The sequence below is a fragment of the Epinephelus fuscoguttatus genome, linkage group LG18 (assembly GCF_011397635.1).
Source record: "Epinephelus fuscoguttatus linkage group LG18, E.fuscoguttatus.final_Chr_v1".
NCBI classification, from domain to species: domain Eukaryota; kingdom Metazoa; phylum Chordata; class Actinopteri; order Perciformes; family Serranidae; genus Epinephelus; species Epinephelus fuscoguttatus.
In genome coordinates, this window is record NC_064769.1 from 38,165,165 (window position 1) to 38,425,870 (window position 260,706).

Consider the following 260,706-nt stretch of genomic DNA (forward strand, 5'->3'; position numbering starts at 1 on the left):
TATCCTGCTGGAAGTAGCCATCAGAAGATGGGTACACTGTGGTCATAAAGGGATGGACACGCTCAGCAACAATACTCAGGTAGGCTGTGGTGTTTAAACCATGCCATGACCTCTGACCTCTGGCATCAACAAGGCATTTTGGCTCGCTGGATATTTTCTCTTTTTGGGACCATCCTCTGTAAACCCTAGAGATGGTTGTGCTGAAAATCCCAGGAAATACTCAGACCAGCCCGTCTGGCACCAACAACCATGCCACGCTCAAAGTCACTTCAATCACCTTTCTTCATCATTCTGATGCTCCGTTTGATCTTCAGCAGCTCGTCTTCACCATGTCTACATGACTAAATGTTAATGAGCTGCTGCCACGTGATTGGCTGATTAGATATTTGTGTTAATGAGCAACAACAACAAAAAAGTAAGGTACAAAATAATTCGCAGTATGGCATCATCTTAACATCAACTGCTATGACAGGGAAACAGATTAGGTACTTTTCCAAGGTTCAAAATAAATAAACAGAAATACTATTTGTACAGACTGACAGTCTAAAGAAAAGAAAGGGAGGAGAAAATCAAGAAATTAAGGCAAATAGACTTCTGTAGCCTTCTCCTCCTCTAGAAATGTCCTAAACATCTTGGTCCGATAGTCGATTTCTCGACGATAGCTATGGTGTGTTTTGCTTGTAATAAGCAATAAGCTTCATACACAACGGACAGGAAAAATCCCAGGGAAACACAGTTTGGGGCATATGAACAGAAATAATAATAATAATAATAAAAGAAATAAGAAAATAAATATATAGCAAAATAGAGAAATAATAGCTTTCACCATAGGTGGTCATGGACGGAAAAGTCGTCATATGACATGTGGAGGTCACAGTGAGAATATTCTATATATAAAATAAATATGATATATTATAAATATATTATATTTATAATATATCATATTAATACATAATACTTAAAAATAATTATTATAATGTTTAAGCACTTTTTCCAGGACTTTTCCTTGTTTGTTTGTTTTTTAAATTCTCTTTCTTTTTTTAAAAACTAATTTTCTTGTCTTTAATTTTCTCTTTTCTCGCTAATGTTTTGAGTCATTTTTCCTTTTGTTGCTCGTTGCCTTCTTCCCATGTTTTTAAAAGAAACCAAAGGGTTAAAGTATTAATGGGCTGCGTTTGAGCTCTCAAGCAGATCGTCTGCCATTCCTCGACTGAGATCTCACTGTTGAAGTCCTCACACCAGGCAAGTCTTTTCATTTCTGAGGAGATCTGGGAGCCGTCCATGACTGTTTTATAAAAGTGTGAAATCAGGCCCCTCTTGGAGTCGAGTGGTGTTTCATGACTACTTCTTCCACAGAGGTGAGAGTAGGTAAGGATTAGGGGTTTTGTATCTTAGATCTGTAGCTCTTAATCTGCAGATATTTAAAATATGTTCTGCTTGGATGTCAAGCTTCTGTTTCAGATCTTAAAGGACACGAGAATGCCATCGTCAAATACGTCTGCAATTTCACACTGGCCTTTATCAGCACAGATTTTGAAGAGGTTGCTGACACCCACTACCTCAGCAGAGCCTTGGCCATCGTCAAAGACTACTCACCCAGGATACATCTGTTTGACTCGCTGCCCCCTACTGTCACTATTCTGGTTGCTCTGAGCAATAGCCTGGATCTCTTTGCGCAGCAACTGTAGAGAAGAGAAATGGGATCCAGTGCACGATGTGGGAGCAGCTGGGTGAGCTTGACTCCATGGACGACATCACTCTCCTTTCACACACACAGATACAAATGCAGGAGAAGACGGAAAGACTCTCACGAGCTGCGACGAAACTTGTTCTGACACCCAGTACAGCGCAGACACAGGTCATGAAGATCCACTCCACAACCAGCAACTTCATCATCTTACCCAACCAGGCCCGAGAGGAGGTGGAAGAGTTTATATACTTGGGCAGCGTTGTGGACACCAGCAGAGGAGATATGGAGCTCAAAACAATCAGCACCTGAGTACACATGTTGAATCCCAATGTGGAGCAGGTGTTGCTGAATGGATCCGAGACATTGAGAACAACAAACAGGCTGCAAACACTCATGAACACCTGCCTCAGGAGAATACTAAACATCTGGTGGAGAGACAAAGTAAGCAAACAAACCAGGATCCCACTGACTCACAAATCCTGAGGAGAAAGAGGAGCTGGATTGGACACACCCTCAGAAACTGGCCGCAAATGTCAACCAGCAAGCCCTGAAATGGAACCCACGAGGAGAGAGGTCGTCGAAAGAACAGCTGGAGAAGATGTGTCCAGACAGAAGAGTTTAGGAGTGGGCTCAGCTGGGGAGATCTAGAGCGAACCGCCAACAACTGATATGGGATATGGGAGCTGCATCTTATTTATACTTCTGCAACCAACCTACCTACCTGGGCTCTGTGTCGACGCTATACCCTACGCCATAACCTGACGTGCACCTCCACAGAAATGTAACTCCACAGTGTCTCAGTGACGCAGACCTCCTGTCTGTCTCTGTGAGCTGAAACCATTTCCCTCAGTGGAAACAAAGCTTTGATTTACTTTAATTTCACAGATAAGAAACAATAAATTGTGAAGACAATAAAGCCTCCACACACTGTGTGTGATTTATCCTGGCTGAAATATGAGCAGAGGAAATCTCTGCTAGCTGCTAGGCTAATTTATACAATGTAAAATGCCATAGGCTTGTGCTAATAACGTTAGCATGTTGTATTTGTGGGGAAAATGTGTCCAGATAAAGACAAATGTTTGTCTGTGAATGCTGCGAGTTATAGTGAAGCTGATTTGTGTACTTGTGTTTGACATTGTCACACACATTGTTTAATGTGTGTATAATGTGTGTTTTGAATCTAACCCCTTTACAGCACTTCACAGAAACCTCGCTGCCTACCAGTGTTAAGAGGTGTAACTGCAGCAGACACATCACCACACAAGTATAAATGCTCACAGCGGCCATCACCTGATGTCCAGCATTGGAGAGGTTAGTCTGGGTGAGAGTCTCAAGGTCTGGAGGTGAAGTGAACTCTCTCTTATCATGCTTTCTATTTTGTTTCACATTCAAGGCCTCTTGGGAGAAACTGACTTGCTCTGTAACTTTATTAAACAAGTAACAAATGCAGATTATCATGTGAATATTTGGTCTTGGTTTCAGGAGAGGTTTCTGAGAGTACACCAGCAAAACAAGCAGCCATTACCTGCAGCACACCTCCTCTGCCCTGTTCTCTGCTCTGATGGAAATCAGCGCAGAGAACAAGTACTCTCAGCTGGAAACAGGAGACACCCACGGGACTGTATGTTTAGCCATCATGACTAACCAGGCACCTGCTTGATTGCCCTCTTAGGGAGAGAACACACTTTTTATTTGGAGATTTTTTTTTATGGATGAACCAACCTGCAGAACACTGAAACTGCAGGTCGAGGACCGACAGAGAAAAGAGTTTTCTCGTGACATTAACTGTCGCTGTTTGTCTTTTCACATGCGAGCACGACTTGGCATTAAAATCTGCCATATGTTTATTTATTTACATGTTTGTTCAGACACAAATTGTAAATTTAAAATAACATTTCTATGTAAATTAATGTCGGTTTTGCTGATTCATACCATTAAAGGGACAGTTCACCCTAAAATCAAAAGTATATATAACGCTCAATGAAGTTGACACAACTTAATGTTTATCCAAAAGTTGTGGTGATATTTAGTGGTCACAATATTTTATTCAAGATATTCCAACTTATTTATTTTATATATATAATATTCTCACTGCGACCTCGTCACATGTCCACGTTTGGTCATGGACTTTCCGCGTCCACATATGACGTCCAAGGTACCCTGGGTGTGTTGGTTGTTGACGTTCTGGGACGCCGTGTCAACTTCAGCCTGTTACATGCATTGTCTGTTTTCAAAATACACTTCTGTTTTCACAGGAAATGTACAGTTTGCATACAGTCTCTTTCAAAATAAAAGCACCACGTCGGTACAATAACACAAACTGACTTTTTCTTTGTCCTCCAACAATTAACATTAATTAATGTGTTTGGGTTTAGGAAAAAATAACAGGGTTTGGCTTTAGAATCTTATGGGACACAAACACCACTCTCTCCTGGGTGAAAGTCCGTGTTTGTGGGACCATCCACCACCACTCCTTCTTACTCTACTCGGACTTTTGATGCCTTAACTTTTCATTCTTGTCCCACCGCGTTTCCCCCTGACGCTACCAAGTACCATTGAATGGTGACTGGCCACGTATCATGCTGACGTTAAAGGACGGCTTTTTTTGTCAGTGTTTCACGCTGCAAGTCACTGCCCAAGTGCCGAATATCGACGACTTCAGAGTGAGACTGGGCTCGTGTGATTGGGGCCTAAGCTGTTAACTGACTAAAACAAGTCATTGTGACAAACATAATTTCTTATGCTAAAAACTGTCTTTAATTTACGCATTATCCACTAACTGCACGAGTCGTTTATTAGAGTGTGTGATGAGTGTAAACTGACACGTCAGGCCTGAACGTCCATAACTGATGTAGACAAGGGGCAGTATTTGAAGAGCTGGGATGAGAACGCGTTGGTAGCTCACATCATAACAATCCAAACTGATCAAAGCGATACAGGTAGGAGGAAAAATATGTATTTTTGGTTTTGGGGTGAACTGTTCCTTTAAGGTAGACCACCATTAAAGTTACATTTTACAACACTGTTCTCTGTTCTCAGTTCTCCCTCTCCCTCCCCAGGCTCCTTCATAACTCCTTCAGAATTGCTGTGTTGGTTTGTTGCTCCTTACCGTTTGCCTCTGAGCTTCTGATCCCTTTACCCTGTTCTCCAGTAATCCTGTTACCTTGAACCTACCTGAGTCCTCCGTCCGCTGATGTCTGACTTCACCCTGGTGACGAACACAGGCAAACATCCAGGTACGAGAGTGACGTCAGTCTGCAGCTCTCTGAGATACAGATACTTGGATTAAAGGAGCTGTATGTGACATTCAGTGTGTAACTTATAAAAGGAGCATTTAACTGAAGCTGTTTTTCAACCACACTCATGCCACAGAACCACAGCAAAACACACCTCAAAGATTTTCAGATGGGTGAAAAGACCTGTTACTTTCCCCCACCCTTTGCACCAAATCAATCTGAGGTGTTGATCTGCCCTGCTGTTTAACTCTAACTTTCTCCTCGTAAGGAAGACCATCAAACGGCTTCGCCAAAATCCGGTCTGCCATTATGTGCAGCCTGCTAGCTCGCTCGCTCGCTGGGGCTGCTGTGCGAGGCTAGTGTGACCGCCTGTGAGTGCTTTGGGACGGTGGAGCGGCTCACAGCAGCACCCGCTGCTCGTTGGGGACAGTAACTGCAGAGCGACAGAAGTCAGAGTCTCCAAACACGAGTACAGTCTCCAGTAACACCAGAAAAAGTTGCTAGATTTGTCGCTTGTCGTTTTTAACAAAGAGAAAGTCACTAAGAGGATTGGAAAAGTCTCCAGATCAACTTGGAACAACGGAATGAAACTTGAAAAACGTTCCGGTGGTAGTTTATATTTCAAGATCGCTGATTCGCTCATTTCGCTGTCAATCAAAAAGGGATTCAGCCTCAGACAGATCATCCAATCATCATGCAGAAGCCCAGCGTCCAGGCCAGCCGAGGCCAGCCCACTGCCCCATAGGCCCCCAGAGACGCTGAGCGTCCGATGGGCGGGACAAAACCGAGCATTTATCCAATGACTGTCTAATTTCGCTGCAGTGGAACAACCCACTCTATGCTTCCTCACTGAAGTCTTTGGACGCTGAGCTTCAACACTGTTTAATGCACTGTGACGCTACGGGAATGAATGAGAAGAAAGTCGCGTCAGTGACCTGTGATCAGTAGCTGATTCAGAACAAAAGTTGAACGCGTTCTAGTGCATATTTAGTCAATGAAATGTAAACACAACAGTACATATTTGACCACTTATTTCTTGACATTTTAGGGGAAGCTGAGCTTCCCTTGCAGTCTTAGAGCAATCGCCACTGGATGTGATGTTCGTGAACGAGCAGAGTCTTTGAACCGGCTCTTTGAAGTGACGAGTGAGCGGCTACACTGTCTTTCTCCCTCACAAACTAGTCTCTCTCAACTTGTTCCGGATCAAATAATCTGAAATTAATGGATACAGAGTAAAAGCAAAAAACAAAGAAATCAGGAACTGGCTCGTTCACTTCAAAGAGCCGGTTCAAAGACTCGGCTCGTTCACGAATGTCACATCACTACTCCCTACCTCAAAACACCTGACAGTCTGACAGCATGACATCCTTCAAATCCTGTCTCTAAACCCACCTGTTCAGACTGGTTTCTGCACGCTAACACTGACTGTCCCCTTCAAACAGTGTTACTGGTTTTATCCCAGCAACAATATGCGTCTGCACAATTCACGTCTCTTGTTCTGTGTGTTATTTATTGTTTATGCTCTGTAAGGTGACCTCAGGTGTTTTCAAATGCGCCTTTTAAAAAATATGTATTATCATCATTAACACTGTAAGTTCTGTCAGCACTGTTGTCGTAGTTAGCACTGTTTAATGCTAGCTGCTAGCTGCTAACCACCAGAGCAGCCACCTCCTTGAGAGCCGTTTGCAGACAACCTGACTCAGACTCTGCATCATAGATCTGCTTTAAACGTCACATACATCTCCTTTGAATGATCCGACACGTGTTGAAGTTACCGGGGAGCCACAAGAGGCCTAACTCCCCTTAAAAAAGACCCGAGCTCCTCCAGAACAATCGTTTGTCTCTTGATTTATCTGGACATGTTTCTTCCATGTGGTATGGTCTTATCGTCTGTAGGTGAACCTCAGCCTGCTGCCATCTTGTCACCAACATCAGACACCCGTGGACAGGACGTCACCTGCGCTGTCAGCACCCACTCACCTGGAAACATCCTGAGGTGGGTGCTACTACGAAATCTTCTCCCTAAAGCTGCTGCTGCTTCGACAGAAATTCTATTTTTGACAAAGGCAGACAAAGAGAGCGTCGCTCAGAGGTGTATTTGTGTTTGGCCCAGATACATCATAAAGGTATACATGCAGACTGAAGGACTGCGGTGATGTGGAGGAGTCGGTGGTCTCCTGTGTTGCTCCACTGAGCCGCTCTCCATAAATAACACATCAGATGCAGCTGAGAGCTTAAAGTGTTAAAGAGGTAACCACAGTAAAAGCTGCAGCAGCCTGTAGAGAGCACGCAACACAACTGATTTATATAGTAAAATAAATACACGCACAAACAATGCAGCTGCTGATCAGAGATGTTTGGTGTGTGTGTGTGTGCAGCGGTCACAGCAGCAGACACACACACTCATAGTAATCCTCTATAATCCTTTGCTGGCTATATCTACAGATGAGAGTGCTGTTATTAAAGCCCCTTATGTCCCCACCCAGGACCACCCACTGACATGTCACCCGCTCATGATCAAATAAACATAAACACACTTACAAACATGCATGTAATGATATCATGTATGATAGCAGAACAGTCACAGGGGACGTTTTTCTACTTCTAATACTTTAATGACATTTTCCTGATGACATACATTTACTGAGGAACATTTTCAGTGCAGGACTTTAACTTTGACAGCTTGGTGTTAGGACTTTTACCTGAGTGAAAGATCTGAATCTTTGGCTCTGTTATTTGTGGAAATATGTTCCTTGGTGTGGTGCAAAGTTTGTAACAACAACCCTTCATGTCGACTAGTTAACAGTTAACATAATTAATGTAAAGTGGAATGATGCATGCAGAGTTAAAAGTCCCACTGCTGTCATACTGTGTACAGGCACTCATGGAATGACTCCTGTCTAATCAGATTATGGGGTCAGAGCTAAGTTGAAACAACTGCACAATGGATTACTCGCTTGTAAACAGTACGATGCATAGACCAGGGCTGTTTCAAGACACTCTGGGGGCCCCAGGCAAGAGGCACCTTGGAGTTGAAGTAAAGAACAGTCCCTAAAGTGCGGTGAGGTTTGTGGACCGTTACCTGGCACAAAGAGAGAAATGTGAACGGCTCGTTTCTCCTCTGACACGTCACATACTGTGTGCCGCCACGGCTCAGCTGTTCAGGTACTACTGGGCAGTCGTGAAATCAACAAAGAGGAAATTATTGGACCTGGAGCCGGACTTCTCCATCGCCGGTAAGCCTTATCTTGCGCTGTAGTTGACAGGAATACGGTGTCTGTGACCCTCGTTCAACCCACAACCGGCAGGATTCGCCTTTCATTTCTGCTGCTGGTTGAAATCTGTACTCGCACAGCGTGCTCCTGAATGATTTCTTTTGCTTGCGCAAAACTATTTTTAGTCGCCAGTAATACCAGTAAAATGCTCGCACCGTAGAGCTCTGTGGAAAACAAATCACTGTAGCATATATAAACAAATCTAACCTACAAGTAAAAAGAAATAAATAATAACTTTCACTGCTTAAAGATACTCAGTAGCTCAGCTAATACCTGACATGTCACTGGATACAAACCACTGCAGCAGCATACTGAGTGCCAGGTGGCCAGTGCGCGCCGTTATTGGATGGCGCATGGACACTCACCCTCTTGTGATTGGACTTTGAACTTATCCCACAGTAGTGGTGCCGTGAGGTACCGTAGTACTACAGTACTTCAGCAATGCTAGCGCAGGTGGCAACCAGTCATGTGGGACATGGTCTCAATTTGCGTGACGCATGAAAAGAGACAGAAATGCTGTGCAGTCCCGCACAATGCTGGACGTCTGGTCACCCTACTTCCACTGCCACTCGCAAGCAGCAGCTAGTAGGGGGCCCCATTAGGTGGGATTCCAACGTGTTGTCGTTGTTGCAGTGTCTGTAGGGGTTCCATCATATTGTCATTGATATGGACCAATGTCAGCCGTCTCTGGGGGCCCCCTTCCAGCACGGGGCCCTAGGCAACTGCCTAGTTTGCCTGTCTGGTTGCAACGGCCCTGGCATATACATATATACATAAACACTGCATCGAGTGGGTTTGCCTGCTGCTGCGATACGTCAGTGTCGCCGCCATATTGGATGTGGCAAGGCTGCGCATATACATATATATGTGTATGTACATACATACATAATAAATACATTGTTTTTGGTGCCTAACTGTTTCCCAAGTATATTAGTGAGTGTGTGAATGAATAAACGAGAGGCATTAACGTAAATTTCTTTGTAGAAAGGTGCTTTATGAAATTAAGTTCATTCACTTCTATTAGTTTACAGCGCAGCCTTGCCACATCCAATATGGCGGCGACGTTGACGTACGGCTCAGCGCTCAATGCGGTGTCTACGTATATATGTCTATGGTACTATGCCTTTGAACACAACGTCAGCCTTCTTCTTCTGCTTCTTCTCTGTGTCCCGTTACATTGCATTGTTTCCTGCCGGTTGGCGACACCCACGTAGAGGAGCATAGAGGAGCTAAATTCTTTGAAAATGAGCAATCGTCACTATTTTAGTCTTAACTACTCTATTTCATCATCAACAACCAGAAATGGGGCTCAAAGTGCAAAATACTGGACTTCTCCTTTAATCATGTGACGATCCCTCAGATTTATCTGGTGACCCAACTCTGTCTCTTTCCAAAGTCATTGAAATCTGGCGCTTGGGCAGTGACATGCGATGTCAGACACAGACGAAAGAAGATGTCCTTTAGTGTCAGCACACCGTTATAGTTTAATGGCGCTCAGCGGCGTCAGGGGGAAATGCGACAGGACAAGAATGAAAATTAAAGCGGTGCAAGTCTGAGTAGGGCGGTCGAGAGTGGTGGTGGATGGGTCCATTAAACACCAACTTTCGCCTGAGAAAGTGTTGTTCATGTCACGTAAGATTCTAAACCCGACCACATGTGTTTGTTGTTGGAGGAAAAAAAAAACGTCATTTTGTAGTGTTTTACGGACATAGTGCTTTTATTTTGAAAGAGACTGTATGCAAACTGTACATTTCCTGTGAAAACAGAAGTGTATTTTGAAAACAGACAATGCATGTAACAGGCTGAAGTTGACACGGCGTCCCAGAACGTCAACAACCAACACACCCAGGGTACCTTGGACGTCACATGTGGACGTGGAAAGTCCATGACCAAACGTGGACATGTGACGAGGTCACAGTGAGGATGTGTTGGGTGACCCTTCTGGAGGGGCCCGACCCCTTGGTTGGAACCACTGGATGAAGCTGTATATAAAGACGTTTAAGATGGCTCCATTGACTGTGACTGTGCAGCGATACGTCATCGTGCGATACATTTGGACTGTAATACTTTTAGCAGGGATTTAAATGACTTTTACACACTGCTAGAAAAAGATCTGAGTACGTCTAGTTTCACTGCTGCTGTTGCTCTGTTCAGGTTATCAAACTGAAGCACAGTTGAAATGTAGCAGCAGTCTGGTGCTGGGCTGGCTGTGATGCAACGTGTCCTTGCCCTCTCCTTTAACCTCGGAGGGATTGTTTCTGTGGGCGCTCGTCCCCGTGCAGCTCCGCTTGTGACATTAAGCTGCAATGAGACTTTTTCATTTGTCCACATTCCCACTGTTTGTCTGCGGACATCACATGTGGTCTGCAAAGCTGTGGGACTGATGAAACGCAGCAGGATGAGGTTCATCGACCTCAGTCTGCTCTCCGAGGCTTTATATCGGCCAAAACCTTTTTTACGTTAATGTAAGGTTTTAAAAATGCTTTCTGTAGTAACTGCACAGTAAATGAGATTATTAATCAATGAGGTGATGCTCAGAAATTAATCATAAACACTTTTTATAATTAAATATTCATAGATTAGGTTATTTATCAGCTGTTGGTCGAGCAAAATAAGCTTTAAGTTTTCACTATTCTTTTTACATTTTGTGGATAAAACTAATTAATTCAGTGAAAATTTAACAGACAGATTAAACAATAATTAAAATAACTGTTGGTTGCAGCTCTGTTTTTATTCAAAATCTAAATGTCTCATCTGTTTTATCGTTATTATTGTTGGGAATTTAATTCTGATTATTTAACTGTCTGATCTCATTTGCCTCTTGACATGTTTTAATCCTGGTCCAACCACTTTGTCACTTTGTTCTGAAGCTGCTGTGTAAATAAAGTTTATCATCATGATGTCACTGGACAATAGAAATCTGCCACAGCTTCTCCATACATCTGAACAGAGATTATCTGCTGTCGTGCCAGCGAGCTTCATTTGCATCTGAGCATGTGCAGAAGAGTTTGAGGATCAAGGTGGGTTACAGGAGTTGGCATGCGGTCCCTTACCTGGGAGTCCTGTTTTAGCTTCACCCGGTGGGAACAGGTCTGCACCAGCGTGGGTTTGATTATTCTCTGTCAGCCCGGCTGATGTGGGCGGCGGAGAATCTGCTGAACTGGAGGAGAGATGCACTCTCAAACTCAAAGTGTGACTTTGTGACATTATCACACTATCAAATGAAACCTCAGAGGAAGTATTCAGATCCTAAAGTACTAAAAATACTTTGTTACATGAACAATCCTGCATTGAAAACGCCCCTTCACTGAAAGTATGAAATCAGGAAAATGTAGTTTAAGTATTAAAAGTAGAAAAATGTTCTCGTATTATATTTGATCTCACAGCTCAGACACCAGAGGAAAATGTTGGAATTGCACGTTTCTGCAAACCACGATGACGTTTTCATGGTTTATACGTATCATATCAACATTTCTAAAGTGACGCATCACATGAGCTGACCGTGTCGTGTTGTCGTCTGGAGTCTGAGGGGCCCCTACACCTGCCAGGCTGCAGAGCACTGCTCACGACCAACAAACAACAAAACCAGCTGTGATTTAGTCGTGGCTGTTTTATAAGCTTAAATCATGGGTGATTTGTAGAGACCTGTCAGTGTGTTTCCTGCCAGGATAGTGCCACAGAAAGTAGTTTTTGTTGTTGTTTGTTTTTTAATAGAAACATGGTTGCATTTCCTGCTGCGATGGTGCAGTGAAAAGCAGTTTCTTTTTCTTTAGTTACAAAGACATTACTGTGTTTTCTGCTGGAATAGTGACACAAAATACAATTGTTTTTCCGGATAAATTGCAAAGTTTCCGCCGGGTTAGTGGCAAAAGAAGCAGTTGGGTTTTTTTTACCAAGATGCCGCTGTGTTTCCTGCTCAGACAGTGACCTAAAAAGCAGTTGATTTCTATGACAACATGGCTGCATTTCCAGCTGGACAGTGGCATGAAAAATGGTTGTTTTATTACGGAGACATTGCTGTGTTTCCTGCCAGGATAGTGGCACAGAGTGTGTTCTTCTTGTTGTTCTTTTGTTTTTTAATAGAAGAATCATTGCATTTCCTGCCGTGATGGTGCCATAAAAAGCAGCTGTTAATTTATAGAGACACTGATGTGTTTCCTGCTGGCGTAGTGGCATGAAATGTGATTGTCTTTTTCCTGACAAATTGCCACATTTCCTGCCAGGTTACTGACCCCAGAAAGCATGCTTTTGTTTTGTTAACCAAGAAAGATGTCACTGTGTTTCCTGCTCGGATAGTGCCACAAAAAGCAGCTGATTTTTACAGAGACATGGCTGCATTTCCTGCTGAGATAGTGGTAAAAAAGCATGTATTTCTTACCAAGATACCGCAGCGTTTCCTGCCAGGATAGTGCCACAAGAAGCGTTTTTTTTTTTTTTTTTTTTTGTTATCCCTCCAACAGAGAAATCACCACATATCTTGCCAGGATAGTGACCTAAAAAGCAGTTGATTTCTACAGAGACGTGGCTGCATTTCCAGCTGGACAGTGGCATGAAAAACAGTTGTTTTATTACTGAGACATTGCTGCATTTCCTGCCAGGATAGTGGCACAGAGTGTGTTCTTCTTGTTGTTCTTTTGTTTTTTAATAGAAGAATCATTGCATTTCCTGCCGTGATGGTGCCATAAAAAGCAGCTGTTAATTTATAGAGACACTGATGTGTTTCCTGCTGGCGTAGTGGCATGAAATGTGATTGTCTTTTTCCTGACAAATTGCCATATTTCCTGCCAGGTTACTGACCCCAGAAAGCATGATTTTGTTTTGTTAACCAAGAAAGATGTCACTGTGTTTCCTGCCAGAATAGTGCCACAAAAAGCAATTTAGTTTAATGGAGACATCGCTGTGTCTCCTGTCAGAGTAGTGCCACAGAAAGTTGATTTGTTGTTGTTGTTTTAATTAAAAAAAAGGTGCCATGAAAAGCAGTTGATTTACAGAGACACTGCTGCATTTCTGGGGAAGACAGTGGCACCAAAAGTGGTTGTTTTATTACAGAGACGTTGCTGCTCCTCCTGCAGGGACTGTGCCTTCAGATCTGGGTATTTCAAGCCAAACCAGGAACTTTTTTTAACCATAACCAGTTGAATCTTGTGCCTAAACCCGACCACACGTTAACAACAGTGTTGTTGAAATGTTGTAATTAAAGGTTCAATGTACCCACCACACAATGTGCAAATAAAACGTATCAGTGGTTTGCAGAAAAATACAGTGCCAACATTTGTTCTGGCAGCCATGTTGGATTTCATTAGATCACTATTCCTCATGCATTAGTGTAAAATTAGGCTTTTATTGTTGTAGTTGTTTGAGGTGCATGGAGCTCATTTTCAACCATTAAGTAGCGGTTATTTTCAGTTTGGGTTTGTCTGCTGATGATTTTCTCCATTAAGTATTTCTCAGTGAGATGTAGTGGAGTAGAAGATGAACGCTGCATTAAAGGAAGACGCTCAAATAAAGTACAAGTACATCAGATTTGTAACTGCAGCCCGTCAGCAGCTCAGAGTCAGTTTGACTTCAGTGAAGTGACTCTGAGCTGCTTCACAGATCAGACCGTCAACATCTCTGTGTCACATTGTGTCTCTAGGTGGTGTGAAACATGTTATCTGTTACATGATGTCCACAAGTGTTGCATGTTTCTGACCCTGACCACAGACTGACCTCCACCCAACTCTGTGACTGCAGGGTGGAGAGGAGGCAGAGAGGAGGTGGAGGTCACAGGGAGTCTCTTCAGAGATTAACACCTTGTAGTTTCCCCAAATCAATCACACATCTGTGTGTGCGTTCAGGTTGGATGACAGTTTCAAAACAAACACACGTCTTCTGAAGCGAATCACCACTTTACAGAAATAGAAACTTCTGCTTTTGTCCACCCTTAAAGTGTTAGTGGGTGTGTGTGTGTTAGTGTAAGTGTGTGTCGAGAGAATGAGTCTCAAATCTGATTATTATTCAAAAATAATAATTATTTTTAAACTAATTTCAGTAGGTCAGTACCACAGAGACACACAGGAGCTTCCTGTTCGGCGTTTCTCTGTGAATGTAGAAAATGTGATTAACCTGCAGATATCACACGTGATGTTTTTGACAAGCTGGTTGCACCAGTTATGTTGTTCACATGTGAAGTTTGGAGGTTTGAGAGAATAGATAGATTCGGAAACTGCATGTCAAATTTCTAGAATATATCCTCAAAGTTAAAATGACAAGCTGCAGTAGGGTGTTAACGTGTCACCATGGTTCTCACACGTTGAGCAGATGGTTTGTCTCACCTCAACATCAGCTGGTTAAAACTGACTGTTGAACAGAGGCGAAAGGATCAGTTCATCAGGTCAAAGTGGCAAAGTGAGCTCAGAAACATGACGTCATCATGTGACATGTATGTGCTGAAATTACACAAGAGCTTAAACTGGAGATCTTCAGCCATCCTCACATCAGCACATCAGGAGGTGAACTATCACCTTTGAACACACTGGTTTCTTTCAAAAACACGGGGAAAAAGGCAAAGAGCAACTTGGTAAAACATGCCCCACAAATTGGAAAAAAAATAATAAAAAAAGATTAATAGATTTAGATTAAAAAATGTAGGGACAACGATATTTATAATAACTATTACATTTTAGAGTCATTTTTCATTATAATTTTTAAGCACTCTTTTTTCAGTTTTTAATTTTCTCTTTTTAATAACTTCTTCCTTTTTTTGGTAATTTCTTTGTTAACTTTTTAAGTAATTTTTTTATTTTGCCTTTTTACTAATTTCTTGCTAATATTTTGGGTCATTTTTTGTTTTTAATTTTTTTTTAAACTAATTTTCCTGTTTGTGATTCGGTCCTTTCTTTTAAACTAATTTCTTACTAATTTTAGGGTCTTTTTTTTTTTTTTAACTGATTTTCTTGTTTTAACATTTCTCTTTTTACCAATTTCTTACAAATTTTGGGGGTCATTTCTTTGTTTTATCTTTTTCTTTATTCTATTTTTTATTTTTATTATTATTATTATTATTTTTTTTTTACAAATTGTCTTGTTTTAATTTTCTCTTTTTTAACTAATTTCTTGGTACTTTTATGGGGCTCATTTCATTGTTTTAAACTTTTTTAAAACTAATTTCCTGTTTATAATTTGTTCCTTTTTTTTCTTACTATTTTTTTTTGTCTTTTTTTTCTGATATTCTTGTTTTAACATTTATCTTTTTAACAAATTTCTTGGTCATTTTATGGGGCTCATTTCATTGTTTTAAACTTTTTTTAAACTAATTTTCTTATTTTTATTTTTCTCTTTTTACTAATTTGTAATCATTTTTTGGGGGGGTCACTTCTTCTTCACCTTCCTCTCATGTTTTTAAAACAAACCAATCCAAAGTGCTCAGGTTTCAAAGGGTTAAATCTCAGATGGAGGTCATCTGACTCCAGCACACCTGTCCAGCTGTGATGCCCCCGTTAAACTTTTGGCCCCTCCGCGCGCTGCTGCGCACCTGCGCTCAGTGGGCGTTCCTGGGCTCGTGCGCTCCTGTGAGGCGCAGACGGCAGCGCGCGGCGCGGCAGCAGCGACCTGTCTCTTTAAGTTGGTGTCAAAGCGGATTATTGCTGATCTCCGTCGTGATTCGGTTTCCACCGTCTGTTCCCTCCGTCTATTTCTGTTCCGCCGGGACGGTAAGCTCTGCTCGGGCTCAGAGGAACGGGCTCCGGTAACTCCTGCTCTAAAGTTTGGAGCATGGCAGCTTCGTGAAGTGTCTCCCGCGGTGCTGCTCGGTGTGAAGCCCGCGGTGAAGCTCCGGTGAGCCGGTGAGTGATGCGCGCTGCGCCGCGGACTCTCCAACTTTTCCTGCCATGGTAAGCCTGGATTACTCTCCTCTGCTAACGGACATCTTTACCGCGTCTCTGCGCTCATAGCGGCCGTGACTCACTCCCGGGAGGTGTGATGTGACGCCCCGGTGACTCTTCTCAGTTGGCACCGGATTAAAAGCATAAAATGCAGAAGGGCGTGCGGTACAACGAGGGCCACGCGCTCTATCTGTCGGTGGTGGCGCGTAAAGAGGGCTCCAGGCGCGGCTTCCTGAGCAAGAAGACCACGGAGAACAGCCGCTGGACCGAGAAGTACTTCGCGCTCTACCAGAACGTGCTCTTCTACTTCGAGAACGACCAGAGCACGAGGCCCTCTGGGATCTACCTGCTGGAGGGATGCACGTGCGAGCGCGCACCTGCGCCCAAAGTCTCCGCCATCAGCAAGGAGCCCATGGAGAAACAGCAGGTGGGTCCCACTCAGCTGGACTGGGAGAGGCACACACATCCCAGTCACACCAGTAACAAGCTCACACACAGTTTAGAGGCTGCTGGTGAAGGTAGCGTTTCCTCTGAGCTTCAGTTTGGCTCATTTCTGCAGACTTAGTGTGTTTCACCTGTTAGACTCTCTGCTCCATGCGTGGTGTCATGTTTCAGCACAGACCCAGCTGCGTGTCTCATTTCTCATTTTGACAGTTTGACAAAATGTACAGCTGCGAAGAACCTGAATCACCTGCAAAATGACGCAAAAACTGACGTGAAGATATCCGAAGATATTGTTATAGAGCAGGTAGAAAATGTAAGAAATACAGTTTTACTATTTATACACACAAATCCAGCGGAATAAGAAAGAAATCAAACTGTCATGTCTGTTTGTGTGTGATGTTTTTTCACCACATATGACATCATAAATGACAATAGTGATGATAATAATTCACAGTTTTAAGAACATTTAATTGTTTCCAGACGTAAATGAGCTACTGTGTGAAATCCCCACGTGATGTATAAAGTTATATTGCTGGAGGTAAAACATGCTCAGAGTATTCACAGATGAATTTTGACCTTATTTGCCTCTGAAATATTCATATAGGAGCTACTGTACCAGCCTTGCATGTTGACAGCGTGTGTACCAGTGTGTGTAAACCATGGGCACCTTATGAGACAGTGGGCCCCTGAAAGGTTCAGAAACGCAGGAGGCTCCATCACCTCTCGTTTTGTGTCTCTGAGGTAACTGTGTAATCCATCTCCTCGCTCAAATCTGCGTCTTCATCTGGTGGATTTTTGCTGACTCTAAGTCTGTTGCTTGAACTACAGATTGTACATAGTTTACTCTTTAACTGTGATGCAAGGTGTATCACAGTTAAAGAGGTGAATAAAGGCGATTAAACTGATCTCCCGTGTAAACCCTCATTCAGAATGAATGTTTCTCATGTAAACTACCTGGAAAGACTTTAATTCAGAATGATTTCATTCAGATTTATTTCATTCTGAGTGAGAAGCCATCATGTAACCGCAGCCAGTGTGTCCAGTATGTCAGATTGTCCTCATGAGCCCTGCTCAAAGTGTAGTGGTGAGACAGGCTCGCAAAAGGCTCACAGTTTATTTTCAGATTTATTACACTGATAATCACATTTGTTTTTCACTTGAGGCGTTCGCCTGAGCACAGTTTACTCGAGCTCTGGCAGTTGATTACAGTCCTACCTTCTGGTAGCTGTAGGTTTCTCCCTCCCTGGTAGCTATCGGCATAGATATAGAAACACAGGTGCCTCATTGGCTGCTGGATCGTACGTCAGCATCTGGTAGTTTAGGGTTTCCTCCCTCTTCTGCAGCCCTTTTGCTCTGTTTTCTCTCGTCATGTTGCACCAATGTCAAAGTATTTGCATCCTTCTGCTGCTGAAACAGCCCAGTTTTATTAAAACAACACCTCTCCAGCAGTGAAATTATTCTTTAAACACAACTTCCAATGAACATTTTGCAGATTATTTTCTTTAGACGTGTTTTTTGCTTCAACTTATTATGAAGTAAATGTTGACAGCACCTGCGTGTAGACTGGTTTCCTGTAGGTCTCACTATGACTTTGTGTTTGCCACCAGTTACGATCTCAAGGGACAAGGATGGTTCAATTTATGGCACAAAGGAAGTGTGTCAACCACTAAGCAACCAAAACAGACAGAGGATGGTGATGCTGTTTTCCCTGGTAGCTATTGGCATAGATGTAGAAACGTAGATGCCTCATTGGTGCTGGATCGTACGTCAACATCGTTGCCATATTGGAGAAGGAAAGACTTGCTTGTAGACCAATTCAGGTGGAGCTGTGGTTTTCTGGATAAAAAGAACTACAACGTTTACATTTCTCAACCAATTGTAATGTGCCATATTTATAGGCTGGATTTATGATCTGTGTGTGGGAGAAAAAAAGGGTTTGTCATCATATAGAGTAGAATCTTGAAAGTTTTCCATTTTAGTTTTTATGTAAAAAGTCAGAAACAATAGTGAGAAAGGCTCATCCCAAGTTCCCAGAGCCCACGGTGATGCCTTCACAACCCCAAAATATTAAGTTTACGATCATAGAAGATCAAGAAAATTGAAAAATCTTTACATTTTAAGAAGAGCAAGTATTTTGAAAAAGATGTTGGGGCATTTCCAGCCATGTTTGTGGCAACGAGAGGATTTTTTTTTAACGAGACGCTGGGAAACTTCAAGTTTGTGGCAAGGAAAGCAGTCTGTGGTGACAAAATCAGGTAATACTTAACAAGACATCAGGATATTTTTGGCCGTGTTTGTGGTGACCGAATTGCATATTTTTAACAAGAGGTCACAACATTTCCAGCTGTGTTTGTGGCAACTAAATGGGGTATTTTAAACGAGACGACAGGGAATTTCCAGCCTCATTTATGATGACCAAGCTGTGTATTTTTTAAGAAGACACTGGGACATTTACAGCCTTGTTTGTGGTAAAGAAAGCAGGGATTTTTAACAACACCTCGGCACATTTCCAGCCACGTTTGTGATGACCGAGCCTTGTGTTTTTTTTAACAAGACTTTGAGATGTTTGTGGTGACAAAACCAGGACATTTTTAACAAGACGTCAGGACATTTTTAGCTGTTTTATGGCCACCGATTTGCGACGTTGAGACATTTTCAACTGTGTTTGTGATGACCAAACTGTATATTTTTTTAACAAGATACTGGGACATGTACAGCTATGTTTGTGTGGACCAAATCGGGTATTTTTTAAGAAGACATTCGGACATTTCCAGCTGTGTTTTTGGTGACAAAATTGGGTATTTTCCAGGGCATTTCCAGCCATTTTTGTCAAACAGACCAGGTATTTTACGCAAGAACATGAAGTTCTCCTGACCTTAACCAAGTGGTGTTTGTGCCTAAACCTAACCACACTCTAACCCCAATGTTGTTAAAACATAAAATTGAAACCCAGCATATTAAGTTTACTATCATAGAAGATAAAAAAAAATAGAAAAATCATTACATTTGAGAAGCTGGAACCTTTAAGTGTCTTTAAATTAATGCCTTTTAAAATTTTCCTTCTATTGATTACTCGACTTTTATCTCACGGTCTTCATCGTTCATCCTCTCACGCTTCTGTCTTGGAGCTTGTTCCCAGACTTTAATTTTGTTTAGAGTGTTTGAGAAACGTCTGACGTACACAGCGTCAATGTTTTGCTGCAGAATATATTAAAAAGGAAAATTTGCTGCACACATCTCCTCGTCTGCTGCTTCTCTCTCACAGCTGAAACATCCTTGACTCTGTAATGTGTTGAAAATAGCCCGACCTTTATAGAGATCGTCCCGTATAACGAGGTGAACAAAGAGTCTGATGCTATTGAAGACTTCATTGTAAACAGAATTGGCCCTTATGAGAATATTTGTGTGTGGAAGCTAATTTTAAATGACCCATATTCCTGTTTTTGGTGCTGCAGGGTCTGAAGATGTGTTTCGTCCCATCAGCAGCTGGAGTCATGTAGCGTAGTGGTTCGTTTATGGACTGTAAAAGCTCATTTTCTCCTCCACATGTTCAGCAGATCCTGTATAGTTTATTACAGGCGGATTATATCAGTTTAATCTCATCAATACGCAGGTAATCTGTCATGCCTCCTCAGACACGCTGCCTGTGACACCCTGACTCAGTCATGACTTCACAAACAGGCAGATAAAAAGCAGACATGTTGAATAAACAGCTGTAATGTGGCAACAGTTAATGTGCTCACGCTTCAGTAGGGTGAGAATATGTTTGTGCGTTCATACGTCTCATATCAACATTTCTAAAGTGATGTCGTTCAGATGAGTTTACAGCTGTGTCTGTGGGGACAAAAGCAGGTTTTTTAAATTTTTTTTTTTTTTTTTTTTTTTTACAAGAAGTCGGGACATTTCCAGCTGTGTTTGATGCAACTGAATTCTGTACTTTTAACAAGATATTAAGACATTTACAGTCGTGTTTGTGGCGACAAGAACAGGTATTTTTTGACAAGAGGTCGGGACATTTACAGCTGTTTGTGGGGACCAGACCAGGTATTTTTTACGAGACGTTAGTACATTTCCAGCTGTGTTTGTGGCAACACAAGCAGGTATTTTTTGACAAGAGGTGAGGATATTTACAGCTGTGTTTGTGTGGACCATACCTTTTTTTTTTAACAAGAAGATGGGACATTTCCAGCAATTACAGAAGCAGAATTTTGTGACAAGGTGTCAGGACATTTCCAGCTGTGTTCATTGCGACTGAATTGTGTGTTTTTCAACAAGACGTTAGTACATTCCAGCTGTGTTTGTGGCAACACAAGCAGGTACTTTTTGGCAAGAGGTTGGGACATTTTAGCCGTGTTAGTGGCAGCGAGGGCAAATATTTTTTTTAACAAGACATTGGGGCATTTGCAGCTGTGTTTGTGGTGACAAGAACAGGTATTTTCTGACAAGAGTTAGGAACATTTACAGTCATGTTTGATGTGACTGAATTGTATATTCTTAATTGTATATTATACAAGATATTAAGACTTTTACAGTCGCGTTTGTGGCGACAAAAGCAGGTATATTTTTGACAAGAGGTGAGGATATTTACAGCTGTGTTTGTGGGGACCAGACCCTTTTTTTAAACAAGAAATTAGGACATTTCCAGCAATGATAAGCAGTTATTTTGTGACAAGAGGTGAGGATATTTACAGCTGCGTTTGTAGTGACAAGAGTGGGAATTTTTTAACAATACGATGGGATATTTACAGCTGTGTTTGTGGTGACTGAATTACATATCTTTAATAACATATTGGGATATTTACAGTCATGTTTGTTGTGACAAGAACAGGTATTTTTGACAAGAGGTTAGGATATTTACAGTTGTGTTTGTGTGGACCATACCAGGTATTTTTCAACAAGAAGGTGGGACATTTCCAGCCATGTTTGTAGTGACAAGAGTGGGTATTTTGTATTTTTAACAAGACCGTGGGACATTTCTCCCCGTGTTTGTCTCGACAAAGGCAGGTATTTTTTGACAAGAGGACGTTTTCAGCCGTGTTTGTGGTGACAAAAGCAGGTAATTTTGCAGAAATGTACAATGCCAACATTTATTCTGGCGACTGCTGTAGTTGAATTTAGAAGCTCTGGCTGTCAGGATCACTCACACACATCACGTGTTTACATACAGGCTTAGATTTCTTTGTATATTGTAAGTTTATTTCTCATGTTTTGGGCATTTCTATTGCAAAAGAATTTCTGTATGAAAATTATTAGGGAGGAGGGGTGTCAGGAAACGGTATTGCCACTAGTACATAGTTTGTCCTCCAGACAGCATTGACGAATGTTTTCTTTGATAGATATCTGTGTCACAGATCCTTAAAAAAACTTGTTTAAATGTTCACTTGCCATATATGTTTGTGTAAAAAACATCTGCCTATATCTATGTGTATCCATTTTGGAATATCATTGATATCAGCCTCAGCCATCCAGGATCGTCCGGACCATAAAAGCAACAGTTAGTCCACAAAATAAACATTATTTATAATTTCTGATAATATATTATGTAATGTAACATATTACATAATATGGCTTTAAACAACTTCCCATTTTATTGTTATTGAAGAGATGGTAGTCTAACAGGGGAGGCCCTTATTTATAGTCATATTTAATTTCAGGCTTCCCCTGTGAGGTCTGTTATATAAAAAAGAAATGAAATAGTTTTGGTGAGCAACACAGGTCATAAATGTGCAGCTACAATGATTCTGTCTCTGTGTCAGAGCTTTGTTTTCCTCCTCGCAATCAAACAAGTAGTTAATAGGACTAAATCTGTCATTGTGTTTTAAACACAGTACATGGGTTACTGTTAGAGATTTAACACTGTGTTAGCAAAGAGTGCGTTGTTTATTTAAATGTCCCACATCTTCACCATACTCTGCATCACGTCAGAAAGCTGAGCTGCTACAAGTCTCTGCAAACGTGAGTAGTTCTCTATAAAGCTGACGTTCTTATTGCTGCACATTGTGAAACTTCATGTTCTCCTGTGACATATAAATGTTTAAGTTGGGATTCACAGTCCTATGGCTCTACTCATGGCAGTTTAAGTAGGTGGAACGACTTTGTTTCACAGTGACGTATCTCAACAACAAATGGATGGATTGGCACATAATTTGGTGCAGACATTCATGTTACACAGAAGATTAATCATTCTGATTTTGATGATCCTCTGAATTTTCCTCTAGCGCCACAACAAGGTTAAAATTTGTGGCATTGTCTCTCCAGCTATTTGGAACCAAATCTGAAGCAGACATTCAGACACTCACATTTGCTGTAGGGCTTCACAATTAGTCGAATATTAATCACGATTTTTGGCTTCTCACAATTAAATGAACATAATGGACTACGATATTGAGGTTTACAGTGCGTGCTCCGGGGCCCAGCAGCTCAGTGGTTAGAGCGGGCAAATGTATGTTACCTAGCAAGCTAACGTTAGCACTCACATTATTGTCTGTGGTACCAAATCTTTACAGACCCAACAAACATTACTGACAGCTTCTATTCAGCAACAGTTTTGATTGCAAAAGATGGCGTTTGTTGTTTGCAAAGATGGCGACCGATGCAACTTTTGCATCATTTTGAGTGCACCAGTAGTACACTGCTTGTCTTGTTTGGCGAAAGGGAGGGTTCAAAGAAAATATCAGTGATACTAAGGAGAGTCGTGTGTTTTTATAAAGTACAGCCTCCCGTCAGTGTCCTGGAAGATAAGATGCAAACTCCGTGGAAGCTTTATTAAATGTGTCTGGATTCTTTGTGCACCTGCAGGTGTTCGTTGTGTCCTGGTTGTTTTAAACTTCTAATATCCGTCTCTCTGCTGTACGTTTGTGCATTCCCAGCACTCCCAGCACTCCCAGTTGAGAGCAAACACAGTATTATCTGCAGCGTCAGTATTTGCATTCCTTCTACAGTTTTCCTTCAGCCAACATCTGAGTCCTCTCTGCTGCAGAGAAACACTCAACATGGCTGCTTGTTTGTAGAGGAAAGAGTTTTTTGTTGTTTATGCTTGAATGAGGAAAAAATTAGCAACCAACTTTCACTCAAAAAACAACAACAAAAAAACACCACACTTCATACTATCTGTAGTTTTAAAGAACAAAGTTGTCTTTCAGGTTGTCATGTAAGATCGTCACTGACAGAATGGATAGCTGGGTTGTGTCGTTGAATGTTTGTCTAACAGCTCAGCTGTGAATCCTGCTGTCAGACAGAAAGGTTTGTACTCAGGATGCAGAGAAGGACTCAACTCTGTAGTCTGATATTAACACTTTAATTTGCACACTTTTAAAAAAGCAACATTGATCATCTTGTTACAGTGCAATGTTCTGCTAGGGAACTTTTGGCTCCTGGCATTCATATGGATACCAGTTGACACGCAGCACCCACCCAAACACCGCTGTGGACCGCTAGTAACCCCCCCAGTGGCAACAGTGCACCTTGATGGCAGTGGCCCCCCAAGCAGAGCAATGCTCAGGAGTGGCCCAAAGAACGTGGCTGAGAGAGAGCTCAACACATTGACCTGGCCTCCAAATTCCCCAGATCCCAATCTGATTGAATATTCGTGGGACTAGCTCGTACCCCAGAGGTACCCCTGATCCACAATGGGGCCTTTTTGGACCTCTGATGGTGTGCTTTGGAGTCTGGCACTGGGGCGTTGGATCCTTTGAGACCTGTCGGTTGTGAGGTGGGGTGCTGGCACGTCCCACGGATGCTCGATCAGATTGGGATCTGGGGAATTTGGAGGCCAAGTTGATGCCTTCACTCTTTGTCACGTTCTTCAGGGTGTTTCTGAGCATTGTTTGTGGTGAGACAGGGTGCATGTTCTGCTGGAGGGGGGGCACTGCCATCGAGGAGGGTTACAGTGGTGTTTGGATGAGTGAAGCACCTCAAATGGCATCCACATTAAGACCAGGACCAAAGGTCTCCCAGCAGAGCATGGCGTTGTAACGAGATGGTCAGTATAGTTCATGTCATCTATCGGTGGCTTCAATGTTTCGGTGTGTATAGAGTAGTGAAAATAAAGTACCAGACTGTACTAGAATTATTAAAAATTAAATTAGACTCAAAGGTCCAGTTTGTAGGATTTAAGCTGAAAACACACCGGCATCAGCGTCGATGCATTTTCTGCCAAATTACCTGCATACCGTATCTCTGGTATCTGAGACAGCTCCTCTGAACAGAAACTGAAAGCAGCATTTTCAGTTTATCGTCAGTCATCTCTTCTTTACTACCAAACTGTCTCTCTGTCTCTGTGCTGGTGTTTGCGTCTCACACACAAACTAAAGATAAAGACAGCAACAGAGGAGAGTTAAGCTGCAGTGTGACAGCTTGGCATTAGAGCCACAGGAGGCTGTCTGTCTGAATGTCTGTCTGTCTGTCTGTAGCCACTGTTTACTCCTCACTGCTGGGCGTTCACTGCCAGCAGGAAATCAGAGTGGACACTACAGACGAGCTGCGTCCAACAGCCTCCAAAGTATCCAGGTGTTTTTTTACAACATATTTATGAATTGTTTACTTTTACAAGTAGAGGATGGATACGCCTTGAAATCCACCGGAGAGAAAAAAGTACAAAAGACTAAACAACAGAAACAAACCAAAAACACACAATACAAAACATAAAACATGATGTTAAGGAACAATCAATAAAATCTGTGCAGTGTTACCGCAGAGACACCAGGCTCTGTGTAGCTGAGGTAGAGTTCCTAACCCTCAATTTGCAAATTCTCAACGTATATTCAGTTGACTGCAACACAGAGACGAGATATTTAATGTTCAAACTGATAAACTTAGTGTTTTTTGTACATAAACACTCATTCTGAACTTGATGCTGCAACACGTGATGATAAAGTTGAGACAGGAGCATGTTAACCACTGTGTGACGTCACCTTTTCTTTTAACGACACTCATTAAATGTTTTTCTTGCTTGATATATGACTGCAGTTGCTCAGTGCACCGGAGGCTTCTTTGTCGTTCTTTGTGCTTCATCATGTTCCACACATCTTCAGTGGGAGACAGGTGTGGACTGCAGGCAGGTCAGTCTAGTACCTGCACTCTTTTACTATGAAGCCACGCTGTCTCATTACACCTTTCCAAAATCGGACCCTACCTGCTCCCCCTCCGTCTCGGAGTGTCACTCTGATTGTAGTCACCTTCACAGCTGAATGAAGCACCACACATCAAGGTGTAGAGTGTAAACACCAGTGGCGAGATTTAGGACAAACTTCTCTGTCTGCAGCGAAAAAAGGAGCTGTCGTATTTGGTAACCATGGAGATAAGTAGAATTACTCCCATTTTGTGTTTTTCATATGTAGTTGTATCGCTTTTATTTGATTCATGCTGCTGTTACTGGAATTTTGGTTGTGTATATTATCCTTTCGCCATTAGATAAATAATTGAATCAATCGGCAGTGATTGAAAACCGGCCCGATTCCGAGCACCGCGGATAAATCGGTGCAAGTCTGTTTTTCACTCAGATGTTCATAAGCTGCTCGGTTTTTGCAACAGTTCCTGTTAGACTTTAAAATAAACACAACCACTGTTTTATAGAGACCAGACAGGTTTATATTTGATCCAGAATAAAATATATCATTTAAGATGTAACATCTGAATGACAATATTAAATGTCTATCTTAGTTTGAACAGTTTATATTCCTCAGGGTAGTTGCGTGGGACTTTATTTGTACGGAGTGTCTTCCATGACGAACACAGTTCTGTGTTGCACATGCTCAGTAAGTTGGCATCGGTGCAGGCTCGCTGTTGGAGGGTAACCCACTTCCATTCCTTACTGGCTGGTTTGGAATGACACTTAATGAGGTGGACACAGAGACAGAGTTGAAGTGGATAGGGAAAAGGTGTAGAGGGCAGGGGTGAGTCCGTGTACACGTTTACACGTGTTTGAGATCATAAACAGTTATGAAAAATTAGTACAGGAAAAACTTTTTTTAACTGTGATAGACTGTGAATATGACAAGAAATGGTGTGAGACCGGGTTTGGCAACAGGTCAGTAGCCTACGTGCTCCATTCTATTTTTTATTTATTTATTTTTTTAGATTATTTTTTTTCTGGGGCTTTTTGCCTTTAATATACAGGACAGTGTGAAATGGGGAGACGGAGAGAGTGGGGGAACGACATGCAGCAAAGGGTTGCAAGCCGGAGTCGAACTCACGACCGCTGCGGCGAGGCACCACCTCTATACATGGGGCGCCGGCACTATCCACTAAGCTACTGACGCTTAGTGGATAGTGCCGTTCTATTAAAACAGCGCGTTCGTTAAGGGGGTCGTTCGCCAGTGGGCTACAGTGAGTACCGGGCCATCAAATCACAGCATCTGCGATGAGAGGACACAGAATTGTTTGTGCTTTTACGCACGGGTCGGTGGCGCACATGACTCATGCTACAGACGGACGAGCCACGTATCTTGGTGCTGCTTAAAAACAGGTAATACATCTGGCTACATCTTTCCCACATCAAATATCCGTGATCGCCTTGACCCGCGTGCGTAAAAGTGCACACAATTCCGTGTCCTCTCACCGTGTATGCTGTGATTTGATGACCCAATGATAATAGTATGTTACTGTGGACCTATATGCCATGCCTTTACATAAAATTACCAGAGGAGTTTGCTGAAAAACAGGTAATGTCAGCCTGAATTACTTGCGTGTGTCCCCAGTGGGCATGGGAAATATGGCTTCTACAGGCTCGCCAAAGCTTACTGTCAGGACTCAGGGACCAGAATTCAGGATGGCGGACCGTCCTGAATGGCGATATTTCGTAGTGGAGCCTATAACCATTGTTTAAATGGCCCGTTCAATTGGTAATCAGATAACTGGGGTTTTACTAATAATGCAATAATGCAATAGCACCACCCAGTGGTGAAACCCATGTAAACGTTTACACAAAAAAATTACCCACTCTAAACGTTTAGAGATTTTTGTACACGAACTCACCCCTAGTAGGGGGCGGTTTGGGAAAGGTCAGTTGTCTCACTGGAATCAACCGAGACATCCCTGGAAAAAGACGTCTTCTGGATGGCAGCATATGTTGCTCCAAAACCTGTCATGCTAACTGCTCTGTGAAGCTGTATTTATAGACATGTTGGTGCTTTAAGCTAAATGTTAACATGCAGGTTCTTGCAGTACAGCTGAGGCTCATTAGTTCTGCAGATCTCCTCATTGACCTGACGATGACACCAGAGGAAACATTAAGGGATCTCCACAGTCAGCAGGATTCATCCTCTGGGGAACATGAAAGTCTGCAGAAAATGTCATGGCAACCATTCCAATAGTTGTTGAGATATTTCTGTCTGGATCAAAGTGGTGGATCGATCGAGCGTTGCAACTTACCGTTATTTTCATCAGCTATTTAATCTGTATCTTAATCAGTTTAGTTAGTAACAGTAGTTAGAAAATTGAAAAAATCCTGTCACAATCATTCCAGAGCTCAAAGAAACTTAATTTAAAGTCTTGTGTTTGACAGACAGGCAGAAACTCAAACATTTTCGGTCAGCTGTGATGCAAGGAAAGATGGAACTTGTCAGATGTTTTGGTGCTTTTGCAATTAAATGCTTATGGAAATAGTTTTTTGTCAGTCAGCTAAGTTTTGCGGCTCTGTGTGACACATTAAATTGGAACAACAGAAAATCAAAGTTGTTGCAGTGACGTTGTATCGTAGCTTCTTGTGTACGGAGCGATGCAGCAGTTTGTGTCAGAGGAAGTTCATCGAACATCCAGACTTAAATTAACTTGACATGAGAGAGTTACTGCCTCAAGCGAGGGAGTCTGTTCACCAGTAAAGTAGCATGGAGCGTGAGATGCATCGGTGCTTAGGTGCAACATCTGTAGTGATTTGGGCATCGTGGTGAAGAGGGAGCTGAGCCAGAAGGCAAAGCTCTCCGTCCCAACCCTCACCTATGGTCATGAGCTCTGGGTAGTGACTGAAAGAATAAGATCACAGATGCAAGCGGCTGAAATGAGTTTCCTCTGTAGGGTGTCTGGGCTCAGCCTTAGAGATAGGGGGAGGAGTCAAACATGTGGAGGGAGCTCGGAGTAGAGCCGCTGCTCCTTCATGTTGAGGTGGTTCAACATCTGATCAGGATCCTCCTGGGCGCCTCCTGTTAGAGGTGTTCTGGGCACGTCCCACTGGTAGGAGGCCCCGGGGCAGACCCAGAACACACTGGAGGGATAATATATCTCATCTGGTCTGGGAACACCTCGGGGTCCTCCAGGAGGAGCTGGAAAGCGTTGCTGGGGAGAGGGACGTCTGGGGGAAAGATGGATGAAGATGGATGGATGACACAAACAGTCATTGTTTGATCTCCTCCTGACGAAGGCCACCCTGTGATTTAGACAGTGGTCTAAATCTGAAGCAGCTTCCTAATGGAGTCGGAACAAAACATCAGAGAGCATCAAAGCACTCTGTAGCATTGAGAACTGGACTCATTTGATGTCGGCTGTCTGCACAGATACAACATTAATTATTCAGTCGTCTGTTTCTGTGCCTGGTCATAAAAACCTTGTTCATTATAACGTAACTGTGATCTGTACATTCATCTCAATGTGCTGCTTTGGTGTGGTGAGCATGAGTCAAGATCTCAGCCTCTTAAAGCTGCTTTCATCGTTGTATTTACACGTAATTTAACCACTTTAGTGAGTGAGAGCAAGTGTTTGTTATTGAAACAAATAATCTAATGACTATCTAATAACAAGCTGACCACCTAACAGCGAAGTTAACCATTACTTAATACTTAATGCTAGAATTTAAATATTTTACTTTCGTCTATGTTCATTTATATTGTTCAGCTTCCACATTGTAAGTTAAAAAACATTTTTTTGTGTTAACAAATTAGAATATTAAATTATGCTCTGGTTCGGCCAACTTGACATGCTTCTGTGTTTCTGCTACGGCCTATTCAAGTACTGCAATTTGTTATTTACGTGACAACACCTGAACGCAACACAGGCTCCGCTCCATTGACTGTGCACAGTGCCGTGCGCGGGTTCGGACCAGGCTCGGTTATAATTGTCTCGGTCAGGAAGGGCCTAGCACCTAGACACCAGGACGTACTTTAAGGTCCTCGGGCAGCAGAGGTTTTGTCTGTTCCAGGGGTCTGTCTGAAAACTAAAGGGGACAGAGCGTTTGCTTCTCCGGGCCCTGAGGCTGGAACAATCTACCCGAGGAAATCAGGTTGGCCGAGTTGGTGCTGTATTGCCTATTTCTTGCCCACAGTGTTTTTAGAAACATATTTTATTGCTGTGTTTAGCTGTAATAGTTAGAGTTTGTGAACAGGAAGTGGGCACTATACTGTTTCCTGCACAGTGAAAATGAAGGCAGAAAAAAAAACCCTAGTTAGTGCTGATCAGTTTTAAACCAAGATTCTGTCACTGAGTCGTCTTTTCTCACCTTAGATGTTTTCAGAAACATGTTTAAGTTTACTGTTTAACTGTGATACAAGATTGTTTGTTACCAGCCGGCTGCCATCCCCAGCAGGAGCGTTTATTGGTTCAGTGCGGCGCAGTGCATTCTGGTAGTTGTAGGTTTTCTACCTTCTGAGCAAAGGCATCCTGTTTCTGTTTCCTCTGGTTCTGTGACACCAATTTCAAAATTACTTGTGTCTTTCTGCAGCAGAGACATCCTAGTTTATTATAAGGTAATCTTTCCAGCAGTGAAATACTTCTTTAAGTAAAATACAAGTACCCCAAAATTGTACTTGAATAAATGTACAGAGTTCCTTTTCACCACAGCAAGTAGGTCTTCATTTCAAATTAGCATCTATATTATTTGCTTCCGTATTAGTTTCAGTGTTGTTTTGGCTGAATGTAGTTTTGCTTGGTGCAGACACTTCATGAAGGCTGTACGATGAGATGACACCTAATAAGATATGAACGTACCACCTGTTTCATTGCTCATTATATGATGATGCAAGTAGGGCTGGGCAATATGGCAAAAATTATTATCAGGATAATTTTGAGGGCTTGAAGGCTTTAACTGTATTTTAAAACAGGAAACATTTTGTGGCAGATTTGTACTTTTTAGGGTTCAGAAGAGGAGACAGCATCCATTATTTGCAATACAGTATTACATGTAAGAAGTATATTGTTCTTTTCTGACACGTTTAACCTCGGTAGCTGTATATCTGGTCTCTTATTAGTTAATGAAGGCTCGGCACGTGATGCAATCATTAATTTAAACACACAGAAATGCCATAGAAATGATAATATACACATGTAGATGTCATAACGTTGTGTTAGTGTCTGTGTTGTTGTGGACAGGCTGCACCTGGACAGCCAGTGTTTACCCACTGAACACAATGTTTGGGACGTCCTCCTGTAATTGGATTAGGCTAAGATGAGTTAAACAGGCTGTTAAATGAGAACAACAGTGAGAGACAATACAATGCACCGCTCTGATTTACTGCCTAATGAACTGGAAACATTAGCAGATAAAAGCTTGTGTGACTCGCTGAGCAGAGCTGTGATTGTTTCTGTGCGTTTGGTTGCATCATGCTGAGTCGGCTCCTTCAGAGAGCAACGACTTGATCTGCAGCTCACAGGAGGAACTGATCTACACTTGTTTATGTTGTCACCTTCAGACGTGATCAGTGTGTTGGTATGTTGGTGACAGTGAGAGTAAAGTAATAGCTTTTGTTGTGTAAATCTGCTCAGATTGAGTCCAACCCTGGTGATTTAAGACATTTAGAGAATGTAACACTGCTGGGAACAACTTCAGAAGCACAATGTGGGGAACAGTAGGGATGAACTGACTGTAAAAATCTGGGCCGATACTGATGTTTAAAATAACAATTTGACTGATAGCCAAAACAGTTTTTTTTGTAATTTATCCCCGTTTGTTTTCCAGGGTAACAAAGAAATCTTTGTCATGAAAAAATGAATGACACACTGACAGTTTCCGTGATTATGTACAGCATACCATACCATGACTTAGTCATACCAAACATTAGAAAACAACACCAACATTGGTCCACAGGGGGAGCCACAGCGATCGGTCGCATTTTGAAGCATTTTTCTGTTGTTATAGCGCCACCCAGTTGCCAATTAGAGTTAAATTTCTCCAGTCACCTTGAGGCATCCTGTTCTACATATCTACCAAGTTTAGTAAAAATCCATATGGAGGTTAGGCCTAGATAAGAAATGAGCTCTCTAGCGCCCCCATTTTGTTTGATGGGCTCAATAATGGAGGGGTCCCCTCAGATTATGTGTGGTCATATGCCTACAAAGTTGCGTGGTGATGGGTGAAACCCTTGAGATGTTATACACCTTTATGTGATGAGCCACGCCCTCCGCAATATTCATTGCCTTATAGAAGCTCAGTTTTAGGAAGTTTTCCAACTTTTGCCAAGAGGGAACTTTAGATATTGCTCCCTAGATTATGTTCACCCAGTTTCATGCAGATCGCTCAAACTTCCTAGGAAGAGATCCATTTGAAGTGTTTTTCAAAAAATTCAAAATGGTGGAAAATCTATATAAGCGGAAGTTATGGGTTCTTGAGGCAAATGTGTTCCTCATGAGGAGAGGCATCTCTGTGCAAAGTTTCATGTCTCTACGACATACGGGGCATGAGATATGCCCATTCAAAGTTTGACATTTCAATGGGTTGCTATAGCGCCCCCCTTTGGCCAATTGATGTAATATTGCTTCATTGGCATCCTCCCATGACCCTCTACCACTGTGCCAAATTTCACATGGATTGACCAAGTCAGTGAGGAGAAAAACATGGAACACACACACACACACACACACACACACACACACACACACACACACACACAGAGCTTTCGTCAATATAGAGTAAGATAGATCCCAGGGGACATTTTTTATAAAGTTGGTAAAGTGAATAAGTTCACAAACAGTTATTTCTTTGCGTATAAAGCAGACATGGAGCAGCATGATAATTCACCAGAGTCTTTGTGTTTGTGTCACCTGATGAATGTCCGTCCAATAGTCTCTCTTTTACCTCTGTTTTTGGTCTCCACCACCTCCTGAAGGAAATAAGTCTCTGTAGCAGCTAAATGCTCCACTGTGTTCACCAGCTGCTCTCTAACTGTGTCTGTCAGCTGTTTGTTGAGCCGGCAGAGTACGGCAGCTTTTTACAGCTGAAAACAACTTCCTGCTGCTGTTGAATCGAGGTTACATTGCACTTAGACAGATGCTGTTAGCACCCAGGTGTCTGCAGCCAACAATACTATTTGCAGTGTAAATAGCCACTTTGACTATTTACACTCAGGTGTATATATTCCTGTGCGTCCTAGCAACGTCGAAATATGACGTCAACACAGACGGGTCTCTTCAGGTATTGTGCTACAGGCTATGTACACAGTGTTCATACAGCAGCTTTACACATCATAAAAACTGTGCTTGACCCATTCAGCCTCCACTGTTTACTCCCTCCATGACGGTGCTGGGCTCATTAAACTACAAATGTAATATTTTACTCATTACTCGTTACTCTTTTCAGGAGTAGATAGCGTGATAGCGTGCAAGTGATGTTGCCTGTGACCAGTGTTTTCCCTAAACTCTGCCTAAAAGACACGGAGTCACTCGTGGAGCAGCATTTCATCCACCACATATCCAGCCACAAGCTTCAGTTTGCCCACGAGTAAAATCCAGTTTTGGTCGTTAGCGAGTGTAGAGCTACAGCCGACCTCGGTGGGGTGTATTTCCTGGAGCTTCATGTTGTTTTGCTGTTGGTCTTAGTAGCCATGGTGTTTCAGACTGGAGGTTTGAGGACGTGTTGTTGCTTCAGAGATGGTCTTCTGCACACCTTGGTTGGAACCAGTGCTTATTTGACTTCCTGTTGCCTTTCTATCATCTTGAACCAGTCTGGCCATTCTCCTCTGACCTCTGGCATCAACAAGGCATTTTGGCTCACTGGATATTTGCTCTTTTTGGGACCATCCTCTGTAAACCCTAGAGATGGTTGTGCTGAAAATCCCAGTAAATACTCAGAGCAGCCCGTCTGGCACCAACAACCATGCCACGTTCAAAGTCACTTCAGTCACCTTTCTTCATCATTCTGATGCTCCGTTTGAACTTCAGCAGCTCGTCTTCACCATGTCTGCATGACTAAATATTAATGAGCTGCTGCCACGTGATTGGCTGATTAGATATTTGCGTTAAGGAGCAGTTGAACAGGTGTACCTAATAAAGTGGCCGGTGAGTGTACGTTGACTTCATGATGAGAGAGGTGAGAATAAACCAAAACAATAAAGTTGCAGGTTGCAAAAGCCAAAACACTGAGCTGAAAGACGATAAAACACGTCAGGGAGGAGCAGCTTTAGATTAAAACATTATCCAGATTTCTCAGTATGATCGGCTCGCGGTAAAGAACGTCAGCTGATTTAAAGTAAATTAAACTAAACTCCTGCTTTATTTTACTTTTCCTTTCTTCCCCCTGCCCACCGTTTTAGCTTTATGCTAATGCTGCTGCCCACTATAGGCTACTCACCCATTGCACCACCTGACTGATGTGTTTCCATGGAGACGAGGGTTGATAAGTTGAAGTGGCTAATGTACTGTAGCTCATACAGCAAGTTGAACATGATGGAGAGAGTATGAAGAGAGGAGAAATTGAAACAGGAGAGACGAACAGTGACGGATGCTGAAAGACGGGAATCAGATTTTAAGATGTGTGCTGGGTGACACGTGTGTACGATGTTTTCACTGCTTCACGCTTACAGATATAGAAATATATCTAAATTTAAAACCAGGGGTTTAAACATTAGAATAAATTTCACAGCAGGATCCTGACTGAACATGTACCGCTGTCTGTGTTTGTGAGTCTGTAGTGAACATGTGGCGGTGCTCTGGGAGGCTGCTGTGCTCGACTAAGAATAGCATCCTTGCTGGTCCTTTAGCCTGCAGTCACTGTCTGAATACCAAGTCAACACAACTGCACACACACACACTACTACACACTGCTGGTACCTGTGCTATTTGTGGCCTACCTTTAACTGTACCGTGAGCGGATCTGTCGCTCTCTCTCTGGGTGTAACACATGTGTGAAGTCTTTGAAACAGCGAGCCAAATTGACTTCTGTGTGTCAGGAGGTTGAGGTGTGGAAATGTCCTGAAGCCTGGTGGATATTTTAAGTCCTGTGTAAACTGTAGTTGACCTGTGTGTGTGTGTGTGTGTGTGTGTGTGTGTCTGTGTGTGTGTGTGTGCGTGTGTCTGTGTGTGTGTGCGCGTCCTCATGAATCAGTGACTAAGCTTACATGTGCAGTAATGTTCCACAATATTCTGGATTTGATATGGGTCATGTTAACAGCATGTTCTGTTTGGATATTCCGATTTGAGCCTTATTGTGAACGTAGTATTTTCTGATTAAGACGTGGGATATGCAGATATTATTCAGGTGTTAGGAGCATTATTTGGAAGTGAAAACAGCCAACACGTTCTCACTCCAGAGTTGTCAAATACTGCCACTTTGTCAGTGATTCCAGTAGGGTTGTCATCAGAACTGATACTTTGGTACCAAGTCGATGCCAACTAGTGCTGCACGATTAATCTAATCGCAATCGCGATGTCAGGCTGTGCGATTGCATAAAAGGCTGCGATTTGCAATTTAATGTAAATAACTGTTAACGTGTGTGCTTCTCCTGTAGTGTGTGGAGTTTGTTGACATAACGCCCACAAGCTATCCTGGTGCGTGCAGCCGGCGTGCAGCAGTGACCAATACGCTGAAGAAGAGCATGAGCTCGACCAAGAACAGGCTGAGTTGGTGGTGAAAAAAACGCAACGTCTATTACATGGCATTACTTTGGATTCAGGTACGGCGACGAACAGAAAGACGTGCTGTGTAAAAGTTTAAAAGTTAAAGTCGCCACGTCCCGCAGCAACACGACCAATCTATATTGATGATTGATTGATATAACGCCTGTTCTTCTTCTTCTTTGCTAGAAACAATGGCCTTTTTTTTTTTTTTCTTTTAAAGATATTTTTTAGGGCATTTTTGCCTTTAATTGATAGGACAGTGAAGTGTGAAGGGGGGAGAGAGAGAGGGAGAGACATGCAGTATAGGGCCACAGGCCGGAGTCGAACCCGGGCCACCGTGGCAGCAGCCCTGCACATGGGGCGCCTGCTCCACCCACCAAGCCACCGACGCCCCGAAACAGTGGCTTTTACAAGTGCTGCTGGAGCAACAACACCTCAGCTTGCCGAAAAGTCAGGTAGTAGGAGTTGTGTGTGGAGAGGGTCTCATTTACACCGCAAGTGATGCCTTCACGTAGCACTCAGTTTTAATAACGTAGTAACGTAATAACTAACGTAGCTTAACTAGAGCCCTTTGGACAACAGCTAACAATGATGTACCATCACCAAAGTACAAAACTAGAACAAAATAGGCTAATGAACTCCCAGCAAACAAGGTGACATGATGAACAACGCAGCTAGGAGCTAACGTTAGGCTAACTTTAGCTAACGTTAGCTAGAGATGTTAAAGATAACTTTATATTTCTTTCCAGCAAAGTGACAATATGTTGCCTCAAACACAATGTTGACTTACCTTAGAACAGATGTAGACATCATTGTTAATCTTATTCACATTGAGTTGATGTTGTGGTCTAACGTTACCACACAACTTTATCCAAAGGAGACACTTTTCTCGCTTGAGATGTGGTTTAAAGTGTAAAAATACACCTGGTCGCCCAGCCTCTCAGGATACCTTGTGTCAGAGTTGCATGTACCCCATGCACACCGTTTGACCATTTTTAAACTTCAAATCTCAGAAAAAGCTCATAAAACCCAACAAACTGACTTTCTGTAATGCATTTCAATGGACGTCCAGGCAGAGAATGTCCCAGTGTGGGAATGGCTATACGCACTGTGATTGGCTCATCGCGTTTGCGGGCGGGACTTAGCCATAGGTCAATTCTGGTATTGTGACAAGCCTAGATTCCGGTGTCAGACACCGACGCCAAAATCCGCCTTTCATGGCGGTATGATACGTGGCAAGGTGGCGAAATCAGTGTCCTGCACGGGTCCATTTTTGAAAACCCGCCCCTGCTCATACCCGTAAAGCTCAGTACCAGACCTGACCCATTACCTGTCATTATGTCTAATTTAAAGCTGCACCTGTTAATAAAAGTCTCGTGACCCCAACCTGCAAACACACACAGGTTACAGTCACTCGCATTAAACTGGGTTCTCCATTCTTGAATTAGAAATCCAGCGGAGTTGTCATCTCTTTCACTGTTTCACAAATTTTCAAACTGGTTTGATATTAAGTCAAACGCCATACAAAGAGGAATCAAAGGAATAACTCAGTGAGCCTCAGTATCGTTACCTGAAGTTTATCTGATGTTGCAGAAGCTCTTAGGACGTGGACACAGATATACCAAATACTTTAAGTAACTATATCTGCTCAGCTGTGTACAGTATTTCCAACGTTATACAGAATCCGGTATAATCATGCAACCAGGGATGAGGTGAATCAATGTTGTGTAACTCTTGGTCCAGACTGTTTACCATGAGAGTTGAGAACATCAAGGTCTCATCTTAACCTCCAGATGTCCAGAGCCTCGTCACATGAAGAGACCTCTTACGTTAACAGCCATGAAATCATCAACTGAGCTCATTCTTTGGTATTTACTGCAGCTGGTCGGGGTGGACTGGATGGTCGGACTTTGATACCACAGCAATGTTGGCAGCTGTTTTTGATTTTGTGTTCACTAGTTATAATCACGTTTTAGTATTTCTATCTTTCATAGTTTTAGTCGACAAATAGACATAAATTTTTAGTCAACTTTAAGCCTTAGTCAAAATGTTCTTTCTTATTTAGACTAGTTCAATTAGGCAAATACAGGTATCAGAGATTGGAGTAGAGGTGACAGGTGGCATCAAGTGTTGAAATTTTATTTAGACTTCACATTTACAAAATTGCATTTTGTCCAGAAGAGTTTTTGACAGGTTTAACGGGTCAGCACACACGCACTGATTGTTTGAAATGCTCAACATCTCAAACTTTGACACTATAAATAACTAATTTGAGGCAACGAGACAACAAACTCCCAGGATTAACTGTAAACTCTGACTCATCGATCTGACTGAAACAAACACTGGAAACAACAACAACAATGGTGGTTTGCTAACGTTTGTTAGCACTGCGGAGTCTAATGACGACTTTACACTTAAACTCACCACTTCACCGACGAACTGAGGCGTCTGCTGCGTTCAGTGTTTTTGCCACCTCAGTGTTCACGGTTTTAAAGTCCACTAGAACCGACGGTTTTGGATCAGGTTCGGTGGAACCAGCAGATGGTGCGACACTTTCCAGAGTGGGACTGTTGTTGACGAGGAGTGGAGGGAAGACTTTCACATGTCCAGAGCACCACTCGTATGTTTCAGTGAGCTTCTCCGTCCTGACATTGAACGGGAATCAGCGGTGATGTGATCTCCAGTAGGCGTTTTGAAAACTAACCTCTGGCCCCGAGTCACACTGCCCATCTGAGCGGCACTGCTCAGCTGCAGAACATCGCCTATTTTTTATGTGACACGTGTTTCCAGCATCAAATAGACTATGAAAATGGTGTTTTGATGATCATATTGACATCATGCCATCTATCACTACAGATGTTTATATCTGTCACAGACATGAAAAAAATATAAGTTTTAATTTTGAGTCAAGACTTCCTGTTTCTGTTTCAAAATAAAAGTTCACTGACACCGTTTCCGTGGACAGAATCCCTTTATATGTTAACATGAGGCTTTTTATTGTGAAATATTTGCAGGATCATATTGACAGTGCAGTGGTTTACACGGCTCCGTAACTAGTAGTTACAGCAGCATGCAGCTTTGCAGCAGCAACACTGTCTGTGTGAACACTGCACACGTGAGCAATTTGAGTTGTTTTAAAGTTCTGTTGGAGACTGAGATATTTTGTTATTTTTTGAAACGAAAGGGGAAAATATCCGTTTATAAAAATATCTGTATACGCCCTAAAACTGGATTTTGTCGGGTGGCTGCTTGCTCCGCTGCCGTTCAGCAGCTAATGAGCGGAGCTAGCTGCTAACAGCCACCGCTGCAACTAACAAACTCCACAAATCCATTCAGCAGCTCCACCATCCACAGTCAGATGCACACGGCTGATTATTTGCTGCTGAATTACAGCTCACAGCTCGCACCAACAACAGATGCAGATGAGGTTTGAGAGTGTTGCAGGCTAGCGAAACATCTTGACACAAACTATTTCCTGATGTTTACTAACCCTTCGGCACACCGACTTCAAACTCAAGCTCATGTGGCATGAGAAAATATTTGTGAGCACGGCTCTGCTTCCTTGTTTAAAACATTTTTCTAAAAAGTTTTATTTATCATTCTCCTCTCCTCATTTTTAATGTCTGACAGTCCATCACTAGCATTTTCGTCTAGACATATTTTGTCATAGTTTTTATTATGAAAGATCGGATTTCAGCACGTCAACATCTCGTCTTTGTCGTAGAAAACTGTAACACCTTATTAGATTTTTGTCGTCGCCCTGCAGGTCACGGTTTGTTGTAAAGTGACGCTGAGTCTCAAACTCTGAGCGCTGCAGACGAGGAGGAGCTCTCACATCTGTCTCGCTTCATGCCAGACAGATGAGCTGATGATTTTTGTGACTGGACGTAGTGCACGGCTTAAAGCTCCCTCTGTATGTCTGTCTGTCTGTCTGTCTGTCTCCCTCTCTCATTGTTATCCTCCAGCTTAAAGCAGGCTTGTGGCCGGGGAAGCCGCATTAGCAATGCGAGGAGCTGTACAAGCCCTGATGGTTATGTAAACCCTCCCCCACCCCCAACACACACACAAACAAGCCCTTAAGCCTCTCTCTGGTCCGTAGCCGGCACACGCTAGCAAGTGTCTCTCACCCGCTTATCGTTACATCATTACTATACAGGCCTACTTTCTCCCCGTGGCTGCCTCGGAGGAAACTATATTGTCAGATGGTATAACACAGTGTAAAAGGAAATATGCAGCAAGTTACTAACGTCAGTGTGTGGACTGCTTTTTGTTTTAACATGCACAAACTACAAATCACAGAAGAAAATGATATTAGATAATTAAGATATTTTTTGATAACTTTCCATCAACATTTGAAATTAAAAGTATTAAAAATATATGTAACCTTCACATTCCTTTAAAAAATGTCAGATTTAGAGCAGTGCAGTTTTAATTTCTCATCTGAAGTCTGCTGTTGTTTCCTTTCATGCTCTGCAGTTTATTAGGAACAAACATTATGTAATATGTTGGTGGCCCTTTGTTGTGCTCACAATATCTCAGCTGTTGTCTCCTCAGATTCTGCTGATGAACACATTCTGTTTATATATTATTGAAGTCATAATGTCTGTGTGTGTTTTGATTCTGTGTTAAGATGTCAAACAGTGTGAGATGTCACAGATACGTGATGTTGTAATCGGCTCTGTAGGAGAGAAGAGAAGCAACGAACAACCAGGTGGATTTTGGTAAAATGAAGTTTATTGCAGAACTGACACCAAAAAAATTACACTAAATAATTATATACAGCCCACTGCAGAGGAGCCACCTTATAGTAAATCATATATGCTCATTAAGACCTATTCATAATGCTGATGGGCTAATTTACACTTGATGGGCTGTTACCTTTATTTAAATATGTTTTGCAGCTCCAGACAGATTTTGTTTTCTCTTCTTTGGCCAATAATGGCTCTGTTAATAGTAAAGGTTTCCGACCCCTGTCCTAAACAAAAGAAAAGGAAAAGGAAACTTTGGCTAACTGAACTTCCTGACACTTATCTCTCCAAATTAAACACATTTACAATAGCACCCCTGCTCCTCAATTAATCCGACGTATTCCCATAGATATCCTACGAATTTGTATCCCACAGATGACAGTTATATAATTAATGTAAAGTTATGAAGATTAGGTTTAGGCAATACAAAGTGCTGTGGTTAGGTTTAGGAAGTGGAACATGGTGAGGATGTACCTTAAAATGACTCAGAGTTCACACACGGATCTGAACACGCAACTTCAGGGGAGAGTCCTGAATAAAAGTCTGTTTGTTTGTTTTTGTTTTTTTTTTGAAAATGAAAGTGTGGCTAACTGAACTTCCTGACACTTATCTCTCCAAATTAAACACATTTGAAGCCCTGCTCCTCAATCAGTCCAAAATATTCTCATAGAAAGAGAAACATGGTGAGGACGTACCTTAAAATGACTCAAAGTTCACACAGATCTGAACACGCGACTCCGGGTGAAAGTCCCAGGTGAAAGTCAGTTTTATTTGCGACCCACCCACCACGCCAACGCACCTCCTTACAAGCACTCAGGACTGCTTCTTGTTAACTGCTGTCAGTGCATTGGTCACGTGATCACAGCTTTTCATAAATACCTGGGTGTGTTACATGCAGGAAAACATGAAAAATTTGTGAGAACAGCCTTATAAATCAGTCAGTCAGTCAGACTTTATTTATATTGCACCTTTCAAACAAATCAATGTACTTCAGTGCTTTACAAGGAACTGACAAAAGAACGTTAAAATTACTAAAATGCTAATGAAAATTGAATAAATTAAATCAAAATAATCAACATAACATTTTGATCAAAACAAAACTATGAAATAAATAATGATGATAAGACAAGTATGAATAAAAAATAAAAATGTAAAAATGATAAAAGCCAGACTGAATGATGATTTCTTAGTTTACATTTAAAAAAAGTAAATATTCTCAGCTCCTCTCTGATTCTGCAGCAGCTGTTCAGATTTTTAGAATAATGATTTTCATCTAGTTATTCTGTTAAGTTATTATTGTATGTTACTGAATTGATTTGTGGATGCATTGCTGATTGTGTTTTTAGCTGTGTAAGGTGCCTGGGTGCTTTGAAAGGTGCCAGTAAATATGCAATAAATGCATTATTATTGTTATTATTATTATTATTATTATAGTATAGTATTGTTGTTGTTACTATTATTACACACAGAACTCTTGAAATCAGTTAAAAACCCAGGTTCATATAAAGCATGTGTCTGTGTTGTCACAGCAATGTGCAGGTCTTATGATCGTACTCATGCATAAACAAAAGTCAGCATGTTGAGAGGATTTACATTTCCATACATGCACTTTGTAAATAATGTATACCCTGATTTAAACGTCCCAGTGACCCTGAACAGGATGAGAGGGTGTATAAATGAATGGATGAATGATTAAAACGACTGAATCGAGTCCCTGCTGAGCCTGAATTTTGCAGCATGTGACTTTAATCCTTTGTTCCTTTTCTTAAAGAGTGTAAAGAGTAAAAGTCACTGAGGTTTAACAGTCACAGCTGACAAATGTTTTCTTCATTTATTAAAACAGAACAGTAAATTTTATCATGAGAAAAGTTCCAAATCGCTGATGTTGTCGTCCTCATCACATATTTGGCTTTAACACTGAAGGCTTTAATCTCAAATTAAAGTGTATGTGTGTTGAATGTGATGCAGATATGTTATTCTTGTTGCACCCTCATGGCCAGAATCAGTGTTGGCGTTGTAGTTTTTGTGCAAAACACGTTTATATAGCATTTTTATACACGGCAGATATGTTGTATCTTAACGTTTCTACGATGCTGTGGTTACTGTGTGGTTAGGGTTAGGCACCAAAACAGCTTGGTTATAGTTAGGAAAAAAAACATGTTTTGGCTCAAAATACCCGGCATTGGGGGCACAGTGCTGTCAGGAAGGGCAGTGATGTCTCTGTAAAACCACAACCACTTTACTGCTGCTGTCAGGGCAGGAAACACAGCGACGTCTCTGTACAAAATAACCACTTCTCTGTGGCACTATTTGGTAGAAGGTGCAGTGATATTTGGGTAAGAATCAAGCACTTTTCACGGCACTATAATGGCACAAGACGCAGGAATATCCCAGTAAAAAAATAACTGCTTTTTGTGGCACTATCCTGGCAGGGAACGCAGCCATGATTGGATAAAAAACAACCGGTTTTTGTGGCACTATAATGGCACAAATCGCAGGAGTATCCTGTTAAAAAACAACCTCTTTTTGTGGCACCATAATGGCACGAAATGGATAAGTTCCAGTAAAAACATCCACTTTTTGTGACGCTATGATTGCATGAGATGCAGGAGTGTCTCAGTAAAACACAGCCACTTTTTGTGCCACTATCCCAGCAGAAAACGCAGCAGTGTTCCAGTAAAAACAACCACTTTTCACGACACTCTGAGAGCAACATGCAACGTATATTTTTTGCGTCTGAAAATGCTTCTCTTGACAAAGTCCCGTGGAAAGTCCTGTGTTTTGTGATCCATCCACTGCCCCAACCTGCCTCCTAAAGGCCCATTTATGCTCCCTTTACGTACGAAAATGTATAAGTCCGTTTCAAACGATGTTACCGTCACTGCCCACATACTTCCATGCGCCCTTTACGTTGGCATGGATGTTAACCAATATATCCACCAGGGGGCAGCACAGCGTCAAAAGTTTATGACAACAACAAACTCAAAATGTGGCAAAACATGGTGACTGTGGAGGAGATATTGATAATGTACCTGTTGCATAAAAGACAAAAACGGAGGCAGCGTTGTAGGAGGCGGTGGTCGGTGAGGCCGTTAAATACATCGCGACTGGAGGACGGAGAATTCTTTTCTCTAGTACTGCCGATGAGAGAAATAGAGTGCCGAAGTCACGCCCCTTCCGATAGAGCTCATGGGACCTTAGATCGGAAAAAATATGAATGGCAGTGAATGAGGAGAGCAATATTATCTTTTGTTCCCGTTTGAGTTGCGACATGAAATCTAAATATGTTGTTAAAGAATTTAAAACTTAAATTTTAAGCTCAAGAAAGTCATACTTTGTGGTAAAACTGCTGAGATATAAGCTTTTTAATTAGAAAGACTCAAGAGTACACAGGAGGAGGTCGCGTATGTGACGTCATTGCTTTCGCTCGCTTCCTGCAGCTTGGCCTCCCCGCTGAAATTCCACTGTTTTATGATTAATCGATTTATGATTGAAGATGTCTGTGTGTTTTGTGCCAGGTTGCAGTCACTCCAAGCTGCAGGAAGCGAGCGAAAGCTATGACGTCACATACGCGACCGCCTCCTGTGTACTCTTTCTAATTACGGTTTTTTTTCAAAAGCTTATATCTCAACAGTTTTACCACAAAGTATGACTTTCTTGACCTTAAAATTTACGTTTTAAATTCATTAACGACATATTTGGATTTCATGTCACAACTCAAACGGGACCAAAAGATAATATTTCTCTCCTCATTCACTGCCATTCATATTTTTTCCGATCTAAGGTCCCATGAGGGCTGGAAGGGGCGTGACTTCGGCGCTGTATTGAATTGTTATTTCTTCTTCGTGTCTCACTAGAGCTACGTATGGGGCAGTGACAGCAACACTGCCCCCACGGTTCCCGGTGGTACTGCTCCGTTTGGCCCATGTCCGTAAGCTTTATGGAAACGTGCAGAAATACGGACGAAATGAACGCGGAGCACGGACAGAAGGCTCCGTCCGTATCCGGATCTGTATTTAACGTTGAGCATAAATGGGCCTTTAGTCGACTGCTCGGTACCGCTTCCTTCTTTACTCCTGCCAGCACATTGGTCACATGATGGCAGCCTTCCAAAATCTGTGGGTTATGCACAAATCACTGGCTCATCATCACGCAGGATACGTACGAGTTTTGGTACTTTTCATAGGATAATGTACGAGTGGTGCATGAGAACATCCTGCTGCTGAACATCACGGCTTGTTTATCATTTCAGTGCAGCAGAGTTGTGGATGTGTCGATCTGCACAGGATCAAGTTCCTGTATCATTAATGCAGTGGATATTACAGCTGCAGCAGGAAGCATCGATCCTCACTGTGCTCACAACAACAAGACTGAAATGTGACGTTGCATCAGCACTGGTATATTTAGCAGTTTGGACAGTCAGAGCGCCGTGACTCCACACTGTTTAAGTTAACGTTCATGTGTATTGACGTGACCTGTGAGTCAGCGCTGGGGGTGAAACTGGTCTTTATGGTGTGGATGTTTAAGCTCCTGTTGTGGAGTTCAATGATGGATGTGGTTTAGCTGAGTGTAAAATGACTGAGTGATGGAGGAGAACACAGGAAGTGTCATCACGTAAGTTGAAGAGATGATGGGTGGAAGACACTCAGAGTCCAATAACTTAGTCTCACCCTCACTCTGCCGTCAATGAATCAGGCTGAAGCTCGTCCTCGTCTCATCGTTCACATCAGGTGGAGCAGTGTTTTTAAAATGTGACTGTTTAATAAGGCATGGGATGTAGAGAGGTATATTCTCACAGCTTTCTGACAGTATTGAAAGACAATGTAACACGTTACTTACAAAAGTTTATTTAGTTTATTGTGTGTTGTCACGTCATCACAGACTCCATCATAGAAGGCTGCCAGTGATCGGCACATCTGTGTGTTATCATGTTCAGTGTGTTTCCATTAATGCACCTGTAACGTCTACAGCGTGTCCCGTTCTGCTTTTGTGTCCTAAGGCTGCCTGAAAGCGGCGAGAATAAGGAGCTGGTCTCTGGTTTGTTTTTTCCTCATCCTGGCTGATGTTAGTTTGTTGGATGTGTTTCCATTCACATCTCCTAGCTGCAGGGCAACACCAGCACACAGTCCTGTTCTTGAACATAACTCTGTCTCTGTGGTGCTGCTGCGGCTGACCGGCACTCCGGGAACCGTGACTGACTGGCACGCCATTCTGTTTGTTGTGCTAATGTCAACATTCGTTTACTGTGTTTTGTATCATAGGCCGAAAATATTGATCCATATCTCATAATTACCAGACACAACTCAGCCCTGACCAATCAGACTGCAGGGTTTCTAGCTCCACCTTTTAGTACCAGATCTGTGTGCTAGGTACCCCAACAGAGGGGGGACCAAACATGGGGACGCTAAGGAACGCTTCTGTTGGGACCATCCACAACTTTTACTGTGGAAACAGAAAAGCGTGCCGAACTGAACTGAACTGAACTGCTCAGTGGAAACAGGGCTGAAATTACCAGCACTGACGCTCATTCTGATTCATGTCATAATGTGTCACACAGAGAACACCAGAGGAGCTGTTTCCTGCAAATTACAGCACTGAAGTGAAATAAAATTTGTGTTTTCTCCTCTGCAGCACTACTTCCTGGTGATTTTTGGCCACGATGGACAGAAACCTCTGGAGCTGCGGACAGAGGAAGAGTCCGACTGTAACGAGTGGGTGGAGTGCATCCAACAGGCCAGGTAAGAAAAGACTAACATCAAGATTCACTGCTGTTTGTCTGTTGCAGGACACGTTTTAGGTACCTTGCCTTATTATTCCTCTCTTATGCTGCTCTATACTTCTACTGCGCTACATTTAGGAGGATAATGTTCTTTTTATTGCACTACATTCATCTGACAGCTCATGAGATTAAAAACATGGTAACATTTTAAAGGATTATACCAGTGGCTCCTGATTCTTTTCAGGGTCTATTTTAGGCCTCTTGTCTCACTCAAAGCCCACCACAGACACAAAGAGGATAAAAGCGGATCAAGAGAGGGACCTACACCTTGTCAGAATAAATCCAAACCTATCTGACTGGAGCATGTGTGACTTTACTTTGAAAGGACAGCCACAGGAAGTGTCCACGTCAGGTTAATTTCCAGGGCTGGTACCTGCAGTTATTCCACAGGCTAGTTAATAACATGTCGGGCAGGAAATCCAAAGTGTGGGATCATTTTGAGAAGGTGAAGGACGAACCCAAGGTGATATGTAAACTCATCTTCATTGGTCAACTACAAACTAGGGTTGGGCAATACGTTAAAAATTTCCAACCGGCTACCGTCAGCCCATCGACCGGCGTTTGCCAATATATTCGGCAGTTGTGTGTGTGTGTGTGTGTGTGTGTGTGTGTGTGTGTGTGTGTGTGTGGCGGAGAAGAAAAAAAGAGGAGGGATGTTGCATTCATGTGATGTCGGAAAGAATCGAAAAGTGACTTTCAGAATGGGATAATTCACATGAACGCCACCTCATGTCAACTCGGATCTCCCGACACCACATGAACGCAGCAAAAAAAATTCAGCGTGCTTTGCGAGCCCACTCATGTCCAACATGGCACGGAAATATCTGTGCATACCGGCAACAAGCACGCCATCAGAGGGGGTGTTTAGCAGGGCTGGTGACATTGTTAACCATATGCGCACTTTGCTTCAGCCAGATAAGGTTAGCATGCTCGTTTTCCTCTCCAAAAACATGTAAAACACTGTTTTTGAGTTAAAGACAGCCTAAAGGGACTTTATTATTTTATGTGATTTTTGCACTTTATTTTTCCATTGTTCTTCGTTTAGCCTATATTTATTATTATTTATATTTATTTATTCAAGCAATAACCTACGAGAGGCTTTTAGAACAGCTGTAACAGCTTAAGTTTTTTTTGCCACGTCCGCAACGGCATTATTATAAAGACAGCGCAAAGGGAGTGGACATTATTATTTTATGTGATTGTGTGATTTTTGCACTTTATTTTTCCAGTGTCCTTTGTTTATATTTACTTATTTGTTATCATAGGCTGCTGTTACTGTGTCACTTTTGTGGACCGACCAACTGTTTATTCTGTTTGAATCAATTTACCTGCGCCTTATCCTCTGACTGTGGTCTTTAATGTCTAAATTATTGAATTGAAATTTTACTGAAACATACAGCCTACAGGCTATACTCTGATTCATTAAAAAAAATCACCTTGAGATCTTTGCTGAGTAATAAGCTGTAAAGACGGGCCGAAGACGACTGTCCGACACCATTTTAAAGAGTCTGACGGCTGCAGAAGGACGCATTCGAGCCATGATAGTTAAAGCATTTCCCACCTAAGTTATTACATATATTTGAGTTATCTACAAGTTTGCTGTACTGTTTGTCATCTACTCGCTTTCAGATGTCCGCCACGGACATTTACACAATGTCACGGATAAACATGGGTAAATGAATGAAAATGAAAATCATCACATATCACCTCTGATAATGGTTTATTCATTTAAAAACACAGTGTGCTCGTTTAGCACACTATTTCATGTAGTTTTTAATCTGCTGGAGGGTCGCGTAGGGGAGCGTAGCGTGACAAAAATAGAAGAGCATCCTAAAATAGAGAGTTGTCACGTGACAGACGGGGGTTGTCCGTTGTTGCCGGTGCAGTCGCTGTAATTGATTAACAGGGGGGCGAGCTGCTACGGGACTCGCGCTGGAGACATGTCGCGCTGCAGACATGCCCGGTGAACCCCGGCCGTAACTTTCAGCTCCGTGTTTTGTGAAAGACCCGAGTTGAATTCTGTGGAGACAGACCATTAATTTAGCAAAATAAAATGACAAAAATCGCCCAAACAATCGCCAAAAATGAAACCAACCGTGATGGACTCAGCTGATGGGCGATTCGCGATATATTCATCCAATCGCTCAAGCCTACTACAAACATGACGTATCATGTGAAACATGGAAGTAGCTACATGCCCATTAGCCCATAGCGTCACTAACAGGCGGCTCGCTCAGTGTGTGACGTGCACTTGGAGATAAAATATAGGCCTATATTAATGAAGGTTCATTAGTACGGTTTGTATACCCAGTTTTATGAGACTGTCCTTCAGCAGTGAAATGCTTCATGCAGTGTCAGTAACTCTTCACGGTTTTATCAGTAAGGTGTTAACAAGTCAAACTGTTTCTCTACTTTCTGCTGTGTTTTAGTGCTGATGCACGTTTGACTGAACCACCACGTGTTATCCCATATTTGTTTAACCTCTGAGAGTGTGTTTCTGTGTGAGTGTGTGTGTGAGTGTGTGTGTGTGCACTAACACGGACGTGTTCTGCTCGCAGCGGTTCACATTTAGGTCACACTGGTGCTGTATTGCTACACTGGTTACATCACAGACTTGATCTCGACCTCTCTGCCTCTCTGTTTGTGTCTATCTGAACACTCAGGAGAAAATACGATGCACATCAAACCACCTTCATTTAATCGTGCATGACGACGTGTTTCTGTGTGATTGTTGCTTATTGACGCTCACAACTTTTAATGCAGTAGAAGTAGAAATACTATCGTCTAAAAATAGTCCTTTACAAGTGAAGGACCTGAATTTAAAGCAGAGTGTTCTTGAAGTATGCAGAGGAAAGGCGTTAATATGCACAGTGTTATAATCGTCTGTTTTATCGTGTAGCGGTCTGAGATTTACTGGAGTTAAAGCATAAAACAGGGTAAAATAGAAATGCTCAATTAAAGTACGAGCGTGTGAGATGAAGCTCTCTGTTTGTGTTGAGTGACAGACCTCACCCTCTCGCCTCCCTTTAGTTACTCTGACATCATCATCGAGCGGGAGATCCTGATGCAGAAGTACATCCACCTGGTCCAGATCATGGAGACGGAGAAGATCGCAGCCAATCAGCTCCGCACCCAGCTGGAGGACCAGGACACCGAGATCGAGAGGCTTAAAGCCGAAGTATGCATGAGCGCATCCACATCTGCGTGTGCATGCATACATAAACACACACACACACACACACACACACACACATGAACGTGTATGGGTGCTCAGATGCAGATCAAAGCATGCAAATGCATCTGGCATGATGGGAAAGCACTTGAGTTCTGGAGCTCGTGTGTGTGTGTGTGTGTGTGTGTGTGTGTGTGTGTGTGTGTGTGTGTGTGTGTGTGTGTGAAATGAAAGCTCAGCAGGGCTCCAGTGATTTCCAGGACCATTACTTCCTCATCATGCAACCAGATATTTGTTGTTTTCAACCTCTGAAGTGGGTTCATGAATATTTTACCCTGCCTGTGCCCGGTGTGTGTCCACATGGAGACTGTTGTTGTTTCAGATTGTTGTGTTGAATAAAACCAAGGAGAGGATGCTGCCGTACCAGAACAACCAGGAGGAGGAGGACCCAGATATTAAAAAGATCAAAAAGGTAAACTGCTGGTTTCCAGTGCTGAAATGTAACTAAGTACAGTTACTCAAGTACTTCACTTAAAGGGACAGTTCACCCTAAAAAAAACATGTTTTACCTCTTCCCTGTAGTGCTACTCTTCAGTCTACGGTGCTCAAAAAAATTAAGGGAACACTTAAATCACACATCAGATCTTGATGAACGAATTATTCAATCGTTAAATCTTTACTGATGTGCATTGTATAATTTGTTGAGAACAAAATGATGTAACAACGGTCAGTGGAAACCAAACTCATCAACCCACTGAGGGCGGGATTCAAAATCACACTGAAAATCTAAGTAAAACATTGAAATCACAGACTTACGGAAGCGTATTGCATTCACTTGACCAATAAAAAAGCCCTGTTTTTTGAGTAATTTTTTTATTTGTCTGTTTTTTCTGAGTAATATTTTCCGTTTTTCGGGGTATTTTTTTTTTCTCTGTTTGTCTGAGTAATTTTTTTGTTTTTCTGAGTAATTTTTTTGTTTTTCTGAGTAATATTTTCCGTTTTGGGGGTATTTTTTTTTCTCTATTTTTCTGAGTAATTTTTTTCATTTTCTGTTTTTTTGGTGTAATTTTTTCTGTTTTTTTTTCTGAGTAATATTTTCTGTTTTTTTCTGAGTATTTTTTTTCTGTTTTTCTGTTTTTTTGGTGTATTTTTTTCTGGGGTTTTTTTCTGAATAATATTTTCTGTTTTTCTGGGTATTTTCTTTTTCCTGAATCCCGTAGTTGAAATTGTCTAGGAGCAGGAGCACGGATGCAAAATACATCCATGAGCAGGAGTCACCATGGATGCAGGGGTCACTTGCAGGTGCCAGGTGGGAGCTTCTCGCCAGATTTTGAAGTATCTCGTCTCCTCGTTCAGGAAAAAAATTACCACGAAAAACAGAAAATATTACTCAGAAAAACAGGGCTTTTTAAAATTTGTCAAGTGAATGCAATGTGCCTCCGTACAGACTGATGCAACGTCTGGGCTCCTGATGAGTCACGGATGGTGCCCTGAGGGATCTCCTCCCAGACCTGTATCAGGGCATCAGTGAGCTCCTGGACAGTCTGTGGTGGTACTTGGCGGCGGTGGACGCACCGATACATAACGTCCCATAGGTGCTCATTTGGATTTAGGTCAGGAGAACGAGAGGGCCATCAATGCCTTTGTCATCCAGGAACTGTACTCTGGACACATGAGGCCGGGTCCTGAACCAGGAGGAACCCAGGGCCCTCTGCACCAGGAGGAACCCAGGGCCCTCTGCACCAGGAGGAACCCAGGGCCCTCTGCACCAGGAGGAACCCAGGGCCCTCTGCACCAGGAGGAACCCAGGGCCCACTGCACCAAGAGGAACCCAGGGCCCTCTGCACCAGGAGGAACCCAGGGCCCTCTGCACCAGGAGGAACCCAGGGCCCACTGCACCAAGAGGAACCCAGGGCCCTCTGCACCAGGAGGAACCCAGGGCCCTCTGCTCCAGGAGGAACCCAGGGCCCACTGCACCAGGAGGAACCCAAGGCCCTCTGCACCAGGAGGAACCCAGGGCCCACTGCACCAGGAGGAACCCAAGGCCCTCTGCACCAGGAGGAACCCAGGGCCCACTGCACCAGGAGGAACCCAAGGCCCTCTGCACCAGGAGGAACCCAGGGCCCACTGCACCAGAAGGAACCCAGGGCCCACTGCACCAGGAGGAACCCAGGGCCCTCTGCACCAGGAGGAACCCAGGGCCCACTGCACCAGGAGGAACCCAAGGCCCTCTGCACCAGGAGGAACCCAGGGCCCACTGCACCAGGAGGAACCCAGGGCCCACTGCACCAGGAGGAACCCAGGGCCCACGGTACCAGCGTAAGGTCTGACATTTGCTTTGAGGGTTTCATCCTGGTACCTAACAGCAGTCAGGGTACTGTTGGCTCTGACATGGAGGTCTGTGTGACCCTCCAAGGATCTGCCTCCCCAGACCATCACTGACCCACCACCAAACCGGTCATGCTGGATGATGTCACAGGCAGCATAACGTTCACCACGGCGTCTCCAGACTCTTTCACGCCTGTCTTCTTCTTCGAGTCCTGTTTAACTGACTTGGTGTTAGACTGTGACCATTAAAAGTTCCCTTAATTTTTTGAGCAGTGTAGAATATGATGCAGTGCTGTAGATGAAACGACCCATGAACATAACGTGAAACATTTACAGCAGTGAAATGACACATTTATGCAGCTGGAATATTTATCCAAAAACATCCAATGGAAGACTTAGTACTTTTACCAAAGTAAAGTATCTGAATACTTCCTCCACCTCTGTTGGTTTCATGTAATAAAAGAACGCAGAGAGTCACCTGGTGTCGTGTGTCTGTGCAGGTGCAGAGCTTCATGCGCGGCTGGCTGTGCCGCAGGAAGTGGAAGATCATCGTCCAGGACTACATCTGTTCCCCTCACGCCGAGAGCATGAGGAAGAGGAACCAGATCGTCTTCAACATGGTGGAGGCCGAGACGGAGTACGTCCACCAGCTCTCCATCCTGGTCAACTGTTTCCTGCGGCCGCTGCGCATGGCCGCCAGCTCCAAGAAGCCTCCCATCAGCCACGATGACGTCAGCAGCATCTTTCTCAACAGGTTTTTATTTTGTGTCACGGTGAAATACCAGCAAAGATTTCATCTTCCAGTTTATAGTTACAGTAAGAATCTGTTTCTTTCTAGTGAGACGATCATGTTTCTGCACGAGATCTTCCATCAGGGACTGAAAGCTCGGATCGCCAACTGGCCCACTCTGGTTCTGGGTGAGTGCTGCAGAGCTCACAGTCCTGTCTCTTTAGACTGTCGCATGTTTTAGCTGATTAATCACAATGTGCATCGCAAGACTGCAAACATCAGTTGGAGTTATTTCAGACTGATTTTCCCAGCTCTATAAAAATTTGTAGGATGTCCACGACTAGCAGCTTTGTAGCTGCTCTGTCGGGTCAGTCCACAAAAAACTTGCCCACTCCTTGGCAGCCACAGTTTTCACCCCAGGAGGTCAAATGTTTGTGATCATGCCAGTTAAACGGGGGCATGGAAGCATGAGCGTAGACGTGTTAGCACCCTCTGCTGATTCAGGCTTGTCTATCTTAAACTTTAGTTTACGTGTTGTGTTTTTCCTTTCAACACCCAGCGGACCTGTTTGACATCCTGCTGCCGATGCTCAACATCTACCAGGAGTTTGTGCGTAACCATCAGTACAGTCTGCAGGTCCTAGCCAACTGTAAGCAGAACAGAGACTTTGACAAGCTGCTCAAACAGTACGAGTCCAACGCTGCGTGTGAGGGACGGATGCTGGAGACGTTCCTCACATATCCCATGTTCCAGGTAGTTCACACACCAAAGCACATCTGCGTTCATAGAGTCATCCAAAGACATCATATGAAATAGTTGAACACTGACAGGGAACATTTTACTGCACCATGGGTACTTTGACTTTCCATACTTTAACTAGATATTACCGATACATGCTTTTACTTTGGTTTTGGGCGCAGGGTTTCCAACATGCACGTTTCAAACATCCACTAATGACCTCTGTGTTTCAGATTCCTCGATACATCATCACCCTCCACGAGCTGCTGGCTCACACACCTCATGAACACGTGGAGCGGAAAAGTCTGGAGTTTGCCAAATCCAAACTGGAGGAGCTGTCGAAGTGAGCGTGTGCACATCTCACAGATATATGTAACGATAGAAGAGGTGGTGGTGATGATGATGATGATTGTTGGTGTTGTCAGGATGATGCACGATGAAGTGAGCGACACGGAGAACATCAGGAAGAACCTGGCCATAGAGAGGATGATCGTAGAGGGCTGTGACATCCTGTTAGACACCAGTCAGACCTTCGTCAGACAGGGTGAGCTTCCTCTGTGACACCCGCCGTCACCACATCGTTTCATTCCACCGGCTTTCACTCACTGCTGACTGCGTCTCTGTGAACAGGCTCCCTCATCCAGCTGCCGTCCAGCAGCGAGCGCGGGATGCTCAGTAAGGTCCGGCTGGGCTCCCTCTCACTGAGGAAGGAAGGAGAGCGACAGTGTTTCCTGTTCACCAAACACTTCCTGATCTGCACACGAACATCTGGAGGAAAGCTTCACCTGCTGAAGGTCAGACTCACCTGTCCACAGACACATTCATCCAGACACAATGGAATTAGTCCTGACAAGTACTGTGGAGAAGTTGTTTAACATGTAGTGATGCAAATGTCGGGTAAGACCGTCCTGATGACGTGAGCTCAATGTTGTGTTTCTCTCGGTGCCGCCACAAACATTTTCAGCAGACTCCTTCAGCCAATCAGCAAAACAAAACATGAGGAACATTTTCTTCTTCACCGATGGAACCAGTTGATAAATCAAACTTTTGCCAAATCCAGTCAGAAGAACGGCAAAAACATCTTTACTTCAGAGAAAAGTTGACTCTAACGTTAAGGCCAAAGTGAATGGGGCATGGACATGGCGTGTCATCGACACTGAGCGAGAAGGTTTTTACCTTACAGGTCATGCCACAACTGTGTCCTAAGTATTTTTGCTGTTACAGTTCGCGCTTGTTGCTTTGGAAGCTGCCATTACTGTTCTACAAGCTGCAGCCTGTAACAGCCCCTGATTGGCTGCTTATGTTGTCAACTACAATATGGATCCCTGATTGGCTCTGATTGGATCATTTTAATTTCTGTAAAGTGTTTGGGGAGGGCACAGAGTCCGAACTGAATGCTAGGGCCTGTCCCAATACCCACTCTTCCCCTAGAAATACCCACTTGGTTGTGTGCGTTCACGTGTAGGCTCGTGGTGTCCAAAAACAGAACTGAGGTAGTGGAGGTGGTTTCCAACACTTAAAACCCGCCCTAGATTCCAAGGGAGCCCCGACCCACACTCCCAGCGAAGTGGAAGATGAAATTTCCCAGAACACCTTGTGAAGTCAGCAACTTCTGCAAGTTTTAGAAAACAATTTGTTACTGTACGATCGGAATGTAGGCCATACAAACAACAGATGGTTGGACTAGCGTAAACTCATCAGCAACTCAGTTGAACACAGCGTCAAAATATTTAAACACTTACCCGAACAAATTCGATCAGAACTAGAAGACGTTGAAGGCGCCTCCTGTTTTCAGCATTTCTTCTCCGTTGATTCATCAGATGGAGAGCACGCCACAACACAAGCGCTGGAGCCGGCGTTCTCAAACCTGAATGACTACCGGTATCTTGCATCGATACTATGCATGACGTATGCCTGCACGTCGGCCACGCCGATTTGCCTGAAGTGGTGTCTCATTTCTTAGGGAAAGATCTCTACCCTAATATCTCTCACTTCCCTCATCAAGGGTTATCTCGCAAACGAGGGCACTCAATACCGAGTGGAAGATTTAAGGGGTAGAAATGGGACAGGCCCTTAAGCTCACGTCATGAGGATGGTCTTACCAGGCTTTGCAAATGTGTGGCTGAGTGTCAATCCTGTTATGTGCTGAGCTTCAGGACGGGACACACAGTCCCTGTAACATCATACTGTGGCTCATTTCAAAGAAAACCATCATAAATTCATTGTGTAAACTCACTTCACTCCCCAAATGACTGTTTGTATATCGGTTACATCCCTGAATTCAGTGTAACACAGGGTCAGTAACTGATGATTTGGGTGGAGCAGTATTCCTTTATTACTGTAGCTACAACAGAACTTAAATTACTGCCTTAAATCTAAGATACGCTGCTCTGTCCATCACCTCACGCTGCCTTTTTGAAACTAGATGCCTTAGTGTCACGTACAGTTTTAAAGTTACTGATCACCAGGGATGGAAAGACGATGAATCAGGATATAATACTCATTCAGTCCATTCTCACACAGTGAATCAGGGCTGGTGATACTCAGGGAAGTACAACATAACAAAAAGTAATCTGTTACTTCTACTCCTGGTGATCACTGAATGCTGGGTACAGATGTCATTGAAATCCCTAAAAGTAAAGATTAACACCTTCCCAGTGATGTAGTTTTTCAGCACCAATCAGATGCTGAACTTTTCTTCCCCAACAGCAAGGAGGCACGTTGTCTCTGATAGAGTGCACTCTCATCGAAGAACTAGACGCCAGCGATGAGGACTGTGAGTATCTGTCATACCACATCATTTCTCGTTTCTTAACGTCAATGTTTGCTGTTGAACGAGGCGCTGATGGTGTGTTTAACGTTACAGATAACGCAGCAGGTCAAGGCTTCAGCCACCTGGAGTTCAAGATCGTGGTGGAGCCTCCGGACGGTCAGTCCTTCTCTGTCGTCCTCTTGGCGCCGTCTCGTCAAGAAAAGGCCGCCTGGACCAGTGACATCAGCCAGGTAGACGCTGACTGTTTAAAGCTGTGGAAGATCTCTTTTAATGTATGATTAAAGACGACTGAAAGTGTCACCAAATCTCTGTTTCAGTGCATCGATAACATCCGATGTAACGGCCTGATGACCAGCGTGTTTGAGGAGAACTCCAAAGTTTCGGTGCCGCACATGATCAAGTAAGAAGAGACGACTTCTAGAAAAGGAAGATCGCCAATAAAAATATCACCTCAACCTTTAACTTAACACAGTTTATTTTATTTCTTTAAGATCTGACGCCCGACTGCACAAAGACGACGTCGACATCTGCTTCAGCAAGACGCTCAACTCCTGCAAGGTCCCTCAGATCCGATACGCCAGCGTGGAGCGGCTCCTGGAGCGACTGACGGACCTGCGGTTCCTCTCCATAGACTTCCTCAACACCTTCCTTCACACGTACAGGATCTTCACCACAGCGGCCGTGGTCATCGACAAGCTGGCCGACATCTACAAGAAGCCGTTTACCTCCATACCTGTCAGGTACATGTCACTGCTTTAAAGTGCTCCACCTTCTGTAGGTGTGGAACATCGCTGCAGTGATGGAGCCTTACTAAGTGCATTTATTCAACTACTTAGAGGGTAACTTCAGTGTTTTTTAGCCTGGACTCTATTTTTCATGTATTTGTGTCTCAGAGACAAATAGAGACAACATTTGAAACTGGTTCAGTATTGAACAAGATGTCTGCAGATGGCAACTGAGAAACAGGCTGCAATGTAACCTCATGGGGCATTTGTGCATCATTTTACGTCCACTAAAAGTGTTTGTTTTTGTCACTGACAGGCTCAGATTGTTATTCTAAGTTTCTGACAACATTATGAAAGGATCCCTACAGAGATAGAGCTTTGTATTAAAGAGTCAGATCCTTTTTGTTTAACCAGAAACAGCCCTGAAATCACCGTCACCAAACCCACCAGACTAAATTTAAATTGTGCTTGTTTTTGACACTGACAGGCTCAGATTGTTATGTGTCTGACAACATCAAGGAAAAGGTCCCCACAGAGATAGACCTTTTTTTAAGACAAGATCCTTTTCAACTACAGGAAATAGCCCCAAAATTGCTATAGCCAAAACCCACCAGCCTCCATTTTAAATAGTGCTTGTTGTTACCACTGACAGGCTCAGATTGTTATACATGTTTGACAACATCAAGGAAAGGGTCCTTACAGAGAAAGATGTTTTTGTTAATAAGAAAGGTCCTTCTTGTTTGACAAGAAACAGCCCCAAAATTATGATTGCCACCAGATTGTTATTCTAAGTGTCTGGCAACATTTTGGAAAGGATCCCTACAGAGACAGAGCTTTGTGTTAAAGAGTCAGATCCTTTTTGCTTAACCAGAAACAGCCCTGAAATCACCGTCACCAAACCCACCAGACTCCATTTAAATAAACAGTCATGTTAGTGTGTATAGAGGCAGCATGGTGTCACGTCTAACTGGTGAATTAAGGGTTAATTTAAACCAAACCAGAGCTGGTGATTGTTGGAACAGCTGATTTCAGGGCTGTTTCTGGTTAAACAAAAAGGATCTTACTCTTTAACACAAAGCTCTATCTCTGTAGGGATCCTTTCATAATGCTGTCAGACACTTAGAATAACAGTCTGAGCCTGTCAGTGACAAAAACAGGGCATGTTTGCACCATCATACAGCCACTTAAAGTGATTGTTTTTGTTACATGGATGAACTGTGTTCCGGTCAGCATTCATTTTTGTTGTCTGTACGTGTTTTGCACGGATAAGGCGACATTGATAAATTCCTACTGACTAATTGGCAGTCTCATGCGCAGTCTTTTTCTTTTGAGCTTGCAGTGGCGTGGTGATGCAAGACACTCTCACACTGAGCTGAAATGAAATGAGAGCTCGTAACTTTGGTAAACAACATAAATGCATGAAAGCTTTGCGAGTAAAACCAGCTGTGTGGCGTAAAGCAAAGGATCAGATGGAGCTCTGTATAGATGAATATAACCAATCCCATCCTGATCAGTTAAAGGATGCCTTGATCAACTCTGATACAGATCCTTGAGATCGGATCAGGACAGCCCTAATCGTAATACTTCCTTCACCACTGTTTTCCTGATTGTGTTCATTTGTTTCCACATTCATTCTCCCTGATTGTCTTCCCTCTCCTCTCATGTATCAAACTCATGTTGCAGGACACTGACTACATCTCCACATTCTCTGTTGTTCATTTCATCCTGCTCTCCTCATTCACCCCCTCTCTTCATCTGTCACCCTGCCATACACCTCCTCTTCCTCCTCTTCCTGTCACTGTCCCAGGATCGAGCAACACTCATGTGATCGTTTGTCCATCATGTCCCTCTGTCCTGACTACAGTCTGAAGATCACACAGCTCGCCCTGGACCAGTCCAAGTAAATACCATCAGTAGAGTTTTAGCTTCAGCGTCTGTCAGAGTCACATCTATAGATTAGTTCTTCTTCTGTCCCTCTCAGGTCTCTGGAGCTCTTCTTTGCCACCAACCAGGGCTCGTGGGGGACGGACCCCCTGAACAACAAGTCCCCGAGGCTGTGCCGCAAATTCTCCTCTCCTCCGCCTCTCACCATCCCCTCTCGCACCTCCTCGCCCGTCCACAGCCGCAAGCTTTCCCTCAGTTCCCCCGTCAGTGGGAAAGCTGGAGCCTTGGATCTGTCCACCACCCCCACCTCCTCCGCAGCCAACTCCCCCACCTCCAGTCACAGCCCCTCCATCTCCTCTCCTCCTCCCAACTCAACCAGGCCCCCCTCTGGCTTTTCCTCCCCTCCGCCCACCGCCACGCGCTCTCCCAGCCTCCCCCAGGCCTCCGGGATGTCCTCGCCGCCCCCCTTCTCCACCAAGGCCCCTCTGGACCTCAGCCGCGGTCCCAGCTCCCCAGAGCTGAGCCCAGCTGCAGGGGAGGACGTCAGCGGAGAGCTGCCTCGCATCGACGCCTTCTGTGGGAAGCTGAGGCGCAGCATCCGCAGGGGTATGTAGCTGGAGCACAAAAGCATATGATTCACACTCTGTCAGTCTCATGTGAGCATCAGCACATGTGTGGGCACACGCCTCAGAATCGACCGCTGGAGTGAGGTTTAAAAACAGGGAAAGTTTAGAAAGCTCTGTCATCGACTGCAAGACCTGAAAGTGACTTCAAATGGTGCATGATTTATTTATAACTGATATTAAACTAGAATCTGACACATCACTGATAGTGGCCCGCCAACCCAGACAGAGTCGGGAGCGGGAGACATAAATGGGTCACCGTTACCCAACGGAGGAATAATCGTGCTCTTAGATCACCATCTGGCTCCAGCCGACAGCTTGTTCACTACAAAAACAGCAGCAGAACACCAGGTCAGAAAATCTCTGACAACAAATTGGAGAGGAAGAAAATGAAGACATAAAAACAGAGCTGTTACGTGGCAGCTGAAGTGCCCCCCCCCCCCGCTTCAGAGGAAAATGACTTGTTAAATGGGTGAAATGGAGAGCTCTCCAGTAACGCCCAAAGTGCTGCAGCTCATGACCCTGCAGGCCAAAGATGCACATGAACAACAGCACTTGCTCATTCAGAGGTTACACTGCTGATTTATTTTTATCCAGACGCAGTATTTATAGATGTCCTCTGAAACAAAGAATACGTGTTGTGCATTGTATTTTACTCCCACACACAAACAGCAGAACAGGTGGATTCATATGGTGAATTTAGAGGCGTTGGTGATACAAATGATCATATTTCATCATCAGGTGTCACTCATCAGGCCAATACGAGCCAATCACGGATGGATTACTGAATGTTCCTTCCAGGTACAGGGCCAGGGGCCCAAAGTGTCTTAGGGCCCGCCTGGCCTTCACCTGCAAAGTGTTACTCCAATTTGTGCTGACTAGTAAAAGACTCAAAATGACCACAAAGAAACACAAAAAGACAAAGAAATGCAAAGGCACTGCAACGAGACACAAAACAACCACAAAGTGACACAAAATGGTGAAAAAAGACACAAAATTACCTCAGAGACCCAAAAGTCTACAAAAGAATCCTTAAAACAACCACAAGTAGAAACAACATGATTACAAAGTGACAAAATGAGCAAAAAAGACAAAATGATCTCAGTGAGACCCAAATTACAAGAACTCAAAATATTCACAAGGAGACACAAAATCACCACAGAGACACTCAAAATAACTACAAGGAGAAACAAAGTGACAAAATGATCAAAAAGACACAAAAGACAACAATAAACCCTCAAAACAACCCAAGGAGACACAAAACAACCACAAAGAGACAAAAAACAACCACAAGGAGACTCAAAAAACAATATGAGACTCAAAACAACCAAAAAGAGACAAAAAAACAACCACAAGGAGACTCAAAACAACCAAAAAGAGACTATAAACAACCACAGAGACTCAAAAAACAAAAAGAGACACAAACAACCACAAAGAGACATAAAACAACCCAAAGAGACTCAAAATAACCACAAAGAGACTAAAAAAAAAAGAGACTCAAAACAACCCAAGGAGACACAAAACAACCACAAAGAGACTCAAAAACCAAAGAGACTCAAAACAACCCAAAGAGACACAAAACAACCACAAAGAGACTCAAAAACCAAAGAGACTCAAAACAACCCAAAGAGACTCAAAACAACCCAAAGAGACACAAAACAACCATAAAGAGACTCAAAACAAACCAAAGAGACACAAAACAACCACAAAGAGACTCAAAAAACAAAAAGAGACTCAAAACAACCCAAGGAGACACAAAACAACCACAAAGAGACTCAAAACAACCCAAGGAGACAAAAAACAACCAGAGACTCAAAAACCAAAGAGACTCAAAAAAAACAAAAGGACTCAAAACAACCACAAGGAGACTCAAAAAACAACAAGACTCAAAACCACAGAGAGACTCAAAAAACAACAAGACTCAAAAACCAAAGAGACTCAAAAAACAACCAGACTCAAAATAACCGCAAAGATTTTTAAAATAACTTCAGGGAGACACAAAAAAACAACAAGACTCAAAACAACAGAGACTCAGAAACCAAAGAGACTCAAAAAAACAAAGACTCAAAACAACCACAAGGAGACTCAAAAAACACCAAGACTCAAAACCACAGAGAGACTCAAAAACCAAAGAGACTTAAAAAACAACCAGAGACTCAAAATAACCACAAAGATTTTTAAAATAACTTCAGGGAGACACAAAAAACAAAAGACTCAAAACAACAGAGGCTCAGAAACCAAAGAGACTCAAAACAACCACAAAGAGACACCACACCACCAGAGTGTGTGTGTCTTGCCTCCTGTGTGGGAGAGATGGTGGGGTCCTTTTGTATGTCTGTGCCCAGGGGCCCACTGTCTCATTGTCCGCCCATGGAGCTACTCAGCACAAGTTTGCAGGGGTCGTCACTAAATACATTTACTCACGTACAGAAATACAGAGTAGAGGTACTCATGTTTTATTTTCTAGTAATACTAGTTTATGCTTGTTTATACTTTGTCCTGCACTTTGTGTTTGAGTTTGTCAGTGAAGGAGCTGTACTTGTGACAGAGAAGCCTGTTCTTACAGTGTGGTATTAGTACTGTTACTGCAGTAAAGACCTGAATACTTCATCGCCCGGTGAATCTGACTACGAGCAGACGAGACGAAACAAAGACGTTTGGGATCGGAAGACAGAGACGTTCTCACATGATGTTCGCTGTCTCGTTACATCGTGTTACAGATGTGTGAGGTGTGACTTTTCTCTCCCTAACAGCTGTCCTGGAGTCAGTTTCTCTGGACAAGTTTCTCCCTGAGTCACCGTCCAGCAGCGAGCCGGGCGACATGTCTCCCTGTCGCTCACCTTCAACGCCGAGGCATCTCCGCTACAGACAGTCAGGAGGTACGACACATACAGACACACACACACACACACACACACACACACACACACACACACACACACACAGATACACAGTTATGGTTCAAGTATTTCGTGTTGTTTTTTTATGTCTCTGGTTCCTTTCAGTCACATCAGGGGACAACTCTCGCTGCACGATGTCACCCGCCTCAGCGTTCGCGATCGCCACTGCTGCTGCCGGGCACAGCAGCTCCCAGGGTGAGTATGGGAAGACAAGAAGGTCAAAAGACACACAGCTGAGGGAGGGGACTGTTATCCGTGGTGGAAAGTGTCTCAGGACATTTACTCGAGTACAATTCTGAGGTACTTGAGTATTTTCATTTTCAAGCTTCCTGTAAGATTGTAAACCCTGTTCTTTTCTTCCTCAACCCAACCATGTGTGTGTGTTGGCAGTGTGTAACCAGGTGCATTAGTTGTTGTGGCGGTGTTAATTTGAAAGAGACTGTATGTAAACTGCATTTCCTGTGAAAATGGAAGTGTACTTTGAAATCAGGCTGAAGTGTCCAACAACCAACGCACCCAGGGTACCTTGCACGTCATATGTCGACGTGGAAACTCAGTGAGAATGTGTTGCACTGACAGGCTCAGATTGTTATTCTAAAGCCTTGTTTCCACCAAGCAGTTCAGTTCAGTTCAGTTCAGTTCGGTTCAGTTCGGTACGCATTTATTCTGTTCCCACAGTGAAAAGCTGTGGATGGTCCCAACAGAAGCGTTCCTTAGCGTCCCCATGTTTGGTCCCCCCTCTGTTGGGGTACCTAGCACACAGATCAACTTTTAAGGTGGAACGTTAACTTGTAATGTTACTCAATGCATGAGTTGATGACGTGAATCCATCAGCACACCTTAAATTTCACTGTGACAACTTTGACCATCACTTTAGTTTTTATATGACACACACTTTTAGTAATGACTTTAAAAATATAGATTCATTTGGAGCGGATTATGTGAAGGTCATATATTCTAATCCTCACTTCCTGTGGGCTACAGCAACACTAAACCCCTGAGCTTGCCTGAGAAGGACTAAATGCACAAAGCTGCTATTTTGAAATATCCCATGGAGAGAGACTCTCACTGCAGCCTGTTCTATTTTGTTGTGAAAATGTGGGCGTGCAGCCTCGTTCTGTGGACGATAAACCAGGTGCAGACTTCCATCTGTGTCACCGCTGATGAGGAAATACAGCGAGTGCTGGACGGAGCAGTGAGTGACAACAACCCCGCCCACATTTAAGAGGACTGTCTGAACACACTGAGGGTCTAGGTACCATGTCTGAAGGCTTACTGCTGGTTCCACAGGTGCTGGACTGAAAGGGTTTGGTGGAGACGGGGCTCAGTGTCTGACAGCATTATGAAAGGATCCCTACAGAGATAGAGCTTTGTATTAAAGAGTCAGATCCTTTTTGTTTAACCAGAAACAGCCCTGAAATCACCGTCACCAAACCCACCAGACTCCATTTAAATAAACAGTCATGTTAGTGTGTATAGAGGCAGCATGTTGTCACATCTAACTGGTGACTTAAGGGTTAATTTCAACCAAACCAGAGCTGGTGATTGTTGGAACAGCTGAGAGATGAACCAAGATGGTTTCTGTGAGTTTTATTTTGTTTCTGTGAGTTTGAATGAAGTGTGTTGAGTGATGATTAAATCACTGTTTATTTAAATGGAGTCTGGTGGGTTTGGTGACGGTGATTTCAGGGCTGTTAATAATAAATTAAAAAAAGCTCTATCTCTGTAGGGATCCTCTGATAATGTTGTCAGACACTTAGAGTAACAATTAGAGCCTGTCAGTGACAAAAACACTTTTAGGGATCAGTACTCTTCAGTCAAAAATTGAATGCACGACTTTAAGGTGTATTTCTACTTTTACTGTGAAAGATCTGAGTCTTTCTTCCACCACTAACTGTTGTAGTTTTGACACTTGTAACTCCAGACATCAGGATTAAAGGCTTTTAACATGGAGCTAAATAACAAGAGCGACCTCAGACGTTTAACATTATGTCTTCATGTCTCCCAGGTTTTACTAACTCTGAGAAAGTCTGTGACAAAGAATTCATCATCCGGCGAGCGGCCACCAACAGAGTCCTGAACGTGCTGCGACACTGGGTGTCCAAACACTCCCAGGTGAGTCCACGACGGGTAAAATCTTCCACCTCCTCAGAGCCTTCTTACAAGTTCCTCAACAGGTGTTTAGATGCGTCCATAACCTGGAGAGGACATTTTGAGCCCACCTGACAGAGTCTGTTTTCATTGCCATCACCCCCCCACTGTGCGCATGTCCTCTTCTGTCACTCTTTTTCCCCGACGGAGGTGCTCTTTACTCTGCGTGTCTTTTCTCCCACCCAGGAAGCATGCAGAAAGGTCAGCGTCCTCCCCGGGGACACTGGAAGGACTATCGTTTTCATTTAAGATTATATAAGATGCTATTTTTGTACCTGGATGTTTGTCGCCCTGAAAAATGAACATTTATTATTTATTATTTGGACCTATTGATGACCACAGGTCTGGGTCCATGTGGACGATAATAAGAGTCTGTGGGTTATGACCTTCAGCTGGTGATTAAAGGAAACACTGATATCAACAGCAGATTGTGTGAAACAAAAATATGGATTCTTTTTTCCTTTTACAGTAAAAAGCAGTGAAAAACTTAATTTAAAATCTATTATCTGACAAAAATGGGGGTCTGTAAACGTTACCTTTGCAGCGGCGTGATCATGTAAGTCCAGCTCAATCACCACACCACCATTGTCTTCTAAACCAGGATCAATAAGGGTGGTTTGTCGCACCTTTAATCTGCAGGAGAAGATTTTACAAAGGATTCCTGATGTTTCAGAGCTAATTAAAATTAAAAACATGAGGTTAAGATAATCCTGTAAAGCCATTCATCACTAGAGCACCAGGGTCCTCCTCTCTCACAGCTCAATAAACATATTAAACCTTAATTTATCGGCCCTTTTATTTCTCTTATTTATTAGAATGTTTTATAAACCAGACTTTAAACAGCTGAAGTGCAAAGGATGCATTATTTCTGTTTAATGTCTCGGAGGCTTCGACTAACAAGTTGGACAAAAAGAAAACACACCAGCTGATTTATAGTGCAGTAAATGTCCACTAGAGGGCGTCCTTCTCATGTTGGAGTGTCTGAAGCTGTGGGCATCATTAGAGCAATGATTTGAGCAGTGGGAATTTAGATGTAAATTATTTCTTATTAGAAAGTGAAATATTTTGAATTAGAAATAATTAATTTCCTTTATGAAATCATGACAAATATCTTTAAAGGATATCTTGGACTTCAACAGGACAAAAGCAGATATTGTGGCACCTGAGTCTGCTCAAGTCAGCCTCTCTGCAAACATGTGACATGCCAAATGTGTATCAGTGTCTATAAATGTATATCAGTGTGTGTAAATATGTATTAACGTATGTAAATGTGTTGATCCATCAGGACTTTGAGATGAACAGTGAGCTGAAGACGGGGGTGATCTGTCTGCTGGAGGAGGTGCTACGTGACCCAGACCTGCTGCCTCAGGAGAGGAAAGCCACGTCCAACATATTAAGGTACACACACACACACACACACACACAAAAACATCATCCATCCATCTTAACATTAAAAAGTAAAAAACAGAAACTTTGGGAACGTCTGCATTTAAAACAATAATAGATTTATTGTCTCTGTAAAGTCGAAAGTTCATCATATCATTAACTGATTAATCTGTCATTATATATTATCTCATTTTTAGTTGTGCACTTTAATGATTATTTCTTTCTCATATTAATTTCATATCATGAACTCCTGAATATTCTATAAAAAAACATAAATGTAAGCAAAGACAGATAACCTTCCACATAATGTAACAAACATGTACAACTAGATTTAAAAGGTTGCTGTTAACTTCAGACAATAATTTGGAGATCATTTGGAGTAAAGTATACGCTACAATGGGTCCTTGAAAAGTCATGGACAGGTTTTGAGATTTATGCTGTAATTGTGTGGGACCCCCTACCATGTTATTCTGATTTATATGAATATTTATAAAAAGAAATATAGACATGAAATATATCTGAAAATAAAGGACAACCATTATAGATCAAAACAGTGCCCATTAAAACTGAAGAACTATCAGTGTAAGTGGTACGACAGTAGCACTATTCACACATAGCACATATTTAATTGGGTTTTTATTTTAGAAACAAGTCCTACTTTTCCTTTGAAGCTAAAAGGACACTTGTTGCCACCACTTGTATGCTTGTGCGGGACTATGACAAAGTTTTTATAAACAGCTTCAAAATTCCTCCACTCGCTGCATACTGTCAACCATGGAGCTCTGAGATTTATTACAAATCTCAGAGCCCCTACTCACCATTGCTCTCTGTATGCTCTGCTTGGATGGTCTGCCTTGTCCATCTATAGACTGACTAGGTACAGTATTACTACTTTGTGGGGGTTTGGAGACTTTGTGTCTGATTCCTCTCCACCGTCGCGTGGTGTCCCACAGGGCTGGTTTCTGGGGCCTCTCTTATATTTGCTAATAGGGTCTGGAGTGCAGAAAACTTTATGCAGCTCAGTGCTGATAAGACAGAGGCTCTGATTGGGCCTCTTTCCTCTGCTGCTCATACAAACCTGCATAATTTAGGGGTAGTATCTGATCACTCCTCATCATTGGATTGTGAAGCACCTGACCAAACATCAGTAAACTGAGATCCGATTTGTCAGATGCTGAACTGGAAATTATTATACGTGCTTTTTGCAGGCGCACCTGCCTGCAGATGTTTGGACAGATTAAAGAATGTTATTTGATATCTTAGTTTCTGTAAGTTGTTCATTCAGTGTAATTTTAATTGTTCTATGTTTGTTTTACTGTCTGCTACTGTGTTATTTCTGCTGCCTGTCTCAGGACACTTGTAACAGTGTGTGTTTTCCTCTGCAGTGCCCTTTCTCAAGAAGAACAAGATGATGCTCAGCTGAAGATAGAGGACATCTTACAGATGGTCAGTATCACCACCTGTCACAACCAGTGTACCTAACATCAGGGATTTATGACAGATGTATTCTAAGCACATATTTAAGCAGTTGTTGAAATAATTTATCTCCAGAAAAGCTGTCCTCTGCTACACTTCATCGTGGTAAGAATAATATCACTCCCATGATAAAAACCAGCAGCTCCACTGTAGTTACTGTGCACGGTAGTGAGTTCCCAGTCGTAGGTGGATTCCCAGTATGAGGAGTTAACTTACTGTGGTATGTGTGTGGTGCTGTAGTTGTTCCAAACAGCTGGTTTAAAGTTCTTTACTAGAAATAGTTTCTGTGTGTTTGCAGGCGGAGAGTCCGAAGGCCGAGTGTTTCGAGTCTCTGTCGGCCATGGAGCTGGCAGAACAGATCACACTGCTGGATCACATCGTGTTCAGGAGTATTCCCTACGAGTGAGTACATCACTATATATGATAATGTTCACCTCACAGACCTGCAGTCACACGTTAGATTCAAGAAGAGGTTTGTAACTTTTTATTTTATAGATCTGTAATTTTTACCCAATAATTTACTCACAAGTTTCTGAGAAAGAATTATTGTAATTTAGTAATAATTATAAGAAAATAAATACTGTGTTCAATTAGGAGTACATGTTCAAGTTGAGTCTGTAGCAGAATAAAATTTCTATGAAGAATGAAGTTTCCAATAATAAATGAATAATTACTTGAGTTTAAATGTTTTTTCTTTACTCCAGTTGTCCCTAAAGGTAGTGTCAAAATACACAGAAAGAAAGGGAAATATTATTATTTGTATTTATTATAATAATAATTTTATGTAATAATAATATATATATATATATATATATATATATATAAAGAAAAATAAAATACTTTCAGCCGAATACGAACTATGTTAAAAGCATTATTTATTGTTGTACTTGGTCGTGATGAAGCTTATTTAACTTCTTTAAGTTAACCACCGATGGGTGGTTTAATATTTAACAATACTTATTTTATGTTGTAAGTTCATCAGATGTTTGGAATGTAAAATTCTTATCTGCAACATAATTAATTATAGATGTGGAATGAATGTGGCGGGGTAAAAGGTCTAAAATATGGTGAATTGTATGATGGATAAAGTAAAAATACATGAACCTCACTTTCCACTACTGTAGTTAGACTGAAGACTAACACAGTGTGTGTGACTGTGTTCCTGCAGGGAGTTCCTCGGTCAGGGCTGGATGAAGGTCGACAAGACGGAGAGGACTCCGTACATCATGAAGACCAGCCAACATTTTAATGACGTAAGACTGCACAGACTCTTTAATGCAGGTTCTCTTTATTAAGGGTGTGGAAATCATGGTGGGCAGATTCCATTTTATGTTCTGTTCACACCAGACACGATGCAATTTTTGCGCCATTTTACTCGCACGAGTGCTAAAATATTTTGTGCTGACTCGCATTATACGTGCCTAAAATCGCTGAATCAGTCAAGTTCTGCTGATACGTCATTGGCGTCATATCATGGCGAATTGGTTGCTGAAATTCAGATTAGAGACAAGAAATCACACCAGCTCCATTTTCACCGATGAATTTGCATATTTTGCATCATTTGCGTTGGTCCATCATGCTGCCCAGGGGTAATTTGTGTCTAATCACATCTTTACATTGATTTAACAGGTAATGTAGCCGCCCAAATTGTTTTATTCGTGCCCAGTGTGAACACATTGGTCTTCTACCTTATAAAATGGTAGCTAAGTAAATATTTGCTGACAAGGTGAAAATGTATTTTTGCCAGAAACATATTAAGTGTCTCCCTCTCACCTTCCCTCCACAGATGAGTAACCTGGTGGCGTCTCAGATCATGACTCACACTGACGTGGGCTCCAGGGCCAGCTCCATAGAGAAGTGGCTGGCGGTGGCTGATATCTGTCGCTGTCTCAACAACTACAACGGCGTGCTGGAGATCACCTCTGCTCTCAACCGCAGCGCCATCTACAGGCTGAAGAAGACCTGGGCAAAAGTCTGCAAACAGGTTGGGATCAATTCATTAAAGGTGTTGCTGGAAATAAAAACCTACTTCCTGCCCAAAACCTTTAAGGTTTCTTTGTGTGTTTTTAGACGAAGGCGCTCATGGACCGGCTGCAGAAGACGGTGTCCTCAGAGGGGAGGTTCAAGAATCTCAGAGAGACACTGAAAAAGTAAATAGTAGAAAAACAGTGTGTTAAATGTTTAAATCCATACCTTAATAACAGTCTAATGTTTGTGCCCTGTGTTTGTGCAGCTGTAACCCTCCATGTGTCCCGTACCTGGGCATGTACCTCACTGACCTGGCTTTCATCGAGGAGGGAACACCCAACTTCACGGAGGAGGGCCTGGTTAACTTCTCCAAGATGAGGATGGTAACGATACACTCCTTTCCTGTTCCTCCTCTCATATAATCCCTAATAAAGATCAGTGTATTGGTCGCTAACCTCCCCTGAAATAAAGTCTCCTAAAACCAAAAACACAACAGTAGTTGTGGGTAGTTGTCATAATCATACAGTGTTGCCAAACACAGCGTTTAAAAAGTGTATTTAGGACTTTTTTTTTTAAATATTTGTTTTAAAATACAGTCAGCTGGAAACATTTAAAAGTCAGACACAGAGAGTTAGCCTACTAATGGACGTAGCTTAATTAGCTAGTTAGCTATAGCTTATAAAACATCCAAGCGACAATAATTTTAAGTGGCAAAATTAATAGTAAATGAAATGGTCGTAGAAATGAAAGCCTACCATGTACAAAATTATTTAAGATTTATTATACAGGATTCATGTTGAAAAATAAGTCAGCTGAAAACATTTAAAAGTCAGCCACATACAATTTTGTAGCCTACTAATGGCCGTAGCTCAATTAGCTGATAAAAACTCCAACAATTATTTTAAGCTGCAAAATTAATGGTATCGAAATGAAAGCCTGCCATGTACAAAATTATTTAAGATTTATTATACAGGATTCTTGAAATTAAATAAGACAGATGGAACATTAATAGGTCAGCTAGAGACTGCATTTTCAAACAGTGGAGCTCAAGTTAGCTTAACTAACGTTAGCTAGTTAATTATAGTTAATAAAATCTGCAACAACAGCAAAATTAATGGTTGTTGGCTAGAAATGAGAAGTTGCTTTTGTCTGCCTCATATCAGTAGCTATGTTTCCATCCAAAAGTGTTTTGAATCATTGGGAAATGTGCATTAAAAGAAATACGAATCCTGTGTGTTTCCATTAAATGTACGGACTTCGGTGAAAACTATGAACTCGCGCGAGTTTTCCGCCGAACCGGAAACAAAACAAGTCTCGCATTCTTCTTCTACGTTTTCTGGCGGTTGGCAACCAGCTTGTAAATGCATTACCGCCTTCCCGACCCGGAGTGTGGATATCACCATGGAGAGAGGTGCGCTACGTCAGACTTAATTCGAACATAACTGTTTCCATTCCCCGTTTTGCGAATCAACACTTTTTTGAATTAACCAAAACCCGGCTAAAGCGAGCGTATTTTAGTTTGTGCGAATCAGGGGATTTTAATTTTAATTTTGGCGTTTCCATCATAACATTCCGATGCGATACTTCTAGATGCGCATCTAAACAGGCTGATGGAAACATGGCTAGTGATGCATAGATTCAAACATGAATACCTGCTGCTGTTGTCCAACGTTAGCTTGACAGCATGGATAACTATTGTTGGCGCCTCTATTGCTAACGTTCCTGCTCTTTCTTTAATTTGGAGTAGTTGCACTTCAGCAACCAGCCAACGTTACCACAGTGTCAGGCTCGTCAAACACAACGTTTGAAAAATGTAGCCTATTTAAGACTTATTTAGTTTAAGTTTTAAAATGAGTCAACTGGAAACATTTAAAAGTCAACCATAGACAGTTTTTTTGCCGACTCATGGACCTTAGCTAGTTAGCTATAGCTGATATAAAAACTCCAGGAGGCAGGTATTTTAGGTAGTAAAATTGATAGTAGATGGCTAGAAATGAAAAGTGCACTTAAGTGTACGTCTGTCTGGAATTAAGAACCATTGTTATAAAAAAAATATGTAAGATTTATTTTACAGGATTCTTGTTTTAAAATGAGACAGATGAAACCTTACAAAGTCCGCTGGAGACTGTTTTCAAACAATGGAGCTGAAGTTAGCCTGAATAGCTAGCCACATCTAGATTGATCCTCTTTCCACATTGTGACGTTATGAGTTACAAATCGGTTTTTCAGTATGTGAGAAAACGAACTTGTGTCCTTAGGGTGTGTGAAAAGTGTCATTTGCGTGAATCTCATGCTCAGTGCGTGAGACACTGCAGCCCTGGGAGCAGGGTTTAGCGGTCAGTTGACTGAATTATTTATTATCTGTGTCTGTGCTCTCTCAGATTTGTCATATCATCCGAGAGATTCGTCAGTTCCAGCAAGCACCTTACAGGATAGAGCACCAACCCAAGGTGCGTCTAATAAAATGCAGTATCTGTGCTGAAATGATCAGTACTATCACCACAAAATAATTGATGTGTCCCATCTTTCTTCAGGTGACTCAGTTCCTCCTGGATAAGACACTAGTGATGGATGAAGATACCCTGTATGAGCTCTCACTGAAGATCGAACCCCGAGTACCACCTGGCTAACTATACCCTTATCTCACACACACATTCACATAAATGTGATCTACACACAGTATTTTCCATCGTAAAAATCAACCATGAATCAACACAACTTGAGACTCTTCCTCAGTAAAGCAGGGGTTGTTTCATCAAACACCACCGGGTATTGTGCTTAGGACACTCAGGAGAAAATGTGCCTTGTTGTATGAACATTAAATGTGTATATTTAGTGAACAGAATGAACTGTATAACAGACACGACTCTGCCATACAATCGTACAGTGATGACTGTGGAAACAACCATGTTAGCTTCTATACAACGTAACCTGTTGCTGCTATCACGTTGTAAACAATCTGCCTCTGTAGTTAAATAAACACTGTCAGATGAGTTTTATATGACTGTACAATCAGGGCCGGATTCACCTGTCTGGGGTCACCAGGGGCCTCTTTGGGCCCCAGGTTTACTGTGTGGTGAAACCCAAATTAATAAAGAAATAGTCATCCCCGGAGCACTCTATGCTGAAATAACCTCACAGGCCAGCTTTCTTGGCAGTGTCAGCTGATGTTATGAAGAGCTTAAAACTAGATTTTCACTCCAAGAACGTTGTCAACACGAGATCAGGTGGTCAGGTATTTTAAGGGCCCTATCACATTGGTTAATATTGAGCTTTAAGGCCCAGACACACCCAACCGACTTCAGAGAACTAGCAGCGATGAAAGGTCCCTTTTGCGTCGCCTCATGTTGCCTGTGCGTTAGTCAAAAAGTTGAACATAAACACACCACCAAGACATCAACTGATGGCCAACAAGCTTGTACGTTCTGTACCTGTATGAGAGGAAACCAGAAGACCATCTTGACGCAAGTTAGCCAGTAAGTACATTAACAGAACAATCCAGTGTTGAGAACAGAGCATATTTACTGTGCGAACAATAACACAAACCATCAGGAAATGTTTTTGCTCAAGAGCTCGACGACTAAAGAAAAATAATCGTACCTTATGAAATGGTTTCAGTCTCTTCCCTCTTGACTGAGGCTGCTCTCAGCCCTAGAGTGGTCTCCTCTGGTCTGAATCAGGGACTCATGTTGTTCCAAAGTTGTATAATTGCCTATAGTTGGTTGGTGTTCTCACGGCAGCATTTACAAGAGGACCAGATCAAATGCCTTGTGTGAGAAAGCTGCTCTTGATTGGTCAGAATTTCCATGTGGGAAAAATCCAGGAAGTAAAGCAAACGTTGAAGAAGAGTACACTTGCAAGATAAATGTGACACTTTCTAATGTCACAATGGAGGGACAACTACGCAGGTTGATTTTAGCGCTGCTCATCGTGGACTATATTGCTGTCATTGTTCATTTTAGTCAAAGCATACAGTTTGAAAACGAGGCAAACGCAGCTCCAACTAGAAAACAATGTTTTGATGCATTGGATGTGCTGAATGTGCATATTAAGGCAGTACAGGAGGAGGTGCACATTAATAATCCTCCAGGACTGTAACATGCTCATGTTTAACCCAAACAATGTGTCACTTAGGGGGCAAACCAACTTGAGTTTGATTGAACTGAAACGAACCAAACAGAACAGATGTGAAAGCGCTCTTGAGCTTTTTGTTTACTTTCCTCACTTTAATTTCTCTTCTTGTGTGCTGAGCTGAACTGCCAGCTGAAAAAAATCACAGACGAGGGCGGCAGATGCTCGCCAACAGCCCAACATCGACCGACCGTCGGCTTGGTGTGTCAGAGCCTTTAGTTTTTCATATACACACAGTGAACCTGAAGCATTGGGGCCCCTGGGCGATTTATGACCCTGTGGAAGTAACCGCTTTGCACGGTTGGTCGTCCAGCCTTGTGTACAATACGTGTGCATGAAGACACACTGGGTTTCCTGAATAGCTGAAGAACAGTTAAAATATATTATCTACCTTAAATCTCCTGTTTCGGGGTGGCGATGATGCTCACAGGAGCATTCTTATATCTTCACTCAACTGTTAACACAAACAGTTTGTGTTGTTGCAGTTGCTCTTGTATTGCATTTGCATGTTAACTGCAAAAATCTCTAGACACATTCCAAATCTGACAATATACGATAGTTCTCACAAACTTAACATTTATTCATCTTTGTTGACAATCAAAAGCGTTTCTGCTTCAAATCACGTCTCCTCAGTTTTGTAACGTTTGTCATTTTATACAAATAATCTTGTTTTTTGCTCTGATGTTAAAAAGGTTTCTTACACGCTAAAAGCCCTACTGTTATATTTCTTTTACATTTATCACTGTTATTATTATTAGCTCCTTGTCAATGTGATCTTTTAATCATATTCATATTTTAAACCTTGTTGACTGTATTAGTAGAATAGTAATATCTTTGCACTATTGATTTGTAAAGAATGTCAAAAGAAACTTATTTATAGCATGAATTAGCATGATGTCCCCTCCGTCCCTCAGACTACTGTTATCATTAGAGTTACTGTTACTGAGTTTTATTATGTTTGTTTGTTTATTTTGACTCCTGATGTCAGGAATCTTTAAATGCTTAAATACATTAGTATATGAGACCTTACTGTATACTTTGAAATTTCAGCTTTGCTCTTGTATTTTTCCAGCGTTTCTCTGTGATGTACAGATATTTACACACAATAAATAATGTGAATTATAATGTAAAGTTACAGTTTTTATGGCGATAAGAGGAAGATGCGATTAGACCTGAGAACTCAACGTACTGCAACTTCAGAAAACAAGCTCAACTATCAAATACAAAAAACACAATAAAATATAAACCTGCTCCACAAAAACAGGAAACAAACAAATATATAAATGCACCTCAGAAACGCACCAAAAATCACGAAAATGCAACCCTACACAGAAATGCACCAAAAATAATACACAACCAAATTTTATAAAATGCACCTCAGGTACTCTGAATACAGAAACACACATCACAAACAAACACAGAAACATGCTACAAATACAAACAAAACAAGCAGTGCTGGAGGTGCTGATAACTGCACAGAACAAAATGAACTAATCTACAACAGGAGCTCTGAAGGGAAACTAAAAACGTATGAACACGTACAGACACATGCATGTTGTTGCCATGGTTTGCAGCTCACGGAGTTACTGATCTCTACAACCTGTTAACAGTGTTGGAAAATGAGCTTACAGTGAATAAGGAGGCCACTAAGGCTAATAAATGATGATAATATCTGAACTTTAGAATCAGGATGTTAAAGTTGATTGCAGTACCACTGATTGGACACCATCTTCAGTGCATGCACCATAAATCATGGCAGGAACTCATGTCGAGGTTTGTTCTTCAGTTTTTAGTGTCCCCTGGAAACTTATATTAATTTGTACCTAAATTCTGTTTTGTTCTGTGTCACTATCAGTTTCTGTTTTGTATCTGCATTTAGTTTTTGCTTTGAATGTGTTGTCACCGTGATGAAAAAGTGCCCCTCATTATTATTTGCATGTGTTTTCTGAAGTTGCTGTGTGTGGAGCTCTCTGGATCACAGAGTGTGTGTATGTGTGTGTGTGTGTGTGTGTGTGTGAGGAGGAAGAGATCAAGTGTGAGTGAAAATATCAAGGTCAAACTGGACAGTGATATCGGACCCCTGGTGCTCATAGTACATCATGGCCCAACACGAGCGGCTGGTGCCGGTGTAGCTCATGATGGTGGCCCTTGATTGGTTTCCAAAGATTTGCCTCTGAACTCTTGATTGGCCTCCACTGTGTAATCCCACATGAGGGGGTGGAGCTCCCCGATAGAGGAGAGTGAAAAGCTCTTTAACTGGAAACCTTCAGCAAGAAGGCAGAGCAGCTTCTCCACAGGTACTGTACCTTCTTTTCTTATCTCTCCTGCAGAGCGGCTCCGTTAGCTTCGTGCATCTCAGGCTGAGTGTTAAATTATTTGTAGAGTTTTTATCAAAGACGATGCGGGATATGCACCATCTCAACCTTTTGAGATTTATAGATAATGTGAAGGGGGTTTGAGGTTTGAGTGCATGGTTCAAAAGTCAAAATGTTTAAATAGGAAAGGTCGTAGGAAGCTATGACTTTAAGAAGGTATGTAGCTGAATAGATACTGCAAAGAGAAGATTAAGAGAGGTGATAACTTGATTTATGTATTTGAACTAAACAGAAAACTTTGCATGCTAAAATCTCTCAGCAGATTTTCGTGCGCTTTGCTTAAAAATTCTTTTTTCTTTTGTTTCCTAAATGTTTAATTTTAAATTCTTGAGGCACTGTTACCTCGGCTGTGTCCTCTGAAAAGGACGAAGCTGCTCTTACGTCCTCTGCACGTACTCCCTCAGAGGTAAAAGGTCGCGCTGTCATGGGGAGGGGAGGCTGATCCCAGGTCTGTACTGGTTTTGGTATAATCCTGACCATAAGACCATATGATCCAGTTGGCAGTGGAGGCTTTACAAAGCCAGCGCACAGAACGCCCTGGATGTCTTGAGAATTATTTAAAGACTTTGCACTTCCATCTTGAACTCTGACCTGATTTTCATCCTTAGACCTGCTGCTCCACGTCCTCTACCTGCCCTCCTCCCTGTTTCCATCCCTCTGCCTCTGTCCTGCTGACGTTGGCTCATGAGGGTTCAGTCTTGTGACCAGTTCAGAATGTCACCACGCTGTGAGCCAGGCATGGCTTGTTTCTTGGCACTGGATCCTGGCAGCACCCTCCAGTGATCTATTAATAATGTTACCACAGGCCCAAAGTTATGAACCTCCACAGACTGAGAGGGGAAGAAAGAGTCAGTGGGATAAATTCTGCTGAATGAAAAAATGCTGTGACCTCACGGAGGGACGTTTTCTCTTCAGTTGTCAGTTCAGTGCAGCACAGATCAGCCATCTTTCCTTTGACCTGGATTACCAGGAGTTCTGTCCTCACAGCTTCCCTCTATATTAAGACACAGCCCTGCAGACACTGTGAAGGACAAGCTGCAGTATGACCTTTAATTAAGGTATTAAACATTTTAAATCCACCTTGATAGACATGGTTACAATATTGAATATTTTTGCCCTAACTGGTCACTACAGACTGGTTTCTTCCTGAGCTGTCTCACTTTGTCCTCAGAGCTTAAGACAGACTCTAATGGTAACTGAAGCATTAGTGGACATATGAAACCTGCCGTCGTGTTGGTGGGAGACTGGTGGTAATGCTAAGAGGCTAAGAGCATCTGCCACGGCCCCAACTACTCTAAGCTCGTTACTGTCTTTAACAAAAACCGGTGGGGGGTCGTCAAGGCAGGAGGTGGGAAGCCCCAGTTACGCTTTACGCCGACGCACTCCATGTGAGTTACTTCACGTGCCAAACCGATATTCTCCCAAACTGTAGGGGGCAGTGTATTAAAAACTCCTGTCTACAGCGTGGATCTCCATTTCCTCCACCTGTTTGCACAGAATGCAAATTTGGGAATCCTAGGATAGCGAAGGCATGACCCGCCCTACTCACTTTCTAACTGGCGAGCACTCGTTGCCTTTGTTGGTTGCACTGGTTAGGGTTAGGGTCAGAATGTCACGGTAAGCCAATCAGAGGCAGAGTAAGGTGGGCCATTCCTTTGCTATACTAGGAAATGCAGATTCTCGCCCAGCTTGTCTGCTGGTGTGACGTCAGTTTGGCCAAAGGGAAACTTACAACCCTCGTTGGTTAGGTGCAGATGGCGCTCATGCTCCCTGCGAACGTCTGGTCTTTCATACAGATTGTGTTCAAAGTGATCAGAGCGACTCCAAAAAACAGATTTCTATTTTACATTTTCAGACTTGCACTCCATTTTTAAGGCGCTGTGAACTTTGTAGCGGCATATACACACTTTCGGGTCCTGTAGCGAGTCAATCACTGCAATGCGCTCTTTGCAACCACGTCCAGGTTGTTAGAAATTCTTGAAGGTGTACAGCTTGGCGCTGAGACCCAACGTGCACAGTCCTGCAGGCTGCAATTGTGCAATACCGCCATCCGTACTGCACTGACCACAAGAAACGTGAAAGGTTTATATCAATCTCGATGCAGAGTTATCACATTGTACACTAATGCAGTTCACTTGGCGTCATCTCTGGTGCACACTTAAATCTTGGTGACAGCAAAGTAGCAAAGTACTAACTGGTCTTCTTTGTAAAATACTGCACATAGCGAGCTAACCTTTAGCATTTTAGCCAAAAGCTCTCTATATTTATTTCCTTTTCCTCTGTTTTGGACAGTTAACTCCTCTGTAGGATTTTTTCTCAGGATTTTACTGAAATTTATTCGGTAGAGTTATTAAAGAGGGGAAAAAAGCTCTTCCATCCAACGAGCTTTCAGTCAGCGAGCTTGTTAGCTTATTGTTCGCTAACAGGCCACAAAGCTCAGTCTTACTTATTCAAAATTCTACCATCGACCCCGTCTTACAAGCATTAACCATTCCTCTTATGTGGAGCAGTTTAACTAATGAACTCCCATAGCTTCCTCATTTCTTTAAAGGTCATCACTGTCAAGACAGTTTGTTTTGGGGCAATAGAGAGCTGTAGGAATGAGTCCTAAAACCCGGAAATGAGTTAGCATGTTAGCGCTCACGGGTCCCTCGACTCGAAGTCAGTGGGTTTTTGGTTAGATGTCTGATATAAGGTCTGTGGTTAACACAAGCTGCAGAGACTTTCACGTTTAGTTCTACGACATAGAATATGTCAGTAAAAACCTCACCGTGAATTTTGAGGCTTTTATGTGTATTAAAAAAGAACACTTGCTAACAAGTGGCTAAATTTGACGACAGAACATCAGCAAACAGAACACAGCTTACTTCTGACTTCAGTAGTCATAAAAGTGGTGTTCATTTGTGAACGTTATCTTGCTGAACAAACGTGTAAGAGTCATTAATGTTTGTTTGCCACAGAGCTTATTTTCTGCAATAATCCAAAATCTAAAAGAAACATCCCGCTGACTTTCTGACGAGGGGACCAGGGCGACACTAGCTACCATACTGGCCTACAGAAAAATGCCACTCCTGCAGCACTGTCATGGCGCAAGTCAAAGTTTAAGTTGATGCAAAAGATTGACACACATTTACTTAATAAACTAATTGCAGAAATTCAATTGAATTTAAGTGATTTTATTATAAAGTTTACTGCAAAGTTTTTCAGTTTAAAATACTGGAATAACTGGCAGTGGTGGTGAGAGGTGTCAGTTTATATGAAGGTGTTGTACGTCCACCCTCTTAATGTGATTGGATGGGATTAGTTGGCTGATAGCTGCCCAGGTGTGAAGGAGCCGCTTACTGTAAAGCATGACTGAACCAGCTAGGCTAATGTTAGCGACTCGAACCTAAGCTAACATTGTGCTCGAGTACTATGAACGTTAGTGTGATTTATTTGTACTGTGTGACCCTCACACCTTCATCAACATATCAAACTAACTACTCTACTCTGTCATTTCTCTCTGCAGCTCATTTGCTACTGACAGAGTTACGAATCATCAGAAAAGATGGCGAGCTCTTTCACACGCCTGATCTCCGGCCGCAACACGGCTGTGCTATTGGCCAGCTTGGGCGCGGGAACGATGGCCACCGGCTACCTGTTGAGCGAAAATGGCTCGCTGGCTGCAGATGTGAAGACGAAGCTCTATCCTCCCAGGTAAGACCGGGTAACATCGACGCCTCTGATGAAGGAACAAATAATGACGTAAAGAATAAGACGGAGGTGTGGAGGGTGCAGGAAGAGGTCCGCTCTCTGTGTTTCATCAGAGCAGTGGATGGATGATCTCGACAGGTCGGTGAGATGTCCAGCCTCCAATTATCTGCCTCAGCAACAGAAACAAACCACGTGCTCGTGTGACTGACACAGAACAATGACTCACTGCTTTGTTTCCACAACACAAGCAACCGTATTTTATGCAACTTAATACGGCTTCAGTACATCTCAAAATGTACGTTTACCTCACTACTCCAGGGTCCCTCTAAGTGTTGAGAAAGTTCTCCTCCTTCTTAAGCTAAATAAACTCTTTTAAAACCCTCTCGGCTCCGGCCTGTTCTCACTCCAAACTTATCAAATACTGCGGCTTTGTCAGTGGACGTTGGCGTCAAACACGAAGAACCCTTTCGTGGCGGTATGATACGCACCAGGCGGCAAGCGTGGTAGATGGGTCAAACAAACTCCAGACAGTCATCCAGGAGTTTTTTTTCTAACCCTGACCACTGACTTTTGTTGCCTAAACCTCTTAAAATAAACCTAAAAACAAAGTGTTTTACCTACTTTAAGTTTATTCTGAAGTTTATTGTGAATAACGAGCAGGAAGTACTTTAACCCTTTGAAACCTGGAGCGACATCATTTTTCTTGTGCTGCTTTCAGATGTCTTTCACAAGTATTTCAACCTTTGAACTATACTGCAGCGATTTTTTTTTTTTTTTAACATGGGAAAAAAGGCAATATTGATTTTAGAAAATTATTTTGAAAATAAAAATAAATAAATAAATAAATCGGGGAAAAGGAAAAAAGCTAGGAACAAAATATATATTTATAATTATTATTATTATTATTAGAGATTAAATTAAATTTTTATTAGATTATTAGAATAGGTCATTTCCTTGTTTGTTTTTCTTTTTTCTTTTTTTTTCTTTTTTACTAATTTTATTTTTATCCAATCCACTTTATTTATATAGCATTTTACAAACGGAGGTTTCCAAAGTGCTGCACAGAAACAGAAATAAAATACTAAAAACAGAAATATAATCAAATAAGAGCAATAAATTAAAAACAATAAATAAAACCAAATAAAATCATTAAGAAAATCAATAAAAGGAATCAAAAGACGAGAAAGCCAGAGAATGAAAGTGAGTCTTAAGACGAGACTTAAAAGTTTCAACTGTGGACGCGATTTTAATCTGAAGGGGAAGGGAGTTCCACAGGGCGACCATTTTATTAATTTCTTGCAAATGTTCTGAGTCATTCTTCTTTCGTTGCTCATCGTCTTCTTCACGTTTTTGTTAGAAATCAAGTCAATTATCGCAGGTTTCAAAGGGTTCAGAACGGAAGTGTATTTTGAGAAGACACAATAGATGTAAAAATCAGAAATTGACACGTCGTCTGTGAACGTCTAAAACCGACACAGATGGCTATGTAGCGTGTCATATTTAGACGTGTGTGTCCACTGACAAAGCAGCGATATTTAATGAGTTGGGATGAAAATGTGTTGGATCAGCTGGAAAATGCATCGTCGTCATGACGCTTAAAACAGGCTGTTTTGGGGACTTTGTGGTTCTCACATGTTGCCACGCTACAAACATATGATCTTATAGAATATGATGCATCACTGTAGATTAAACTATCCAACAGTATACGAAGGACTTAAAAACATCTACAGCAGTAAAATGAAACACTAATGCAGCAGCAACATTAATCCAGAAACATCAGATAGAACGTGAAACACTGAGCACCTGTGGAGTATTTCACAGTGTGTACGGCGTTAGTGAACATGTGAGACTGTGAAAGAGCACATGAGGTCACAGCACTGTCCTGCAGTATCACTGACGCTCTCAGGTTTCATCTGCGTTACCTTTGACTCACTCTCCCTCCCTCTGCCCGACTCATTCACACAACCTCTCCGTCACCACGTCTCTTTACATGTGCGCAGTCATGACAAATGGCATGGCTCAGTCAGGAGGGACAGATTAATCAAGTAAAAATAATGATTAATACAGGATATGAGTTAACAGATTAACAGATGATTTAAGATGATTATGGTTTAACAGAAGAGGGGAACATTTGTGATTGAGGGACATCTGAGCAGCAGCAAGATAAATCTCCACATAGAGTCCAGACAATTGTGGAAGTGGCTGATGACTCTGAGGCTGATGAGGCTGATGACTGCAGGGCTTGACGCTAACTTTTTCAACTTAGGAGCAAGTAAATTGTAATCCCTCAATTGGGACCCACTGTACAATACCAATGAAAATATCATGGTTCTGAGTAGTATCACGATACCACAGCAAAAATGAGGCAGATGTGCCTTTTGTCATTTATAAAAAGATAAATCACTTTTCTATAATACATCAATGATATTTCAATGGAATAAATTACTTACTGACTTATTCATACTTCAAAAACAGCATCAATAAGTGATTAACATAGGGGGGATCAAAATAAAATAAATAAATGAAATAAAAATCAACCAGCCACCCTCCTCCCCTGACAAGTTAAGAACGGTCCCTTAAGTGCGGTGAGGAAATGAGATGAAATGAACGGCTCGTTTCTCCTCTGATACGTCACATACTGTGTGCCGCCACGGCTTGGCTGTTCAGGTACTTTTGGGCAGTCATGACAACAAGTTATTCACCTGGAGCCGGACTTCTCCGTCGCCGGTAAGCCGTTATAATGCACCGCCGTATTTGACAGGAATACGTATTCCTGTCCGTGTCTGTTCAACCCACAACCGGCGGGATTCGCCGTTACTGTTTATTGCCACACTACCGACATTTTACTCTGTCCGTCACCGCACGCTGTTTGATTGCGTTATCAAAACACGCCGCTATTATTTGGCTTTGCTTTTCACGTATTCCACCGAATACCAAATGTGTGGGGTTTTTTTTTTTGCAATATTCGACCGAATATATTCCCTAAAGAGGATTTAGCGACACACCGCTGCTAAATGAATGTAGCGGAAACACTGGACTTATATTCATTGTGCTGACAGTGGTTTGGAAAACCGCCCATAACCGTGTCACACAGGGAAAAGGGAAGGCGGCTGGAGTTCCTCCAACATTTGCGGTTAGATTATCATATTTTGTTACTGACAAAAATATAGGCTGCTTCGGCTGATTTTTTTTTTTATGCGTACATGTGCCCCTAAATATTTTTTACAGTTCACGTACACCTATTTTTAGTCGCAAATGTGAGTGAAACGCTCGCACTGTCGAGCCCTGTGACTCAGAGAAGGCTAGGCGGTGATGGGGAGGTGGAGGGTTCGCACGGCTGCAGCATGACAGAACTTCAAGCAGTAAAAGAACTGTATTTAAAATGAGGAGCAGTGAGATGATAGGCTGACGGAGGAGGTGTGTCACTGTGCTGTTGGTTGGTTGTGAATCAGCTGTAGAGCAGCTGATGACAGTTGACAGCCTCGGACAATGACAGAGGGTGAGCATGTGTGCGAGGTGTGAATGGCAGGGTGAGACAGAATAATTACAGCCTAGGCATGAAATGTTTTGTCTTCCTGGCTGAACTTTTGTTAGAGCTTCACGTGTGTCCCAAGGCTGCCAGAAGATAGGTTTTACTCAAAGTCACATTTTGAGAGCATCTTAGTTTCTTTGTGTTTCCTGTTGAAACAGGATTTTGGGTTTTGTTGTGATTTAGAGGAATATTTCACACAGAAAATGATCATTTGTTGTACAACTACTCAGCACACACACACCTTGGATTTATAAAGAAAAATTAATTTTTATGTTTCTGCACCGGCGTTAGCTGTGGCAGGTAGCACGATGGTTTTGGTTTGTCCATACGTCCGTCAGTATGTCCGTCACATCCTTGTGAACACGATATCTCAAGAATGCCTCAAGGGAATTTCTTAACTCGAGGATGACATGATTAGATTTTCATGGTCATAGGTCAAAGGTCAAGGTCACTGTGACCTTGTCTGTCCCATTCTTTTGAGCGTGATATCTCAAGATGCCATGAGGGAATTTCTTCAAATTTGGCACAAACATTCACTCAGACTCGAGGATGAACTGATTTTGGTGGTCAAGAGTCAAAGGTCAAGGTCACTGTGACCATTTCATTCTTGTAAACGTGATATCTCAAGAACAGTAGGTATGGGAATCACCAGAGGCTCTACTCTACAATATTATCACAATACTTACGTCACGATATGATAGTATTCAATATTAAACGTGTTGTGGTATGCTGAGTATTGTGATAAAATATGTTGCAATTTAATACCTTTTTTCATCTGTAAATTATGTCCCCGAAGGAAAACTTTGTCAACATCTGTGTTATCTAATAAGATAGATAGAAGTTTTCTGTCATCTTACTTAAATCATTTTATTTGCAGCAAAATATCTGTAGTGGGCTGAAATGCAGTTGATTTTAATATCCAAATAGACTAAATCTTAATTTGTATTTGTAATATTAATAATCAATATAATAAAAAAAATCGTTACTTGGCACTGTGTGACGATACGATATTGCCACACAAAAATATCGCGATACTATGCTGTATAAAAAAAAAAAGAAAAACCCACCTCTAAAGAACAACTTGAGGGAATTTCTTTGAATTTGGCACCAACGTTCACTTGGACCCTAATGAGACTTAGTTTTTGGTGGTCAGAGGTCGAGGTCACTTCAACCATGTCTGTCTCCTTCACGTAAACGGGATATTTTAAATAACCTCGAAGGAATTTCTCCAAATTTGGCACAAACGTTCACTTGGACTGTAGATGAACTGATTGGATTTCGGTGGTCAAAGGTCAAGGTCTGTGTGACCTGGCACACTGAGAATCACAGTATTTTTTTTTATTATTTTTTATATATATATTTATGTACTGGAAGAACAGTACATCAGAGCTGTGTAATGATATGAGGGCAATAAAAGGTAACAGAGGGAAAAATAACCATCAGACACAGATTCTGATTCAAAGCATTGTATTTTTATGTCTCAGTATAAGAAGGATCATTAAACTACATACGCTCAAATCTTTCCACTTCCTCCTCTCCTGCAGCTCCGACTTCCCCGACCTGAGGAAACACAACAACTGCATGGCGTCGGCTCTGACTCCGGCCATCTACGCCAAACTGAGGGACAAGCTCACCCCCAACAACTGGACCCTGGACCAGTGCATCCAAACCGGAGTGGACAACCCTGGACACCCTTTCATCAAGACAGTGGGCTGCGTGGCCGGTGACGAGGAGAGCTACGAGGTAAGAGAGGTCAAAGGTCACAGGTTGGGACAGCAGATATGATAGTTGGAAGACGATTTGATTTTGAAAGCTTTGACTTGATCTTATGTTTCCTGCAGGTGTTTGCTGAACTCTTCGACCCCGTCATCAAAGACCGCCACAACGGCTACGACCCCAGAACCATGACACATCCGACTGACCTGGACTCCTCCAAGGTGTTTACCCCACCGCTGCCCGACCCCTCCTCCACCTGCTGGTCCTACATGTGTTAAACAATATTTCTGTCTTCCTCTCCAGATCACCCATGGCATGTTTGACGAGAACTACGTCCTGTCCTCCCGCGTCCGCACCGGCCGCAGTATCCGCGGGCTGAGCCTCCCCCCGGCCTGTTCGAGGGCGGAGCGCCGCGAGGTGGAGCGGGTGGTGGTGACGGCCCTGGCCGGCCTGAAGGGAGACCTGGCAGGACGCTACTACAGCCTGGGAGACATGACGGAGAAGGAGCAGCAGCAGCTCATCGATGTGAGTTTGAAGTTTCTTTAACACCATCAAACCTTTTTCCTGTTGACCTATTACGTCACAGACCAAACAATGGACAAACAAGTTAGCTACGGTTAGCTAGCAGCTAACTGCTACCATGGTGGACAACTTTACAGCTCTGTACATTTGGTCCGTCCAAAAAGTCACGGCTCTGGATGTAGATTTCTCCATGTTGTTACCCTGACCAGGCTGCAAGATCGAAACCATTAATGAGTACAGGGATGAATGTTCACAGTACCATAACCGTCTCAGAAAATATCGTGGTTTCACGGTATCGGGGTCTTACAGAATTTATCTTAATATCAGTCAGAATGACCCTTAAAGGGACGAGAATAAAAGGACTATTGTTGGTTGAACAAAGGTTTTGTTTCTATAATTGAAACTTGAAATCATTTTTTGAATAAAAAGTCTCCCTTTTGAAAATAACTAAAATAAAGTTAAGATTCTCCGTCCAGTACACGGTATGATAACAGTCCATTTTAATATCACAGTATACCTTAAAACTGGTACACAGCTGCAACCCTAAATGAGTGTGAATTATTTTTAATATTTCTTCATAAATCATCACTCAGACTGATTTGTGTAAAGATTACTATTAAAACAAAGCTCTTACTGCTTCATACAACATCTCACCATCAGCTCCAGTTCTTCCAAAATATCAGATGGAAAGAGAATAATAAGTAAATCATTGCTCATTGATCAGGCTAGCTGTTTCCCTTTGTTTCCAGTCTTTGTGCTAAGCTAAGCTAACCTGCTGCCGGCTCCGGATTTATATGTACCGTACATGAAGGATATGAAAGTGGCATCAATCTTCTGTTTAATCTGCAAGAACGTCAAAGTGTATTTCCCAAAGTGTCGATCTGTTGCTTAAAGTCTGAGGAAATGACCCTGATGATGTCACTGTTGCATCATCAGGGTCATTTCAGCTTCATATTTATGAGTGACAGTCTGTATTCAGACCACTTGTTATCTCCAGTCGTGAACCAGTCCTTTAGGTTCACTTTTATTGACCCTCCTGTTGTGATGATTTCACGCTGCGCCACACAAGGATCACTTCCTGTTCGACAAGCCCGTGTCTCCCTTACTCACCTCGGCCTTCATGGCCCGAGACTGGCCCGACTCCAGAGGGATCTGGTAAGAACTGCTGTTAGCAGTGCGAGTAACGAGATGACAAGTCGACCCGCACCCTCTCCTGTCCCAGGTCCCTGACCTCTATCCTCTCCACACAGCTGTTTATTCACTGAGTCGTAGAGTTAACGTCCTCCTGCCTCTGTCTCCTACCTGTCCCTACCTCCCTCCACCTCCCTCCACCTGTAGGACCACTTCCTGTTTGACAAGCCCGTCTCTCCATTGTTGACATGTGCCTTTATGGCCAGAGACTGGCCGGACGCCAGGGGCATCTGGTAGGGTGTGTTCAGCTCTGCTGCATGTCTGCTGTGTGCAAAGCCAACATCCACACACTGACCTGTGTCACTGATGTATACAGTGGTCGAATGTAACCGAGTACATTTACTCAAGTACAGATTTTAAGGTATTTGTACTTTACTTGAGTATTTCCATTTTATGCATCTTTATACTTCATACTACTCCACATCTCAGAGTTAACATTATATTTCTTTCTGTGCTACGCTTCCAAAAATGATTGTTCTCATTGGACACTAACACATGAAAGAATATGGGTCAGGTTAATAAAAATCAAAGTTACCCATTAAGCTAAATAAGAGAGGGGTTTTGAATGCAGGACTTGTAGTGGAGTATTTTCCCAGTGTGTATCAGTACTTTTACTTCAGTAAAGAATCTGAACACTTCTCCCACTGCTGGATATATTTAATATTAGGGGTGTAACGATTCATTTTTACAACGATTCAATTCATATCATTTTCCATGGTTCCGATTCGATTCAAGAATGTTATTTGGCTCATCTAGAACGATACGATTCGATTCAAGGGCTAGAAATCGATTCAGTAACTTTTTTTGTTTTGCCAAAAACTGAACCAGTGTGACTGTGAAATACATACCTGAATACTGTGGACAGTGCAGGGGAGTTTTTTCTTGAAAGAGAATCAGGGATTAATTAATTTTGGATATAAATAAGTAAACACAACGATTAATGGCAAAAACATTCACCTTTTATTAAATACTATAATTATCACAAGTTCAGAACCTGCTGATCAAAAGACAAAAAAAAAAGTGTGATCAACATTCCTCCAGGCTGAATTACAACTGAACAGTAGGTTTCCCTGCTACTTCTCTTGTGATTTTCAATCAGTATAAGAGGAGTACAATAATACACAAAAATAAAGTGCAACCTATCAGGTTGAATGGACAGTAGTTTTCCCTGCTTCTTCTGTCATTTTACTCAGTCAGTACACATTCGACAGACAGCCACCGACTTCTCCAAAACACCTCCTTTTTTGCAGAAACCTCGAGTCGACTTCAAATTCAGCTTGAAAATCTCCAGCTCGTCCGCCTCCTCTTTGCTGTTAGCCATGCTTCGTTTTGTTTTGAGTCGGCACTACCGGCACATGCAGGGAGAGTGAAGTGAATCGAGCAACTTTACGATTAGAAGTGATAAAAATACATGTATATAACGTTGTCGTGCTTAAATACAACGCACCAATGCTTAGTAATCGATATAATCAATTTTTGACCTTGTAAATCGATTTCACAGCGATATCGTCATCAGTGAGGGACAACTTGCCAAGGCTCTATCGATGCAGTTAGAATGTAGGAAAATAAATCGATGCATCGATGTAATCATGAATCTTTACACCCCTATTTAATATGTCTCTCCACATCCTGTGAAGCCCAACTGAACACTTGAGTTATTGCTCTGATTGTGACGCATGTTGGTGGGAAAATACCAACAGGAAGTGTGTTTTGTGTTTTCCATTTTGTGTGTTTACAAACGCATGTGTCTCTGACATATTAATAATTCTGCTCAGAGCGGCAGCATGAATATTAAAGTGTCTGTGGAATCAGGTCCTTTATGAACCATGAGTCATCCCAGGTAATGAAAAGAGTGTTTCACCTGGAGAGCTCTTTGTTTAGTGTCTCTGTGGCTGCTTCTCTTCAGGCACAACAATGAGAAGACCTTCCTGATCTGGGTGAACGAGGAGGACCACACCAGAGTCATCTCCATGGAGAAAGGAGGCAACATGAAGAGAGTGTTTGAGAGATTCTGCCGAGGACTCAAACAGGTACGGAGGAGTCTGTGGAGTTATCACACACACGATGCAGAGACAGAGCGGTGTGATGGTTCACAGAGACGATAATGACAGCTTTTAACTGTTGGTCCAGACGGGTTTATCATTTTCTGCATTCATGTTCCCCAGAGGATAAATCCTACTGACTTTGGTGATCCCCTGACTTTCCCTTTAGCGCCACCATGAGGTTAACTTTGGTGTTTGTAGTCAAATATTTCCACAGCAATTGGATGAAGTACCTCATCATCAGGTCAAAATCTGAATTTGTTCAACGCTTTGGTTCATGATCAGATAGCGACAAAACTAACGGCATTCCAGTGTAAATTTTGACAGCACTTTTAGATCTGGTCTGAGTCTTGAGATGAAAATACTAATTAGTTCAAGTCACATTTATTAATTTTATCCTTCATAGGTTTGTCGACAAAGATTCAAAACATTTTAGTTGACAAAAATTTAAAACATCTTGGAAGAAAAAATTCAAAACATTTTAGTTGAGTAAAATTCAAAAAAATTGTAGTGGATGGAAATTCAGAATGTTTTAGTTGACAAAAACTCAAAACTTTTTAGTAAAGGAAAATTCAAAATATGTTTGTCGATAAAAAAATTCAGAACATTTTAGTTGACAAAAATTTAAAACGTCTTGGAAGAAAAAAATTCAAAACATTTTAGTTGACGAAAATTCAAAACGTTTTAGTTCATGAAAATTCAAAATATTTTAGTCTCTGAAAACTCAAAATGTTTTAGCCAACAAAACTCAAACATCTTTAGTGGAGGAAAATTCAAAATGTGTTTGTCAATGGAAATTCAGAACATTTTAGTTGACAAAAATTTGAAACTTCTTGGAAGAAAAAATTCAAAACATTTTAGTTGACTAAAATTCAAAAAAATTGTAGTGGATGGAAATTCAGTGTTTTAGTTGACAAAAACTCAAAACTTCTTAGTAAAGAAAAATTCAAAATATGTTTGTCGATGAAAATTCAGAACTTTTTAGTTGACAAAAATTTAAAAAATTGTAGTGGATGGAAATTCAAAAAATTTAATGGACGAAAATTCAAAATGTTTTAGTTCATGAAAATTCAAAATGTTTTAGTCTCTGAAAACTCAAAATGTTTTAGTCGCCAAAAAATGTAAAGAATTTCTGTCAATGAAAATTCAAAAAAAAAATTGTGGATGAAAATTCAAGACGTTTTAGTCAACAAAAATTCAAAATATTCTGTTGATAAAAGATCTAAATGTTTTAGTTAATGAAAAATCTAAACATTTTAGTGGTCGAAAATTCAAAATATTTATGTGAAACGTAAAATGTTTTTTTGTCCATTACTCAGCGTCATATCTCAGGAACAGAAGGGGAGACATTTGGTCAGATACTGAATTGGTGACTCTAATCTTGAAACTGTGCTGATTGTATAGATCTTCTGTGTGTGAAGCATCCATGTTTTCACTGACATGGATGGAGACTGTCAGAGACACTGGACTGGTGGGCGGAGTCATACAACCACAGGGTGGACTGGTGGGCGGAGTCATATGACCACAGGGTGGACTGGTGGGCGGAGTCATATGACCACAGGGTGGACTGGTGGGCGGAGTCTAATTTTAGTTCATTGGAGAAATTCAGATTACTGCTGGCTGTCCTGCAGGTGGAGCAGCTGATCCAGGAGAGAGGCTGGGAGTTCATGTGGAACGAGCGTCTGGGCTACATCCTCACATGTCCCTCCAACCTGGGCACCGGCCTGCGGGCGGGCGTGCACGTGCGCCTGCCAAAACTCAGCCAGGTAACACACACACACTCACTATAACAAATACAACACAGCAGTTTGTTTGATTGAAAACTACAGTGACCAGCTATTTAAGAAAAGTACTGAGACTTTTTATTTCAAATTAAACTGTGTTTTTAAAGATTAACGTCTTCAGTAGGAACCAGTCGGCTCCGAGCTGAGAGCCACAGACAGGAAGTCAGACAGTATTGAGAGACAGACTCTTTTCAAGAGTTTTTTGACACAGATAAAATACAGAATACCCTTTATTGTCCATCTCCTCAGGATGTTTGTGTGTTTGCAAGGTCAAGATTAAACTTTAAATCTCATCTTTCGCCCAAATACTTTACAGCCTCAGTCGATATTACCTTCTGCATATGTGCTCTTGGATGTCAGTGAGATTTTACTGTGAGTTACAACACGTTCCACATGATTGAAATCACTCTGCAGGACCCACGCTTCTCCAAAATCCTCGACAACCTGCGGCTGCAGAAAAGAGGCACAGGTGGCGTGGACACGGCTGCTACTGGAGACACCTTCGACATTTCCAACAACGACCGTCTGGGCAAATCTGAGGTGAGCATCAGACGGTTATATCACCTTAATTCAATGCATACTGTGGGGCACACTGGAAGCCGTCAGCCATCAAAGTTTACGACATCTCAGACTCATAAGAAGCTGATAATTGTTGCAGAGATAACCTGTGGTGTGTCTGTCTTCAGGTGGAGCTGGTCCAGCTGCTGATCGATGGGGTCAACTACCTGATTGAGTGTGAGAAGAAGCTGGAGAAAGGACAGGACATCAAAGTCCCGTCTCCCATTGCTCAGTTCAGGAAGTAAAAGCTGGTCTCATCGTGACCTCAGTGTCAGCAGGAGGGCGGCTCTGCACTCAGCGCCCCCTCCCAAACCTCAGAACGACGTCTGACCACTGCTACAGAGGAGGCGCTCTCTTTAATCCTCTGAACCATTGCAAATCTTTAGGGAAACCTAATCTTAGACATGAACTGCAGTTAGGGGAAAATTCTACCTCACGTTTAAGGTCGTCACTGTTACCCTGACTTCAATAAAGCCGACAGTGTTTAACACTTGGACTCTGCTGCCTTTTCTTTGACTCAACTACGGTGGCCCTGAGAGCTCAATCCACTGCAAATTAAAGGTCCAGTGTGTCAGATTTAGTGGCGTCTAGTGGTGAGGATTGCAGATTGCAACCAGGTGAAACTTCTCGTGGTTAGAATTGTGCAGGAGGTTTTTACCAGGAGCTGAATTATCCACAGAGGTCTCTTCTCTCCAAAACAGACCAGCTGATTTGAACCGGTAAAAACACTGAATAAAGACTATTCATGTTACAAATCAGTGTTTTCTAAGTGTTCAGCTTGTCAGACATTTAGCCTAGAGCCTTCTATGTGTGCTCACCTTTTTCCCTGATAACTTAAGAACCAGGGGCCGTATTCACACATGTTCTGAGATCACTCTCAAAGAGCTCCTAACTTAGCCTGAAACTTTGAACCTCCTCTGTTAAATGGTATCTCCCAGGTGCACTGCGTCATCAAACCATGTGATGTTTGGTATTGCTGGATTCAGGAAGCTCTCGACTTTTCAAAAATAAAATCGTTTTTCTTTTATTCCTTATGTATTTCACACCAGAGCAGCCTAAACACACAGAGTCCAAATCGCAATGAGTCACGTCATGGCGTTTTATGACAGGAAAAGTTAAAGGATTACTCGTGATCTCATGTGGAGCAGTTAGTGGGGACTTAGCTGGTTTATAAAAGGTAAGAGTCTCACTCCTACCACTATTTTTGGCTGAGATACACCGTCTAGAAAGTGGGATCATAACTTTCACGTTTCATATGGCTTTATTTGGTGATATTTTATGGTGTTTCTGTGTCATAAACAACATCAGCTATCATAATCACACCTGATTTCAATAAGGTACAATGTTTGAAGCTGGCTGAGTGTTGTTTGATCACTGATAGTACTGTTTTGAAGCCGAGTGACCGACTTGTCATTTGGAGCTCCGCCTGGATCTTTTCATGGTAAAAACTTTGAGCAGTCTTCTTCAAATTTGAAACAAGTGTTCATTGATAGTGTGCCTACAGCCCCACAGTGTCATTTACCTGCTCAGATGAAGCCACAGACAGTTATTCATCCTGAAACACATTTTTTATTTTATTTTAGGCAAAATCTTCAATGTTTCACTGACTTCAGAGGCCCATTACTCTGTCTCTGTATCACCTAGAGTGTTTCTGACACTTTCACAAGAAACTTCAGGGAGTTTTCTTTCTGGCAATGCATGCATGTAGTCAGAGCGGTTCAGAAGCTACAGTCATTTTAATTTGGGTATGTCATTTTAGGCGTTTTCGCTACAAAATGGGGGTGGAGTACAAGACGAGTGATTTAGGAAAGTTCTCTGAGCGAGGAAGGCACAGAAACTTACTATTGTTAGGTATGATGCATTCTTTTAACAGGTGTGATTGGTTGTCACAGACACGCCCTTTTGTGAATCTGTAAGGTGTGAGGACACCCAGTGAAAATGAGATGAACTGCTGACTTTTAAAGTGTTCATTGTTGGTGTGATCACTCTGCTGATGGAAGGCTGAGACAGACTCAAGTCGTCACTGCTGCACTGATGTGTTTTTCCAGTTTTTCAAATACCTTTAGGTGTGAGATGTGTCCATATCCCTAAAGAGACTGACCACAAACATTATTTCTGCACGATCTCGTCTGTAGCATTTCATTTACTCTCTGTCACTGAGATGTTTTGAGAGTATTTCTCCGACCTCCAGTCTAGACCCAGTGTTTGGGTTGTCCGTCCTGGGCCACTTAGGGTTTTTTTTAGGGTATACTATGATATTTGCTAGTCTACGAAAAAAATGTTACTGGGCAGAATATCTCCCCTTTATTCTTAACTTTATATTTATTCATTTTTACAATTATTTAATTAACAAAACTTTAATATTCGAAGGCAAACTGTAAAACTAACATTTTGTCAAGAAAACTGTAATCACAAAAATACCCTGGAATATCGTGATATTATTCTACGGCCATATTGCCAGACCCTATTTTTTACACAAACTTCCACTGACAAAATGCTTTCAGTTAAAGTAATAAAAAGTTTGTTGAACCAACAATAGCCCTTCAGTTTTTATTCCTTTTAAGGCTCATTATTAATCTGACATTAGCATGAGGGGGCCCAGTGTCACTGTAATACTCCAGGTGGCTACAAACACAAACAGGAAGTGAAGAAAAATCTTTTAATAAACACAACAGTACAGATTTAAGCATCCATCGCAGATCTTTATTCAATAGTGACCCTCTGCCCTCCACCTGCAGATATCACCCTCAGTCGGCTGGTGTGCTCCGTCAGCTATCAGAGAATATTAAGATCCTAATTACACCGTGTTTAAGATGGAGAGAAGCTGATCACAGCCGCACTGTAGGTTGGAAACTATATTTTAATGCTTGAATCAATCAGTGCTTTGTAGAGCTTGTTCTCATTGTGAAAATGTTGTCAGTGTTGTGATGAGACAGACGAGCAGGAGGCGGTGAGAGAGTCAAACAGAGAGCAGCTGAGCAGCTTGTGGTTTTAAAGCCACTTTGGCAGAACGTGTTAAAATAAAAAACACTTTGACTGTTTCTGACACCTGCGTGAAAAACAACGATGCTCACTGACGCTATGCACGTTCCTGGGAGGCCAGCAGAGGTGGAAGAGTTTTTAATTATGAGACTTTTTCCTCACAACATCCCAAAATACAAAAACATGTACAATGTAGTTGCATTTTCACAAATCTCCGAGTTTACAAGTGGAATTCTGCATTTCAGTAACAAACTTTAATTTCCAGGTGATCTCACAAAATACAGTGTATCATAAGGGAAAAGAAAAGAGAAATAAAGACGACAGATAAAAACAACAGCTTTAGATTATCTGTGCATTTTGTTAACGCTTGGGAAAAAAAAGCTTAAAAAAAAAAAAAATATATATATATATCTGTAAACAGGTCGGCAGGAGCTAATGATTAATCTGAAAAAAACATTCAACATTTAAGTAAGCAGAACAGCACTTTATATTGTTTATGACTTTGTAACTTTCCAGGACACCACCTCAGACTATTTTCTGTTTTGTTTTTTCTAAAAAGAAATCAGTAGAAAGAACATAAAACAACCAAAAGGCGACACCTAGAGGCCGGAGCCTGCCTATTCACCAAAAAGTCCTGCTTTTCTTTTTTTATTTTGGCAAAGTGAAACAGAAACACAAGCCCCTATCATCATTAAGGAGTGGTTGGAGAGTGCTAAAAAACAAGCAGATATGCAGAACAGGGCGTCTCTGTGTAGTTTTGGGGGGTAAGAACAGAGAGTCAGGGCGGGCACTTGGAACGGGAAACAGAAAGGAGGCCGGTGTCAACGCCGTCAGTCGACGGGCCGCTTTTCACTGTGTTTCTTTGTGAACTCCTCGGCGTTCTTCATGAATTTGGTGCGGTCTTTGCTGTACTCCTCGGCCAGGTCGGCCCGCAGCGGGTGCTCCGGCTGAGGGGTGTTCACCAGACTAACAAGGTTGCTAATCACTGCGGGAGAGAGGGAGGAAGAAGAATATGTGTGACTCATGCATTTAAGTTTTCATGATACATGTAGAAGTTGAAGAAGAAAACTTCAGGTATCACAAACAGCAGCGAGGAAACTTTTTGTATTGTGTCACCATTAAAAAAAAAAAGTTCATTAAAGCCACGCTTTGCCAATTTTCAACCAGCTCTGTATCGTAACAGCGTGGGTACTGTGTGTAAATGAACTGTGGTAAACTTCCTTCCACCTTACTGCAGCCCGGACCTCCCTGCTCATGTTTAGGCTCAAATCTGCTTCCGATTTCCGCCGGCTCTACGGCTGCTGCTCCAACTCCAGATTGTACAAACACATTTTCGTCAAGGAGGTTAAAAAGGGGAGAAGTCATATTACCTACATACATCTCCCCTGTGCAAAGTCAAAAGCCACAGTCCTCTTTCTCTGTTTTCTTTTGTCATGTCGCTCCAATTTCAAAAGTGTTTGTCTCTTCCTACTGCGCAGACAGCCTAGTTTTATAAAAGAGAGCATCTTTACAGCAGTGAAACACTTCTCTAAGTTCTTTACTTTGATAATAACTTAGTATGAACAGCTCCTTTGCTTTGGAAGTGATGCTCGGTTAAGGCCAATTCACAGTTTCCACATTCTCATTTTCTGTGACCGTGTGAACTCCAGGCAGAGCAAGCTCCAATCTCTTGCTCTACACTCTCGTCTGAAACACGGCTGGTGACTGATGTTAACTGTCAGTTGTACTATGAATAAAACTGTGTGTGCGTCTGTGTGACCGCAGCTTTCCGAAGACATCTACGTCTGAGCCTTGAGCTGGAGTTCAGAGCTGGAGCAGTGACAGGGAGCTTTGGCACTGAAAAAGAAATTTGGCATTCAAAAGTTTAAAAATCATTAAAAAACAAAATACTCTTCAATTTTTTTCCCTTCATATCACCTTTTCTCTTTTTCTGCCACTGAGAACCAGTTTGCAAAAAAAAAATCCAAACAAAATAAAATAATTTCAATGCCAGTGTTTCCTTTTTTCAATGCCATTATTTTTACTGTCACTGTGCTAGCTCCATACTGGACAAGCTAACGTTTGCGTTTTGACAGATAAACCGACAGATAAAATTGTTTCATTCTTCCCAAACACTCTGCTCTTGTAGTTTTTGTTTTAAAAAGATGACACTCTGAACACTCGGTTTACCGCAGCTCCATGTACAACACTTCAATATGTGGAGACGTCCGGAGCTCGACAGACCTGCTGTGCTTTTTTAGGGCCCCAACAATCAAGCTGACAGTCGGCCCATGTTGGCTTTTTAATGGCCGATTCAGGATGCTAAACCAGTCAGAAAGAAAACTGTTTGATTGTTTGTGTTATTATTCACCAGTGCCCGGTACATATTTTCTTCTTTCACACTGTTGATGTGCTAATGGGCTAATTAGTGTCTTGAATCCCTCTTGTGGTCTCCGGTTTCCCTTTTTATAGATCAATACAAACGACTGCAGTCTGCTGGTGTGAACGGTTACTTCTTCTCACGCAGACGCAGAATATTTGTGCTGGTTGGCTGTCGGCTGTAGTCGCTGTGGTGTGTTCATGCAACTTTTAAGCTGAGACACAGGCGACACGAGGCGCAGTCGGTAATAGTCACCACTAGTATTTGGTGTTGGTTTGCTGTGTCTGGACTTTTAGAGTTACTAAACTAGAAACTAAAAATACAAAGACATTGAAATGCCAGCATGCAAAGCCTGAAATAAAATTTAAAAAATGGGGTTTGATTGATGAAAATCTTCAGAATTAGAATTCAAGAAAGGCTGAATGAGCGTCTGGGCCTCCAAACAAAGCGCCTCACCAGTTTCAGTTTTTGTCGCCGGCTTCCAGTGCTCCACGCTGATGACCGGCAGGCACACCTGACCCTTCTCGTCAACGTTGGGGTGGTAGATTTTTGTCTTGAAGGTGACCTTAGGTGGCTTGAAGGGGTACTCCGCGGGGAAGATGATTTCAATCCGAAATGCTCCTTTGTCATATGGAGCACAATCCTTGGAGAAAACAAGAGTTTGTAGATCGGAGAGACACAAAGAACAAGTTAATAAAAACTTTAATGACGGGACAACACGCTGTTTTAGCAGCAGCTCAGTACTTACAGGAACGAGGAGCCCTTGCCAGCTCAAAACATTCGATTCATCCACTTGAATGTTGCGAAAGTACTTCGCCCCATTTTTTCGGATTTCTTCAAGCTCCTGAAAAATAAAAAACAACTGATTTAAGATGGGATAAAATATTGACACGACTAAAACCCCAGTGACCCATGGGGGATATACATGTATACACTCAGTGGCCACTTTATTAGGTACTCCACTGTTCTGCTGTTAAGTCTACATTTACACTCCCCGTATATAAATGCATTTCTGACACTTTCATTGAGCTGTTAAATGATATGTTTAAGCACTGAGGTCATGGTTCTTGGCTGCTGTTAAATAGTGAAAAAAAAAAGACATTACATATAGCCTTGATGGTAAACGTCATGAGGTGACAGAAAAATGTGAAGAAGAATTTATCAAGACTTAGTCATATTCTCTTAATTCTGCGATTGCCTTTAACTGACACGAGGCTATGTGAATTGTGCGACAGTGGATGTTGTTGACATCGGTTTGCAATGGGTCAGTGGGTCACTGCGTAACACTGGCTGAAGCCTAAAAATCACCTGGAAACATGATGACAGGTCACTACACAACACCCAAGACTGGAGCATAAAGAGCCGATGGAAACACCCTGACAGGTCGCTACAAAACTATAAAACTTTCTACACAATGAGTGACATGCACTCCTTTAAAATTCCGGTGCAAAATGCATTCTCGTTAGTGCAAAACCAGTTTTACCTGTCTCAGTTAATGCTTGGTAACGTAGCACAGTGTTGTCTTGTTTATTAATTCTGTTACAGAGTACTGTGTGCTTCAGTGTTATTCTGTGTATTACTGCTCTGTTTGCTTATAGGGCAGCAACTAATATTAATTATCATTATCATTTTATCTACAGGCTAATTTCTTAATAATGTGGTCCCATCACAATTTCCCAGAGCCCATGATGACATCTTCAAATATTTTCAGGTTTACCATCATATCAGAAAAAGAGAAAACAATCACACTTATTAACTGAAGTAGGGCTGGTCAGTATGATTTAAAAAAAAAAAAATCAAATATCATAATATTTTTTACTTAATACCTTGATATTGCTATATTTATGCAGTTTGATTTTTAATTAATGATCATCTGTAATGTGGATATTAGGGCTGCAACTTACAACTATTGTCATCGATTACTCTGCTGATTATTTTCACGATTAATTGTTTAGTCTACAAAATGTCAAACAAATTGTGAAAAAAGCTCTTTGCAATTTTCCAGAGCCTTAAGTGACGTCTTCAACTTAATTTTGTCCAACCAGCAGTCCAAAACCTGAAGATTCTTCATTTGCTTTCATAAAAGACAAAGAACAGCAACAAATATTTAAAATTGTAACCTGAAATTGAGTGAAAAAATGAATCTATTATGAAAATAGTTGGAGATTAATTTTCTTTTAATGGACTAATCGTTGCAGCCCTAGCAGATATAATGACTTAGTGGAGAACAGTCTGGTAAGTGTGGAAATGACATCACTTACAATATTCTGATATTCAAAATTTAAGACAGTCTCATATCACAGTATCTATATAATCCTGATAAATTGCCCAGCCCTAGATTGAATTTAATCAAAATGGTTGTCAATTAATTATTTGTCTGTCAACTAACGGATTAAACAGTGAATTATTTCCACTCTAGCAGCAGTATGACATGAGTTTAATCTGTCAGTGTGATGAGATCGTAATCCCTGCTCCAGTTTTTACCATTTTGAACAATACAACACAAATATTAACACATTAGTTTTGATTAAACAAATATAATAATAGAACCTAACATATATTGCTCACTTTTTTATCCACTGCTCATTATTATTATTCTTTTTATTTATTGCTGTTTCTTGCATCTTTTGTACTTTTTTCTGCATGCCTAGTTTTTTAAGTTTTTAAATATTGAAATCTTTAATTTGACTCTTTCCCCTTGACTGCTCTAACACTGGAATTTCTCAATTGTGGGATCAGTAAAGGTGTATCTTTTCTTATCCTATAATTGATTGCAAAAGGTTTTGATTTTATTGATCTCTTGGTGAAATTCACAATCTACCCTGCAGTAAATACAGTGGGAATGAGCCCACCTTCACCAGCTCTTACATTAGAGTATTACATATCAATGCACCAGATAACTAAAATTCAATAAAACACATTTCTTGATTAAATGATCTGAATACTCGCTCCACCGCTAGTAAAAGGTTCAAACAGAAGCAGGCAGTAAATCAGTGTTCTACTTCCTGTATTTACCTGAACTGTAAAACTGGACTGACGGGGGAATTCAGGGAAGTAGTAACAAGATACTTCGCTCTGATTATCACGCAGGGGATTTCCTGACACGAAGGCTGCGTTGCATCAGTCACACACCAGAATCAAAACCAAAAGTGCTGCTGGGTCACAGTGAAAGTGTAAGTAAGAGGCTGCAGGCTGAGCAGCTGTACAGAGAGTTAAATGAGGTCGATCAGTGGTGGAAGAAGAGTTAAGATGTTTTACTGAAGGGAAAATACTCGACTACTTTAATACTCTGAAACCATACTAAGTGAAATCAGATTAAATGTTCCCTCTCAGTGCTGTCCTACTCTGTCTGATGTTTTTGGATTAACATTCCTGCTGCATTCATGTGTATGTGCTCATTTTAACTCCTTTACACACTGTTGGGTAATTTAATCTACAGCAATGCATCATATTCTTTAAGATCATCTTATGTTTGTATCTCTGAATAAAAGTCCAAAAAAATCAGCCTGTTTTCAGCTTTGTGATGAGACATTTTCCACCTGATCCTGGAGGGTTTTTCAGGGTGTCTGCAGGTATCAGACACTTACATTTAATGCTTTTTTAAAGTCCTTTTCAAGACAATCTTCCTTATTCAAGCACTGCAGGTAAGTATAAAGATATGTAATATATGTAGTCCTTCGCAGAGGTAAGTTTTATGTAAGAATGTGGTTATTAGAATAAGGCATTTTGCCAACAGTTAAGTGCAGGTATTAAGTGAAAAATAAAGTATAGGTTTTGTGGTAGAATTAAAGACTTTAAACACCAGACATCTGGACAAAAAGGATTAGGATGGACAAATGAAATAAAATAAGCTAAAACGTTTGTGGCAATTACGACCTCACAAATTCAAACTAAGAGTATCTCATGACTTTTAAGGGCTAATATTTACACAATTAAATTTAAGACACTCTGGTTTTTAGAGAGTTTACTTAGCTTAAGACGTAGGAGGGTTTTAAAGTTTAGTGTGATATTTAAATTGACTATCATCATACAGTGTACATTTGCTGATCTACGATATAAAAAAAATAAATGTAATTGGATGATGAATCACTTTATTTTAGTTGTTTTCAAACGTTTTAAATTTCAGTTATAGTAATAAAACGTCTGTTCAACCAACAATTACCCTTCTGTTTTCATTCCTTTAATAAGGGTCATTCTGATTGATAATGATATAAATGTTGTAACACCATGATACCGTGAAGCTGCAATATTTTCTGAGCCGGTTATCGTACCGTGACAACCTCATACTGTTGCAACCCTGCTGCAGAGGATGGTTTTATGTGTGAATATGGTTATAAGAGTAAGTATTAGGTTTAAAGATTTTTAACACCAGGAATTTGGACTTTTAGGCTGAAGAACTTGGATGGATAAATAAAAAACTAAGACTATTTAATGACTTTTAAGGCCTGATATTTATACAATTAAATTAAAGGACTTTTAAGCTAGGGATGCACGATAATATCGGCCAATACTGGCTTTAAAATGAACCATCACAATCAGCCAACATGCTTTTTTTTTTTAAAATTGCACAATGAATGAGTGTTACAGACATTAAAAACCATTATATTTCATGGGTCTATCTGCTAGTGAGCCGTCACGGTAAGAGTATGCATGTGTAATACGATGTTAATTCCACTACACAAGGTGAACACTGAAATTAGGTGCGGAAATTAGATTCACATATCAGTGCATCTCTAGTTACTGCTTATCATTAACTTATATTCTGCACTGTTGTTAAGTGTCCTTGAGTGTCTTGAAAGGTGCTTATACATAAAATGTGTTGTTATTATTATGTCACTTGCAAAACCTGTGGCTTTCAGAGAGTTTAATCAGTGGGAGAAGTTTCTCTACATGTTTCAGTATATCACACATATCTGTGGAGACATCACTGGACAGGAAGGAACTAAAGCTGTCAAACAACTGTAAAGGATTTAAAGGGAAAATATTTACCTCTGAGATGTAATAGAGTACAAGTATTGGGTTACATTAGATAGTAAAGTACAAGTATCTCGAATTTAAGTACAGTCCTATAGTGAATGTATCTGGTTACACCGCACCACTGGTTTTTGAAAGAGGTTTAATTAAACACGTCTGAGGACATTCCTATCTGTCTGTCTGTCTGACTGCCTGTCTGTCTGACTGTCTGTCTGTCTGTCTGTCTGTCTGACTGCCTGTCTGTCTGTCTGCGCTCACCTCACATTATTATTTTCTCCATGACATATCGCCCAGCCGGGCTCTGACGTCACGTCCCAACCCCAAAGTCTCCATGTTTTCTGTTGAGACGGTGACAGCGCGTAAAAGCAGCCGCCTCACTTCTCTCCGTGAAGGCTGCCTGCCGAGCCTCCATCTTCTAACCGATAAAAAACAAACACATTGTTCCACGTCACGTTTCATCCGCCAAGTTTCTCCTCTAAGTGCTGAGTCACGCTCCGCCGGCGTCTCAAACTAACTAACTAGTTACCTCTCGTCTGTCGGACGTCATTCTCCTTTCATTTTGTCCGACCGATGAAGGCTCGGCTATTCGACATTTTCCCCCGGTCGACGCGGCTGTAGCTACACCCGCGAAGAAGAAACAAGTTTTCGAGCCCTCGCGAAGCGGCGTGAATTCAATAATTATAGATTTATTTTACCTTGAATAGTCTCTTGGTCATGGACATTGTGGAACCGATGGTGTCTTCTTCTCCCTCTTCCTGTTTCTTTCCGTTCCTGCTCCACTTCTTTGGGTTGAGTTGTCACTGGCTCTCACCTGAGGTCCGCAGGTGTTGGCGCCACCTGCCGGCCTGGAGGGCAAAGGTCTGACTCAGGCAGGAGGAGGAAGACTTTTTTAATTATTAAAAGTACTTTATTTTTATTTTATTGTTATTTGTTACACTTCATTCCTGTGTAAACTTCCCCTCTTTTATGTTTCGATTTTTTTTTTTTATTTATTTATTTATTTTTTTTAAATTTTAACACGCCAAATGATTTTGGTTGTGAGTGGCTCTCACCTGAAGTCCTGGGTGTTAGCGCCACCTGCCGGCCTGGACGGACAGGAGGGGAAAGAGTTTATTTTATTTTATTTATTTGCTCAGAATAAAATCAAACCAGTGTGACAAATGGTGGAAGAAGTACTCAGATAATTTATATCTGGTCCTGCCAGATGCCTCCTGCTGCTGCTGTTATCATTAGTCATACTTCTACTGTTATTATACACATGACTATTGTCACACATATATATACTGCCAGATATTAATACATACTTTCAACATATTGTACCACAGTAACCAGAACTATAACTATAATATTATTACTTTCAATAATGCTGTTGTAAGCTACTGTCATTACCTGCATCTCTCTCTCTCTCTCTCTATGTCTCATTGTGTCATGTGGATTACTGTTAATTTATTATGCTGATCTGTTCTGTACGACATCTATTGCACGTCTGTCCGTCCTGGAAGAGGGATCCCTCCTCAGTTGCTCTTCCTGAGGTTTCTACCGTTTTTTTTTTTCCCCGTTAAAGGGTTTTTTGGGGAGTTTTTCCTGATCAGCTGTGAGGGTCATAAGGACAGAGGGATGTCGTATGCTGTAAAGCCCTGTGAGGCAAACTGTGATTTGTGATATTGGGCTTTATAAATAAAATTGATTGATTGATTTATATACGTAAAATGGAAATACAAAAACAAAAAAAGGAAAAAATGCTTTGCAATTACTGTGTACTATAGATCTATAATGACTTATAATGATCTTTTTGTTTTATTTTTTACCGCAAAGAAAGTAAACTTCCACCAATTTATATTTATATAGCCTTTGTTTTCGTTACATGTGCAATGGTCGTTTTTTTGGGTTTCAGTTGTGAGTGGCTCTCACCTGAAGTCCTGGGTGTTAGTGCCACCTGCCGGCCTGGACAGACAGCAGGGGAAAGAGTTTAATAATAATAGTACATTTTATTTCTGGGCACCTTTCATGACACTCAAGGTCACCTTACAGAGAAAAATACAGAGTAAAATACAATAAAATACAAAGTACAAGATAATTCAACATTTTACAACAAACAAGCAAACAAATATCAGTTTAAAAAGCAAACAAAACAAACATTAACAAAACATCTGTTCAGGCTTACCCACTCAAAGAGAGTAGGAAAGCCTGAACAGGTGAGTTTTCAGCCTGGATTTAAAGTGTGGTAGTGAATCAATATTTCGGAGGTCAGGGGGAGTGAATTCCAGAGTTGGGGAGCAGAGCGGCTGAATGCTCTGCCCCCCATGGTAGTGAGGCGAACAGAGTGGACAGTGAGGTGAATAGAAGAAGAGGATCTGAGGGGAGGGGAGGATGGAAGAATTGTCCATCGATACTGTGAAACTGTGGGCTTTGGCTAGAGTGGATTTAATGCCGATTAGTAACGTTTTGTTTTATCACTGTTTAAGTTGAGGAAATTGCACGTGAACCAGGACTTTATTTCATGAAGTCAATCAGTAAGAAATGAGGGAGGGAAGGTGGAATCAGGTGTGGAGGAGATGTAGAGCTGGGTGTCATCCACATAGCAATGGAAATTAATGTGTTTTTTACGGAAAACCATTTGTCACATTGGTTTGATTTTATTCTGAGCAAATAAACAAGTGTGCCCCAGGGCTCTGTCCTGGGGCCCCTGCTATTCATCATCTACTTACTCCCCCTTGGTCAGAGCCCTGGGGCACACTTGTTTATTTGCTCAGAATAAATTCAAACTAATGTGACAAATGGTGGAAGAGGTACTCAGATCATTTATTTAGTAGAAATACAAAAACAAAAAAAGAAAAAATGTTTTGCGATTACTGTGTACTATAGATCTATAATGACTATATATATCTTTTTGTTCTATTTTTACCTGAAAAGAAAGTAAACTTCCACCATTTCATATTTATATAGCCTATGTTTTCGTTAAATGTGTAATGGTCTTCTTTGGGTTTCAGTTGTGAGTGGCTCTCTGTCTATATGACTTTATTTAATTTTATTTATTTATTTTCTGTTTTATCCCTTAGTACAGGGGGTGGCCAAACTTTTTTGAATGTGGGGCCAGATAAAACAACATGAAAATACCTGGGGGGCCAACTGATTCTCGCATCAAATGGGTTTAAAAAGGAAAAAAAAAAAAGTGAGACAAATGCAACCATTTTTATCTTTTAATGAACTGTTGCTACGTGATGCCTGTCTACAAACTATATGATAGTCCTATCATTGTGAGGCAAAGGGTAAAAATGCCAAGTGATCTTGCTCTATTAACCATTATTGTGTAAAGGGCCACATATGGTATATTTGGAAAGTCAAGCCGAGGGCCGATTAAAATTGATCTGCGGGCCACATTTGGCCCCCGGGCCAGACTTTGGACATGCCTGCCTTGGTAAACTTCCACTATTTTATGTTTAGATTTTTTATTTTATTTTTTATGTTTGACAAGTGTAATGATCTTCTTTTGATTTTGGTTGTGAGGGGCTCTCCCCTGAAGTCCTGAGGTGTTAACACCACCTGCCGGCCTTGACGGACAGGAGGGGAAAGAGTTTGTTTATTTGCTCAGAATAAAATCAAACCAATGTGACTAATGGTGGAAGAAGTACTCAGATTATTTACTTGAGTAAAAGTAGAAAACAAAACAAACAAACAAAAAATTGCAATTACTGTCTAATGTATACATCTATATTACTCTATCCTTTATTTAGTCTTATTTTTATGTGTTATATTTTATCCCTGTGTACATTTCCACTATTTTATGTTTAGATTTTTTTTTGACCTGCGTAATGTTCCTCTTTTAAGGTGTTACCGACACCTAGTGGTCTGGAGTGCCAAGGTTTGACTCAGACAGGAGGGAGGAAGAGTTAGTTTATTTATATATATATATATATATATATATATATATATATATATTAGTGAATTTTATTTTAAACTTCTAAGATGCAGTATGAGCTGAAACATATCTGAATAGAACAGAGAGAGTGGCTCTTCCAACAATGTGTTGGGTGGAGAATGGGCCCTTATGAGTGATTGCCAACTTAAAAATTGCCTGTGTTTAAAGTGGAACTCTAATTAAATTAAAAACAGTACCCTTGAAAAAGGCAAACCCATCTCTGTCATGTTTATTTTTTCTTCTTTTGTAAAACTGTCAATACAATTATATACTTATTCTATGACTTTAAATCAACTATCAAAATTGTTAAATTAATGATTTCTTAATTTCTTTGGTATTTTTTGTTATATACAGATATGCAATGATGATTGTTGGGTAATATGTATGTTCATGTGACCCAATGTCCAGGCTCTGATCACGTGACGAGATGATACGCACATGATTGCGTCACTGGGGCCCATCATAACTACCTTACACCACTGGTGGAAGAAGTACTCAGATTATTTACATAAGTAAAAATAGTAATACAGAAACAATAAAGATATATATTAGACAGTTATTAAGTCCATCTATGTCCCAACCCTCAGCTATGGTCATGAGCTCTGGGTAGTGACCGAAAGAATAAGATCGTGGATACAAGCAGCTGAAATGAGTTTCCTCTGTAGGGTGTCTGGGCTCAGCCTTAGAGACAGGGGGAGGAGTCAGACATCTGGAGGGAGCTCGGAGTAGAGCCGCTGCTCCTTCATGTCGAAAGGCATCACTTGAGGTGGTTCAACATCTGATCAGGATCCTCCTGGGCGCCTCCTGTTAGAGTTGTTCTGGGCACATCCCACTGGTAGGAGGCCCCGGGGCATACTCAGAACACACTGGAGGGATTACATATCTCATCTGGGGTCTCATTAATAAAATAATGCCTAGGATCTAATACTAAAAATGTATGCACAGACAAAAGCCAAAAAGGCATGCACCAAAAAATATTCAACAATTCGTCAACTTCCTGACTCCAAAATGTTCGTAAGCATGGATCAAAGTTTCTCCCATCAAGGCTGTTTGTGTAGATCACCACTTCTGTGTGGGAAGTGGCGTACACCTCTTTCAGGCCTCATTTTGTGCGTATGCAATGTTTATAAACGAGACCCCGGTCTGGGAACGCCTCAGGATCAAAAAATAAATATCATCACACGTGACATTTTAGGAACCAAGCAGCCCTTCATGTGCCCAAAACTTTTTGCGTTTGTTTACACGACAGCAGCGTTTTGGGTGCCTGAAAACGCAACGTTTTGAAAACGGGTTCCAGAGTGCAATTTTTTGGAAACGGCAGCGTCTCCGTTGTCATGTAAACTTGCGATATGCAGTTCCTCTGAAAACGGAGACTTTCACACATGTGCATCACACTTCCAGTCACTAGGCATGCACGAGAAAGTTGACCATCACAACAACAATGGCGGACTCCCGAGCTCTGCTTGTGCTGTTCACCCTGTTTAATTTATGAGTAAGTGTCACACTGCCAACTACTGGTCTGGCATGTATACTGCAGCGTTTCTGGTCATTTATGCGTTATTAAAATGTTGTTGTCTAAACGCAGAACTTTTTTTCAAAAAGAAAATGAGAGATGATTCTGTTTTCAGTGGATCATTTTCGTGTAAACATGGCCTAAAACTTCCAAAAGGAACAGTTTCTGGTGTGCGGACCTGCTTTTATTTTTATATTTGTTTTTCTGTCCAGCACACAGTATTTTTCGCTTTTGGATGTGCATGCTTTTTATTTTTAAGTCTTCAGTTAATGCCTCGGGATCCCCCAGGATGAACATCTGAGGCCCGTTTCCACTGAAGAAGTTCCTGGTACTATTTGGGGGGCAGGAACTTTACAGGAACGTCCTCTCGCTTGGCCCTCTCAACCGCCGTGTCTCCACTGAGAGAGCGGAGTAGGAGGAAGGTTCCTGTAAAGTTACCGGGCTCTGGATGTGACGTAATCGACCATTTACCGGGGCGACGTAGGGACGCCGTTAGCTGATAGCCCTTAGCAGTGTCTGTAATAACTCACTAAATGGCCCGTGAAAAAAAAAAAAATTCCAGCGGATGTCTTAGTTACAACATGATTGAGCTATCTGGAGTAGTTTCATGTCGTATCCGACGATGGGAGGCTTTTAACAGATGACGTCCTGATGTTAGCTTTGCTGCTGCTGTTAGCTGTCCCTGTCAGCTGCAGCCACTGATGCTTTCTAGACATCGTGATTTCCCAAAACTGAATAAATACCACACATAGCAACACAAAACTGCTTTGCTAGCTCAATCATGTTGTAACTAAGATATCCGCTGGAAAGAATATTTTTTTTAAGGGCCATTTAGTGAGTTTTTTTTACATGGCGGAGGAAGCTATATGAATGAGCTAACCCTCGTCTGCTGAGCTTTAAAAATGCCGGCTATTTTGTTGCTTTCTGTTGACATCACATCCCTCCTTGAGTATATCCAATCAGCACCAAGTAATCCCCAAGCCCCAGCCGGGAGTCTTTCGGGGCCGTTCTGAGTACCTACCCCGAGGCAGGGACTTGTTTAGCCCCTGTAAAAGTTCCGGAACTCTGTCCTTCGGGGGTAGTTCCTGCGGTGGAGACACGCACCAACGGCCCCGGCCCCGTAAAATTACCCCGAAGTTCCTGCGGTGGAAACGGGCCTCTGTAGTACTTTACTCAGCCCGTTGCCCCCGCAACCCAGGCCCAGATATGCAGATGGATATCTGAGGGCATTTAGAATAAAACACAGCCATTTAATGTTAAATGTCCTTTCTCTAAGCCAAATCAAAAATATAACTCCCTCCACAGTGCTTAAAAATTAATTTAAGTGCCTCTCCCATTTTCACCATCCCCTGCCCTGATAAGTAACGAACAGTCCCTAATGTAATATAATACAGCAATGTAACATAGGATGGAATAGAATAGTTTAACAAACAGTATAGTATCCCTGTGTATTATTTAACATAATACAATAAGTGTAATAAAGTAATTATAAAGTAGTAAATTACCCCCATTTATCTGAGGTATAATCCTGAAGAACAGCAGGACTATGGCAGACAGGCTGAGCGGATCCTGCTGTGACCTCCCGACAGTCTGTTTCAAGATGGCTGCCTGAGTGGAGAATTTACACATCTCCAATAAAACTAATCCAACAGCTAGCTTCCCTCTCAACTTTACCTGCCTTCTCAGACAATGAGACGACGACCCGGGAGACATTTGCTCCTGTTTTAAAGCGGGACATGAGCACAGTCGCTGAGGACGACGTCGGAGTTATGGAATAAAACAGAGCTGGTAAGGAATTCAAAAAGAAAACCAGGTTAACCCACAGGGAGCTAGTTAGCCACATTAGCCAGCTAACGCGTTCCAATAACAACTAACAGGCTAACTTTAGCTACACCTGTTTAAATCACGGTAATTCCAGGTGACAAACAACAGGCTGTTTATTAATGGCTGGTGTTAAAGAGTCACAGACAGTCAGCCACAGACAGCTCTGTAATTAACCCTCAAGCTAAGTGTTAAGTCTGTTTGTTGTGGTGACATGTTAGTGGCTAATGATACCTGCTAACGTCAGCGGTGTCATTTGTATCTTTAACTCAATGTTTGGGTTAGTTAGCATGTTTGCTAATCCTGTAGCTAAAGGTGGTTGGTGTTGAATATATTACAAACTAGCTGCCTTTGTTGAGGCATGTGTGTTCATGTAAAGTTGTGGAGTTAGCGTCAAGACAAACGCTCTTTAAATGACAAGAGAATGGCTTTAATTGTATTAATAATATAGAAATAATATAGGTGTAGCTTGACACCGGTTGCTGTCGGTGTTACAACGGTGTTTGTGACCTGATCCAGGATTTGAGCTGGAGAGTATCTCCACCAGATTACTAGTGGTGAAGGAAGTATTTAAGTACTAAAACCTCACAAGTTCTGCATTACAAATCGTCACTTAAGTAAAAGTTTGTGAGACTGTGATATCTGCAAAATTCACTTAGGACAGGAAGGGTATTAAAGATAAAGTAAAGTAACTAAAAGCTGTCAGACAAATTAAGTACAGTTAAAACAATATTTTTTTGCCTCTGAGATGTAGTGGAGTAGATGTTTAAAGTAGCTTAAAATGGAAGTATGTAAGTAAAATTAAAAGTGCCTGTAGTTATTACTTAAAGGGATAGTTCAGATTTTTTAAAGTGGGGTTTCTTAGGGGCCGTACACATGCTGCGTTTCCTGTGCCCTCAAATTCATTGTTTTTAATGTAGACACATGGCAGGCGTACTTGAACGCGAGAACCACGTAACCTGGTACCACGCTCTTGAAAGCTGGCACAGAAAAGGCACAAGGATATGTACGGCCTCTTACACAGTATATTACTGTGATGTCAGCCGACACGCCCCCAGTTTGGAAAACCAATCTGCTACTGTGAAGAGGACACCAACAAAACATATTTTAGCCACCGAGCTCGGAGTAGAGCCGCTGCTCCTTCGAAAGGGATCAGTTGAGGTGGTTCAACATCTGATCAGGATCCTCCTGGGTGCCTCCTGCTGGAGGTGTTCTGGGCACGTCCCACTGGTAGGAGGCCCCGGGGCAGACCCAGAACACACTGGAGGGATTATATATCTCATCTGGTCTGGGAACACCTCAGGATCCTCCAGGAGGAGCTGGGAAGTGTTGCAGGGGAGAGGGACCTCTGGGGTGCTTTGCTTTGCCTGCTGCCTCCACAACCTGGATCTGGATAAGCAGATGAAAATGGATGGATGAATGGAAAAAGAGTCCCACCTAAAAAAATGTATATCAGATTAAATTTATGCTGTATTTAGAATATTTTGACTGTTTTTATGTTAACGTCAGATCGTGATTTCCAACAGTAAAAAGAAGTCATGATATTGCTCACCTCAAAGCCAGGCTCCATTGAGTAAAATGATCAGTATATTTACATGACATTTGATAAAGTTGATTTATCGTGTTAGTCTGATTAAAACTGGACTTTTAAAAAATTTGTTAACATGTCCAACGGAAATTGTACCGATTGGGAGTTAAATTCCTCTTGCATGTACACAGTCAATCAGACCCAAACTGGCCGAGGCGCTCTGAGCATGCTCCACAGTTTCCGCCCCGGGCTTTGACCCGGAAGTCCAATAGCATTAAATGTGTAAGAGAAGAAGAAGCCGGTAACAACATGGAGAAATCTACATCCAGAGCCGTGACTTTTTGGACGGACCAAATGTACAGAGCTGTAAAGTTGTCCACCATGGTAGCAGTTAGCTGCTAGCTAACCGTAGCTAACTTATTTGTCCATTGTTTGGTCTGTGACGTAATAGGTCAACAGGAAAAAGGTCCAATACTAACAAGCTGAAAGGGGGCATATCTCCACCTATCGTAGAGGAGTCGCACATACTTGGCTCAATAAATGGATTCCCCTCCCGTGCTTGTATACTGGGACAAGGACAGTAGTCAAGCTGGGACTGTAGCAGCACGTAACTGTGCATGGAAACGTACTGACTCTCAAAGGGGCTACGCCACCTCACAGCACAATATGCTGATGATACTTTTGGACTTGACTTACTTGTAACAGAGTATTTTTGCAGAGTGGTATTGCTATTTTTACTGAAGTAAAAGATATGAGTATTTCTTCTACTACTGTCCATAACTTGTGTTATATTTAAGCCTCACAGCTTCCCGTCCCTCCTACCTGTCACCTGACCCCAGGTGAGAGCAGTGCAACATGTTTTCTGAAAGTTGAAGAAGTACTTCTTATCAATTCATGACTTCATAGTTGGTCAGATACGCAGCTAATGACTGCTGATAACTGGTAAATCCAGATTCATGGAAGTGCGCATTTCACTGTGATGATTAACCCTAAGATGTGTACTTAGTAAGACTGACTTCCTCGTTCCCATCTATATTTAGCATTTACATGGTTCCCAGTGTGACACAGCAGTACAAAGAGCATTACTGAAGGAGGAGGTAGGAAAAAGTTGTTTGCTTCACTTAACTAACACGTAAGAAGTGTCTCACTTTAAGCAGTCTGTTGTGTCCTTTGTGTTGAGAAGTCACTACAGCCAGCTGCGTCTTTGTTAACACTGTGTGGGGATGTCAGTTTAGTTCTGTGTTGAAGTCTACAGTATTTCTGTGCTCAGACATTAATCCAGAGTTGTCTGGAGAAAGTCATCAGAAGCATTTGTTGGAGTTTTAATTAAAATAATTGCAGGAAAAGTGAGTCTTCTCATCAAAATGGCGGACACTTCAAAGTTAATGCCGTTTATGGCTTCATTTTTAGTAGCAGCTTCATCTAGAAGTCAAATAAACTATCACATATAATTTCTTCTTCACATCTACGACATCAAACATGGATTTAAAGGTTCTTTTAAAGGCGACTGCTTGTTATTTTGGGAGAAGAAGGTGACTCTTTTTATCAAGCAGCTGATTTTTAGAAACTATTTGATGTTACTTTTATCCATGCTGGAGATTTGCTTTCCGAATATTTGACCCATTTTCATTCCCAGTCATATTTAACCCTTTTCTGATGTTCTATTTCAATGAAGTTTAAAAAGAGGAATGTGTCAGATTAGTATTAAGATTCTTTAAAGGCGTTAAATTTTATTTGATTCATGAACTGAAGAGCTGAACTAGCAGATAAGAGAATTTGGCCGGTCCCCTTTACCTGTGTGTCTTACTGTGGGGCATCACAGATGAACAGGGGACCCCTGTGTAGACTATTGATTGTGTGATTCAAGCTGACCAAAAGCAGACTATCACTACACATTTCTCTCACTGTGAAGCACTCGTGCAGGTATTCTGTAAATATTCCTTGTGTTGTTACACAGAAGTTGAGATTAGGACATTTGAGACTATTGTTTTCATTTCATCAGGCGACAAAAACACAGCAATTAATATTTTGCCTGTGGCAGGAGTTAAATCCTCAGTGGTGCTGAGGCTGATCTAAAAGTAGACAGTGAGATCCTGTGCAACACGGAGAAGGAAAGTCATGACATCACCCTCAGGTGGTGCTCAAGCCTCAACTTTCGTTATAGGGAGTCTGTCGAATCGTATTGTAAATTATACTAATTAAATGAGCTAGTTGAAAAGTAATACACTTAAGTATAAACCATTTGTCACCCAGGAACAAGTCAGTTTGTTAGTTGGTGTTTTTTTATTCTTAAAGATGGAGTGCAAAACTTTTAGGGGTGTGCCATGTCATCTTGTTCATGATACTACCAGTATCATTTTTAATATGATATGAAAATTCATATTGTGACACTGGCGATATTTTGACTTGTTGACATAGTGAGTGATGTCATACAGTTACCCAGGGCAACACCATCATGGCTGACAGAGAAATGATTCCCGACTCCTTGGTGGTTCCAAAAAGAGGAGCAGCTTCAGTAGTGTGGAATAAACTGTGGCGTCCTGAATGTTTTACTTCTGTTAGCACACTCAGATAGCGCCAAACAACGTCAAAATACGTCCACTAAAAGTGCATTTTTTTCACACAGATAGGCTCGGATTGTTAGTATAATTATCTGACAACATAACGGAAAGGAGAAATGAAAGTGTGTGTTTACCTTTAGCTGGATTCAGACATGTTCCTCTGCCTGTTGCTCCCTCTCTCTCCTCGTAGGAGTACACGGACGTACACGGACGCAGAGCTCATTGAAACTGAAGAACAGACGAGGAGAGAGAGGGAGCAGCAACAGGCAGAGGAACATGTCTGAAACCAGCTAAAGGTAAACACACACTTTCATTTCTCCTTTCCGTTATGTTGTCAGATAATTATACTAACAATCCGAGCCTATCTGTGTGAAAAAAATGCACTTTTAGTGGACGTATTGTGACGTTGTTTGACGCTGTCTGAGTGCCCTATTATTTAATATAGCGCGCGCTCACAGGCTGCAGGCAGGTCAGCCCTAGCTTCATACTGGAGACATGTCACATATTGAACATCCTATCACTCATTTAGACAAAAGTAGATCAGAACATAGGGCCCAGGTTGAAAAAACATTAGTTCCTCTTTAATATTTTTTTTACTGACTTGTCATGTCCTCAAGAATATTGCTATCGCAAAAAATACCTTCAAATATCTTGATATTGTTTTAGGGCCATATCACCCAGCCCAAGAAACAAATAAACATGTGACACAAAAGGCAGTTTATTATTATGGCCGGTAAAAAAATCTGCTTGGCTGGTGGATTTTATCAACTCCCAGTCCTCTTGGCTGGTGACTGAGAAAATTAATTTTGGACACTGCCTGCAGGTGAACTCGGTACATCTCCCCCGCCCCCAGGAGTGCTCTCTCTTCAGGTCTTTTTTTATCAACTTAAATCCTCCCTCTGATCACAGAGTTCTTTTTTTATTCAGAGCATTCACTCCAAAAACTTGCTGTCACTGTACTCTGAGCTATTGCTCCATGGTCTTCACGGTCCCCTGGTCTCTCCCTGCTTCCTGCCCTCGTACGTACTCTTATGCATCACCTCCAATGCCCCAGTGTAGGAAGGTCACCACAAACACCACAACTCTGGTCTCCTTCCAAATACAGAGAGCTTTGCCTGATCGTGATGAGCTTAGTTAGTGTGGTGTGAACTTGTTTTTCTATTCTGTGTTTATTATTACACTGAACAAAAATATAAACGCACCACTTTTGTTTTTGCTCCCATTTTTCATGAGCTGAACTCAAAGATCTAAAACATTTTCTATCCACACTAAAGACCATTTCCTCACAAATATTGTTCACAAATCTGTCTAAATCTGTGTTAGTGAGCACTTCTCCTTTGCTGAGATAATCCATCCCACCTCACAGGTGTGGCGTATCAAGATGCTGATTAGACAGCATGATTATTGCACAGGTGTGCCTTAGGCTGGCCACAATAAAAGGCCACTCTGAAATGTGCAGTTTTGCTTTATTTGGGGGCGGGTCAGAAAACCAGTCAGTATCTGGTGTGACCACCATTTGCCTCACACAGTGCAACACATCTCCTTCCCATAGAGTTGATCAGGTTGTTGATTGTGGCCTGTGGAATGTTGGTCCACTCCTCTTCAATGGCTGCGCGCAGTTGCTGGATATTGGCAGGAACTGGAACATGCTGTCGTATACGCCGATCCAGAGCATCCCAAACATGCTCAATGGGTGACATGTCCGGTGAGTATGCTGGCCATGCAAGAACTGGGATGTTTTCAGCTTCCAGAAATTGTGTACAGATCCTTGCAACATGGGGCCGTGCATTATCATGCTGCAACATGAGGTGATGGTCGTGGATGAATGGCACAACAATGGGCCTCAGGATCTCTGCGATATCTCTGTGCATTCAAAATGCCATCAATAAAATGCACCTGTGTTCGTTGTCCATAACATACGCCTGCCCATACCATAACCCCACCGCTACCATGGGCCACTCGATCCACAGCGTTGACATCAGCAAACCGCCCCCCCCACACGACGCCTCACATGCTGTCTGCCATCTGCCCTGAACAGTGAAAACTGGGATTCATCCATGAAGAGAACACCTCTCCAACGTGCCAGACGCCATCGAATGTGAGCATTTGCCCACTCAAGTTGGTTACGACAACGAACTGCAGTCAGGTTGAGACCCGATGAGGACGAGCATGCAGATCAGCTTCCCTGAGACGGTTTCTGACAGTTTGTGCAGAAATTCTTTGGTTATGCAAACCGATTGTTGCAGCAGCTGTCCGGGTGGCTGGTCTCAGACGATCTTGGAGGTGAACATGCTGGATGTGGAGGTCCTGGGCTGGTGTGGTTACACGTGGTCTGTGGTTGTGAGGCCGGTTGGATGTACTGCCAAATTGTCTGAAACGCCTTTGGAGATGGCTTATGGTAGAGAAATGAACATTCAATTCACAGGCAACAGCTCTGGTGGACATTCCTGCAGTCAGCATGCCAATTGCACGCTCCCTCAAAACTTGCGACATCTGTGGCATTGTGCGGTGTGATAAAACTGCACATTTCAGAGTGACCTTTTATTGTGGCCAGCCTAAGGCACACCTGTGCAATATTCATGCTGTCTAATCAGCATCTTGATATGCCACACCTGTGAGGTGGGATGGATTATTGCGGCAAAGGAGAAGTGCTCACTAACACAGATTTAGACAGATTTGTGAACAATATTTGTGAGGAAATGGTCTTTTGTGTGTATAGAAAATGTTTAAGATCTTTGAGTTCAGCTCATGAAAAATGGGAGCAAAAACAAAAGTGGTGCGTTTATATTTTTGTTCAGTGTATTTTCTCGTCTATGGAACAAAACACCTTGTGTGTGAAAAACAAGGTGGCGATAAATCAAATTCTGATTGCAGTAATAATCACGTTGTTGATCACATGATGCAACATAACTAGTCTGTGTGAGGATAATGGTGGTAGTGCTGTTGATACAGGCTGTATGCTGCACTCATAACCACATATGGTGTGTTTTCCTTGTCTGTAATGCTGTCTTATTTTGAATTAAATGTCTGATTTAGAATTACAAATTAGATCTAAGGTACACTTGCTCTAAAGAGCGTAAACTTTGTGCATATTCAAGTGTATCTTGCAGAGATTTAATACTGACAGGAGCTACAGAGTCGAGTCATTGTCTTGACAAAAGCAGGAGGATATAGCAATAAAGCCTCTGTGTTTATTTGACACTAGATACAGTATAAGCAGTCAGTGTAAGTTTGTGTATAGTTTCCATTATTTATTTTATGCTTGTTTTGATTCTAAACACATGTTATGTGTTTTACTTTCTCTATTTATCTGTATTGCTGTCCTTGTTCTGATGCATGAGCCAAATTGCCCCTCTGGGGACCAATAAAGGTTTATCTTATCTTACACAATAATACAGATTTAATGTCGTATTTCTGGGCGACACAATGCCTCCACCTGTTTGGTTATCATATCCACATAATCATTGACTGTCTATCAGAATGTTGTGCATGCATTAATCCTTACAGCTGCTATAAACACAAACCGTATGCATTGATACATGTAAACAAGAATGTCACACGGGGATAACGTGAAAATAACTGACCTAGATTCTTGCTCATAAGGAGACATTTTATTGCTGTACTACTTCCCAAAGACAATGACTGAAAAAACTGTATGAAAAAATGTAGTCTTTTTCTGGTATTAAAATGTGTCTTTTCCTGTCCTTTAGGAATCGGAGGGGGTTAAGGGCCCTTTGTTTTAGCCCAGCATGGACAGCTTCTTCAAGGCAGCTGTTTGTGATCTGGACAAACTACTTGATGACTTTGAGCTCAATACTGGTAAGATACAGTTTATGATTGTTGTCATTTTATTTTAATCTTTAATCTTGTTTTTGTCCATGAATCAGTTAATGGTTTGATCTGTTAAATGTCAAAAAAGAGACAAAGAATGTTCATCATAATGTCTCAGAGTCCATGTTGACATTTCCAAATCTCTGGCTTTGTCTGACTTGTAGTCTAAAGATAGAATATATTAAAATTTTCATTAATACAGACCACTAATGAGGCTCATAGTACTAGACACCAGTCTCGCCCAGCTCAGTGTTAGTGTGAAGGACTTTTAAAACCAGTCTCTCCTGTGATCTGGTTCCATGTCAATGATTTTGGCACACAGGTATCCTGGTAGTTTGAATAGCAAGGCCTTATAGATGATGCAGGCGTGTAGATGACTTCTAGCACCCAGTGATGTCCAGCCAAGCTTTTTATACAGGTCACAGTGGTGAGTAGGATAACTATTGGCTGTAATGAAGTGCAGGACACTATGATAGACAGCGTCAAGGGGTATTAGGGTTGTGGCGGCTGCATGAGTGAAAAGGATATCCCTATAGTCTATTGTGGACAGTATAGTGGATTGTATAATAGTTTTTCCGTTTTCAAAGGAAAAGAAGGCCCTAATGTGGTATAGAAAAATAATTTATATTTGTATTTTTTGAGTAAGGTGCTCTATATGAGTTTTGTATGATAACTTGCTGTCTAACCAGATGTTGAGATATTAATAGTGCTGAACTGTTTCAATGCTGTCACCATTTAAGGTGCAGATGGAATAAGGGGGTGTCTGCTGATCATGGTTTTGTGAAACTAGCTAATAACCTGTTTTAAGTTTGACAGAGATGTCAGTCAGATGTTAGGGGAGGATGCTTGGGTTGCAGTGGAATCTATAACATACAGGATGGTATCATCAGCATAAAAGTGAGCAGTACAGTGTGGGGTTGGAGAATAGATATGGTTTATGTACAGAGTGAAAAGCAGTGAACCTAAAATTGAGCCTTGGGGAATGCCTATAGTGACTATATGAGGACTGGATTTGTAACCGTCGGCAACCACACTTTGAACTCTGTCGGACAGGTAAGATTTGAACCAGTTGTAAGTAGATAAATCAAAAACCCACAGAGAGCAGGTTATCTAAAAGAATGACGCGATCAACCATATTAAAGACCTTCGACACATCTATAAAGAGTGAGCACAGTGTGTGCGTTAAAGCAGGCATGTATAGAAACTTCCGTATTCTAGTATTCACATTAAATTATTAAAGAATATTTGATTATTTGCAAAAAAAAGAAAACGAAAACTGAATGTGGGAAAAGAAGTACAATTTAAAGTTGAAATTTATGCATTTAAATAATGGTTAAAGAAATGTTTTAACCGTACTATTTAATATCAGTAATATACTTTGATATTTGAATTATGTTTTTTTAAGTGTATCTGAGTTTAAAGTGTTTTGTTCTTTATTTTTATTACAGAGGAACTTGACTGTAAATCTGTTTTCCTGAAGCCCGCTGTGTACCCCTTCTCCTCACTGGGTTTATCCTCCGAGGCGTCCACCGTCCCACCAAACCTCCCCGACCTTAACTCTCTTCATTATGGTTCTGCCACCAACTGTCCTGACCGCTCCAGCAGTCAGAACCGCAGCGCTGATGACAGGGAGGTCAAAGGTCAGCCTCTTACCGGGGTGGACCTTCTCTCCTCTGTGGATCGCAGGCCACCTAAAAGCTCAGCCCCTCCCTGCCCCGACAGAGCTCTGAAGCCGGTGTGTGACCTCGTGAACGACACCAGCTCAGCCATCCTGGTCAGGGCCAACAGCCACGATGCTTTCAGCGAGCTGGACATGGTGGAGAAGCAAATGGAGGAGGAGGAGACGCTGCTCGTGGACTTTGACAGCCCTGTGGTCACTGTGCGAGGAGAGCAGCAAGGACGGCCGAGCCAAAGTGTGGACGTAACGGAAGAGCAGGCGTCTGCAGGGAAAGACGGGCTTCTGGGTTCGGATTCCCAGGAGCAGAGCGGTGGATACTCTGCCTCGCTCAGTCTGCTGGATGTTATTCTTCCTGCTGCAGTGGAGAGGAGCTGTGAGTCCACAGATGATTCACTGGCACCAAGGACCTCTGAGTCAACTGACAAAGACGAGAGGGACTGTGAGGAGGAGGCTTGCACAAACCAGGTAGTGGTTAACTCTTTAGACCACTGTGAACCGGAGCCCACTCTGCCTGTTGATAGCATTAAAGAGACAACAACAACCTCAGTGAGTAAAGAAGAGGAGTCACAAGAAATTTCGGATAAAGGCGAAGCTGAGTCTCTTGACGGTCCAAAGTCAGAAGCTTCAGACAGCGAAGCAATGGGCCTATCCTGCCTGCCTATAGCTGTGTCCATGTGTGGAGCTCTGGTGAACACAAAGACAGCAGAGGACGAGTCGGGACAAGCTTCAGAGCAGTGCGATGAGCCTGCAGACGTCTCTGAGAGCACTGAGGCAGACTCCCTGTCAGCCCTGGAAGCAAGGGAGGACAGATTGCATTTAGAGGAACCTGTTGACTCGTCAGTGTCCGAGCAGGCTGCAGAGGGCAGGGTGTCACCAGAGGGGCAGCATCTCGTCCTCGAACCTGCTGCTGTTGCCCCTCCTGCAGAACTCGCCTCCTGCGAACACTCAGAACCCAGCCCCGTTGATCCTCCAGAGTTTGGCTTTGAATACCTTCCTGAGAGCGACCAGGCCGAGCTCCTGGTTACAGACGAGGAGCTGGATGCATTCCTGCAGGCACACGCAGAAGCAGAGCAGGGTGGTGTCTCTTACTGCGGTGGCGGCTCGGGAGATTTCACTCAACCTGAGAGTCTCTCAGAGTCAAACGGAGATCTGGAGGGCAGGCTGGTGGAAGAGGAGCTGAGGAGCTGTGGTCGAGGTAGACGGGAGGATCTGGAGGGTCTGGCTTCTCCAGAGAGTGACAGAACAATGTGTGTGACTGTAGAGGGAAGTTCAAACCCTGGTGCTCCATCACAAGACTCCTGCAGACCTCCTTGCCAAGAAGAGCCAGAACCCTCCTCTGAGGTAAACCATTCTGTAACCAGCAACACTTTCCAGTCCCAGCACAGCAGTAGCCCTGATCAGCAGCCCTCCTATGGAGGTGCAAGACCTAAACAGCTACACTGCCAAACTGCACGATCTCCACCAGCAGGAGAGGAAGGAGAGGAGCAGGCGCAGACGCTCAGCACTGCTGAGGATGAAGAGAGTTCACCCTCAAGTCTTACAGAGGAACATTCCAACATTAGGGATTTGAGCCCTATGTACGCCACTCAGGAGCATCAGGACTACAGTGTGGGATTTGATGAACTCTCAGAGCCCCCACCTTACCCCGGGGAGTCACCCACAGATGGAGCCAGGCCGGTGAACTGGAAGAGAGAAGGAGTAGAGGAGCTGGGGAGCAGACAGCCTGCCTGGGTGCCCGACTCTGAAGCTCCCAACTGTATGAACTGCTACCAGAGGTTCACCTTCACCAAGAGACGGCACCACTGTCGAGCCTGCGGGAAGGTATGTTCGAGTTTCACTTATGTGTCGTTCTGTTGTATGAAAACACTTGGACGTTTTTGTCCAGCTGTGAATACTGGGGGTGTAACGGCCCTCAAACTAAAATCAAACATGCGATACAAATGGCCACCATCTCCATGTTGCGATTTCGTCTTCTGTGTTGCGGCTAACTGGCTGTGCTTCCCTCCGGTCATGCTGCGGCTAACGCTCCGCTAGCCGCTCCCAGCTAGCTCCGGTTTGTTATTCAGGTTAAAGTGGGAAGAAGCAGCGGGTCTGTGGGGCAGCTGAGTGAAGTGGAGCCTGAGGAGGAAGCACCGGTTAGCCCCGGTTTCACTACAGGCAGATTCACACACTAGAGGGGCGAGGGAATAAAACCTGAACAGCCAATCAGAGTGATCTCTTTCACTGACAAGCTTCGCCGGCAATTCAACATGCTCAATCGGCCGAAAAGCCGCAGACGCCGAAGTGCCGATGGTGCGGGACACGCTGCAAAAACTAGGGCGACAGACGCTCACCGACGGCCCGACTTTGGTCGACAGCCGACCGTCGGCTTGGTGTGTCAGGGCCTTAAGTTGTTGACTAGAGATGATAGACATCTAGTTGTATTGGTGTAAACCAGCAGCTTTTTAGAATGTTGCAGAAAAGTGCATTGCAGGTAGTCGCCTCTTTCAACTCGTCTTGTCGCGAATCTTTGGTCTGAACTGGGCTTAAAGCAGAAAATTCTACCATTTGAGAGCCTTTAAAAGGCAAATGTTTGGTATATTTGCTTGAATATGATTCAAACGATTGTCAAAATTGTTGCTTTTAGGTTGATTGACTGATTAATCAGCGAACCCCAAGTTGAAAGGTTCAGCAGTGTTATAGTGCAGCCATCTTTGTTGTTGTAGGCTTCATTTTATTCTCACAGCGCAGCTCGGCTGATTGAATTGAAACAGTGAATCAAGTGGAAATTGTAAACATCAGACTAATTTTGCACCGTCGCCCTGCACAAGGAGCAGGACAAAAAAAAAAGAGAAACGTCTACCTGTCACGATGAATTCCTTGAGCTAAAATTTAAACCTTTTTTTTCAATTCCAATTTTCTAAGTCGTTAAATTGTGAACAGTACCACAGTTTGTCAGTGCGCTTACAGGGAACTCTGAATGTTTCCTATATAGATTGTCCAATCAGCTTTAATTCTGTTTTTTTTTTTTTTTTTTTAACATTTATTTGTGTTGAGTCTAGATGCATTTTTGTTTACAACACTTAATGTCATACATGAATGACAGTGAAAGTTGTAAGGGGTGCGTGTTTTGGAAATAGTTAAATGAAACGGATTACGTCCCAGCACCAAATATAGCTCAGTGGATGCACGGACACAGAGAGCATGAGTCAGCACTTCTTTTTTCAGCCCCTCTATAGATCTCCACTGAGCCGCGTGTCCTAAAGATGGAGCTAAGTCCTTTAAAGGCGAGTGATTAAAACAGCATTAGAGAGGACTGTTGTTATTGTTCTCAGCAAGAGTGCTGCTGCTGGTCCGACCAGGCAGACATGTTTAGATACACTCTGAATTGTTGTGTCTTTTTTCTTATATATGCACGTTCCTCTGTAGCGTACGTGTTTGGTCACTCTCTCCTCTGTGGCAGGTTTACTGTGCCGGTTGCTGCAACAGGAAGTGTAAGCTGAAGTACCTGGAGAAGGAGGCTCGTGTGTGTGTCGTCTGCTTTGATACCATACACAGAGGTAAGGCCCTGCTGTGGTCTGAGCTCACACTCACCTCCACATGTTTCTGACAGATATGTGAGCAGAGATTAGTGTGCTAATGTGGAAGTATTTTCACCACTGTGGTGAGATTGTTGCACAAATGCAGAGTAATTAAGGAGTTGTCGTTCGTCTGATGAGTTGAACGTTATTGACAAACCTCTGAAATGGGATAAAGCTGCTGTACAGGCTCCAATGATTCATGTGTGTACATGTCCTGGAGGGACGTGTAGCATTAGACAGATGACTGTGGTTTTGAAGGGCCTTTTGAAAAAGTGTTTTTAACACATTTGTGGCCAAAAATGAAATGTCACAACATTTGTTCTGATTGGTCGAAAGTCTTGAAATCTGGATAAACTTTGTGCATATCTAACAGTACAAGTTTGAAATTTTTAGATCACATAAAAAGGTGTAGACAAACCCAGGAATTTTGAAAATGAGGAAAATTGCCACGTTGAAATAGAAATAGATAATTGTTTATGCTGCAAATGACTGTTTATCTTTGATATTTAACTTGTTAAGACTTCACAGATATCAGTTCTTGATTGTGCTCGTTGTAGTTTCTGAGATACAGTCCTGTTCTACTGTTAATGCCTCTGTTGCTGACGTGGGGGCAGCCATGAGACATTCACCTGGACTCAACATCTACAATCTAGACAGCGTGGTCCTGTGCAACATGGAGAGGGAAGGTCATGACATCACCCTCAGGTGGTGCTCAAGCCTCAACTTTGTATGCCTCCATGCCAGAGGCATCATGTTTTCGGGTTGTTCATTCATCCCATGCTTGTCATGATATTCAAGAACGCCTCAAGGGAATTTCTTGAAATTTGGCACAAACGTCCAGTTGGACTCAACAATTAAATGCTTAGTTTTTGGTGGTCATAGGTCAAAGGCCAAGGTCACTATGACCCTGCCGGTCTCGTTTTTGTGAACGCGATATCTCAAGAACGCCCTGAAGGGATTTCTTCAAATTTGGCACAAATGTCCACTTGGACATTCTTGGATCTCAAGAATTCATATGCTGATTGTGACACAATTTCACACAAATGTCTAACAGGATAAAATAATGAAGTGATGATTTCATATCAAAAAGGTCAAAGGTCAGCTTGACTGTGACATCATCATGTTTTAACATCATATCTCAGGAACAGAATTGGAGACATTCGGTCAGATACTTCACGACTCCAACAAAAACATTGTTGCTAATGATGAACTCTGGGTAGGGATTTACTTTTGTAAGAGTCTATACTTGTATTTTTAGAAAGATCCTGCATCATATAAGTGACGTTGATAAGTTTTTTCTACAACCCTCTGAGCAGTGGACGATACGTCACATCCGATGAGCTGCAAACAGATGACAGCTTGACAGCTGATTGACAGCTGTCAGAAGTCCCAGTGACGGATGACAGTGCCAGTTGAACAGTAATAACAGGAATATTAATTGATTTAGTGAACAAAATAATCGTAAAAATTACAAACAACAAAAGGATATAACTATAAAAACAACACTGCAGATGTAATTTCACTGTCACAAATATGATATGTTAGAAAATACAAGTTAAACTACATGTATTGCAAAGTAACAACAGCAGAGCTCTCCGGGTTGATCTCCTTCTCTGGCGAATTCGGTGAGTGGCGTTTGTTTTATCTCCAAGGTAACGGATATAAAAGCAAGAGCATCAAAGTTCAGGGCGTGATGTTATGAGACAGCAGCATATCCCAATTGTGTGCATGCTGCATGCAACAGTATGTACTTTATAAGGGCAGCTGCAGCACCTAGTAAAAGTAAAAAGAAAAAGTACGTGATTCAGAACACACCCACTGACAGGGCTAACTGTTAGCATCACACAGCTAACGTTCCCTAATGGTTATTAACGGGTTTAAAGAAAGTTGAGATGTCAGCTCGGGATGTTCCTGATAACTAATTTCCCTGTTGACTAAGTGAAAATTTTAATTAAGGCTCATCAACGAGTCTAAAAAAAAAAGGAAATCGCTCATTTTATGTTGAATGTGCTTCAGCCTGGAGGTTATCATTTTGTGTCCCGGCACGATGCGTTCAGGCTCAACACATTCCGTTAACTTCCTGAAGCCTTAACCTTCAACAAAGTTAAGTGGAAGCATATCTTGCGAGGTAATTGTTGTGATGAGCTGCGTTATCTTCACAGCATCTCTGGGTGAACGATGTCAATTTGGTCTGAGTGTGGCGAGCACCGCTAGCAGCAGAAGCAGCCGTCGTTCTGTCCAGGTTAACATCCGAATGCTTGAGTTGAATGTGGTTGTGCGTTGCTCCAGTCGAGTGATTCTATGCCAGTTTATTTTCTGACACAGCCTACATGCTTTTCATTTTCTAGATCAAAGTGCTGCCAAACCGCGCTGGTTTATGAGAGGACATCGCTCCAATTTAAAACTCCAGTCTACTCGAGCATTACCGTGGGGAGGGGGGACTGCTGTCTGACCGCTCTGTAGCATGACAGTTAAGCAGCCTTGTACATAAATAAAATTGTAATTGGTTTAACGATTAATATTTTTGGTGCCGACTAGCGAGGGGGCGGGCGTTTAATCATTTAAACGACTAATCGTCAGCTCATGCTAACCGGTCAGAGGCAGCAGGGGGAGAGTAGCTCATGGAGACGGTCCTGATCGACACCAATTCAATGTTGACGCCCCCACACCCCCGCCTTTATGAACAGATTTGCAATTTTTGTTGCAAGAAATGTCTGTAAACATCGCAGCGTACATCGCAATTATTTTAGAAAAGCTACTGTGAACTTATTTTTGCATTTCAGGCCACAACAGTCCCAATAACAGCTCCCGAAATCACTGCAGGGACTGACTCATAGTTTGATTTGCTGCCCTCACCTGGCCAAAAACATCATTTAATGCACCTTTAATATTTCTTAACTGTCTATAGAAGCCCTGCCTCTGTATGGGGCTCATATATTGCCTTGTGAAACTTGTTTTTGGGCTGGTGAGTGGAGCAAATCTACCAGACACTTGCATATTTAAGCAGCATTTGGCTGGTGGTTGGTGCTAATTTTGTGCCCTGGGTAGAACTGGTCTTTTCATCCTCTCACAGGAACAGACTAAACCTACGAGTCATCTTTAAATAGACTAAACGAGTTGTCATTAAAACTTAATAACATCACAGTAACGTTTTCATTATGCAGCTGATGAATATTTAAGGCACGAAACACTAAAAACGTCCCGTACAGAGCAGCTCGGGGGGCTCGCTTTTATGTCTGAACAAATATTAAATATTCAAACATTCATATATAGAATTGTGTCTTTGCATTAACATAAACAGCACGTTGGTGTAAAAAAGAAAAGATCTGAAATCAGCGTCTGTGCTTCACTCGTCTGTGTTTGAGAGAGGCACCTTTTTATAGTTAAAGACTGCAGCATGGACATGGAGGAGAGATGGGGAGGGGGAAGATGGATGGAGAGGGGAGGAGAGTTATAGCAGGACACTGGCATTTGTCCTTGATTGTGTGTGCGTGTGTGTGTGCTACGGGACCCGCCTAACGCAGCGGACATGTGACGCTCGCACACGGCGTCTAAATTAAGAAGAAAGAGGTGATCCACTTTTTGTGGCTGCTGGTGGATGCTCGAGTGCTGTGACGTGATCCCTCTCTCCTCTCCGTCATCTCTCCCTCCTCCTTTTGCTCTCCATCTCTCACAACAGTGTGGTGGGCTGCATGTGAAGCTTACCGCGCACACACACCTCAGCCGAAAGCTAACGGGGCTGACACGGCTAACGGCACACGTAGACTCACGGAGATAAGCGAGGAGCTGCTTCAGGGGAGCTGTGATGGGAGTGTCGAAAGTCAGACTGAGGAATAGACTCGCAGTGATTTGGACGGGTTGAGTTGTAGCAGAGGGGATGATGAGGGTGAGGATGAGGATGAGGTAAGCTGAATCTTAAAAAGTAGTCATTGTTTACTGCTTCTGTGTCCTGTTGGATTGTTGTGGTGTTAATAATCTGCGTTGAGAAATATTTGACCCAGTGTGAATATGTTGTGGTGATCTGACCACAGGAGGACACATCGCTGCTCAGACCTGTTTGTGTCATGCATCCCCAGCTGACCACTTGTTTTCAGATTTCATTGCTGCCTACGTCACTTACGCTAGAAGGTCAAAGGGCCCTGCGCACGGTTACAGCGTTCACACATTCATCAGCCACGTTAGCGGTTGTGTTGGTACAGCTGGAGATATCGCTGTCAGCAGAATCCAGCACGTCTTCTTCCATTCGTCACAATTCATCCAACAAGTTATAGAGTAGGGATGCACCGATTTAAATTCTGGGCTGATACTCCTTCAGAAAAAACAATCTGGTTGATGATTTGTTTTGTTGTGTTTTCATGTCATTCAGTCCTTCAATACCTTTGAGCGAACACAAATTCAATCCTGCAAATGTATGAAACAACCTTTAGAATATAATCTTCTTTCACATGAAAACATCTTTTAAAAATTGCTTTTTACTAAATATCAGAGTCCTTAAAATATCTTCGATTAAAAAACGTAAAAGTAATTAAAAAGTCTTAAAGTTGAATTTGTGAGGTCTTAACTACCACAAACATTTCAACTCATTTAATTTATAATCTTTTAATTTCTATTTGTGTAAACGAGTGAAGCTTTTTTGATTTAAACATCCACATTTCCAGTGCTACAAATCCTTAAAAATGTATTTTATACTTGCACATAACACTTACCTCTGCACAAGACCACATCTGCACTACTTACCTGTGATGCTTAGATAATTAAAATATGATTTGTCCAAAAATCTGTCCTAAATTTGGTGTCTTGAGCAGGTCTTAAAAGCATTAAATTTAACTGTTTGATGCGTGCAGACACCCTGTATATACTGTCATAATTCCCTTTCTAATATCTGTTATAGATTGCTGTGAAAACATCAGCATATACCACCGATTTGTTCCGTTATGCCATTATTGAAGTGTCACCGTCGTCTCCTACGATCACATCTCCCCTGAGCTACGCTACGCTGCCTCCAAGATCTTGGATGGTAATGCTGTGTTTTGGCCGTAAGCTTTTAGAAAACATGCACAGATACGGACTAAATGAACGCAGAGGACGGACAGAAGGCTCCGTCCATCTCCATTTAACATTCGAGAAAAATTAACTTTTTTTTTTCTGTAGCTGCTTATCCTGTTAGGGGTCACGGGGGCTGGAGCCTATCCCAGCTGACACTGGGTGAGAGGCAGAGTTCACCCTGGACAGGTCACCAGACTATCACAGGGCTGACACATAGAGACAGACAACCATTCACACTCACATTCACACCTACGGACAATTTAGAGTCACCAGTTAACCTGCATGTCTTTGGACTGTGGGAGGAAGCTGGAGCACCTGGAGGAAACCCACACTGACACAGGGAGAACATGTCAGAGCACCTGGAGGAAACCCACGCTGACATGGGGAGAACATGTCAGAGCACCTGGAGGAAACCCACGCTGACACAGGGAGAACATGTCAGAGCACCTGGAGGAAACCCACACTGACACAGGGAGAACATGTGGGAGCACCTGGAGGAAACCCACACTGACACAGGGAGAACATGTGGGAGCACCTGGAGGAAACCCACGCTGACACAGGGAGAACATGTCAGAGCACCGGGAGGAAACCCACGCTGACACAGGGAGAACATGTCAGAGCACCTGGACGAATCACACGCTGCCACGGGGCGAAGATGAGGGAGCACCTGGAGGAAACCCACGCTGACACAGGGAGAACATGTCAGAGCACCTGGAGGAAACCCACGCTGACACAGGGAGAACATGACAGAGCACCTGGAGGAAACCCACGCTGACACGGGGAGAACATGTGGGAGCACCTGAGGAAACCCACTGACACAGGAGAACATGTCAGAGCACCTGGAGGAAACCCACGCTGACACAGGAGAACATGTCAGAGCACCTGGAGGAAACCCACGCTGACACAGGAGAACATGTCAGAGCACCTGAGGAAACCCACGCTGACACAGGGAGAACATGTCAGAGCACCTGGAGGAAACCCACGCTGACACAGGGAGAACATGTCAGAGCACCTGGAGGAAACCCACGCTGACACAGGGAGAACATGTCAGAGCACCTGGAGGAAACCCACGCTGACACAGGGAGAACATGTCAGAGCACCTGGAGGAAACCCACGCTGACACAGGGAGAACATCAGGCATCCTGGGGAAGATTTCATGTTTTCTATCGTCCCTGAGATGTTGGGACACCGTTAGTCTGGGCTCTGCTTTTTAGCCTGCGCAAAACTGTCTCTCTTCTGTCTCTGCCCGTCGTGTCTACTCGTCTAACAGTGATAATAAGACTATTACTAAAATAGAGAAAAGTAAATAGACCAGACGCTGAAACTGTTGCAGCAGATCGGCGCTGCAGCGATAAAAGAGCCGACGGACCATTCGCAGTGCTCCATGGTTGGCTTCTTGGCTCTGGGACGCTTCCAAATCCTGTCTGAAGTTTAACTGGTGGCTCTGCAGCGCTCTGTTGCTGACCTCAGAGCTTTGGGGCGCTTCATGGCACTTCGCCTCTTGCTGAAACCCGGCGTTCTCATCCAGATGTGCTTTCAGGTGCTGAAATTTGGCAAATTAAATGTGAATCGCTACTCAGTAGTGCCGATGGAGATCGTCTGGCCCGTTTAAAGTACCAAGTTCAGTACCCAACCAAGTAATTACCCAAAGCCTTGGATGACTGTTTTTGTGCCTTGTCATCATTTCTTTGCAGAACAAGGTGAAACAACTCGTAGTGATGCTGTGTAACTGAAGAGAGTCCATCCTGCTGTAATGTCTTTGCGGTGTGTGTCCTCTCGATGTGGCTGAGTTCCTGTGCTTTTGTAAGCCACACTGTTCTTGTTGTCAGTACACAACGGATCAATAAAGATCTATGATGCTTAATCAATATAATGTAGACGAGTGCTGCATCAGCATTTTGTGAGAGAGTCCAACCGGAGACGCATTTAGAAAGCCTCTCAGTCACCGCCTGGAAGCTTTCCTGGAAGCAACAACTCATGTCCGTGCTGTTTGCACTAACCTTCATTCATCTGCACCACAGGATGTGCTGTAGGGGAGCAGAGCTGTCAGTCAAAGGTTAGTTTCCGAATCCTTTGTATTGAAAACAATGAAACGTAGCTTCAGGATTGTGCTGCAGTATCACACTGTGCGACACACAAGCAGCTTCGAGGCAGAAATTAGTCATAACAGTGATCAGAAATCACAGTTAGTGCCTTGTGGTCATTACAACGTGGCTGTGAGACTGTTTTTGTGTCCAGTGTGTGTCTGAGCGAGCACAGTCATGCTCATCATGCTCCAGTTCTGCTTGTAAACGATCTGATCTGATATCTGATCACTCATCAGTTGCTTCAGGTTCGTCTTCAGAGCTGCTTTTATCAGAAATATCCAATATTAGAAAGAAAGCTAACAAAAAAAGTTCTACATCTTGTGTTGACGTTCATTTAAATGGACACAGAGTGAGTCCAAACATGAAAACACAACAGTACCTGCATACTGTGGAGCAATATGACACTGTTACTGTCCATACCTCAGGTGTTTATAGTTGTTTTAACAGAAAAACATTCGCAACTCCGCCAGGACGCCGATGTCCTCACTCCCCCCCTCCTCTGTTAAACGGTATTTCCCAGGCGCAGTACGTCATCAAACCATGTGATGTTTGGTGTTGCCGGATTCAGGAAGCTCTCGACTTTTCAAAAATAACATCGTTTTTCTTTTATTTCTTATCTATTTCGCACCAGAGCAGCCTAAACATACAAAGTCCAAAATTGCGATGAGTCACGTCATGCCGTTTTTCGACGGGAAAGTTAAAGGATTACTCGTGATCTTATGTGGAGCTGTTAGCGGGGACTTAGCTGGTTTATAAAGGTAAGAGTCTCACTCCTACCACTATTTTTGGCTGAGATAAACCGTCTAGAAAGTGGGATCATAACTTTCACGTTTCATATGGCTTTATTTGGTGATATTTTATGGTGTTTCTGTGTCATAAACAACATCAGCTATCGTAATCACACCTGATTTCAATAAGGTACAATGTTTGAAGCTGGCTGAGTGTTGTTTGATCACTGATAGTACTGTTTTGAAGCCGAGTGACCGACTTATCTTTTGGAGCTCCGCCTGGATCTTTTCATGGTAAAAACACTGTAGAATGGTCATACTTTGAGCAGTCTTCTTCAAATTTGAAACAAGTGTTCATTGATAGTGTGCCTACAGCCCCACAGTGTCATTTACCTGCTCAGATGAAGCCACAGACAGTTATTCATCCTGAAACACATTTTTATTTTATTTTAGGCAAAATCTTCAATTTTTTACTGACTTCAGAGGCCCATTACTCTGTCTCTGTATCACCTAGAGTGTTTCTGACACTTTCACAAGAAACTTCAGGGAGTTTTCTTTCTGGCAAGACCTCATGCATGCATGTAGTCAGAGCGGTTCAGAAGCTACAGTCATTTTAATTTGGGTATGTCATTTTAGGCGTTTTTGCTACAAAATGAGGGTGGAGTGCAAGAGGTTAATAGTTTGACACCAGTGAAGTGTGAAATAGTTTGACGGGGAAAATGAACTTGTGAACTGAATATAATGAAGGAACGAAACAACAATATGGCTGTCATAAAAACAGATCTCAAGTATGACAACTACTACTATGCTGCATTTATTGCACCCTCAAGTTAACTGTTGTACAGCAAAGAACAGCTGAGGCTGATGGGAATGTCATTAGTGTTTCAGGAATTTGACCAAAAACTAAAGTATTAGACACATTAACATGTTGAAGTGATGATGGCGTGAGATGAAAAATAAAGGGATCACAATTCATCCTGACAGGAAGTTGAACGTCTGTAACGAATCCCATGTGAATGCACCCTGTTACTGTGGAGACATTTCACTCAAATCAACAAATAAATAAACCTTCTGATGACACTGGAGGTTAAATCAGAGGATCTGCAAAGTCATCATCAGGGGATTGTAAAAGTCTGCATTAAAACTCACAATAATCCATCTGTTAGTTGTTGAGATGTTTCAGTCTGGACTCATCCACAGACTCTTGAAAATAAGCTAAAATTAACCCACCTCCATGACACGTTTCTCCTTGCAGCCCAGGCCCTGGAGCGGATGATGAGTCCTTCGGGTCCCAGTCCCAACCCCAACGTCCCGTCTGAGTACTGCAGCACCATCCCCCCTCTGCAGCAGGCTCGAGCCGCCGGCACCCTTAACTCTCCTCCGCCGACCGTCATGGTGCCTGTGTCCGTTCTCAAACACCCAAACAACGACAGTATGACTGCTCTTAAATACCGAACACGCTCTGTACGTTCACTGTCAGTGTTGTTTTCCTGAGCAGTACCCTTGAAGAGACTTCTGTGTGTTATCAGGTTGTCCTCGTGAACAGAAGCGCGTGTGGTTCGCTGATGGCATCCTGCCCAACGGAGAGGTGGCAGACACAACCAAGCTGTCGGTGACGAGCCGGCGGAGCTCCCAGGAGTTCAGCGCCGTCTCTCCGGACCAAACAGTAAGACACAGAAACATCATCCACGCAGCAGCAGCGATTCTTTTATCAGGACTTTTTCACATTGTCTTGTTGCTTTCACTGTCTCTTAAACTGGTTACCATGTTTTGAGAAAGTTGAGTTCTTCCCCAGGTGGTTAACAGACTATTTTTTGCCTCACAGTTAGATTATAAATAATAAAACATTATGAGCAGTAAAAATAACTGAATCCTCTACAGCTGAAAGCTCCCACAGTGACCTACTCTCTCCTCTCAGCCTGGCTCTGCAGGGTCAGAGGTTGGAGTCGGTGGCTCCTCCGCTCCTGAAGCTTCAGGGGCTGTGGAGGTAGTTCGACCTCCGCTGTCTGGACCATGGGACTATGCCCTGCTCTCTGGGATCGGTACTTCAGTGAAGAGGGTTCCCAGTCTGCTGCCAGACAACGAGGATGAGCTCCCACCACTGCTCATCATCACTGGAGAGGATGAAGCTGGAGGTGTGTGTTTTCTTTCAGTGTCCTTGTATGTTTTCTGTGGCTCCTTTCAGACATGTAACTCTTTACTGAGTGCTCTGGCAGTTTTGAGGGGGATTTAAACTTGTGTGGCAGACTCTACGCTGTTGTGAGCATTTATTCTTGTGCGGTGGTGTGTCTGTGTCACTCTGCAGTTACACCTCCAAAACACTAGTCGGCGGTGTAGTGCTGTAAAGTTCAGTTGATTCAAAACACACATTAAACACACATTAAACATGGCTTCATAGAGACAGTTTCAAACACAAATCTGCTTCACTATAACTCGCAGCATTGACAGACAAACACTTGTCTTTATCTGGACACATTTTCCCCACAAATACAACATGCTAACGTTATTAGCACCTGCCTATGGTATTTTACAATGTATAAATTAGATAACAAGCAAATTTGCGATTTATTGATCTTGTATTGTGCCTAACTGTCGTGCATCAAAATTTAGTGGGTATGGAATAAATCTGCAGATGCTCTGGTTCAAAGTGAGTCCAGACGTTTCAATGGATGTCAGATTTTGAGCCACAACAAAGGACAAAATGTTTCCTGCAACAGACAGTAAGGCTTGTTGTTTTTAGCCGGGCCAATTTCCAGAAAACCTGTGGCCCCTCCTGGTCGATTAAGAGGAGTGAGGAGTCAGCAGTGACATGAAACAGTCAGTAAAACAGGTTTTTCAACAACTATGAATCACCACAACAACAGGTCCTTGAGGTTTAGCAGTTGTAATTTTGACAGCTATTTTAGATTTAGTCTGAGTCTTGAGACGACAGTTCAAGTCACACTTCAGTCATTTTTATCCTTCATAGTTTTGGTCAATAAAAAATCAAAAGATTTTAGTCTTTTAGTCACTTTAAACTAATCCAGTGAGGTTAACTTATGGATCATAAATCAGACTCAAGGTGACAGGTTGTATAAGATAATGTGTGTGTGTCATGTCTCCAGCAGTGTGTGACAGGTTTAAGGGCTGATTTACGAGCACACACTTACTGATCATCATCTGAAAAGCTCAACATCTCTCTATTTATGCTCTCAACAAATAACTAATGTGAGCCAACTAGGATTTGTCCCCAGGTTCACTGTAAACTCTGACTTATCCATGTGACTGTTAAGAAGCAGAAACATAACTTGTTTCTTCATGTGCAACATGTTAGTCTGGAGGTTTAAACTGGTGTCCTCTCACAGAGTTGGTGATTCAAACTAAACTTTCATCTGAGTTCAGACTGTTTACTTACAGCACAGCTACACTCACAGATAACTGAGCCTCCTACCTGCCTGTCAAACACCATCAACCCACAAACCTTCTCCAGTCCGGACTGAGCGGAGTCCTGCGGGGTGAAGCTGTGAAGGCTGCGAGCGGAGCTAGCTGCTAACTGCTAACAGCCACCGCTGCAACTAACAAACTCCACAAATCCATTCAGCAGCTCCACCATCCACAGTCAGACACACATGGCTGATTATTTACTGCTGAATTACAGCTCACAACTCGCACCAACCCAAACATCCCGGTGCAGACTATTTACTGGAGTTTACCAGCCTGTCGCTCCTGTGGCATTTAAAGATAATTACAAGCACGGCTTCAGTTTTTCACTTTCAATATCGGATAGTCCACCACTGACATTTTCGTTCCGTCTCATCTCGTCAGCGAAAATGAAGCACAGATTTCGTCTTAGTTTTTTTATCATCAAGATCTGTTTTTAGCTCGTCATCGTCTCATTTTTGTCATGGAAAAAAGGTCATTGATGAAAAATCTTCACCATAGTTTTTGTCAACGAAATAAGCACTGGCATACAGTCAAAAAAGTGCACACAAAATATGAGGCTGATTGGTCCAGTGGTTTGAGATTAGCAGTGAACAGTCAGATACAGACTTTCGCAGACACCTCCAAAGCTTTGATTCCCTCCAGGTTTACGCCTGGTCGAGATAAAAATGTAAGAGACTCACCAGAGTGTGGGCGATACAAGTGTCCCTCACACTCACAGTGATCATTTTATTAAAATGTCAATCGCAAAATAAGTTTTAACATCTGTTTCTGATGCAGCCTGTGAGAGAACTGAAAACATTTGTCTACTTAAAAGTTTACTTTTCAACTCACCACTGTTTCCCAGCAGTGACCGCACCCTCTCATCCAACAGGTGCCAAATATCGCACAGAAATGTGCTGTCTGACTGACAAAAATCTGTCACTGAATCTCAAGCATGTGGCTTTAAATGTGCTCTGCTGTTTTTTATTAATTCCAGATGTGTTGGTTGAGGAAAGTCCCGCCCCGTGTCAGATCCTGCACTTATTAGAGGAGGGAGGACCCCGACCGCTGACATTTGTTCTCAACGCCAACCTGCTGATCAACGTCAAACTGGTCACATGTGAGCAGAAAATATCTCAAATCACTTTCGATTTTATATGACAAATAAACTGGCTGTCAGCACACATCATATACAGCCTGATCCTGGATGTGTTCCCGTGCTCCCTCACAGATCGAGTCCCTAATAACGCTCTGTTTTTGTTTCCTCCGTCAGACTCCGGTCGGCAGTGTTGGTGTTTCGGCTCTAACGGGCTGCAGGCTCTGGGCCAGAGAGAGCTGGTGTTCTTGTTGGAGTGTTTGCCAGAAGAAAAAACTCTCCCCAAAGACCTCTTCACGCTCTATCTCAACATTTACCAAGAAGCCCAGAGAGGTAGATACAGCACATTCAGGCTGTTTGTCTGCCTTGGTTAAAACAGAGACTACAGAGTCATGATCTTCTGTTACAGGGAAGTTCCTGGAGGAGCTGGATAACGTGACGTTCACCAACAGTTTTCTGGGCAGTAAGGACCACGCTGGGATGCTCTTCTTCTCTCCCACCTGTCAGCCTCTAGATGGCCTCACTCTCCCCCCTCAGCCTTTCCTGTTCGGCCTGCTCGTCCAGAAGCTGGAGGTGCCCTGGGCCAAAGTCTTTCCTCTCAGGCTGCTTCTGCGGCTTGGAGCCGAGTACAGTGGTGAGTGGGCTCTGGACGGTTGTGCTTGGTTTCAAATGTTTTTTACTTGTAAACCATCATTTTCAAGGATCACAAAACATGGTATTGCCATACTTCTTTTCTATATAAACAAAAATAATGTGAGACATAAGAAGATTCTTCACAAAAAAAGATAAATAAATACAATAAATAAATAAATAGATAATTAAGTAAAGGAAAACAGTAATTATTATATATAATGATAAATCAATTAATTAAAAAAAGTATAATTATTTCTTATTTTTACTGTGTAAATAGATCAATTTAAATAAATAAAAATAAGTACATGAAAAAATAAATTCATAAATATATAAGGAAAAACAATTATAATAGATTCATTCTTAAAAAAATAAATTATTTCTTTCTTTCTTTCTTTCTTTTTTTTTTGTTACTGTGAATCATTTTTGAAAATAACAAAACATGGTATTGCCATACTTCTTTTCTATATAAACAAAAATAATGTGAGGCAGAAGAGGAAGACTCTTCTAAAAATAAAATAAATAGATGATTATTATTATTATTATATATAATGATAAATCAATTAATTAAAAAAAACACATAAGAAATTGTTTCTTATTTTTTTACTGTGTAAATGGATACATTTAAATAAACAAAAATAACTAAATAAATACATGAAAAAATAAACATAATATAATATATCACAATTAAAATAAATTCATTCTTAAAAAAACATAACAAATTATTTCAGTTTTTTTTTACTGTGAATCATCATTTTTGAAAATACAAAACATGTTATTGCCATGCTTCTTTTTACATGTAAACATACACAAAATGTCAAAAACACAGAAATAACACACTTGAAAAATAAAAAATATTGAATAAAAAAATAAATAAATGAATTTCAATTAATACATAAAATACATCACTAAGTAAATAAAGGAAAACAACTATTATAATGAATAAATTAATTAAAAAGATAAAATTAATAATAATTCTTTAATAAATTGTGATCGTTTTGTCGACCAAATGATCAATTGAGATAAAGTTTATTATATTGAAAATTATTCGAGAAGTCTTATCCCTCAATAAAACATTAAATATTATTATCATATTTTTATTTTATTCCTTTAAAGCAAACCATGCACATGATGTTTCCACCAAGATAACTATAATTTTAAATAAAGCTGATTAATTATAGTGTCACTGCTCAGTAATGTTACAGTTTTATGTGTCGATAACAAACTGAATATTCTTCTCTTTTCCAGTGTATCCCACAACTTTGACAAGTGTCCGTTTTCGGGACTCTGTGTATCGAGAGACGGGACACACCATCATGAATTTACTGGCTGTAAGTACTGAAACACATACGGATGTCTTTTAAAGTATCGTCAGAGGTAAAGCTGTGTACTTCACTCCTTACTCCCACTGAAACCATGTTTGTAACTGCTTGTAATTAAGTGGCTGCAGAGCTCCTGTCTGCTGTTAATCATTCCCTACAAGTCCCAAATGGCACTGAAGACGAAGCCTGGTTAAAAGAGAGGAAACTGAGAATATCATCACGGTTTAATTACAAACAGTTTGATATTTTTAAGCTCTGCTACCACAGCTTTCAGACAGACCTAGTTAGGATGGTGCAGTTTGACGCAGGTGATCACAGGATTCTTCTGAAGAGATAAATATGTGTTTCTTTCTTTCTTTTTCTCTCTTAGTGATTTTATTTTGACTTGAAAATCTGTGCACCACAATGAGTGAAATACTAAGGGTACCAATAGCAGATGTACATTGTTGGCCTTTGTAGACATGATTCTGAGTCCAGTAAACGGTTTCATCCACAGGACCTGAGGAACTACCAGTACAGCCTGTCAGTGGTGGAGGGCCTGAGGATCCACATGGAGATGGGCCACAGCTACATCGACATCCCCAAAATTAGCTTCAACGAGGTACGAGAGCTGGGAAGGAATAATTTGACATCTAGTGAGATAAACTCCTTCACTTTCCTGCCAAGAGTTAGAGAGGAAAATTGATTTTGCTCTCATGTCTTCACATTTCCCTCGCAGACACGAGGGTGGTATCAATCCCCTCACCTAACAAGAAAACAAATCCGTGTTTCCCCAAATCTCAAACTACCACTTACAGCTACACGTCCTTAAAGGCATCTGTATTGACTTTGTGATAACATTAATCATGCAAGTTTATCTCATGTCACACTGAGTGAGACGGGTCGAATCAAGTCTTGGTTGCAGTCAGTGTCAGGCTGTACGGTGCTGTGATGAACAGAGCTTCAGGCCCCTTTTATACGACAACGAGTTCAACTGAAAATGGTAAACTTTAGTTGTGTTTTGGCCGATCGTTTACATGACGGCGGCGTTTTGGGTGCCTGAAAACGCAACGATTCGAAAACGGGTTCCAGAGTGCAACTTTTTGGAAACAACAGCGTCTCCGTTGTCATGTAAACTTGCAATATGCATTTCGGAGACTTTTCGCACATGCACATTGCGGTTCCAGTCACTAGGCATGCCGACCGTCACAACAACAATGCCGAGCTGTGTTTGTGCTGCTCACCCTGTTGATTTGAAGTGAAGTGTAGATCTGTTCCTGTAGCAACTCCACCTCGTCGTCCATCCAGACAAAGTTATCTGTGCATGCTTTCGCCATTGTGTCTTCACCGCGTTGTAGAGGAAGGTGCTTCAGCGCAGGTGCATGGCGTCATGCCGTGATGTTGCTTTGCAAATTTACACTGCCACCCATTGGCCTGGCGTGCATACTACAGCGTTTCCAATAGATTTTGCGGCTCCGTGTGAACAGAGATCGTTTCAATAACGTCGTCATGTAAACGCAGAAGTTATTTAAAACGCTAAGGACAGACTTTTTCGTTGATAAAGAAACCGTTGTTGTCTAAACAGGGCCTCAGTGTAAAGTCAGCTATGCTATTGCGGAGGTTACGTCGACACAGATACTGCAGAAGTATAAACGCCACTTACACCTTAAATGTCCTCAAATCCTAGAAACAGCCCTTCGTACATATGCAGGGCTGCCGACTGGCCCCTGACCCCCTGTCACAGCAGGAAAATGACACATTAATGCAGCAGGAATATTAATCCAAAAACATCAGGTAGAAGGAAAACACTGACAGCATGGAAGACTTCACTTCACTATACATACTTTTACTTAGATAAAGGATCTAAATACTTTTTCCACCGCTGCCGGAGACCAAGTTTCTCTCACGGGTGTCAGCTTTCCTCATTTGAGCTCTGCAGAACTGTGAACATGTTTTCTGTGTCGTGCAGATGCAGAAGGTGGTGAATGCGTCCAACGAGCACGTCATCAGCATCGGAGCGAGGTTAAGCTTGGAGGCCGACTCTCACCTGGTGTGTTTCCAGAATGAGGAGGGAAACTATCAGACACAGGCCAACAGCAAGCCTGGGAAGACCCGCACAGGTGAGGGCCATCAGTAATCCTGGTTATTGTGTCTTGGTTCTGTTTTATACGATCGGTTAACCCTGTGGTGTTCTGTTCCAGTGACTGGGGCCAGTTTTGTGGTGTTTAACGGAGCCCTGAAAGCCTCCTCAGGCTACATCGCCAAGTCCAGCATCGTTGAAGGTAAAGTTACGTCTGTGTTGACTCTTATTCTACAGTGTTTGACTTTTTTCGCACCGACCCTCACTGGAGTTTGTGTTCTGTGTGTGTGCCAGATGGGTTGATGGTGCAAATCCCTCCAGAGACCATGGAGTCTCTGCGCACCGCCCTGAGGGAGCAGACGGACTTCCACATACCCTGCGGCAGGAACGATGGAGGGGAGCTCCGAGAAAACGTCACTGTCCGCTGGGTCGACTGGAGTTCACCAGTCAACACGGGGTAACGGCACACATTCACACAACTGTGTACACACTCCTGTGCAATCTGCGCTCTACACACGCTGGTCATGCATGGGGCAACGCTTTGTGCCGTAGTGTGTAGCAGTGAAATGTTTTTGCTCCTGTTACCTTTTGTTTTCTTGAGTTCACACAGCCAGGAGGAGTTTGGTGCACGTTTGGTTCAGTGGGGATGACTGATTTATCAATTTGGCTGTTTAATTAGCGCCGACAGGACACTTTGCAAACTGTTGCTATGCCCGCACAGCCTCCATCAGTCACACAGGGACTTAGATCCTCGCCAGAGCTGGAGGTTTGTGTTAGAATGAAGAAAAAGGAGCTTGATCAGTGGGTCCAGCCCCGGAGACCTTATTATATCAGCCTCTAAAAATCCAGTATCAGCCGACCTTAACTACACACTGTGTACTCAGTGTGTGGCTGCATGAACCAGACCGTGACCCCCGACCCTGATGACTCGGCATGATTACACAAACAGTTACAGGCCGAGTAGCCACAGAGGCACGTTTGATCCAGTGTCCTCTGAACATAGTTTCTGAACTGCTTTTTCCTGTTGTCTATTAAAAGACAAGTTCAGATCGTCTTTAAAGAGTCAGGTGTCCACACTCTAAACTGGAACTGCTCCTGAGACTTCTTTATAACAAGCGTCTGATGGAAGAGACGGTGAACAAACTCCACAGACCTCGTTCTGAGTAAAATACATGCCGCAGTTTGTTTGAAGCTGATACGAGAGAGTCGAGTGAAGTGTATCGTCTAAAGTTAGTCGGTTTCCTGAGACATAGAGTTTCTGTGCTGAGCTGCGGTGTGGGAGAAACACAAGATGGAGCTTTATATTAAAAACTGAACACGTCCGTTAGAGTTCAAATTAAAAAAAAATACTAGAGATGTGTCAAATACCAGGTCATTGTTCACAAAATGTATATGAGTGAATGTGTAGGTCGGGCAGTGTGCCTTGTCAATAACAAATAACTGTAAATATTGAGCCAGGGTCGACTTTTTTAAGACAAACATAAAACATCTGAAGGGACTGAATGGACTTTGGCCATACGTGCTCACTGTTTTGTGACTCAAACACATTTTGGGCATTTTTTGTTTGTGTGAGTGAGTCTCAGGTCACTATATTTTTACACCTCCAGGCCAGAGATAGCTGAGGCAGGAGGCAATATGTTTCCTGGTTGTCCGTCCGGCTGTCCCATGCTCGTGAACGTGATATCTCAAGAACAACTCAACGGAAATTCTTTAAATGTGGTACCAATGTCCACGTGGACTTAACGATAAAGTGAACCTGTTTTGGTGGTCAAGGGTCAAAGGTCAAGGTCGCTGTGACCTTGCATCTGTCTCATTTTTGTGAAGGCAGTATCTCAAGAACAGTTTGAGGATGTTTTTGTAAATTTGGCACAAACGTTCACTCAGACTGAAGAGTAAACTGATCAGAATTTTGTGGTCAAAGGTCACTGTGACATCACGAAACATGTTTTTGGCCGTAACTCAAAAACTCACACAAATGCTTAACTGTTCGTACACACGTCACATTTTTTGTGCCTTAAAAATCATATTTTTCGATGTAGATGTGCAGCAGGTGCAGTCAAACGCCAGAGTGACGCCGTTGTGGCTCTCACATGTTCCTGAGTGCCATTTTTGAGGGCACAACGGCTGTGCCCCGAGATAAACAAGCATTGAGTTCAACTTCTGGAAAGCAGCAGCACACTCCGCATGTCATGTGATGAGGAACAACCAATCACATCTGACAGATATCTTTCCCGTCTTCTGAAGACATACAAACATGGGGCAACAGTTTTAGTTTTCAAATTTCAAAGTTCTTCCACAGAGAACATGAATATTTCACTGCGAAAAACAACTTAATGCTTTTGTTGTTGTTTTTTGGAACAAGTGAGATTTCAGTGACAAAGGCAGCGCACACCAGATCCACCTCTTGCCTTCTTGCCTGTCCACTGTCCACCAGAGGAAACTCAGATTCACTCAGAGTGAATCTGTTTGAACTTTTTATTGAACAAGATCCTCAAATGAAGCAAATTCTTATCCCTGCATGTCTGAATAGTTTCAATGCAAAATGTTCGCAGGAAAGTATTTTGTGTTTTTGTGTTATTTGTGACGACCGCGGTGTGTAAAGGTCTTAACTTTCCTCTGCAGCAAAACGAGCGGGGTCGACGGCCGACCTCTGGATGGAGTCACCAGTGTGAGGATGCAGCAGGACACGGAGTTTGAGTCAGATGGGCGCACCATCAGATGCACCGAGGTCAGTTTTCCTTTTCATTACCTCATTCTCTAAGTGTCCAGTGTGCGGTGAAGACGACAGACAGTCCAGGTGTGTGAAGGTCTTGATGTCCCTCCAGGTGTTCTACCAGCTCAAGACTCCAGACTGCAGCCTGGCGTCGGTGCTGTCGTCCTGCAGCGTGTTTCAGAAGGAGATGGCTCTGGCCGCCTGCAGCGCTCTGACTCCTCACCTCGCCGTCCTCACCTCCAGCGGCATCAACTCGCTGTCTCTTCGTATCTCCACACAGGCGGACATGGTAAAAATGAAAGCTTGTAACTAGGTTTGCAGAGGGTCGGGATTTTGGTGAATTTTGCCTGATCGACTGTGTGACCTTTACCTTTTTAAAATGTCAGCCAATGACATCATCGAGACCTCTGGCTGTAAAATAGGTGGCAGTCGCAGACATTGTTTGGTGTTTGGTATTTGGAGATAGTCTGTCCAGTGAGAGGAATCACGGTCAGCCACGTTTATTTGTTGATCACATTTCAGCAACAAGAAAATTCAGTATTTGCGGGCAACTGAAAAAAAAAAAAACCTGGCTGAATGTGTCAGTGTTTTTTTGGTATTTAATTATTTGGTGCATTTCCCTAAAAGATAATTTTGTTATCAATTAACTTAATTAAATTAAATTAATTGATATAGCAACTCACACAAACATGCAACTAAATAAATGTAAATAAAATAGGTTATGAATTTTATTATGAATTTTACATTTCATTATATTCACATTTATTTCCTGATTCATTTATTTCAGGATTTATTTCACAGCCAAATTTATTTATTTATTTTTTATTTATTTTTTTTAGTCATATTTTTTATTTTAGAGCCATGTTTATTTAGCTTAAAGTCACATTTATTTTTTAGAACCATATTTATGTATTTTATAGTCATATTTATTTGTTTTATAGATTTTAAAGCCACATTTATTTATTTCAGATCTATATTTATTTATTTTGTTTAGTAATATTTATTTATAGATTTAATAGCCATATCTATTTATTTATTCATTTTATCGTTGTATTTCTTTGTGTTATAGATTTTGAAGACACATTTTTTTTTGTTTTACAGACCTATTTATTTATTTATGTTATAGTCACATATCGTTTTTTTAAATATATTTTAAAGCATATTTATTTATTTTAGATCCATATTGATTTATTTAATAATCATATTTTTTATAGCCACATATATTTATGTTGTAGCCATATTTATTTGTTTTATAAACAGTTTTATTCATTCATTTAATGGTCATATTTCAGTGTTTTATAGATTTCATAGCTACGTTTATTCATTTTAGAGCCCTATTTATTTATTTGATAGCCATATTTTTATAGCTACATTTATGTATTTATGTTATAGCCATGTTTATTAATTTCAAATCTATATTTATTCTGTAGTCATTTATATTTAATTCATTGGGATATTTATTTATGTATTTATTTAATATTGACAGTAATGATTAGGGTTGGGATCCGGATCCGGTTCTTTTTTGGAACCGGGTCCAAAGTTCCGGTCCTGGAACCGGTTCCATCACATTTGGCGTAACGGTTCCTGCAAACGATTCCTAGATTAGTTGCGTTTTGGCCGACCGAGCCCGACATTATTGAATCACTAAAGCACTGAGCCGTTTGTGTCACACAGTTGTCATGGTTACAGGCTATTTAACAGACCAGGCGTGCGCCGTGGGTGCTCAGCGGAGAGGGAGACCTCCGTGTTTGAGACGGGAGCGGGCGGCGGGAGGTCCGAGGCTTCCAGCGAGGGGAGCGGTAGAAATATAACAAAATAAGATAAAATAGGAAACACCTGTCTCCCTCTTTTATTTAATTTTCAGCGTTTAATCAAGGCAGAGGCGGGTGGCGGGAGGTCCGAGGCTTCCAGCGAGAGGAGAGATAGAAACAAACAGCCAATGTGTGTGTGTGTTGTGTTCAGGTGTTGTCACGTAAATAACAGTGCCCAAGCATGAATGCATATAAGTATTTTTTATTACATTGCTGTGGTTAATGTGAGGTAACAGTGTTACTGTAGAAATCAGAGAATCACTTTTTGTTGTTATATATTCTCAGGGAGACGATACAAGCTCTAAATCTGAAATACACACCACACACAAATGTGTATTTTCATCTAATTGTACTGTGCAACAGCTAGAATAAAGTTTTTGTATTTGTATGATTGCATTTGTGTTTATTATATACTTGTTTAAGTATAGCAAGTATAATGAATATAATGTAGGAATCGGTAAGAGGAATCGGTAAGGAATTGGAATCGTTAAAATCCTAACGAGTCCCAACCCTAGTGATGATGTTCCACAGTATCACAGTGCAGTATTGAAACTATCCTGTGCTCAGTTAAAGAGGTGCAGTGAGTATCTGTGTGTTTGCTCACAGGTGGAGTACCAGGCGGGCTCCGGGGGCAGGCTCCTCCCTCAGCGCTACATGAACGAGCTGGACAGCGCTCTGATCCCCGTCATCCACGGAGGTAGCGCCAGTGTACCACAGACTGCCATGGACATGGAGTTCATCTTCTACATCACACACACCATCTAACACACACACACACATGCAGACACACGTCAGATGGTGGTTGAGCACAGAGAGCGAAGCTGTTGACTGCGGCGGGACGTGTTAATGCACAGTTGGACATGCAGCCAGTCACAGCGGACACGTCGCCGCCGGCACAACATTCCCACTCTGAGGTCGGGGTGTAAACTGATTTTCTGTTGAGGAGGCGTCGTGTGTTTGTGTGTTTTTCTGTGCTCACCAAAGCTGCTTTAAATACAAGAAGCCAAACACTAAACAAGGATTACAACAACAACAACAACAACAACAACAACGATGACAACATGACCAAAATACAACCAAACCGTTTCTTCTTCTGCTCTGCCTTCCAGGCTCCCCGCTGGCCTCCGTCAGCTCGGAGCACCTCAGTGAATGTTTCCCACAGACGCTCTCTGGAAATGTCTCTCATTTGGATGTATTTATTATATTTTAATACGGGCTCATTGAATGAAATGATGACACATCGCTGACCGCAGTAACTTCAGAGGGTGATACATGTGATCAGGTGCTGGCCCCGTTCTTAAAACCCACAGGGATGAAAAGAAATCGCATCTCATTTCCTCTCAAGGTACTGTGCTCTCATCACACATGCTGGTTTATGAATACGCTGCACAGGGACACGCTCGGCCTCGTGCAAGAACGTTTTCCCAAACTTCTCTCTGAAGTTTTGCTCGTTCAATTATTTCACGTTCACCAAACTCTGCGCAGACTTGTCTCGTTTCCACCTGACACGAGATGATATAATTAGCGTAATCGGTCTGCTTTATTTTTTGGTTTAATTCACACAAATGTCACCGAAGAGTTAAAACAGGAACTTTGAAAAAAAACGATAAAAACAGGAAATATTTCAAAATGTCCGTGGTGGCACAAGGGCACCGAAACGGAGATAACGGTGGAAAGTTCTGACGTGATGGTGGCGTGTCGACATGACGCTCATTGATCTCAAATTGAAGGAATCTCTATCCTTCTACACATCTGTCCTTTAGTTTTCTCAACTACACACTTGGCAGGTGTTTTGCTCGCAACCCAAGGAAGTGCAGTATCGAGTGTAAAGTTGTTTGGGTGAACACTTCTTAAACAGTCGGCCTGTTCCAGCAGGTAGCGTCTATCAGTTTTCCCTCCAACTTTAGATGAAACCACGCCCACTTTTGTAAGAAGTAGATGTAGCTAAATATGCTAGCTACAGTAGCTTAGAAAAAAATTGAAATATTTGGAACTGACTTTGATGAATTTACTTTTGTCGGACCCCCGACTGAGACAAGAATTAGCTGGGTAATGCCCCGGGGGTAAACTTGTGTAACAGCAGCAACAGAAAGTTTGCTGGTCAACTGAGGCGTCTTGGGCATTCAGGTTCAGACCTCTGGCGTTCTAAAAAATGACTTTAACATGTCTCCGCAATTCAAAACAGTTCCCAGTTTTCACGCGGAAGTCAGAGGATGCAGACCTGCACAGAGACGCGATGAGGCAGCTGAGTTTAGTTGCTATGCAAAAGTATGCATGTAAAAAGTTGTTAAAGCTCGCGGTAAACTTGCAGGAGAGAAGAATATTGATTTAGCCAGAAGCTTATTTTTCTTGCACGAGGCCCGCTGTGTGTCAGTAACAGTGTCAGGTGAAGCTCAGCTCATCATCACAGGAGGATAAATGTGTGTGACCAGTTGGTTTCATCACTTTGTGAGTGATTATCTGTCATCTGGAGCTTCCTCTTCCTCATTCACAAATTATTTTGCTAACAGTGAATGTGGCCGGTGCATCCTGTCCCGGATGAAACTCATTGAAAACTCTCCGTTCTGTCACCTTTGGTCTCTGCTTTACTTTCATTGTCTAAACTTCTTTATACTTTTTAATCGAGCAGCACAGTGTCGTCTTTCGTTGTTCGTCAGTATTTCCAGCTCAAACACCAAATAATTTTTTTTCACTTTCAGAGATTTTATGATGTCTGCTTCAGTTCTTTGAGTCTCAGTTAAATGATCAGATTTTGCACAGCTGATGAGATTGCTGCGTCACATTCTGTGGCTCTTTGAGCAATTTGAAAATCATCTCACACCTTCTTATGTCGTCATTAACATTAGTGATTATAAACATGCAGGCTTTTTGACATTTTGGGAAATGCGCTTCTGTTTCCAGGACTGAGAAGAGAAGATCGACACTACTCTCATGTGTTTGGTGCCCTGAGCTCAGCAGGAGTCTCCTCAGGAACTCAAAGTGTTTTACCGAACAGTACAAAGCATCACGATTTAAATTTATTTCATGTATTCTCACAGCAGCTTTCAGGCACTTTGAAACCCTCAACATAGCAGCGTCACTCCATTTCTTCTTCACCAGCTGCTTTTCCACAAAATTTAAAGCTTGATCTGAACTGCCAGATTCCCCCAACGAGCGCTGTGGTTAATAAACACTCTTTAAAGTCAGAATATAAAAGCTCAGAGAGGTTACATCCCCGTAAAATAAAACCATGTTAGCATGAACTGTTTAAAGTAGCTTTGCAGAAGTCAGCTCTGTCGTTTTCTCCATTTATAAAACCGCCATGTCGTCCCAAATGTATAAAAGATGAACTGTATGCATAGAGATTTTGTTTTGTTTTAATAACGAAGAGTTATTTTTGGAATCATTGGTATAAAAGTTTTAACTAAACATATTTTTGATAGGACGATAATAGGCTACATTCATTTTGCAGTTTGTGCGGAGACGTTCCTTGAAGCACTTAGACGAGGAGAAAACATGCAGAAATAATCTTGTCACAAGGTGGAAACTATATAATCCCAGGATGCAATGCGTAAAGATTAATGTGCAGGCTTTGATCTTATAATACAGATAATACAGTTTTACTTCTGATGTTGACTTCAAAACGTCTTGATGCTCAGATATTTAATATTTAGTGGCCGTTTCTCTGTAATAAATCAATAGTTTTTAAATAATCGACAAAACCATTATTTTCATGTGTCCATCATATAAAACAAGTAAATGCAACCTGCGTGTTTGTCACCTGTTCACCTCCATATTTAGTTGCTGAATTCAGTCACTCGTGGATTAAATTGAGTCAGGTGCAGTGTTCCTCTGGGACGTCTGTCACTGAGGTGGTTTGACTTAACACTGTTATCAGGAGGTTTGGGACAAAGTTCAGTGTAAATTTACCTGCAGAGAATCATCTTTGTTTAATGTTGCCCAGTTTACGACTGATTTGAGTTACCTTCGCCCCACATCCGTCATGTTCAGTAAACACCAGAGAGGTCAGCCGCCATAACTGACTGTTTGGATTTTAATGGTGTGCGTCCACCACTTTGGTTCAGACTCGAGTATCCACAGACTGTGTAAAAGAAGTGGACGTAGCCACCATGACGTCACCCATTGGTTCGTGGACTGCGGCCGCCATCTTGGTTTTTTAGAGCTGAACTGATAACACACTGTCGGAGGGTCAAAGGACAACACTCAAACAAAAGTTCATGGCTGTTAAGACACTTCAGTGGATACACATTGCTATGCCAGGTGAAGGTCACCGTGTCAGTCACAAAATACCCGCTTCATGGTCAAGTATTTCTCTAAATGGGACCATAATTTACAAAATGAACATCATGCTGTATTGAAGAAGACTTGAAACTAGAGATTTAGACCAGAAACTTGAGGAAAAAGTTTCCTTGCGGGTGAAAGTTGATGGTTGTTGGACCCTTCCAATCTGCCCCGCTCGTATTTTTGCCCCCTAACTTTCGCTGCTCTCCCGCCGCATCTCCTCCTGACGTCGCTGGGTGCTGTTAAACAATAATGCCGACTGGTCGCGTATCGTGCCGTCATGAAAGAACAGCTTTTTTCATGGATGTCTGACATCGGAAGTCACTGAGCAAGAGCCAGTATTTGACGACTTCAGAGCAATCTGGGTCGATGTTAACTGTGACATTAAGTTGATACCAAAATAAGTTTAAAACACACCGTACTTGATCAGGCAGATTGTGGTTGAAGCAGCCTGGAAAGTGTTTTGCTTGCTGCTTCTGCGTTGCTGAGCGCCGCGAATTTTCTGCCCTGTGCGTCTCGCGTTTTTGGAGGAGCATCTTGAACGCCTTCAATCAACTTCACCTCGAAGCCTTTAACATTAACTCAGACTTGCAAAGTCCCAGACGTCACTGGTGATTTTTTTCCACTGTCAAATCAGATGAATTGAGAGGTGGGCCTTCTGTGGTGGTGAGGACAACAAGTGGCATGGGTTGCGTAAGCTAACGTTAGCTCACTTTCACCATCGTCCTTGGCAAGCAGGCAAGCTGCAAAACATAACTGAACAAACTGTTGCCTCAGCTACGTTCTAACATTTTTACCAACGCTCTGAGTTGAAGTTTTTTCAACTCGAGGAGTTCAGAGCCAGGCGCCTAGAGCGCAGAAACCCCAGGCGCATAGCAACACAAAAACAGCGAGCAAAAAGCTTTTTCCTTCTGTGGTGGTGAGGACAACAAGTGGTAGCGTACATGGGTTGCGTAAGCTAACGTTAGCTCACTTTCACCATTGTCCTTGGCAAGTAGGCAAGCTACAAAACATAACTGAACAAACTGTTGCCTCAGCCACGTTCTAACATTTTCAACTCGAGGAGTTCAGAGCCAGGCGCCCAGAGCGCAGAAACCCCAGGCGTGTAGCAACACAAAAACAGCGAGCAAGCTTTTACATTAAAAACAGCAACAAAGTGGCTAAAACGCTTTCTGTGTGATGGGGTCGAAGGCTTCACTTTCCAGACTCGGAGGCTACGTCCACTTCCTTTAAGCAGTCTCTAACGTTTCCTCCAGCGCCACCATCAGGTCGAAGTTTTCACACAAAATTCAGAAATATCTAAAAGCAACTGAAACTTTATCACATTGTACATGTTTGATCTCATCGCTCATGTCTTCATTATCCACTCCACCTGACTGATTTTGGTAGTTTTCTGAGTCGTCTGAAGAAGAAACACTTGCTTAACAGCGACATCTGATGCTCAACGTAAACCAAACGGGTTAAAGCTGACATGTTTCACCTGCTGTGCAAATAACCTCTGAAACATTGATGGGAAGTTTCTGGACAGCGGATTGATCTCCACTAACCTTATTTTCTTTATTTGAACTTTGGAGCTTTGGAAACTGAATAATTTTAAGAATATATATTTTCCTCCATGTTATACATATATCTATCAGGGCAGTGATATTTTGGGAGGTAAATTATTATATTTTCTTTCCAGGGTGATCGAAACATCTTTGTCAAAAAGAGAAGAACTTTCCTGCTTTATGATTGTGTCCTTTGTGTAAATCATCTATTTATTCATACGCACCAGCTTTTTATTTGGTGAACCTGGTATCTGGGTCCGAATCATCAGTTTCTGAACAGCTCGTGTATTTAAAGAATAAAATGAGTTTTATGACAAAAGAAAAATGTTTGGGATCTTTTTATTTCAGAATTTTATTTGATGTGGCACAGGTTTCTTATTTTATATTTAAAAGTAGAACAAAGGCAGCCTCTGCACCCGTCTTTCTTAGAAGTGTTGTACAGGGTTCCAGTGGTCATGGAAAACTTGGAGAAGTCATGGAATTTCTGTCGTTCGTCTATCCATCATCCATCCATCCAGCAACACTTTACAGCTCCTCCTGGAGGACCCCAAGGTGTTTCCAGGCCAGATGAGATACGTAATCCCTCCAGTGTGTTCTGGGTCTGCCCCGGGGCCTCCTACCAGCTGGACGTGCCCAGAACACCTCTAACAGAAGGCGCCCAGGAGGATCCTGATCAGATGCTGAACCACCTCAACTGACCCCCATCGATGCGAAGGAGCAGTGGCTCTACTCCGAGCTCCTCCCCCTATCTCTAAGGCTGAGCCCAGACACCCTACAGAGGAAACTCATTTCGGCCTCTTGTATCTGTGATCTCATTCTTTCGGTCACTACCCAGAGCTCATGACCATAGGTGAGGGTTGGGACGGAGATGGACCAGTTAATGAAAAGCTTCGCCTACTGGCTCAGCTCCCTCTTCACCACCATGGTCCGGCACAGCACCGGCATCACTGCAGAAGTTGCACCAAACCATCGGTCCATCTCACGCTCCATTCTACCCTCACTCGTGAACAAGACCCCGAGATACTTGAATCCTTCTCTTGAGGCAGTAACTCTCTTCCAACCCAGGGTGGGCATTCCATCGTTTTCTGTCAAAGAACCATGGCCTCAGATTTGGAGGTGCTGCACTAAAACATCCTAAATATCCCTTGGATGACGCCTGGACATTTTTGTCCACTTCCCCAACTTCCCAAACTTTTCACGGTCAAACGAAACGTCCATTTTTTGGGCTTGTCATCAATTTTAACGACATCCATGGTCCACTGCAGGAACTTCGGGGTAATTTTACGGGGCCGGGGCCGCGGGAACCACCCCCGAAGGACAGAGTTCCGGAACTTTTACAGGGGCTAAACAAGTCCCTGCCTCGGAGTAGGTACTCAGAACGGCCCCGAAAAACTCCTGGCTGGGGCTTGGGGTTTACTGGGTGCTGATTGGATATACTCAAGGCGGGACGTGATGTCAACAGAAAGCAACAAAATAGCCGGCATTTTTAAAACTCAGCAGACGAGGAGTCAAAATGGTCGCGCAACGATTACGTCACATCCAGAGCCCGGTAACTTTACAGGAACCTTCCTCCTACTCCGCCCTCTCAGTGGAGACACGGCGGTTGAGAGGGCCGAGCGAGAAGACGTTCCTGTAAAGTTCCTGCCCCCCAAATAGTACCAGGAACTTCTTCAGTGGAAACGGGCCTAATGACTTCTAGGGTTCTTACGCAAGTATTGAAAGTATGGAAATAAATTTGATCAATTTCCAGGTATTAAAAAGTATGGAAAATGAAAAATAAAGTCTGGAAAAATATTTATGTTTCCAGACTATTACCACTGTTCTAAAATACCGTTTTCTAAAATAGAAAATTAGGTATTTCCAAAAATAATTTAATCAATCCGGATCGTGTTTTATGCCGGGCCAAGCACAGTTTGTGTGAGAGCAAACGTCTCAGAAAACATACCGCCACCTGATTGACAAGTGGTCTGTCCAGTCCGCTGCCCCATGACCCTCCTCCAGCCCCCCAGGTATCAGGTTTCACTCCAACACCGCACCTTCGACAAGAAGACGAGTTTCACGTGATTCACAATGGGTAGATGCAAGTTTTGGATGGATGGCTTGACAATACCGTATATAAATACTGGTTGGCCAAGGATTCCCAATTCACACACAGAGCTAGATTCAAGCTTTGTGTGAAATCGTTTGACATCGCCAACATGGAGGAGAAACGATTCTGAGCCACGTGAAAGGAAAAAACACCGACGTCTTGTTACTGCATCGCTTGCACCCAGAGTCCCAACCTTTTTGCCTCAGCCCAGACATTGAACTTACCTGAGCTTTTATTTGCATGCCATTATGGTACTTGGCTACAATCGCCTACTAAGAATAATTAAATATGATGTGAAATATGACACACTGATATATTTACTCAGATGTCGCATATTCTGGAAATTAGGGTATGGAAAAGTATGGAATTTTGAAATTCCAAATGTGTAGGAACCCTGGACTTCGCCCGAAATGTTTTTTGAAGTACAGTTTCAAAGCTTTTCTGTATTTATTTTTCCTTTTAGGTCTCAGCTAAACTTAAAAGTCACTTTTGCCGTGCGTGTCAAGATTTTAACCCTTTCAGGCCAGTTTGAACACGTCTGGGTGCTGCTGTTTGTTGGGGTGGCAAGAACACAAACGGGGGGTTGGGACACAAAAATCATTTCGCGGTGGATCATGTTGGTGCTTATTACAGGGCTACATGGGCCAGTGATCCCCACCAAAGGGGGTTTGGATGGCATGATCCGACTCCCACCCCCAGCCCCCCTCTCACCCCCCTCCCATTGACTCCCATTGTAAAAAACACCAAAAATTACACATTTTGATCCCTCTGCCATTGAAGCTAAAAAACAGTATTTCTCTGTTGTCAGTTTCTCCAAACTGAGGGCGTGCTGACTGACATCTACTGTATGTACTAAACTCTATGGTAAGTGCTTCATGTAACCCCACTTCAAAACATCCGAACTGTCCCTTTAAGTGAATGTTTTGACAGTTTGTGATGTCAACATAACTGTAACTTTAGCCGCTGTAAGATTTGAGATTTCGGAGTTCGCTTTGAAGTTTAACTACTCTAGCTCTTGTATAAAAGATAAAGTCATGCAGATACTTTTATTTATTTTTTATTTTTGCTTTTATTTTCTGCCCTGTGGTGTTTTCTCTACTTTTCTTCGACAGCTGCTTCTTTTCTGGCAAACACCCTTCACAGGGTGACAGTGTCGCAACAACAAGCTTCAACTGAAGGATGAAAGTCCACCTGCATATGCGTGTGTTTGTGTGTGTGTGTTGTGTGTGTGTAGGAGGCGTGGTGTTTACTCGTCGACCTGCAGGTTCCCTCCAGCGCTCACTTCATTCACAGCCTCTGTCAGAGCGACACAGCAGCAGCAGACATGAGCGGACGAGTGGGAGACCTGAGCCCAAAACAGGCTGAGATATTAACTGAGGTAAAGACATTTCAAATCAATATGGTCTCAATGATTTCACTGAGTGTATTGATCATCTCTAACCCCGCCCTGTGTGTTTTGTCCTCTGTTGTCTCTGCTGTGTTTGTTGTGGTTTCACTCACAGTGGTCCTATGGTAACTGCAACTGTCTGCTGTGTGTTTATACTCACAGTGATCTTACTCTCTGCTCCTCTGTGGTGCGTTCACTGCACTTAGATACACTTCTGAGGTACTTGGACTTTACTTGAGTATTTTTATTTTATTTTAAGTTGTACTTCACGGCATCTCAGGAGGAAATATTGAACTCGGTAACCATCTGCTCTACTTATTCATCAGCTACAGTTGGGTACCTTACAGATTCAAATTTAACATCAACCCTCTGAGACCCGTCAGGCCGACATTCCTGTCTCTAAGAGTCTGTAGTGGGCTGAGTTTACAGCCAGAGTGATGATATCATGAAACTAGAAGACCTTAGGAATTAAATGGCACCATGGTCAAATGGTCATATATTCTAATCCTCACTTCCTGTGGGCTACAGCAACACTAAACCCCTGAGCTTGCCTTAGAAGGACTAAATGCACAAAGCTGCTATTTTGAAATATCCCATGGAGAGAGACTCTCACTGCAGCCTGTTCTATTTTGTTGTGAAAATGTGGGCGTGCAGCCTCGTTCTGTGGACGATAAACCAGGTGCAGACTTCCATCTGTGTCACCGCTGATGAGGAAATACAGCGAGTGCTGGACGGAGCAGTGAGTGACAACAGCCCCGCCCACATTTAAGAGGACTGTCTGAACACACCGAGGGTCTAGGTACCATGTCTGAAGGCTTACATCAGACATGCCCTCTAACGTTGGCATGATATGCAGATGGTTGCTGTTATAGTTTAATGGCGTCCCACGGCGTCAGGGAGAAACACAACGGGACAAGGACGAAAGTTAAGGTGGCGAAAGTCAGACATACTGCTCAATAAATGTTGATTAAGAGAAGTCTGACAATATGGAAGATAAAAGTCCTCAGCGTGTCTGTTTATTAAAATCATCTCATCTTTCAGATTAAAACAATAATCTAAAAAGTAACTAAACACTAAAAAGTGTTCAATTTTTTTTAAAATAACGTGTTTTATTATTTTGCTTTGTTTTTTAAGGTAAAATCTGAACCTGAAAAGCAGCTTACTGTCGCTGTTTTATAAGCAGAGTAACTGGATAAAAAATAAAATGTTTTATAGTACAGTGCTGAGGTAATAATGTGACGTAATAAGAAACAGTGTGAGTAATAATATAAATAAACACTCTGAACAGGGTCGTTTTATGTATCAGATACTTAAGTACTTTGTGTTAAGTGATACTTTTAATGTTGGTGTATTAGCACTGTTACTGAAGTTCAGGGGAAATATGACTCAAATATTCCTATAGAGTCTTATATTACAGTTACATTCCACCCCTGAGTATATACTACGGGAACTGTGAGTGCACACAGACAGAACTAACTAAGTACATTTACTCAAGTATTGTACTTAACTTGAGTATGTTCTTTATATGCCACTTATTAATAACACCCCACTTTATTCCAGACAGAAATACTTTTTACTGCACTACATTCATACGAAAGCTTTAGTTACTTTACTTTTATTGTAAATTACATACAGCTGAGATAACGACAGAAAATTAATTGTCTGCTATTTTTGATAAACATTAGAGTGTTTTTTATAATTTTTTAAAAATCATTTTGAGTTTTTGGGTCATTTATTGTTTTGTAGTAGCAGTTTACAGCGCAGGACTTTTACTTGTAACAGAATTTTAACAGTGTAGTATTAGTATATAGTACATATACATAATTTTTTAATTTTTAGTTATATATATTTATTTAATATTTTATTTTTTTTAATATATTATGAATATTATAGGATTACACTAATGTTCGCTCAGGGTGCTTCACTAATTGTTAGATGGTTTGATCTATGAAATGTCCTGATACAATGTCATGAAATTCCTCATTTTATCCAAAATCTAAATATATTTAATTTACTGTAAGGAAAGCAGCACCTCCTCACAGCTAACAGACAGGAACTGGGGAAATATTGTTTAAAAATGACTTTTAGTCTCAGTTTACGAATTATTAGAATAGTCGCTGATCATTTTTCTGTCAGTCCACTAATCAATTAACCTTCAAGAGACAGTTGAACATTTTTGGAAATATATTTATTCACTTTCTCAATGAGATTCAGTTACATTAAAATACCGCTCTAATGTCTGTATGCTAAAAAGCATAAAGCAGCCGGTTGGCTTAGCTTAGCATAAAGACTGGAAACGGGTGCAAACAGCTAGCCTGGCTCTGTAACATGTAAACGTATTAGGTTTTTGTTTTTATTCTTCGGTCCTTGTACAAATTAAATAAACAAGTTATAACATGCTTCAGAGTTAAAGAGCCAGGGTAACAGTCTGTTTCCAGTCTTTATGCTAAGCTAAGCTAACTGGCTCCAGCTTCATTTTTACCGTACAAACATCAGAGTGGTGTCAATCTTTTCTTCTAACTCCCAGCAAGAAAGCAAATAAGTGTATTTCTGAAAATGTGGAACCTTTCCTGCATGTCGATGTGTGACTGATGTTCTCCTCCTTCTGGTTCTCTGCCTCCAGTTTCGGGGGAGGATCCAGGACATCCTCCCCAACCTGCCTGCACAGCACGACCACTACCTCCTCCGCTGGCTCCGAGGTGAGACCTGCACACACTGCATTTACACAGTGTTCAGCATGTGTGTGTCTGTGTGTGTGTACGATGCTGGCAAAACAAGCGTCATGTCATCAAAATATTAAATTCAATAGAACTTTATTTATCCTGAAGGAAACTGTGCCGGCGGACACTTCAAATTACAGTAATGTTAAGTACAATAAGCACAATTTAAGTTACTAAAAATGAACTAAAATGGTGGAAAAAAGCACAAAAACACAACATTACACTTTACTCTTCCTCTAAAATAGGATTTCTAATGATGTACAAATGTTCAGGCTGTTTTCGCAAGTTTTTTAATTTGTTTTCTTACTAAATTCCCTCAAAATATGACGCACTCTGTTCCCCTCAAGCGTCAGTTTTGGATGCAATTTACACTCGTTACTTGTATTGTGGTTTTTCAAAATAAACTTCTGCTTTCACGGGCAGATTTACAGTGTATGTAAAAGACTTCGTTTTAGATATACTTCCTTACATTTCGGCAACAGAAGCACGTTGTTAGGTTTAGAAAAACAGGCTGCTCTAATGCACTGTTTGTATGATTTCCTACGAAAGTAATGCACCAAAAGTTCGTACGTATCCCATATATGACCAGTATGCTGATGGCAGTAGTCAAGGAAACAGTCTCGAGCACTTGTAGGGAGGCAGGTTAAAAAAACGGACTTTCACCCGTGACTTTCCTCTGGAGTCGCATGTTCAGATCCCTGTGAGCTATGAGTCATTTTAAGGTGCGTCCTCACAATGTTCTCTTCCTAAACGTAGCCGCAGTAACTTTTATTGCCTAAACCTAACCTCTGTAACTTTACATTAATTAAGTAACTGTACGTGAAGGTCATAACATCATCCATAGGGCACTAATTTGTAGGATATCATCGGAACAGTTGTACGAGGATGGGCTGAGAAAAAACATCATGGTTTGGCTTAAATTAATACGTTTGTTATGAACAGAATTTAAAGTCATGGCATTTGTGACATATGTTGCTAGCATAGCATGCTACACATACGAGCACACTGCGTTGTTTTTAAAATAGCGGGCTCCTGGGTGAAAGTTCGGACTTTGTTTGACCTGTCCAACTCCCTCAATCTCACCCTATGTAGACTTTCTTGCTCTTTATACAGCCGCAGTTCCCAGAGCACCGCCACTAGAGGGTGTCTCTGTGCGTCGGTATCTGATGCCGAGGGGCCGCTTCGAGTTTGGAGTGAGATCAAGTTGTAAAAACACGTAAAATTATGAAATATAACATGTTGTTAAAGCTTAAACCAGAGATTCCTAACTCTTTTTTTTTGGCTTGTCATCTCTTACATGAAATCAGTAGCCCTTTTTATACAGAGATGGCGCTACAGAGCCGCTATGACGTCCCTTCTTTTTACTGGCTTTGCATTTTTACCCAGACCCAAACAATGGCGGCATCACATCGCTCCAGTGTGTGATGGTAAACAGCGTGCTGACGTTGACGTTATGTAGTCGAAAGAGGCGTGACATGTAACACAACAGCGTCGGCCTCTAGTGTGACATATGACAGACGTGCCTGCAGCGCTTTATAAACAATAACGATCGCATTAATGTGTCAATAACAATCATTTAGCGTCCCTGTTACATGGCGGCTGATCTCGTCCTCTGCTCGGAGGGTAAGGAGCTCCTGGACATCATTGTTTTCACAGTCTGTGGACATTTTCGGCCGCTGTCCTTCCTCTTTGAGTTAGCTGCTAACTGCTAACAGCTACTTTTAAACCTCTCGCTGTGGATCATACACATAATACATCGTTAAAACGTCTCAGCTGTCCTCCGACCCTGTGATTGTAACTTATATTCAGACCGGCGAGGTGGCATAACGGTGCGAAATTCCTGCTTTGACCAAGCGGTGTAAAACAGGCTAGTGTCTAGTTTTGTCTCATTGTCACGTCTTAGTTGTGTCTGAGTTGTTTAAATAACAGTTCAAGACCCCAAAACACTAAATGATTCAGTATTTCACCAAAAAATGAAGGATGAGAGAAAACTGAGACCAGATTTGTGTGTCTTTGTGTGTCTGGACTAAACTAGCTCACTGTTTATAAAGTAGTCCAAACTAGCTCCACCTTTTTGTGTCTGAATTTTTTTCAAATGAAACAAGAAAAAAACAATAAATCTTTGGTTTAATGTTTAAAACCATAAATATATAATCTGATACACACTTACATTTGTTTTAAAGAGAAGCAAACTTTAAAAGAAAAAATACTGAGTTGTGTAGAGTCAGATCAGATCTCTGACAGGCGTCGATACCGAAGCCTCCAGCTCTGGTATTTCCTCTCACACTGAAACTGTCTCTGGTGTCCAGAGTAACGACATGGGAACAGGTTTGAAGGAGCAGAGAGTGAGCGTAGCCTCAGGCCGTCTCCCTCACAGGCAGCTCAAACATGTTGAATTATCATAAGCCAAGAAGCAGCCGGGGTTTTGTTTGGGTCTCAGTCGGGTCGAGTGTTACTGTGAGGTTAAATACAGGCAGCGCAGGGAGAAGTTCTCACATCCTTACATTAAGTAAAAGTACTGACAGCACAAAGTAAAAATACTCCATTACATGTAACAGTCCTGGGTTACATCACTGCAGGTCTGATGAAACTGAGCCTTTAAATGTTTAAATGATCATAATTAGCATTTGTAAAGAGGGAACAGGCGTGTCAGTCAGTTCTCTATGAAACCAGTCTCAGTGGTTCAGATGGTGCTGATAGGCTCTGCAGTTTGAACCAACAGTGAAGTCTATTGGTTGTAACTGGTGAACCAATCACAGCTGGCATCAGGCGAGAGGCGGAGTCACCCTGGATATTTGTTTTCTTTTAACTTTAATTGAAAAACACTGCAGACAAGAAGTCAACATAACAGCAGAGAGACAAAATTATGAATTAAAATAAAATAAAATTAAAAAAATCAGTAAATCAAATATAAATAAAGAAATATTTATTATCTAATATAAAAATAATGCTAACAATAATAATAATTATTTTTTTATTATTATTACTATTTTAAAAATAAAATTTTAATAGATATTTTTTGCAATAAATTCTAATTTATACTGAAAAATTACAAAAATAAAATCACGTTATGTTTAATAGTTCACCGTACAGTTTGACAGTTTTATTACTTTTTTTAAAAGTGTATATAAGTTTGAAAGTCTTAATATATTCTTTAAACTCACATCAGAAGTACTAAATGGTTAAAGACAGACAGCTTTCATTTAAAATAAAATGATAAAAAATGAACCTCAATTTTTTTAATATCTTTCTTAAAAATCTAATCTTTTACAATGTGCAAATGGGCCCTTTATTTTGAAACTGTAGCACAAATGGACAAAGAGGATCTTTATAAAACATATTTCTTTACTGTTTTCCATGATCAGCTAATCTGAATGCAAACAGAGAAACAAGAACATGAATAAAAATAAATTGACAAATTAATAAAAATAAAGAGCAGAATGATGGTTATTTGAAAAATGGAATAACCCTTTGAAACCGGAGCAGATTGGCTTGATTTCTTTTAAAACATAGAAAAATGGGCAATGAGCAACGAAAGAAGAAATGACCCAAAAAATGCAAGAAATTAATAAAAAGAGAAAATTAAAAGCAAGAAAATTATTTTAAAAATAGAATTAAAAACAGTGCTTAAAAGTATAATTAGTATGTACCAAGTAATTATAAATATAGTTTTCCCAGCTTTTTTCTTTGTTCTTGTTGTTTTTTTTATTTATTTATTTATTTTAATTTTATCTTTTTTTTTTTTTTTTTTTGCAATTTGTGGGACATTTCTTACCAAGTTGCTCATTGCCTTTTTTATTGTGTTCTTAAAGGAAATCGCATCAACAGTTCAGGGTTCAAAGGTTTTAATACTTGTGAAAGGCGTCTGTAAGCAGCACAAGAAAAGTGATGTCGCTCCGTATAGTTTTTCACTTTTATTACTTTTTTTTTTTTTTTCAGTGTTAGACAACAACAGAGTCTGAAAATATTCTTTAAATTCACATAAAAATCCAGTGAAATTTTGGGTTTATGCAAGTGATATTTACCATATATAATCCGTAAATTTACCAAGAATTTAGTGTTTTATTTTTCACGTTCTAAATGTTTAAAGACATTTTCACACCAGTTTTTATATTATGATCATTTTTACACAAAAAATAATCTCATTTGAGTCCAAAAAGTAACTGAATGAATACAAAGGTAAAATAAATGCGTGAAAGATTCTGGTTTATCGTTGCAAAAATGACATTTGTTCTCAGTAGCTAAGAATTCAGAGAAATATAGATGTGTTGCTGTATGTTTATTGTGAGAAGTTTTGATGTGTAGGTCTTTTTTTATCTAAGCTAACCGTCTTCATATTTCATATCTTTCTTCATATCCAACAGACCGACATGAGGGAGGTTTCAGTCGTCTGATTAAACTCTTGGCGAGAAAGTGAATGAGCCTTTTTTCCCACAACTTTGATTTAAAACATTTTCACACTTTTCCAGCTATTCCTGCTACTTCACCTTCTTCTTACACATTTAGTCAGCGTTGCAGAGTAGCGTCAGCTTTTCAGATAACCTTCAAAAATTCAACATTATCAGTGTCACTCAATGATTCAAAGACATTCATACTAATGTGACCCTTTTTCAGCTTTTTTTAACTATTCATATCACTTCACCTTGTTCTTGTAGCGTCAGCTTTTCAAACACCCTTACACTTCATTCATACATTAGTGGTATTACTCAGTGTTAGAAGCTAGCATTGCAGCGTAGCGTCAGCTTTTCAGCAACCTATCAAATATTCTACATTGTGAGTATCATTCAACTTTTCAATTACATTCAACTGTTGACATTTTTCCAACTATTCCTGCTACTTCACCTTCTTCTTACACACTTCAGCCAGCATTGCAGTGTAGCGTCAGCTATTCTGCATTCACCCGCAGTTTCTTCAGAAATTGCGTTCTCTAGTTCAAGAGTTTCATGGTTGATTAAATGTCCGTCTGTCTCTGGTTAATCAGTAATTAATTTCCTATAATGTTCCTCTCTGTGACCCCGTCACCCAGTGGCCATGAGACATATGTCCTCGGCTCAGTGGTCTCATCCTGCAGTCAGTGTTTGTTTTACCAGAACAAAATTCACCCTCAGTGAAGCTGCAGCGAGTTAACTGGATGCACCGCTCCTTTAGATCTAAACAGCTTCTTTGACAAACTGAAGTTGATAAATTAAAACTGGTTTTAAAGGTTCGTTTATGCAAAAACTAACCTCGAATATGAACAAACTATTAGAAGTATCATTTATGTTGTCCAGAGTTTCTGTTCGTCCCTGTTTGTGGACGTGAGGACATTGTGTCTGTTTCCATAGGGCAGAGAGGCTCAGATCGATCGGGGACGACTCTGTGACCAAAGATCAATATTTGCATTAGCTGATGACCTCCAACAGTTTTCCTGCTTCCACTGAAAAACAGGCAAACTGTATTTAACTGTGTCAAGTTTTCTATTGTGTGATTATCAGATAATGTTCGACTGGAGCCGGTCCAGCGTTTATAGATCAGTGATCATCAGCAGAGGAAAAATAAAAGCCTGAAGCGTTGATACAAGGCAGGATGGATCCATGCTTCCATCTGAATGTGGTTTTTCCAATCTTCTATTGTCCAGTTTTGGTGAGAAAACCCGTGTGAATTGTAGCCTCAGTTTCCTGTTGTTAGCTGACAGGAGTGGCACCTGGTGTGGTCTTCTGCTGCTGTAGCCCATCTGCTTCAAGGTTGGACAAGGTGTTGTTGCTTCAGAGATGCTCTTCTGCACACCTTGGTTGGAACCAGTGCTTATTTGACTTCCTGTTGCCTTTCTATCATCTTGAACCAGTCTGGCCATTCTCCTCTGACCTCTGGCATCAACAAGGCATTTTGGCTCACTGGATATTTTCTCTTTTTGGGACCATCCTCTGTAAACCCTAGAGATGGTTGTGCTGAAAATCCCAGTAAATACTCAGACCAGCCCGTCTGGCACCAACAACCATGCCACGTTCAAAGTCACTTCAATCACCTTTCTTCATCATTCTGATGCTCCGTTTGAACTTCAGCAGCTCGTCTTCACCACGTCTGCATGACTAAATGTTAATGAGCTGCTGCCACGTGATTGGCTGATTAGATATTTGCGTTAACGAGCAATTGAACAGGTGTACCTAATAAAATAGAGTATAAGTATACGTGGAATATATATTTGAAGTGCAATGGAAAGAAACTACGTGCAGTATAAATACTTAAGTAAATGTACTCATCAGTATCTTTCTCTTTTTGCAGCTCGCAGCTTCAACGTTCAGAAAGCTGAAACTATGATCAGAAAGGTGAGCGCTTCTTTTATTGATTACTGATTATTTCTCTTGTACGGCTACAGGATGTGGACAACTAACATGTTTCTGTCTGTCTGTCTGTCTGTCTGCAGCATCTGGAGTTCAGGAAGAAGATGAACATTGACTCCATCATATCTGACTGGAAACCTCCAGAGGTACAAACACTAGTTGAGTCGAGTTTAATCTACAGCAATGCATCATGGTCTATAACGTGGCTGTCTTGTGAGAGCCATAAATCTCCGAGGGTCATGACCTTCATCAGAGGTCGCCAAAGCGTCACAGTGGGGCCACAAGGCTCTCTTGATCTGAATGGGTTTAAGAAAACTTTTTTTAAAATATACAGTCAGACAGATCTCTAAATGAAATTATTATTATTTTTTTAAGTTAAGAAATCTGACAGCATGAGGGCACAGTGAAGTAAGAAGTAAGTTTGTAAAACTGTTAAAAATTCAAATAATAAAAAACATAATTCAGACAGAAAATTACGGAAGCGTATTGCATTCACTTGACAAATTAAAAAAACTGATTTATTGAGTAATTTTACTGTTTTTCTGAGTATTTTCTTTATTTTTCTGTTTAATTTTTTCTGTTTTTCAGAGTAACTTTTTTATTTTTATGTTTTTCGGTGTAATTTTTTTCTGTTTTTCTGAGTAATTTTTTTATTTTTATGTTTTTCAGTGTAATTTTGTATCTTTCTGTTTTTTGGTGTAATTTTTCTGTTTTTCTGAGTAATTTTTTTCTGTTTTTTGGAGTAATTTTTTTATTTTTCTGTTTTTTCAGAGTAATTTTTTTCTGTTTTTTGGAGTAACTTTTTTATTTTTCTGTTTTTCGGAGTAAATTTTTTATTTTTCTGTTTTTTGGTGTAATTCTTTCTGTTTTTCTGAGGAATTTTTTATTTTTCTGTTTTTCTGAGGAATTTTTTTATTTTTCTGTTTATCGGTGTAATTCTTTCTTTCTGGGTAATTTTTTCTTTTTTGTTTTTCAGAGTAATTTTTTTCTGTTTTTCAGTGTATTTTCTTTATTTTTCTGTTTAATTTTTTCTGTTTTTCAGAGTAACTTTTTTATTTTTATGTTTTTCGGTGTAATTTTTTTCTGTTTTTTCAGAGTAATTTTTTTCTGTTTTTTGGAGTAACTTTTTTATTTTTCTGTTTTTCTGAGTAATTTTTTTATTTTTATGTTTTTCAGTGTAATTTTGTATCTTTCTGTTTTTTGGTGTAATTTTTCTGTTTTTCTGAGTAATTTTTTTCTGTTTTTTGGTGTAATTCTTTCTGTTTTTCTGAGGAATTTTTTATTTTTCTGTTTTTCTGAGGAATTTTTTTATTTTTCTGTTTATCGGTGTAATTCTTTCTTTCTGGGTAATTTTTTCTTTTTTGTTTTTCAGAGTAATTTTTTTCTGTTTTTCAGTGTATTTTCTTTATTTTTCTGTTTAATTTTTTCTGTTTTTCAGAGTAACTTTTTTATTTTTATGTTTTTCGGTGTAATTTTTTTCTGTTTTTCTGAGTAATTTTTTTATTTTTATGTTTTTCAGTGTAATTTTGTATCTTTCTGTTTTTTGGTGTAATTTTTCTGTTTTTCAGAGTAATTTTTTTCTGTTTTTTGGAGTAACTTTTTTATTTTTCTGTGTTTCTGAGTAATTTTTTTATTTTTCTGTTTATCGGTGTAATTCTTTCTTTCTGGGTAATTTTTTCTTTTTTGTTTTTCAGAGTAATTTTTTTCTGTTTTTCAGTGTATTTTTTTTTATTTTTTCTGTTTTTCTGAGTTAAGAGAGCAATAGAACAACAGACGCTTTCATTCCTTTCTTGAGAGCTTGATATAATTGAAGCAACCATGACCTGCTTGTTTAGTTTAATCCAGTTTTACTTTGTTTTGGGTTTGACACACTGGGAGACACTCTTGTCTTTAAGTCATACAGATGGTGTTATCATTAGTTTGTCGACTTTACGCAGGCACCTTAAGACTTTGCGGTTATCCAGATGAAAAGCCCATTCACATCTGCTGGACATTGCAGTGTTTCTCCAGAATCAGTTGGACACATATGGCAAGCTCTCTCAAGAAAGGAATGAAAGAAATACTCCGAAACACAGAAAAAATTACTCAATAAAAGATTTTTTTATTTGTCAAGTGAATGCAATACACTTCCGTAGAAAATCAAATAAAAAGTGCCAAAAAAAATATTATGAAAATTGATTTTTGATGTGATTTTCAAATCAAATTTATTTATAAAGCACGTTTAAAAACAAGCAGAGTAGAGTAAAATAAAATAACATGGTAACAGCAACATGTTAGAGGAGTAACAAACCTGAAAACATGCACAAGTCAGTGAGAAAAAATAAATAAACAAAAATAAGAAACAGGAAATTGACACAGGCTAGTACTCGAGTACAGCTCTTGAGTAAAAGTACTTAGTTACATTCCAGCTCTGGTAATAATGATAAAGACTTTAAGTGTGTCTCCTGTCACCCATCAGGTGATTGACAAGTACGTGTCTGGAGGGATGTGTGGATACGACAGGGAGGGCAGTCCCATCTGGTATGATGTCATCGGCCCTCTGGACCCTAAAGGTCTGTTGCTATCGGCGACCAAACAAGACTTCATGAAGACGAAGATCAGACACACTGAGATGCTGCAGAGGGAGTGTCAGAGGCAGTCGGAGAAGGTCAACGTCCTTTCCTCCTCTGACTTGTTTCCTCTCCTCTTCTGTTCTCCTTTGTCCTCCTCTTTTTCTCCTTTTCTCTCTTGTTTTTCTCTCATCTCCTCTCGTCTCGTCTCCTCCTCCTCTAACTCCTCGTCTCGTCTCATCTCGTCTCGTCTTGTCTCGTCTCCTCTCCTCCTCCTCTAACTCCTCGTCTCGTCTTGTCTCGTCTCGTCTCCTCCTCTAACTCCTCATCTCGTCTGGTCTGGTCTGGTCTCCTCTCCTCTCTCATGTCGTCTCGTCTTGTCTCGTCTCGTCTCCTCCTCCTCTAACTCCTTGTCTTGTCTTGTCTTGTCTTGTCTCGTCTCCTCCTCCTCTAACTCCTTGTCTTGTCTTGTCTTGTGATGTCTTGTCTCCTCTCCTCTCCTCTCCTCTCTCATGTCATCTCGTCTTGTCTTGTCTCGTCTCCTCCTCCTCTAACTCCTTGTCTCGTCTTGTCTTGTCTTATCTTGTCTGGTCTCCTCTCCTCTCCTCTCTTGTCTTGTCTCATCTCGTCTCATTTCCTCTCCTCCTCCTCTAACTCCTCATCTGGTCTGGTCTGGTCTGGTCTGGTCTCCTCTCCTCTCTCATGTCGTCTCGTCTTGTCTTGTCTTGTCTCCTCCTCCTCTAACTCCTTGTCTTGTCTTGTCTTGTCTTGTCTTGTCTTGTCTTGTCTGGTCTCCTCTCCTCTCCTCTCCTCTCCTCTCCTCTCCTCTCCTCTCTCGTCTCGTCTCATCTCGTCTCATTTCCTCTCCTCCTCCTCTAACTCCTCCTTTCGTCTCCTCTCTGTCTCAGTTGGGGCAGAACGTTGAAGCGATCACTCTGATCTACGACTGTGAAGGACTCGGACTGAAACACATCTGGAAGCCTGCCATAGAGACGTACGGAGAGGTTCGTCACCTCCTCACAGTGTCATCACCAAACGTTCCCTCACAGAAAATTAAATTTAAAACCTATTTAATGATAAATGATGACATCACCGCGCCTGCTCCTTCCTGTAGATCCTCACCATGTTTGAAGACAACTATCCAGAGGGCCTGAAGAGGGTGTTTCTGATCAAAGGTGCGTCAGCAGAGCCTCTGACTCTTTGTCTCTGAGTCGGGCTTCGCTTCAGGTAGTTTTGTGTCTGATCTCGTTTTTCGGTCTTCGCTGCAGCTCCGAGAATGTTTCCCATGGCCTACAACCTCATCAAACACTTCCTGTGTGAGGAGACGCGACGGAAGATCATCGTTTTAGGAAGTAAGATGACAAACATGCTGATGTTTAGCAGGTATAATGTTTACCGTGTCCACCATCTTAGTTACTGATTCATGACTGTGTTTGAAGGTAACTGGCAGGAAGTGTTACGTAAACACATCGACCCCGAGCAGCTTCCTGTGGTGTACGGAGGAACCCTGACTGATCCTGATGGAGACCCTCGCTGCAGAACCATGGTGAGAGCTCAGACGTGGTGGAGCAGACAGTGAGTCTCTATAAATGTTCCTGGATGAAATGACGGACGTTGTTGTTGTTGCAGATAAAGTACGGCGGCACAGTTCCCAAGTCGTACTACGTTCAGGACTCGGTGAAGGTTCAGTACGACAGCAGCGTGACCATCAGCCGAGGCTCCGTCCTCCAGCTAGAATATGATGTCACAGCAGCCAGCAGCCTCCTGAGGTACAGCACAACCTGCCGACTTAAAGTCTCCATTCTTTAGCAGCTCAGAAAACATTTGAGGGTTTACTCACGAGAACGCCAAAGAGTTGGTACATGATGTCACTTCACAGTGTGTGACGAACAACCAGTACTACACGCTTTCCAATACACATTAAAAGGGGTTTCCTGTCACTTAAGCTGCTGTTTCCTGTTATTCCGATAACCAGCTCTGGGAACAGGTGCGAGTCATGTCAGGTCTTCGACACGATATCATCAGCTTGATTTTTATGCCTCTGCGCCGGCGACATCTGTTGCCGAACGTCGCCATTCTTGTAAATGCAAAATCTCAAGAACATTTGGAGGGAATTCCTTCAAATTTGGCACAAACGTCCACTTGGACTGAAGAATGAAATGATTAGATTTTGGTAGTTGAAGGTCAAAGATCAAGGTCAGTGGACTCAGCAATGTGCTGATTAGATTTGGTGGTCATGGGTCAAAGGTTAGTGTGACCTTGCATCTGTCTCATTCTCGTGAACACCTCAAGGGAATTTCTTTAAAGATTTGACACAAATGTTCATTTGGACTGAAGAATAAATTGATTTGAATTTGGTTGTTGAAGGTGAGAGGTCAAGGTCAGTGGACTTAACAATAAACCCATTAGATTTTGGTAGTCATAGGTCAAAGGTCAAGTCTATGTGACCTTTTCTGTCTCAGTCTTGTAAATGTGACCCTGATGGAATTCTGAATGTGACATCTCAAGAACACTGTGAGAGAATTTCTTCAAATTTGGCACAAACGTCCACTTGGACTGAAGAATAAACTGATTGAATTTGGTGGTCGAAAGTCAAAGGTCAAGGACAGTGTGACCCCGTCTTTCTCATTCTTGTGAACATGATATTTCACGAACACCTAAAGGAAATTTCTTCACATTTGGCACAAACGTCCACTTAGACTCAAGGATTAACTGATTGAATTTCGGTGGTCAGAGGTCACTGTGACCAAACTTGACACAGATGTCTAACAGGATAAAATAATGAAGGTCAAAAGGTCAAAGGTCAGCTTGACTGTGACATCATCATGTTTTAACGTCATATCTCAGGAACAGAAGGGGAGACATTCCTAATTTTATGAGAATTGCTTAGAATCCTGATTTTTAGAGATTTGAAATATTGAGTTATTAAACCAAAGTGTTTCCTCCCAGGTGGCAGTTTGCCAGCGACGGAGCGGACATCGGGTTCGGAGTGTACAGACGGACCAAAGAGGGCGTCGGACAGAAAGTGGCTGAGATGCTACAGGTTCTGCCCAGCGAACGCTACAATGCACACCTGGTCCCTGAAGACAGCGGCCTCACCTGCTCTGAGCCTGGAGTCTGTGAGTCAACACACACACACACACACACACACACACACACAGAGTGTATTTAAAGGCATTCATGGGATTAATGGCTTACACGTTGCATCACTTCCTGTCAGTGTCTCCTGGATAGGAAGGAAACTTAAATCTGGGGCAGGAACGTTCACAATAAGAAAACTCATGACAGAATGTGAATACATTGAATGGACTGCAGATTTATTTACACTACAAATACTTTATTTAAACACGAAGAATATGAAAATGAAATGAAATTATATTAATAATATAATGTAAAATAGTTAGAGTGCAGTAATAAGTTAAGTAATTTACAAGTGCAACAAAGAAAGTTTAGCAAAGAAACCATCAATTAAAGCACAAAAGAACAATAAATAAATATGAACATATATAAATATATAATATATGTATGTAGCACAGTCTTGAAGGAGGAGTTCAACATTTTTGGAAATCTTTCTTGCAGAGACATTCACAAAGAGATTGATGCCACTCTCATGTCTTTGTGTTCAATATGAAGCCAAACAACGGTGACCAATGGGAACAAGTTTTAAAGTTGCCCAGTATTGAGATGAAACAGGCTGCAATGTAATTACTTGTGGCATTTGTACACCATCAATTTACGTCCACTTACAGTGTTTGTTTTTGTCACTGACAGGCTCAGATTGTTGTTCTAAGTGTCTGACAACATTGATGATAAAATGACTGTTTATTTAAATGGAGTCTGGTGGGTTTGGTGACGGTGATTTCAGGGCTGTTTCTGGTTAAACAAAAAGGATCTTATTCTTTAACACAAAGCTCTATCTCTGTAGGGATCCTTTCATAATTTTGTCGGACACTTAGAATAATAATCTAGTGGCAATCATAATTTTGGGGCTGTTTCTTGTCAAACAAGAAGGACCTTTCTTATTAACAAAAACATCTTTCTCTGTAAGGACCCTTTCCTTGATGTTGTCAAACATGTATAACAATCTGAGCCTGTCAGTGGTAACAACAAGCAAAATGGAGGCTGGTGGGTTTTGGCTATAGCAATTTTGGGGCTGTTTCCTGTAGTTTAAAAGGATCTTGTCTTAAAAAAAAAAGTCTGTCTCTGTGGGGACCTTTTTCTTGATGTTTTCAGACATAACAATCTGAGCCTGTCAGTGACAAAAACAAGCACAATTTAAATTTAGTCTGGTGGGTTTGGTGATGGTGATTTCAGGGCTGTTTCTGGTTAAACAAAAAGGATCTTACTCTTTAACACAAAGCTCTATCTCTGTAGGGATCCTTTCATAATGCTGTCAGACACTTAGAATAACAGTCTGAGCCTGTCAGTGACAAAAACAAGACATTTTATTGAACGTAAACTGACGGTGCTCAATTGCCCCAAGTGGTGACACTGTAGCCTGTTTGGCTGCAGCACTCTCAGTCAATACTGGACCAGTTTCAAAAATTGTTGTTCCCATTGTTCACTTAGACACAAAAATGTAGGAAAATGGGATCCAGGTTAAAAAAATACCAGAGTTGCCCTTTAAAATCCTGCAGGATGCCAGTTGTAGTTAACTAACTGTTGTGTCCTTGCTTTTGTGCAGACGTGCTGTGTTTCGATAACAGCTACAGCATCCTGCAGTCCAAGAGGGTGAGCTACAAAGTCGAGGTTCTTCCTCCGCCGGACGGACAGATGCAGAGTCCATGCAGCCGAGGAGACGGCAGGCTGCAGTGAGCGGGAACACAGAGTTCACTGAGTATCACCAGTCACTGACAGCAAAATCAATACACTTGCATCAGAGCAAAAAACAACTGTGGACTTCCTGTCAACACCTCTGTTTGTCCCACTGTACGCATCATGTATGTGTTAGTTTATAATCAGTAATTATCCCTCGATAACTTGATTATAGAGCAGTCTTTTACAATGCAGCTGATAACCACATGTGCCCTACCTGCAGACACAGGCTGATGAACGTAGTGAAGCATTTAGCATCTAAATGTTTCCATCAAAAGTTCCTGTATTGTTGTTGTAACAAGATCGACTACAGCTGCTTTAAATACAAATTATTAGCCGCAGCACCGGCGATAGCTGTGGACGAAGGCATTATGTTTTCAGGTTGTCCATCTGTCCGTCCATCCTTGTGATACCTCAAGGAACGGCTCAAGGGAATTTCTTCAAATTTCCCACAAATGTCCACTTGGACTCAGCGATGAACTGATACGTTTTTGGTGGTCATAGGTGAAAGATCAAGGTCACTGTGACCTTGTCTGTCTCATTTCTCCAAAACACCTCAAGGAAATTTCATTGAAAATTTGACACGAATGTCCACTTTGACTGAAAAATAAACTGATGAGAATTAGGTGGTCAAAGGTAAAAGGTCAAGGTCACTGTGACCTTCCTTTCTCATTCTTGTGCAAAAAGTATCTCATGAACTCCTAATGGGAATTTCTTCAAATTTGGAACAAATGTTCACTTGGACTCTATGAACAGGTTAGAGTTGATGGTCAAAGGTCAAGGTTACTGTGACCTTGCATCTGTCTCATTCTTGTGAATGCGCTATCTTAATAACTTGAGGGGATTTCTTCAAATTTGGCACAAATGTTCACTAGGACTCAACTATAATTTGATTGGATTTCAGTGGTCAAAGGTCAGAGGTCTAGGTCACTGTGACCTTGCTTCTGTCTCATTCTTGAAATGCAATATCTCAAAAACACCTTGAGGGAATTTCTTCAAATTTGGCACAAACGTCCACTCGGACTCACCAATGAACTGATCAGACTTTGGTCATCAAAGGCCAAGGTCCAAGGTCAGCTTGACTGTGACATCATCATGTTTTAACGTCATATCTCAGGAACAGAAGGGGAGACATTTGGTCAGATACTGAATTGGTGACTCTAATCTTGAAACTGTGCTGATTGTATAGATCTTCTGTGTGTGAAGCATCCATGTTTTCACTGACATGGATGGAGACTGTCAGAGACACTGGACTGGTGGGCGGAGTCATACATCCACAGGGTGGACTGGTGGGCGGAGTCACACAACCACAGGGTGGTAATTGTAGTTTTTACGTGTGTCAACGCAGCCAAGAAACTGACTTTCTTCAGGAGGAATCTACAGGGATAAATTAGGTTGCTGTAATTTTCAACACTGAATATAAACACCTGGTTATTTGTTTACAGTATGTTAAAAAATCAGCTCACTGCAGACGTCTGGTGCTAACTGTCCCCTCTCTGTGCAAATACGCCTCGGTGCAAAGCAGTCCAATTCACTGGTCTGTACGTCATCTACATCACTGCAGCAAGGTGAGGAGTGAAACCAGGAACGACAACATTTTCTGCAAGTGTGAAGTTTCTCTTTCGGCACTGATTTATTCAGGAGTGACCGATCATGTGCTGATCCTGACACAGACAGTGTTTCCAAACTGATTTAAGTTTACCGTTTATTTACAGTTGATCACAGTTGAATGAAGAAGTGAACTTAGTTTTGAGAAATGTGTGAAACTGATATTAGAAACAGAAACCTCGACAAGGTGATCCTCGATCCTTCGGCCCCTGAAGGTCTGAGGCCCTGGGGTCGTTGTGAATAGATAATTAATGTGACGTGTTTCTTCAGGACAATGAAGGTCATAGATATCTTTTTTTTTTTAAAGGAACTTGTTTCACCAGCATTTCAAACCAGAATCACTTTAACTGTATGAACTCATCAGTTCATGTTGTTGGATAATTGTCATGTGTTTGTAATCTAATGTGATAATTAACGACTGTATCGTCCTGTTTACCCGACTGAACAGCTGAACAAACAAAGAAGGACGACACGCTGAAGACAGATGGAGCAAAGTTACTGTATGAGGTCATTCATCGAGCTGTCACATGATCATGTGTTTGATAATTGTTCGTTTGTTCTGCTCATGTTGTTTGACTTTATTATCAGAGTCTAAATGATGTGTTGAAATGAAGGATGTTCATAATATTAATAAATGTGCGAAGTGTAATTACAGCCTTGAAAAACAACATGAGGTCATAATGAGGACAGAATTCACAAAATAATGTGAACAAGATATTTTTGTAATTTAAGAAGAATCTTCAGTTACACTTTGTTACTTGTAATAAAAGCAGAAATTAAAGAGAAACTGTTGGTTTTAATGTTGTAATGTCTCATATTTCAATATGCTGCAACATACACAACCTCAGCAACACACATGTAGCTCAAGTTCAATTTATTGTCGTCTTTAAATACGGCAGCATACAGTGAAATATGCAGTGTTGTTACTCATGAATCCAGGTTCATTCAACATGAGCATGACAACATTAAAGTGCGTTACGAAACAAAAATAAAAGTATGATAAATATGGCATAGTAATGAATAATATGACAAATGGTTCCCACTGGTGTTTGCAGCTCCTCTGATCCTGGTTGACTCAGGTTATAACTGCACTGTATTTAATGTAATGTGAGTTTTTCTTTGAACGCAGTGAGTTTTGAAGGGATAGTGCACCCAAAAATGTAAATTCAGCCATTATCTACTCACCCATATGCCGAGGGAGGCTCAGGTGAAGTTTTAGAGTCCTCACATCACTTGCAGAGATCCAAGGGGAGAGGAGGTAGCAACACAACTCCACCTAATGGAGGCTGACGGCGCCCCAGATTCAAACGTCCAAAAACACATAATTGAAACCACAAAATATCTCCATACTGCTCGTCCGTAGTGATCCAAGTGTCCTGAAGCCCCGACATAAAAAGTTGTTTGGAAAAACCTCATTTGAACTCTGTTTTTAGCCTCATTGTAGCCTGCAGCTCTGACTGCCTCTCTGTGCACCGCACTCACGTGTGTGCGCTTACGCGAGACCGTATTTTATGTCGGGGCTTCAGGACACTTGGATCACTACGGACGAGCAGTATGGAGATATTTTGTGGTTTCAATGATGTGTTTTTGGACGTTTGAATCTGGGGCGCCGTCAGCCTCCATTAGGTGGAGTTGTGTTGCTACCTCCTCTCCCCTTGGATCTCTGCAAGTGATGTGAGGACTCTAAAACTTCACCTGAGCCTCCCTCGGCATATGGGTGAGTAGATAATGGCTGCATTTTCATTTTTGGGTGCACTATCCCTTTAAGGTTGCAATCTGAATTACTCACAAGGGTCTGTTGTCCTGCTCAACATATTGTGGAGGGCCCCTTCAGCCCACGGGCCCCTGTGCAGCTGTCTCTATTTACGCCCCTGCTTGTTGTAAAGTGTAGAGTACTATTTAACTGTTGTTTTTTTTATACCAGCATTTGACAGCAGAGCGACTTTACCTGCTTTGACCACCAGGTGGCGACAAGAGGAGGGAAATGTTTTATGATGTATTACATAACTGTTGGTCAGTGAATATTAGGCGCTAATAACACTGAGGGTTAGAGGAACATTCAAATCAGAACAATGAGTTTCATGCGGTGACTTGATGTGCTGAGACTCAAACAGCTGACAGCTTTATGATGCAGCTCTACTTTAATAAACAGTAAGATGCATTTTAACACACAGACATGCAGTTTGTTGTTGTTGTTGTGATGCAGACAGATGAGCTCCAGCTGCAGACACTTCATCTGTGCAGCAGCAGCAGCAGCAGCAGCAGCCGGGCTCGGTGCCAGAGGGATGGTGCAGGATGAGGAGGAGGAGGAGGAGGGAGGAGGGGGTGATGATGGGGGTGCACAGATGCCATGTGCCTTTACATAACAGCAGCTGGCTCCGGATACAATTGGAGGATGAGAAACCGCTGGCCGCAGCAGCACCGCTGTGTGCCGCATTGCCCCGAGCTGTCACACACTGTAACGGGGGGGCGGAGGAGGTGTGTGTGTGTGTGTGTGTGTTCACATGCTGCAGAAACACAGCATCAGAATATTATCAGCTGTGACAGAGAGGAGGAGGAAGGGGGAGTTTGTTTATTAGCTCTACCTGCCGCTGTCCGGTAGGCGGTGATAACGGGGGTGTGTGTGATGGACCGGCGGGGGGCGGAGCCGCTCGGACATGAGTAAATGACGTCAGCCCCCAGGTCGCCGAGCAGTGAAACAAACATGGCGACAGAATGGAGCGGGCAGCAGGGTTACATTCTCACTGTCATCATATTCCTGTGGAGCGCGGTCGGCGGCCGCACGGAGACCGCGGCGTCCGGCGTCAGCAGCGGCAGCCAGGTGCTCGGCATGCGGCTGGAGAGGAGCGACAAGCCGGCCGGCACCAATGACGACGGTGTCATCCAGGTGACTGAGGAGAGCGCCGTGCAGCTCCGGTTTTACGGGGTGCAGCTCCACTCGGGCGCCTGGACGCAGATCCGCTTCACGGAGCTGGCGGACGGCGGCGGCGGCGGGGACGAAGCGGAGGATGAGGAGGAGGCGGCGGTGGCGGCGGCGAGGGGCGGCAGCGGCGGCAGCGGCATGATGGTGATGGAGCCGCCGGACAGGACTTGTGTTGATTTCACGAAGGACATCAGCGTCGAGACCTTCATGAACGTGAGCAGTCGGGGCACGTCGGGGCTGCTCACCGTGCACATTAAGCCGCTCCGCAAGAGCGAGCCGCGGAAGGAGTACGCCCTGTGCACGCGGAGCGCGGACGGGAGCAGGTGGGTGCTGCTGGGGGACAGTGATGGCAGGGTGCTGGTGGTGGAGGAGAAGAAGTCGCTGCTGCCCATGTGGCTGCAGGTGATCCTCATCTCGTGCCTGCTCGTGCTCTCCGGGATGTTCAGCGGGCTCAACCTGGGGCTCATGGCGCTCGACCCCATGGAGCTGCGCATCGTGCAGAGCTGCGGCACCGACAAGGAGAAGAAGGACGCGCGGAAGATCGAGCCCATCCGCAGCAAAGGGAACTACCTGCTGTGCTCTCTGCTGCTCGGGAACGTCCTGGTCAACACCACCCTCACCATCCTCCTGGACGACCTGACCGGCTCCGGGCTGGGCGCGGTGGTGGCCTCCACCATCGGCATCGTCATCTTCGGGGAGATCGTCCCGCAGGCGCTGTGCTCGCGCCACGGGCTGGCCGTGGGCGCCAACACCATCCTGCTCACCAAGTTCTTCATGTTCCTCACCTTCCCGGTGTCCTTCCCCGTCAGCAAGCTGCTGGACGTCCTGCTGGGCCAGGAGATCGGCACCGTGTACAACCGGGAGAAGCTGGTGGAGATGCTCAAGGTGACGGAGCCCTACAACGACCTGGTGAAGGAGGAGCTCAACATGATCCAGGGCGCGCTCGAGCTCAGGACCAAGACCGTGGAGGACGTCATGACCCCCATCGCGCACTGCTTCATGATCCAGGCGGACGCCGTGCTGGACTTCAACACCATGTCTGAGATCATGGAGAGCGGCTACACGCGCATCCCCGTGTACGACGACGAGAAAACCAACATCGTGGACATCCTGTACGTCAAGGACCTGGCCTTCGTGGACCCGGACGACTGCACCACCCTGAAGACCATCACCAAGTTCTACAACCACCCGGTGCACTTTGTGTTCCACGACACCAAGCTGGACGCCATGTTGGAGGAGTTCAAGAAAGGTGAGGTCATCGTGTCACACCTGGGGAGGCTGCGTAACACACACACTTCCTGTCCCCTCTTCCTCCTCCTCCTCCTCCTCCTCCCTGCAGCCTGTGTGTGTATCGATCAGCTCTATTGACAGCTGGAACATCACAGCCTACATTTTCAAAATATGCTCATTGATTTTTAAGGTCATACACACTCACCAGGGGGGCAACCTGTGGCTCTGGGGCCACATGGGGCCCCTCTGCTGTGGCCCCCTGTAACTCTGACGTTTATTTTCACAACCTTTATTTTAGGATTTTCACTATAAAACAAACGCTCAGTGCATCATCTGAACAGCTCAGTCACAGATATCTCCTTTCTCATTATCTTCTATTTTTTGTTGAATATTTTAGCCACAGCCCAACAGGTGAGATCTGACGTCCACCTCACTGCAGCACATCGTTTGGCAATAACCAGAATGATTTCTGTGAGCTGGAACACTTCTGTCTGATATTAGAATTTAAGAGGTTGCCCCAAAGACACTTACAGACAGCTGAACAGCTGAAACACAGACATTACTATGAGAGCAACATCTCTCACCTCTCCCATGGATTACAACAGCAGGAGGGGAGAGGTAAGGCGGGAGACACACCTCTTATAGGTGGGGTAAAAGGTGAACATATTGACTACGGAGGCCTGAGAGGGTCAGGTAATAACAACTGAGACTAATTTTTTGTAATTCTAGGGTGTGAATGTAACAGGGTCAGTTATACAGCAGTAAAATGTGCAGGGCTGAAATGATTCCTCAAGTAACTCCAACCAGTCCATACCCATTATGTACAGCATACCATACCATGACTTAGTCATACCAAACATTAGAAACAACACCAACATTGGTCCACAGGGGGAACCACAGCGATCGGTGGCATTTTAGCCATTTTGAAGCATTTTTCTGTTGTTATAGCGCCACCCAGTTGCCAATTAGAGTTAAATTTCTCCAGTCACCTTGAGGCGTCCTGTTCTACATATCTACCAAGTTTAGTAAAAATCCATATGGCGGTTAGGCCTAGATAAGAAATGAGCTCTCTAGCGCCCCCATTTTGTTTGATGGGCTCAATAATGGAGGGGTCCCCTCAGATTATGTGTGGTCATATGCCTACAAAGTTGCGTGGTGATGGGTGAAACCCTTGAGATGTTCTACACCTTTATGTGATGAGCCACGCCCTCCGCAATATTCATTGCCTTATAGAAGCTCAGTTTTAGGAAGTTTTCCAACTTTTGCCAAGAGGGAACTTTAGATATTGGTCCCTAGATTATGTTCACCCAGTTTCATGCAGATCGCTCAAACTTCCTAGGAAGAGATCCATTTGAAGTGTTTTTCAAAAAATTCAAAATGGTGGAAAATCTATATAAGCGGAAGTTATGGGTTCTTGAGGCAAATGTGTTCCTCATGAGGAGAGGCATCTCTGTGCAACGTTTCATGTCTCTACCACATACGGGGCATGAGATATGCCCATTCAAAGTTTGACATTTCAATGGGTTGCTATAGCGCCCCCCTTTGGCCAATTGATGTAATATTGCTTCATTGGCATCCTCCCATGACCCTCTACCACTGTGCCAAATTTCACATGGATTGACCAAGTCAGTGAGGAGAAGAACGTGGAACACACACACACACACACACACACACACACACAGAGTTTTCATCATTAAGATAATTCGATTACTAAAAAGCCTCGAGGCGAATTATTCTCACACACACACAGTAGAAAAGTACAGATCAAGAACAGCAGGTATATTAATGTGGATTACAGTCAGCAGGGTCAGCAGTGTGAGGCACCACAGTGAATGAGTCTAAACTAGTCAGTCATAGGAACTTACAGTATGATAATTATTAAGGCAAAGTAATAAGTATCAGTGAAATAATGAATTACACTCTGAAGTCACAGAGTTGTACGTTGGACAGCTTTGTACAGAGGGCTCCACCACGTTCAGCTGAGCAGCAGCTGAGTTTACAGACGGCAGACGCATCATTTGATCCGTCACAGCTGGTGAAGTTCAAACTGCAGACAAATGTTTCTGCAATTAGAGCAATAAAAATGTTAAATTTGAAAAAAAGGAAACACATTTGTTGGTCATTTCTCTCACTTTTATTACGTTCTTTTATATATCACCGTTGCAGTTAAATAAAGCCAAAGTAGTTTAATAAAAACACGCAGTATTTCTTATCTGATTACTCGAATAATTACCAGAATAATCGATAGAATACTCGATTACTAAAAGAGTCGATAGCTGCAGCCCTAAATATGTGTGACAAAGTCAAATCTACATTTTTAATATTAAGTATTACGATTACACAAGATTAGTTTCAGTTGTTAGTACCTGACCCTCTCAGGCCTCCGTAGTCAATATGTGGAACCTTTGATACTCAGTTTCTGTTCCCCTACGTTCACCTTTGGGTGTCTCCCACCTTACCTCTCCCCTTCTGCTGTGGTGCTCCATGGGAGAGGGGCTCGAGTTCATTTGGTCGTAACTGACGGAGGATTTTGTTGTCACCTCTCGCTGTCAGCTGTCGGAATAATCAGAGATCACCTCCACACATATCCACAGCCTGGACCTCTTTATATCAACACGACGCAGACATCACCAGAGCGCACGGTTACATATGATCCAACTGATCATATTTCCACATGTATTTTGTCTCCACTCCGTGTTAAGGCCATGTGTGTGTCTTAACACGAGATAACTTATAGTTGGTCCCAGTGGATACCTCAGGTCCTCTGGTTTAATATGACACCTGTGTCGTCACTGCAGCTTTAAAACTGAGCCGATACAGCAGGTTGTATTTGCTGACATCAGTCTGCCTCACCTCTGACCTTCAGCTTCACCTGTCATACCTGGGACTGTTGTTGTCAGTGAGTAAACTGTTGAACTTGATCCACTTTAAGGGTCAACCACAGACCTTTCATGGGCCCCCCCTGGCCTTGGGCCCGGTTCGTCTGTACCCTTTGACCCCCCCTGATGGCGGGCCTGGTGACGGGTGCAGATGGTACCATGACCTTGATTTCCCACCTGTAGTAAGAAAAGCTGCCTCTCTGCGTACGACAGATTCTGATTGAGAGAATTTTTTTGAATATTGTATTTTCCAATTGATTAATTAATAGACATTAAAAAATAAATCACCAAGGCTAAAGAAGCCTTTAGTTGCCCAGATCCAGAAGCCAGGGTCTGTAAAGGCCCTGACACACCAAGCCGACGGTCGGCCGTCGACCAAAGTCGGGCTGTCGGTGAGCGTCTGTCGGCCTAGTTTTTGCGGTGTGTCCCGCACCGTTGGCACTTCAGCGTCGGCGGCTTTTCTGCCGATTGAGCATGTTGAATCGGCGGTGGAGCTTGTCGGTGAGAGAGATCACTCTGATTGGCTGTTCAGGTTTTATTTCCTCACCCCTATAGCGAGTGAATCTGCCTGTAGTGAAACCGGGGCTAACCGGTGCTTCCTCCTCAGGCTCCACTTCACTCAGCTGCCCCACAGACCCGCTGCTTCTTCCCACTTTAACCTGAATAACAAACCGGAGCTAGCTGGGAGCGGCTAGCGGAGCGTTAGCCGCAGCATGACCGGAGGGAAGCACAGCCAGTTAGCCTCCGCTAGTCTCTGAGCTAGCCCGGCTCTCCGCTTGGATCCAACCGAGCACCGAGCCCTGGTTTGTTATTCAGGTTAAAGCGGGAAGAAGCAGCGGTTTATCGGGCAGCTGAGTGATGTGGAGCCTGCGGAGGAAACACCGGGTCCGTCTGGATGTAATAGTCCGTGGAGGTGCTCCGGTGCTCGGCTGCACAGATAGGAAACCCTCGGCTGACAGGATGTACCACTCTCTCACTCCGCTCTCTCTCACGCAGGCGCAGAACGTACGTGCTACTTGGCCGTCGGATGTAGTCCGTGTAGTGTGTTCAGATGCAACTGACACAGGGCGATGTGAGGCGACGTAGACAACGTGAGGCGACGTAGACGACGCAACAGTCGGCTTTCGTCACTGCTAGTTCTTTGATGTCGCTTTGGTGTGTCCGCACCTTTACACCTGACAGGACATCAAGATTATCACATATTGGAGCAAAGACAAAGGAGATTTGAGATATATATATATATATATATATATATATATATATATATATATATATATATATATATATATATATTTGCACGTTGACGTTTATAACTCAAAATATGATCAACAAATTAATTAATTATGATGTTATATTATAAGGTAAGACTGTATTGATCCCAGGAGGGGGAATTCACAGCCTAGTATTATATCAAAGCCATAAGCAGCGATGCACGATATGTATTTTTTGCCAATATCCAATATGCCGATAACAACTCATATTGCCGATAACTGATACCGATATCGATACAACCACTTTTGTCTCCACCTAACTTTAGTGATTGTCAAGTCTCTTCTGTAGTGGAATCAACATCATATTATACATGTATACTGTTATTGTCACGGCTCACCAGCAGATGCAGACATGAAACACAGTACTTTACAGTGCATGTACGGAGTCACATACCTGGGTTCACATGTTTTTAGCATGTAACACAAAGCCTTCGTATTTAACAGCGCTGTATGGACACAGATCTTTGCACAGGAAGTAGGTGATGGACTTTGTTTTTTTCTGATGGTAGTTTTGTCGAGCTCAGTGTGTCCAGTGTTGGTTGATCTTTAGCGTTAGCTTGGCCGTCAGCGGCTAACGCTGTCTCCGGATGGTGGAGTGTGAGGTGAGCCCTCATGGTCGTAGTATTCCCACAGTATTTTATTTTCATATGACACTGCTGTAAATCACATGTGTCATATCCAAGTCCTCCTTGTGTGTTAGAAAATCCAAAATAAGTCCAGATATTTGAGTTAAAAGCAGACGGAGCATTTCTGTTTTCTGTCTCCAGTGCCTCCATCTTTGTTTTAATGAACTTCCTGCCAAATGCTGCTGACTGAGACCTCTGCTGACCTCACCAGGAAAAAAACATCAGCACCATCTAGTGGACAGAAAAAGCAACTGATTTAATTATTCTAGGACCAAAAGTTGGATTAAAAGATCAACACTTGGCGTCCGTGTATCGCCAATATCGCTATGCAGAATATTGCAATCCTCTGCTGTACCGATTTCCCCCCACCCCTAATATTTATCGCAATACTCAGCGTATCGCAAACTATTTAAAATTGCAGTAATGTTGTATCGTGACTTAAGTATCGTGATAATATCGTGGATCTTCTGGTGATACCCACCCCTTTTTCTGGCCTACACGATTCAAGTATTGTTTTAAAAGGCTACAGCAACTGTTTTACATTCACTTAAGTTTTGTTTTCTCAGTCAGCCATTGGAAAAAAAAGTACAATGTCAAGTCCATATTGCAATGAATTGTGGGTTATTAAATCAGTGAATTCTGCTCAGGTCTGCACCCCAGGCGGACTCTTTGGAAGTCTGCAGAAGGTCCGCTTTAGGCCCCTTGAGGACTGGATGACTGTAGATTTGGAGCTCTCAGCTCCCAGACTTGCTGGGAACACACCCTCAAAGTCTGAAGTGTGGACATTTGGATTCAGCCTTGACATGACCCACTGTGAGTTTAAAAAAACTCTGCAATCCATCATGTGCTGTTTCCTTTATTGGCTCCATCGGAGTTTGATCTGATCTGGAAGCAGGTTTGTCTCCAGCAGCAGATTTCACTGATGATCAGCTTCAGTCACAGTGCAGGAACTAATCAGTGAAATCAGCTGCTGTGTTCATCGTGTGTGAGCGATGGGATGAAAATGTGTGCGTTCAGGCGCACCGGATTACTGCGGGAAATCTCAGTGTTGATATCCACACCTTCAACACAAAGCTGGTATCATGACAGTGACGCACCTGCAGGGAATTAAAGCTTATTGTGATGATGAGGCTGTTTGAAGGTATCAGATGCTTTTCTTCACATTTTTAACGCAGCAAAACACACAGATTATTTTGATCAGATTAATAGAGCTGAGCATTTGATTCTCTTCTGTGTTATAAACAGTGTTGGACAAGTATCTCTCAAAATGTAATATAATATAATATCTTCTCAAATTGAGGAAAACTACCAGGTCTGTAAGCAGACAGGATGATGGGGGGGTTAGGGGACTTCCATTCTACCAAATTTCCACCACTGTTGGCCTGTCCGGCAGTCAGAGTAGTGACGTCCTCTGGAGCCCCAAACTGAGCTATCAGAGAACAGGGCTGCAAATCCATTTTTAAAATTACAGACAAGGTTCCAGAAACGTTGGCCCAGAGGCTCTTTAGTTTGGGACAAATATAGAACATATGAGCAAAGTCTGCAGGTGTGTTATCACAGCAGTCGCATTGATGTTGACTTTACATGGACGAGGGTCATGTTGTTCAGTACAGTTCATTTCAAATCCAGTGCTGCACGTCATGTGTTCACAAACAGCGGTCACCACTTTGGATTAAAATCACCTGATTATATTAATTACAGTATGATGATACAGAACCATTGAATAGCCTAAACCTTTTTAGATAAATGACTAGTCTTGGACACAGGAAGTCAGGCAGACATAACTCAACTTTACTTACCTTTCATACAAACATGCAGCCCAAAGTGCTTCACATGGCAAACTTGGAATGACACAGACACAAGACAATGAAATAGCAAACCAACCACAAACAGGAGGTAAAAACCAATGGTCAAAAATCAAGACTGCTGATGTTACTCCACATTAAAAGCCAGATTGAAAACATAGGTCTTTATGTTACACCTTCTGATATCCAGAGGCAGTGAATTCCACAGTTTAGGGAGTAAAGGTGCTCTCAGCAGGACTTTTATGAGACATGAGGAACATTGAAAAGTAAAGCAGTGGAGGACCTCAGTGATCTGGCTACAACATAAAATGATAAAAAAGAAATCTCAGATGTATGGAGGGGTGAGGTCATATAAGCTTTATAAAAAGTAAAAGAACTTTAAAATCAATTCTAAAAGATACGTGATCCATTTTCCTTGTTTAGTTGGATCATGGGGAGTACCACCAGTTGGTCCAGGAGCTTCTCCTCCATGATGGACGTTTACAGGCAGATTTTAGTTTGACTCTAGCCTGGAAATCCAGACCCAAATCTACAAAGATTTAGGGTCTGGCTATGAGTAATGCAAATGGCCCAACTCGAGGGGCGGCACCAAGCATGCGATTGTAAATATCACTGCACGTAATTGGATAACACTACGACCAATCAGAACAATACACAGGGTGACGTATCCAGAGTTTAGCTACCAGCGGAGCTAACTGGTAGATTAGACTCTTGCCGTATCCAGTCGGCAAAATAGCAAAAATATCCTTCTTGCAAAGGAAAGATTCGAGCGCCGTCTTCTGTTCCTCTTTTAGAGAAAAAGCCAAGTCTAACTCGTTCACTGTAGCGGCCAAAGCTGTTTCAAACAACTGGTGTTCATCCGTAGCCATCTTGCAATGTTTACTGTCTGATTTCGGACTTCGTCGTTGCAGCGCTGTCGTCATCTTTAGCTCGCCTCTGGCCCGCCTATATCAGATACACCGATGTGATTGGTGCAGCTCAGCTCCAACGGCATGGGTAATGAGCATCATTACTGATTGACAGAGTGACTCGCTGAGCAAATTCAAATTGTGCTCTAGCAAGAACTCTGGATTTCCAGGGTAGTTTGACTCAGGGGCAGTTTGACAACATGATGTCTGTCGTCGGGCCGTGTAGCTCTGGGTATCCAGCAACCACTAACACTAGTGTCTCCTCCATTGTTTACCAACTGTAAACTTGTTGTCGTGACCAGCACAGAAGGCCCGCCTCTCAAATCATCCCATTGGACAATGGGGAAAAAGCTAACAAAAAAAGAGATGACGTGGGGCGCATTTCCGCTCTGAGTTAAAGTTTATTCAACTCGAGGAGTTCGGAGTGCTCCGACAAAAACACCAGCTGCCTAGAATGCAGAAATGTGAAGTGCGTCGCAACACAAAAACAGCGAGCAAAACACTTCATTCTCATTAAATACAATCACAAAAAGGCGCCTCCAGCTGCTAAAACGCTGTCTGTGTGATCGGATCCTTAACACGCAAAAGCAGAACGGGACACGTTGTAGACGTTTCAGTGTATTAATGGAAACACTGAACATGATAACGGCATCACCCAGATGTGCCGGTCACTGGTAGTCTGTAAAGACATGACAACACACAACCACCTTCAGATAAACAGTTTATTTTGGATGGTAACATGTGATATTACTTTGCTACTGCTAAAATGTAATATCTCACTGTAAGACATTACCCCCAACACTGGTTATAAATCTTAAAGTCATCTGTTAGTTGCAGTGGAACTGTGTGCACATGCACGAGTCTTGTGTAGCCATAAATAGACGTAGACATCCCAAAGCATCTCTATTAATCCTACCATCTATAGAATGTCACAAAAAATGAAAAATGTTTGTCATATCTTCCCAGACACCGAGGTGGAGTCTTTAAATGTTTAGTTTTTGTTCGACCAGCTGTCTAAACCCACAAAAGATTCAATTTATGATCATATAAGACAAAGAAAAACATCAACTCTTCAACATTTTAGAAGCTGGATAATCGAATGTTTTTCAGTTTCTGTCTTGAAAAAAGGCAGAAAAATTGCTGAAGCGGTTATCGAATTAGTTAAACTTAAATCAATCTGGCTGACAGACTGATCGTTTAAGTTCTTGGCGTTCAGTCACTGTTAACGGAAAAAGGTCTCCCTCAATTTCAAGGTTGAAACCAGCTCCTGTTTCTGCTGCTGAAGTGCCCTGAAGCAAAGACACCAATATAAACCTGCTGCAGGGCGTTTGACCTCTGACCTCCCTGTGAGGGGAACACAGTTTACATGAGGTCTGTGTGTTCTGCTTTCAGAGCAGCTGGTGGTGGTGATGATGATGATGATGATGATGATGATGCTGTTGGATGATGTCAGAGGCTGTTTGGCTGCAGCACTGTGCTGCTGACTGTACACAACATGCCAACAGGCCTGTTTGTGTGTGTGGTGACAGTGGCTGATGTTTGCAGGCAGGATGACTCAGAGCGGCCGGCTCAGCGCCGACTTCTGCTCTGTGCTGGGCTGTTTATGTACGGTGGCCCTGACCATCCATCTTTTTCTTTTTTGGGGGGGAGCCAGAAGTGACCATATTTGGACGAGAGGGTGGAGCTGTGGAACTTTTAGAATTTCCATTGGTGTTTTACAGGTATCTAAGAAACACATTAGTGTATCCTAGAGCCCTAATTCCAACTCATCTTTAAGCTCCCAAGCTACTAAGCCAGCCTGGGAGAGAGACTTGGACACACTATTGACGACCTGGAATGGAAGTGTGGAGCCATGTTATGGAAATATATATTTGCAATTGACCTATGGCTAAGCCACGCCCCCTCCACTCACTCGGACAAACTATCAACACTCAGTGCCCGGCGCTATGGCAGGTGTCACAGTACACGGCATTTCACAGGAGGCAACTGATGATTTATGGGGACATAACGATCAGACGTCATTGAGAAGTAACCAAAAGGGCCTAAACTACGCATTGGAGGGATATATTCATCATTTTATTGTTGAGAAGGTCGATGAAAAGCTTAAATTACAAGCCAACATTTACAGGTCACAGTGTACGCTTGTGAACCGCATCTGGTTGCCGTCACCATCAAAGACAACAAGTTAAAGTGCCACTGAAGTTAAGGTTTTTGGCTCAGAATATGAGAAAAGGATAACGGCCTTTTTACCATCTTTACCAAGAGTGTCTCTCCGTTAGTTTGGTGCTACAGTATTTACACTGAATCATTCAGCATAACGTTTGCCAACCTTTGTTATCTCTGCCATTACAGATAAGTTAATGAAGCTAAGCTCCAGAAGTTAACGTTAGCTTAACTAGAGCCCTTTGGACAACAGCTAACAATGATGTACCATCACCAAAGTACAAAACTAGAACAAAATAGGCTAATGAACTCCCAGCAAACAAGGTGACATGATGAACAACGCAGCTAGGAGCTAACGTTAGGCTAACTTTAGCTAACGTTAGCTAGAGATGTTAAAGATAACTTTATATTTCTTTGCAGCAAAGTGACAATATGTTGCCTCAAACACAATGTTGACTTACCTTAGAACAGATGTAGACATCATTGTTAATCTTATTCACGTTGAGTTGATGTTGTGGTCTAACGTTACCACACAACTTTATCCAAAGGAGACACTTTTCTCGCTTGAGATGTGGTTTAAAGTGTAAAAATACACCTGGTCGCCCAGCCTCTCAGGATACCTTGTGTCAGAGTTGCATGTACCCCATGCACACCGTTTGACCATTTTTAAACTTCAAATCTCAGAAAAAGCTCATAAAACCCAACAAACTGACTTTCTGTAATGCATTTCAATGGACGTCCAGGCAGAGAATGTCCCAGTGTATGGGAATGGCTATACGCACTGTGATTGGCTCATCGCGTTTGAGGGCGGGGCTTAGCCATGTTACACCGCTCATATGACACCTGCTCTCAAAAACAAAATGGATGCTATTGTTTCTCCTCCCTGCTGTAACATTAGACCCTATGTGCCTCCTACTGGGTCATATTACAAATATCAAACATTAGAGACTCTTCAATCTTTTGCTGCCAGGAAAAATATTCTGCTCTTCTGGACCAAGGACGAAGCTCCAACTAAAAAGTTGTGGCACAATCTTATAATGTTTGTCTGTCTGTTAGTCCCAGAACACGATATCTCAAGAACGCCTTGAGGGAATTTTTCCAAATTTGGCACAAATGTCCACTTGGACTAAACAACGATCTGATTAGATTGTGGTGGTCGAAGGTCAAAGGTTAAGGTCACCGTGACCTCGTTTGTTGCATTCTTGTGAACATTATCTGAAGAATACCTTGAGGGAATTTCTTCAACATCAGGTCGACCCTCACTGGCCCCGCCCCCATATAACCCTACGCTACATCATAAATACCATTATTCAGAGGCGTGCTCCAGACCGGGTTGCCAGGTAACAATTCAAATAATTGCTGACTGTGGCATCACATGGCGAGCAGTTATTAATAAGTTTAACAACAAAGTCGAGGCCTTTTAAAAGCTTGGTGTTGGATGTTAGCCGCTGCTGCTAATTAGCGCGTGCTAACACTCTGGAGAAGGTCCCTCAGCGAGATCAGACACTTGGTACAATCCTGTTGTCTTCCTGTGAACTGTGAAAGACGTCCACACATGACATGTGTCGTCCTCTAGACAACGTGCATAGTTGTTGTTCTTCTTCTCTGTGTTTATTGGTGGCTCACAAACCAAGTTTAAAGGTACATGTACCACCACCCAGTGTGTCGGGTGTGTAGATGCTGCCCTTGTTAAGTCAATGAAAGCAGTCTGGCTTCGTTTTATTGGTGGTATTTATCGGCCTCATATGTAAATAAATATGTACATATATATATATCGTGCATCCCTACTTTGAACAGAGCTAAGCAAACTGTTTCCCCTGTTTTCAGTCTTCATGCTAAGCTAACTGATTGTAGCTCCAAATTAAGCCGTCACTCGCGCTCACATACATGCAGACATCCAGGCTTCGGTGAGGAGCCCACAGATAGACGCTGCTGCTGTTGTTGGTTTCTTGATGCCAACTAACTGTGGCATGTTGGCGTCATGGCCGCCTCCCTCCTGCTCAGCAGATAACGTGCACTTCACTCAGCTGTCACTGGCAGCCATCCAGTGATGATGTCAGGTGTGCTTGTGACCACGCTGTGCTGCAGAGCTGCAAACACTTAGCCTACTGAGCACGAGCGAGTGGAGCGGTCTCATATGTGTTTTAATGAGAGGATTAATGTTTTGTCTCTTTCTTCTCAGCCCCCCCACCCCCCTCCTCTCCTCTTTATCTCTGTTTTGGCAGCTCTTTTCTCTGCAAAGCTCTTAGTCCAGTCTGGGCTATATTAAGGCATCAATCTGTTCTCGGCAGGATAAATCCACCAGCAGATCGAACAGCAGCGTCACTGCAGCCTCCGAAATAGAAAAACAAGAAAGGCTGTTTTCATGTAGCCGAATGTGTTTGAAGTTTCGGAGGCTGCAGTCAAACTTCCCCTCCTCCCCTTCCTCCTCCTCCTCCTCTCCCTCCTCCTCCTCTTCCTCCGCTCCCTCCGCTCCCTCCACCCTCCTGTTTGATGCTGCCCTACTTTCCTGATTCAGATTGTGGGGATGTGAGATGTTTTTATTGGCTCTCATTGGTGCACTCGTGCGTCCTGGTTTGTAACCTTCAGGTGATCTCTTTCCGCTGCAGGTAAATCCCACCTGGCCATCGTCCAGAAAGTGAACAACGAAGGGGAGGGAGATCCGTTCTACGAGGTGCTGGGATTGGTCACGCTGGAGGACGTCATCGAGGAGATCATCAAGTCGGAGATCCTGGATGAGTCTGACCTTTACAGTGAGTCAGCTGTTGCTGGTGGTCGGGCTGTGGGACAGATACAAAGTCACACACAAACACAAACAAACAAACAAATAAACAAACTCTGAAGTGGTTCTTTAAGGGAAAAAACTTTCACCAGTTTTATGTCTCCGTGCTGGTGATGGTCGAAGGCGTTATGTTTTCAGGTTGTGCGTCCGTCTATCACATCCTTGTGAATATGATAAATCAAAAAATGCCTTGAGAGAATTCCTTCAAATGTGGCACAAACATGCACTTGGACTTAAATGAACTGACAAGAATGTGGTGGTCAAATGTCAAAGGCCAGCATTAAAACAACTTTGCATCTGTGTCATTTTAGTGAACACAATATCTCAAGAAGGCCTTAGGGGGAAGTTCCTCAAATTTGGCACAAACGTTCACTTGGACACAGGGATGATGTGATTAGAATTTTGTTGTCAAAGATTAAGGACGAGGTCAGTGTGACCTGCATATGTCCCATTCTTGTGAACACGATATTTCTGGAATGCTTTGAGGGAATTTCTTCGAATTTGGCACAGACTTCCACTATGAGCCAGGATGATCTGATTAGATTTTGATGGTCAGAGGTCAAAGGTCAAGGTTAATAGGACTTTTGTCTGTGCCATTCTCATGAACATGATATCTCAGAAATGCCTTGGGGAAATTTATCCAAATGTGGCACAAACGTCCACTTGGACTTAAATGAACTGACAAGAATGTTGTGGTCAAATGTCAAAGGCCAGTGTTAATACAACTTTGCGCCCACTTGGACACAAGGATGATGTGATTAGAATTTTGTTGTCAAAGGTTAAGGACGAGGTCAGTGTGACCTGCATATGTCCCATTCTTGTGAACACAATATTTCTGGAATGCTTTGAGGGAATTTCTTCAGATTTGGCACAAATGTCCACTATGAGCCAGGGATAAACTGATTAGATTTTGGTGATCAAACGTCAAGGTCACTGTGACCTCACAAAACATGTTTTTGGCCATAACATAAGAAATTGTAAGCTAATTATGACAAAACCTCACACAAATGTCAAACAGGATAAAATGATGAAGTGAAGACATTTTATATCCAAAAGGTCAAAGGTCAGCTTCACTGTGACATTATTGTTCTGTATAAAACACTTTTCTGGCCGTTACTCAACGTCATATCTACGGTTAAATTTGTTATGTTTTATCTGCTGTGTTACTCTTCTGCTAACTGTTCTGTCGTTCCTCCTGCAGCAGACAACAGAAACAGGAAAAAGGTTGACTCCAATAAAAACAAGCCCGACTTCTCGGCCTTCAAACAAGATGCCGACAGTCACGTGAAGATCTCTCCTCAGCTCATGCTGGCAGCTCATCGTTTCCTGGCTACAGGTGAGCCCTGAGGCGGGGGCGGCAGTGGCGGCCAATCTCACAGCAAGCAGCACTGATTTATTTTACTGTCCATCAGCTGACTGATTCTTTAATCTCCAGTTTCTGTGTCAGAGACACTGGTGTAAATTTATAACCTCAATAGTTCTATTTTTATGTTTCCATCTTGTCTTGAGATATTTATATCATAATCTTGACATAACAAATGTTGTTTACCTGAGAAAACGGGATCATTTTCTTGAGATCATGAGATAACGCAACATAGACCGTAAAATAATCCGATTTCAGGTGTCAGGATTAAAGGCTTGTGACCTGACTTTTCAACCCATGATGGGTCAGTTATAAAAAAAAAAAAAGTCATCTTTATAAAGTACAGAAGTGATATTGTTGTTGTTTGTATTTATTTTCTGACCCCTGTCTTTCTCCACCCCTCAGAGGTGTCGGTGTTCAGCCCGTTCCAGATCACAGAGAAAGTCTTACTGAGGGTCCTCAGACATCCGGACGTCATCCAGGAGCTCAAGTTCAACGAGAACGACAAACGTTCACCACAGCACTTCCTTTACCAGAAAGGCAAACCTGTCGACTACTTCGTCCTCATTCTGCAGGTACACACACACACACACACACACACACACACACACACACACACACACTTTCTTAAATCTTTAATCTTAATCTTTATGAGTTCACAGTGGTGAAGAAGTACTCAGATTGTTCACTTAAAGGTCCAGTGTGTCAGATTTAGGGGTTTTGGTGGCATCTAGTGGTGATGCTGCAGATTGCAACCAGCCGAAACTTCTCCTGGTTAGAATTCCTTCAGAGTTCATTGTTCAGAGGTTTTTACCAGGAGCTGAATTATCCACAGAGGTCTCTTCCTCTCTGAAACAAACAGATCAGCTGATTCATTCACTGGTAAGAACACTGAACAAAGACTTTTCACGTTACAAATCAATGTTTGTCCAGTGCTTGTTGTGGAGGGGCTTCTAACTGTGGTGGCTGATGCACAAACGCAAATGTCCCCATTGAATTAATTATGTAGAGCCAATGTTTGGTTTGTCCGTTCTGGGCTACTGTAGAAACATAGTGGTGCAACATGGTGATCTCCGTAGACGAGGATCTGCTCCGTATGTGGATATAAACGACTCATGCTAAGGTAACGAAAACACAACAGTTTTTATTTTCAGGTCATTATACACCAAAGAAAACAGACTTACTATATTATATTTCATTTCTGCCAATAATCCCCCTCAATCCTTCACACTTTGAGTAAAAGTAGTAATGCCACGCAAGTTTTCTGATAAGTGGACGACCTGCTCTACCTCCTAAAGTACCAAAGGTAAAAGTATTTATTATGCAGATAATAATAATTACTGTTACTGTTATTAAACATTTTATGCCCTAAAGACAGAGAAAATGTAAATGAATATCAGTAAAAACCTGCTGTGGTCTGATTAATGTGATGAAGATGGAAAGAGGTGGCGGCTGGTGAACGGGTCATAATGACGTGAGATTAGACGCCACAGTTTAAACTGGTGACAAACAGGTTTATCTCGGGTCACTGCGTCAGTCTGCAGCAGGTATTAACACACATGCAGGTGCTAAACTCATCAGCCCGCTAAGACACGCCTGACTTAAGGTCGTTAAGGTAATTTACTAAAAAACGTCCTTGATGCTTTTGGTCTTTGTCACAGTTTAATTCAGCACGCAGTATCACACCATCACGTGATGAAGTCTGCCAGTACTAGTGTTACACTATAAATGTGACTCTGGCTGCAGATTCAGGGCGGGGTCATTACTACTCATTATTTTGTTGTTATTTTTAACAAAATTAATAATTAATGTTACAGTTTTTTTTATTACTTTAATGTAAAATAATTGCTCCTACAGTCCAAAGTGACGTCTTCAAATGTCTTATTTTATCCGTCCATCAGTCCAAAATTAAACATAAAACAGAGAAGTGCAGAAAATATTTTGTATTTTATTTGTTTTATAATTCAATTCACTGATTATTAAAAACTGTTGTCCATAAATGTCATGTTTATTGAGCAGGTTTAGTGAATGATTGTTTCGGCATAAATTTAAAAAAAAAAAAAAAAAAAATCCCATTCTCGTAAACGTGATATCTTAAGAACCTTGACTGAATTTATTCAAACTTGGCACAAACACTTGGACTCAACAGTGACCTGATAAGAATTCGGTAGTCAGAGGTTAAAGGTCAAAGGTCACTGTGACCTTGTCCGTCTCATTCTTGTGCAAGTGATATTTCAAGAACACCTTGGGGCAATTTCTTCAGATTTGGCACAAACGTCCACTTCTGTCTCATTGTGAAAGCAGCATCTCAGGGGATTTCTTCAAATTTGACCCAAATGTTTGCTTGGACTCAAAGATGAGCAGATTTGATTTGGTGGTCAAAGGTCAAGGTCACTGTGACCTTGTCTGTCTCATTGTGAAAGCAGCATCTCAGGGGATTTCTTCAAATTTGACCCAAATGTTTGCTTGGACTCAAAGATGAGCAGATTTGATTTGGTGGTCAAAGGTCAAGGTCACTGTGACCTTGCATCTTGAAAGAATTCTTTGGCACAAATGTCCACCTGGACTCAACAATGAACAGACTAGATTTTTGTGGTGAAAGGCCAAAGGTCACTGACCTGGTTTGCTTCATTCTGGTGAACGCAATATCTCAAGAAGGCCTTTGAGGATTTTTTTTTTTTTTTCAAATGTGGCACAAACGTCCACTTGAACTCAATGATGAACAGATTAGATTTTGGTGGTCATAGTTCAAAGGTCAAGGTTACTGTGACCTTGCATCTGTCTCATTCTCATGAATGCAATATCTCAAGAACACCTTGAGGAAATGTCTTCAAATTTGGCACAAACGTCCACTTGGACCCAGCGATGAACAGATGAGATTTTGGTGGTCAAAGGCCAAAGTTCAAACAACACTGTGACCTGGTTCGCTCCAGTCAGGTAATGTTTGGCATTTGTCCTCGAATAATGACTTAGACGATTTATTAATTATCAGAATAGCTGCAGATACATTTTCTGCCGATCAATTGATTGTGTATCAAAATACTTTTGGCATTGCAGCACATTTTGTATTGGCACTCTAGTCTCCAATATTTAGATCACTGTGCAGAAAATCTGCAAAATAAATCATTCTTCAAAGGTTTTGAGGAATAAATGACACGTGCAGCTGTCAATAAACATTCATTAAAACATAACTAACACATGAGTGTCTGTTGTTGTGTGTCAGAGGGGCGTCTGTCTCTGCAGCACGACCTTCACTAATAGATCCTCTTACATAAGACGGAGACACATGGTGGAGGGAGGACGGGGGGTTGAAGGGTTAATGAGGATGGAGGAAGAGGAAGATGAGAAGAGACACCACAGAACATATGGAGAGAGACGTAAACAGCAGAGAGTCAGAGAGAGTCAGTAAATCCCCATCAGTCATTTTACTGTTTGAAAGTTACCAAGTACTTTTACTCAAGTATAATTTTAAAGTACTTGTACGGAGCATTTCCACTTTCTGTTACTTTATACTTTTACTCCCCGACATCTCAGAGGGAAATATTGTGCTTCTTAGGTTTGATCAACATCCTTGGTCAGTTGGATAATTAGTTGGTGTTGCATTTAATAATCATAGTTCTCCCTCAGGCCTGAGTTATAGGATCTGTGTCAGCTGCTCACAAATGTGAGGACGTGCACAGACTGTCTGATGGAGAGCTGTGTGCACACCCAGTGTCTGCTCTGCTTCTGGACTCTATAATTATATGTACAACACTTCAGGCTGCACACAGACATACAGATTATCAGACAGAGACCCCGGGGCCCAGACAGACAGATGGACACACCAGCTCTTATACATCAGCGAGACACACAGACTTTAATGTAGTTTAGCTTCTTTTTGTCGCGGCTTTGAGTCTCTTTGTAGTTGTTTTGTGTCACTTTGTGGTTGTTTTGAGTCTCTAGTTTGTCTTTGTAGTTGTGTTGTTTGTCTTTATAGTTGTTTTGAGTCTCTTTCGTCACTTTGTAGTTGTTTTGTGTCACTTAGTGGTTGTTTTGAGTCTCTAGTTTGTCTTTGTAGTTGTTTTGTGTGTCTTTGTAGTTGTATTGTGTCTCTTAGTGGTCGTCTTGAGTCTCTTGTGTCTCTTTGGAGTTGTTTTGTGTTTCTTAGTGGTCGTTGTGAGTCTGTAGTTGGAGTGTGTCTCTTTGTGGTTGTGAGTCTCTTGTGTCTCTTTGCAGTTGTATTGTGTCTCTTAGTGGTCGTTGTGAGTCTGTAGTTGGAGTGTGTCTCTTTGTGGTTGTGAGTCTCTTGTGTCTCTTTGCAGTTGTATTGTGTCTCTTAGTGGTCGTCTTGAGTCTCTTGTGTCCCTGGAGTTGTTTTGTGTCTCTTTGTGGTCATTATGAGTCTGTAGTTGGAGTGTGTCTCTTAGTGGTCGTCATGAGTCTCTTGTGTCTCTTTGAAGTTGGAGTGTGTCTCTTTGTGGTTGTGAGTCTCTTGTGTCTCTTTGTAGTTGTTTTGTGTCTCTTAGTGGTCGTCTTGAGTCTCTTGTGTCCCTGGAGTTGTTTTGTGTCTCTTTGTGGTCATTATGAGTCTGTAGTTGGAGTGTGTCTCTTTGTAGTTGTTTTGTGTTTCTCTGTAGTTTTGTGTCTCTTAGTAGTCATTTTGAGTCTCTGTAGCTGCTTTGCAGCTCTTCGTAGTTGTTTTCCCCCTTTTTATAGTCTTTGTGAGTCTCTGCAGCTGTTTTGTGTGTTTTTGTAGTTGTTTTGTGCCTCTTTGTAGTCGGTTTGCATGCCCTTAGTTAATTTGTGTCTTTTTGCAGCTGTTTTGTATTATTTGTAGTTGCTTTGCTCTCTTTCTGTGCATTTTGAGTCTCTTTGTAGTCACTTTGGGCCTATATGTGCTCAGGTTGAGTCTCGGTGATGTCAGTTTGTGTCTCTTTGTGGTTGTTTTTTGAGTCTTTTGTGTCTCTTTGCAGCTGGTTTGCATCTCTGTAGTTGTTTTGTGTGTCTCTGTGTGTTTTGTGTGTCCGTCACACACTGTCTCTCTCAGCTCGCTGTCTGCTATCACTGGATTTAACTGAGCGGCTCATTGTGTGTCAGCGACGTTATATGTTGTGTTTGAGAGTGTGTGTTTGTGCTCTGAGGCTTTGTTGTCGACACCTGAGGTGTGGATAAAGTGACTGCAGACACTCAGCACGCAACCTGAGCACAGCTACTCCTGTTTCACCACACAGGGGTGTGTGTGTTTGTGTGTGTGTGTGGTGTGTGTGTGTGTGTGTGTCTGGTAAAGAGACACCTGTGGCAGGATGTAATATTTATGTGATGTCAAAGTGTTTCTGTTACCTGCCACAGGAGACGACTGCTGGATTTTGCACAACAGAGCTTCCTGAGTGTCACACACACACACACACACACACACACACACACACACACACACACACACACACACAGATAATGTGCTTATTAAACAAAATGTCCTGGTGTGTGTGTTTCAGGGCCGAGTGGAGGTGGAAGCAGGAAACGAAAACATGAAGTTTGAAACCGGCCCCTTCTCGTACTATGGAGTGATGGCTCTGAGCTCACCATCTCTGGGTGAGACACCACACACACATTGTACACACTGTGCTCACACACCCACACACTAAAAACACACTCTGTCCTGTTTTTACCAAGTCAGCAGAAGACGCACGTTGACTCCAATAATAATTATAATAACTTAATTATGTAGCAGCTTTCAAAACAAAGTCACAAAGTGCTAATAAAAGTAAATAAATCTAAAACATAAATTATTCTGTTGTCATTAAAACTCCAGCAGGATATATGGTTTTACTTTTAAAGGATTAACATGCTGTTTATTAGAATAAACATAAACATGTGTAAACACTGTTCCTCCTCCAGGGATAACTGTTTGTTTACTTTCCTCATTTTGGGGATAAATTTTTTGTCTTAAATAAATATAATATAATATAATATAATATAATATAAAGCAACCAGGGCTGTCAAACCATTATTTTTGTGATATTTCATTTATTTGATCTGTTTGCTTTTCATTTATATTCATATATTGCACTGAAGCACATTTATTGACCTGTGTGAAATGACAAATAAGGAAATCTGAATTTGAATCTAATAATGTCGTTAATTTAGGAAAACGGTTACAGTTTTGCTGATTACTTCTAAACAGCGGCAGTTAAAATTACCCACAAAACTTTATTATTTTTACATTTCATTTAATAAGAATCTTATCATTCTTACTTTAATCAAACTAAAAGCTTCTATTTTTTGTTAAAACAAGAAAAAGGTGGGGTTGACTTGTGAAGAATAAACACTGTCTCCAACATCGACTAGAAAACTGCACAAATGATTTGTTCTTTATAAAGTCTGAGTTTAATTTAATTCTTAGGATGAGACACGTCCATCCATGTTTTATCTGTTTGCACCTTATCCTATGCAGAGTTGCAGAAAATATAAAATCACGCTCACATTCACACCTGCAGCTAATTTAATCTTACTATATGATGATGAAAACTGTGTGTGTGTGTGTCTGTTCCACGTTTTTCTCCTCACTGACTTGGTCAATCCATGTGAAATTTGGCACAGTGGTAGAGGGTCATGGGAGGATGCCAATGAAGCAATATTACATCAATTGGCCAAAGGGGGGCGCTATAGCAACCCATTGAAATGTCAAACTTTGAATGGGCATATCTCATGCCCCGTATGTGGTAGAGACATGAAACTTTGCACAGAGATGCCTCTCCTCATGAGGAACACATTTGCCTCAAGAACCCATAACTTCCGCTTATATAGATTTTCCGCCATTTTGAATTTTTTGAAAAACACTTCAAATGGATCTCTTCCTAGGAAGTTTGAGCGATCTGCATGAAACTGGGTGAACATAATCTAGGGAGCAATATCTAAAGTTCCCTCTTGGCAAAAGTTGGAAAACTTCCTAAAACTGAGCTTCTATAAGGCAATGAATATTGCGGAGGGCGTGGCTCATCACATAAAGGTGTAGAACATCTCAAGGGTTTCACCCATCACCACGCAACTTTGTAGGCATATGAGCACACATAATCTGAGGGGACCCCTCCATTATTGAGCCCATCAAACAAAATGGGGGCGCTAGAGAGCTCATTTCTTATCTAGGCCTAACCGCCATATGGATTTTTACTAAACTTGGTAGATATGTAGAACAGGACGCCTCAAGGTGACTGGAGAAATTTAACTCTAATTGGCAACTGGGTGGCGCTATAACAACAGAAAAATGCTTCAAAATGGCTAAAATGCCACCGATCGCTGTGGCTCCCCCTGTGGACCAATGTTGGTGTTGTTTTCTAATGTTTGCTATGACTAAGTCATGGTATGGTATGCTGCTGCAACAAGGGCTAGCTGCACCTTTCCCATGTGAACTACCAGTGCGCCCCACTTTGAAGTCAATACAACATATAAACACTTTAACTATCTGCCTTTCAACGTGCTACCTCAACTACTAATGTACAGTTTCAGCCCACTAACTATCCCACTATTGGCAATGGTACTACTGTACTTTCAATAAAGCAACTGTACTATCACATTCACAAACACTCTGTCTGAATACATTGCTCTTCTTAATGGGTTCAGTTGACTATTTAATCTGCAATTTCCTATGACCTGTATCCCAAACACACACCATGTGAAACTGTACGTGGGCAACTGTGCACTCAGTGGGTATGGACTAGTATCTTATAATGTGAAACAGATGTTTTTAAAACAAGCAAATGTCCTTGTTATAAATATTTTTGCTCCATGCATTACTATAAAGCCTGAAACCAGAAATGCTCCTCATCGATCAGAGTAACATGTGGCCGGCTGCTGCTGTGTCAGCGAGTTGATAACAAAGCTTTGAAGAGAGCAGTGGAAAAGTCAATAGGTTTAATCCAGATAAAGAAGCACTCAGAGTTCAGACAGAGTTCGTCTCCTGCCACCGTCCGAGCCGACAGGTGACGCCTGAGGAACAGATGTTGTTATCTTTCTGTTTAATTTATGACAGTGAATAATGGAGCTTTGTGTTCTTATTGAGGTGCACATACAAACAAACAAACAAACAAACAAATAAAGATGATCTTTAACGTTTCAGTGTTTAGATCCATCCAGAGGAATATTTCTATTTATTTGTAAACATGAGTCTGTTTGCAGCAGCAGGAAGCAACTGAACTGACATTTTTACTGGAGTTTTGTACTCGATATGCAGCAGTCAGTGTTTAAAATGTTGCCACTCTCAGCTCACAGCCAGGTCAAAGGTCAAATAAGTTGATTTAAACACATTTTATTCACCAACAAACCTAAAGACAAAACAAGAGTCCATTACTTTTAGCCTTTACAAACCTGGGAGCATGACAAATAAACATCACAAACATTTTGACATAACCTTCCTGTTAAAACCTTCAGTCCTCCAATAACTCTTTATTCTGTTTATTTCCACCCTAAATAAGATAGATGAGCAGTTTGTGAGACACTTGAACTCCAACATGTTTCTCTTCACGTTGCTGATAATAATTTGTGTACAGTAGATGTCAGTCAGCACGCCCCCAGTTTGGAGAAGCAGGCTGGAGTCTGACATGGAAGCTAAGCAATGTGCTGCAGTGGATGAGGGCGGCTTTCATTTCTCCAACAGCCAAGGGATGGTGTTCGCTCAGCTGCTCTTTGGGTGCGCTCGGCCTGATAGAACTTTTGGGTACACTCAAGTAGATGGTGGCCGATGTACAGTAGAACATTTGCATATAAAAGCATTTGTTAATTGGCTTTTATTCAGGACTTTTTCCAGTTATTACAGAATTGTAATTCTCACCCATATCTTTATTTATCATTCAAAAGTATTCCGACACAAGTCCGACTGCAGACGCCCCAGTGAAAGGAATCAATCAGTGACACTTGAGCCCCTTTTACACTGCTAGATTTTCAGCGAATGTTGGGCCGTTTTGCCGGCCAGCTGCGAGCGTTCAGACACACAGAGCCGGATTGGCGAGTTGATCCGAGGTGCCTAATTTTCCGCCTCGTAGGGTAGACATATTGGTGGAACCCTTTTAGTTTAAACAGACCGAGGCGGCCTTCTGCAACGGGAGGGGCTGTTGATGACTTGTGGGAGGAGCTGTTGATGACGCTGCACGTGCGACCCACTGGCGGTGGATAAACAGGAAACAGCTGATAGCAGGAATTAGCGAGCAGCTAGTAGCAAGAGGGAAACACAAACCTGACAGACACTGTAAAGATGAGCAACTGGGGAGACAAGGAATTGCGCGCCCTCCTTGTCCTCGCAAACGAAGAGGCCATTAACCGTCAGATGACGGGGACGGTGAAGGACGGGCCGACTTATGAGAGAATCACCGAAGGACTGACCAGCCGCGGCTTCCCTCCCACGTCACTGTTTACGTCACACGCTGAGCTACACGTTTTGTTACTTGCTCACGCCCCCCATTGCCCCGAAAAAGGCACATTCTGTATAAACAAAAGTAGGTAGGCGCCATTTTGCTGCACTCCCCGATTTTGTTTTTATACTGCCGATGCTGAAAAAAGACTGATTGGGCTTTCCTGCAAATTTGCACAACTCCTGTTTAAAAAGAGCTACAGTGAGCCTTTTGGTAAGGGTGGACCAAATTTTACTGCAGATGTTGAACCCCAGTGATATGATGCTGTGACCTCTCCTCTTTTTAACCTCATTGTGAGCACTCTTCAAAACCACCAGACTCCATGGAGAAAAATAGCACCCTCAACGAAGACATAGGTATTCACAATATTGGATTGTTTGCCAATAACCAACATGCTAATATGTAAAAACTCGTTTGGCCGATAAGAAATACTGATATCGATATATCCACTTTTTTCCCACCTAATATTAGTGATCATCAAGTCTCTTCTGGGGTGGAATTAACATCATATTTTGCATGCATACTTGCAGATGGAGACATGAAATTCAATATTTTTCGACATATCTAATATTTATTCATTGTGCAAAATAAGAAAAAACATGATTCATCAGTTCATTTTAAAGCTGACATTGGCCGTTACTGATGACATACTGATATTATCACTGTCTGACATTAAGGTAAAGCTGTGAAAATATTCTAAATATAGTAGAACTGCCCCGATAGTCGACCAAATACTAGTCGACGAGAAAGGTCATTAGTTGGCAAGATTTCATTGGTCGCTTAGTTGCAGAAAAAAAACAAAAGTGAAACTCTATCAGGAGCTGCTCCTTGTCAGAATAAATCCAAACCTCTATGACTGGAGCATGTGTGACTTTACTTTGAAAGGACAGACACAGGAAGTGTCCACGCTCAGCAGTCAGACAGGAGTCAGGTTAATCTCCAGGGCTGGTACCTGCGGTTATTCCACAGGCTAGTTAATAACATGTCGGGCAGGAAATCCAAAGTGTGGGATCATTTTGAGAAGGTGAAAGACGAACCCAAGGTGATATGTAAACTCATCTTCATTGGTCGACTACAAACATGACGTATCATGTGAAACATGGAAGTAGCTACATGCCCATTAGCCCACAGCGTCATTAACAGGCGGCTCGCTCAGTGTGTGACGTGCACTTGGAGATAAAATATAGGCCTATATTAATGAAGGTTCATTAGTACGGTTTGTATTTCTCTGTAATGTAGCACAGTGTTAACAATGTTACTGACACTATTCTTTCTCACACCTTCAACTCAAACCACCAAAATATATCTGCCCGCAGCGGTTCATTGCTCAGCTTCATGACAGAACTCCTGTCTGCTTCTCCAAACTGACATCTGTTGGAGATAATATACTGTCGATGGATAAGTTACTAATACAACCCCTGTTCAAATAATGCAGACTATCCCTATAAATTAGTAAATATGGCTGCAAACATAGGAGGCGGTAAAACAGAGCTCTGCAGGTGTAGGCTGACCGCAGGTTGGTACCTTTTAAAGGTGGAGGTAGTGTGTTGGATGATGTCAGCCTACCTGGGAGTCCCATAATGCAGCTGGGTGGTGTCAGTATCCAGGCAGCGTCTCTGCTGTGTGCAGACTCACTGCAACAGCACTGACTCCTAGTGGTTCAGCATCATAACTGCTGATGACACGTCTCCTCTTCATCCTCCTCTTCCTCCTCTTCTTCTTCTTCTTCTGCTCTCCCTTCCTGTTGACTCGTTTCTGTCTCCTGATAAACTGCTGTCTGTACCTCATGTGCACATTATGCAGCTCAGTGTGTGTGCATGTGTCAAATGTATACGTCAAACACTCGACCATTTCTCATCCTGAAATGTGTATTCTAAACTTTCTCTGTGAGAAAATTTGTAAATGTTTGAAATGTGACTTCAGCCTTTTAAAGAAGCTGTTAGCGTGACAGTAGATATGAAATATTGATAATAAGATCAACTTTAATTGAACCCCATAAGGACGGTCGGTTGTTGCAGCGACACAAAGACAGAAATAAGAAGAGACAAACAGAGACGGTAAAAGAAATAAATGCTAAAACTAAAATAAAACCAGAATAAAAAGATTAAAAAATAGAAAACTATCCGAGAACATCTTCACTGTATTGTTAACACTATTTATGTTTTGTTTATACGAGCTAATAGTAAACTAGAAAGGACGGTGGAGGAGACACAACACACACCAGAGTAACCGGGCAAGACAAAAGCTCCACGGGCTGAGAAAGAAAAAAGATGCAAAAAAAGGTGCAGAGTAAAAACAGCAGCAAATGTTTCAGTCCTCGACTGAGCACTGATGATAGTCTGGGACTGAAACATTTGCTGCTGTTTTTACTCACTCTGCATCTTTTTTGTGCACAGGTGTCTCAAATAAACAGACTGTTTTTACACTGATCTCAGCCTGTGAAGCCCAGTTACATTAACGTCTCTTAGTGGTCGTTTTGTGTCTGTAATTGTTTTGAGTCTCTGTAGTTGCTTTGTGTCATTTAGTGGTTGTTTTGCATCTCTTTATAGTTGTTTTGCGTCTCATAGTTACGTTGAATCTCTTTGTAGTTGCTTTGTGTCTCCTTGTAGTTGCTTTGTGTCTCTTTGTAGTTGCTTTGCATTTGTAGTTGTTTTGAGTCTTTTTGTAGTTGTTTTGAGTCTCTTTGTAGTTGCTTTGTGTCTCCTTGTAGTTGATTTGTCTCTTTGTAGTTGTTTTGCATCTCTTTGTAGTTGCTTTGAGTCTTGTTGTAGTTGCTTTGAGTCTCTTTGTAGTTGTTTTGTGTCACAAAGTGGTTGTTTTGAGTCTCTTTGTTGTTGCTTTGAGTCTTGTTGTAGTTGTTTGTGTCTCTTTGTAGTTGCTTTGCGTTTGTAGTTGTTTTGCGTCTCTTTGTAGTTGCTTTGAGTCTTGTTGTAGTTGTTTGCGTCTCTTTGTAGTTGCTTTGAGTCTTTTTGTAGTTGTTTGCGTCTCTTTGTAGTTGCTTTGTGTCTTGTTGTAGTTGTTTGCGTCTCTTTGTAGTTGCTTTGAGTCTTTTTGTAGTTGTTTGCGTCTCTTTGTAGTTGCTTTGTGTCTTGTTGTAGTTGTTTGCATCTCTTTGTAGTTGCTTTGAGTCTTTTTGTAGTTGTTTTGTGGCTCTTAGTGGTCATATAGAGTCTCTTTGTAGTTGCTTTGTGTCTTGTAGTTGTTTGCGTCTCTTTGTAGTTGCTTTGCATTTGTAGTTGTTTTGCATCTCTTTGTAGTTGCTTTGTGTCTTGTTGTAGTTGTTTGCATCTCTTTGTAGTTGCTTTGAGTCTTTTTGTAGTTGTTTTGTGGCTCTTAGTGGTCATATAGAGTCTCTTTGTAGTTGCTTCTTGTCTCTTTGTAGCTGTTTTGTGTCACAAAGTGGTTGTTTTGAGTCTCTTTGGAGTTGCTTCACATCTCTTTGTTGTTGTTTTGTGTCTTGTAGCTGTTTGTGTCTCTTTGTAGTTGCTTTGCATCTCGTAGTTGTTTTGAGTCTTTTTGTGGTTCTCTAGCCCAGCAACATTAGTGTGTGTGTGTGTGTGTGTGTGTGTGTGTGTGTGTGTGTCTCCTCCACCGCCCTGTGTAGTTTGTTTATTGTACCGATGCACCCTTGTTGCTCCAAGTAGGCTCAGTTTCACAGCAGCCCTGTGACTGATAGGTAACGAGACACTGGAGGGAAAACGTGTGACGGTCACAGTGCTTTTAAATTCACAGAGAGGGGACTGACTGTTTCCTTTTGTTTTAGAAAGTGTGGGACATTATGAGACCCATAAAATAACTCCACCTTGAGGGATCTGTAACAACTGTGTTTGCTTATGTTTTGTGTTTTAACAAAAGCTAAATATCAGTTGACGTATTTTTAACAGATAAAAAACACAAAAGGTTTAAATGTTGACATTTGTATCGGCTTCAGTGATCCAGTATCAGTCAGGCTGAACTCTGAACTCCAGCTGTTAGCAGTGACACACGCTCACAAGTCAGATTTCTAGCAGTGAGTTCAGTTTTTAATGACCCAGTGTCGCTCTGTCATCCTTTTTAATTGGTAAATATGCCACAAAATTCAAAGTACAACATGTTTTCATTGTATCTGCCCTCTGGATCTATTTTGAATCACTGAGAGGAGTGTTACTATTTATTAGGAGTGTTTGTGATGCAGATGATGACGGTGTGAAGTCAGTGAGCTTCTTTGATCAGTATTTGATCACAGCGGTAACAATCGCTGCACCTGAACAGAGTAAATGCACAAAATAAATAAACCAGCTCATCTGTCTCTCTCTGCCCCTTCCTCCTCCTCCTCCTCCTCCTCCTCCTCCTCCTCTCTCTCAGCCGTCACCCCTCCTCTCTCCCCATCAGTGGCGTCCCCCCCTCCACGACGCCTCTCTCTTAAGAGGTTTTCTCTGTTCTCTCGTTTCCCAGGTAAACACTCGCACGGGCCGGGGGGGGGTCTTCTTAAAGCCTCTTCACCATTCTTCTTTTTTTTCATCATCTTCAGAGTCCTGATCCAGCAAGTGCAGACCCCATGATAGACACAGCAGAGTGTACAGACCAGCTTAATCAGCTTTTGCCCCTTTGAGTGACCTCTGACCTCCTTCAGACTGACAACAGGAGCTTTTAAAACAGATGGTGTTTCTCACAGTCAAGGATCCTTCCTTGGCCCCTCAGCAGGACAGTGCGCCACGCTGCGCCATAAAAATGACCCGAGGAAGGTGACAGAGAGCTCAAGGTGTCAACCTGGCCTCCAGATTCCCCAGATCCCAGTCTGATCGAGCATTCGTGTGACGTGCTGGTACCCCACCTCGCAACCAACAGGACTCAAAGGATCTGCTGCCAACGCCCTGGTGACAGACAGCACAGACACCTCCAGAGGTCCTGTGTCCAAGCCTCAACAGGTCAGAGCCAAGTCTGATCTAAGGAAGCCTCACTGTGGATCTGGGTACCTCTCGGGTACCAGCACGTCTTACCTTTGACGCCATGGTCACATTGGTCACCGACGTGAAGGACTCTAGCCATCTTGCAGCCCGACAGTTCAAGACACCCAAGGAGGATCCTTTGGGTGGTGGAAGGAGCATGCTAACATGTTTCCTAACCTGGCAGTGATTGAATGTTTTCACCATCCAGTCAAATAGACGTCCAATTCAAGAACGGAGAACCAGCTTCATGTGAGGGACTGGAGCCTGGGGGGGTTGATCACAGGGGCAGATTTATCTGGTGACCCTTTGGAGGGGTTTCAGTTTGATACAAGGAGGCCCCACTGTGGGTTGGACTTGACTCGTGGGTTCTAGCACATCCCGCAAATGCTCGATCAGATTGGGATGTGGGGAATTTTGTTGTGCGGCACAGTGCATTGTCCTGCTGGGGGGCCACTGCCATTGGGGAGTGCCGTTGTCAATAGGGAGTGTACTTGGTCTGCAATGATGTTTGGGTGCATGGAGCACGTCAAATGACATCCATATGACAGCCAGGGCCAAAGGTTTCCCACCAGAAAGTTGTTCTGTGACGAGATGATCAGTTTAATTCTCTTCACCATGTGGTGGTTTTGGCTGATGTATTTTTTTATAAATTAAAATGTCTAAATGTCAGGTTTAAGATGTACACATGAATGTGTCATATGTCGGCTGGACTTTAAAAAGACAGAAAATACAAACATCCGACAAACTGAAGCAGTAGTCTGTTGACATTTTTTGGTTAAGAGATGAATCGATTATCAAATCTGTTGAGGATCAATCCTTCGTTGATCAAATGACCAATCATTTCAGCTCCAGAAACAAAGTTCAGGTTCAGAAATCAATAAATTATTTCACAGATTTTGATTAAATAAGTGAGGAAATAAAAGAGACTGGAAAATATTATTAAGATGAACATAACACCACCGTAAGAGGAGATGTAACACCTTTAATATCAGGTCAGGTTGAAGGACGGAGCTGTGACACCGTCAGAGTCAAGTTCGGATCGGATCACAGCGGATCATTAACCCTCAGGTTATCACAGTGTGAGCAGAGTCAGACAAACTTGCTGGATGGGCTCGAGGCGCGGCGTCCTCTATTTTCTAACCCTGTCACCAACTCCTCCCTTTAACCACTGATCTGTGGTCAGATATGATTCATCACAATCCCTCGGCTGATCTGACCATAGACCTCTGGTTAAAGGAATAGTTCAACATTTTGGGAAAAACGCTCATTTGCTTTCTCACCAAGAGTTAGATGAGAACATGGATACGATCACAGATATGGAAACAAGAGACTGTGTCTCAGTTCAAGGGCTGCAGCCTTCGAAGGCTGCATTTTGAGACTGACTGCGTCGCATCGACGCGACCAAGGCTGTCCCAATTCGAAGACTCTTTCAGATGCGGCAAAGAAATGCGTCCGTCTTTCCCAGAATTTGGAGGATGCAGCGGATGAATGCTCCGTGGCCCAGCCTATCCCAAGATGCATTGCGCGACAGTGACAATTATATATTAAGTTAACTTAAGGTGAGACAGTGCAGGTAAATAGGGTAAAATTTTAAAATAATAGATATCATCATGAAACGTCCTCAGTTGATTACTTAGAATAGTATGAAAAAAAATGTATTACAAGTTTTTAAACTTTTAATGTTTAATTATGCAACAATATATTTTAGGAAGATAAATCTGAACATCTGATAAAGCCAGGTTCAAAATTCTTTTTTCATTTTGTTTGCATATAAGATAAAACAATTACAGAGGGATTTCAGGATGTCTGCTTTTATTACCTAGAAAATCAAAATATACTGTCCATAGCCTTAAAATAATGGATTTTCGCCATATTTTGGAAATAAAATGTCACATAAATCAGGCTAGGAATTATTAATTAACAAATCCCTCTGTAAATATCTTGAGAATATAGCTAGGTGTATAACTGGAAAGTTGAAGGTGCTACAGAGGCTGAGATGTTCGACTTGGAGTGTGACAAAAAACTCATTTTGAGAAAACGGCATTCAAAGATTTACCTAGGGGAATTTGATAAATTTCTATTGAAAACAATTGCTCTCAAACAGAATAAATGTTCAGGCCCTTAGTAATAATAATATAGAATATTTCAAGCTCATGAAAATTGATCATTTAATAACATGACAGGCACATAAGGCCTACAACTGTAGTAACCCAACTAATAAACATGTTGGGCTACACTGCACAATGCTAACTGTTTGGTAAATTCGGGAGAAACTTACAGCCCCGAGTAGACATAATGTAATAAAATAAACATCTAAATGTATAATTTGAATGTTTACTTTATAGCAGTTTGAAAGAAAACATATTCAAGGAGTAAACTAGCCCAAAATCTCAAAATTGTCCACTGCATGAAGTGCAGTTGTTAGCTAACGGTTAACTGTTACGTTAGCTAAAAGCACATAGCTTAAACAATCTGAATTTAATAAGTTTACCTGAAAACGGTCCATCAGCCTGAAATATATCAAACAGTGGTGTCTCCGGCGATGAACCATCTCCTCAAGTATTAAATGAAATGTAATATGTATGTATAACAATCTGTGGGTCCATGATTTAGGGCTAACTCACTTAATAGCTTACCGCCATATTAGAGAGAGCAAGGTCTGCCTGTAAACAAAGAGTAAGTAAACAGGGGAGCCTCGGTTTTAATGGATAAAAAGCACTGTATTTCAGTCATTTTTATATTCAAGGGTTTATGATCCAGGTGTATTCATACGTGCGAACAATTCATACAAACTTGACATGGCTGAATTAATGGATGGCAAATCGGTCGCTGAAGTTCAGATTTTCAACTATTATTTTGTCCAGAAAAAACACTGCTCCCCGGATTAGTCACATTTGTTCACAGGCAATTCTTGTACTTATTCTTGTGCAGTCTGGCGGCAAAGTTGACGCATTACTTCAACGGGCTGACACGGTCAATGTGGCGTCTACACGTATATGAATATCACTCTTGTGTTTGTCCTTTAAATATGAAACTACAGCATAGCAGCCAGTTAGCTTAGCTTAGCGTAAAGACTGAAACAGCTAGCCCAAAGGACACTGGGTTATATGTTGTCTGTGTAAACAAAAATCAACAAAACAACATATAACCTGAGTTAGTGAGCTCTGGCGGTGCTTTACCTTCTGACAGAACCATGCTAGCTGTTCCCATCAGTTCTCAGTCTTAATGCTAAGCTAAGCTAATGAGCTGTAGCTCCAAACTTTGGTACCTCCCAAAATGTTGAACTATTCCTTTAAGCACAAATGTTCTCCCGTATCTGTAACTTCTCTACACGACGCTGAACCCCAGCTCTCTGATCATCACTGACACTGTCTCCAAGACTACGAGGATGCTTTCCTGCCCCTGACGTCACCCTCCATGACATCACTAAAAGCAGCCAATGAGAGAGCTCCCTCCTCTGAGCTCAGACTGTCCTGTTTTAACCATGAGATGTTCAAATGTCACCTTATCGCATGTGGCATGTTTGTCGCATTCTTTCCATAACAGTCTCATCTCTTCCATCGATCCATCACGTGTGATGATGTCGACATTAATGTGTATTTGTGTGATGTGTTGCAGTGTGTTCACAGTCGTCTCGTTCTCATGTTGTTTTTTCCTGGTGTGTTTTCTGCTTTGGTGTTGTGTGTGTGTGTGTGTGTGTGTGTGTGGTTGCCTCCTAACCCTCCCACTCACTCTCTTCTCTGTTAATCCCCAGAGTTTCGTTCTCCGTCACACGGGGGCAACCTAAACCGCTCGGCGTCTCTGAGCTGCACTGAGCGCGCTCCAGAGAGCGGCTCTGTCAGCGGGAGCATTAATCAGATCCCAGGAACCCCCTTCCAGTACGTACCAGACTTCTGCGTACGAGCTCTCACAGACCTGCAGTTTGTCAAGGTGAGTATCAGTCAGACTCTGCAGCAGTACTCAGATCCTCAAAGTCCTGCATAAGTAAAAGTGTGATCAGCAAAGCCCCACTTTCAGGCTTCAGTTCCACAAACATCATGTGGAGGAATCTCTGTATGGCCACACTGTACCATCGTTATGATGACATCATCATTACCATGGGCAACATATCTTGACAGTATCGTATTATGACTCTGTGATTCCCGCCCCGACTCCCCTCGTCTCACTGATGTTTTGTCCTCCTCAGATCACTCGTTCTCAGTACCAAAACGGCGTCCTGGCGTCCAGGCTGGACAGCACGCCACAGTCTCCAGAGGGCAGTCACACTCGCCTGGACACATCTGCCTCTTTGCCTCCTGTGACGCCACCAGGGACCCGCTTCCCACTGCCGCTGGCCACACCTCCTGCAAAGCGCCCGCCCTCCAACACTCAGCTGCCGCCACCAAGCAGCCGCGGAGCTCTGCCCCAAACCACCACCTCCTCCTCCGGCCGCAGACCGAGCCAGTGTCTGCCTCAAGGCACCCCGCCTCCGAGCAACCACACCCCCCTCTCCCAAACCCCTCCGTCCTCCCTGAGCTCAGCGCCGTGCACCTTTAACCTCCACCCGACTCTGCCCTCCTCCAAGCTCCAGCAGTCGCCGCCCTCTGCTGGCTCGGAGAACGGGCCGGGAGAGACCACCACTCTGCTCAGTGAGCAGCAGAACTGTGTGGGCCCCCGCAGGCCCAGCAACAGCCAGGCACACCCCCACCCACAGGTCCACACCATCACTCACGCACACACTGAAAGCACCATCTAACTTAACAAGTCCCCGCGGGGAAACTAAACTACCTGTGCACTCACTCACACACACTGGCACTACTTCCTGTTTCCTGTTTGCTCGTTGTCTCCTGAACTTTTCTGTAGACGTCTGAGGCGAGCTGAGGATCAGCTCCTCAGATGCTCCTGTATCCCGTCCTGCATGTCCCCCTCCCAACACTGACACACATCAGAATAGACTACAAAGATGGCGGAGGGAACACCAGTGAGTATGACTGGAGATACAGATGGGGCTGTGTATGTGTGTGTGTGTGTGTGTGTGTGTGTGTGTGTGTGTGTGTGTGTGTGTGTGTGTTTTTAAAGGGTCAGTTCACCTGAATTACAGAAAGACATATCTCACCTGCAGTGGTATCAAACTGCAGATGGGTTTAGTTTTATTTGTCCAGGTTTTGAGATGTCTGCCTTCACCTGGGTGAAAAATTAACTCAGCAGAAACACTTTGACACTTCCTGTGGATCATCTACTGACCAACTGTGAGCTGTTTGTTTTGACCTGTGAACTTATTTGGTCAAAATTCTCATCATAAAATCAGGAAGTTTAGGTTTCAGTTTTTCCCCTGCTGTGACAGCGCCGCCTACATTAGAGTCCTAATTTGCGTCGTGCAGGTTCAGCGTGGGTGTGGGCACTAAAAGCAGTCTTTATATCTCCTAAAGGTCCCGTGTGAAGGATTTAGGAGGACATGTTGGCAGGAATTTAATATAACATAGTAAGCATGTTTTCTTTAGTGTATATCATCATCTAAAAATAAGAATAGTTCTGTTTTTGTTACCTTAAAATGTTGATCTCTACACAGAGAGCAGGTCCCTGTCTGCAGAGACCGCCATGTTGCACTGCCATGTTTCTACAGTAGCCCAGAATGGACACACCAAACTCTGGGCCGTACACATGCTGCATGTTTAAGCGCCTGCGTGCTACTCTTGTGCCGACGTTAAAGAGCATGCAGGCAGGTTGCGTCCGGTGTTCTGTGTCCGTGTGACAGGTGTAAAGCTCTGGGCAGCTCTCAGCTTCTTCTCCATATTTATCACCGACTGATAGTGAATGAATCTATTGGCTGTGATTGGTTGTTCCTCGGCACATGACATGCACGGTGTATTTCAGAAGTTAATCTCAGGGCGCAGCTGTCATGCCCTGAAGAAGAGGTGCTCGGGAACGCTAGCATGTCACAACGGCATGTGAGCGCACCTGCAGCATGTCTACATTGCAAACAATGGATTTGAGGGTGAAAAAACTCGGCATGTGTACGGCCTTTTAAGGACGCATGGAAGTCTGAGGGCAGTGATGGTCACAGCTTTTGATATGAACGTATCTGTTTTTGTAGGTAAAAGGCATAAAGAGTTTCTGACTTGTAAATAAAGTCAGAGTCAGCGTCCGAGTTGTTTATCTGGCTGGGAAAGCTCTGATAGAAACGACTTGGTGCTTGCAAATATGGAAGCAGTTAAAACAAATATAGATGCCTGAAATCAGACACAGACTGTTGTTAATAATCATCATAATGAACTTAATATGTTACGTGCTTTCTAGGTGCAAAACGCCAAAGTCGTTTAGTGTAATTAAGCCCAACTTTAACAGATGTGCTGTTTGCACAAATATGTCCAAAAACCTTTTTTGATAAATGGAAAATCTGCTGCTCTATCATTTTATTACCTGACACAAAAAGTCAGGAGAGAATTAAAAGTTACTCAAACAAAACTAAACCTGTGTGCTTATATTTCAGAGTCAGACATCTCAAAACCTCGACACATTGTCATTTATGTGAACTGAGCCTTTAAGTCATCTCTGTACGACATTAACAAGAACCTGGCGTTTCCAGATCAGAGCTGGAGTCAGTTTAGTTGTTTTATTTTTCCAAAGAGAGAAACTTCCAGAAACTCTAAAGTTACCAGTGAAGGTTTTATTTTCCATAATTCAGACTTCAGTCGTGTACCGGCGGTTTGTTTGAGTGTGTTTTTGGAGCAGAGTTGTTTTTTTTTTATTAATGTGAAGGAACGAGTTCCTCTGTGCTGAAGTGTCAGTGAGTCGGTTCATCTACCAGCAAACGGACCAGAGTCACTGTTCTGAGTCAAAGTTCAACAACCACACTGGTGATTCTGCATGTTTTCACCCCTTTAATACAAACTGGGAGAACGTTACATCGCACTGGTTTTACAAATGATTCTGCAGGTTTCTGGATTTTTAGATTTAAGTCAGTTTCCATTCATTTCTGTTTGGCTTCAAAATGAAATGTGAGTCACAGCTCAGACGTGTTTCTGAGGCGTGCAGTGTCTCTTTAATTTAAATCTTAGAATTAAATCAACTGTGGCTCTGATTGGTTCAGACTCCTGCCAACACATACCTGCTGACCAATCAGAGCCCTCAGTGCTGCTCTGTGGGTAGGACTTTAATTTCACTTTTTAGACGGCAATGACACAGCTGAAAAGACGTCTTTAAATTAAAGCAGGAAAAAATGCAAACTATAAATGTAAAAGCTGGTTAAAGATAAATTGAAGGATGTAATATAATAATAAAAATAAGCAAGTAGAATAAAAATTACACTTAAAAAATATTTTTAAAATTGTGATTCTGTTTGAAAAAGTATTATTTCACTGTTTCAACACAAAATAAAGAAATAGAAATTTTAAATTGGCAACATTAATCATCTTTTTTTTATTATTATTATTTAGTCTATTAATTCACAATTTGTATGCACATTTGATTAATGAAGAAATAATTTTACATGTTTGAATTTATTACTTCATAATATTTAAAGCCTGCTCATTGATTTCTGCACACTACAGAAATGAAATGACGCTGACTGCTATCTAAAAAGTTGAAATATACACAAGACTCATACAATAAAAAATATAAATTGCACATGATTTGTAGTTCAGAGGTTAAACCTGCAGAAACACCGGTGTGGTCCTTTAAATGAATATTTCTAGAGATGTGACGGTGGGTGTCTTCCTGGTCTACCTCTTGACCGAGGCAATATGTTTTAAATTATTTAATTTCCAAGAGTGATGTTCAAATATTTATTTCATGTAATATTAATTTATATAAGTACATATATATATTTGACATTCCATTTGTTGTTTTATATTTTAGAGATTTTATTTATTTTTTGCTTTCTCTGGTTCTTGAATGCCGTTAAAGTCGAAGGGAAAGCTGCGTATTTCAGACACTGTTTCTTCCACTGAATCTTCCTCACTGTGAACAGAACACGGAGCGACGCCGGCTCCTTCTCAGAGCTTCACCACGTCACGACACGAAGAGACGACCAAACTGGATCTTTAGTTGTTGCTACACTGTGCGTTCACTGACATGAAGCGATGGACTGATGTCACAACTGGGCTTTTTATTTATTTCCACTGAGTTACTGTGCATCAGAGCATGCAGGTGTGGCTTCACGAAGATCAAATAAGCAGAATGACGAGTACTTTAATGCTCACAGATTTATTCGCAAATACCATCTGCTGTCTGAGTTTAATATTCTCTGTGCACTCTTATTACAGATGATGAGTCTGTAAAGAACCTGACCAAACTGTCTCTCAGAGGCTCTGGACTGTTTTGGTTTTAAGCACGGCCGTAGCCAGGATTTTAGAGATACTGAGGTCATGTGCCTATGCCCTGCCCCCACACACATTCTCATTGACTGATGAATTGGCGCTGGTTATTTATATTATTGTGGCGTACTGATTATGAATACAGTCCATCTGATGCTGTCGACATTACAGATCAGAAGCACAGAGAGTTGTTGACTAGAGGTGATACGCCGTCTCATGGCGGTCACTTAGTGTGAACTGGCAGGTTTGTAGAACACTGCAGAACGATGCGTTGACAGTAATTGTTTGTTTTGAATTCGTCTCGTTGCAAATCTTTGGTCTGAACTGGGTTTAAATGCCCCCTCCACACTGCCAGGAATAAAATTCAGGTGCAAAAACACTGAATGCCAGCGAACAAATACTGGGTCTAAAGGTACTGGAATCACCCCAGAAACCTTGAGGTTACAAGTATCCCAAAATTCCCAGAAACTAAACACAGAAGTCGTGACCTCAGTATCCTGAGTTGTGGCTGCAGTCCTGATTCTGCCACAAATTGCAAGCTGTTAAGTCTTATTTTTGATCCTTTGGATTCATTACTGGTGTCATTTGCTTATGATGTGATTGGTTTTGACATTTTGGCAAACTGTTTCTGAGCCCTGGGCTGAACCCGAGGCTACAGAAAAAAACACTAACACCTATTCTTCCTGTCCGACCTCACTCATGTCTGTTCGTTAAACATGAATCTGCAGCCAGTAGACAGTTAGAAGAAAGCGAATCTTTAACGTGTGTTTCGCCTGTGTATTTGTTAACCATTGAGCTTTGCAGTAAGCGCAGGGTTAAGGATTGACACTTGAATATTGAAAACACTCACAGCACAATAACTTAATTTTAATGGACCACAAACATTCCACTGCATGTCTTCACACTGGTGATGTTAACCCTGTCAGGGCCAAACGTGGTGTGATAAACCCTCATGTTGCTTCCTGTAACTGGGCAAATGTATGTATGGTGTGTGTGTGTGTGTGTGTGTGTGTGTGTGTGTGTGTGTCCCTGTGGCACTTAATGTGAAGAAGTTTTAATTGTGTGTGTGTGTAAATGAAACCTGTTCAACCGGTGTTCGGAGCAGACGGGGAGTTGGAAGACGTTTGGTTGTGTTCCAGAGGAGATAAAGAGATTATAACATGAAGACGACTGTAGCAGCTCGCTCCTCGCGGGCTGAGCTCTGACGTTAAAGCTGCTAGCATGTAATCTACCTATTTTTTTGTTTTTCATATGTATGCAGTGACGCTGAAACATTTTTAAGTGACTGTGAAGATAAATTATTTTGTTGATGATATAGTGGTTTATTTGAAAGGATAAAAAAACGAACAACTGTTCTATAAGCTAGCACTGATTTCAAAAACACTTTAAACACGTGAGTTAGGTAGTCTGAGGAAGTGAGTACTCCAAAGCATTTCTCTTTTGGTGGAATGATTTCCCAAAACTGGATTAATAAGCTGCTCCGAGGGCCCCCAGGCAGCCCTGTTTTCACTGTGGTAATTTGGTTTATTTAAACAGTCCCTCCAGGATTTTACAGACTTTTTTCAGGGATTGTTGTGGCATAAATTTCCTGATTTCACAGCAGCTTTTCTAAAAAGCAGGGAATTCACGGGGACTGATTGAATACATGGAATTTTAATTGTTGGAATCACAACAGCCTGCAGGGTTCCCACAGTGATGGAAAACCTGGAAGTCATGTAATTTCTGTATCACATTTTCTTGGCCTGGAAGTCATAGAGTTGGTAAAGTTGTGCGGGGCACTGCCATGATGGTGAAATTCATGGGAAACTACCATCGGTCAAATCTGTGAAAAAGTTGCAGTGATCGGACAAAATTGCAGAGTCACAGGGAATTCTGGGGACTGATTGAATTAGCATTAATTGTTGCAATCAGGACTACCAGGAAGGTTCGCATGGTCATGGAAACCTGGAAAAGTCATGCAATTTCACGATCACATTTTCCAGTGATGTTGTGTGGCGGACTGCTATGATTGTTGAAGCTCACAGAAAACTACTGTGATTGGGCAAAGTTGCAAAAAAGTTGCGGTGATCAGAGAAATTGCAAGGTCGCAGGCATTTTGATGACTGATTGAATTGGCATTAATTGGCGTTAAGGAAAATCACATCTTCCAGTGACAGTGTGCTGGGGACGGCTATGATTGGTCAAATTTGTGAAAAAGTTGCAGCGATGAGACAAAATTGCAAAGTCGCAGAGAATTCACAGGGTTTGGTTGAATTAGCGTTAATTGTTGCGATCACAACTTCCTGAATGGTTCCCATAGTCATGGAAAACCTGGAAAAGTCATGGAATTTGGTTGCGTGTAATGAAATGAGTACATTAATCTTCCATGGATAACCTTCGACGCAGTGTAATGCAACAGCAAATTTATTTTCTGTAGCTGTTGATACAGCATTGCTCTAACAATCGTCTATGTGTGATCTTTAGTTATCATCACGTACGTTTTTCTTTTCTTTTTTTTTTCCCCCCTGTAATCTTTTCATGAACGCCAGCTAGCTGAAATTATGTTAGAGTTTTATGTGATATGCTGACAAGTGCGTTCTGAATTTAAGGCTGCTGTCAGCCCTAGAGTGGTCTCCTCTGGTCTGAATCAGGGACTCATGTTGTTCCAAAGTTGTATAATTGCCTAGAGTTGGTTCGTGTTCTCACGGCAGCATTTACAAGAGGACCAGATCAAATGCCTTGTGTGAGAAAGCTGCTCTTGATTGGTCAGAATTTCCATGTGGGAAAAATCCAGGAAGTAAAGCAAACGTTGAAGAAGAGTACACTTGCAAGATAAATGTGACACTTTCTAATGTCACAATGGAGGGACAACTACGCAGGTTGATTTTAGCGCTGCTCATCGTGGACTATATTGCTGTCATTGTTCATTTTAGTCAAAGCATACAGTTTGAAAACGAGGCAAACGCGGCTCCAACTAGAAAACAATGTTTTGATGCATTGGATGTGCTGAATGTGCATATTAAGGCAGTACAGGAGGAGGTGCACATTAATAATCCTCCAGGACTGTAACATGCTCATGTTTAACCCAAACAATGTGTCATGTGACTGCAGTTGCTTCACATCCAGGTCGGAACACCTTCTCACCACAAACCAACCGCACCAGAGTTCCTTTGGAACCGGACTGAGACCACCTCTTCAAGAAGGTCTCAGTCCGGTTGTTTTGGTGCACACCTGAGTGTGATTGCTGTGTTCACACCTGCCCAAACGCACCGCACTGAGGGGGCAAATGAACTTGAGTTTGACTGAACTGAACCAAACAGGGCAGGTGTGAAAGCAGCCTTAGTCTCTGTGGGAACCCTGATCCTGGAGGGGCTGTTTAAAACCGATCGGGTAAATGCACCACTGAAGCTCAAAATCAAAAGTTAAGGATATAAAGGAGATTTATTTTTATATCAAGGTCTTACCTGGTCTCTAAATCTAGTTTTCAGACCTCCATTATTTGAGTTTTGTGCTCACGTGTCACAAAATTTATTTGTGCTTCACCAAATGCAGCAAATGGGGGGTTAATGGGGCCTCGGCAGCTCACTGTTACCCCAGGGGCCCCCCCCTCCACCAAGGGGAAGATCAGCACTCTGTGAAAACCATTGATTTTATTCCGCAGGACCAGCTGAGGAAAACCTGCTGGTTAAATGGAGATATTGATATAATGGACAGAGCCTTACCCTCTACTGGAAGAAAATTTAGACCTGCCTGCTGGTTCATCTAGGTCTCATGTAGCAATTGGTCTTATACTGGTTTCCAGTGAAGCCACTGGTTGGCTGTGTGATTACCAGTTTGTGTACTGGGAAATGTGCAAACAACTGTTCTACTTATTAATGTTGTATTTATTGTAAACATTGTATTTATTGTTGGGTTTTTTTGTTTTGTTAAAGACACCTGAAGGTGTGGTTCTGTGAAACGGGCTTCCAGCTGTGAGACGCAGCTTTTATTGGGTTCATTCACCCAGAAACACTGTGTTCAGCTCCCTGACTGCTGTCTGTGTGACATTACTGTAAATACTCTGTACATGAAGAGACGGGCATTCGTGTGACGCTGAAAGAGATGTTGAAAATAGATCTATTTATAACGAGAGCGTTTTATTTCCATTGTTTTTGCTAGGAAGGCATTAAATAGCAATAAACATTGCACAGAGTTGACCTCAATAATTTACTCCTCATATCTCCTGTAGCGTTCTTCCATCTTTTGTTCCTTAGATAACTAAAGCTTTGTTTCTCTCAGCCAAAATCCTCTCCCGTCCTCCCCCCTTTCCTGTCATCCTTCACCATCCTGTATCTCCCTTTGTTTCTCCTCTCCTCCCACGCCTCCAGCTCACTTTCCCTCATCTATTTTTCACCCTGCCCTTATCTCGACTCCTCTCCCGCCGCTCAGAAGTATTGAAATTCCTGCGGCTTTGACTGCCGGTCCGATCTGCTAAGCCGTTTTTATTGTTCAGACCTTTTTTTTCTATCATGGGACTGGAGCGGGGGAGCGGAGCTTATCAGCAACTCCTGGAGTGTTGTTTTTAGCCCTGCAGCGGTGTGATGATTAGACCTGTACGAAGGTTAAATATTTTCTGGTTGCAGGGTTCTCAGGCCTGTAAAGTTTTCCACGCTGTGTATCATTCACAAGTGGTAGTTTGTGGAGCGATGCAGAGACGAAGGTGAGGAGGGCGAAAAGCTCCTCGACGTACTGTTATCATCCTTTCATTAAGGTCGATCTGCACACACAGATCAGGCTGCATTCAAGTTTTTCAGAGTTGCTGTGCAGATTCGAGATGTTTCAAACATCTGAAATACAAAAAGATTCATCAGTAAGCATTCATAACCTTCTCCCTTTTCATTTCCCCGAGGTAGATTCCTGTTTGAATATCCAGAATTGGACTTGGTTGTGACTTTTCTTTCATTGCGATGGTTGAACAAAGGTGGAGGAGCACTTCCAAACATGGAGTGTGTACCTTTAAAGCAATGTGTACATACTGTTTTCTAAGTACTGTAAGGCATTTGAAGAAATCTATGAGGTTAATAAACCTGAGATATATTTCTCTACAGAAAATCTGCCTCTGTTTGATTTCACTGCTGGAATGAAGTTTTCTTTTGCCTGTTTCAGATGTGAGCGATGTTTACAGGACGTGTGGGTGGATCCTTGAATTCTGTTATCAGAAGGAAGCTGGTTATTATATTCCTGTCATTACCGACCCTGCACGTCTTCTCACACACACACACCGCACAGATGGAAACCTATATTATTATTACTGCAGATTCACAACAGGGAATATGTTTTTTCCTTTTATGACTTACGACAAATTAAAAACTTTATTGTGTTAAAGGTCCAGTGTGCAGGATTCAAGGGGGTCTATCAGCAGAATTTGAATGTAATGCATTAAGTCTGTTTTCTTTAGTGTGTAATCACCTGAATATACAAATTGTGTTTTTGTTCCCTCAGAATGAGACGTTTATATCTACACAGGGAGCAGGTCCTCATCCACAGAGATCACCATGGTCACCATGTTTCTACAGCAGCCCACAACGGACAAACCAAACACTGGCTCTAGATGGGGACATGTGCATTTTTGTGTCAGCCACCGTAGTTAACAGAACCTCCGCAACAAGTGTGTTGAAAAAAGAAAATAAAACCGCAGATTTTTCATGCCTCTGTGCTGGCAACAGCTGTGGCAAGAGAAGTTATATTTTGGGTTTTTTTTGTCTGTCCGTCCATTTCATTCTAGTGAGCATGATTTCTCGAGCGCCCTTTGGGAATTTCTTCAAATTTGACACAAACATCCACTTGGACTGAATGATGAACTGATTGGATTTGGTGGTCAAAGGTCTCACTGTGACCTTATGTCCATTTCATTTTCGAAAAAAACACTATCTCAAGAACAGCTTGAGGGAATTTCTTTAAATTTGGCACAAACGTCCACTTGGACTCAACAATGAACTGATGAGATTTTGGTGGTCAAAGATTACTGTGACCTTGTGTCCATCTAATTTTTGAGAACAAAATATCTCAAGAAAAGCTTGAGGGATTTTTTTTTTTTTTTTTCCAAATTTGGCACAAACGTCCACTTGGAGTCACTGATTGAACTTGGTGGAATTTCTTCAAATTTGGCACAAACTTCCACTTGGACTCGAGGATGAGCTGTTGAGAATTTGGTGGTCAAATGTGACTGTGACCTTGTGTCTGTTTTATTTTCTAAAACACAATATCTCAAGAACAGCTTGAGGTAATTTCTTTAAATTTGGCACAAAAGTCCATTTGGACTCAACAATGAACTGATGAGATTTTGGTGGTCAAAGGTTACTGTGACCTTGTGTCCATCTCATTTTCGTGATCACAACATCTCAAGAATAGCTTGAGGGAATTTTTTTTTTTTTTAAATTTGGCACAAATGTCTACTTGGACTCACTGATTGGAATTTGATAGTCAAAGGTCACTGTGACCTTGTGTCCGCCTAATTTTTGTGAACATAATATCTCAAGAACACCTTGGGTGAATTTCTTCACATTTGGCACAAACATTCACTTGGACTGAAGAATAAACTGATCATAATTTTGTGGTCGAAGGTCAAAGGTCAGTATGTCACAACTCAAGAATTCTTACACTAATTATGACAAAACTTCACACAAATCTCTAACAGGATAAAATAATGACATTTATATCCAAAAGGTCAAAGGTCAGCTCACTGTGACATCATAATGTTCTGCATAAAACACTTTTCTGGCCATTACTCAACGTCCTATGTCAAATGTAAATGTGCCATTCACGGGGCCAAACAGCATCGTCTCGTCTGCCTTCATCATGTGACAGAGCCACTGTGGCACCACCGAACGAGATTAATCAGCATTAATTTTTTTAACACGATTAATTAATCAAACTTAACACATTACTTTGACAGCCCTCATTGTGGCACATTGTCACCATTACACTTAACACTTATTGTCTGAAGAAGATATTAATTATATTAATAATTATATATATACAGAGCACAAGATGTTGACTATATCTTTATGTTCATAATATTTACACACACACACATTCACTGCCCTCCTGTTTACATCGTAGGTCATTCACTTTACATTTACTGTAGGCGACACCTGTGTGGCACAAATATATATTTTATCATATTATTTTTTAATTTATATTTTTATCCCTATGTTTTAATCATACTAAGCCTCAGACTGTCTTTTTAAATGCAGATTTCCGTTGTAGACATAAGAAGCGCTGCTGAAGGAGCCTGAGTTGAGATTTTCATCGTCAATGACTGATTCACTGAGTTTATTTAAGAAGGGACGCTGTAAAGTAATAAATACACATGGTATAAAAGATGCCAGAATTGTCCAAAAGGCTTTTATCTGTATTGGCCAAGCTGTTGCACCAGGCGCCTTAAATACAACAAAGACTTATTAAACACATCAACAGGAAGTGACTGCACATGCAGGCAGTGCTCCCTCAGCTGCTGTGCAGTGATTAAATGAGCATGAATTCAGTGAATGTGTGTGACGGAGGCCCTCAGTGATGAATGACTTGTTTATATAAAATCTAACAAAGATGGGCGGGGCTCTTCTTGTTTTCTCATCTTCTATTGGCTGTGAACAAACACAGACTCTAATTGGCTGGTGTTAACAGGAGGCGGTGCAGTTAGACACAAACACGTTCAGGCTCAGGCCCCAAAATGAGCAGTTACGCCTGTGCGTACTGTATGTGTGGATCCAAAATGGCGGCCGCGCAGCTCAGTTGCAGTGTTCGTTTTGTTTGGCTGGCTCAGCCCCGGTGGGCGGGGCCGCTGCGGGGCTGAAGTCACATGATCCGCGCAGAGCCAGGCTGACCAATTCCAATATGGTGGCCAGCTTGGCAGGTCTACGGTTCCTGTTGATGATATTGTTGTTCTGCGGGATCAGGTACGGCGCCTGCAGCCAGGAAGCTCCGCTGGTTCTGGGCCTGCGAGTGGAAGATCCGGCGGGTCTGGTGTGCATGAAGGGTCGGATCATCTCGGCGCCAGAAGGAGCCACGTTCCGGATCCGTCTCTTTGGGACTGAGCTGAATGGAAGCTGGCCGTGGGTGGCGTTCGCAGGGGCAGCTGGCGGGGCGGCCGGGGCGGTCGGGGATGCGCCTGACCCGTGCGGGCAGGAGCCCAACCGTCACGAGTCCGCCTTCCAGGTGACGGGTGACTTCGCCCCGGATGAGGAGTACAGCGGGCTGATAACGGTGCAGGTCCAGAAGAGGAGCATCGCTACGGGAGCTGGCAGCGGACAGACCTTGCACCACCTGTGCGTGCTGAGCGGAGGGAAGTGGGCATCCGCGGGCCCGGACAGGCTGCGGGTCAGCACCGACAAGGGTCTGCCCGCAGACTACATCCCGCCGTGGGGTCTGGCCGTGCTGGTCGTGGTGCTGCTGCTGGTGTGCGGGCTGCTGAGGACAGTGAACCTGAGCCTGCTGTGGCTCGACCCCGTGGAGCTGTACGTCCTCCACAGCTGCGGATCCGAGGAGGAGAAGCGGGCCGCCAAGCGCCTGGAGCCGATCCGGAGGAGGGGGAACTTCCTGGTGAGTGTCTGGAAACAAACTGGGAAAGTTACTCTGATGGGAGAAGGACTTTTACTCAAGTGGGGTAAAGTCTAGGGACACCGATATGCCGATACGTCATTTGGCCGATAACCGATCATCAGGTCTCTTCTGTAGTGGCATTAACATCATTATGCGTGTGACAGCCCACCAGCAGATGGAGACATGAAATAATATACATTTAAATGTACAAAACATTTAGTCATTGTGCAAAACCAGAAAAAGCACATTGGCCGATTCTTATAGTTAATTTTATAGCCGATATCAGCCGTTACCGACGATGTGCCGATATTATCGTGCATCCCTTTATGGTTAGTGGTGAGATTTGTGTAGTTTAAATCCTTACAAACCACAACAAACCATTACGAGGTAGCCAAATAGCAACACAGCCATAGCTAGCCAGGCTAGGCTAACTACCATGCCTCGCTAAGTAGCCAGCTGACTGGCCCTTTACGTTTAAGGCCTGAGTCTGAGGTTGTGGATGTAGCGATGGGGATATATCCTACAGGTGGATATGCTTCCTGGGCAACACGGGCAAGGTTGTTTTTCTCTTTCTTTTTTCAACACCGGGTCCAATAACACAGCCAAGCTACGCCAACTAGCAGCTAGGCTAAGTTAGCTACCCACCTAAGTGCCGTATCCGGAATCAGTATCCCAGTCCAAAGCAAGCTGCTGCAGTTACAGCTGGAATCATCAGCTACGTCGGCACTGTTGCTGTTGGTTAGCACAGTTTGTGCAGTTTGTGGAGCTAGCACTACCACCACACCTAATGTTGCACACTTTTACATACTGAAAGAATCAAGTTACATTAACGATGCACAGTTAAGGCTCGAACATACTCGAGTGGAACGTACGCGGAACGGACTCCGCGGAGGTCCGCGTGGACTCAAAGTGGACGTCCGCAAGCCTTGTGCGCGCAAAGCTCAGATTTTACGGCTGCGCGGACTCCGCTTCGCGCACCAGTGACTGCTCGGCATGTATTTTTCACATCGCGGGGATTTTTCACGGACATTTTTACAGGAACTACTTTTTTTTACTACAACGCGAAAGTGCACTCGACTATGCAAGCCCAAATGACTGCGGACATTCCTCACAGAGTCCGCTCCGCTAATATTACGCCCGAGTATGTTCGGGCGTTTAGTGCTAATGTTAGCGTAGTATAAAACACAACATCAGAAGAGTGATATTTCATTCCTTCTGAACAAGTTGCATTTGTTTTTATTTGTTGTCAGGATCCACCACGTTTGTATATCGTGACCCAATTTCCAGCTGTTGCTAGGTAACCAAATAGCAACACAGCTGTAGCCAGGCTAGGCTAACTACCATTGTTCTCGAAAGTTGCTGGCTCACCGGCCCTTTCTGTTTGAGGGTGTGGACCTGACAACGGCAATGTATTCTACGGACAGATAACACTCGGCAAGGTTTTCTTTTATTGTTGTTGTTTTGTGTTTTTCTACTCGGACCATGTTTTCACTGACATGGATGGAGACACTGGACTGGTGGGCGGAGTCACACAACCACAGGGTGGTGATTCTAGTTTTGAGTTTTTACTGTGTGGGGTGAACTCTAGCTCACCTATATTTTTCAACATATTCTAAGTTAGAAACTCCATCATCACGACAACTCTACTCTGAAATGTAGCGGTGTAGAAGTGAGATAAAGTATCATAAAATGGAAATACTCTAGTAAAGTACAAGTACCTCAGAACTGTACTTGAGTACATGTACTCAGTGAATCTCCACTACTGGAAAGTCTCATGACAGCAGCCAGAGACTGAGATGAAAAATACTGTTCTTAAAACTCTTTATGTCCCTTCTCTGTCCCCCTCAGACATGTTCCCTGCTGTTCCTCTGTGCTGTTGGACACTCCGTCCTCGGCGTCCTCCTGTACCGGGCGCTGGGCTCCATCATCTCCGCCGTGTTCACCAGCGGCTTCCTCATCTTCTTCCTGGCTGAGCTGGCTCCTCACATCCTGTGCTCCGGTTATGGGTTTCAGCTGGCGCCGGGTCTGACCTGGCTGGCCCAGGTTTGTCTGGTGCTCACCTGTCCCCTGTCCTGCCCTCTGGGGCTGATCCTGGACCTGGCCCTGAGGAGGGACATCAGCACCTGCGGGATAAGGGAGCGGGCCATGGAGATGATCCGCACGAGTGTCAACGACCCCTACAGGTAAGAGAACACCTACAGATAAGGAGCTGTGTTTGAAAGCACTTTGTTGTCTCACCCACGCTGTGTCCCGTCCCAGTGAGTTTGTGAAGGAGGAGTTCAGCCGCGGGATGCTGCGCACTAAGACGGTGGAGGACATCCTGACCCCCCTGAAGGACTGCTTCATGCTGCCCAGCTCCGCCGTGCTGGACTTCTCCACCATGTCTGAGATCATGCAGAGCGGATACACCAGGGTGCCCATCTACGAGGAGGAGAGGTGGGGACAGCAGCACAGCCTGTAACAAAACTTTGTCCTCTTCTGCTTACCGTACACTAGGAGACTTTGAAAAGAAGAGTAAAGCCTGACACACTCTCGCTTTTATAGACAGTGAGTCTCATTTATGAAATGTCAGGAAATCTGTGAGTAGATTTGCACATAAAAAACCTTGGTACGAAAAACCTACACCGGATTCATGGCCACCATACATACTGGTTCTCTCCTACCTGCAGCCATGATGCAGAAACACACACAGCAGCTGAATGTTGGAACATTGCCATAATGAAAGAAAGAACCTGTTATTGTGTAAACCTTCTCTGCAGCGCCTCAGATTTCACTCGTCCTGGTAATGTTGGTTTAGTGACCCGTGATAACTCCCAACAAAGACACACACAGCTTTACTTTCGGTGCCAACGAGCAGCGCACTTCCAGTCGATGTGGTGTTTGTTTTTTCTCCACATGGCAGAACACACGTCCACTCATCACCCTGTGTTTGATTTCCCAGGTCCAACATCATAGAAATCCTGTATGTGAAAGACTTGGCTCTGGTGGATCCGGACGACTGCACCCCCATGACGACCATCACCAAGTTCTACAATCACCCGCTGCACTATGTCTTCAACGACACCAAACTGGACGCCATGCTGGAGGAGTTCAAGAAAGGTGAGGTCACACTCACGTGCAGAGTATCATAGCAGGGGCTTGTAATGTGCCACGTACACAGCTTTGGTTTTATATACTCAGATATTTAGATATTTGCTTTTGAGATTTATGTACTCCTGTGAATGGACTTTTGTTTGTGGTGCTCATTGTGCTGAAAAGTTTTTTGCAATGCAGATATTTTTATGCCTGTGTGCTGGTGATATCTGCGGCCGGAGGCAGTATGTTATCAGGTTGTCTGTCCGTCTGTCTGTCTGTCTGTACATACATATGAACATCAGTCTGTGCATAAGTCCGCCCCATTTGGCACAAACATTTGCTTTGACTCAACGATGAACTGATTAGATTTTGGTGGTCAAAGGTCAGAGGTCAAGGTCACTGCGACCTCATACAACATGTTCATACACTGAATTGGTGACACATCTTGGGTGTCCACCCTGAAACTGTGCTGATTGTATAGATCTGTGCTGCTGAGTTGAGGATGTGTGTGAAGCATCCTTGTTGCATCCATATCTGAAGCATCGTCTACTGTCATGGCTCCATATCAGTCTGGACAGACATGGATGTAAACTGCAACTTGATTGGTTGACAGAAGCGCACAACTGTGAGGCCGTTATTCTAGTTTGCAGTGCAAACTCAACAATAACATATCTTTAGAGAAGCTTTTTCTTAGGTAGTGTAAATTACCCACAAACCTCACTGTGAGTAGATTTTAACAACTTTATTCTGAGAAAATTTAAAAACTGGCGACAACTTAAGACACATTTGTAGCCTTGCTTGTTTAAATGTATTCATAGTACAACACAAAGAAAGTTTATATTAACTACTCCATAGCCATTGGTAGCTTTGTCACCTTCTACCTATGCCAGTCCTCAATGCCTATGTGCAGTTTCACATAGATTGACCACGTCAGTGAGTAGAAAAACGTGGGACAGACAGAATGACTGACTGACAGAATGACACACTGACAGTTTCCGTGATTATGTACAGCATACCATACCATGACTTAGTCATACCAAACATTAGAAACAACACCAACATTGGTCCACAGGGGGAGCCACAGCGATCGGTCGCATTGTAGCCATTTTGAAGCATTTTTCTGTTGTTATAGCGCCACCCAGTTGCCAATTAGAGTTAAATTTCTCCAGTCACCTTGAGGCGTCCTGTTCTACATATCTACCAAGTTTAGTAAAAATCCATATGGCGGTTAGGCCTAGATAAGAAATGAGCTCTCTAGCGCCCCCATTTTGTTTGATGGGCTCAATAATGGAGGGGTCCCCTCAGATTATGTGTGGTCATATGCCTACAAAGTTGCGTGGTGATGGGTGAAACCCTTGAGATGTTCTACACCTTTATGTGATGAGCCACGCCCTCCGCAATATTCATTGCCTTATAGAAGCTCAGTTTTAGGAAGTTTTCCAACTTTTGCCAAGAGGGAACTTTAGATATTGGTCCCTAGATTATGTTCACCCAGTTTCATGCAGATCGCTCAAACTTCCTAGGAAGAGATCCATTTGAAGTGTTTTTCAAAAAATTCAAAATGGCGGAAAATCTATATAAGCAGAAGTTATGGGTTCTTGAGGCAAATGTGTTCCTCATGAGGAGAGGCATCTCTGTGCAAAGTTTCATGTCTCTACCACATACGGGGCATGAGATATGCCCATTCAAAGTTTGACATTTCAATGGGTTGCTATAGCGCCCCCCTTTGGCCAATTGATGTAATATTGCTTCATTGGCATCCTCCCATGACCCTCTACCACTGTGCCAAATTTCACATGGATTGACCAAGTCAGTGAGGAGGAAAACATGGAACACACACACACACACACACACACACACACACACACACACACACACACACACACACAGAGTTTTCATCATCATATAGTAAGATGTATTACCTCCATACAGTAAAATTGAAAATTAGAATGTGGAAGTTTGTGCTCACCTTAATGACTCATAGACAGGTGCGCAGGAGGCAAATGTCCACAGGTAAGAGACAGGAATTCCTGCAGACTTCCCAAAACCTGAAATAAACTGTATTTAAATACACAACATTTCAGACCGTAGACCTACATCAAAATTAAAATGTTGGAGTGGGGACAGCGATCTCAAAACCTGGTTAAGTAAAACCTGAATGCCTGGATACCACCGGAGGTTAAGTAAAAACAAAAGTGGGGTTTTTTTTGTTTTGTAATTAGGTGAATTGACCCTTTAATAAAGAATAATCTTGTTGAAATAAAATGCTTCCTGATCTCTCCTCTTCCTGTCAGGTAACTCTCACATGGCCATCGTCCAGAAGGTGAACAACGAGGGGGAGGGGGATCCGTTCTACGAGGTCCTGGGATTGGTCACGTTAGAGGATGTTATCGAGGAGATCATCAAATCAGAGATCCTGGATGAATCTGACGGCTACTGTACGGGTGTTTATTGTGAACATGTTTATTGCTGCAGTGTCTGGTATCTGTTATTGACCCTCGTCCACCTCCTCCTGCAGTGGACAGGAAAGTGAAGCGTCCCCTCCCTCCGCTGGAGATTCCTCTGGAGCCTCGCAGCGTCCACGAGGAGTTCTCTCTCTTCAAGCCTCCAGAAGGAGAACCCAAGATCCGCACCTCGCCGCAACTCCTGCTGGCTACACACCGCTTCCTGTCCAGAGGTGTGTGTGTGTGTGTGTGTGTGTGTGTGTGTGCTTAAACTTTACCTGTATGTGCACAACTGTTGAATAGTTTGCAGTCTCCTCCTTGATGTGGTCCAGTCAGACGTCTGATGAGACAATGATCCTTAAAAGGTCTCAAAAAGGCCTTGAATTCATTCATTTTCCATAACTGCTTATCCTGTTGGGGGTCGTGGGGTCGTGGGGGGCTGGTGGGTTTGGTGACGGTGATTTCAGGGCTGTTTCTGGTTACACAAAAAGGATCTTGCTCTTGTAACACAAAGCTCTATCTCTGTAGGGATCCTTTCATAATGTTGTCAGACACACACAAAAACAAACACTTTCAGTGGACGCATATTGACGTTGCACAAATGCCCCGGGTGTTTACACTGCAGCCTGTTTCGTGGCTTCTTGCTCAATACAAGTCACTTAGACACAACAACACACAGCAACTCGTCAATAGTGAACACTTTGTTTTCTCCCTCGCCACTGAAGGATGTGATGTTTTTTGGCGTTATCATAAACACTGTCTGTATCTGCACTGTGGACTGTGGAGAGTTGGTAATGATTTCACTTTCAGCCATGCTTGTTGTTGCCGTGGGTAACAGTATGACGTCAGTATGTCAACAAGGCAAAATATCACGAGTATCATGATATTGATTTTATATATAATATTAAAAATATACCGGAATTATCGTGAACAAGACGATCTGGCACAGTCATCAATAAGCTGATTCCAAACTTTTCAACTTTAGTGTTTGTGACAGAACGGAAAGATGAAGTGAGGCAGTGGTGGACGAGCACCTCACACTGACTGACTCAGTCACAGTTTAACACCACACATGTAATGATTATGTTTCATATCATAGATCAGGACTGAGACTGCTACGAGTTATGTGAGATCCTTTGACCTCATTGTAACCGCTGACCCTTAACCCCTGCAGAAGTGGCGCACTTCAGCCCCGGACGCGTGTCTGAGAAGATCTTGTTCCACCTGCTCCGTCACCCCAGCGTCAACCAGGAAGTGCACTTTGACCCAAACAACCGGCTGAGCCCGGGTCACTATCTCTACACGCGTAACCACCCGGTGGACTATTTCATCCTGCTGCTGCAGGTATGTCTGCATTCACACGCACATTTATGTGAGTCAGAGTCGCTTCATAAAACAAAGATAAACAAGAGACAATTCTGACATATCAGAACACAGTTATTTATTTATTTTTCAGTTTATCTTTGATATAAATTTGAGACTTGAGTTGACAGTTTAAAGTCTCAGGGTGCATCAGTATCAGCACATACAGAATTCTGTTATACAAATAAAGAGCACGATGTGAAAGATGAGTGTATAAATTGAGCAAATAAAAAAGACAATAAAATGATTAAATAGATGTAACTAGAATTTCCACCCACCAGTCCAGCGTCTCTGACAGTCTCCATCCATGTCAGTGAAAACATGGATGCTTCACACACAGAAGATCTATACAATCAGCACAGTTTCAAGATTAGAGTCACCAATTCAGTATCTGACCAAATGTCTCCCCTTCTGTTCCTGAGATATGACGCTGAGTAATGGACAGAAAAGTGTTTTATGCAGAACATTATGACATGTATTGTGAGGTCACAGTGACTTTGAATTCTAATTACTTTATTTGATATACTCCAAGTGGATATATATATAGATATAGATATAGTGTGAGATAGACTGAGACTGAGATAGATGCAAGGTCACAGTGACTTTGACCACCAAAATCCAATCAGTTTATTTTTTAAATCAAAGTGAACGTTTGTGCCAAATTTGAAAAAATTCCCTTCAGGTATTCTTGAGATATCATGTTCAAATGAATAAGACAGATGAGGTCACAGTGACCTTGACCTTTTGACCTGCGAGCACCAAATTCTAATTAGTTTATTTTATTTAGTCCAAGTGGACATTTGTGTGTTCTTGAGATAAAGTGTTCATGAGAATGAGATAGATGCAAGGTCACAGTGACTTTGACCTTTGACTAACAAAATCCAATCAGTTGATTTTTAATCCAAGTGAACGTTTGTGCCAAATTTGAAAAAAAATCCCATAAGGCATTCTTGAGATACCACATTCAAAAGAATAAGACAGATGAGGTCACAGTGACCTTGACCTTTGACCATCAAAAACTAATCGAGTCATTGTTGAGTCCAGGTGGACATTTGTGCATTGGACATGGACATGCGTTCTTGAGTACAGACAACCCGAAAACATTACGACTCTGGCCATGGCTATTGCTGTAGCGGAGGCATAAAAAAGGAAAACCAAGGAAATCAAGTTCTGGCTTGTGAAAAATTGAATTATCAGTTTATGATGGCCTTAGCGGAGGCAGCTGTCCTCGCTCACGCCTCCATGTTGGCTATGAAAAACTGATAATGGTCACCTTTTGCGGCATTATCCCTTACGTAAGCACCAAAACCTTTGTCTTTGTAACATGATATGTTGGTATTTTGTTATAACCACAAACTTTATATGAGTTAAAATAAGGAAAAAGATCCTGTCGATGCTTAAACAGATAATTCTGTAACATCAGCTACAAAGTTTGCTGCTTTTTTGTATGTCTCCACACCGGCGATAGCCACGACCGAAGGCATTATGTCCTCGGGTTGTCCATCCCATCCTTGTGAACACGAAATCTCAAAAACATCTTGAGTGAGTTTCTTCAAATTTGGCACAAACATTCCTTTAGATTCAACAATGAACTGATAAGATTTTGGTGGTCAAGGGTCAAAGGTTAAGGTCGCTGTGATCTTGCATTCATTCCGTTCTTGTCAATGCAATACCTCATAGTGTTGTCACGATACCAAAATCTTTGTTTCGGTACCGATACCAATATGAATTTCGATACTTTTAGATACTCTTCGGTGCTTTTCCTAAGGAAAAGTCCTTTTGGATACAAACCTTTAGAACAATAAATAGTAGGGGTGTAACGGTACCAAAAAAATCATGGTTCGGTAAGTACCTCGGTGCGGACGTCACGGTTTGGTAACTCAAATGTTCCACCAAGTTTGTGTTGTCTCGTGTTGGCTCCCTTTGCAAGGCAGACTTTCTCTTGTCTTTTTTTTACGTGCGCCAGCTGCGAATGTTGATACAGGTGTTGTCATACACACCACTTGTGCAATCTGTGCTCCAACAGGAACAAGAAAGGCGTTTGTGTGCATAAATGAATTAAATAAATTAACTAAATTAATGAATTGGATCAATTTCAAAGTACTGGTATTTTCCAAATGCAGTATAGTACCGTTTGGAATATTCTAGTACCGCGGTACTATTTTAGTACCGGTATACCGTGCAACACTAATACCTCAAGAACTTGAGGGAATATCTTCAAATTCAGCACAAATGTTCACGTGGACTGAAGAACAAACTGATTGGATTTTGGTGGTCAAAGGTCATGGTCACCGTGATCTATTGCATTTTCTTGAACATGTGTTCTTCTCAAGAACACCTGAAAGAAATTTCTTGAAATCTGATACAAACGTCCACTTAGACTGAAGAATAAACTGGTTAGAATTTTGAGGTCAAAGGTCAAAGGTCAGTGTGACCTCTCAGAACTTATTTTTGGCCATAACTCAAGAATTCATTCACTAATTCTGACCAAACTTGACACACATGTCTAACAGGATAAAATAATGAAGGTGAAAAGGTCAAAGGTCAGCTTGACTGTGACATCATCATGTTTTAACGTCATATCTCAGGAACAGAAGGGGAGACATTTGGTCAGATACTGAATTGGTGACTCTAATCTTGAAACTGTGCTGATTGTATAGATCTTCTGTGTGTGAAGCATCCATGTTTTCACTGACATGGATGGAGACTGTCAGAGACACTGGACTGGTGGGCGGAGGTGGTAATTCTAGTTGTTTTTATTTTTTACTTTACTAATTGTTTGTCTTCGTTATAACCCTGTTGTCCCAAGGAAGTGCAGTATGATGAAAAAAATGTAGATAATAATAATATTCTTGTGGCTATCAGTTTTTTTCGTGACTCTCTGTAAGTTTATAATTTACATTTTCTTTATTTAACATATTATATTTCAAGAAACACACATGCTTCACACTTCCTGTTTGTGTGTCCTCAGGGTCGTGTGGAGGTGGAGATCGGTAAAGAGGGGCTCAAGTTTGAGAACGGAGCGTTCACATATTACGGCGTCTCTGCGCTGACGCTGCCATCTTCAGGTGAGACTGAGAATAACAGCAAGATGTGTGTGATTCACATTCACTCTGAAAACAGATTTCACATTCAGCTACTTAAAAGTGAACTCCTACAAGCAAATATAGGTGGGAACATAAAACCTGACAATCAGTAATGTTATTGATTATAAAAATTGTCAGCTGATTAATCAGTGAGGTGACACACACACAGAGAATGAGTCACTCTGACAGTTTCATCACCAGTCGCAGGAGAAAATTTGTCTCTTAACGAAATCACAACAACAGCTTTAATGCCTTGAACGATATTAAGTAATATATATGAATACATTTTCTGTCAGGTTTGATATTTCATTTATTATTTAATCATGCAGTTACAATAACATGAAGTCTACAGTTAAAGATGATGATGCAGCTGTATTCACAGACCTGAGGTTTATATGAGTCGACACATGTCTATAAAAAGAAGAAGACAGCGTCATGGCTGCAAGTTGCAGGATTGCACATGATGTACTGACCGAGTGTGTGTGTGTGTGTGTGTGTGTGTGTGTGTGTGTGTGTGTGTGTGTGTGTGTGTGCGCGCGCAGTGCACCAGTCTCCAGTGTCGACCCAGCGTCACTCTCCCAGGGATCCGTTTGAGTCAGCAGACGCCACAAGCCCGTCCAGTTATTGTCCTGACTACACCGTCCGAGCGCTCACCGACCTGCAGCTCATACGGGTATGTGTGTGTGTGTGTGTGTGTGTGTGATTCTGGGAAATTGGACTCACAGGCCAAAGGCTTTGGGGTCTGGTCTGATTGGCCTGACCTCAACGACCTCTGCAACCGGACAGGAGTTGAGCTAGAGTGGTCTCAAAACAATGGACAGGTGGATATGCCCATCACTGATGAGCTCATAACTGACTCCTCTGTGGCTGTAGTGGCCACTATTAACCAGCAGGGGGTGAACATCGAACTGCTTAGTGATACTGCACAAAAGGCCCTGCTTGGTATTAAGCAGACTGAGGCCAAAGAACATTGGCGTGGACTAAGACTGCAAGGAAAGTTAGCCTGTCTCGATTTTGTTGATCATTCTACCTCACATTCAGTGTACAGAAATGCTGCTATTGGTGAGGATGTCTTAAAATTTACCATCAAAGCAAGATTGCAGGTACTGCCAACTAAGTATAATCTGTCAACCTGGTACCCAAGTATGCATGAACCATTTTGTTTAAACCATGATTCTGAACAGCTTGAATCAACTGCACATGTTCTAAATGGGTGTCATGCTTACAAAGCTCTGTATATTGCTCGTCATGACCGCATTGTTGATCTAATATCTGAGGCTGTGCAAAAAACTTTACCATCAAGCGCTGCAATGTATAAAAACTTGAGAATGTTGCCAGGTTGGTTTGACCTAGATTATGACATCTTTGCCAACATCCCCAATACACCTGACATTGTTTTTGTTGATAGTCGCCACACGGAGGTCCTGATTTTGGAAGTAGGTTGTGGGTTTGACCTGTACATGGACCAGGCTTTCCATGACAAATATTCAAAATATCAACCATTACTCCAAATCATAACAAGTCTTGGTTACAAATGCAAATTCTCTGTACTCATATTTGGAAGCCTGGGCCATGTGTATGAATATACCACTAGTGGCCTGAACATTGCTGGCATATCTAAGTGCAGAGCAAAAAAGCTTGCTAAATTTTGCTCTGTTTCTGCTGTTATAGGCAGCTTGGCTGTATGGAGGAGAAGATGCTACGTATTTCCATGAGTGACCAATATTGTCTTCTTATCCCCTTTTGTATTTGATTCCTTGCCATATTTAATGTAATTGGTGGAATCAAATAAAGAATTCAATGTGTGTGTGTGTGTGTGTGTGTGTGTGTGTGTGTGTGTGTGTTTTCAGTCACCACTAAAGGCCAACACACACTTGTGATTTTGGGCTGTCCCAGACCAAATGTATGCGTGAGCTGGATGTCAGACTCCAAGATGGCACCCATTCAGTTGCTAGTAATAAGCAAAAAGAGCTGCGCACTTAACATCAGTCCAAAAACTTCTTAATTCTGGTGCGGTAGTCAGAGATGAAAGTCAAAAAATGGAAAAGGACTCGCACACAGAAAACAAATGTAGACTGAGAGTCTTAATGAAAGATCATTTTACTGGGGATCTTCACAGACAAACAAGCAGCAAACGTTTCAGTTATCTATGTATATATATGCACTGACGATAGTCCCTTGAGGACTGAAACGTTTGCTGCTTGTTTGTCTGTGAAGATCCCCAGTAAAATGATCTTTCATTAAGACTCTCAGTCTACATTTGTTTTCTGTGTGCGAGTCCTTTTCCATTTTTTGACCCATTCAGTTGCTCACATAACGCTGTGAGGCCCAGTTCAGTTCAGTTCAGTTCAGTTCAGTACGCTCTTTTTCTGTCTCCACGGTAAAAGTTGTGGATGGTCCCAACAGAAGCGTTCCTTAGCGTCCCCATGTTTGGTCCCCCCTCTGTTGGGGTACCTAGCACACAGATCTGGTACTAAAAGGTGGAGCTAGAAACCCTGCAGTCTGATTGGTCAGTAGAGGACGCTCACTCTGGTTTTATGTAACCTCTGTTCATACATCAGTAAACTACAACTATAAAATGAAAGAGAAAAAAATCACTTCATTCACTGGGCCGACTGCCGGCAACTTTTAAGGTGGAACGTTAACTTGTAATGTTACTCAATGCATGAGTTGATGACGTGAATCCATCAGCACACCTTAAATTTCACTGTGACAACTTTGACCATCACTTTAGTTTTTATATGACACACACTTTTAGTGATGACTTTAAAAATATAGATTCATTTGGAGCGGATTATGTGAAGGTCATATATTCTAATCCTCACTTCCTGTGGGCTACAGCAACACTAAACCCCTGAGCTTGCCTGAGAAGGACTAAATGCACAAAGCTGCTGTTTTCAATGATGCAGATCATCGTCAGTCACAGATGACAAAAGCTGTCCTTTCATGACAGCATGGCACGGCGCTGGGTGCTGTTATTGTTTGACCTCAGGGGGAAATGTGGCGACAATGTCGAAGGTTAACCAGGCAGGAGGGGTGATGGACGGGCCCAGCAACCACCAACTTTCACTTCCTGTAAGATAGTAAAGCCAAACTCTTTTATCCTAAACCCACCCACACACATTTGCTGCTGAAGGGAAAAAAAGTGTCGGTTCATGTAGCTGCACCGTCGTAGTGCTTTTATTTTGAAAGAGACTGTATCAAACTGTACATTTCCTGTGAAAACAGAAGTGTATTTTGAAAACAGACAATGCATGTAACAGGCTGAAGTTGACACAGCGTCCCAGAACGTCAACAACCAACACACCCAGGGTACCTTGGACGTCATATGTGGACGTGGAAAGTCCATGACCAAACGTGGACATGTGACGAGGTCACAGTGAGGATGAGTTTGATATTTAACTCTGTTTTTATTCACATTCAGAGCTGACATCGTTCACTCTGTCAGTGAAGTTTTAATGACAGTGTGACGTAATAAACCTGCATGATCTCTGTTGTTACCTCGAGCGTGGAGCCTTAAACATTAGACTCTGTCCAAACACTGAATTCAGTCGTTCATTTTGTTTATTTTGTGTATTTTTTTAGGTGACACGTCTGCAGTATCTGAACGCTCTCATGGCGTCGCGGGTCGGTCAGAGTCCAGATCCTCCTGAGATAAAGATCCTGCCCAACAGTCAGACCAAGCTGCTCAACGACAGAAACACCACACAGCAAGGTAGGTCCGTCCTCCGGCGCCCGCCGCACCGCGGAGCTCCAGACTAACATGTGTTAGTGTTAAATCACACTGTAGTGTTCTTACTGCACTTCTGTTTGCTTCCAGCTCAACTAAAATAATTTTCTTTTTCTCTTTTCTTTCCCTCCTCACTTGCGTGCCTCCATGTCTTCTTCTTCTGTCCTCTCTGGCCGTCCAGAGTTCCCTGTGAACTTTTCATTCTTTGATACCATTGAGAACTACTGTTAGTATTTCTTTTGCATGAGGTAAAGACACGCAGCCTGTCTGCGGCATGGCAGCAGACTCACACTGTACACGCAGCACACTCAGTCTCACAAACACACTCCTGGTCTCCTCTCTGAAGTGTAACAGGACAGTTTTAACCCTTGACCCTTTCGAGTCAGCCGCCACAGTGGAGGCATTTTACTGTCGTGGAACCACTTCCTGTGTGTGCAGGTGTATGTGTGTGTTTGTGAGGCTTTGTAACCTCAGTCTCTACATCCTGTCTTTATTCCTAGTTTCTGCTTTTCCCTGAAATCATCTCACTTCTCTCTTTTGGGTACGTAAATGTGTCAGAAACTGCACGTCTGATTTAACTGTTCACTTCCCTTCATAAAACACAGAAGTATAAGTCTGTATGTGACCACATGGATGAAACGTGTCCTCTGGCGTCCATATTGGAGGCCTCAGGTGACAGAGGGAGATATAAAGGCAGAGATATTATCTGAAGTGAAAGGGACGTGTGCACAGAGAAGATAAACTGCAGAACTCCCCCAAGAAGTTTTAAGTTTATTTCAGTTTCACTTCAGATGTCTGCACATTCATGGGATCACTGTAAACAGGAACTGGTACTGGCTAATTTGGCACTTTTAATAAAAGCAATTTGCCAAAATGCAACAAATATAGGCCAAAAAAATCCTGTTTGCATTCACTGAGCCCATGAAAATATAAGAACTGTGGTTCCAAAAGTTATCATAGAGTCTGTAGAGTGACAAAATCCATTAATGTTACCTGTGTTTCTACTTATTTATTCACTGATGCTCAAAATGTGCCATTGGAACTGGAGTGGGGGACTTGAATGCTATGACAGAGGGACATTATTTTGTTAATTTCTTTAATAAAGACCTTAAAAAAGTAAAGAGTTGCAGAAGCATCTAATTTGCAGATTAAGTGACTCTCTCCTTAATTTTACAATTTGAGATATCTGATAAATCCTTAATTATCATTTGTTATTGAGGTTGGGACTTTGGTTTATGTTACGGGGGCTGATATATTTCCTGGTGCAAAGTATTATATGCAAAATTATTAAAATTAGTGTTTAACAGCTTTACTGTGGAAGACCTGAGAGGCAAAGTTTTTCCCATCTGTGAAAAAGTGATTTTTATTTTTTTATATATATTTTTAAAAAGTTTTTTCAATCTGTGAAAAGATTTGAAAATGTATTTTTTAGTATAATTAATTTCTTTTTCTGTTTTTTTTTTTAAATCTGTGAAAATGGGTGAAAAAAATGTCTCTTTGTCCAGTGATTTGACCACAAGAGGGCACCACTGCCCCATGTTCTAAATACGGCTAAAATAATTCATGTTTTCTTCTACTTGAGTTTTAATTTATCCGTCTACATTGCAGGGACATTTTTTTTGTTGTTTTCACAGGTGGAAAAAAATCTTGGAAAATTATCCTGAAAAACACCTGTTTTCATAAATGACAGAATAAAATTATATTTTTCCAAGATTTTACATTTTTCACCAGTTGTGGTTTTGGTGTAAATATTTTTGACCACAAGAGGGCACCACTACCTCATGTGCTAAATATGATTAAACGCATTCATGTTTTCCTCCAGATGAGTTTTAATTCATGTATTTACACTGCAGGGAGATTTTTTTGTTGAAAATAAACTTGGAAAAATATAATTTAATATTGTTTTTCCCTATTTATGAAACAGATGCTTTTTTCAGGATCATTTTTTCAAGCCCTTTTTTTTAATTATTATTTTTCCCCCATCAAGTGTTTTCCTCTTTTGTGAAAACGGGTGAAATTGTCTAGTTATTTCGAAAAATCAGGTATTCACAGATGAAAATTTAAAAAAAAAAAAAACAATCGACTTTCCTCTCAGGGCTTCTGTAGTAATAAATGAGTTGTTAACATCTGAGGTGCCTCTCAATTTGTACCTTAAAAAGTTATTAATTTTTCAAAATGTGGGGGTTGAGCCAAACTTTGGGGTAAAAGCCACTGACTTAAAAGATTAGAGAACGTCAACGTGTTTAAAATGAGATTTTAATGGCGTATCTGCTCGATTTAAGTAGTTTTAAGAGGCATCAGTCCCATATAAAGTGGCATGAAAGCCATTTTCCCTCAACTGAAAAATTAAAGCTCTATTAAAGGGATAGTGCACCCAACATGAAAATTCAGCCATTATCTACTCACCCATATGCCGAGGGAGGCTCAGGTGAAGTTTTAGAGTCCTCACATCACTTGCAGAGATCCAAGGGGAGAGGAGGTAGCAACACAACTCCACCTAATGGAGGCTGACGGCGCCCCAGATTCAAACGTCCAAAAACACATCATTGAAACCACAAAATATCTCCATACTGCTCGTCCGTAGTGATCCAAGTGTCCTGAAGCCCCGACATAAAAAGTTGTTTGGAAAAACCTCATTTGAACTCTGTTTTTAGCCTCATAGTAGCCTGTAGCTCTGACTGCCTCTCTGGGCACCGAGCTCACGTGTGTGCGCTTGCATGAGACCTTGACATGGACACCGCCTTCATGTGTGTTCTCGTGCTTTCGCTGGTCTCGCGCACGCATGTTTTTGGACGTTTGAATCTGGGGCGCCGTCAGCCTCCACTAGGTGGAGTTGTGTTGCTACCTCCTCTCCCCTTGGATCTCTGCAAGTGATGTGAGGACTCTAAAACTTCACCTGAGCCTCCCTCGGCATATGGGTGAGTAGATAATGGCTGAATTTTCATTTCTGGGTGCTCTATCCTTTTAAGGTTTAGATTAAGGGATTTTTTTATGTTATTTTTAAGGGTTTCACATCTTCAAAATCCCTTTAAATGTGCAAATAATCTACTGAAAATACCTTAATATATTACAGTCCAACAGTTATCCCCTTAAAATATCTTTTTATCAAACAGGAGGAAGACGGACAGCAGAGCGTTGGGTGTGGGACTGAGGCAAAATAAACTATTGAATGAACGTGTCACCCAGTGACACAGTGTGAGTCACTCATGTGTTTCAGTGAAGGCATCAGCCAGGCAGCACGTTAGACTCACACTTCACACTTCACTTCACTTCACACTCACACAGACTCACAGAGCAGAAAGTTACTGCTTACACCAAACCGCAGAGCAGAAATGAGTTCAGTGTCACAGCAGGAGGCCTCCAATATGTCAGTCTGAGGACGTGTTACATCACCTCAAGTGGAATAAAAAAAACAAGATGGCATAGAAGTGGCAAGAATGAAGCACAGTCAGCTGTCGGATGTGAAAATGTAGATAAACTCTGTTTTAAGGAAACTTCCTGAAACTTGTCAAACAACAGACGTAGAACAAAAGTTTGTCTCGTGTGACAGACGTGTGAACAAACCACCACCACACAACTCACTCACGTCCTCACCTCTGTAGTCGAGGCGTGACTTTTAGCGCACAAAGGTCTGAGGTTTCTGGGAGATAGTCTTTGTTAAATGCTGCTAAAAAAAAAATTAAACTTCTGAACATAGCCACAGGACGTACTGATGACAGCGCCTGTTTGAAAGCTGAATTTGTAGTTATTAGAAATGTTTGAAATGTCGATGCGGTTTTGAATCAGTTTTGTTACTTCTGAAGCAGAACTGTATGGTGGACAAAAATCACGTTAAGTATCAGTAAATATAAATACATACAGGAATAAATAAACAAATATGGAAATAAATCAATACTGGAATAGATAAAAGAATAAATAAATAATGCAGTAGAATATTGAAATAAACAAATTAAGCCTCATTAACATATAGACACAGAAATAAATAAATGTAGTTCCAAAAAAGTGTAGAAATTAATTTAAGATCAAATAAAACACATTTATTTAGATCCTGTTTAATTATTACTTTATGTATCCTTTTATTTCCATATTTATTTCTATATGTATTAATTATTTATTTCTGCATTTATTATGAATTTATTGCAGCATATATTCTTTTATTTATTTCCATAAATTTGTAATTATTATAATTGTTAAAAACGTCAGTGGTGTTTTAAACTAGTTTTCTTACTTCTAAATAAATAAAAAAATAAATAAATGCTGAACTAAATAGATAAAAGAATAAATTCATAATGCAATGAAAGGTGAAAATTAAACAAAGCCTCATCAACATATAGACAGAGACATAAATTAATGTAGTTGTAAAAATATGTAGGAATAAATTTAAGATAAAATAAAATACATTTTTTTATGTCCTGTTTAATTATCAGCTTTATTTAACTTTTTATTTCCATATTTATTCCAACATTTATTTATTTATTTATTTAGTTAGTTATTCTTTTATTTCTGAATTTATTACAGTATTTAATTTTTTTAAATTTCTTTCCATAAATTTGTGTTTAATAGAATTTTTTAAAAATGTCAGTGGTGTTTGAATTAGTTTTTTCTTTATTCTGGGGCAGAACTCCTATAATATTCTAATAAAAATAAATGTATAAATACGTACAGGAATAAATAAACAAACATGGAAATAAATCTATACTAAAAATTAAAAGATAAAAGAATAAATAAAAATGCAATGAAATAGGAAATAAATAAATAAAGCCTCATAAACATATATACTAATAAATAAATGTAGTTTAAAAAAAAGAAGACTAAATAAATAAATAAATTTCAGATAAAATAAATATTTTCATTTATTTGTCCTTTAATTTCCATATTTATTTTAACAATTATTTATTTATTCTTTTATTTCTGAATTTACTATTATTTATCATTTATTTTCATATTTGTTAGCTATTCCTGTATTTATCTATCATATTTATTTATCATATGTATCTATTTATTGATTGATACTTCTCCAACTGTAGCGTCCCCTTCTTCCTCTCCCTCAGCTGTGGCTCTTGTTCTTCGTCTCTCGTGTTTCCTCTTTTATTCACCCTGTCACCTTTTGCACCAACACGTGTATGTGATGACCTCGGTGTGTTGTTGTCATCCCTCACTCACCCCAGCTCTCCTTCTCATTGGTCGGGTTCCACAGGTGGCAGTAGCGCCCAGGAGAGCTCCACAGAAGAGGAGGCTCATGGGTAGTACGGTTCTGACCTGCTCCAGACAAGTAGAGCTTTTTAGTTGTGTTTTTATTGATGAATCATCTATGGCTGGAACGTAGTTATCGGACACGACTGGAGTGAGCGTGATTTCATGTGTCTGTTGTGTCGTCTCATCTCCATCCCCATTCCTTCATGTGATCTCACTTATTATTTCAAGCTGTTTTATACACTTTGGACTCTTTGTGTAAATATACAGAAATACTTTTTATTTTAATTTGGGGGTGCCTCCCCTCCAGGTCTGAACTTAAGTCATTAGCATCGCCATGATTCCTCGCATTTGCCTGTCTGGGTGCCAAAGCTACATGTGTGTGATGTGTGTGTGAGTGTGTGTTGTTTGTGTCCGTGTGTACTGAAGCATCCGTCCGTCTGAGACACACTCGCTGGTTAAAAGCAGATTTGCACGTAAAATTTGTGCACTGTTGATGTGATTAAGCTATTTTACGAGCTGGAAGCTACGTCCATGTTTTTATACCCTCACGTTACGTTGCTGTCAGACGTCGAGGATCATTTCAGCTGTCGTAGTTAGTTTATAGTTTAAATATTCATATGGAGAATGAGAGGTGAAGGACTTCCAAAGGGGGGACAGGATGTAACCAAAGTAAAATGAGATTAAACACTCCTCACTAACAATTTTAACATTTTTTAAATTTTAACAGCCCTGATTAATTAATAATTAAATTTAAACAGAACTGAATCATAGCATTGAACCATTTTACCTTGAAAACTATGTATCCAAATTTATTTATTTTAGAATTCTTTGAAATTAAAATATGAAATATCTTGATATTTGCAGTTATAAAAAAATGAAATAGAATGTACATTGGTGTTAACAAATTCAGACTCCAAATTCAAGTGTTAGAAATAAAAAAAAAAAAAAAAGATAAAAGAATTAAATTAAAAACAAATTCAGGTTACTCAAATTTGATTGGTCAAATCAAGGTCTACAAATTCTAGTTAAAAATAAATAAAATTTAAAAATAAATTAAAAATAAAATAACACAAAATAAAATAAAACAAATACCACTACCTGGGCTACTCAGGCAGGATAGGCATTCGAGCTTGTTTAGATCTATATTTGAACAATCAAAACTGAGCAATGTTTATTATTTTTTTTTTATCATAAAACTTCAATTTTTGGATCTGAATTTGTGAATAACAAGTACTAACAGAAGAGTACTCAGTAGGGCTGGGTATGAACCTGAGTGTTTTGTTTTTTTTTTTTTTTTTGGTGCCGATTAAATTTCATAACCTCTTGAGTATCAAATGTACGGAAGCCGACAACAGCTTTGCTAGCAATTACTTTTTTAATGCCGTGATCATGAGTTATTTTGTTATCTTGTTAAAACAAGATACTCATTATTAATATCAATGCCATTATTGATTCTGCTTGTCAATCCCATTCTTTACCAATTTCCTTTTTAATTCTGGATCAGTTTTACGAGTAAAGAGTAGGCCTACACAGGTGTTCAGAGTCAACGCAACTGTTTTATGTCTGAGTCTGAACACAGTGTAGAAAAAAGGCATACATGTGAGTCAGGTGTGCAAAAGCTCCTATTTTTGTTAAATCGTGTTGGAAATGTCCAAAAAGTACCGTTACATGAAAAAAAGCAAAAACAAACATTGCAGCACTTTTTACACACTACACATTTTATCGCATAAATAAGGAGGAATAAACAAACTTGCATTGGTAAGAGAGCTCAGAGACAGAGAGTTTCAATGGATCAGACAATATGGAAGTGGTTGTCAGATCCCATCTCAAGTATTCAGATACCAGACGCTCATTTTTCGAATTCTCCATAATAACCCCATGATATATATTATTTTCGTGTCTCGGGACATACGGCTTTCGTTTTCTTAGTAATCAACATAAATTAACACTTTATTACAAGAAAACGAGCTTTGTTATCTCGAGACAATTAATTAATTTGTGATGTGGAGATAATGGCATTAAAAAAAATAATTGCGAACATGGTCGTTCTCGACTTCTGTATCAAATGTATGATCAGATTTATAATCTGTTTTTAAAAATACCGTCATCAAATAGTTTAAATCAAACATTCACATTTTTCGACTGTATTTATTCTTGAACAGCAGCTTGTGTTTGGACAATATTTAACATTTTGGTTTAAAGTTTAATGGAAGAAAATGTTTTGTAGAAAACTGAAACAATTAGTGTATTGACAAAATATTAATTAACAACTGCAAAAGTTATTTATCAACAAGATAATCAGGAGATTAACTGATAATAAAATATTTGTGTTTCTTAAAGTAAAGTGAATATCAGTACCAAAACTCAGGTATAATATCAGCGCTAGTATTGGTACATTTTGAATGATATCCAGCCCTACTGGTTATTAATTCCATTCGAGTCACATTACTGTAGCAGATCGCCATAAGATAAACAATCATTTCAATAATAAAATAATCCTTTACATCATTTTTTTTTAAGCAAAAGGTGCCAAACATTTACTGGTTCTCAAATGTAAAGATCTGCATTGTAATTGGAAGAAAAAAAAAGCCATGTTGTTACTTTTTATAGAGTAAACCAAGCTAATTGGTTCAGCAAAAAAAACAATTTGGAGATTATTTTTGAATCACAATAATTGTTAATTGCAGCTCTATGTTATATTGTCATTGTGGGATGGGTTGAGAATAAAGCTGGAGATATTCTCTAACTTTGATATGTCAACAAATCCCATGAAAAAAAAAGATCACTAAGTTTGTCTTAAAACCTTTTGACATCCTGTTTTTGACTCTTACTGAAGATGTAATCCTTAAAAGACATGTCAGATATTAAGTTTAGTTTGTAAAAAGGCTCAGTAATTTCCTCAAACAGCTGCTCGCTGATGTTTTTATCAAACTAACAGGAGGAAATGGGGACTATATTTTCAGCCGCGGATTAATCCACATTTGGTGCTCTCTATAGTGAGTCATTGTGGCAGCAGGATGGTAGATGTGCATGCGCCCATATTAATGAGGGAACATGTTGAACAATGCAGCAGTGTGGCTCACTGATGTGTCCTTAACAGTTTTCGGATACAAGAGGAAAAAGATTTATCAGCCTTCGGAGGAGATTCACTTACAAAACCTAGCTTCTTGTTTGTTATCCTGTCCGTGTTATGATATATATTTGCATTCCAGTACATGTTGACATCCGTCTGTTTTATTTGTCTGTCTAGGAATGTGTGTGTGTGCGTGTTCTTGTACTTACTGCATAGTGAGGACCAGGGTTTTTAACCAACAAAGTGAGGACATTTTGTCCGGTTTTCAGTTCTATAAAACTCTGTTTGAGAATCATAATTTGGTTTTAAGGTTCACATTGTAATTAAGTTAAGGTTACAGTGAGGTTAAGGGGCCAGGGAATCTATTTTGTTGGTGGGGATCCTCTCAAAAATCAAAGTACAAGAATGTGTGTTTATACTTGTACTTGTTGCATAGTGAGGACCAAAGTTTTTTAACTGACAGACTGAGGACATTTTTGTAGAGTGAGGACATTTTGTCCAGCGCCAACCTCTTAAATGAACTGTTTAAGGTTTAAAACTTGGTTTTAAGGTTCAGGTTACAAATAAGTTTAGGTTAAAAATAGGGTAAGCGGCTAGAGAATGCTTTATGTTAATGGAGGTCCTCATGAAGATAGAAGTACAAGAATGTGTGTGTGTGTGCCATACAATATTTCACTAATACATGTCAGCGAGCAAGCATCCAGTCCCCACCTTAACTTCACTACCCATGCTGTATGTTAATGATAGCGTAACATGCATTTTAATCAGTCATTGTTGCATGTGTGTAAAAATGTGGAATATGTCAGAAATGGCCTCTAAATAACCCTCCGTGTTCTCCGTGTTTGTACATTAATATATTAATGATAAGTACAACTCTCTGAGCCATTGGACAGGATAAACAAAATCTATGTTTTAAAGTACATTTTAATGCAGTACTCACATGCTCGTATGTGTGTTGACAAAGTCACGGGTCCTCTTGTCGACTCCTTTGTGCTCTGAATACACTGTAAAAAGTAAGGACAAAACAAATGTACAAACGTTTTTCAGTATTCAGTGTTCAAGTTTGAGGTGGCAGCTTGCTCAAAAAGAAGTAGTTTGAACGAGGTATCTTTCGACCACGGCCACACTCGAAGGTTTTAATTATTTAAATTTTTGCACAACATTAGTGCAGTTGTAAGAGCCTTTGTTTAAGTAAAAAGTACTAACACCACAACGGGAAAATATTCCACTGAAGTATTTTCAGCAAAAGTATTGATTGTGCAGTAAACTGTTCAGTTTATCACAAAAATTTAAAACCAGCATACCTGGAGATACACTGATTTCAATGGACAGGAAGTCATTAAAACTGTTGGAATAAACCTAATATATACCTCTGAGATGTAGTGGAGTATAAGTATATGGTGGCATAAAACGAAAAAATTCAAGTAAAGTCCAAGTACCTCAAATTTGTACATATGTGCAGTAGGTAAGGAAATGTTCTTAGTTACATTCCACCACTCCATTAGTTCTCCTGCAGTTACTGGTCTAAATTGAGACTGCATTTTGGCACAGAACAAGAGGACTTTGAATTTTGTCGCCCTTTTTTTTACAGTGTATTTGCAGCACGAGGGGATTTCCTCCTGTATGAAGAGACCGATTATACTCTCTGAACATACAGGACATAAAGTATTTGCATGTGAGTATTGTGTTGAAATAAACCTGATAAAATCCGAACCTTAAAGCAGCAGCAGGGTTGTTTAGGAGTCAGCTCTGTGTTACCGGCTGTGTTACGGTGTTACATTAGCACCATTTAGTTCTCTTTTTGTCTGTTTTGATTCGTTCTGTGCGTTTGATTCATTCAGTGTTACCTTCATCGCCATATTCCGGGAGAAATCTTCTGACTGTGTGATTCTGAGTAAATATTTTTCAGCTGTTTACTTATATTTTGTTTCGTTGTAATAAGTTCATTTCTATGGTATCAGAAGACTGAATGTAAAAAGATAATCATTACTTTGTACTTATACTGATTGAGAGAAATGTTGGATTGATGAAGCGTGTATTAATATATGACTCCTTAGATAGAATATAATTTGAGGATGTAGTTTAGAGGTAATCAATTTTCAGGTACAATAACACTGTTACTACAAGAGTTATTGAAAGCTATACAGTTAAAGCAATTCCTCTTTCTGTCCAGGTTACATTTGTATAGAACTTCTGTGTTTTATTTTATGTTATTTTTTGGGAATGCTGCCAGTTTCGGGTGCATTGAGACTCCATTACATTTAACACTTTCAATAATCAAATTTCTTAGGAAATAAACTCAACCCTGTTCTAAATTTCGTTGTTTTTGTTTGTCTTTTTTTTATTCCTACACAAACATACTGCATCACAAAAACGTTTATTTCGTTATTTATTCAAGTAAATAACTAAATACAAGTACCTCTAATTTGCTTATATGTTGTTTTGAGCTCAGTTAATGCTACTGTAAAGGGATATTGATGGTGTCCACAAAATGTTCATGAACAAACTTAAATATCTTTTGGCAGGAATCTTAGCAGGTTTGTATATAACATCAATACAACAATGATTCCTCCTCCATGAAGGAAACAGATGTATTTCATGGTCATTTTGGCAGCTACAGGGATGTTTGATACAAGACACAAGAGGTATGTCATTTTTGGCTGTTTTTGACATGATAGGTGGGAAATAAAGTGTATTTTGAATTTTGGAAGCGTTTTTGACTTTTTTTTGTTTGGTTTTGACAAACCATCATTTTTGGGAATTTTGACTTCAAAGGTGAACCTTTTCCATGACATATTTATGACATACAATGCTAAGACTTTTTTTGTGGCACATTTTCCTATGATTATCATCAACATTTTAATGACATGCTAAGCTATAACAATTCCTAACTTCTTTTATAGCACACTATGACAGTTTAATGATATTTTCATTACGCATCATACTATGACATTGTTTATGGCATGTTGTGTTATGACCTTTTTTGGTCACATCTTTATGCCGGTCAAAATTATGGCATTTTTATGACATGTTATATGTCATACTATACTACACAACTGTGACATTTTTTATGAAATGTTGTGCTAAACTATACTATTACATTTTTTATGAGATTTTATGCCATAGTTAACCATGACATTTACGAAATGTACAAGCTGTACTAGGATGAAAAGACATTTTGGTGCCATACTATCTTCTGAGTGTTCTCATGATATTTTTTTTTTCCCATATTGTACTGTTAACTTTTATTGTAACATTCTGCCATACTATTCAATGACTTCTTGGATATTTTTATGGCATACTATAATAAAACAGTTTGATGACTTTCTGGTGACATTTTGAAGCCCTAGTATACTTGACCTTTTTTTTTTTTATGATTTTGGACGACATACTATAATTACGTTTCCTCATGATTTTAGATGACATGCTATAATATCACTGATTTTTCATGATTTTCGAAGACATACTTTAACTCTGATGTTTTTTCATGATTTTGGATGACATGCTATACTATGACATTTTTTCATAATTTTGGACGACATACTATACTATGACATTTTTTTCATAATTTTGGACGACATGCTATACTATGACATTTTTTCCTAATTTTGGATGACATGCTATACTATGACAGTTTTTTCCTAATTTTGGACGACATGCTATACTATGACATTTTTTCATAATTTTGGACCACATGCTATACTATGACTTTTTTTCCTAATTTTGGACGACATACTATACTATGTCATTTTTTCCTCATTTTGGACGACATGCTATACTATGACATTTTTTCATAATTTTGGACCACATGCTATACTATGACTTTTTTTCCTAATTTTGGACGACATACTATACTATGTCATTTTTTCCTCATTTTGGACGACATGCTATACTATGACATTTTTTCCTAATTTTGGATGACGTGCTATACTATGACATTTTTTTCCTAATTTTGGACGACATACTATACTATGTCGTTTTTTCCTAATTTTGGACGACATGCTATACTATGACATTTTTTCCTAATTTTGGATGACGTGCTATACTATGACATTTTTTTCATAATTTTGGACGACATGCTATACTGTGACATTTTTTCATAATTGTGGACGACATGCTATACTGTGACATTTTTTCCTAATTTGGGACGACATGCTATACTATGACATTTTTTCATAATTTTGGACGACATTCTATACTATGACATTTTTTTCCTAATTTTGGACGACATGCTATACTATGGCGTTTTTTCATAATTTTGGACGACATGCTATACTATGGCGTTTTTTCATAATTTTGGACGACATGCTATACTATGATATTTTTTCCTAATTTTGGACGACATGCTATACTATATCGTTTTTTCATAATTTTGGACGACATGCTATACTATGACATTTTTTCATAATTTTGGACGACATGCTATACTATGATATTTTTTCCTAATTTTGGACGACATACTATACTATGACATTTTTTCATAATTTTGGACGACATGCTATACTATGACATTTTTTCATAATTTTTGACGACATAGTGCACGATGACATTTTTTGATAATTTTGGACGACATAGTATACTATGACTTTTTTTCATAATTTTGGATGACATAGTGTACGATGACAATTTTTCATAATTTTGGACGACAGTATACTATGACATTTTTTCATAATTTTGGACGACATAGTGTACGATGACATTTTTTGATAATTTTGGACGACATAGTATACTATGACATTTTTTCATAATTTTGGACGACATCGTGTACGATGACATTTTTTCATAATTTTGGACAACATAGTATACTATGACATTTTTTCATAATTTTGGACGACATGCTATACTATGACATTTTTTTCCTAATTTTGGACGACATGCTATACTATGTCGTTTTTTCATAATTTTGGACGACATGCTATACTATGTCGTTTTTTCATAATTTTGGACGACATGCTATACTATGACATTTTTTCATAATTATGGACGACATGCTATACTATGTCGTTTTTTCATAATTTTGGACGACATGCTATACTATGACATTTTTTCATAATTATGGACGACATGCTATACTGTGACATTTTTTGATAATTTTGGACGACATAGTATACTATGACATTTTTTCATAATTTTGGACGACATCGTGTACGATGACATTTTTTCATAATTTTGGACGACATACTATACTATGACATTTTTTTCATAATTTTGGACGACATGCTATACTATGACATTTTTTTCCTAATTTTGGACGACATGCTATACTATGTCGTTTTTTCATAATTTTGGACGACATGCTATACTATGACATTTTTTCATAATTATGGACGACATGCTATACTATGACATTTTTTCATAATTTTGGACGACATGCTATACTATGTCGTTTTTTCATAATTTTGGACGACATGCTATACTATGACATTTTTTTCATAATTATGGACGACATGCTATACTATGACATTTTTTTCATAATTTTGGACGACATGCTATACTATGTCGTTTTTTCATAATTTTGGACGACATGCTATACTATGACATTTTTTCATAATTATGGACGACATGCTATACTATGACATTTTTTTCATAATTTTGGACGACATGCTATACTATGTCGTTTTTTCATAATTTTGGACGACATGCTATACTATGACATTTTTTCATAATTATGGACGACATGCTATACTATGTCGTTTTTTCATAATTTTGGACGACATGCTATACTATGACATTTTTTCATAATTATGGACGACACACACATATTCATACACTGGTGGCTGACGCTACCATACAAAATGCCACGTGCTACTCAGTTTTTATCACACTCACAGACTGATGAAACAGTGGGAGTAATGTGAGGTTCACTATCTTGCTCAGGGATACTTTGGCGTGCAGACTGGGGGAGCTGGGTGTCGAACCGCAGATCCTACCTTCTGAGCCACAGAGGGTATCCTATGAAATTTTGATTACATACATATTCATGAAGGAAGGGTGACCATGCAGCCACCTTGCACAGTTCAAAATATTTAAACAAACAACAACGCTGGCCCCCAGTTGAATGAGAAGTCAAGAAATGGTCTCGCCAATCAGAGGCAGCCCTACAATCTGCACTTTGCAACGCAGTCTGGAGCACATTCCAGGTCTCAAGTGTCGACATCATTTCTGAGTCTGTGGTCGATTCAATTTGTAAAACAACCAAAGCAATTACAGTCAAAACTCCAGTTCAGTCAGGAAGACTTTAGTCAAAGAAAACTTTATTTCCATTTGCAGTATTATGTTTGGCAATATGGCTGTCTTTACACGCACCTCTGCCTTTCCTTGGGCCTACCCATAAAGTCTCTTCAATATACCTACATGGAAAGCCTAAGGTGGAGAGAGCACACCTCTCTGCCCTTCCATGTGCAAAAATGAGGAAAGCCTGCAGCGCAGAGAGCAAACCTCCCTGCCCTTCCATGCGCCTACATGGAAAGCCAAAGGAAAGCAGCAGCAAAGACCCCTGGGAACTGAACAGAGCAGCATCAGTGACAAACAGAAATGACATTAATAAGTCAGACACAGCATGAAAAGGAGGAGCTGGGGTAGAGGCAGGTTGCAAAGCAGCTTGAAGAGGACGCAGCAACAGTAGGCGGGGCTAGAGCAGTTTAAATAGGGCGCCCTGAATGAGATTCACCAATTGGTTGCATTAAAAGAAATCTTGTGATCTATCAGCTGACTCCCCTCCATCAATCAGCTGATCCATCAGTTGATTGGGCTGTTTGAGATCAGCTGATGTAGCTGGGATGTGAGTTGAGTTTGACATTGTGTCCTGCCTGAACTGACGCTATAACTCATCTGACAATAGCCTTGTTTTCCACGTCTCTGTAGACCAGTGCCTTTTGCACCACTGAACAGTGTGCATTCATCTTTGTAACGAGGGGTTTATAGACTACAGCCTCACTCTAATATCACTGTCTGTGTAATTTTTGACTGACTGTTCCGGCTGACAAAGTCTGATCATCACATCCTGTGTTAATATTCTCAGTCACCTGAAGAAGAGCTGCCCTTTAATTTTTCTTACATGTCACAACAACAAATGAGCATCACAGTCATCGGTTGTGCACCATCCACAGTTTCTGACTCTTTTTACTGATGTACCAGCAGGGTCAAAGCTGACACTCCCTCTGTAGGATGTGGGTTTGTCGGATATTGTTTTAAGATGTGATTATAGATCAAAATCAGACAATTTGCATCGACTCCAGCTGCAGCTGCTCCATCGTCTTTCCAAGTATCCGAAAATGACTGCAAAGATTATCCACCACAGAAGAGAAGCTATGCTCACAGATACGACCTCCGTAACCTTAATGTTTTTTTTAAAGATAGTGTATTATCTTGGTCTAGGTTTCATATCCTTTGCGTCATTGTTAGAGTGGTTTCACTTCCTCCGTGGTTTCATTTATTTCTGTAAATTCTTAAATGAGCAGGTTCCTCAAACTTTGACCCTGAAGTATATGTATGTATGCATATTGAAATGTATTGTATTATAATCATTTAAAATATATTTAGAATTTATTGAAATTGTATTCCTCATTCCTGAACCCTTTTTGTGTGTGTAATTTGCAGTTGTCCTTTTTGGGTTTTTGGTTTATTTAAAATCTGTATTGAAGCTCAACATGTGATTTGTTATTCATGATTTGTTTTGAATTTTAGTTAATAAAATTTGGAAAGTAAAGAGAAAGTGTTTTGGGGGGCTGATCCCAGATAAGATAAAACTTGATTAATCCAAAGGTAAATTGTTGTACACCTGCTGCAATGCAAAGTGGTAAAATAGTGAAAATATAAAATAAAACAAAATATTAGCAACTAGAAAACCTCTGCCAAGTAGGTGATACCCCCCCCCCCAGCATCAGATTTTGCAGCCTGCATCACAATTAGGTTATTTGCATCACTATCATTATTAGGTTATTAGGTTATCATTAGGTTATATATGCCTTCACCATGGAGACACTGTAGTGTATTTATTTCGTTTTTATTTTGTACCAACACAGAATATATATATATTTTGCAAGTAGAACTAGACCTGCTTTCCGGCCACCAGATGGCGCTATTTCCACCGTCTTTAGAAATTGGAACTGTTGCTGAGTTAGACGATAGACTTTATTTATTATTTTATCCACTTTGCTTCAACCGATCACCACCAAAATCATCTGTTCCTTGTCCCATTATCCATCTTTCCTGAAAATTTCATCGAAATCCGTCCTGAACTTTCTGAGTTATTTTGCAGACAAACAAACAAACCAACGCCAGTGAAAACATAACCTCCTTGGCGGAGGTAATAAAGATGCTGATCAGAATATCTGTCTCTAACACTTAATCATTGGAGTGCACTTGGCATTCTCTTGTTTACAGAGCTATTCTTGACCTACTTTCAGCATATTTATGTGCGTACATGTGCATTACGTTAAAAATTGAAAATGGCTCTCCAATAGGGATGCACAGTAATATTGGCACGTCATCAGAATCGACCAACATGTTTTTTCTTACTTTTTCTTACATACCGAGGGTATGTACGGAGTTTGGCAAACAAGTATCTATATATGCAGCTCCTTATATACGTGGAACCCTCTGAAGAAGGACTTTAAGTTGCACTCATCAGCCCTGTTTCCATCGAGCAGTTCAGTTCAGTTCACTTTTCTTCAGTTCCCACAGTGAAAGTTGTGGATGGTCCCAACAGAAGCGTTCCTTAGCGTCCCCATGTTTGGTCCCCCCTCTGTTGGGGTACCTAGCACACAGATCTGGTACTAAAGGTGGAGCTAGAAACCCTGCAGTCTGATTGGTCAGTAGAGGACGCTCACTCTGGTTTTATGTAACCTCTGTTCATACATCAGTAAACTACAGCTATAAAATGAAAGAGAAAAAAATAACTTCATTCACTGGGCCGACTGCCGGCAACTTTTAAGGTGGAACGTTAACTTGTAATGTTACTCAATGCATGAGTTGATGACGTGAATCCATCAGCACACCTTAAATTTCACTGTGACAACTTTGACCATCACTTTAGTTTTTATATGACACACACTTTTAGTAATGACTTTAAAAATATAGATTCATTTGGAGCGGATTATGTGAAGGTCATATATTCTAATCCTCACTTCCTGTGGGCTACAGCAACACTAAACCCCTGAGCTTGCCTGAGAAGGACTAAATGCACAAAGCTGCTATTTTGAAATATCCCATGGAGAGAGACTCTCACTGCAGCCTGTTCTATTTTGTTGTGAAAATGTGGGCGTGCAGCCTCGTTCTGTGGACGATAAACCAGGTGCAGACTTCCATCTGTGTCACCGCTGATGAGGAAATACAGCGAGTGCTGGACGGAGCAGTGAGTGACAACAACCCCGCCCACATTTAAGAGGACTGTCTGAACACACCGAGGGTCTAGGTACCATGTCTGAAGGCTTACTGCTGGTTCCAAAGGCACCATGTTTGGTGGAAATGGGGCTACTGGTTCCTCTCGGCCGTTTCAAAGTGTTGTTGTAGGAATTTTGTATGCAATCACCGATATGCCAATGATGAGATGCATGTTAACTCGTCTTTCTATTTGTACTTCACTTACAGCAAATATTAACATAGTAAGCTCACTTTGTGTTTTATATTGTTTGCTTTAGAGCTGCATATTTTCTAATCTTGTATTTATGCTCTATGTCGCTGCCTGTCTCAGCCAGGGCACTCTTGAAAAGATTTTTAATCTCAAGGGTTTTTTTTTTTTTTGGTTCAATATAAATGTCAAATAAAAATAAAACTTTTTTAGTCAGCTTCTTGGTATGAGTAAGAACTTTGGTTTTTCCACAAAAGACATTTCTGTATCTGTGTTAGTTTTCCCCTCTCACTGGCTTCAGTGGGTGAAGAAAGGGGACATTGAATCAGGATGTGATAAAAGTTGTGGGGTTGCCTGTTTATTGGTCAGACCACTTTCAGTATGACAGTAGACTAGAGGAGTTTTTGACTGTTCAATGGATCACATGACAACATGTGAGGGAGCAAGACCCCCCCCCCCCCCCAAATTCAGAACGTTGTTTTGATTCTCTGTATGTCTGTTACATAACTGTAGAACTGATAAGGCCTCTTGAATCTCTTGTTATTGTTGTGACAACACCCTTCAGAAAATTATCAGCTGAAAATGCAGCTCCTCTCGACTTTACAGAGCTTTATAGTGAGTTTAAGCTCATTGTTTATCAGCTTGACATTATACTTCTGGGTCAAATCGACACTGTAGCTACGTCATATGCTCTGCATCGGCGTAGAGCCTACACTGTACCCTACGCTGTAGCCTGACGTGCACCTCCCCAGAAATGTAACTACATGTCGTGGCAACGCAGACCTTCATGGATGAGCACAAAGAAAGTCTTCCTGATTGAACTTACGCTGGGCTTCATTTGTCTGAGAGCTCAAATGTCTTGTGGTGCCCAAACTTTTGCATGATGCTGCTTTCATTTTTTTTTCCACTCTAAAATTGTACAAAACAAAAATTAAAGCAGTTAATCTTGCTTAAACTGTTGAAAAGCATGTTTCATCTTTAACTTCATACCTTTCTGGAGATCAGTTCATCTTCAATTTACTATTCACAGTAAAATAAATTGTGACCAGGGGTGCCCAAAGCTTTGCATGCCACTGTAAAACTACGACTGGGAAGTTTGGTGTGTGAAGTCACACGACCTTGGTGTCGTTTTTTTAACAGGTGACTGTATTTACACTTCAAAAATCATAAAAGTTGAGTTCATTTGTGAAGGTTATCTTGCTGAACCAAACTTGTAAGTATCATGAATATTCGTTTGCAACAGAGCTTAATTTCTGCAATTATCCAAACGCCAATGGAGACATCCCACAGGCTTTTTGACGAGGGAACCAGGGTGATGCTGCCTTTCTGGTTGGCCTTCAAAAAACATCATCCCTGCAGCACTGGACTGGACTGACATCCATCAGGTGACACAAACACAAAGGCTCCTAATCAATCATCACGTTGCCCTGTAACTGCTGGACGTAACAATAAGCAACTGTTTGCCAATGTGTTCAACACAACAACTTAAAAAGAAATGATATGTCAGTGTTGTGTTCACAACTTATGTCCACTGAAAACAAGAGGCAAAATAAGACGTAGATGTTTGTCTGCAGAAGCTCTGATTTCGTGTCAATAACTTAAAAACATGAACACGTCTGTTAGGTGTCAGTTACACACAGCCATTGAACACTTTTAATCTTAAAAGTGTAAGTATCGCTTGTCTTTCACGTGCATATCGTGTGGACCGCCAGCACCACTTCCTGCCACAGGAGCATTTTCACCAGTAGCTTTCTGTGAGACAACCAGGTCAGTGAGTCGTGTCACTATCAGTCACCTCCTGCTACAGTAGAGGCTTTTCCACAACAGATATTTTGACTTTATGTCACTGAAGAAAAGTCAGAGGTCAAACTGGTAACCTTAAGGATATCTCAATTCCACTTAGAAGTTACTCCAGTGAGCCACGTGCACAAAACCAGGACCTCCCCTCAGCGAAATGCAGCTACGATCCGTGTTATGAAATACACCTGTGTGTTTCTTATTGTGTCTGTCATGACAAAAAAGTGCACTGAGACTTAAAATTGTTTCTACATGTGTATTTCTCCTACAAAGATGCAATAAAATAAGCTTCCTCCACTTGCACTATCTGTCTGTCGTCATTCCACATCTGTCTCTGGTGACTTCCTGTCATGGAAATTACGCCGTGGTTTCCCCCTTTCATGTCTGCGGTTGTTAAAATGCACACAGAGAGATGGGTCGACCTTTAATGCCACGGTGCCTGTCTTTCCTCACGTCATATTCCAAAAAAAACTCCTGTCACCTCCTGTGAAGGTATTATTAGTGAAAAAGGTTTGAGCGCCTGTAACAGTAGAATTTGTAGTTGTGTACAGTGGTTTGTATGTGTGTCAGTATGAGTTGTGTACTTGTACAGTGATTTGTATGTGTGTCAGTATGAGTTGTGTACTTGTAGATTTTTTTTTCTCTCCACAAATACAACACTTACACATTGACCAATTTTTCATTAGAGGTGCACAAATCCTATTTTACAAGTCACAGATCAAAAAACATTTTTGCTCCTATTGTTGCAGTATATTTGGTGCAAAACATATTTGTGCACTTGTATCAAACAATGTGAAGTTGTGGACAAAATTTGAATATGTGAAAACCTGAATGTGAACAAAAAATGTTCAATGTATGTAAAATACTTTCTCAGGAAATTATTTGTGTTCCTTTAAAACACAGATACAAATCAATAATTACAACTGCTCGAATCCTCCCCACGAGTCACAGATTGATTCCCTCAACTCCAAATCACAAATCGCGCCTTCACTGAGACATTTGGTGAAAAACTATCTGTGCATTCAGTCTATGGAGAAAAAGGCGGGTGCTGATCTGAGATCGACTGATTCCACAGCCAGTCAGAAGAGAGGGGCTTTTGTCTGCATGGCGGAGTGAGAAGGAGAGGAGGCCTGCTGGTAGGTTGTATTTTTAACCACATCAATAAATAAACTGCGACGCGAAGCTGAGAAATGTAGCGTCCTGTCACTCTTCCTTACGATGTGTGTATTGTTGTAGTCTTATCTGTCATAAACTGTAACAAGAGATTACGGGGCGCGTGTGTGGTGCGGTCGTGGTGCCACTGAGAGGAGAGCTGTGACCCCGGGTCAGATCGGCTCATGCAGGGTTAGTTTTCAGACAAGACACAGGGAAGGGAGAGCGTCAGATTCATACGCTGTTTTACAAGATAATCCTTTGTAGGTTGAAAACATGGATCTATAAAAATACCAGTTAATATCTATGCTTGAGAGATGGTAACGTAGTAAATTGCCAATTACTCCTATTCTCTTCTCTCTGTGTGTTGCTCTGAGGTTTGAGGTGGAGCTGCAGGGTTGGGCGGAGGTGTGTGGGGAGGTTTGTGCTGTTGAACGTAACCGTTGTGAAACAATCAGAAAATAACGTGTTATTGATGTGATTCAGCGGCTTTCATACTGTCACCGCTCCCTCTCTTCATTCACGCTCTACTCTCTACCAGCGTCAGTGGATCCGGTGTTTCAGTTTAAGTGGCGACTGTGTTAACTAGTGACTTTCTCACATTACAAGATACGTTAAAGAGGTGAATGAGTCTTCTGAACACAATTTAACTTTAGCGTAACTTAGATATTAAACACAGACGTGTATGTATTTAAAAATGATTAAACTACTAAAGGCTTATGAGAACACCTTTGTGAAAGTCACCATATAACACGGTCACCACTTAAACCGTCTACCTGTGTAGCCGCTTACTGACGGAGCAACTCTGTCCCCCGTTCAGTGTCCGGACCTTTTATATAAATAAATAAAGTAGCAACCGGAGAGAAATGACAGTAAACTGCAGCAGAGGCTAATATGATATAATAATGATATAATGTTAGCCTCTGTCTCAGAGGGCGGAACTGAGTGTCCGTGTTCATCAGAGACAGAGACACAGGAGGATTACATAGAATGCTTAGAGCACCCCTAAAATGGGTCTAACAACGCCCCTGTGCACACGGCAGGGAGGAGGGTTAGCAAAACAGAGGAAGAGTGACAGGACGCTACATTTCTCAGCTTCGTGCTGCAGTTTATTTATTAATGTGGTTAAAAATACAACCTACCGCTATCTCTGCTGCTGTTAGTTTGAAAACAGTCCACAACCAGCAGGCCTCCTCTCCGTCTCACTCCGCCATGCAGACAAAAGCCCCTCTCTTCTGACTGGCTGTGGAATCAGTCGATCTCAGATCAGCACCCGCCTTTTTCTCCATAGACTGAATGCACAGATAGTTTTTCACCAAATGTCTCAGTGAAGGCGCGATTTGTGATTTGGAGTTGAGGGAAACAGAATCTGTGACTCGTGGGGAAGGAAAAGTCAAATGTACATTTGTAATATTATAATTAGTTTCAGTTGTTATTACCTGACCCTCTCAGGCCTCCACAGTCAATATGTGGAACCTTTGATACTTCACTTTTGGGGGTACCCCACCTATAAAGGGGTGTCTCCCACCTTACCTCTCCCCTTCTGCTGTGGTGCTCCATGGGAGAGGTGAGAGACATTGCTCTTGTAGTAATTTATGTGTTTAGTGCTGTGAAGCTGTTCATAAGTTCATCTTTCAGCCTAAACTTTTCAATTCAATTTTATTTATAAAGCCCAACATGACATCCCTCTGACCTTTGGACCCTCACATTGTATAATACGCTAACATGTTCCTGTGTCACTCAACTTGTGTCGGGACTCAAGTTAATATGGTCGTAACCAGTGTTGGGTAAGGGTTACTTTAAAAGTAATCAAAGTACGTTACTGCGTTACTCTCTAAAAAAGTAACCAGTTACTTTACTGCGTTACTCCCTGAGAAAAGTAACTCAATTACTTTAAAAGTACTTCCAACGTTACTCCCTGAGAAAAGCAACTCAAGCCCTTTTGAAGTACTTTTGAGTATTCTACATTTCCTATTGGGCAATGGACCACAGGGCGCTAAGCCTACATTTTGTTGTCTCCAAAATTAAAGTTATGGACCACTTGTCCTTCACTGAGATCCAGTTCTCCCATCACAGCCGTCACTTTGACCAGTAGAAACACACAACGATCTGCTGCCGTAGACAACTGTAGCTATGACAACAACACCCCAGCGTTTTTAATATTTCCTCTAGGGATGATACCACACAGAGTAAAAGGGGGAAATGATGGTGTGAAAGTGAAAGTAAAAAGTAATGAAAACAGGACAAGAATAATCCGATGACATCACACACGTCATGAAAGACGACCGGGTATAATTGGTAAGTACCAGCGTGTAGTGTGTCATGTCTGTCGGCCAAGTCACGGAACGATTTTATGATTCCACAATCGTGTGATGTGACACAGTGACTTTCAGAACGGGCAGAAAAGTCGTGTAGTGTGAACCATGCATAATGTAAGTCCTGAGTCTGACCTGTCTGTCAGCGAGTCCTCCTCCATCTATTGAGTCATGGGGATTTTACTGACGATGCTGCGGAATGTTTTGGACTCCACTGTAGACAACGGCAGCATTTTTCCGACCACGTAGCCACACCTGTCAAGTTTTGGATTTGAAAATAAGGGAAATTTTTCGGCGCCCGCCGCAAAACCAGTACCAGTGAAAGTATCATGGTTCTGAGTAGTATCAGGATACCACAGCGAAAATGAGGCAGATGTGCCTTTTGTCATTTATAAAAAGATAAATCACTTTTCTATAATACATCACTGATATTTCAATGGAATAAATTACTTACTGACTTATTCATACTTCAAAAACAGCATCAATAAGTGATTAACATAGGGGGGATCAAAATAAAATAAATAAATGAAAAAAAAATCAACCAGCCACCCTCCTCCCCTGACAAGTAAAGAACGGTCCCTTAAGTGTGGTGAGGTTTGTGGACCGTTACTGACACAAAGAGAGAAATGTGAACGGCAAGTTTCTCCTCTGACACGTCACATACCTGTGCTGCCACGGCTCGGCTGTCCAGGTACTACTGGGCAGTCATGACGCCAACGAAAGAGGAAATTACTGGAGCTGGAGTCGGACTTCTCTGTCGCCGGTAAGCCGTTATCTTGCGCCGCAGAGCACTATGAGCCTCCGCCGTATTCCTGTCTGTGACCCCTGTTCAACCCACAACCGCCAGGATTCGCATTTCCTTTCTGCTGCTGGTTGAAACGTGATAACAGGGGCAGCCCAGCGCCCACTCCACTAACTTAACGTGGAAATGAGCGGTAGTCTAGAAAACTGGCGAGTTTTTGTTTTGTTTTGTTTTGGTTTTTTTGGAGGGCGCTCGTGCACCCTCACATAGATTGCGCCCTGGGCGGTCGCCTGCATTGCCCACAGCAAAACCCGTCCCTGGGTGTACAGGAAATCTAAAATAACCACTTGTCAACCAGACCCTCTGTCAACACTAACCTCGCGACAACTGCCACCCAGGCTACTGCAGGTGGCAGTTCTCGCAAGGCTAGTGACAGAGTTCAGTTTGGAGAGGCAGAGGAATGTTTTGGTTTTTTTTGTTTGTTTGTTTGTTTTTTTTTAAAATTATATTATAATACGGGAGGACGGCTGGAAAGAGGGGTAAAATACGGTAGTTTCCCGGCCAAAACAGGAGACTTGACAGCTATGCGTAGCGAGCCACAAGCTCCGTGGCTTCTTTCGGACTGATAGGTTTAACGTTATCTCCATTATTAGAACCAAATGACAGCCGCTGCTGTTTCGGAGCTGAAGGACCAGCGTTCTAAAAGTAACGGAAGTAACTGATGTCTTGTTTGAAAATGTACTTAAGTATTTGATTACTCAAACAGCAAACTAACGCGTTAGGTTACTCGTTACTGCAAAAAGTAATCAAAGTACTCTGTATTCTGTTACTTTGTAACGCGTTACACCCAACTCTGGTCGTAACTGATGAAGGATTTTGTTTTTACCTCTTGCTCGTAGGTATGTTTTCTATGTTCTGTTGTACTTAATTGAATGTAACATGGCCGCCCTTTTGCCGTGGTGCTCCACGGGAGAGGGGCTCAAGTTAATGTGGTCGTAATTGACGGAGCATTTTGTTTTTACCTCTTACTGTCAGTTGTCAGGAATAAAAGGAGATCCCCTCCAAAGATATCCACAGTCTGGACCTCTTCATATCAACACAACACAGACATCACTACAGTCCACCGTACATGCAGGCTGCAGCACAACAAAGCAGGAAATAACAACAATAAAGACGCAATTTAACGACACAGCCTGCTCACCTACGGATGGTAGAAGCACAAATACAATACGATACGATATACTTTAGTGTCCCACTAAGGGAAATTTGTCTTGGACTCAGCAACTGTGCCATAAATGCCTTGACAGCCACAATGACAACAAACAATACATCAGCAGCCATACCATCCCAACAACTATTACATGACAGTATTGCACATATCCCATAACATTGCACATAACACATGCTAAAAGATCACCATAATAAAAACACTATAAAAAATTACTGCACAATCTTTGGCCTCAAGCAGAATTGTTTAAAAGTTTGATGGAGGTTGGAACAAATGAATTCTTGAGTTTGCAGTTAGGGACTCGTCTGCCCGAGGGTAGGAGGTCATATTCTAAATGAAGACTATGGGATGGATCAGTCACTAAAAACAGTTTGCTCATAAATAAACTGCAAGGTCTGATAGTCCCTTCTTCCCTTAACCTTCACGGCCGTGTGCACCAGACCAGCAAGCTTAGTTTTCAGTTTGACGGTGAGGTTGCCATACCAGGCTGACATCCCGTATCGGATTAAGCTCTCTGGTAAAATAAAAACATGATGCTTGTGTCCACACCTTACACTGCGCAAAAAATACAATCTTTGCTGTAAAGGAGAACACAAACCTTCAGCATGGACATTCCAGCTAAAAGTGTCATCTAAGTGAACTCCGAGATACTTGTATGAAATATTAAGGACAAATCAAAATCAAACAAAATCTGCAAGTCCACAGAATCAGGCAAGCAAAACCTTCCCAGTGTGGTATGACGACATGCTGCAGATGGAACAAAACCAATTCGCACCTTCAGCGTGTGGGACTGTACCTTTCCAGCTCCCATTCAGTCCAGAAGGCAATGAAGATAAATTAAAAATAACAAACAAAAAACAGGAGATGTATTCATCTTGTATGGTGCCTAACTGTAGTGGATCATTACACATCAGGGATGGAAATAATCAGGTCCATTAAGAGGAGCGAGGAGTCAGCAGTCAGCGACTTATAAAACAGTTAATAAAACAGGTTTTCAACAATTAGGAATCACTACAACCACAAGAAATCCATGAGCACATAGTCATACATGAGCACACACAATGAGGCTGACTGGTCCAGTAGTTCACGAGATTAGCTGTGGGCAGACAGAAACACACACAGTCTCACACACACAAAACCAAACCCAATGCAACCACAAAAGGTCCATGAGCATATAGTAATACATGAGCACACAAAATGAGGCTGACTGGTCCAGTAGTTCACGAGATCTAACCGGCATGTACTGTGCGGTGATTGCTGGTGATCGATTCTGTGCCGGCCTGGCTCAATCTCAAACGAGCCTAACGTGTCTGCAGGTAAACATGTGCCATCCCGCCCGACCTCCGCCTGCTGGTATGGAGACTTATTTCCTCTCATGCAGACACAGAACGTACGAGCTGATTGACTGTTGGTTGAAGTCTTTGCGGCGTGTTGCAGACATAGGTTAAATGAGCCTGCACTGCCACTAGGTCTTTGATGTCAGTCTGCTGTGGCTGGGCCTTTAACCCTGTCACCACCGAGTTATCCTCCAATACAAACCAGATCTGGGAGTTCCCCGACTCCTGTCAGTTCATTTGCATGTGACTGGGCACAGCTGGGGAAACCTGAAGTCAAATGCACAACAAGCACTGACACAATCCTGAAAGATCTGTGTAAATGATACCACTTTCCGTTGTCTTTCTGCAACCACAATATTTCCCCAAAAAAGGTGGTGAGAGTTGGACGAGACACAAACCACACGATACTTCCTCTCAAAAAACATTGCAAAGCTACATGTCAGGACAAAGTCTTCAACCTTTTTCAACGAACTGACCCCCCCCCCCCCCCTTAGTGCCTAGGAACTGGAGGTGGGGGAAAGTTTTTTCTAGGTCAGTTGATGCTTATTTACCGGCAGAGACAACCACAATACCATATTACATCATCTGCAGCAGGTGCACTTAAAAGAAAACAATACTTAACAACAGTGAAGCAGCAGCTAAATGTGAAACGCATTGTCACATTTAATTCAAAATATTTGTTTCTGCAAACAACAGAAAATCTTTACCTCACCTACTGCAGCCGAGCATCGTTTAAATCCATGAAACCTCAGTTTGAGTTGAATGTGTCGACAAGGACGTACAAGCTAGAATATTACTCATTTTGTCCACGTATGGATAGACATATGTTATGATTTTATGTGGCAGATAAATAAACTGAATGATTAATAAAATCTGCTAGAAACAGTCATCATCTCTGGAAAAAAAAGACAGTGGAGAGCATAATGAGTAAGGGCGTAGGCTGCATTTTCACATGTGGAAAAATATGAAACAGAAAGTGCTCTGCTCCAACATCCTATTTTAGATTTAGTCTTAAGACAAAAATGTTTATTAGTTTTATTCATTTTTAGTGAATGAAATTCAAAACATTTTAGTTAAATTTGTTTAGGTTTAGGCAACAAAAACACATGGTTAGATTAAGTTAACAAAAGCACGTGGTAATTTTGGGGAACAAAACACGTGGTTAGATGTAGGCAACAAGAGCATGTTGTTAGGTTTAAGCAACAAAAACCACGTAGTTAGGTTTAAGCAACAAAAAACACGTAGTTAGATTTAAGCAACAAAAAACACGTAGTTAGGTTTAAGCAACAAAAACACGTGGTTAGGTTTAGGCAACAAAAACCACATAGTTAGGTTTAAGCAACAAAAAACATGTAGTTAGGTTTAAGCAACAAAAACACGTGGTTAGGTTTAAGCAACAAAAACACGTGGTTAGGTTTAAGCAACAAAAACATGTGGTAAGGTTTAAGCAACAAAAACCACATAGTTAGGTTTAAGCAACAAAAACACGTGGTTAGGTTTAAGCAACAAAAACCACGTAGTTAGGTTTAAGCAACAAAAAACACGTAGTTAGGTTTAAGCAACAAAAAACATGTGGTAAGGTTTAAGCAACAAAAAACATGTAGTTAGGTTTAAGCAACAAAAAACACGTAGTTAGGTTTAAGCAACAAAAAACATGTGGTAAGGTTTAAGCAACAAAAAACATGTAGTTAGGTTTAAGCAACAAAAAACACGTAGTTAGGTTTAAGCAACAAAAAACACGCAGTTAGGTTTAAGCAACAAAAATTCGTTGTTAGGTTTAGGCAACAAAAACATGTGGTTAGGTTTAGGCAACAAAAACACGTAGATAGTTTTAGGCAACAAAAGCACTTAGTTAGGTTTCGGCAACAAAGACACATGGTTAGTCTCAGGCAACAAAAACATGTAGATAGTTTTAGGCAACAAAAGCACGTAGTTAGGTTAAGGCAACAAAAACACGTAGATAGTTTTAGGCAACAAAAGCACGTAGTTAGATTAAGGCAACAAAAACACGTAGATATTTTTAGGCAACAAAAACACGTAGTTAGGTTTGGGCAACAAAATTACATGGTTAGGTTTAGGCAACAAAAACATGTAGATAGTTTTAGGCAACAAAAACACGTAGTTAGGTTTGGGCAACAAAATTACGTGGTTAGGTTTAGGCAACAAAAACACGTGGTTAGGTTTGGGCAACAAAAGCACGTAGTTAGGTTTAGGCAACAAAAGCAAGTGGATAGGTTTAGGCAACAAAAACACATAGATAGTTTTAGGCAACAAAAGCACGGAGTTAGGTTTAGGCAACAAAAACACATGGTTAGATTAAGTTAACAAAAGCACGTGGTAATTTTGGGGAACAAAACACGTGGTCA

General features: G+C 41.7%; 7 protein-coding genes across 15 annotated transcripts; 6 read left to right on the top strand and 1 right to left on the bottom strand.

The window, feature by feature from the left end:
* The first annotated feature begins 15,777 nt into the window (after positions 1 to 15,777).
* Positions 15,778 to 73,868, top strand: rasgrf2a (Ras protein-specific guanine nucleotide-releasing factor 2a). 2 transcript variants are annotated; one of them, XM_049604426.1, is made up of 28 exons: positions 15,778 to 16,490; positions 45,640 to 45,746; positions 48,818 to 48,965; positions 49,342 to 49,431; positions 51,788 to 52,041; positions 52,126 to 52,205; positions 52,577 to 52,770; positions 52,989 to 53,098; positions 53,181 to 53,299; positions 53,386 to 53,549; positions 55,465 to 55,531; positions 55,622 to 55,758; positions 55,846 to 55,928; positions 56,020 to 56,268; positions 58,061 to 58,153; positions 58,235 to 58,743; positions 61,514 to 61,639; positions 61,766 to 61,855; positions 63,669 to 63,775; positions 65,097 to 65,209; positions 66,583 to 66,643; positions 66,972 to 67,075; positions 67,842 to 67,926; positions 68,460 to 68,657; positions 68,744 to 68,823; positions 68,907 to 69,024; positions 71,023 to 71,091; positions 71,176 to 73,868. In XM_049604426.1, the coding sequence occupies exons 1-28, from the start codon at positions 16,212 to 16,214 to the stop codon at positions 71,269 to 71,271; spliced, it is 3,930 nt and encodes a 1,309-aa protein (XP_049460383.1). In that variant the 5' UTR covers positions 15,778 to 16,211; the 3' UTR covers positions 71,272 to 73,868. The 2 variants fall into 2 exon arrangements, with proteins under 2 accessions (XP_049460383.1, XP_049460384.1); XM_049604427.1 differs by lacking the exon at positions 58,061 to 58,153.
* Positions 73,869 to 74,921: 1,053 nt separating this feature from the next.
* On the top strand, positions 74,922 to 90,681 carry ckmt2a (creatine kinase, mitochondrial 2a (sarcomeric)). Its single transcript, XM_049604479.1, has 10 exons — positions 74,922 to 75,069; positions 78,656 to 78,843; positions 83,917 to 84,115; positions 84,214 to 84,309; positions 84,392 to 84,613; positions 85,949 to 86,034; positions 87,708 to 87,831; positions 89,475 to 89,609; positions 90,042 to 90,167; positions 90,314 to 90,681. The coding sequence occupies exons 2-10, from the start codon at positions 78,695 to 78,697 to the stop codon at positions 90,428 to 90,430; spliced, it is 1,254 nt and encodes a 417-aa protein (XP_049460436.1). The 5' UTR covers positions 74,922 to 75,069; positions 78,656 to 78,694; the 3' UTR covers positions 90,431 to 90,681.
* A 2,608-nt stretch (positions 90,682 to 93,289) lies between these two features.
* Positions 93,290 to 101,316, bottom strand: ube2l3a (ubiquitin-conjugating enzyme E2L 3a). The gene is made up of 4 exons (XM_049604502.1): positions 101,196 to 101,316; positions 96,275 to 96,370; positions 95,983 to 96,169; positions 93,290 to 94,152 (listed from the first exon to the last, which is right to left on the bottom strand). Exons 1-4 carry the CDS (start codon positions 101,220 to 101,222, stop codon positions 93,998 to 94,000), a joined length of 465 nt encoding a protein of 154 aa, XP_049460459.1. The 5' UTR covers positions 101,223 to 101,316; the 3' UTR covers positions 93,290 to 93,997.
* Positions 101,317 to 107,525: 6,209 nt separating this feature from the next.
* zfyve16 (zinc finger, FYVE domain containing 16) lies at positions 107,526 to 147,909 on the top strand. Of its 2 annotated transcripts, XM_049604423.1 has the most exons (19): positions 107,526 to 107,720; positions 112,033 to 112,138; positions 115,553 to 115,661; positions 117,122 to 119,172; positions 120,794 to 120,890; positions 130,028 to 130,204; positions 130,302 to 130,438; positions 130,691 to 130,907; positions 133,172 to 133,294; positions 133,448 to 133,603; positions 133,680 to 133,904; positions 135,149 to 135,231; positions 135,719 to 135,823; positions 137,171 to 137,321; positions 137,403 to 137,483; positions 137,576 to 137,738; positions 139,904 to 140,009; positions 140,107 to 140,283; positions 142,412 to 147,909. In XM_049604423.1, the coding sequence occupies exons 3-19, from the start codon at positions 115,592 to 115,594 to the stop codon at positions 142,568 to 142,570; spliced, it is 4,278 nt and encodes a 1,425-aa protein (XP_049460380.1). In that variant the 5' UTR covers positions 107,526 to 107,720; positions 112,033 to 112,138; positions 115,553 to 115,591; the 3' UTR covers positions 142,571 to 147,909. The 2 variants fall into 2 exon arrangements, with proteins under 2 accessions (XP_049460380.1, XP_049460381.1); XM_049604424.1 differs by lacking the exon at positions 112,033 to 112,138.
* Positions 147,910 to 150,974: 3,065 nt separating this feature from the next.
* sec14l7 (SEC14-like lipid binding 7) lies at positions 150,975 to 227,755 on the top strand. Of its 3 annotated transcripts, none has more exons than XR_007451747.1 (13): positions 150,975 to 151,100; positions 153,733 to 153,808; positions 160,091 to 160,134; positions 160,233 to 160,295; positions 162,608 to 162,796; positions 163,607 to 163,702; positions 163,813 to 163,873; positions 163,967 to 164,050; positions 164,138 to 164,244; positions 164,328 to 164,467; positions 165,648 to 165,817; positions 167,383 to 168,578; positions 227,650 to 227,755. XR_007451747.1 is itself a non-coding variant. In XM_049604482.1 (13 exons), exons 4-13 carry the CDS (start codon positions 160,123 to 160,125, stop codon positions 167,511 to 167,513), a joined length of 1,053 nt encoding a protein of 350 aa, XP_049460439.1. In that variant the 5' UTR covers positions 151,021 to 151,100; positions 151,272 to 151,328; positions 153,733 to 153,808; positions 160,091 to 160,122; the 3' UTR covers positions 167,514 to 169,921. The 3 variants fall into 3 exon arrangements, 2 of the variants coding, with proteins under 2 accessions (XP_049460438.1, XP_049460439.1); XM_049604482.1 differs by lacking the exon at positions 227,650 to 227,755 and adding an exon at positions 151,272 to 151,328 and having other exon boundaries at positions 151,021 to 151,100; positions 167,383 to 169,921; XM_049604481.1 differs by lacking the exon at positions 227,650 to 227,755 and having other exon boundaries at positions 167,383 to 169,921.
* On the top strand, positions 171,826 to 206,420 carry LOC125906052 (metal transporter CNNM4). 4 transcript variants are annotated; one of them, XM_049604448.1, is made up of 8 exons: positions 171,826 to 173,293; positions 185,536 to 185,679; positions 186,910 to 187,044; positions 187,477 to 187,646; positions 192,543 to 192,639; positions 200,796 to 200,885; positions 205,134 to 205,309; positions 205,566 to 206,420. In XM_049604448.1, the coding sequence occupies exons 1-8, from the start codon at positions 171,826 to 171,828 to the stop codon at positions 206,112 to 206,114; spliced, it is 2,829 nt and encodes a 942-aa protein (XP_049460405.1). In that variant the 3' UTR covers positions 206,115 to 206,420. The 4 variants fall into 4 exon arrangements, with proteins under 4 accessions (XP_049460405.1, XP_049460406.1, XP_049460407.1 ...); XM_049604449.1 differs by having other exon boundaries at positions 186,913 to 187,044; positions 205,566 to 206,119; XM_049604450.1 differs by lacking the exon at positions 200,796 to 200,885 and having other exon boundaries at positions 205,566 to 206,419.
* Positions 217,495 to 239,089, top strand: LOC125906054 (metal transporter CNNM3). Of its 2 annotated transcripts, XM_049604455.1 has the most exons (12): positions 217,495 to 218,232; positions 220,081 to 220,415; positions 220,492 to 220,668; positions 221,174 to 221,331; positions 223,602 to 223,745; positions 223,826 to 223,984; positions 224,926 to 225,095; positions 228,085 to 228,181; positions 228,742 to 228,872; positions 231,785 to 231,914; positions 232,111 to 232,177; positions 237,127 to 237,180. In XM_049604455.1, the coding sequence occupies exons 1-11, from the start codon at positions 217,528 to 217,530 to the stop codon at positions 232,158 to 232,160; spliced, it is 2,256 nt and encodes a 751-aa protein (XP_049460412.1). In that variant the 5' UTR covers positions 217,495 to 217,527; the 3' UTR covers positions 232,161 to 232,177; positions 237,127 to 237,180. The 2 variants fall into 2 exon arrangements, with proteins under 2 accessions (XP_049460412.1, XP_049460413.1); XM_049604456.1 differs by lacking the exon at positions 232,111 to 232,177 and having other exon boundaries at positions 237,127 to 239,089.
* Positions 239,090 to 260,706: the final 21,617 nt, after the last annotated feature.

Excerpts from the sequence above, each read along its gene's own strand:
- rasgrf2a (XM_049604426.1), top strand. The coding sequence starts at position 16,212 with ATGCAGAAGGGCGTGCGGTACAACGAGGGCCACGCGCTCTATCTGTCG. Across the intron at positions 53,099-53,180 it reads AAACTGGAGGAGCTGTCGAA|GATGATGCACGATGAAGTGA; the intron begins GTGAGCGTGTGC and ends TGGTGTTGTCAG. Across the intron at positions 56,269-58,060 it reads TTTACCTCCATACCTGTCAG|GATCGAGCAACACTCATGTG; the intron begins GTACATGTCACT and ends TCACTGTCCCAG.
- ckmt2a (XM_049604479.1), top strand. The coding sequence starts at position 78,695 with ATGGCGAGCTCTTTCACACGCCTGATCTCCGGCCGCAACACGGCTGTG. Across the intron at positions 78,844-83,916 it reads ACGAAGCTCTATCCTCCCAG|CTCCGACTTCCCCGACCTGA; the intron begins GTAAGACCGGGT and ends CCTCTCCTGCAG. Across the intron at positions 90,168-90,313 it reads ACCGTCTGGGCAAATCTGAG|GTGGAGCTGGTCCAGCTGCT; the intron begins GTGAGCATCAGA and ends GTCTGTCTTCAG.
- ube2l3a (XM_049604502.1), bottom strand. The coding sequence starts at position 101,222 with ATGTCCATGACCAAGAGACTATTCAAG. Across the intron at positions 96,170-96,274 it reads GGCAAGGGCTCCTCGTTCCT|GATTGTGCTCCATATGACAA; the intron begins GTAAGTACTGAG and ends GTTTTCTCCAAG. Across the intron at positions 94,153-95,982 it reads GGCGACAAAAACTGAAACTG|TGATTAGCAACCTTGTTAGT; the intron begins GTGAGGCGCTTT and ends TCTCTCCCGCAG.
- zfyve16 (XM_049604423.1), top strand. The coding sequence starts at position 115,592 with ATGGACAGCTTCTTCAAGGCAGCTGTTTGTGATCTGGACAAACTACTT. Across the intron at positions 133,905-135,148 it reads GCTTGGAGCCGAGTACAGTG|TGTATCCCACAACTTTGACA; the intron begins GTGAGTGGGCTC and ends TCTCTTTTCCAG. Across the intron at positions 135,232-135,718 it reads CCATCATGAATTTACTGGCT|GACCTGAGGAACTACCAGTA; the intron begins GTAAGTACTGAA and ends TTTCATCCACAG.
- sec14l7 (XM_049604481.1), top strand. The coding sequence starts at position 151,047 with ATGAGCGGACGAGTGGGAGACCTGAGCCCAAAACAGGCTGAGATATTA. Across the intron at positions 164,245-164,327 it reads ACCCTCGCTGCAGAACCATG|ATAAAGTACGGCGGCACAGT; the intron begins GTGAGAGCTCAG and ends TTGTTGTTGCAG. Across the intron at positions 165,818-167,382 it reads CTGCTCTGAGCCTGGAGTCT|ACGTGCTGTGTTTCGATAAC; the intron begins GTGAGTCAACAC and ends GCTTTTGTGCAG.
- LOC125906052 (XM_049604448.1), top strand. The coding sequence starts at position 171,826 with ATGGCGACAGAATGGAGCGGGCAGCAGGGTTACATTCTCACTGTCATC. Across the intron at positions 185,680-186,909 it reads GGATGAGTCTGACCTTTACA|CAGACAACAGAAACAGGAAA; the intron begins GTGAGTCAGCTG and ends TTCCTCCTGCAG. Across the intron at positions 187,045-187,476 it reads TCATCGTTTCCTGGCTACAG|AGGTGTCGGTGTTCAGCCCG; the intron begins GTGAGCCCTGAG and ends TCCACCCCTCAG.
- LOC125906054 (XM_049604456.1), top strand. The coding sequence starts at position 217,528 with ATGGTGGCCAGCTTGGCAGGTCTACGGTTCCTGTTGATGATATTGTTG. Across the intron at positions 221,332-223,601 it reads GCTGGAGGAGTTCAAGAAAG|GTAACTCTCACATGGCCATC; the intron begins GTGAGGTCACAC and ends TCTTCCTGTCAG. Across the intron at positions 228,873-231,784 it reads CCGACCTGCAGCTCATACGG|GTGACACGTCTGCAGTATCT; the intron begins GTATGTGTGTGT and ends GTATTTTTTTAG.